This window comes from Ammospiza nelsoni, chromosome Z, assembly GCF_027579445.1.
Source record: "Ammospiza nelsoni isolate bAmmNel1 chromosome Z, bAmmNel1.pri, whole genome shotgun sequence".
NCBI classification, from domain to species: Eukaryota; Metazoa; Chordata; class Aves; order Passeriformes; family Passerellidae; genus Ammospiza; species Ammospiza nelsoni.
In genome coordinates, this window is record NC_080669.1 from 17,383,237 (window position 1) to 17,645,595 (window position 262,359).

Sequence of the window (262,359 nt, forward strand, 5' to 3'; positions counted from 1 at the left end):
TATCCTCTCATGTCTGATGCTAAATAAAGAATGCTTGTTTCTTAACACTGCATTGGTGTTAAAAATTTTTATTGCACTGATTTTTGCTAGAAAATATGCCAAGTGAACTGCTCTACTGAAGCAGCTTTTTGCAGAGTGCAAAATTAGAAAAGGGTACTTTGAGTGGAAGGAAATATTTTTAGCCATGTGCCTCAGCAGAGGAGTCGTTCACGATGCTGTTCTGTAAATCCTGAATAGATTCTCTGAGAATAGTCAACTGTGTGATCTTCATCTTTGGTCTTTAATAGCTGGGAAACTGTGCTGTGATGAATGTTGCAGTTTTATTCTGCAGACAATAAAGAGCACTTTGATCTTAGGCTGAGGAATAGTGACAGCAAGCCTCCATTTTTTCTTCATTTATGAATTACCACCCTGTTATTTTCTTTCTAGGGGTTGAAGGTTTTATGTCATTAGTGCTTGGGCTAAAAACCATATGTTTGTAAATACCTTCATTGCTTTGTTTTATTTAAGTAAGTATTCTTATTACAACAAGTATTTCAAACTTACAGTCCCATATTTACTGCTTTTTTGGAGATTTTTTCCAACTTATAAAATGCTGCAACTTTCTGCAGTTTGCTGTGATGTCCAAATCACAGGCACACATCTGTGCAGGATCTACCATCTCTTTGTGCCTCACTTCTGTACTTAAAACACTCCCATAATTATGGTTTAAAGAGAGAGTACATACAAATTATTCAAATGTTTGCCTTCTTGTTTCTTTGGTCGTTGCCAATTCCTAACCAACCTTTCCTTAATCAAACTCATAGCTGTTTTCAAAAGGGGCTCTTCTCCAGATACACATCTGTGTTGGCAAACTCACCAGCTATAAACCATCAGCAGAAGCCACATAGCACAGTCTATATAAAAATTTAGTAAAAAAAGGCTCAGTTAGACAATAATAATAACTGACATATTACTAGTCTGGGTATTTCAAGTTCCTCACCCGTCTTCCTTGGAAATCCTGTTGAATAAGACTTAACATTTTGAAAAGATCTGCCTCTTTGCAGTCCCCAGCTAACTTTATGATTAGGTGAGTTAAGCTGCTATTAAAATCACCCATGTGTGTATACATGAGCTAACACAAAACTCAGAATGCAAAAAGCCCATAACTGGGACAATTTCCAAGCTGCAACTTTCCCAAATACACTACGCTGCAAATTGTCTATCTTTTGAGCTTTAAAGATGAAGACAAGTGGCTAAATACATCTGTATATATACTGCCCGTTTTCCCACTGAAGTCATGAGTCCCACCACAAAAATGTTTTTTTAAAAAATTATGAAGTCTGCTTTTTTTCTTAGTGAAACAAATGTGTGTCTAGTTGCACCAGAGCTTTAATCTCCTTAAACTGAACTTTTCACCATATATCAATGTAGCTTCTCTTTGTTTTGTAATATATCATACTAGTGGAAAAATTTTGGAGGGGAGGAAAAAAAGTATAATGTTAAGAGGAAAAATGTTGCATAAAAGTGTTGCACAACGTGGGAAGAATCAACTCACTCCTGTCATTGATGATTATTATTCTTTGCAATGTGTTTGCTACACTAAATCTGCCTGGTGATCTTATAGTAGTTAGGATCCAGTTTTGTCCTCTGTGTCATTTGCATGAAAATACTGCAAGCCAGTTGCACCAGAAAGTACTTTTGCTGATGAAATCTAAATGTACAGCCTGCAGTTCAAAGAAGGCCTTCAGTGCAAAGCCAGTCCTGTGGCTGTGGCCAACAGTGAAACTGTGATTATACTCAGAGCTACCAATATATCTTACTTAAGTCAGTGTCTGTCCTTTTCTTTCCTTTCCCACAAAAAAAAAAAAAAAAAAAAAAAAAAAAAAAAAAAAAGAAAAAAAGAAGAAAGAAAGAAAAGTCAATTTGAGTAAAAGATAAGAGCATAAAACTGCCTTTTCCCCATTCTTGTACTCATTTATAGCACATCTTCTCAATCACTATGCTAAAAGTAAAGGAACAAAATATTTCAACTAACATATGCAGCAAAGATTGACAGGCAAAGCCTGGTAGCCTTAGAAGGAGATTTCCTAAAATATCTCAGTAGATCAAATAACTATCTTACCATGAAATCAAGGAAGGTTTGATAATTGTGTATGGGAGTATCTTTATATCTTATTATTATGTAAATACATTTAGAAACCCAAACTGCGTACAGACTTAGGTGCTATGAAATGGTAGCTGGTACAGTGTTAATTTAAAATTAACAGGCAGGACTGAAAACAACCTGAGATACAGAGTAACAAAAAACCACTTTGAGTTATAAGAGCAAATCCAAAGCTTGAAGGAGCAGAACTTTTCTTCTCAAAGGTGCTACAAACAGTCTCAGTGGAGGGAATTGTGCCTTCTGTTTCCCACATGGGCTGGAGGGAAAGGGCATCAACAGAGAAACATGGTATTTGAGATTAGTAATTTGAGAACAAAACAAAAAAATAAAGCCATTTCATTCCGTGCATCTCTGTTAAGTGTTAGTGCAGTTTGATACCAGCTGAGAATTTTCTTCAGCCAGCTGTTTTGAGTAAGGAGTTAGCTCATGGAGCTAGCCCTGGCTTGTAGCAATGACAGATGTGAATCTGAAGTATCATTTAGCTCTTGATAAGTAGTCTTACACTTCAAATTTCCATTCTGAAGTGAGGAGGCAAAGCTAATTCAAAAGGGTTTAACAAGGCGAAGCACCCTTGGGTCACAACCTCATGCAGCACTACAGGCTGGGACAGAGTGGCTGGAAAGCTGCCTGTCAGGAAAGGACCTGGAGGTGCTGGTCAACAGTGCCTGAACATGACCCAGCCCAGGTGGCCAAGAAGGCCAACAGCATCCTGGCCTGTATCACCAACAACGTGGCCAGCAGGACAAGGGCAGCGACAGTGCCCCTGGACTGGGCACTGGTGAGGCCACACCTTGAGTGCTGTGTCCAGATCTGGGCCCTTCACTACAAGAAACAGACGGAGCAAGTCCAGAGAAGGGCAAAGGACCTGCCGAAGGGTCTGGAACAGAAGTTGTATGAGGAGCAGCTGAGGGAGCTGCGGGTGTTTAGCTCGGAGGAGACTCAGGGGAGACCTTGTCAGGCATTGCAGCTGCCTGAAAGGAGGGTGGAGCCAGGTGGGGGTCACTCTCTTCTCCCTGAAAACCAGTGACAGGACAAGAAGAAATGGCTGGGCAAGAGGAGGATTAGGTTGGACATTAGAAAAAGTTTCTTCTCCAGAAGTGTTGTCAAACATTGAAACAAAGTGCCCATGGAAATAATGGAATCACCATCCCAGAAGTGTTAAAAAAACATGTAGATGTGGTGTTTGTAGTGGTGTAGTGGTTGAGTGTGGTGGTGCTGGGTTAACAGCATCCAATGATCTTAGAGATCTTTTTCATCATTAACTCATTAACAATTCTGTGATCTTTTAGCTTTGTCATCGAGTTTTAAAAGACAAACGTCATTACATATATATATATATATATATATGTATGTATGTATGTACATACACACACTGAGAATATTGACACTACCTAACTGAGAGGATTTGTGAATATAAAGTAGTTAATTTTTTAAAAACCTGTGGAGAGAAAACATTACGAAAACAGAAAATGAATACATGTAATTAGTGGGGCAGGGTGGTTTTAAACCATCTTTTTGAGAAGGCTAAGGTGGAACATGTATGAGTTTGAAAGAAGGTTATTAATGAGACTTTGCCTCTCAGTTTGTTTTAACTTGGTTTGTGTTTTCAGAGTGCAGCACTTGAAAAAAAAAATTAAATAGGTGTCTAATGGGATGTAGCATCAACTAAATTGATACCTATTATACCTTGAGAAGAATGGACCACACCTGAATGTGTCCCTATAGCATTTTCAGCCAACTATTTACCTATCTCAAAGATGCTCCTCTCTAGGTAAGACATTATTTTTTTAAGCGGTAATACAGTACTTCAGAACTTTAAAGCTTATTGAAGAACATAAGTTCAAGAAAAAAAAATCCATTTCAGGCTAGTTTAAATTACATTAAAATATTTTTTATTATGTGCTTACACTTAGGATCTAATCTCTATCATAACCTTTCAGGTGTTCTTTAGTGCAAAGCATAGAAAGAAAAATATATACTTGCAATTTATATAGGATAAGAGAGAAGCTTTCATGCAGACTGAAATTATTTGACATGCACTTAGGCAATCCATATCTGTTGTCACAGAGAACAATGACAAGCCACCTGAAAACACAAGAATACAAAAGAAAGAATATCAAATAGGGAAATCATAGATAGGGACTAAGTGTTACTTATTTTTTTCCTGCCTTCAACTATGGTGAAAGGTCTTTATGGATGTATTACTGCCTTCCTGATTTACCTGGTAGTTACACCTATGTATGAGAGACTAAGACCTTCATGATTTGAGGATAATTATTTTAAAAAGTTGTTTGTCTGCTAGAGATCAAATACAAACTATGGATATTATAGCTGTCTGGGGAACTTTTATATATAATTGCAAAGTTACTCTCTCTCTAAGCCACCTTATCACTCATGTATGGTGCTTAGTTTAGGTCTAAAATGAGGTCACAGAATAATTTAAATGTGCAAATACACTTTGTATTTGCAAACTTGTACTCAGGCTTTTGGTGCAACCCCTTTCAAAACTAAAGAAACTAAAGTTATCTGGGATCCAAAAATGGAGAATCCAACAGCCTGGCTCAGTGGTGCCTTTACTTCAGTGATGAAGTTTTCCTGAGAAGGTCCTGGCTCCCTGCTTTTTCTGGCCTGCTTCTTGTTGCTTGTAGGCCACCCCACATTCCTAATCACTGCCAAACAGCCATCTGGGGGCTTAAGAAATTGTCCTGGTTATGGATCAATCATTTCTTCCAATCTGAGACCCAGACAATTCCAGAAGCAAATCTGCTCTCCCTAACTGTTACTGTGTTTACACTTCATCCCATCATTGTAGTGTCTGAATGTCATCATGTCATTTGACAAGCCTTACATAGTTCCATCTTGCCAGAATTAAGGGATGGAACTCACCAACCATTACACCTATCATAAGGAAATGAAGGGGGGGGAATAATTCCCAGTTAATGGATAGTCGCACAAGATGGCCCAGTACAGTACATGAGGCTCCAGTACAATACAAACAATAAATACGAACCAAAATAACACCAGCTCTTACACATCTTTCCCACAAGAAAAGAAGAAGTAGATTCAAGTGGCTACCTTGTCTGATTTTAAGAAGCAGCTCTCAGGGTTAGGGTACAGTGCACATGAACTATAATTTTAGCTACTGCTAAAGACAGTGGTTGAATGGTTTTACCCTTGTTTGGCTTCCTGAACTGACTCATCTCACCACTTCACCCATGCAGTTTGCTCTAGTTTTTGTGCACTGTTTACCCCTCCAAATATGACAGTTGTACCCTGTCTCATATATCTGAAAGCATCAGCATTAGCCAGAATGTGTTGTTTTAATTTGTTTGGGTTTGCTAGTATTAGATTTGAGGGTAATAAATTTAAGGGCAGTTATGTGTTACTGAGGAAGTGTTTTGTTTTATGACTTGGCACAGAGCTGCTGGGGACAGACAGTATAGAATTCCTGTAAGATGCAGAAATTCAGCAATTTCTACATCAAGTCTGTACCTCCTGTTTGAGCATTTCTGCACTGCTTTTCAACAAACTTTCAATGCTGGAGATGAAGAATCTCTGAGAAAATATGACTTCCAGGCAATAATTTGCTTTATTTTTAAAAGTTCCTCCATTACTTCAAGCCTGAATTGAACTAGTTTGGACTTTCACACAGCAATTCTTCTTGTACTGTTGGTCCCTTGGCACTGGTGTCTATTCTGTACAACTGTGGAAACAGCACAAGAAAAAGCACTTTTATAATCTGTTATTTCACTATTATCAGTCTTAAATATTGCTGAGAAGATGTACATTCCCATAAATCTTCATAATGTCTTCTTCACCTCTTCCTAAGATCTCCAGAGAGAGCTGTCAGGACAGACACCTTAGGTGTACCTATAGAATTTGTTGCTCTGCAAGGTTCATGCAGTCACACCCCCAAAACCTAGAATGATTTTGTTTTTCTGGGAACAACACACTCAGCTTTATATGTACTATGCGGGGCTGGAAGGGAAGCTGTGGGGTGGAGTTTGCCATTATCTGAAGTGCTAGAAGATGGCCACAGCTAGACAAAAAACATCAGGTGATTGCAACCACAGCATAGGAGTGATACCAACATGTCTGTTCCTGGATGCTCAAATGATCCATCAGCCTCATCAGCAGACATGTAATCTGGGATGATTTTTTTGACTGGTTTTATACTTTTTTTGCAGTTGGAAAGTAATATACTGTCGGATCATCTGGGTATAAGTCATCAAAGCAATTTGCTTACAAGGTCAGAGTGGCTTCACTGCATGTTGAGAACACAGGAAAAATGGAGTCCAGGCTTGCAGGACATGGCTTGCACCCATGTAAGCCATCCGGTTGGTAGCAAAGGCTACTCCATTACAATCTCATGTACTGTGAAGGCTAAAGGGCATGCTTATGGACACCTCCAAGCCTATGAGAGAAGCTTTGTCTCAGCATTAAACTTCCATGCTTCCATGCACAAACTCTACCTTTTCAGCCTTAGAAGATATTTGTGACATTCAGTGAGAGAACCCTGTAAGAAAACCAGAAAGAAATCCTATCAAGTGCATTTGTTTTAGATTTAGGTATCACCAAAACTTCACTAATTATTTTGCCCTTAGTGTAATACATATTAAACAGGAACTGACTTGGCTCAGTGTGACCATGCTATCCCAAAACCTCAGGACCTTCACAGACAGGACAAGCCCCTACAGGACAGCAACATTACCCCCCTACCACGTCTGTGGCTACATAGTGTATGTGCTGCAACACTCTGCAAATGTACGCATAACTAATATTATATCTAACAAAAGTTTATTAAATATTTTAATAAAGGAAACATCAATGTCCCCAAAATTTCCTAGAAAGAAAAATCCTGGAATATCTTTCCTTGCTTTCATGTTAGGTATGAGTTAGTGATGAAATAACCTTAACCATCTTTAAATAAAGTTGTGTGCTACCAGGCTTAGTAAGTTTCTAAGATATTCCCAAAGTTTAGTCACATGATAAAACCAGCTGCCCCATACAGCTGCATGAATGTGTGTTCTCACAGCCAGTCATGCTGAGCCTCCTTTTCTGTGTTGCTCACTAGCAGCAGCAGCTGGGATGACAATCCTCACAAGCGTTTAAGACAGTAAGCAAATTTCATGCTCTGATTTTCCCGGTCCATTAACCTCCAGCTGTCTTGGCTCAGTGGGACATTCTACTACCCAAAAACCTCATCACACTCACCAACAGGAAAAGCCCTACGACCAGCAGCATTGTCCCGAAGAACTCTGAGGCAATGATATGCTCCCACAAGACAAATTCCCTTCATAGCCCAGTCTTGGCAGAGGAGCTGAGTCCTGCCCTCTTCCCTTCCAATTCTGCCCTTTTACAACAGTGAAGGAAATGATTCAGTGAAGAAGAGGCTAAAGTCAAATCCTGTTATGTGTTTCCCATGGTGACATCTGTAATCCTTCATCTTTATAGGTACTCTTTATAGTCCTTTAGAGAATAGGGACTGGGTAAGCACTCTGCAAGCAAATCATGGCTTTGTAAATATGTACAGTCCATGACAAAAATTAACTGACTACTCCAGGCATGCTGATGGCACACACCAACTGCACAACTGTGAAACACAGTGTGCCAACACTCGCTGTAAACTGCTCTTTGGTCTGCTCTTACATATTGTACTGGAAAGTCTTGCTGTCAACATGAAGTGAAGCCCTTGTGAGTGGAGGTCAAATAACATTTTCACATGAAAGAGACCTGGCACAAAGTAAGCTTTATCATATTGCAACATTCAAGAGCTGTTCAACTGAGGATTACTGGTTGCTACAAATTAAATTCTACTACAGTGTCAGAAAAGGTCCTCTCAGCCTTAGATTCCCTTATACTGATTCCTATTATACACTCTGTAGCCTTCTGGCTTTGTGGACATTTCTTTTTGGAAACGTGTTTTAAACATGCACCATACACGCTTTAATATTATAGATGGGGATTTCAGATTTACTGATTCCTTTTCCTTCTCTGTTTTGTCTGCCACATTTTCTAAAACTCCCTTCTTTTCCTGATTTACACAATGTCTCCTCAAAATCAAAACATCTCGTTGCTGGGTACATTTCCAAGATTAGCCAGTCCTGCTAACTCCTGAGCAGTTTCCTGTTGAACTGCACACGGATTGCAACACAATTCAGCATGAATTTGTGAGACACAATGTGCATCTGCAAAAAGTGTTCATTAATGATACCAACAGGCTTAATACATGCATACTAGTAAGAAAGGTGCCTATTACCTTTCACTTGTAATCATTCCTACCATTTCCATTTTCTTGTTATCTTTTTCAATCTTATCCAATCTAAACTGCAATCTCTTTGGGATGGATTCATTCATTTATCTATTCACTATGACAATAAAAGAATTACGCAGAACTAGCCACAAAATCAGGGGTGGAGCTTCTTATCACCAAGTTTCACATAGCTAAGTATTGAGCAGGAGGGAGTGGATTTTGGCAGGCTAAGGCAAAAAACAAATGGGCTTATCTTTGTCCTGCATTGTGATAAATCTTCCAGCCATATAAAAGTGTCATCCAAGACCCAGATCTTCAGGACGTGAAAACTAAATGAAATATGAGTGTAGAGTATGAATCACTGGGAGCTGAGTCATCGACACAAGGAGTTTTGTAATATTAAAATATTTTCTCTCTTCCAAAAAGATCCTACTGAGTAAATACTTCAGTATATAATACTTATCCTGAGTAAATCAAAACCTGATTTGCTTATAAGCACATTTGAAACCAAAGCTCACTCACCCATGAAATCTACATTCCCAGTGCAGCATAATAGTGCCCTGGTTTACACTCGTATCTTCCAACTACCAGAACAAGTACCAGCCACAGCAAGAATGTTCATGTTAGCAAAAAAAAAAAAAAGGAAATTGCTTGATCAATATAAGATTGCACAAAGCACAATGACGGACGACATGAAGATCAGGGAATGGAGTAGCTGACTTATTTCGAAGAGTGAAATTTATCTTTGCTTTCTTGTATTTCAGAGTCTCCAGCATCAGCTGCAGGTAGGGACATAGCTACCCTCAGAAAATGACCATCAAAAGAAGAAGAAAGTCTTTGCTGCTTTGATTTTTTTCCCAGCAGAAACAAAGACTCTATGTTCCCCCTGTGTTCCTGTGCTCTGTGTAATCTGTGAGCTATGAATTGCTTCTTTGCCTCTGGATGCCTGCTAAAAGAAATTATAAATGGGATTACTTTGTTGCTCAATCTTGCTCTTGTAGCTTTTAGTAAAGTGCTGAACTTCCCAAAAGACATTTTACATTACAGGTGCTTCCTGAGTGTAACAATCCACCACAAAAGAACAGAAGGAACCTTTTAGCTCCCTTCACTACCTGCTATCTTATAGGACAGCTTTAAGAATAAAAAAGATCAAGAAGTTTTCTTTCAAGTAAAAGTTAGATAAATTATTATTATAGTGAAAATGAAGTTCAAATTTTTAAAAACCCACAAAAATAACAACAAAAAAACCCCCTAAAACAAACAAAAAGACCCAAAAAACCACAAACCACACCAAAACAACAAAAAAATCCCAAAACCAAACAAAACTGTTTGAAACTGTGGTGTTGCCCATCAATTCCAGTTCATGGCACATACTAACAAAGAAATTTTCTTGGCTGAGTCTGTTGTTAATGAATAATAAAGTTATGTTAACTTTTACAGCTGAGAGTCTCATTCCTGAAAAGAACAACACAGTTTTGAAATAATACATAAAAAACAGGACACAGGCATGGGGTGCAGTTTATTGAAAACAGACTAAAGCTTTTACATTTTTTCTGTCATTTGAAGTACCAAAGACTATTCTATCTTGTTTACTTCATGTTAGATAAACTCATAAGGGCAATAAACACACCAGAAATATCTCTATATGGACTTTTAGCTTGCGTTTTTCTGTTCAATTTACAAAAATACAAATTAAGCATTGTTAAGTTTGCATCTCTGAACAGAAATTTCAGTTTTATACTTTTGCTGTTCAAGAGTTCTCTCCAATAGTAATTCTTTGCTCTTGTCACCCTGCTCAGGTAGGGAGAGCTGGCGGGACTGAAACTTCAGCTGGACTTCCTCTAAGTACACACAACACACATTATGAAAACATTCCCTAATCTTCCAGTGCCGTGCAAAAGCTATAACCAATGTCATATTAGTTACTAACCAATGTCATATTAGTTGCATGGGAATTCTGACAGTTTTGAAACTTCTGACAGTGAGTGAGGCACCAAAATCATGACATGACATAACAACATTGCAGAAGACAATATGTCAGAGTCTTGTAACTATGCTCCTGTCCTCCCTGCAATACTGATGGAACATGCAATTAGGCTCTGGAAGTGTAACATCACCAGTGTTATGCAAACACTTCTTACGTGACTGTATCATTCTTATACCTGTGCATTACAAATCATGCAGTGTAAGAAGCTTTCTCATTCAAATAACTAACTAATTTTATAATTTAACATCACTGTGTGGCATTGCAAGGAAACTATATACATGATGAATGGAATGGATGAGCATAAGGAATGGGATTATATGGCATGCTGCGAAGGACAAGTCTTGCTACTTTTCTGGTCTTGAGTTTAAGGAAAGGGTGTTTGATTTTTAAGCATCTTCCTTTATGAACTTGGATTGAACTTCCCAAACAAAAAGTGCACAGTAGTGTGAGTTATCGTAGACCAAACAGGCCTAAAACAGGAGTTAGGAGTATTGCAGGAACTGGAGATGAAGCCTACTAACTAAAGTTGCTCTCTCCTGCTGACTTTCTGTCAACACAAAAATGACCCTTCCACTCAAATAACAGTACAGGTGTCTCCAGCTGAGTAGAAGAAATGGGCTTAGATACTGCTACTGACACAGAACTGAAGGAGAGTAAATAAGAGGACACATGAAGGCACTTAAAACATATCTACGTACAAATTCATCTCAGACTGAGGGCACTCCCAGCACAAAAGTTCAGATGACATACATAACAGGGACGCAATACTCTTGTGAAACAGAAGCAAATGATGCTTGTCGCTGCTGCTTGTCACTGTAAGCACAGTCCAGTGGTATTAGGGACACATGACAAACTCTTTCAGACAGCTATTGCCATATGTGAACTCTTTGCTACTGCTACAGCTTCCAAAGCTGTGTTTCTTCCACCTTTTCCCTAAGAACAAAGTAATTATATCCTGTTCTGACGGTTTATGCATATAAGCTGTTCCAGCTACATCAACAACCTAAGAATTTGCATCAGTTACATCTTCCTCTTTTCCATGACTCTAGCTTTTAACATTAAATGCAATGTTTCAGCAGGAAACCAGGCAACAGCATTTTGATTCGTTTCTGTGGTATAAAAAAATCTGACCTGCTGTACTGCAGCAAACATAAGAAAGAACTCCAGAACAAAACATTAATTACCCTCTCACTACACCAAATAATTTGTTCAAATACATTCATAAGCTGAAACTTGACTTTAAAACATCTTGCAATAATTATGACACTTTGATCCATGATTCTGAAAGCATTTTCTGTTGTAATACATTACTCAAAGTCAGGCTTGGATAAGAATAAGAATTGGCATCAGAAGTGAGAAGACGACACTTTGATAAGGCAAAGCACATTGCATACTTTTAGTTTTACCTCTGTTTCTTGGGCAACTAACATCCTCAAAATTGCCAGTCCCCAGAGTATATTAGACACTGTCTGTTAATAAAATCTTAATAAAATATATGTTACCATCCGTAACATACATTTTAGGACCTTTTCTTTAAAACAAGCTATCCCTGCTATGAAGTACCTACAGAGTCTATTTTCTATGTGATAATTTCTTTTGTTTTCCCCTTAAAAAGTACCAAACCCTTGTCACTAGGTTTTACACATCCACATAAAGAGAAAGCATTGGTGCTTACAAATATTTACTAAATGCCACAATTTGGAAAATATTTTACTCAACAATGCTTACAATGTCAGCAATACAACACTTCAGTAAACAGTGGGTGATGGTTTTTCAGTAGCTAAACTTTTATGGCTTTTTAATGTCAGTTCAAAACAAGCCTCCCTCTGTGGTCTATCAGATGTGGAATATGAAGCCAAACAGATGATAAAAGTCTGGAGAAACCAAGTAAAAATGCCCAGCAACTCATAGATGTTTTGAAATGTTAAATGTAGCTTCCTATATCAAACGCCTTTACATCCAGTCTGGTCTCATGTCTCCTCCAACAGCCACCAATACACATTGCATCTGCTGACAGAATAAATAGATAATACATGTTGGTCTGGCAACACCTAATGACTGGTGAAAGGTGAAGGGGAAAGAAATAAGTCTGTCATTATTGGTCCACTTGAAGTTTTCTGACCATAATGCTGCCTTTAACCCCCACAAGCTGTTTGAAGGATAGTTTAAAAATTGCAGCCAGAATATTATCAGCATAGTCCCAAGCACAGACATCTTGACATCTCCTGAACTCAGATAAATTCTGAGTTGATCATTTTGCCAAAGATTCTGTCTAGTTAGAAAAACTGAACTCTCCTTGGAACTACCACTGCTGTTACAAAGCCTTGAAATATTTAATTGCAGAGCTGTACTTATTCTAGCTCTTTAAAAACATATATTTTAAAGTCTATTTTTCAGAGGCCCTACCCTATACCAGACATCACAGCTCCTGAGTGCATTCCAAATACCCATTAGTGCGTTATCTGATGTATTACATCACAGCCTTGCAAAAAAACTGCATTTGTTTTGGACTTTAATGTCCAAGAATCTGTCAACACCTTAACAGTCTGGAAGTGTTCAGTGAACAGTTAAGCTTATATAAAAAGAATTCACAACCAGCTGTTAGTCCTTGTGAGATCATGATGTCAGTCCCTGCTCACTGCCCATTGTAGTACAGACTGGGACACTTACCTCATATACAAAGAATTTGTCATTGCAGGTTCTTACTTCCTTAGACTCTCCTGCTACAAGTATTTATTCAAGGCCCTCCATTTTAACAATCACAGGGGGCTGCTGATTCCTTTGACAGAGAGAAAGACCAATTTAATTTTGTTCTTTTTTCTCATTATTGCCTGAAGTGCTTGACAGAAAGAGCAGGTCATCCTTCCAGCAGCAGAGATAGAATTATTCAGTGCTCAGACTTGCTGCCCTGCCCTCCCATTTGTAAGTCCCATTTGTAAGCAGTAGAAACTCCTGAGATGGTATCTGAACTAGAGTCCTGTCATTAATCTGATAGTTAACTGGCTTTCAGAGCTGGAAGATACTAGGACCTGTCAAACTTAGTATGCGGAATGTCAACAACTTGGCTTCATTTCAGCTCAGACCAGAAGATGTTGAGTCTGACTGGGATAAGAAAGCATCTGGAGAAACTCTCAAAAATCTCTGAAAACCCCATTTATCCAGGAAAACTGCTCCATCATAGTTACAATAGCCAAAACGTTCAGATAGTTTCTAGGCACACCTGTGCTTTTCACTGCAACACCAGAAATATCTTCCTGCAATTCCTACATGAAAAAATTATTCTTTTCTCAGTGATTTAGTGCATATCAAAGCCAATAAAGTCATCTAGAACAGGCTACAACAATGCATTCTCCCTGTTCAGGAGACTTATGAAAACTCATGGGATGTAACACTTCCTACCACTGTCAGCATCTCTTTGTTTCTGTTACAGTTTTATATCCTGATTAATGTATTTTTCCAGGTTTAACTGAAGTGCTACTGTAAAAAATTGCTAAACATTAGCCAAAGTCAAGACATCTGGAGACACAAATCATATTTCTGTGTATTTACTACAGTTACTCATGTGCAAAAATGTTCAGTAGAAGAGATCTCCATATTTTAACCCATATGTAAGTCTCCTAAGTAAAAAAGCATATGTCACTCAAGCAAACAGATTTTTACTAAACTTTTACATTTGAATGCAACACTTGATAAGCTGAGCTTCACGGATTTGCTTTAGCATTCTATCAACTACCTCAGTCTACAAATACATCACAATTATTTGGCTTAACAAATTAAAATTTCAACTGTGTTATTCAAAATTTGTTAATTTGCTGTTCATTAAAAAACCAGTGACAACAGCAATAAATACTGTGACTTTAATAAATAAATACTGTAATGCTGAAGCACTTAGCTTCTCCATGTCCAAATCCCAAGACACTTTGTCCAAGATGACTGCTCAAGATGTTAGGGCAGTTTTGGTCAGCCACAGACCTGTCCTGGAGAGAACTATTCAAGCTATTTATAAATACTTGCTGAAGTCAAGAGAATAAAAAAGCTGCAGCTTATCACCAACCCCATGTCAGTACTATGAATAGCCTGACTGTTGCCCTTTTTATTAAGAATTTCATTAATACCTAAATTTTCACAGTTCTGGATACACAGGAGAAAAACAAATGTAAATGCCTCACCTCCATCATCAAATGAGCTCACAGAAACTAACAACCACTACAAATATTTAGCAAGTGCAGAAAATATGCATGAAACAATGCCTGAGAGGCTTAGTTGGTGTAATAACCACACTGAGACTTGGAAAACTGTCTTCAGGAAAGAGAACCACCCAATAACACATGCAAATTTTGTGTTTATCTTTGCTCCTTCTGCAGTTTTCTGTTTGGTTTCCTCCACCTAAACACAATATCTGGTTTCAGATAATTCCTGTTTGATTTGTTATATCACTAAGGACATTGCAGAGGTACCTTCCCTGAATCTGGACCTCTGTATTTCACAGCATTGTACTCTTATGATAATTCACAAACGTTCTAAAACCTTAAAATACAATCCCTGCTTTCCTCCTGTTGCCTTGGCTGTATGTTGCAGTGAGACCTTCCTAAAACACATAGTAAAGGAGTGTATCCTCGACCTCTTCAGCCACTCTGCTGTCAGCATGTTGCCTCCTTTCTCTTTTCAACCCCTCACCTTTCCTCTACTGGCAGCTTGGGTGAAAGACGAGCTGTTTCTCAGACGAGCTGTGGATGTCCCATCCCAGTAAATGTTTAAGGCCATTTTGGATAAGGCCTAGAAGTGTTTAAGGCCAGGCTGGATAGGGCTTTGAGCAACCTAGTCTAGTAGAAGACAGATATGCCCATGGCAGGAAGGCTGGACTAGAGGATCTTTTGAGGTCTCTTCCAACCCAAACCATTCTGTGACCGTATGGTACAGGTTTCACAGAGTCCTGCAACATGAATCCTCCACTCACACATCACAGTGGAGCAAGCTACTATTGAGCTTGTAGAGGAAATGTTAAACATATAGAGTTTCCCAGCAATGATCCAGATGCCGTGAAGGCTTGTGTAATTAAGCATGAAGTGCAGGTAGTCTACTGATCTGGTCTGAGAGCTGCAGCAATTAATGGAGGACAGTATTTCAGATGTGTGTCTCTATGTGAGGTGCTGCCCTTAAGCATTATATATTTGCATTATATATTTCCATTAGGCAGAATATATTTTGCCATAACCTGGCAAAAGTTTAAGACAGCAGAGACAGGAATGGCAGCATGACAACACAGTAAGGAAGACAAGGATGTTGAGTTCTTTTTAATGGCACATGCTCAGTGCAGAATGGTGTTTCTAGGCCAGAAATGCAACCCAGGACTGCTGGGAGTAATCCATCCAACTTCACACTTTGCATGTATCTGAGTTTAGAGACAGGCTTGGTAGCTAAGCCCTTCCCCAGCCTGAGCAATGAAACACACAGCACTCCTCCATGCACTGAAATACAGAGAACCTATATTGACTGTACAGGGACCCTGCCAATAAACTCCTTGAATTAAACAATGCATGTCTCTCCCTGGTGATTAAAAACACACATGGCCACTGAAAAGTCCAGAATTTCATAAGCTTCCTACCTGTGCATAACAGGAAGGACTGTTCAGATTTAGACTCAAGTCACCATAACTAACTGTCCCAGGAATTTTTGGAAATATTGCTGCAGTTGTCTCAGACAGGTAAATCACTTCACTGAGAAACACTGAAACAAGTATACCTATTTTGCCTTGTACTTTCTCTGAGGCAGTGCTTTATGCTTTCACCACATTTCTACAGCGACCATACCTGTGGCAAAGTATTATACTACATTATCCCACTGCAAAATGTCTTAGACCAATTTTTTAAATGAACAATAACAAAGCTTTCATCTTACAGGTATCACAGAATAAAAACATTTCACTCATGTGGAGTTTTTATGTGTCTCCAGGGTTGTCAGTGGCCAGCACATCTTTATAAGGTCACTTTTAAATGAGTTTCCTCTACCATGCACATGGGCTGGAGTCACCTTCTAGGGTCACTCACTCTGATGCCTACTCTGGTTAGTATAAGACAAGGTTTGCAAATGTATTTCAAAAAACATTCCTAATAATACAATGGTATTACTTATTTACTTGAACTTCTTTCAGGGCTTAGTGAGATACATGTGACAGAAGTAATCTTCATACCAAAAAAAAAAAAAAGAAAAAAAGGCAAAAATATTACCTAATACTTCCTCCTCAACAAACAGGATTTGGAAAAACAAAATCTTTAGTATTATATGCCAATGACCACACACCATAGATACATGGTTTTTCTAGGAAGATGGAATGATAATTTGCAGTATTTGGGAACTGTTAAACAAGTTCACAAAACTTCTGTGTCAGCACAATCATTTAGTTGTCATAAAGTTTTTATTTTCTCTCAAAAAGAAAGCAAATAAAGCAGCAAAGAAAATACATCAAAATTTCATGAAAGCATTGTACTTTTATTTCAGGGGCTATCACTAAAGCCAATTTCCCTCATGAGATTTTTCCCTTCTGACAGACTTTGGGCTAATACAAAGACCTCTTGAAAGGAGATACCTGGAGATCTGAAGCCCTTCTTTTTCAGTCCCTGTGGGATTTTTCTGCCTACACTTTGCTCTTGCAAGAGAAAACTGTTCTCCTAGATGTGTGACAATGATAGCCCCTAGTGGAACTCAATTATGTCCACAGCAGCCTTTCACAAAACCTCTTCCACAACCACTGCTGGATTTGCAACACATGGGCGTACATTTTTCTATAAATGAGGAATTAATATGGCAACTGTCTTCATTTTTCACGCACGCTAGTTAGAAATTAGCTATGTGCCCTCTGTCATCAAGTTTTTTATTCTTCTCTCATCACCATTTTTAGACTTACACTTACTAATTATATTTTCCAGCTACATTTTTCCTGAAATGAAGGTTAGTATAAGATTTTATTGCTTTCATCATTACACTAATTCACAAGTTTAAAAAAATCTGTTTGTTCTTTGTTTTCACTTGAAGTGTTATGGCATTACTTACTGGCAGATGCTTACTCAGATGCTCTGAGATTGCTTCTAGATAACTGAAGGGAAATTAAAGCCTTCGGCAGCAGGTGCAACTCTTGCCTGCTTGTGGAAGTGTCCATTTCTCGTCCGGCTGAGTCTCCTTGCCCTGCTCCGGTGGTAGGATGCACATTGTCTCTCAGACACTCATGGTATCCTTGAGTCTGTCCCCCGAGAACAGAGTTCAGCAAGCTTGGTCTGCAGTAGGGGCTGCTCCTGAGGAAAAGACCCCAAGGCACAGGTGGAGTTGGGCAGGCAGAGGAGGGGCTGTGGACGGACTGCTCACACAGGGTGAGAAGCAGGTGGTGGTCTCTCCAGTGCCTCCCCTCCCTGAGAGCATCCCTGTGTCCCTACAGGCTGCCACATGTGGAGCACATCCCCAGGCTGCATCAGCCTTTTAGGCAGGGCTGCTCCATATCTAGGCTCATGTAGCATGGCTGGAGGCCATGAGCATAGCTGGGGCTTCACACCCCTCCTCAAGTCATGAACACTAATCCTGACCCTGAAGGGAAATAAGGGGATGCACCAGCATGCCCTGGCACAGGGCAGCAAGAGTCCCTGTCCCCTGCCTCAGCAGCCAATATCTTGCAGTGCTTTTCGCAGGAAGGGGAGCGAGCCCTGCAGGAAGCATGCAGGGAGGAGTGTGAACACCGGGAAGGTTGCAGGCCGTGCAGTGGCACTGCACCAGCTTCTGCACCAGGCAAATACCCCCTCACCTTTCCTGTTCAGCCTGGGGCATCTGTGCCAGGGGCCTGAACCTCTGCCAACAGCTTCTCTTTCTCCTGGGGATGGGGTGGGGTCATCTTAACATGGGTAAAACATGCATTTCTCTATATTCCAACTAGAGAGGATGGATTTCTGAATGAAACATTTCAATTGGAAGTTAGTGGGTTCTGTATTGTGCCTACTTGGCCTAACAATTCATCTCTTCATTCTCAGAGAACGGAATAAAAATATATTATAAATATATAAATACCAAGAAAACTCAATTACCAGCATTTGCATTTTCCATATGAATATCTAACTAGGAAACACTAGCAAGATTCCTGTGACTGAGTTTAACCCATCCTCAGGCTTAAAAAAAAAAAAATTTAAAACCCCAGTTACCCCCAATAGCAGTAAAGAAACAGTCTGTCATATGCTTTTTATTTAACTTTTTCACTCACTGGAATCTATAAACACTGATGGAATTCCTGGAACTAGAGTGAAAAGCATAAATTTTGTTTTCCACAGAGAAACCAACCCTCATGTGGAACTGAACCTGCAATGAGTTCTTAGAAGAGATGCATTTTTCCAGACTCCCCAAACTATTATACCAAGCAGCTCAAGGCACCTGCTGCAGCATTGCCAAGGGGTTTTGCACTTCGGATGGGCTCTCTGTGGGTGTCCACATCCATGGCAAAAGGAGAAGGCATGGATGGACAATAAATGGCCTAGTGTCACCAACAACAGCAAGGTGTCATTTCAGCGAGCAGAAGTGCTGGGCCTATTTACGAGCTAGGGTGGTGTGAGGCAGGGGAGGGGAGATGGGGCCTTTGCACAGCTACTCCTGAAATCTTTGTCATTCCAGGGACTAGTCAAGAGTCTGGACACTGCAGAAATCTGACACTAAACTGCCTTCTGAGAAACACCGTTCAACAGGCAGCAGCTTGAGGTTTCAGAGAGCAACCTAGGCAACTATTAAAAGAAAAAAAAAAAAAAAAAAAAAAAAAGAAAAAAAAGAAAAACAAAAAAACCCCAAAAAACCCAAAAAAATAACCAAACAAACCCACTCTTTTTTCCCGTAAGCTGTAAACTGACTGTCACTGACATTCCACTGGTTTTCCGAACATAGAAGAGTAAGCATTTCTGCGTAGTAAGTCGTGGCCTCGTTCTATTTCTCTTCCCCAGGTAACAGGCAGCAGATCAGCCGTTCCGATATGATCCCTTTAAAAATTAACTCGGTCCCGTCCTTTTAACTTCTTCTCCCATGCAAGCTGCTACCCGCGGAACAGAAGAAGTTACTTAACTGCTTTTACTTATGCATTTACTGCTTTAAAAATATTTTCAGCTTCGAAAAACACGTAAGCTTTCCTATCGGCCAACTCCTGAGGATTCCCCTTTGTCCGCGCAGCGATTAGGGACGCTCCGCTCCTGAGGGAAGGGCGGGAGGCGGGAGCAGCGGCCCCCACTCAGAGGGGACAAGCACGGCGAGAGAGCCAATCAGAGGGGAACGCTCGGGAAGACAGCCAATCAGAGGGGAACGCTAGGGGAGACCGCCAATCAGAGGGGAACGCTAGGGGAGACCGCCAATCAGAGGGCTGGGTTCCCAGTCCCGAGAGGGCGGGGCGAAGGCGCCGCGGCGCTGAGGGAAGGGCTGTCGTGGCGGCGTGAGGGGCTGAGGTGGGTCACTGTGCTTCGTTCCTGTTGGTAGATTTAAAAACATTTGATGCTGGCAGAAGTTCCTCATCCAGAATATTTCGTTTACGGAACGTGGTGTTCCCTCGAGTCCTTGGAGAATGAAGCAGGGTCATACTCGTTATTTTTGGTTTAAAAAGTTTGAAGACTTCCTTGTAGGCTCACAGACTGGTATTTCTAGGTCCCACTTTTTCAGTTTTAAATTGGAAATTTGGAACGTAGCTGGATGCACGTAGTGCATAGTGCATGCACGTAGCTGGATGAACGTAGTGGTTTTTTTTCTTACTGATTGACACACCCTTAAGGAACTAGTGATACCTGGAGTGAGTACTGAGCAGTTCGCTACTTCTGGTGTATTCATTCAAATTTTATCACTGGGAGTAGTAGTTACAATTCTATAGCTAATACTTGAATTATCCCATGGTTATGTTGCTACAAAGAAGTTTTAGTCAGTGATACACATCAGTTATGCTAAGGTGCCGTACTGTCCACTGCCTTCCAGCACTTAAGGTGTGGATCCATCCCTGCTTACCAACCCGTCCCTGCTTGCTCCACTCTCCCACACCAAGTCTGTTGGATGTAGATCTGATGGAGCGCCCAGCAGGCTGTCCAAAGGATTTTCTCTACGATCTTGTGATTTTGGCCCACTGCTTCAAGCTATCCACACTCCTTCCCTTAGAAGGTTCCCTTCTACTTTGTTCTCAATATGATTTTGTATATGTTTTTGCCTTTTTTGTTTCTTTGCCTGAACCTACCTTTTTACTTCTCCTGCACTACTTTTCTCTGTCCAGACTCCATTCAAGTAACCAACTACCCCCTAAGTCACCTTTTACTCCACCATAGAATTGGTTCAAATTCTATTACATTCATATCTGTAATTGGTATTTCCAAATTTGTAAGGTAGGCAGTTTTTTAGCCTCATGTCATGATACTTACTGATACATACAGGAAAATTGCCTTCTGTCACAGGTTTTCTTTATGGCCCTACAGTTCATTTTATTAAAATTAAATTACATCATGCACTTTTTAATGTAATTATCTGAGTTTGAGTCTTCCGCCTATTTTCGATTAAGAAAAAGTACTGTATTACCTTGTGTGGATGCCAGCTACAATATATCCTATTTTGCATTCACACTGTGTCTCTAGCCTTGTATAGCTTTTGCCTTTCTCCTGGTTCCCCTCAGAAGCATCAACTCACTTAGAGACCTGGTGCTCTCAACTAGCTTATACAATATCTCCTTTTTTCTTGTGAAACTGGAAGAAGGGGGAAAGCCCCCTCACAAATACATGGGGCAGTGAGAATTAGTACCTTTAAAAACAAATTTATAATCCATTAAAATCACTGAATCAGTTAATTTAAGAGTTATTACTTAAGGGAGATAATTTGTATTGCCTACATTCTCTTAATGGTTCTAGAGGTTTTATGAGAAATAAACACCAAGAAGCATAGCTAAAAAAATAAAAAAAACCCAGTTCTTTCAGAAAGAAATCAAATGTTCATGGTCTGTAGTTGGTCTGTTACTTCCTTCCAGAGGAAGATTATTGAATGCTTTGTGTAGCCTTCTGCTACATCGTGCATGTGCTAGACATTATGAAGCTATTCATGTTGAACCTGAAATTTGACCTCCTCTTTCAACATTTTGAGGTGATATGAAAAGTTTTTAACTGATCCGTATTCTGTATGTCTTCCAGACAACTGAAATGCTGAGAACATCACAAAACAAGATGTTTGCAGCTTTGAAGTATCACTCAACAGACTATTTATATGAGGTATGGTTTTATTGTTTCTCTTAATAGTCTGAACAAAATATAGCAAATTCAGTGAAATTGAGAAAAGATTGTGCTAAAAGATTGAGTGCACATTAAAAAAGAAAACAAGAATACTTTTTTTCAAATTCTCGTTAAGAGAGGCTTTTGTGCTGCACTTTGTGGGATAACATAGTGAAGTGATTACAGGCTTTTTAAATAAGAGAATTTAGGTACAATTTTGCACAGACTGTAAAACATCAATTATTTTTAGTGTCTGTTGCATTTACTTATAATGATTTACTTATTATGCACATAGAAGTTTTCTGCCCAGAGCTTTCTTTGGAGAATACACTGTTAAATTAAATTAATTACTTTCTGGAGAAATAATCCAACTTTTTAGCTACTTTGGTGTGTATTAGAATAGTGATAAATAATGCTGTATTCTTTAATGATTGTAGGGAAAAGTTCTTGCAATGTTTTAGATTAAATTCATGGAAAGGAGATTTTTTTTTTTTCCTCACACAAACGATGACTATTTTACAACCTCTTATCCCCAAAGTACCCAGTCATAACTGGTTTTCACTTACTTATATTTTCAAAGAAAGGCCACAGACCAAATACGAGACTTCTCTTGCCGAGGAGCAGAGGGGTGTTTTGCCAGAGGGGGGCATTTGTGGTGTGTGAGCAGAACAATGTAGCAAGACATGAGGCCTTCAGGAGTTCAGGGGGAGCAGAGGGGCACTCGGAGGCGCTCCTAGCACTTAACTGGAGAATTGCAGCCTGGGAAGTGGTCTGGCTGTAGCACTTGTGGTTGAACTGCAGTCTGTATTATGAAACATCGCCCACATCCCTTTCTTTAGGGTACAGCAGCTGTTCCGTATAGTGCCTGTGTCTGTCCCTGCTGTTTTCTTAGATTGTAGCAACCAGAACTTCTTTTTCTGTTGTAATTCCTGCAGTATGCAGTCTGTCATGCAGTGTTTGTGTGGATATCTTCTCAGTGTAGTTCCATTCAGCTTGATCACCAGTTGTTTCCATGTTCCTCAAAAATAGCTGTGTTAGCAAAACGTGTCATGGGCTTTATGCAAAAGAGAATTGCATGGCTTTTCTTGGCTGAGTTTTGAGGAGGATGGTTCTGACATCAGGACAACTGAAAACTTTTATAAGAGAAATGCTGAGGGACCTGCTGAACGGCTGCTCTGGAGCAGAGTAAATCTCGCTCTGTGGTGCTACCACAAGGATGTGGTCACACATTTAAAGGTATACAGATCTGACTGTGCAAGGGAGATGCTGTGCTGGGACTGGTTCCACTCTTGTGCCTAGTTGTTGCCCTCTAGAAAAAGCTATGTTGATTTTTCCTCTATCAATTGCCCTTGACTAAAGCTTCCAGGTTTTAGGAAACACTGGAATTCAATGACCTTATATCAAACTGCTTCCTGCACATAGCTCACTTAAGTGGATGCAGAATCCTGCTCCTAATGTACTTGTTATGCACTTATATCAATTGCAGGTGTAGTTTTTCCAGCTTCTCTTTATAAGTATCTTTGAAGAAAGATACTTTCAGTCATCCTAGACACAAGAGTTACGAACTTCATGCTCCTGAGTGTTGTAGGTGTGATTGCAAAGTCATCTTGGTAGTGCAAGTTTTTCTAGTGTTATAAGAAAACAATACATGCAAACTGAATGGAACTGGGATAATATCTTTCAGCTGGAAGAAAAATGTGCAGAGACCTTTATATTTTCTTGATAAACAGGGGTAAACATGTACTGATTGAATGCTACAGCTATTAATAATGGCCTTGAAAAATACTTTTATGTATTTGAGAATGTCAAGAAAAATTGTGTTTTATCAGACTTTATAAAGTGAACTAATCTAGCTTAAACTTTACCCTTTGAACTGTTTCATTTAAAATATTTTGTAAAATGCACCATTTTCCTGGTTTAAGGCTATTACCTGTGATAATAGCTCTAGGATGTATTTCTTCCACTTCACAGATATCAGTGACAGAAAACAATTTTAGCTATTAAGCTAAAGTTAGCCTCAGTAAAACTACACAGTGGTGTTTCAAATTTCTTTCAGATCTCTGTTTTATTATTGTATATACTTGCTTGTTCAACAGCTTCTACAGTAGCAGTAGCATTCTTCTTTATCCTATGTGTCCTTTGACAACTTTTATGTGCAAATTCCGACAGCTTCTTTTAATGAAGAGAAGGGTTATCCATAGCATTTCCTGTTTCTGTTATCTCTATTAGGAAATTTACTAGCTGCCCTTTATTTTATGATAAATGCAGTTGTTTCAGCAGTAACTCCAATACAGATTACCTAAACTGATACATGGCCAGTAACATGTAGAAGACATTGGTCCAGCTGCCCATAGTTGTCTGATTCTGTCTTCTTTATTCAGAATTTTTGAAAGAGATCAGTGAGGAAATGCCATGCTTTGACTTAGGCAAGAAGAACTCCATTGGATCAGATCTGTTTTTTCACAAGAGCCTTTTAAGGAAAAGATGCTATGATGGCAGGAGTTTTCGGATTTTTAATTAAAATTAACTAGCATTTCCAGAATTGTAACTATCCCACAAAGGATTAAATAGAAATTGAAAAAGGATTTGTATTCATGCAGTGACAGTATTTGTTTTCATTGCTTCCCATGTGTTTGTTTGTTTGTCGATGTTGGTTTATTTTGGTTTGTGGTTTTGGGATTTCTTTGCCCCTAGGTTTTCTCTTTTCTTATAGGAAGGTTTGAAAAGTACACCAAAGCATGGTTAGTCTGGTTGCAGTCCAAATCAGTGAAATATTTCAAATATTTGTAGTCTGTCACCTGAGATTTCTAGTAGTACAGGCAATATTTGGCTTGACAGCATATGTTGGAATGGTCAGGCAGTTCTTTGAGCTGGAGCAACACAGCTGAAGTGAGGCAATGGGTTTACAGCTAGAGAAAAGTTTCTGGTTTCATTCACTATGTTGTTCCACATGACTATAGCTAGTTCTCTTTTCCAATATGCCTTTAACTCCACAGACTTTTAAAGAACAACTTCTTTCTTCTTCTTTCTATAAACTCATTAAACACAAATATGTAAGTATAATTTTTCTTTGCTTCCTGAACTCACTGGTTATTCTTTGGTTCTGTGCTCTATTGCATAAGTACTAGGCATGGGTTTCTGTGACAAAAGAATTGTAAGGTAGTTTATTGAACTTGGATTCAGGGAAAAGTTACTAAACTTGCCACATAAAGTATTTCATTCCAGAATTCAATTGATTACTGTCCCTGGTTTTAGAGAAAATGAAAGGCTTTAAAAGTGCTTTCATTAGCTCATAATGACACATGAAAGACAGGAGGCCTTAGAATATTAAAAGCACTTGAAACAGCAGTAGTAGGAATGATGCTAAATTGTTTCTGGTCAGCTTATCCATATGTCCATTCAGGAGACCATTCCAAGTGTTAAGATAGGCACGTGTAATTGCACGTTCAAAGCTTAGTTAAAGTTTAGCTAAGTGTATGTTCAATTCTGCATACTCAGACGTGTAGATTAAAAGTTAAATAACAAATCAGGTAGATGTTAGTATCTTCTCTTAAGAAGAATAAAACCCTTGAAAGCAGTGGGAATGTTTGAAGAGGCAGTACACAAAAAGAATGGAGCTATCTCTCTCATGACTTTATCACATGCCTTTTTTTTATTCAGAGCATGGCAAGGCAGAAGTTTTCCATCTGGAAATTTTCACTTTGCTTTCCTCCCTGTTTGCATCAAGATGAAAAGTATCATCTCAATGGACTCTTTGCTGATGATAAGTATAGGAAGCCATGGACTAGAAGTATGTAATATAATCCTTAAGTTTACTGTAGATTTACTGTAGATTAAAAAAAACTTGTGTTTATCCATAATGAGATAAATCTGATAAAAAATATTCCAGACATAGCACTATGCCCTTTCTTATAGCTTTTGAAGGTAGAACATCTTCATTGTCCAAATTGAGGCAAATGGGCAATGGATATTTATTTGAGTATATTATTTTATATGAGGCATCATAAATGAGATGATATTTGATTAGTTTGTAGAGTTCTCTGGATAGATTTCTTTCCAGAGAAATGATTATGGAAGAAAAGCAATGATCAGAGATAAGTAAAATACCAAATCTGATTAGCTGGGAGAGGTTTGGAAGATGATGCTGAGGTTATGAGATGTGGCAAAAAATGAGGTCTTCGAATGACAAAGGGAAATACATGCATAAAAGTGTTTGCATCTTTCTTGTGCGTTTGTATTATTTTTGCTAATGGAAACTAAAGGTGTTTTTTCTTCTAGGCATCATGTGTAAAGTTTGATTAACTTCTGCAATGACTTAATCAATATATAAAAATTAATTTAAATATTTTCTGCATTAATTTTTTTCTCCTTTTCATCTTAGTTGGTTCAACACAGAACATGATGGCTATTTCAGTATTGGATCAGTGGAAGAGAATTTTACCTGTGGAGGATTTCCTGGAAAAGTCAGTAACTTTAAGTTAAAAACATTTATGATTTCTTTGATATCACTCAGGTATTTTGTGATTTATGTATTAATGATGAAAACAGAATATGAAGATGTTTCCTGATAGTAGCTAGTGTGCTGGAGCTGTACACTCTATCAGATAACTTAAAGATAGGTTTTTTCACTAAAAGTAGCATTGTCTTTTTATGGAGTTCACTGGTTCTGTATATATTTTTAATGGTTGTGTAATCTATTTATGACATTGGAGAAAGTCTCTGAAAACTGCATAAACATGAAAATAAGCCGTTTCCCTTCTCCTCTCTAAGACAGTTATCTTATGTAACTGTACAAGCATAGCTATGTGACTTGAAAATATTTTTCCATACTTAGAATAGTCTGCATTAAAATATTTGCCATTTTCTAGAAAAGCCTTACTAGGACTTTGATTTTGGAAGAGGTGGTCTGTGTAGTCTCAAAATAAGCAACTCAGTTAGATTTGTTCTATCTATAAAACTGTAGTGACACGGAGTGATGTCAGTGAAGTTCTAACTTGGGCAATGCTTTAAGGTTCATGGATTTTCAGATGCTTATGCCATGTGAAACTTTGGATATTAGTTATTATCAGTACCGTATTATTACAGTAACAAATAGTTATTACTTGTGAAGTATACTACTTATAGCTTTAAAATAATTTCTGAACTACAGTCAAAATGTTGTAAAATAGTTGATTTTTTTAAGATGGGCAGCACACATTCCCCACTATTGCTGTTTGCACATGAAGTCCTGTACTGAATTTCAGACGTGTACTTCTACACTGATTGTTTTTATGAGCCTTACCTTTAGATGACTAGCAAATAGCAAGATGATGTAATGCTAAGTATTATTAAAAATATGAATAAATCAATAGGATGCAAAATTGAGAAATCAGTTATCTGAAATAAGAATAGTAAGTACAATAATTGTAGATGAGCTGATTTGGGTGCTTCAGAAATGTCAGCACTTGTCAGAGTTACTATATTGTTGCAGTCAATTTATCTAGGTAGCATTAACACATATTTTAATAAACTATTGTAACTCTTTTGTCCAAATGCATGCTTAGCTCAGGAAAATCATGGGTTTTTTTTTTTTTCCTTTCTGTAGTCAAATGATTTTCCTACTTATTTGGCAAACAGTAGGGAGGCTTTCTTAATAAATAACAGTAGTACTGAGGTTAGTATGAAAAGTTGCAGGAAATAGAAGTGGTTTTGTTTCTTCATTTACCCTGTCTTTTTCCTATTGCTGTTACTTGCTATCTCTTCATGGTTTTTGAAACAAAAGTGTACATTTAACCCAGCAGCAAATTTTTATCACGAACCTTATGACATCAATAGGTTTGATTTTTTTTTTTTTTTTTTGTGCAGTTTTATGCTGGGTGTAAACTTAAAGGACTTTTCTTGCGGAAAAATTGAACATGTAGTTTGACCATGTATCCAGTGAATAGAGAGAACCCTAAATTCCAATCTTCTTCAGTAAATATGGTGATTATCAAAGTTCTTAGAGCATCTAAGTGCTGTTGATTCACTGAGGAGTCAGGGAAGTTACAGCATTGATTTGGCTACAACTTTAGCATCAGGCATTTTCTTTGTGTTTTTTAGGAAACCTATATCCTCTGTAGAGTTTCAGACTAGTAATGATTTAATAGAAGTTATTCCAAGTTCAAATCCTTGCTCTCAGACTGACACAGAAGAATCTTTTTTACTTATGAAGAATGGTTTTAAGGAAGACTCCACCCAAGACAAATATTTGAAGATTTATTATGCCACTGAATTTAAAGAACCACAACAAGGTAAAATGTTCAATTCGCTGCTTTCTGAGTTTTGGTTGAGTAATCTTGTTAACTTTTGTAGTTTTTTGCACATGTTCCAGAAACATTGATGAAATCATTTGAGTGTTCAAAAACTTTGCAGTTGCATAAGGTATAACCACTAAAGACAGATTTATTCCCTGGAGAAGCAGGGCTTGTTTTAATAGCTCAAGAGAGATGGCTTTCTGGGCTGTGAGTGCCCATGGCTGGGTCATGCCCAGCCTCTCACCCACCAGCACCCCCCAGTCCTGCTCACAGGGCTGCTCTTGATTTGTTCATTCCCCAGCCTGTGTTGATACAATATCATCTTTCTTGAACTCACAGTAATTTTCAACTTTTTTTATAATTGTTTTTTCTTTGTAGTTAGGGAACTCTAGTTAGATTGAGAGGAGTGAGTGCATCATTTAAAATTGCAATGAGCTAAGTTTCTTGGCCAGAACCTACTTCAAAAGTTCCTTTATCATACGTGAAAGTGCAAACAAGGAAAAAAAAGTACCTCTTGTTTTTAACAGGTGTTATATAAGACAAAAGAAAAAGCTAAAGAAAACTAGAGGTTACCATGTGGGCCATAGAAGTCTAGACTTTGTTGCATTTTAAATGTTTTAAGATTTAAGTTTAAAGTAAAAAGCTTATTGTTTTGCTGACATGTATTCCGACAGTTGCTGAACAATTCTCTTTATTCTGATAATTCTTAGTATTTTTATCTTGTTTTATAATGTTTTTTCTTCTATTTTGTCAGATTTGTGTTTGGAAGAGGAGTTTGTTTTTATTGACAATCTTGAAAGTTTTCGTAAAAAATTGCCAAATTTATCTATACTTCTGAGCAGACTACAGTTTTTTTTAGTGAAAGATCCCCTTTTGGATTCTGAAGGACAGTTTTTAACAGCAGAGAATATTTTCAGGTACCTACAAATTTCTGTATAATATTAAACATAAAATATAGTCTGTGTATAATGCCATTAGCATTTTTATGTTTGTTGTATTTTACCTTTGTAACTAGTTTATGTTTGCAACACATAAAGACTTCAGCTTTTCATCTTAGGATAAAATGAGGAGGGTGAAATTTATATGCATTAAGAGAACTGGATTAATGAAATTGTCATTCTTACATTCTATAGATGTGAAATGCAATCAGGATATTAGTTTTGGAATACTGAAAAAATGTGCATCTTTAAGGGACTTAGTCCTTCCTCAAACTGACTGATTCCCTATCATGAAAGTATCACTAAATTTGGTAGGGCTAGAATTTTACATATGCTTCCATGTTCCTTTTTTCTCTCCTCTCAGATGTGCTGCCAGTAAATCCATGCTTTTTCCCTGTTGAATTGTTTTTCTTCAAGTTCAAATATTATTTATTCTTATGATTTTGCTCAGTTTTGTATTGCTAGGTTGATTGAATTTAATTGAATGATACCTATGTCATGAATTTTAACCAACCAGTACATTTAAACAGCTATGCTGTATCAAAAATGGGCTTAGTATTTTGTTAATATACTCATCGTGTATATGCATTCATAAAGTCTGACTAAACATTTGTGCTGATTTACTTCATGTCTGGACTATTTGTATTGCTTCCTTTGCACTTGGAAGGGTTGCATGACTGACAGGCAAGGTAAAACAGGTTCTAACTGAACCAACTGTACCCATAGTAGAACAAGAAGGAATGGGGTTGTTTGCCTGTTTTTTCAAAGATGAGCCCAGTCTTGCAGTGAATCTTGGATGTAAGACTGTATGAATGCTGTAAATATACAGTGAAAGAGGTGGGTATTGGATCATGAAGAGACCATGATCCAAATTCTATAAATGACTTTCAGAAATACCAGTAATTGGAGAAAAAAATGCTAATGTGAAGCTTTACAGAAATGGCTCTGACCTTCGGATCTGTGGTTGACTAGCAAAACCATGGACCTGTCCAAGGTGGGAGTCCAGATCTCCTAGTGCAGCACACAGGGAGATGCAATTACTGAAAGGGACTCAATTAGACAGACTTCCGCTTGAGTTAAAATTAATGAGCAGCCCAAGGCTGGACATAGAACAGTTTGTACTCTGCGATCTAAAATATTCCTTTGGAAGATAGTTGTGGGAGGGACTGATAAAGAAGTTACTCTCCTAACAAGTCACTACAAATTTAGTGCCTGTAATTGGCACAAACGCCTGATGAAGCATTTTCTTTCTGCCTGACAAATCTTCATCCCTGTGCTGCATGCGTCCGTGCTTTACAATGCAAGTATTAGCTTCATTCCTGAGTTTTACTTCCAAGTGTTTTAAAGTTTTTCAGTTAAATCAGGAACATACTTTTAGTTTTCACTTTAACTAGTAATAAGCACACTCTGCCTTCTTTCATGCTGAATCTTTCCTGAAAATAGGAACAAAAGGTGGCAAAAGATAAATAAGGCAAATAGATTACAGAGATTTTCTGTCTAGTAAAAAATTGTACGTTGGAAGAAATTAGATCTGCAGCTTTTGCAGAAAGGGCTTTTACATGAGGGGACTTTTGTGCTGGGAGGCTGAAGAATTATAGTATGATGGTTTTTTGATGTAACTGTTTAAGGCAAGCCCCAATATTAAGCAATTCTACTCTGCATATAATGAACTATTTCTTAAAAATTTTCTTTGGTTGATTACACAGATCAGTACAGCATCACTTGGAATTGCCTTCTTAGAAAAGGCATGGATTTAGAAATACGTTTGCCATGTATATGGCTATCAAAACTATTGCAAAGAGTTTCAGTTTTAGACATTAGGTAATATAGAGAAGTCACTTACTTTCTTTTATGATCTTTTAAAGAGAATGTTTGACTTTGCAAAATGGAATGAAGATGGAAGAGAGTCATAATGATTTGCAGGGGATTAAAGAGAGTTTCTGTACTGTATCTATAAAAGATGAAGAGGTATCATACTGTTTTTTCATACTATATTACATTAGTAGTTATTCTCTGTTATGCATGTGTGTTTGTTCACCTGCAAGTCATCTTACTGAGTTCTTTTCATATTTACCAAATGTTTCAAGCTTTCATGTTTCCAATATTAGGAAACACTGACATTATTTATGGTTTTTTAATTCTTGGATGCTGTTTTTAGGAATCTCTGCTCTGACAAGCTGTTTGTCCTGGTACCTGATGTGTTTGCAGTTTTATGTAGATACTTGTTACGCTAAGAATAAAAATTAATTAGAACAGGAAGCCATGACATGAGCTTGGGAAAGGGAAGGCTACAAGACATGTTCTGGGATTTGGAGGGCCAGATTGGCTTTTTTTTTTTAAAGAATTCAAATCTACTTTTTGCTCCATTTTTCAAAATTCTAAAAACCAGACTTTTAGTAAAATAAAGGAGGATTTTACTTGGTTGGGAACTGTAAATTAAGGCACAATTTTTGTGCTCCACTGAGTCAATCTGAAGTTGTGTAACATTGTATTTTACTCTGTATTGAGCAAAGCTTCATGTGTAAATGTCAAATGATTTCTCTCCTAAGAGCTCTTAAATTGGTTTAGGATAAAAGTTATTTGAAGATTTTAAGAAGCTTTGACTGTACAGTCATATGAAAGGAAATTTACTGGCCGTTCTGTTGTGATTAATATTTTTTCAGTATTTCCTGTTGCCTGTTGATTTAGAATTGAGCAAACCTAAGAGTGGCAGATCTGTGGCAGTTCCATCATACTTGGAACTAAAGAAGGTGTTAAATTTAGCTTCAGTCACTGTAGATGATGAAGACCTTTGCAAACAAGTGATCAGAGAAGGTGAGGGTTGGTTTTTTTAAGTGCTTGACCTGATTTTCCTTTCATTTGAACACATTTAGCACAGTCAAGCTCTTTTATATTGAGTTCACTTAAAAATTACTTCACAGTTTATCAGATGAGAAGTTCTGTTGATGAACTAGGACCTGTGTTACACCCAAATTTCTGGTATTAGACAGGTCTCCTTTAGGGGTAGTGAACGACTTGCCATTTGACTCAGTCCAGGGCTGTGTTGTCATCTTGAACACAAAAGTAATTTGAGCTGTGATTGTATATAGCTATAGATATAGATATAGATATAGATATATAATCAATATAGCTATAATAATTTGGTGCTGTGCTCTCTAATATGTTTTTAAGTTTACTTTCAGAGACATCCCTAAGAAGATTATATGCAGAACAGTCATACCATCAAAAATGCTTTTGTTGCATTGTAATTGCAAACACAAAAGCAGATTTCTGGGGGAAAATGGTTAAATATTTCCATGGATAACAGGATTATTCTCAATGGCAGTAATAGTTTCTTGAAAGGAATTTTCGAAAAATTACTGAATGCTTTCAGACTACTGATAAATATAACTTTGATGACAGTTGTTGACTAATGGATTGATTTGTATGACAGTGTTTTGTTTAGTTAAAAGAAAAAGGCATTGCCTGAGGGTTGGGCTTTTTTAAAGTCAAAATAAATAATTTTCCACACTTTTGGTGGACAGGAAGCAGCTCAAAGGAGGCGGCTTAATGCTTCTAAAGATGGAGGATATGTGCTGAATTCTGTGTCTCATAGAACAGCAGTTTGAAGTAAACCAGTCCTTTACTGAAGACAGAAACAATACTTTTAAAAGTGGATATTTCATTAAAACAGTTTCGTGTGCATTCCCTGATATATTTAGTATGTGTCATGTTTCAAGCTGAGATTGCAGAGATTTGAGGATTCCGTACATAAAAGTCAACCTATTGTGGGTGGTTTTGTTTTAGTCCTTTTTTGGTAGCAAAAGAATCTACATACACATACTCCTAGTAACTTATATTTAGGCTACTTAGTTGTTCTGGAAATCATTGTAGTCATAAGATCTTGGGATAATTCAGATAGTGACTGTACAGTATTGGGGGGGGGATTTTTTTGTCGCTTAAGGGACAAGACTGAGCACTGCTCTAATCAGTTAAAGCATCTGGGGCTACCAAGCGTGATTAATTTTTCATAACAATTTATCATGGAGTTTTGATAAAAAGACTGAAAGGTCTGACTGGAAAAATTAATAAATGGTTCATTTATGGCTCCTTTTAAAATCTGTTTTCAGATCTCAAAGCAGAAATTACATGCAAAATAGAAATTTCCAAGTACTGTGCCATTCCACAAGAGGTTTGCTCCAGTATTAGCACAAGTATGTTGGAATTCTGTGAGTCAGGTAGGAAGATCTGTATAAATCAAGGGGTAATATTTAAGATGAATTCTTCAAGTAGTTGCTCTAATATTCTATTTTTTGGAGAACATGTACCACACAGGTAAGAAGATTCACTTTGTGTAATCTATTCTTTTGTACCCACACACCATAAGGAGGTAGAAGTGAGATGCTCCTTTGTAGAGCTTTATAATCTAAACACAAGCAACTTTACAATTCCTTCGTGTTGCATTTGGCTGTAAGCAATGTCTATAACTTTTGCACTTTATTAGATTTTTAGATCTTTTTATATCTAGCAACTCATCTACCAAGAGAGGGGAGATGAAAGTTAAGGCAGATTGATTAAAATTGTGGAGTCAAAGAGCACAGTTTAAAGTTTGTTGAAGTCTGATATAAATGCTTTCGAAAGAGGGTGGTGGAGAAACAATTCAGGTAGCAGTGCTGTGTTTATAAATTCTAGAGACTGAAAACTCCTGTGCAGATATCCTGTTTTGCAAATGGTTCAGTAATTGTGTGTGATTGGGAAATTAAGCCAGATCTGTTTTCTACAGAAATTAACTCCACCTGTTAAGTATGTGCTAATATGCATTGGATCCTTTCTCCTCCTGCACTGGAATCAGGAAATACACTCCATGTGTCCACCTTTATTATGTTGAAAACCCAAGTCATGCTGTTTACACCATTGACTAGGGCTGAGCAGCTTTGGTGTCTCACTGCTCAACCTAGTCATCCAACCTTAGTTAAAGTTTTTTTGGGTTCCAGGTGTAACCTTTCAAAATAATGTACAGTCTTTGCCAGCCCTACTAGATTCACAGCTAAATTCTGGCTGACTAAGCGAGGCAGGAAAATGGCTGTGCTAGTGACATTTTTCACCTTTCGTTTAATGTAGAAGAGCCTGCACAAAGAATAACATTTACAAATAAATGTGATCTGAGCATGATGATACATGTACATCTCATCCTGATGTATATCCTTTCTATGAAAAGATCTATCCATTGTTGCAGTGGACAGTAGCAGTATTATCCATCAGTGCTTGTTTACTTGATAGTTTTCCATACAGAAGTTATTAAAATGCTCCAGAAATGTTGAGTTTTCTCCAGACCAAGACCTTTCTTATTGTCTTAGTTTCAACAAGTTTTAAATTTAGCTGATAGTTCTCCCCTGCAGACTAATAGTACTAATAGCACCATGCTTTAGATACTATATTGTAGTGGAATTTTGGTTGGAACAATCATATCGTTCAAAGTGTCTGATATAAAAGCTCAATGCAAACACACCAAGTTCCACCAAGATAAAGTTAAGCTTATTTTACATCTGGGGATTATTGTCTAGCATGATAAACTGTAATCTGTGTGTAGTCAGCTCTCTTGACTGCTCTTCTAAAGCTTACAAGCAGGAGGGGCTTAAGTGCAGTAGATCAGACTCTTGCGCTGTATGTAGTACTAAAAAATAGACTGTGATCTTCTTTAGGGTATTGTTCATTCTTCTGCAGTAGATGAGTGGTCAAGCCATCTTGAATTGTCTTTTAAAGAAAGTGGCTGCGTTAGTCTTTATTACCAGTTGCTCTCTTAGGTCTGGTGTTGATTCAGGCAGAATTCTATTGTTAGGCCACAATCAGCTTCCATCTCTCTCTCTCTCTCTCTCTTTTTTCTTTTTTTTTCAGAATGGACTCAGATCTGTAGGCTAGAGACCTACAAATGTGTGCAAGCATAGGTAACTAGAAGACTGTCAGGTATCTCAGCTGAAACCTAACACCCAATACAGAAACTTCTGCTATCAAGCAGTCTTCTCCTTCTAATTAATTTTGCTCTTTATGAGTTACCAGAAGTGAAATATGTTTGCTTAAATTCAGTGAAGAAGCAGTCATAAGACTGAACATTCTTTCTGTAGTCACTGAGTTTGTTTAGAAAAGGCATTGAGAGACAAGATAGTTCTCTGAGTCAGCAGTGTTCTGAGAAGGGAATGTTACTCTGGGTGTAGGCAGAGTTTAACTAATGTAGCTGATGAAGAATTCCAGTCTCAAAGGCATAAATAACTAGACAAGAACAAATATTAATAGTATTGCTCAAAGAGAAAGAATAGTTCTTTTTAGATACAGCAGGTATTTTTGCTGTCCTGAGACCAGCTTCTGTCCTGTTCAAAGTAAAGTCCTAAAATTGTTGCTCCTCACAAAAACTGGTTTGTGAGCTGAAGTTCACAGCATGAGTTCATTGAACCTTTTTTGTTCTAACTGGAAAAGAAATTATACTGACTGGAAGTGTGTTGTTTTATTTTGTACCCACTTTAATTTCTTACTTTTTTTCCCCGTTTTTCTGATATGTTTGTGTCCTCTGGCTTTCTATCACTGTCTCTTACCCTTCCTGCCTAACAATCAGCTTGTTAGGTCCTTCAAGGAGAAGCTGTGAGCAGCTGGACAGGTGACTGATTCATAGGCTTCTTTGTGCTAATTGTCCAGGCAATGTGGGTATGATGGTTGCATCTATTGCTGCCTGGTGGAAGGAACAGGGAATTCATTATAAGTGTTTTTCCTTGTGGAGGTGCTGATTTATTCACAATTTTTAGTTTTCACAGAACATGGAACGACTGTGGTTTTTGTGGTTTCTACTTTTGGGTTAGTAGAATGCCATAGAGACTAATACCAGGGCAATCATGTGAACCACCAAAATCAATGAAGTTGCAAATTTGGAATAAGACTTGAATAAAACCCAGTAATCATTAATATGTCCACATTTAATATAATAGGGAGGAAGAAATAAAGAATGTTCAAAATTACTTGTAGAAGACTTTTAACATGGCAGGTTTTTTGTATACTCCTTTAAAAAAAAGAAACATCCAAAAACAAAAACTGGTGTTGTAATTAATTTCAGTGATCTCCCTAGAAATTTCAATGAGAACTAATTCTGCTTGAAAGAGTATTTTTTTTCTTTAAAATCCTGACTGGTTTTGAAGTTCCTGAGGCTTTTCTTTCAGCAACCACAATATTGCCTATAGTGTCTCTCACACTTAATTAACTTCATTTATGGATAAATATCAAAATCTCAGCTGTGATACCTGGTGATTTAATTATAAAAATAATCTTATCTGTGAAGCATATGTACCCAGAACTACATCAAGGAATGTGATCTACAATTGTTTCCCCAAACTGTCTGGAAATTATATGTGTGGGGCATATAGCTTACTGAATTGTCCCATGAAAATATTGTCTATTTTAATCCAGAACTTCACTTGTGTAAGATTCATAAGCATGTATATTTCATTCACAAGTGGCTTTGTGATTTTGATTTTTATTTTTGTTTTGGCTGGGGATTTATGCAATTTCCAGCTGAATATATTCCATATTTGAAAGATGAAATGGAAGTGCCTTTAACTCCTCCATGCAGACAACAAAGATCATGGGTTAATTTTCTGTGCAGAGGACTTCAAGAAGAACCTATTTCTCTCTCTGGTAACAGGTAATGAAGCCTTGGTGGTGACAAATTCTGTCATGAATCCTCAAAATTAATGAAACAATAACTTCACTGTATTTATGAATTGGTACTTACTTACATTCTTTGAGCTGCAAATATATTTTATTTTGTGCGAAAGAGTGATGGAATGCACAGTCCATATATGTGGTTTTCTAGAGGCATCTGAAAAAGGAAAGGAAGTTGCTTCCATAGTCCTCTTTCTCTGGGAGGATTTTATAGCCTGAAAATCCAGTCTTGTTTTTGCAGTAGGCAACAGTAAATATTTAAAGTATTTAGCAAGTGTATGTATGGGCATATGCATGTATTTATCCTTATGGCAAGCACATATGTTGCACAAGGATCACCTGCAAAATGTCCAGAAGAGATATAGTAAGAAAGTATTGTCTGTTTCAGGGATACCCTCCAACAATAGATTTCAGGCCTTTTCATGCCAATATAGGATTAGGATTGCTCCCTCTTTGCCTTCTCATCTTATTTGAGACTAGCGTTTCTTGCCTTGCTATCTTTCTAACACATGCAGAAAGAATTTTGATATCCCTTTGGGATGGGAGCCACAGTCTAGACAGAGTTTTCACTCAGTGTTGCTTTACTTCATGACCCAACCTTGATGTCTCCTCCACTTACTCTTTCCTATCATCCTCCATATAGATAGGAAAAAAAAAATTCAGGAACGAGTGAATGAATGAATGAACTGAAAATTTAAAGACAAAGTATATATATCTTTAAAAGTATATCTATATAAATCAAAATTCAACAGATAATGCTGCTAAATTTCATACATGCACATTTTTTTATGTTCTTCATAGTATTTTGATTGCAGAGCCCTCTAGGGAATTCTTAGAATCTTTGGTATGGCAGTCAGAGAAGTATCGGGATAATATGAGCTCTCTTTTGCTTGTCGGTAAGGATTCTAATCGATGATCAATTTCTAACTGATGTTTATAAGTTCCATGTACATGCAGAAATATAGCAGAAAATATAATGTTATATTACAGAGCACATATTTGAGCAATTGAAGTTTATTCAGTTACTGTAACCCTGTGAAGTTTTGTGATTATTTTAGTACTTACAAGAAGTTAGAGTATGGCAACACAGAAGGTTATATACCATGTATACTTCTATGGCAATAATTTGAATTAAGCAAGAGTTTTATTTTTTTATGACAGTGTTCACTACTATTATATGAAATAGCTTATAGTTGAAATTTGGTAATCTGTTTAACTCATTCCTGTGTGGTATTTTCCTATAAGTAATGTTTCAAAATATGTAGCAACCAATACAATAGTACTGTTAATGGAAAATAATATTGTAACTTCACAAGAGTAGAAGAGAAGCAGAATACACAAAACCAAAACAAGCTGCAGGCTATTCATGAAAGTGCCAGAATATATATTACTACTATTATTTCATTTCACTTTATTTGTCTTCATTTTACAAGTCTCAGGATTAAGTTCTGTATATTGACTTTTTTTGTTGTCCAATTCATTTGTACTTTGATTTATAATTGAAAATAATGTATGGTATGCTCATTACTGTTTCAGTTAATTTTTTTTCAGCTAAGGATATGGTAAGTCTTTGTAACCATGACAATAACCCGCAGATAATTAACAAGATAATTTGTAACTTTAGTAATGCAGCTACACATTATTAGATTTGAAAAAAAAATTGAAACCCTCACCCCTTCTACTCACAGAACTCAGAAAAGCACACTTCCTCTGATAGTGTTAACGACTTTGCTCTTATTGATGGACACAGAATTACAAATGGAAGTATGAATAACAGATACATGTAATAGGCCAGGAGTACTTGGGAGCTTTCATTTCAAAAAGGACATTCTGTTTTCTTCTTTCTGGTTTATTGATATTATGTGTTAATTTCTGGTTCTTTTGTAGAGCATCCAGCTGTTAACCTTGCACATCAGCATCATTCACTGAGAGAGCTGCAGAAAAAGCTGCTACTTGAGGTTGAAGCACCAATGCTTGGCTCACTAGAGGAGGGCTGGTGGCTTCATAGAGTTTTAAATCCAGCAGCTGTAGAAATTTTGGAACAATTCAATATGGATGGAAGTAATGCAAACAGTCTACTTCCAACAGAAGTAGAAACATTCACACAATTTACAACATATCAATTAGAAAGTAAGTATCTTCTTTTTTAAAATAAGTGATGGAAAGGCAAAGATTGGTACTTAAACAGAGAATCACGCAGGGAGTTACAGATCTCCAAGAACAAAGGAAATTAATTTTTTCTTATTCTTAAGAACAAAATGTTTTACATTAAAATGAAGGAAGGGCACTACTGCATTTAAGGTGTACTTTCACTAACTTAGAAGAAATTGGAGGAAGAAAAGTGTTGAGCTACACAAAGCCATTTTTTCTGTTACTGGGCAGATGAAGAATACCCTCCACCAGTCATTTTTTAATAAAATAGTTTCATTCAGGATAATTTCTTAAGTAGTAGTAGTTTTGCTTTGAAATATTTTAATAAAGCAGATATTCACATAGTCCTACCTGTACAAGGTCAGTGGGGGGAGTATGTTGGAGTGAAAATTCATTATTTTGTGAGGCTGTAGAGGAGTTATTTTATGCAGACTATTTCAAATTTGAACAGCTTATCACTTCAGAATTTTTCATGGACATTTTTGCATACTTGTAATCAAACTTCAACAAAAAAAGCAAAAAGTTATTCAGATTTTGTTGTATAACTATGGCTAGACTGCAAGGCACCAGCTGTGGTTGTAGAACTCCAAGGATTGACAGTAACATGATATATTGTGAAACATGTAGATACTGCTCATGCAGGAACATTTCCAATTAACTGCTTTTTACATTCTTTAATTGTTTAGCTACTGTATTTCAGATGGGTGTGCAGCCATGGTGCAAAGAAGTCGTAGTTCTAGTGAAGCATATCTTCAGAGGGAACTGTTGGCGTTCTTCTTTTTTCTCTCTAGGAAACAAAAATTGACAATTTTTCTTCCTAATGAAATATATTTCATCTCACTTTCTAGAAATCTAACATCAATAAATTCCATGTAGATGGTGAAAACTTCAAACAATAGCCTTGCCTTCTGTATCTTAATACTGTGCATTTTTACTTAGAACTAGTCAGTGCAAGTTTTCTGAAAAGGGATCCTAGTGATCTGAGAAGGCGCAAAGAAGAAGTTTGTAAAAATACCTTGTCTTTAAATCACACAAAGTCCTTAATTCCAATGAGGAGAAAGAAAAGAAAAGAATCTGTGTTGCAGCACATAAATTAAATTGTATTTTTTAGGATGGCTTGAGGAGAAGAATTGTGTGACAAACCAAGAGTTGCTTTCTGCTGAAAGACATTCATCAGAGAAAGTAGTTAATCCTGACTTGTCACTGCAGATTCAAAGGCAGAACTTTGCTGTGAGTGTTCCATCACCTGCCAAAATTCACAGTACAAATACATCTGTGGCAGAGCTTACTGGAGGAAGCATTAGCAAGATTAAGACAGAAGAGGCAATTTGGTTCTTAAACCAAGAAAAGAAAACCCCCAAACCATCTGAATCAGACAGCTGTAAAGATGTGTCTTCTAAACTAGACAAATCATCCTGTAGTGGAAAGCCTGCATCTCTTGCACTTGCTTCTAAATGGGCCAACGATGATTCTGATCTGAACAACTTCATTATGATGAGATCTAAATATACAGTCACCCAAAGAGAGGACAAATATTATGTAGATAGGCCTGAAAAAGGTATGTGAACCAGTTTAATCTGCCATTTTTTCCAGATTAAATTCTTCTCCATTTCACCAGTTACAACAGATGCTAGTTCATCCTAGTCAATTATTTGAAGTAAATTGGCAACATTTTTGTGGTCTTAAATGTAACTGAATTTTTAGCTAACTATCTTACCTTTTGTTGTTTTCCCTTAGATATATTAGAGGATTTTGGTTGGCTGGTTGGTTGGTTGGTTGGTTGGTTTACTTAGGATGAGCTGGGGGCAGGGGTGCTATTTTTTTTGTTGAAAGTGATATTTCATAAAATACATATTTGAGTTTATTCCTATTCTGACAAAGTAACTGTAAATGGTACTTAATTCTGGAGATCTCTTCCATCCATATGTTCTAAATTGGATCTCCTGGCCACTTGGAGAAGAAGTAATCCTCAAATTCATTGTAGTTGTCAGATGGCAAATATCAGTACTCACTTCTGTAGCCTAGGAAATGAACAGGAATTGTTCATTGGAGCTATTGACGTTGGTGCAAACCCCATCAATTCATCAAACAATGCACCAGAACAGATATTAGGGAAAACAGAAAATTGTTGGTAGCCTGTTCTTGTTGATGACAGTACTTGGAAAAGAATATCATATTATGTGCTCAGCATTGAAGGAGTGCAAAATAGCAGAGAGGTAAAAAAAAGTAGAAGAACTTCCTTATTTGGTTTGTAAAAAATTCTCTGTGGCATAAAGTGGCAGGTAACAGTGGCATACCTCCAAATTCACTTTTCAGAATGTAATTATATGTACAAAAATTTTTTATAAACTTTTTGGACTTGTATGAGAGAATTTTTACAATAACTTTTATCTGTGTTTTAGTTAAATGTCCTAGCATTAAAAAAAACCCCAAAACTAAACAGTTGTTACATAAAAGCCTCAGCAATACTTCCTGTAGAGTTGGGATGTTTGTTTAATTGCAAGCTTATGTAATCTTTTGGGAGTAATTTCTTTTTGTAAAATTCATGTGTTTCTGACTCTGTCGAAGATGCATAAAACTTTTCATGGCGTCAGAAAGCAATAATCCAAATTTTAGAAGTAAGAGACCGAGGTATCTGAAGTTTTATGCTGCCGTCTAATGGACCCTGACCAGCACTGCATCGGCTAACGAGGAATCCAAGCGTATTGAAAGACAAGCTGTCACCTTCTCGAGTAGGCTTGGGAGGGTTTCAGAAGATTCAGTGCAGATTAGGATATTGTGTACAGGTAGTCAACAGTGTGCGGATCAGTTACGCCTGACATATAGAGAAGCCATTAAAATACAGGGGACTGTGATGAGCCACATCGATGTAGAAATTATATAAAACATAGCATCCTTTTGCAATAAAGAAAAGTTTTTATCAAGGGTCATTCTAACTCTAACTGAAAAGTAGAAAGGCCAGAGGTGCCTGTAAGGCCTCTTCATTGTTTTAATTATTTTTTTAAAGATATAATTTCGTGTAATGTTTAGAAAATACGCAGGAGGGAAATAGTAGAAACAACTCAATGATCCAGTTTTGAACCCCAGACTTCTTTTCAAAATAAGGCAAATTATCTAAGTTAACTAGAATAAAAATTCAGTTTTTCTTTGCCTTCTGTCTCTGTATTATTAGTTTATTTGCTGAGGGAAGTGGCCTTCTTAAGTAGAAAAGTCAATAATATTTAAGAATATTCTTATTCAATAAGAACCGCTCTCACAGAAAAATAATCAGAAATAAAGAGAAGAGGCTTTGTGGCCAGAAGTTGAAGCTCATGCGTGTGTATGTATCAAGAAGAAGGAAGGCTACTTAGAAATATTAACAAGTTGCAGAAGATAGCTAGATGAAAGGAGAAAAATTATTTTCAATATGCAATTCTTTTTATCTTTTTTTTTTTTTCCATTTGCAACTTCTGTGTTCTTTCCCCATGGCTTAAAGTATCTAAACTTTTCTACTCACACTCACTGATGTACTTTTCATACTTGGAGCTCCTTATGGTCAGCAGCATATTTTCTGTCATGCAAGTTTTTTCTCCATATAAAGGCATATGAGGTTTCCTATGGAACTATATTATAGAGCAGTAGTACCAGCTCCTTAACTTTTCCAGGTCTGTATTTCTGCTCTTAGGAAGAGCAATCTGATAATGCTTAACTTCTTGGGCTGTGAAGGCTGAGAGGGCCTAACCTGTTTTTGCATCTTGTGGATTTTTGTACTGTAAAAGTCCAGGAAAACAATAAAGAATTCATAAAAAGAAAGTGTATGTTTCACAAAACCAACTTCATTTGAAATTTTTTTTGCATGTAGAGTAATTTATAGAGCAGTTTTCTTATTTATTGAGCTGGTTTTGTGATTAGCTAAATATTCACTTGTGGTTTCATTATTTAGTGGTACAGCCTGAAGATCAGCATATCAATATTCTCAAAGAAGGCAATTCTTCTTGTGAGACTGTAAAAACAGAGGAAAAAACCCAAGAGAATAAAGACAGTATCACTATCAATATTCAGCCATCAGGTATACACTGTTTTTAGAACTGTTTTACCTTCTCCCAGGTAATAAGTGACAGGACAGAGGAAATGGCATCAAGCTGCACCAGATGAGGTTTAGATTGGAAATTGGGGAAAACTTTGTCATTGGAAAGGTAGTCAGGCGTTGGAACTGGCTTCCCGAGGTAGTGGTAGACTCACCAGCCCTGGCAGTGTTAAAAAAACCTGAGTATGTGGCACTTGAGGACATGGGTTAGTGGTGAACATGGTGATTCTGGGTTAGCAGTTGAGCTCAATGATCTTACTTATTCTATGATTCTATATAGTTTTGTAGTAGAATTTTATATAAAATAGTAGTGCTCAGACAAATACAGAAATTATTAGACTTAGTCTCTTCTCTTTGTGGCTGGAAGTATTATAAGTAGAAAGATATTTATTTGGCACAGGGATGAGAGGAGGCTATGGAGCTCCATCTTAAGACTAAAGCCAATTGCATGCATGGAAAAAAAGTAACTGAGACTTAGAGTAATGTCTGATCAAAATTAGCAGACATGAAATCTCTTAATACCATTTAGTACTTTCCATTTATTATTTTGCACATTTTTGTCTAAGTAAATGGGAAATGGGGATGGAAGAGATCAGTAGTCGTTTTGATAGGAAAGGTCTTCACCACAGTAGAGATCAGCAATAGATTTATCTCAGATATGACTGGGCCTTACCCCTTGAACTCTGGTTGTTGTATGAGGCATTGTATCAAAGAACATAACTGACAATGTTTTTTTCATGTAATAGAAATGGTAGAGGACAACCTAGAAAATATTTATCCAAGCTATATATATAACCAGCCCTAGGAAGTTGTAGGCCTAGCAGAGATTACTTTGGTTTTCTGAGAAATGCATTCATTTGAGCCATGTGCTTAATAGAATTTTCTTTCACAGAACCAGTGAAAGAGTAGAGTGGTCTTTTCATCTGTTCACATCTGAGATGGGAATCATATCTTTAAGCTTATTTTTGAATTTTTTTTTTTTTAATTTTGAAGCAAAATTTCTTTAATGCAACAGGAGAGGGAAATTAAAGCATTTCTGCAGTCAAAACAAAAATAAGCATTTCAAAAATGACTGTGATGTAGAAACAGGCGAATAGTAGAACAATCTTAGTGTGGGTCACAGGAGTAAAAAATTCTAGCTTCTCCTCATGGAGTTTCATCATGTTATCAAATGCAATGTGGTTACCTGCTGTGAAGATGAGCTGATTGATACACTAAGGAGAGCCTGTGGCAAGTTAACTTCATTCCATTAATGTTGCAGCTTGCCTGAACAAGATAAAGTTGTTAATGCTTTGCTGGGTCTTTTTAATATTCATGTCCAGTAGTGGTATGTGAAACCAAACTTCATTATTATGTTTTGTTCATTGTGTTATCCAGAAAGCCAATGCCAGGCATACTGCCTCTTGGAAGAAGCAGCTATTCCTGTGCTAAAAGATTTGATACACCTGGGTGTACTTGCTTCTGTTACTTGGAGCTTTGACAGTGTTAAATTTGATCATACAAGGTTTTTCTTGAAACAACAAGAGAAAGTGATATGTGATAATTTTAAACAAGGTATGTCTTTAAAACATCTGTTCTTCTTTGCAACTAATTCAGACTTAATTGGTGAGACAAGGTCAAGATGTTTTATAAATTAATGGTAAATCTTTTAACAGTTTATCTTATAGAGTTACAACAACTGATTTCCTCTTTTATTTCAAAAATGTCTCATTGTTCAACATTACATTTATTAACTTCAATATTGCATATTGTAGTCAATATATATTGACTACATATATAGACATATAAAATGTAGGTTCTGACATCTTTTGTAGACCACACATCTGTCTTCTATTTGTAAAGGTAAAATAGATGAGAAGGAGATCCTGCTGTTCAAACATGCTGCTCTGGTACACCTGCTGGTGACAGTTCGAGATCTGCTACTAACATGTGGCTTGGATACAGCTCTAGGTATGTTTTCAGTCCTGAATAATGATACCCAGAAACCCAAATCTTTGTGTGCATTCTGCAGACAATCCCTCATGTTTTTAGCTCTGACTCTTTACCATCAGGGCATATGCTCAGTTCATGACTACTAGAGTGCTGTTTGTTATTCCATTTGTTAACAGCTTTCACATATATAATATGTCTTGTATCTCAGAATGACAAATTTTCATTGGAATCTCTATGTGGAAACTGAGGAACATGGAAAAATCAAGTCCTTTTCTGTTTACCATCTATCTGTAAAATGTAAAACATCTGCCATAAACTGAACTGTAGGGGGAAATACTTTGTATTTCCTTAAATATTTCTAGCAATAAAAGAGTAGGAAGAAGAATACAGAATGAATATGTAAGTAGAAGCCTAAGTACAATTCTTTTCCATCATTACTATAAACAATATAGAAGGATGGAAGGAAGAAAAATGAGCAGTTCTTCCTCTACCCTTTATGTAGCAGAAGCACTCCTAGATGATATTTCAGAGTTGCAAAAGCACCTATGTTTCCAAACCTGAGGAACAGCTCACATAGGAAATTGTACAAGTAAAAAAGATCTGAAAAAAATGAGAAAATTGAGTGAGATACTAAGTAGGCCTTGTAGTCTTCACTGTTGTTTTTGTGCTGTGTGATTCATCATGTAGTTATATTGGATTTATTTTTTCTTTATGCATTTTCAGATAACTCCAGCATTGTTCATCATTTATACATAGAAGGCACCATTCAGAGTTGAGAGTAGTTGTGATAATATGGAGAGTGGTAAACACACAGGACAAACAAGCTTTAGACAACAGTCATAGAAATACTGTTGTTACTCAGTGTAAACAATACAGATTAGTTAAGTATAGGAGTGTTGCTGCTAGCATCTGCAGCTTTAGGATGCAATCTTATATAATTCTATCTGGAGTTACATAGCAGATACTACATAAAGTACAGCAGTTTTATAAACATGATTTATGTACCAGTGGTCATATTCTCCTTCCATGTTGGGGAGCCATTAACATTTCATCTGTTTTTGTGCAAGATACCTTCACATAGATTTTAAATTGGTGTGCAGATTGAACGCAATGCTTGACATCTATCTTTTGTCACTCCATTTACTTCTTTTGTTGCTTTATTAACAGGTTATTTGTCCAAGGCAAAGGATATCTACAAAAACATTTTAGAATCTTGTTTGAATAATATCTGGAGGCAGCTGAAGATTGTACAGTACAGCAGCCAGAAAAAGCATGAAACTCATCCCAAAATAACAGCACTTCAGTGTGAAATGCTAAATTGGATGAAAAGTTGTGGAGAGAAACGCAGTGTTAAGGTTAACAAAGTAACCAATTTCTCTTAACAAACAAAATTGTTCCAGATTACATGACTAATTGCTAGATGGTGTTTGAACAGAGGTTCATTTATGAAAAAAAATCTAATAATTACTTCATGGTATCTATTAAATAAGGCTAAATAATTTTTTAGAACTCTGTCACAGCAGTACAAGTTTTTGTTTGATCAAAGCTCCTTTTGTTCCATGCCTGAAATAACATGCAAAAGAGTTTTCGCATTGCCAGCACTTTATCTTGTTGCAGGTGGTTTTGTTTTCCTGATAAGTTTATTGTATCAGTTATATCAGTTACTAAAAATTATAATATAGTCTTTTGTTGAAAGCCTCATTCATCTGGCATAGACAGAGTCGTAGTGCAAGTCATGGTTGTGTGCTTTCATGGCATGATGTGGAGCACACATACGCCAAGGAGTGTGTGGATGGTGTTATCCACAGATAACCTCTGCTTAACCAGTATATCTGGCCAATCTCCTGGCATTTGAATGATACAAGAAGGAAATATCTGTGAGTGATAGCTTTGGCATGGAAGAGAGAGTTTTGGATTATATTCAAATTACCGAAAGATTCTCTCTCCTGGACGTGTGAATATTTTGGGTGATATGACACAGTGCCAAATACCACCTTCCTTTGCAGAATATTTATTATTTCTTTACAGAAAACTAATCACATTAAGAAACAGGATGAAATGCATAGTGTTTAAAGTGTTCTAACTGTTTGGAATAGAATTTATGATCCTAAACACAGCCAAAAAAGGTCTTTAAGTTCATTTTAGCTTATTTCCATACTTCACTTCCTGAGGATTTATTCTTGTTGTGTTTACGAGTTGCACTTGGAGCTCTGAATATCTTTTGATTAAATTTTGCTGAGAAGAACAATATAATAACTTATAATACACCCTTTTTGAATTTAAAATTAAAATGAAGCAACAAAAATAAAATGATGCTGATTGTCTTGTTGTCTGTCCTTCAACAGACACACTAAGATGATTTTGCATCCTTTTTGTCATCTTAAGAGCAGCACATTTTGCTTTGTGATACTAGGATTATGTTGTATTAGGAGGTGTATGAGAACTTGATGTCATTTTGAAGTCAGCTCAGTGGCAATTTGGCTTTTCTTCTAAACTCCACTAAACATGATTTTTTAAGTTTTTAGCTATAACTCCTGAGTTTTGATTTGTTTGCTTGACTTAGTCATACAGAGATATGCATGCAATATAATGCCATCTATGATTTTATTCACAATTACTAATTGTTTCCCGTTTCCTAACATTTAGAGACAGGTTTTAATGAGCAAGACTAGGTAAAAGGAGTATTCCAGTTCAAAAGAAGTAAAAGTTGTATTCCTTGAACTATTTACTGTTCTATCATATCACATCAAATATCCATTAATATGGTGTGAAATAGGATAGTTTCATTATCCTTTTATTAGCCAAAGTTGTTATTGATGCAGGATTGTAATGGGACATTTCCTTTGTAAGAAAGAAGTTACTGCTGGTTTAGAAAAAAAGAGTTTTGCTCTTTGTTTCATTATCTTTTGTACTAATGATTAGATAGAAAATGACTAAAAATTTCATCTGGCTCACATGAACATATAATGAGTCTGTTGTTGAATTGTGTGTGGAAAAGCAGGTCTACATTTTTAAATGCAGTTGTCCAAAACTGCTTATAAAGATGCCAGTGGATGGTTGAGTGGCTCTTCTGTGCATCTGCTTATGGAAATTGAAATCTGCCTCTGGCTGTCTGACCAGAAGTCCTTTTCTGACAAGATCTAAAATGCTTTTAATATTTACATGTACCATTATCTTATGACTGTAAATCTTAAGAGTCAGACAATGTTATGTGCCTTCTTTAAAATCTATATCTTGTGTACAACATGAAAAGTATCTGTACAATGGCAAAAAAGTTCAGAGAGCATCCTGTCAGAAAGTATGGTGATGTATTTAGGTACATATTCTTCTTTATACACTTAGTGTAGCATGTGTTTAGTTTGTATCAGTTAAAATGATGGACGAGGTAAACACTTTCGCTGATGGGGATTCTTTTTAAGACTGTGTCAGTTTGGTAGATTCTAATTCTTTTCAACATTTTTGTGTTCAGCAATATTCAATGAGTTCCAGATCTCTGGCAGAAACACTTTTGTGACTCTATCTACATATTGGAAAATCTTTCTAACCAGTTCAGCAATACATCCAGTTACATAAGTACCTTGCAGGCTGAATTCTAATATCTTCGGATTAAGTTCTGTCTCCATGAGGATGATTTTTCTAATGTGACAGATCTGTATAGTACAATAGTCATAATGGGGTATAATATCTTTAGATAGTGTCTATAACTAGCGTTCTTTTTGAGTTCAGGAGCAAGTCAAATGAAAAGCCAAGCAAGCAAGGCAGAAGCCTGGCCTGCCTGAGCAGGGATTTTCTAGAAAATAGGTGGAAAAGGAATGTGTATGGACTTGGGATGTCACTTATGAGCTGGTGACTTTAAAGGGGACTGTCCACTCCTGTAGGGAGAAAATTTATATGCCAAAGCTCAGTTGAAGTTCAAGCTGGCCAACACTGTGAAGAGTGACAAAAAGGGCTTTTTAAATAAGTCAAGAGCAAAATAAGAACAGAGACAACATCATCAACTCTCAACACAGATGGTCACCTCAAAATTGGGACGTAGACAAAGCAGAGACATTCAGTGCCTTCTTTGGCCTCTGCCTTCAATCCCCAGAGCCCAGTGTTAGAAGACTGTGACTAAGGATAATGTTGAACTCCCAGCCACTCCTGAACTTATTTGAGACTTGCTGCTCCATCTGGATGTGCACAGATGTATAGAGCCCAGTGAGGTTCATCCCAGGGTACTGAAGGAGCTCAAAAATGTCATTATGGGAACTCTTTCCATTATTTTTCAACTGTCTTGGGAATCTGGAGAGATCCCAGCTGATTGAAAGATGCTAAATGTTGTTTCAATTTTCAAGGGAAGGAAGGAAGTCTCTGGTAATTACAGACTTGTCTGTCCCACTTTGGTGCCTGTTAAAATTATAGAAAAGTTTATTCTGGGAGTTACTGAAAAATGCTTGAGAAACAATGCAGTCATTGGCCATCACCAGCACAGGGTCACAAGAGAAAAGTGCCACTTAACCAACTAAATTTCCTTTCTTTTCCCACTTATGACAAGGTGACCCATCTAATTGACCAAGGGAAGCCAGTGAGTGTAGTTTTTAACTTCAGCCAATGTCTCTCACAGTATCCTAGATGAACTGTTCATCACAGAGCTAGGCATGATACTGGATTGGGTGAGCAGTTGACAGATGGGTTGAGCTCAAAGAATTACAGTGAATGGAATTACATCAGGCTCATGGCCAGTGACATTCCCCAGGACTCAGTTTTAGAGACAGTGTTCTTAAATGTTTTTATAAGTTGTCTGGACACAGGAATTAAAAGTACATTAAGTGATTTTACTGATGATACTAAATTAGGAGGAAATGGACTAAATGGATTCTCTTGAGGGTAGAAAGGCCTTACAGAAAAGTTAAACTAGACAGCTGAGTACTCACCAGCTCTATGAAATATATGGAGACTAAGTGCCAAATTTTCCACCTGGGATGGGGCAATTGTGACCATGGTCACAGGGGTTTTCAGGATGAGAGAGAGACAAGAATGTTGACTCTATGATCAGAAGGCTTGATTTATTATTTTATGATAGATATTACATTATAACTATACTAAAAGGTATAGGAGGAAAGTTCTCAGAAGCTAGCTGAGCTAAGAATAGAAAAGAATGAATAACAAAGTTCTGTGTCCCGGCAGAAAGTGAGAACAGCTCTGCCGTGAGTGGTGAGTAAATCCAAACATCCACAGGAGACCAGTCACAGATCCACCTGTTGCATTCCACAGCAGCAGATAACCATTGTTTACACTTTGTTGCTGAAACTTCTCAGCTTCAGCAGGAAAAATCCTAATGAAAGGATTTTAATGAAAAGATGTCTGCGACAGGCAATCATGTTGTACATACAAATTGGGAAAGAGACTGGAGCACAGTGGGAAGAGACTAGAAGTCTGGGTCAATGGCAAGTTGAGTCAGCAGTGCCCTGGCAGCCAGGAGGGCCCGCATGTCCTAGGGGGCATCAGGCACAGCATCACAGCCCAGAAACAGAGGGGATTGTCCTGCCCTGCTCTGCACTGGGGCAGCCTCACCTCGAGCACTGGGGGCAGTTCTGGGTGCCACAATATAAGGAGGATATCAAACTTGTCTGTTTTGTCTGTCCAGAGGAAAGGAACCAAGATGGTAGAAGGCCTCAAGGGCAAGAGGAGGGGCAGCTGAGGTGACTTTTGTTGTTCCTTGTGTGGTGACCCCATCACAGCCTACTCCTTCTCAAGCAAAACAGCGGAGGGGAAGGTGCATATCTCCTCTCTCGGGTGACCAGTAATAGGACACAAGCAACTGGAATGAAGTAGTGTCAGAAGAAATTCAGGCACATTGGGCAAAATATTCCTCACTTAGAGTGTGGTCTTCCCTGGAACAGACTTCTGTATAAGTGGTTAAAGCACTAAGCCTATCTAAGTTCAAGAAGCTCTTGGATATAGTCGTATGGTTTGGTTTTAGGTAGTCCTGTGAGAAGCAGGGTTTTGGACTCTATCATGGGTCCCTTCCAACTTGAAATATTCTTTGATTGTTATTGTGGAAAACTCCACAGTTTCTGGGTTTGCCATATGTTTATTCAATCTTGTGTTTTCTGTGCAGAGGAGAAGGAAAGATGTATGCAGGCTGAAAGAAAAAAAAACTTACCTTACTTGAGTTTCTTTTAATTGTCTTCATACAGATACTAATCATTACAAGGATGGACTCTGAAAGAGAAAAAGATGCCTTCATTCACCCATTATCTAGGATAGAAGGTGAATTATTATTTTATGTGTATTTTTGAAATAAAAAGTGGCTGTTATTCTGTAGATCGCTGCATTCCTGTTAGATGCTTGGTGCAGGTGTTTCTCCCTTCTCATCAGGATCCTTTCTACGTATTTTTCTCAGTGTTTAATATTTCATAACTCTTCTATCAGCCTTTTATCTTTTAATTTTGTTTTCTCCCATTTAAGAGTTCTGGTCTAATGCCTTCTATTTCAAGAAAGTGATAATTTATCTGCCAAGTCAAAGATTTTTTTTTTAACAGAACATGAAGGAGCTGTGGACAGCCCATAGTCTAATTATATTTGTATCTGTTATCTTGATCACATTGTCTCATTTTTTTTAGCTGATCATTAGTCACAAGCTTTCTTCCTTGCAAGCATGTTCAGAGCAGTTAGATTTTAGAAGTCTTAACTAAGCTCCCCAGCATAAAGCCTTGAATGAGGTATAAATCAAATTTCCTTTAACTATATGTTGCTGATCTTGTTTGCTAATATGTTAAATATGTCAGCATAAGCTGTATCAATCTATAAAGCTCAAGGTAAAAATATACTGTTTCCAATATCCCACCTCCCTACTGATACAGGCAACATTTTCATAATTTCAACTTTTTACCTGTGTGATTTCACAAGTACAAGCTTGTTCAACACTGCAAATTCAGATGGTACAACAAACACATTTTAGGAAAATTATAATTTGAGCCTACAGTTATGTTTAGGACAAGTCACTGAGTCCTTTTAAATTGATTTTTTAAAATCCATTTTCATAAATCCTATTTGCTTGAACCTTATCAAGTGTTGTGTATTGTGCTGATCTTTTGCCTTTTAAAAAAAAGTTAGATTTCCTGTGCTCTTGAAAGAAGAAAGTCTGTCTTTTAGAATGTTTTGAAAGGGAGGAGGCATGTTCGCAATGCTTTTACTAATAATAATATTTAATGAAAAGAGCTTTATTTGTTTTAAGATCTTAAGACTTGTTTGCAAACACAGATCAATCCAACTACGCTTTTGAAAAAAGGCACTTGTGTAGAACCAACATTCCTTCTTAGATACATCTTCCAGTTAAAATTTCAAATGTACAAAAAGTGTAAAGAAATTTAATTTGTAAAGGGGCAAATGTGCTTCCTTTTGCATTACCCTTTAATTTTTCATTTTAAGGTAATAGGGTTGTGAGTTTCTGAGACATTAAACTTGTTTGCATTACTTTTTCCTTGGTTTCTGAGAAGGAAGTTTCTAAATCATTACATTCAACAATACAATGCAGAAATTGTAGAGGACTTAAGCAAGATAGACTATGTAAGACTTAAAATTTTAATAACCTGTGGTTTTCCACATTTGCTACTTACTGTTGTGTGTTGATTCATAGTCACAGAGGCTTATTTATTTCATCATCTGTTTAATTTTATTTTTTAAACAGGTTTGAAAGCTGTGGATTTGAATTCTGAGAAAAAAGGAAGCCCTTTAAGTTGCAAAGAGATCATAAGCAAGTAAGTTAAATTCTATATTCATGAAAAAAATTCTTTAGTCTAGACTAAGGTCAGTGAAACTTCAGTTACTTTAGTTCCTTTTCATGAGTCTTTCCAGTCTGGAGTAAAGTTTTCATGGTAGTATTAGTTTGATAGCTGTAGTTTTCACCTATAGCTTCATTTTTAGAGTTGAGAATTTTGTCCACTCTAGAAGAAGGCTTAGTGAGGCCTAGAGGAACTTTAGGAACAAACAATTGCATATTCTTTATATGTTGTTTTGCCTGTTTAGAAAAAGAGAAATATGTAGAGAAACATGATGTTTGCTTGTTATAGAAAAAGATGGTGAAAAGGCATAACAGAAGAAATTACAAATTATGACATTCTGAAATATATAATATTTTAGGCAGATAATTGTTGGAGGAAGAGTACAACTTTTGATTTTTAAATTTACTTTTAAAGGAGTTGGAACCTTAGCCAGGAATGGTAAATATATTTTTGTAAATAGACTTTAGCAGTTGGAATTGTCAAAGTAAAACTGAGTTTATTTTGTTCTTGTTTATTTTGTTGAGGGTATTTCTACCTACATTTATTTTTATTCATATTTTTGGGGGTTTTTTAAGTCTTAGTAGATATTCCTGCATTATTGTGCATAATCTGCAAATTGGAGCTGACTTCCCTTGGACACACTTCTCACTAGTAATGGAGTATGATTATTCTGAAAATTCTGGCTGGAAAAATCTGTGCAAAAATCTGAATGTTACTTACATGACTTTTAAAACCACCTTCCCTGAAACAAGACAAATGGGTAAGTGTTCTCCAGAATTGTAATAAACAGTTAGACTGACATATGAAAAGAAAACATTTTCTGTTCCATAAAATGCTACATTCTTATGCCTGTGGAAGAGAATGAGTAAAATGTTGAGGGCTAAAGCTCAACAAAGAGAGCTAGGTTATCTATGCAGCAAGAAGGTGTTTTTATTTGAGTGTAAGCCTAGTTTTGGCCAGGATGTAGGAGTACATGTGGGTTTATAAGAGACCTGTGCCAAGTTCATAAGTTGTTTACAGTTCTGCAAACTGTATCCACCCTTCCTCATTCTAAGGGAATTCTGCAGATCTAAAAAGAATCTGAATTTCAGCATAATTTCAAAAAGATTCGAGGGAGTTTCATTTTGGGGGGGGGGGAAAGGATGGAGTGGAAGTATATTATTGGAGATTAATAAAAGATGCATTTTTGAATGTCCATTTGATATATCTATAGTTTTTTGCTTATTAAACTATTATCTTACTTATACAAAATGTTTCAGGGAATCATGGTGGTTCCTTTCTTCTGGAAGTACAGATTCCATATGTATTTCTGACAACTGAAGGTCTTCTCAATATGCCAGATATTCTTCAGCTTTTTGAATCCAAGTGAGTGAAAAGAAGGGCTTCTGTGGGCTATTTATCTTCAGATTTTCAGCACACGTATTTTGTTCGACTATATCATGTATTAGTCGTCTACTTGGCTATCACATACATTTCTGCAATTACACTACTAGCTCTTTAAGAGACAAGAATATAGTTTTTTCTGTTGAAGTTGATAACTTAGTACTAGAGATTCACACACATGCCAACCAGAATGGAATTGTACAAATTTTTAAATTGTAGCTGGTATTTTTAAATCAGAACAACTTTTTTAATTGTCTGTTTTTCTCTGAAAATCATGATGTTCACAAACTTTTCTTTAGTGCTTCTTGGTCCTTGGAAGATTTTGTATTTAATTCTTCATAAAAATTGCTTTTTGTTGTTGTTGTTTTTATCCACTGAAGCTATGCTAAATGCTCAAACTGAACAATAGTAAAACATCTTATTTTCTGGTGCATCACAGTGTTTAGGAGAGGCTAAGTTTAAAGCAAAAGCTAATTTATTCATAAAATTCAAGTCCACTATTCGCTTAATTTTTAGTACTCTATAACCTGTATGAATACTGCTAGGGTTGTAAATCATTGTGCTTCTTTACTATTTCTTTGACAAAAATTACTTGAATTTTGCTCTCACAGTAATAAATACTTGGTAAAGCTACCTTATATCTCATGAGGGGAAAGTAAAAAAAAGAAAAGAAAGAATGAAAGAAGCAAAGAAACACTGAAACAAAGAAATGGGGTGCAGAGCAGCTCAAACATAGTGACAGAGATACAGATAGTTGATTTCATCATATTGTGGCACAGACATGCCAGTGTTAATCCTGGGTATATCCTTGAGTCAGCTGTGGAGCCATTTTTGTTCTGTTTCTAACAATTCAGTAGGGAGAAAAAATATGTCTGACATTTAAAATTTGAACACATCATCTGATATGCTTTTACTCTGACTTGTTCAAGTTCTCTGTTCAGCCTGGCCATAGGGAGCAATGTTTTATTACTTTTTCACTAGCTTCTTTTAGCACTGGTGAGGGAGTTAAATAGGTGAGCAAAGAGCTGTACAATTTCAGAAAAGGGAAGAGTTTACTTTTTTAAAATATCTGAATACACTGTCCATACAAGTTTCTAGAGGACACCCTGGCAGATTCAGGTTTAGGTTTCTTGCGTTTCCTAGTAAAACACAACAGGAACCTTTACTGCTGGCAGTTTTAAGTCACTCAGAAATTTTAGGATCATACCAATGGCAATCAGGCAGTTTTCCTCCTTTCATGATTGTGCAGCTTTATGCTGCACAATCATGAAAGGAGGAAAAGAAATGCAGTATGTAAAGTCAGAAAAAGTTTCTAAGTATCTATCTTAGTTTCTGTTACCACTATATTTTTTGTAAACTCAAAGCCTGGATGTCAAGGTTATACTCAATGCAGTTAGCAATATTATTTAATTACTGCTACATTGATATGTTTTATTCAAATGTGAACATATCTTAAAGTGAACTGAGCATTTGAGAAAGATCAAGACTATATAATTAAAAAACTGTATTAAGGGGTGTCTGTTATCCATTTCCTTTAAGAAAATAGTATTATTTTACTTGTCTGAGTTTTAATGAAATAATTTTACTTTTTCAGGTACAGCATTACCTTTGTTGAAAGAAGCAGCAGTTACTCCTTAAGGCTCTTTGGAAGTGCAGATCGATATGTTGTGCTGACAGTAGATGAATGCACTGCTATCTTTCTGCAGGTACAAAATTAAACTACGGTGTCCAAATTCTGTTATGTGTTCAGTCACTTCTAGGCCATATCTTCAGACTTCTGACACATCTTTTCTTCCCCATAATCTTACTTAATTCATGCATTGTTTCACATCACAAATCATTAACCCTAAAAGTCTGTGCCAGTTTGACTAGTTTGAAATGTTCTCAGTTTCTTCATTGAAGTAACATTTGACCTGTGATTTGATTTTACAAAATGTAGTTAAAGAATGCATACTTCAAAAGAGGGTTATGTAAAATTTTGTAGCTACCAATTAAATGTGTTTGTGGTTCTATTCTCTTACTAGTGTGCATATTAATTCCTTCCATTTCAGATGGTTATCTGAATTAATCTATAGAATAATTTGTACTAGTTTTAATAAAAAATAATAGTTTAAGCAATAGCATACTACTTATATTCTGGTATGCAACAAGACAGATGACAGGTAGAAGAACTGCTTCTGAAAGATAGCAATACATAATAAAATAATCAATTAGTATTACAAGTACAGCAAAGACATTCTTACTAGCTGCTGCAATTAGTGATGTACTTTATATAGTTCATGTAGCTATGATATGACTTGTATAGGCCAAGTAAGTACTTCAGAAGTTTATAACAATATTTTGCATTATTAAAGTTCACAAAATATTGAGAACAGCCTAAAAAGGTATTATCACTGTTTCTTTTTAGAGGAAGGAAGGAAGAAAAGGCATAAAGCTTGAATCAGCCTTTTGAAGTTCAAAGAAAATAAAAGTTGGGAATACAAACTAGTTCTCCCAACTCTCATATGTGTCCTTAATGCTTACATTATTTAGCTGTATTTATGTTTGATCTAGTTTCTGCATATTATATTGATTCTCATTAAAAGCTTGGGGCAGCCATGGTAATGTATTTATTTTGTTTTTACTCTTTATTTAAATTTCATGGTAGAGTGTCAAAGAACTAAATTATGAGGACTCCTGTGACACTGTAATATCAAGGCTGATGGCATTATCACTCCAGTATATGTGCTGTTGGATTATTTTCTATTCCAAAGAAAGACTGAGTTTAGAGTAAGTTACTAAATTCTTTTGTAACAAACTTGTCACTAAAGAAAACTGCTTATTAAAACAAGTTGATACTCATTTATCTTTGAACTTCTCTGTAGGAATACATTTCTCTTAGAACAATACAAATATTGTAAGCTCATATTTCTAGTGTGCTTTGGATTTTTCACTTAGTTAAAATGTTGTCATGCTTCTACTGAAAAACTTAGTGGAATTGTAAAAGTAATAGTGATCACTGGAGACCACCAAAAGCTCAGAAAAGATTTTTATTTGTGAGACTATTTTCAATCTTACACCAATGATAAAGAAATGGTCGTTATAAAATAAGAGAGTTTGAGGCAGCCAATATTAACATGAGGTATATTTGAAATCAACAGGTCTGGAAATTTCACAACTCCAAAGATATGAAATACTGGAATTATTCTTACATCTGTTTGAAGTAAATGAACCCATACAAATGCATGGTTATGAATTACTGTGTTAATACCATTGTATATAATTTGCATTGTATATTATTTGCAACTTGAAATATTTTTTAAGTGTTCTTCCAACGCATCAGTAGTTCTCCTTTTGCAGTGGAAGCACAACTTCTATTGACATAGTTCATAAACATTAATTTATTACCTCTTGAGATTTTTTTCTGTAAGCAAGTGGTAATTTCTTCTCTGTTTTTCCTCCAGTGTCTCCAGTGACTGACCTTGATCCATACCTTTTGCTTCAGACCAGACTTGCTCTTCTGTAGACTAGTTTTCTTTCCTTAAAGTCCTTCAGCAGTCAGTCCGTAGAATATATTCTAGTTTTCTTTCCACAGATATTAATGCTCCAACTGTATCAGTATTCTGAATTCCAGAAAATGAAACAGATATTTATGAAGACATGGAACAAATGGTTTGAGATTATTACATGTGCATATTAAATATTAATGATCCAGTGAAACTGTTTTACAGGTACAGTCTCAAGGGAAATACTCTGCTTAACCTTGTCTTAATTTATGCCACTCTAATTGAACTTACACAGAAGTCAGAAGACTTTGAAGTGAAGGTAACTTTTTTCTGTCTTAATCTTCATGATAGGCTATTTCTAAAAAGCTCAATCAAGTATGCCTTCTACATCAAAAACATAAAATAGCTCAAAATGACTTAAATAGGAGAAGGTCTTAATTCAGTGCTGCTAAAGTCAGTGAAAAGACTGTGTTGACTGCAATACAAGTTGAATCAGAATCAAATAGCAGATGAAATATTTTCATAACTAGGAGTCATAAAATGGAATCACACCTTTAATAAATTATTAGAATATACATTAATTTTGCTTATGTCTTAATTTGAAGTTTCAGATCAATATTTTGTTGCTGATGTAACAGAAGAAAAAAATAAGTTATTTGCAGATCTTTATGAAGTCAATATTATTTGCATATTAAACTTTGTATAAAATTTACCTGATTAAATGAAAGTTATGAGGATGAATAGAGGACAAAGCTTTTTCATTTCATGTACTCACCAGTGTAGCTTTTATGGAAATTATAGCTTCAAAGTGTTACACATCATCTTAAACTGTAGTAGGCATCTCACAATTGCCTGTTTTATTAGGAGCTCATGTTATGACCAGAAACTTGATCACATATTAAAGACCTTTAGGATAAACAAGTTATTTTCACCTACATAGGATCTTCATAAATAAGGAGTGTGATTTGCAGCCCGGTCAAAGGTTGGAGTTTTTCTGCATGATAAGCATGGATCAGATTTGATCAGGTTTAATTACTCAGCAGTACTGACTCTTGTGTTCAGGGTGACCTTTAGTTGACATGTCAATGTCTGGAGCAAATTAATACACTCCTTAGAGTAAGTTTTAACCAAGAGTATTATGTATCACTTTTAGGTAGTACTTACGCCAGGGATTGAAGAGACAGCACTGGTAATTCGTCAGATTGCTGACAACATTTTGATAGCATCTAATATCAGCCCTCATGAGTGGCTGGACAAATCCTGGCTTTCTGTCTTACCATCTGAGGTTTGCTTATCTTCCTATGAATTGACAGTTTTCTTCCTGTTTCTAAGATTCATAAAGATTTAGGGTTTTTTATTGTAGTTCTCTTTAAATATATTATTAAAACAAGCATTATTATATTTGTGTATGTGTATATATATATATATATATATATATATATATATATATATATATATATATATATGCAGATATAGATATATATATATGCAGATATATATACAAGCATATTTCTAGTATATATGCAAAGACATGTGTATACATACATATATATATATGTATATATGTGTGTGTGTGTGTAATATTTTCATCATCTTTGTCAGTACAATTAGATGCAACTTGGACTTTCCCTGTGCCTTCACAATTAACCTGTAGGGAGGTTTATCCACCACATCTACTTGCCAATTTGTACAGTTCTATAGTTCTAGGCAGTAGGTTTAAAAAACTACCCAAATTGTAAAAGAAAAACATACAGTGGCTCACTTGGGCAGGAAGCCAAATTCAGCAGTGCTGATCCATTACTTAAGTCAGTGGCATTGCTTGCTGACTTGCTTCAGTAACAGATGGAAAAATCTTGTTTAACTACTGCAGTTACTTGTTTAACTCATATTCCAGTAAATGCTGGAACAGGCCCATCAATCCCCATCAAATATATTATATCCTTTAACTTGTCTAGTAAGTTTCTCAAATTAAATGTATAGATTTGTTCATTTTATGTGACAGCTTTGAACTCTTGTAAAGCTGTGATGGTTTTCGGCTTTGCAAAGTTCAGAGGCATAAAGCAAGTATTGGCATGGCCTTTCAAGAGGGGGATATTTGGTTGTAAGTTTTCTAATTTAGAGATTGAGGATACTGGTAAAGAATGTAGAGGAGTCAATGTATTGTGTCTGTTAAACATATTTGATCTTGGCAGTGTTTTATGGAAGTCAGGAACAGGAAGCTGACACTGAAAACAAGCTACTCTCAACATGCTGCCCTGTTTGTGACATTCATCCTCCCCTTGAGAACTCCTGCTTTTGCCACCTGTTTCATTGACATTAGCAAATACAACTTTTGTAAAACAGAACCAGTTTTGTCAGTTTATGTTGATCTAGGTAATTCACTTTAAAATGGAGCATTAGTAAATCTGGCCATGCATTTTAAAATCAAGTTTAAGTTATTCACTGGTTTTAAAGTTTAGAAAATAAACATCTTTAGACTTGCTTTTTGTCAAATAGTTATGCAGAATTTATTCTTTTTCAGAAATGATACTAAAAAACCATTAGTTTTTATTGGACTATAAAAGTGCACTGTTTGAAAGCTGTCTTTCTATTATATACTCTAGGACTTATTCAATAAGATGTGACTTTGGAGAACAGGAAAAAAAAAGGATTAAAAATTTGTCAGATCTCAGTCTAACAAAATAATTTCCATTTCCAGCCAGAGAAATGCCTGCTTACTTTTCCATGTATCAATCCTTTGGTTGCCCAGTTTATGTTAAAGAAGGGATCATCACTGAACAGATTATTTCTTGCAAGCTTTGATCAACTCCAGGAACTACTGCCACAGGCTCCAAAAAAAGTTTTAAAGGTTGGTGAAAATTATTTTATGTACTACATCATTTTTTTGCTCTGTTGTAATATGTGGTTGTTTTGTTGTTTTGTTTTTTTTTAATCTTATGCTAAATGTGCATTTGCTGGTGTCATTTAAAAATTAATTACAGGTTTTAGCATATCATTCATATCCCAAATGTTGAGTCTGCTGATTCTCAGCAAATTTTGTGAAGTCACCATTTTGTTTGTGGGAAAATAATGAGAGCATTTCCTTAACTGGAAAAATACTCATTAGATCAACTTCCTCCTCAAGCTTCACAATATTGAGTATTCTGTATTTCTAATGTAAAAGATGTTTTCCAATTAAGTATTTCCAGGGCTTCCGTCCCTCCTTCCTTCCTTCCTTCCTGCCTGCCTCCCTTCCTCATAGCACTAAGCGACACAGCCGTAGAGATGAAGAATTGTGTGCTCGTACTGTTCCTACTTTTGGGTCAAGTCTGGGAAAATTGTATGCTGAATATAGTCATCTAATTCAATGAAAAATACACATATTTTATCATTCAAGAAAATGGCTGAGGACACCATTCATTTAAGGTGAAGCATTCCATTAAGGTGAAGGAGCAAGTGAACAGGTATTTGAGCCCTGGATGTGAAATTTTGCATACTATTGTTTTAACTGTAAATATGTAAAGCTATCTTTATTGGCAGAAAAAGCTCAGTTAAATTCCTCTGTGATGCATGATAGGTGCCAATTGCAGACTGCTTCCTACAGTCTTGGAGTAATGAAGGAGAATAAATTGTATTATTAAGATATTGCTTCTCCTGTGTTTTGAGACAGAGACTATTACTTAATCTGTTTATAGATGTAAGACAGGTACATTGTGTACTGTACATGCCTCTCCTGCTTTGGTAAGTCTTTTTTTTTGGTTCCAGTAAACAGAAATTTATACATCTCAGAATCTTAACAACTGATTTAACTTTTTTACTTGGAAATGTAGACCAAGTAGTGATGTATCATCAACATTCCTAACAAATACTTTCGTCATCATTTCAGCATTTCAGTGACATGATATCTTCATACAGCCTAAATGCTGCAGCTCTAGAAAAAACAGTGAAAGGTGCATCACAGCCAGGAAACCAGAATAAAGTCAACACATTGTATCTTGATAATAAACAAAATTGTCAGATTTTAGAGCTGCTTGATAAGGCACAAAACAGCACAGGTAATATCTTGAATTACTAGTAAATGTGTCTCCTTTGAAACCAAGTGAAAAATTTGAATGTATTAGAATCTTTATTTTCTAACCATGGTAAGGTCAGTTATTCTGATGAGACAGACAGCAATCACAATTCTCAATTACATCTTGGTTTCCTGTAAAATGTAGAAAAAAAGCTAATCTTTCATTCTCCATATAAAATGGTTCAAATTGTTCTCTACCAGGACAATCTCATATGAATGCTGAAGCCCTAAATCCTCCACTGAATCATCATAAGGGTTTTTTAAAGTCTGATCTTCCAAGTTGTATGCAAAAGAAAGCATGCTCGTCATATGTAATTACAAGGAGAAAGCTGGATTTCTTTGCTGTATCAAAGGACAATGAAGATTTTGCTCATCCAGAAGTTAAAAATTCTCTCCATGTTCAAAGACAGCCTTTCAGAATGCATAATAGCTCTGATCATTCTTCCAAAGACTCTGAAAAACAGGATTTCTTTGCAGCTTTCAGTGACTGTGCACCTCAGGAGAGCTCTAAGAGTTTTCTAGATGAATTTAGAGACTCAACATTTAAAAGCCCAGAAATTCAGATCGACCAGTCCCTGTGGAATGATTCTTCATCCACAGGCCCACATAATTCATTTGCTCACGATGGTTTTCTATCTGATTTCTTTGATGATACGGATGAGCTTCAAGATCTGAATTTTAGCCAATTAGGTGAAACACCTAAAGGAAAGAGGAAAAAAAGGCCTCCATTCTTATGGACAAAGGAAAAAGTTAAAACAGGTAGGTCCAAAGTAAGTTGAAGATTTTGCTGAAATTCTTTTTGTTACTCAACTGCAAAGTTGTAAGACTATACTTTATCTTTTATTTAAATAGTTCTTGAATCAAATTCAGCCCAACAATGTTGCATGTTCCCTTTGCTAATATGTACTTGCATATATATCTCTTCTGTGATACATGTTTTGTTTTGAGGATAAAGATGTCTTGGTGTTTTAAAAAAAAAAGCCAAACCAAATGAACTAGAATAGTGTTACTGCCATTATTTTTCCCTGGTAAATATTGAAAAGCATAGCTCTTCAATAGTATAAGATTCAGTTTCTTTTCTCTTTCTGACAGTGCCTAAAATATAGATAATGAACATGCCAGAATTAATTTTAATGTTATGGGAAATATTATTTTGTAAACATAGATTTAGACAAAAAATTATATTTTCTCCATAGGACCAAAAGGAGATTCAGCAAATCCTGAGAGTGGAATTCAGATTCTAGTAATGGCTATATTTTGCTGTTGGCACTAATGGAGTAAAAATGACACTCCGAAAATCTTTTAAGTTTGTTTCATAAACTTCCTTATTCTTGGAATATTTTTAGCTAGTATCTCCAGGGTTAAACTCTCCACTTGAAATCATTCCAAAGCTTATATTTTCAAAAAGATGGTATGATGTGTACTTCAAAACTTTGTTTACCCTGAAAGTATGTTCAGTCCTTATACAAAATATTAGGCTTTTCATTTTTTGTACTTTTCTTATCCCTGGTTTACTCCATCAAATATAGTAAGCTTGAAACATTTTTTAATAAACCATAATATGTATCCATGGAGTCTTGCAACTAAGACAGTCTCTGTCAGACAACATATTGCTGGATCATTTATTCTAGTATTTTTATTAATTCTTCTATTTCCCTGCTAGTAAGATGCCACATTTAAAAAAAAAATCCAAGATTAAGTTTGTTTTAAAAAGTGCCTAACACCTACTACAGATTACTCAATTTATGATTTGTCTGTTAGCAGCTGTCATTAAATCTCTTGGTGGTACAAGGTCAGCACAGCATTAAAATGCTTTCACTATTTAGATCACACTCATTCGTGAAAACCTAAGTAACTAATTTAAATCACTCTTTCACTGACTGCTTAGGCTAATTATGGAGATAAAGAGAGAAAAAGTTAATTGGACATAGTAAACTTCTCTTAATTTTCAGCCTGTGTAAATTTAAATGTTCATACAGAAACTCTGAACAGACCTTTTGCTTCTCTGCAATTAAAATTCTGACCTGCAGTATTGCTGAGTAGAAAACAAATGTTCCAGTAACCTGTAACTGGCACTGAGAGCATAAAATTCTACAATATATTTCAGTAGAAATCAGGGCAGATTCTCCTTGTACCAATTTTACAGTGTTCTGAAAATACTGTCATCTCCAAATAATAAGCTTTCTCTATTATACTTGCCTAGTAGGACAAAAGTATGCTTGAATGTGAATCAAAACAAAACAAGGAAAAGTGATTTTTGGTTTAGATTTTGGAAGAACAGGCTTGTTCTACTTTATAATTCACTAACCAGGGGAAAATATTTAGAGAGTCAAGTTAGAAAGACACACTGGGAACAAACCCCAAGGATTTCTTCTGATGTCAGATAAAACACTCATTAAACCACAGGTAATTCATGACGCCATGCCAAGCCAGTATTTCCACTGGAACAGATCAAATCCTTAGGTCGGTTTTAGCATTTTCTGACTATACCTTTTATAAAGGCTAAATATAATTTCCTCACTTCCTTAGAGTAACTTGTTTTGAATAAGCAATTTCTCAAATGCATCATTGTAAAAGCACTTGAATCTTAAGAATGTAAGCAGCTTTTTAAAACAACTTAGAAACATGACTGTCTGGTTAAAAAGAACTAAATTTCAATAATTATAGAATAATTTAGGTGTAGTATTAATGAAATAGAAATAAATATTTTTGAATTGTGGTTAAGTATAGGTTGATTTATTTATTTTTTTATGAGGTCCCATATTCCTATTGCACGATGATATGCATAAAACAGGCCAGTAGAAGTAAGAAGTAGCAAATATTAATCTGTACACATTTTATTTTATGACAGCTGATACTTTTCTTAGGGAGTACACTAGTTAAAGCCAAAGTCTGCTCCTGCTTCTGAGAAGCACACAGTTAAGTCTGCATATATGCTGTACTATCATGGTTTTTCTTTTTTCCACTTCGTTTACAGATTCAGGATTTCCAGAACTGCAGGAGTTCAAAAAAAGGAGATTGACATATGAAAGAGTCCCTGGAAGAAGAGATGGACAAACACGTCTTAAATTCTTTTGAACAAAATGAAGATTTGCATATTACATACTTCTTTCTTTTTCTGTTCTTTACAGGGAAATAAATGAATTATTGTTATTAGTTTTTAGAAAGTAATTAGGATTTGGAAATACTTACTAGCTCAGGATTTTTCTGTATGTTTTTAAAATGTTGCTAAACAAACTAGTTTCTTGAAGCTGGATAATTATGGCTTCTCTGTTGTCATGGGTGATATACAGCTACTTTATCACTCTTTATATTAAAAAAAAAAAAAAAAGGAAAAAGAAACAGAAACACGAGGGTCACTCTGGGTGAGGCTCCTGTGTTTGCTGCCTGACTCTGCTGCTTTTCCAATGTAAAGATGGGCTAGATCTGCCAGAATCTCAAGGCATCTCAAGGCTTCTCAGAGTCTTAGAGATTTCTTGCAATTACAGCTGTGACTTTTTGCAGTTGTCCCTTGGGCTCTGTTCCACTTCTGTTCTTCTGACAGGTCCTTCAGGAACAATAAGTTCCTCACCTCCTTTTAATCATAATCAGTCTAGGAAAAAGCTCTTTGTTTTATGGACAACATGCTAATAAGACTGTCTTGAAATTTAGCATTCTCATAGATTTAATTCAGGGGCCTAAGCTGTGACCCTCACCCTTTGCATAACCTGCTGGAGGCCATTTGTTGGCATCCATGCTTTCCAGCCTTCTGCAGGGCATTGGCAAGTGGGGGGATGAAAGGTATCTGGGAGGCAGATCCAGATAGAGGGTACAACTACGAGGAGTGAAAGATTGAATTTTCAAAAAAAAAATCTATCTCAGTTGTAATCTAAAGAACATGATAGAATAGTACCCACTTTCCATCAGAAAATCTGGCAACAAAACTGGAAATATGTGTGGGAGCAATGGTAGACAGTAACTCCAGTCTGCCACAGGAATGCATAAATGGTTTGCACCAGCATGCCAGCCAGCTCCAGAATGTCTTTCTCTGTTCAGTGGTGTTCAGCTGAGATGATTCAGGTTTCAAACTCACCAATCTTCTTAAGTTTGATGCAGTAACAGAAATGGGGGGGGGGGGGGTGAGGGGGTAAGGTAATAAAAGAAAACCAACCAAGTTTAAGGTTTATGTTTGCACTTAAATACTTACTTGACATAAAGCCTTCATTAAGCACATATTCACTATTTCAGTAAATGAAGCCAGCACTTGGGGAAGAAAGATTTGGTCTCTCGGAGAAAACAGAGTGCTGCTTTTTGACTGAATTCTTATAAGCTATGTCTGCACTAACTGCAATGTTAGTTCACAGTAATATTCCTGAATTATTTGTACATTCATAGTTTGCAGGATTTGAGAAAATACCTTTCAGAGGTGGTAACATAAAAAGATTTCTAGTAAAATTGCAACAAGCCACTGTTTCCTAGAATAAGAAAAAGACTGAAATATAAGTTGCAATTTGCTTACTATCCATGGTCCATTTTTGTGGTAACCTGACCTAACCATTTTCCTTCTTTTGCAACATGGTTTATGTTGTTCAGAAGTACCTCCCAAAAAAACAGGAATCTGGTTTTTTTTTGAAGTATAGCTCTACAAAGCCTCAGTCACAGATGACCACAGTTTGAGAAAATTATATCTGCCAGTGCCAAGCTGTGTATTTATGTTCTCCTCTTCCAAAGGCAAAGGCTGACACCAGAACTTCCACATGAACAGTTGTGAAAGCATAGCATAGATCATCTGTAGATAACTTTGAAAACAAAGATATATTGTGTATATTAAATTAAAAAATTCAAATGCTGTCTGTGTTAAGTTCCCATTAGGTAGAAAAAATGTCAGCATACAGTTAAATTACTGGTAATGTACTGGAAAATAAGGGAAAGGGCTTGCAATGACTATTGGTTTTTACTGGTTTTGTTTATGAAAAATCTCAAGTCTCTCAAAAATATGGACACATTGACAGTTTTATAAATTAAGACATTCTTCCCTCTCCTTTTGTCTGTTTGATGTGGAATAGAATTACTGCTGAACTACAATGATGCACTTCCCCACTCCCTCCTCCCCTCTACCCCACCCCCACCCTGCTAAATTACCTATTATTACTGTGAATTAGGAAGCAACTAATTCTTAGACAAAAAGGCACAGTACAAAAATCCAATCTCCAGTCTTACAGGTAGGGACACTCCATTCCTGGAACAAGTTTATAAACATTTTAATGACCAGGCAGGAGGCAGCTGTAGATGGAGAAGAGCTGATCAACTGGGAGAGATGACAGTGAGAAAAGTGGGGCTTTTCTGGCTCCCGTGAGGCACTGAGCATACAAATGTGGACATTCACTCAATCTTCTTAACCCTGGGTGTCCTGTAAGACCTGCTGCCATCAGATGGTATCTGCACAGCAGATATCCTTCTTGCACAGTCTTTGGTGAAGGAAGCTAAGATGCTGCACACAGCTGCCTGCCGGCAGTTGCTCCAGCTGCAAGAGACCAGGTGGAGTTGGGCAGGGCAGCCAAGAGACAGCCATGGTTGACTGGCTGTCTGCAGTGGTGGCTCCCTGCTGCACACTGTGATTTGGCCACTCCTTGTGCCAGCTCAGCAGCCACTTCAAAACCCAAGCTCCAAGTGGCATTGCCAAGCCTGAAAGCATATGCAGCAGAGATTCTGGGGAGAGAAACAGGTGTGGAGATGAGGGGAGGTTTTATTGCAAGAGGGAAAAGAAATATGAAGGGCTTGCCTAGGAGGAAGCAGGCAGCAGCCAAATACTGGCTGTCTAAAGGCTTTTGACTCATCAGTATCTTTGATATTTTGGCCTCTGATGGCCTCTGTGCAACACTATCTTGGTTTTCTCTAGACTTCTGTACCTGTGTCCAGTACTAACAGAAAAACTGCCATACTTAAATAGCCTGCAGTGAAAGGAAGTCAGAGTGAAGAGAAGCTCTGAATGATGTTCTCTGTTTTTAAAGGCACAACACATACTGGCAGTATTACAGCTCTCATGCTGATGTCTTTCTGCAGGACAGCAACAGGAAAATATTTGACAAACCGCCTGGAGGACACTGTTGCCCCATTTCAGTTAACATTCATGAGCATTAAGTACTTGGATTGCAGAGTTCTTCCTTACAGCTTCAAAACATGTGAGCCTTATAACATTGTTAGTATTTACAACTATGGTAAACAGATATGAATGGGATTTTTCTGCTAATAAGATACAGTTTCTAAAAATCCAACAGCAACCATCTCTTCCCAAAAAAGCAAAGAGCTTGAGGCCTTCACTCCCACTGCAAAATCCATGTATCCTTTTCTTTACAGTAGCTGCTCTTTGTTACAATTACACAATGAGTTCAAAGTCAAGAGGGATAGGAATTTTATTTCCAAACTTCTAAAATATTAATACAAACAATAGGAAGTACACAAAATTAAAAACCTATTTAAAAAGTTGTTCTTGTAAAAGTGCTCTATCAAAAAAGTGAAGGCAAATGACCAAGTACATTTTAGTAAATTCTGTGTATTGCAAACCGTGACAACAATGCATGCAGTTATCTTTGGGTGTTCAGAGATTCTTAGTGTCTGTTTGGTAATTTTAAATACGTCAACAAAATTCCACTGCAGCAGTACTGTTACAAAGTAGAAGAAGGCTTACAGATAAGAAGTATTGCAAGAAACATGATTTAGGAATCAGGCCTCTGCTACATATTGTGTTCAGCAGTTACTAAAATGTGTCATTATGCATTGAGATGCACTTGAAAAAAACCTAAAGTTGGTTACAGGTCTTGCTAATGGAAGCAAAATGTCCTCTGAGGACGTTACTTCAGCTCCAACAGCATTTAGCTTCATACTTTAATTATTCACTTGTAGGTTGTTTTATTTTGGAAAAAAAATCCCCATGAGTAGTTTTTGCTAGTGTTCTGGTGTTATTGTTTATCAAGATGAGAGTAAGTAATTTGATTAAAAATTCACATGTTTTTCATTTCTAAAATGTAAACTTCTTAAGTAATATTTGTATAGTTAGCATAGTGTAGTAAAAGTGGTGGTGATTATGAAGTTAAAAAACTTCAAGAACATTATTAAAATATAGTCGAATACAGATTCACAAGAACACAGAAACAGATATCTAGGATGTTGTTTTAGCCACATAAAAGACAGAGACTTTTCTTGTGAAGGAAAGGCAGTTGTTATTCATGTCATGCTTGAAGGCAATTCTCCAATGACCTTCCCTACAAGAAGAAAAAAAAAGGCTTATTAAATGCCATTTTCTTATGCTGATAGATGTAATTTCTCTTTTAAATTGTAACAGAAAAGCTCCTTTGCACTGAGAAAAACCAAATAATGATTTTCCTTTGCTGAATGTTGATATCTTCACAATATCATAAAGTTTTTAACTGGCTTTTTTACTTTGCTCTGAATTTCTTATGATCCTAAGATAACACAAGAATAATAAACTAAATATTTGATCTACCAGCAAAAGTACCAAATGACATCTTGGGCTGAGCAATGCATTTTTAAAAGTATTATAAATTAATCATCAAGTTCTTCTGAGAAAATATTTTGTAATGTATCTGTATGATGTGATGAACTCAGAACATGTAGACACACACACAGACCCCCAGAAAACCAAAAGGTAGAAAGGCTGCTTAAATAACAAAAGAACATATGCAATGGTATTAAGAATTTTATCTTATTTGCATGAAGAATTAATTTGGGTAGCACCCAAAATAAGAAAATCTCCTTTTGCTTCACCCTCTCTAAATTTTTCCAGAAGAGCATCTCATGTTCAATTGTTTCATTTCTTTAGGTTCAATCCTATTTTGTTAAACCTATGTAGCAACAATCAAGGCCTTGCTATTGATGAGGCAAAAACTCCAGTCCAAGCTCAGTAACAGTTGGCAGCAGCAAGGAGAAGATTTTATGAGTACTTTATGTTTTAGCTTAAATTCTGCCCTTTGAGAAAACATCCATTTTTTCTTTAATAGCACTCTCATCAAAAGAACAGACTTCAGTGTTTCTTCCTCTCTCTGTAGATTTTTCAGCTCTTTAGCAGGAACTATTTTTATTCTTTCTTTTAAGGAGGAGTAACCCCTTCTCAATATCCTACTTCCACATTTGTGTGTCAAGCAAAAGAAGTAGATTTTTCAAGTTATGGTGTGGTTCTGCCCAATGCTACTAGCATGCATGGCCTTAATTTCTCCTGCTGCAATCACTGATAACCTTTGTGACAAATGGGAAAGGCCAGACTGGGAATCATGAAACTGGATCCCAAAGGTTTGCAAATGTTGGACAGCCACCCACCCACCTACTCTGCAGGTGTTACAGGGGTACAGGCAATGCAGAGTTCAGGGAGCAGCTCATCCTTTAGATCTGTGCTGAAAAAGGTTACAAAGGATGTGACTACAGATTGCCTCAGCTCCTCTCTGCTTCCACTGGTTTTGGTGCTGTACCAACAGTAAGAACAGGAAAAGCCTAAGGACAGACACAGTGAAATGAACTGCAATATGACATTAAAGACCAAAATGTATTTTAACATAATTCTTACTTAGGCTGTGAGCTAGTCATCAGAACATATAAAATTGCCACAGCTTTGTCTTCCTTCTCCAAGCTGGGTAAGTGACTGTCTACTGTCCACCTATGTCAAACACACACAAGCTGTGTGTCTTAGACAATTCTAATTACTTTGGATGCTGCTAATTACCTTATTGCTGCACAAACACAGAAACACAACTATCCCAACAAAAAAAAAACAATTCATAAAGAAAACACCTCTAGAAAGATCTGTAGAAAAGAGACATGCTTCCACTGCACCACCTAAAAAACCCAGAAAACCATTTGCAGAGGCAGCAGAGAAATGATGAACACCCAAGCAAGAACTCAATACTTAAAGAAGTATCACCATGTGTCTTTGTCTCTCCAAGGGTTTGAGTTTCAAATTAGAGTGGTTGTCATAGCATCTTTATTACCTTATTTCAGAGCAGAGCACAGGATCGGGGTTCACGAAAGGGATTGCTCCCTGCAGGAACCCCAACAAGCAACGCATCTTTGCAGGCATTTTGCATACAATACTGCTGGAGTTCTGCAGCTGCCTGAGAGACCTGAAAAGGAAAAAAATCCAGAGAGGAAACTAATTCATTCACATGCATCTATTAAGCATTTCCTCTTGAAGAGCTATTGTCAAACAGAGCTGGAGTGCAGCCAAGTCACCTCTCAGATTCTAGAACATCAAGTAAATCAGCACAGAAGCACAATTTACAAAGCTCTCATGAAGCACACATGAAATGCTACACCAGTGATAAGCCAGAAGAGTGTAGAGGACTGAGGTGCCAGTGTGATGCAATTTCTCCCCATTAAAATGCTCAGAGCCCTGACAATTTTACAATCTTCTGTGGTGTTTGGAGGTTTATATTTGAACTCATATCCTCTGATAATTTATTAAAAGTATTTTCATTCCAAAGTTCTAAACAACACAGAGTATAACAAGGAGTGAAAGCAAAAAGATGAGGATGAAAAGCTTTTGAAGTCCAAATTGTTGTCTTCCCCCAGCAGTGAAGTCAGAACTTCAAATCCACACTCTGGCCCCCTAGAAGGAGAGTCCAGAGCTGCAGAACAAACCCAAGATCCCAAAGGCAAAATGACCTCAGCAGTGAACTCCCCTGCTCTCCTCGCGGCTGGCAAGTCAGTCATGTGCCTACATTTTTGAAGGAAAATGTTGAGGAATTTCCAGTTTCTCAGACACACATCAGGAACAGCTGCAGAGAACTGTACAAAACCCATGCTGTCTGATAAATATTTTATAAAAGGAAATACTAAATATATTGATGGAACTGTAAGTTCCCCTCTGACCTCGCCTCTGCCTTTGTTACAGGACTCCTGAAATACTGACTTTTCTTCCTACACCACTCTTCAGTGTTGCCAAAGCAATAACCAGAAGGACCATCCACATTTCCCAGCCTCCTGTCTAAAGGAACCATCCCAGAGCACCAGTGGAATTTTGGTTCTTGGCCATCCCATCTAACAGCATCTGGAAACACATGGGAAGTCTGGCCGAGCACACACTTTTGTTTGCTATTTTGCTGCTCTCCTGTTCACTCCCGTCTTCCAATTCTTCCCCAGGCTCTCCTCCAGGATGCTCATCCTAGTAACTGCCTGAATTTAGCCAGGAGCTGATGCCACTTCAGGGAGTTATCAGAAGTTTTTTTTTTTTCCCTCAGCCTCCCAAGTTCTCTTGAACAGAGTACAGGGAGAAGTGTCTGCAGCAAGGATTTCTGCTAAGTCAGCAGGCTTTGTCACTCCTTCCTTACCTGAGGAAAAGCCCTTTCTGGAGGCTGCAGAGGTCTCCCGCCCTGCCCAGCCCCTTGGACCACCTGCAGCATTAGCACCCTTGCCTCAACCCCAGCACCTGCCCCTTGTGGTGCCCCACTGTGCCCCACGGGGCCATCAGGCAGAGATCCCAAAAGCCAACACTGGCCAGGCCAAGGCCATGGGGAGCTTTTCCTTTGAGAGTTAGCAGTGCCTACAGCATCTCCGTGCACTTTGCTGCCAAACCCTTCAACACAGACTGAGCTACATATGTCCTGGTATATCCTCAGAAGATGCAAACCTACTCTTAGTCCTACCTATGCCCCATAACATTCTTCTTTTTCTCCTGCTCACACAGAAAATTTCTGCAGTATTTCATCACATGACAAACACACTCCCTTCAGCAGCCTCCACTTGCAAGATGTGTATGGGTACTTCTTCCTACTCAGTTTCCTCTTTCTGAAAATATTGTTCCTGTCTGCTTTTTTAGCCAGCAGGGTAAACAAAATCACCATTGGAACTTGGCAGTATGGAATGTATTTTTAAAAATCCTTTCATAACCAGCTTCCGTCTGGAAACACATTGTCTATTCAAAGTAGCTGAAACAATGTTTTCTCCCATTTCAGTGCTTGCAAAAACTGTACCAAGTGGTTTTTATCAGCTGAATATTTTGTACAGTATGTGTAGAAACTCAGATGATACAATTTATATGACACATTTTCATCATGTGTCATTTCAAAGCCATGAACAGGCTCCTAGAACAGCAGACATAGAAAGAGGTCTGTGCACAGTGCTGCAAGAAAGATGAGTCTAAGGTCCATCAAGGACAAGCCTACCCAGATTACAAGAGCAAACTCATAAAAAAAAATAGGCAGCCTTGAGAAGTCCAGCTCCAGAATATGTTATTGCCACAAAGTAACACCTGCAAACTACAAACTATGTATTTTATAGCCACTTCCCACCCACAAAAAAATAGTGGGGAGGAGTATATGAGTATTTTGAGTTTATGACTCAAAATGAGCAGGAACAGAGATCCAGGCACCAACAATAACTGATGGGAAACCGTTTCAGTGTTTGGCAATACTCCTCTTTCCACAAGAGTGTACATTTCTACTCTGAAACATGTTGTTTCTCACATATTCCCACACCTTACTGTGGTGATAAGCACAGCACTTTTTAGTGAATCAAGCATCTGCTGATTCTGTTTTGCTACTAAAATGTAGTAACAAAACCAAATTGATTAGAATGATATCCAAAAGGCAGAGTGGTTTTACCTCGCAACAAGCACTTCAAATTTCCACCAGCCCAGGTCAGGAATAGTAGGAACAACTATTATGAATTATTTTTAAATCAATTAGCTAAGTTCCTGCAGCTCAATGTGTTGGCACTGTCATCAGACTGAGGAAGCTAGTCTTTTGTGACTGGCCAGAGAAAAATGGCGAATGCAAGCAGAGAGACGAGAAAAGTGCAGGATATCAATTAATTTGACCTCCATCACTTCATAGACTATGTTGGATTTTGTGCGTGGTGATGAACCCCCCACATCTGCTGGAAACCAAGAGCTGTCTCGGTCAGGTCACCAAACCTGAGGAGCTGGCAGACGACAGGACCGCCTCATCGTGCTGCCTTTGTCTGGAAATGTGCAAGCAGGAGAAGATTCATGCATGCGTAGCAAATCGCCTGCCTTTCCCCAGTGTGCCAGCGGGTACCACCCCGCACCGCCTCCCCCTGCAGATCCGAAGCAGGGGAGAGTCGGGCTGCGAGGAACTACTCTTGGTTATCTGTTTGCTGGTGCAGAACTAACGAGGAGCTGCTGTATTATTTATCACGGCTCCTTCCACCAGGGAACGGCACTGGCTCCATCACTGCCGTGCGGCCGGGGCTCGCAGCCCGCCGCGCACACCTCGCCCCCCTCGCCCCCTCCTTTGCCCGGGCGGGCGGCGCCCACCAGTGCGGAGGGAAAGGCAGGAGCGGCTCCTCTCTCCCGGCCCGCCGCGGGGGTCGCGGCACCCCGCGCCCCAGCCCGGCCCCGGCTCACCTTGATCCGCTCCACGGCCGCCTCCAGCTTCAGCTGCTCCACCAGCCGCTGCATGGTGCTCAGGCTGCCGCCCGACGACATACCGGAGCTGCGGGGAACACGGAGGGGATGCAGCGGGCACGCAGCGCGATTCCGGCGGGCTCGGCTCGGCTCGGCTCGGCTCCCTCCGCCCCGGGGAGGGGCCGGGGCCGGGGCCGCTCCGCCCGCAGCCCCCGCGGACCGCCCCGGCTCTCGGCCGGACCCCGCTGCTCGCTGCCGCCTGCAGCCCCTTGCGGCGGCCCTCGGTGCGGGCTGGGGCTGCTTTGGGGGCCGGAAACCTGCTGGTTACAGCACGGCCGAAAAAAATGAAGGGGAAGAAAAGGAAACAAAAAATAAAGTGGGACGGGGGGAAGGAGAGGAGAAGAAAAAAAAAGAGGGGGAAGTGGGAGGAAAAACAGGGAGGTAGAATAAGAGGAAAAAAAGAAAAGACGAAAAAGAGGGAAAACAGGGAAAAGGAGAGAAAAGGGAAAAATGGAGGGGAAAGGCAGAAAAGAAGTGGGGGAAAAACAGGGAGAAGCAGAGGAGAAAGGGAATTCACAGAGTCATAGAATAGTTTCGATCGGAAGGGACTTTAAATATGGTCTAGTTCTAACCCCGCTACTTTGGGGAAGGATGCCACCCACTACATCAGGTTACTCAGAGCCCTACCAAACTTAGTCTTGAACACTGACAGAGATGGAGTTCTAAACATGTCTTCTGCCCACAGGCAGCTGTGAGGTTCCAACTGCCTGGCAGCTGCTGCCAGTGTTGCTGCATCTCTCCACCCAGAGCTGTTCACCACCATTTCAGCAGTGGCCTCTCACATAAATAAGTCCTCTCACTTTTGGCAGGGGTTTGACAGCTGTTATTTTGCTGGCTTGTTTGAAAGTTGTTGGAATTAAGCTTACAGCCTAAAATGGTTGTTCTGAACATAAGACAGGACAATGAGGATATCAGGCCCAGCCAGAATGGGTTTCTGGAAGACAGGTCCTGCCAGACCAACCAAATATCCTTCTATAGCAAGGTGTCACCACTAGAGAATGAGGGAAAGGCTGTGCATGTTGTCTACCTAGACTTCAGCAAGGCCTTTGACACCATCTCCCACAGCATTCTCCTGGAGAAACTGTCAGCTCATGGTGTTTATGAGTGAACTCTTTGCTGGGTAAGAACTGGCTGGATGGCTGGGACCAGAAAGTTGTGGTGAATGGAGTTAAATGCAGCAGGCAGCTGGTCACTAGTGGTGTTCTCCAGGGGTCAGTATTTGGGCCAGCCCTGTTTTATGTCTTCATCACCTATCCAGATGGATGAGAGGATAAAGTCCACAGCCAGCAAGTTCACAGATGACAACAAGTTGGATGGGAGTGTTGACCTATAGGGCAGGAAGGCTCTTCAGAGGGATCAGGACAGCGTGGATCGATGGACTGAGGCCAATTGAGTGAGGTTCCACAAGACCAAGTGCTGAGTGATGCCTTTGGGTCACAACACCCCAGGCAGTGCTGCAGGCTGGAATTGAGTGGCTGAAAAGCTGCCTGTCAGAAAAGGATGTGGGAGTGCTGATCAAGAGCAGCTGAACATTGCCCAGCATGTGCCCAGGTGGCCAGGAAGGACAATAAATCCTGGTCCATATCAGCAGTAATGTGGCCAGCAGGACCAGGGCAGTGATTGTCCCTCTGTACTCAGCAATGGTGAGGCCATGCCTCATGTCATGTGCCCAGTTCTGGGCCCCTCACAACAAGAAAAACATTGGGGTGCTGTTATTGCCAAATTTTTGGGACTCTGACATTTTAGGAACACAGACAAACGTTTAGGTCCAGAAAGGAGATATTGCTTGTAGTACAGAGGGTGCAAGGTGGAAGTTTTCCTACAAATCAAGTACACCAAGGAGTGAAAACAAAGAGAATTTATACACAAAATTTTACATAAGCCTGCCTATCCAATACCTAGTTACCACCTACCTCATGCATAGTCATTTAGTTTGCACAGCCTTATGACTTGTCATCATAGCAATATGGGCTTCTTCTGGGGTCTCTCGTGGTCATTCTTGGTCATTTGGGGAGGTGTCCTCTACAAAGTTTCAAGCAAAGTTCATCTCAGGTCCAGCAGAACAATGGTCTTAATGGTCTTTTCCAACTTTAATGATTCTATAATTCTGTAGGGACAACCAGGTATGCACATGCTTGTGCCTCAGTCAGAGCCTCAGCCTCAGTCATGGAAAAGACACACTGAATCTTCTCCAAGATCCTAATACTTTGCAACCCTTTTCCCCATAATGATCTCACCACTACCCAGTACCAGCAATACTTGTTCATGTAGACATTTCTCTCTCAAGTCGATTCAACCTACACTGGCTGTTCTAGGCCTACTATTGTAACTCTCAGCAGTCTCTGAAAATTTATGCCCAGAAAACTGACATAATTTAGAACTACCATAATAATCTAGAAATGTGTAGTATCCTCTGCTAATGAGGTGTCACTGCACTGCTGGCAGCTTTCTAAAGACACCTGAGATTTTCCGTCCTTTGTCACAGGAATGTGACTGGAGTGTTTCTGCCCAGCAAATTTTTGCTGCATTCTATGAATTTATGTCTGCATCTGATTATTTTCAAAGGGGTGACATGTACAGAGAAGACAAAACTCCAAAGTGAACTCAGTTAAATGGTTCATTTCCAGAAGGTTTTATGATATATCTGACCTCTCCAGAGACTTGATATCCAGCCAGAAGTGCTACAGAGACAAAACACCATTGCCACTGAAAGATACAGCTCTGTCCTCTGCCAGGACTGTACCTCCATTGCATTGATTTCCACTGTACTATCAGGTCATGAAATTAATCTTGATTGCAAGGAAGGTAGACATCAAGGGAAAACAGATCCGTGTTTTGGCTTCATATTTGCATAACCCAAATATTTTGCTTGGAAAAGGACAGAGCAAAATGAGGCACAAAGGCAAGAGCAGCACAGCTGTTAGCCTGTGAAACTGCACACACAGGTTTAGATCTTCCTGAATACAATTGCCTTGTACATTTCCAGATGTAACTGTCTTTTCTAATAATCAGCACCACTGTATTTGTGCTTAGCTTCATTCTCTGTTTCTACCACAGCAACTTATTCTTCCCTCTTCCACTCTTGCAGGAGACTAATTGTGTTTTGGAGGATGAAGCAGCAGTACACCAAAGCTGGGGTCTCTCACTTCATATGCATCTTTGCAGTGTCCCTAAGATTGCTTCATAAAAGCAAGCATAGCTTTTTCTACATATCTTCTTCAACAATTTTTAGAGTTTAATTGATAATTAGATGCAAAATTAATTAAGTTCATTGCTTCTCTGCATTCAGCAGAGATTAAGGAACAATCCAGCAGTTCCTCTTCAATTTTACTACTGTGTACAGAGATTCAGCACAATATTTCTATCATGCTATTTTGGTTTCAGCTGTGATAGAGTTAATTTCTTCTCAGCAGCAGTTACAGTCTTGTGTTTTGGATGAGAATGGTGTTGATAACATACTGATGTTTTGGTTTGTGCTAAGTCCTGTTTGGATTTTTTATTCCCTCCTTTCCTCATGCTCTCCCAAACCGGGAGGGAGCATAGCAGGGACAGGTGACCATAATTGACCAAAGGGATATTCCACACCATAGAATGTCCTGCCCAGTACCTGAACTGGGGGGAGTCACCAGTCTGGGTTTGAGAAGGGGAGTCTGGCATCAGCCAGCAAGTGGTGAGCAATTGCATTGTGCATCACTTGCTTTTTTCCCTTTTTGTTATCGTTATATTATTTTACTTTATTTTTAATTATCAAATTGTTCTTATTTCAACATACAAATTTTAATTCAGCTCTCCTTCCCACCTCTCCAAACTGTCCAGCTTTTGGGCAGACCTCTGGGTATGGTTCTCAGTTATTTATTTGACCTTAAAGAGGACTCGAACCATTTGCAACAACATGCTGGCTCCCAATAAGAAGACCAATTGGGTTTCAAAATAGTCAAAGGATATTTGAAATCTTAAAAATTCTTGATTACTGTAATCAGCCTGGAGGGCAAGGAAGGAAAAAAAGAGAGGGACAAAACAATAGGAAGATGTTTCCCCCATAGGTTGTTCCTCTGAGGCAAAAAATTACTAAGATTATTAATTGTTCACAGTAAAGAACTCCCAAACCACAGAGGTGACTGCAATGCTGAGTACATATACCTGACTGGTGTCCTGGCCAGCAATACCGTGTTATCATAGTCCCACCCTACAAAATACACCACAGAGAACAAGTACTGCAAGTAAAGTATCACTAGTACAATACAGACAAAATGTCACAAATATGAGAGCGAGTAAGTCCACATTGTAGCTAGCAACTGTTAAAGTACTACAATGAATATTTATAACAATTTTCTTTTAACACACTTTCAGACCTGCCCTTATATCAGCCTTTTGGGTCCATGATCAGGTGCCAAAAAGACTGTTGTGCTTTAAGGCCAGATGGAAATCAAGCACAAAGCAGCCACTTGATCAACTCCACCCCCTCTCTCTACCTCCAATCCAGTGCAATGGGGAGAATGATCAGAGTAAAATTCATACGTTGTGATAAGAACAGTTTAATAATTGAAAATACAATAAAATACAAAAATAAAAAAAAATAAAAATAAAAAATTGAAGAAGAAGAAGAAGAAGAAGAAGAAGAAGAAGAAGAAGAAGAAGAAGAAGAAGAAGAAGAAGAAGAAGAAAAGAAGAAGAAAAAGAAAAAAACAAACAAACAAGTGATCTACAACGCAATTGCTCACCACCTGCTGACTGATATCAGACTCCTCCCCAAGCCCAGAGGAGCAGCCATTTCAGGTAACTCTCCCCACTTTATATACCAGGCTTTATGTTCTCTGCTGTGGAATATCCATTTGACCATTTCAGGTCACTTGTCCCAGATATGCTCCCTCCCAGTGTGGTTTTTTGTTCTGGCAGAGCATGAGATATGGGAGGGGGAAAAAGTCCTTGGCTTTGGATAAGCACAATTTAGCAAAAAGCAAAACATCACTGTGTTATCAACACCATTTTCATTCTCAATACAAAACACAGCAGTGTAACAGCTACTGGGAAGAAATTTACTCTGCCCTAGCTGTTACCTGAACAGCTGAATAGTTTGGAGTGACAGGATGTGTGGGGTTTTTTGAGAAAGTATGTAGGGCAGTGGGCAACTTCAAGATGTTTGCACCTTACACCTGAGCAAGTACAGAATCCAGAAACTAGTAAACTACTCTTTAGAAGTGTGCTGTCACCCTGGCAGCCCAAAGAGCACCCAAATTACGGCAACATATTGTGGTGGCCCAGGCTTATTGAGCCATGGTCAACACTGCACCGTAGTCTCAGGGGGAAAAGAAGATCTCTATCAGTGAGATGAAAACAGACCATGCAGCTGGTCCAGCCACTGTGAGACACTGCAGCTGCTCCAACCCCAGCAACAGGAACTGCCACTGAAACCTCTGAAACAGAATCTACAGGTACCAATGTCAGTCACCCCTGTACAAAAGTGGAAGAATTGTACATGAAAGTCATCCTTTAAAAAACCTTTAGCAAAAACAGTCAAGGAGGACAGGAAGAATAAAGAGGACAAAGAAGCAGCAATGTCACAAGGGTGAATTACAGAGCCTTCATCAAGGCTGTCACAGGAACTGGAAGAGGAGACAGAAGAGACAGCCACAACTTGATCCCTTTCCCTGAGTGAGCTGCGGGAGATATGAGAATATTCAGTCATTATCCAGGTGCCTGTATAATCACCTGGCTCTCCAGTGCTGGGACAACAGAACCAACAGTGTGGCTTTAAGAGAGTAAGGAAAGCAGGGAGCTGGGACCATTTGCTGAGAAACGGGGCATTGACAAAGCAATGGGAAAAAAGACACAAGTCCTTTGTCTGTGGACATGACTCTTATCAAGTGTGAGGACAAGGTATCCCTATAAAGAAGATATTCCATGAAACTTAAGCAAATGGGCTGCAATAGATAAAGGTATTAAATACCTGAGGGAATTTATCATATGAAAAGTGATATATTTTGACACGGATGATGTGCAGCTCACCCAGGTCCAGATGATGTCTTATGTCCACAGTTCATGGTGGGAATTTCTACAGAGTGCACCAACAGCACATGCCAACCCCCTTGTCAACAATAGTTTGGAAAGATGATGTACAACCAACAGTGGGTGATTTTCCACATCCAGGATTACAAAAACAGTATTCCTTCCCCCATCACTGTAGGCGTGGAAAAGCTATCAGATAAACTGGTAGATAAGCTGACTCAGGATTTTCAGTATTTCAGAGGGGATATGTCCTGCTCCTCACCCCTAGGGACCCCTATTTCTAAGACTGACAGCAGGTGTCCTCTTGCTCAAGAAAGAGGATATGAAAGGTACACACCTCAGGGTACTCCATGGTTTTATCAGCAGGACAATGGAGACGATATGAGGAAGTGGGATGAACAATCCACCTTGATCCTAGATGAACCAGGTGCAGGAATTGAAGGAGAAAACAAGCACACTGCAATTTTTTTCTAGAGAGGTTGCTGCTCCAGTCTCCAGCAGACAGTTTTCCAGGCAGAATGAAGGTCTGGTCGTACTACTGGCCCTGTGGAGAGAAGTTCTAGTCCATTTCTACAAGATGTTAGTGGGGAACTTTCAGATCAGTATTAGAGGGGCCCTGCCTCTCAGCCAGGTGGAGGAGAGGGATGACTGGGTTTACTGGACTGTGTGGATTTAATGGCCTGGCACAGCAGCCCCACAGGATGAAAGGCTTTGCTAGATACTGGTGCACATTGTACCCTAATGACATCAAGCTATACAGGGACAGAATCCAGTTGTATCTCTGGAGTGACAGCTAACTCTGTTGGCGGCTAAGATTTGTCCAACTGGGAATTAGAGGCAAAAGCACCCTAGTGTACCTGGACCAGAGGGTCCATGCATCCTTGGCAGGGACTGTGCCAGGAGATGGTATTTCAGAGATCCAAGAGGGTATTGGTGGGCTTTTGGTATAACTTCTCCAGAGACAGAGGAAATAAACAGTGGTCTACCTTGCCTGGTCTCTGAGAGGACTCTCCTGTGGTGGGCGTGCTGAAGAACAGCAGGTGCCGGCCACCACACAATGGTGCATGGGAGGTAATAAGGCTCCAATGGAGACTCTGCAATTCCTACCCATGAGGTGTTTTGCTGGCTGGAGAGCCAAGGAGTGATCAGCAGGACCTGCTTACCCCTTAGCAGCCCCATATGGCAAGTGTGAAAGTCCAGTGGGGAGGGAGATTAAGAGTAGATTATCGTGGCCTGAGTGAATGCCACCTCTGAGTGCTGCCACACCAACATTTGGAGCTTCAATGCGAACGCCAGTCAAAGGCAGCCAAGTGGTGCCACCACTGGCATTGCTGACGTGATTTCTCAACCCCTCTGGCAGCAGAGAGCAGGCCTCAGTTTGTTTTCACTTGGAGGGATGTCCACTAGACCTGGAACTGACTGTGCCAGGGATGGAAACACAGCCCCATCTGCCATGGACTGATCCAGACTGCCCTGGAGCAGGGTAAAGCAGCACACCTGGAATATATTGATGATGTCTTTGTTTGGAGGAGTACTGCAGGAGAGATTTTTGAGAAAGGAAAGAAAATCCAAATCCTTCTAAAGTCCATATTTTTCATAAAACAGGGTAAGGTAAAGGGACCTGCATAGGACATGCAATTTTTAGGAATAAAATGGCAAGATGGACATCACCAGATCCTAACGGACATTATTAATAGGATAACAGTGATGTGCCCACCAACTACCTAGAAATAAACACCACTTAGGCACTGTGGAATTTTGGAGAATGAACATTTCAAATTAGTCTGATTGTAAGCTCCCTCTAGCAGGTGACACAGAAGAAGAATGATTTTGAATGGGGCCTTGGACAGCAACAAGCCTTTGAATAAATCAAACAGGAGATAATTCATGGTGTATGCCTTGGGCCAGTCTGAATAGGGCAAGATGTAAAAAATGTGCCTTACACTGAAGCTGAAGAGAATGGTTCTTCCTGGAGCCTCTGACAGAAAGCACCAGGTGAGGCTCAAGGTTGAACCCTAGGTTTTTGGAATTGGGCATACAGAGAATCTGAGGCGTATTATACTCCAACTAAACAGGAAATACAAGGCAGCTTATGGTGTCCAAGCCACTTTGGAGGTGATTGGTGCTGAAGCACAGCTCCCCTGGTACGCTGGTTGTACAGTGGGCTGGATATTTAAAGGGGGGATCTCCTTTACACACATGCAACCAATGCTATATGGAGTAAGTGGGTTGCACTGGTTGCACAATGAGCTTGGATAGGAAACCTCATCATCCAGGAATCTTAGAAAGGATCATGAACTGGCCAGAAGGCAAATATATGGGAATGTCACCAGAAGGAGAGGTAATATGTGTTGGAGAGGCACCACTATGTAATACATTACCAGAAAGGAAGGAGCAATATGCCTATTTTATTTTGGTCCTTGCTGTCCTTGTGGGAAAGCACCAGGGGTAGAAAGTGGCTGTATGGAGTCCCCCACAACAAGTTGCAGAAACTGCTGAAGGAGAAGGTAAATCGAGTCAGTTTGCAGAGTTGAAAACTGTCCAGCTAGCCTTGGACATGGCTGAATGAGAGAAGTGGCCGATGCTTTATACTGATTCACAGGTGGCGGCAAACACTCTGTGGGGGCGGTTGCAGTAATGGCAGCAGAATAATTGGCAGTGTAGGGGTAAACCAATCTGAGCTGCTGCATGGTGGCAAGATATTGCTGCCTGGAAGGAGAGCCTGGTTGTGAAGGTGCACCACGTAGCCAAGCGCTGGGCCACTGAAGAACTTCAGAATAACCAGCAGATGGATCGGGCTTCCAGGACTCAGGAGCCTCAGGTGGACCTGGACTGGCAACTCAAGGGTAAATTATTTTTAGCTTGGTAGGCCCATGATTCCTTGGGACACCAAAGAAGAGATGCAACATAGAGATGGGTTTGGGATTGAGAGATGGACCTGACCAAGGACACAGGTTATCCATGAATGTGAAACATGAGCTGCCAAACAGCAGGCCAGGTGGGTAAAGCCTCTTTGGCATGGAGGATGGTGCCTGAAGTATAAATACGGGGAGGCCTGGCAGATTGACCATATATAGCCCCCTAAGTCTGTGGTGGTGAGTGCCATGTGCTTACAGTGGTGGAAGCAGCCACTGGAATTGTGGGGAAGTGCCCTGTGCCTCATGTCACTGCCTGGAACTCCATCCTGTGCCTGGAAAAGTAAGTCCTGTGGCAAAATGGTACCCCAGAAATATCTGAATCAGACAGTGAACTGCCTTCCTAAATGTCCTCATAGACGTTTGGGCCAAAGAACATGGCATTGAGTGGATGTATCATTCCCTGGCATGCACCAGCCTCTGGAAAGAATGAATTATGTAATGGACTGTAAAGACTACACTGAGAGCAATAAGTGGTGGGACATTCAAATGTTGGGATACACATTTAGCAAAGGTCACCTGGTTAGATACCAGAGGATCTGCCAGCCAGGCTGGCCCTGCCCAAAGTTTGTTGTGCTATAGAAGGGGATAAATTTCCTGTAGTGCCTACTAAAAACATGCTGGGGAAAAAAGTTTGAGTTATTCCTGTCACAGGCAAAGGCAAACCCATCTGTGGGATTGCTTTTGCTCAAGGATCCAGGTGCACTTGGTGGGTCATGTTGGAGGATGGGGAAGTCCTGTGTGTGCCTCAAGGCAATTTGATTTTAGGTGAAAATAGCCGATGAGTTAAATTGTATGATGTTTGTCAGTAGGCAACACTCTATTACACATGCAGCTGTTATTACCACTTCTACACACAGAAGTGGTGCATCACCTGCATGTGCATCACCTCACAGAGCACCTCACGGCATCAATCCTAATCACAACTGTTCTGGGGGTCTGAGCTTGACTTCCTCTGATCATCACACGCACAAAAATCAACTTAGATAAAACCACCAAGTGCAGCAGTACCGGGGTCACAACTGGCTCAAATGTGCAGCAAGCAACAAACCAATACCTCAGTTCATCTTCTCTGCTTGAAAGGCTCTTACCAAGGATGAAGGCCAAAGTCATGGGTAAAATGAATTCAACACATTTTTCTAAATGTGTGTCTGTTTTATGAATACTTAACAGAGTGTTCCATTGACTAAGAGAATGATGTTTGTGTATCTATCAAAACAGATAAATAGGGTAGGTAATGGGATATTGGGGAATGTGAAATTTGACATAATGCAGATGATATAGAATAAGCAATGGGCATGGTCCTGATTACAGCTAGGGTAATTTCTTCTCAGTAGCTGCTACAGTGCTGTGTTTTGGACTGAGAATGAGAATGGTGTTGATAACACAGTGATATTTGGGTTTTTGCTAAGTTGTGTTTATCTAAAGTCAAGGACTTTTCCCTCCTTGTCTCATGCTCTGCCAGTGAGAAGATTAAAAAAAAAACCAGACCAACAAACTGGAAGAGAGCATAGCTGGGACAAATGACCTAAACTGACCAAATGGATATTCTACATCAGAGAACACCATGCCTGGTATTTAAACTGGGGGGTTACCCAGAAGGCCTGTGGATCTGGGTACAGGAAGGGCTGTCTGGCATGTCAGTGGCTGGTGATCACTTGCATCGTGCATCACTTGTTTATTATTTCCCACTGTTATTGTATTTTCAATTATTAAACTGTTCTTATCTCAACATACAAGTTTTACTTTGACTCTTGTCTCTGTTCTACCAGGGCAAGGGGCAAAGAAAGGGGAGTTGAACAAGTGGCTGTAAGGTATTTCATCTCCAGCTGGACATAAAACTACAACACATGTTTTTGAATATGTTATTTTAAACAGAAAACTGAAACTACATTTCAAAAATGTGCAAAAGGTCAGCAGCAGCAGTTCAAAACCTGTGCTCCCATAACCAATCTCCACAGAAGGCAGCTAACAAGGCACTGTATTCAGCAGTTCCTTCTAAGGAACTAACTTTTACAAGAGTGAGGACAGGAGAGAGACTATGCTCCTATCTTACCTTCCCCAGTAAAATTACTGAAGAGGAATAAGGTAGCAGAATCCCTTTTACCAGCAAATCACAGAAACTCTCTGACCTGGGTTGTTACAGAGCAAACCACAGACTGCTGTTATGCATTATTTATTCTAAGTACTCAGAGGTCTGATCAGAAGAGATAAATGTAATGAATACTTAAGATTTAGAATTTTAAACTAATTAAGTCTGCATATATAAACTTTTATTTACATAAGGCATCAAAACTGCCCTTTTTAACAAAAGGGTCATTTTTCCCTTTAATCAATACTTTGCTGAAAGAAATGTCACATTTAATAAACTAATATTCACTGGCATACTTGTTCTGAACAAGCAGGTATAATCCAATGTACAAGATGAAAAACCACAAAATATCCAAGCATACCGTTTCATTAATTACTTTTAGAACAAAGAATTAAGGCTTGTTTGCATCACAAGGATGATCAATCATGCATCATTTATTCCCACAAAGAATAAAATCCATTTCCAAGTGAAGCAGGAATAGCAGTAGTCTTGTATAATCCCCATATTGTTTACATGAAAAACAACCAATTTGGCATCTTAGAAATTAGATTGAAAAGTAGGAGGAAAGAGAGGAAAACAGAAAATGGCCCTTACTTCAGAATCTTTTATAAGCATTTTCAGTTTCCACTTGCAGAAACCCTTCAGCTTAAAGAGGAAAACTGAGACTTGTCAAGGTTTGAACTAAAAACATTTTCAGAAAGACTAGAGTTATGGGTTCATTGACGGATATGAAGTATCTAGTAAAAATACATTGTTTGGAATAATGAATTCCACATTGATATCCCCAAGTAAATGGCATATATACTTCAGGTTGAGCCTGTTTTAATAGGTCTGATTTATAAAAATGGTAAACCTGTATTATGCTTCCGCCTGATGTAATAGTTCCTGAGTTTTAGATCACTGCTAAGCCACAGCAGACAAAACTCTGAATGATGTAATGAAAAGTTTTGCAAATCACTTTCAGCAATAGCACACATTTTGTTCAGCAACCTTCAATCATCAATAAAAGTCAGTCTTCCAGGTCCTTCATTCTTCATCCACCGCCGGTATCTTTTCCATCGGGGATCTGTGGCCATTTTCTTCTTTAACTCCTCCTCTTGCTCTCGTTTATACACCTGGTAAGACAGAGAGAAGTTTTTGATAAGGATGAAGAAACAGCTTAACTGAGCCTCATTGGGGTCTAAGTGTTTATTCTTCAATTATTTGCCAGCCTATTTTTCTTACAAAAGACTGGATTGCAGTGCAGAAGCAGATCTGACCAACACGAAGTGTTGGAGCACCAAGAGCCTACTACTTACTGCCCAAGATGCTTTGTGTTTTTCTGAGAGCAGAACAACTTTCCTGAAAGCTTCAAAACATTTCTTTGCTAGAGAAGTAGACGCTCAATGAATCCAACAAAATACACACTAAGCAACTGCTCGTGTTCTGAAAAGCTGACCCCTTCAGCACACACTGTTCAATGCAGCTGTTCAGATCCTCATTTTTAGCTGTTCTTCCTTCTCAAAGTAATAATCTAACAGAACACCACTATGGAACTTTTTCTTCCCAAGTAAGGTTCTCGGCAAAGTTGAGAATATCTCAAATATCTCTGCATCCAGTATTTACAGTACAAAAAGATAAACAATTATATTCTGTCAATATTCTCTCACTGCAATGGAATCAACAGTTATCAGCGAAGTCAAAAATCTGAAAAAGGCAGAAAAATGCAACAGTATCTGCATTTTTATTCTGAAAGTTTATGTAGATGCAGCCAGCATAAATCTCAAAACCATCCATGATTTTATCATCTCAGTGTCATGTGACTTAGTGTAACTCAAAGGCCTATTAAATTTAGGGCTCCACTATACAAACAAGATTTTAAAATATATTATAGATGGCTACATGAATACACAAACTCAATGCTCAGTGATCATAAAGGTTTTAAGAATCATTAGGAAACAGTAAAAATATTGTGGAGCCCTGTGTATTGAATTCCTCGTCTTTCCCATCCTAAAACACTGCAAAATGGAACAATATGTAGACAGATATCTCCAGTGATGAAGGAACAGACAAGCTTTTGGGGACAAACACTATAGCAATATTTTTCAGCCTAAAAAATACATTACTACGTTTCAAGTAAGGATATGGCAGTGGTACACAAAAGCACAGCTAGCACAAGAACAGAACATCATTCTCCATTTACAGTAATACTGGAATGAGCAGGAAGTCCAGGTCGCTTCAAAAATCCTCTTCTACCACCTTTTACAAGTATTGATGAACTCATGACCAGATGGCACAGCAGAGACTGAAAACTTCAATGCATACAACTGACCAGGTAAAACTTATTAAAGCAATTACCGACAAAGACACAATTTACTTTTCAGAAAGTTACAAAGCACAAAGTATGTTGGATAACTATTACTATACAGGTGCAGTTGTCATGTATCTGTCAGGAAAATGAACTGCTGACCACCACAGGAGAGAAGTGTGAGCTGAAAAGACTTCACCTGAGGCAAATATAGCTCTTTCACATTCAGTGATCAAAACATCCTTAGTTAAAAACTGCATGGATGGGAAACCAGGGCAGTTTTTCTCTACTACAGGACATCTATCTAATCTTTTTCCATATTAATATCAGCTTTAACTAGCAGCATTACTCAGTCTTTGGACTCCCAGACTGTTTCTTCAAAAGCAGGCAAGGGTAGGTTATCTACAAACTTGAAGAGGAAAATGGTAAAATAGGCGTTAATGTAAGGAAAGGATTAGCTGCCAGGAATGCATATGTGCTCAGTTAGGATGGGTTTGCTAGAAAACACTCTTTGGGGTCCTGCCATCATCCTATCTCTTTTCTCAGCATATGCAGAACTGCAGCACCAACTCTTTTTCCCCTGAAGCAGACTAAGTTCACATTCTCATGTTTGTCTTCAGAAACCACCCATCCAAATGGCTCATAGATGCACCTCTATAGAATAACAGGAGGGTTTTGTCAACCTGCCATGCCCCAGCATCCCAAATAATTCTGGACTGCAGATCTCAAAATGAGATGGCTCATGTTCTTTCTCTGCTCTCACAGAATTTTTAAAAATTACATAGTGACTATCTAGTATTGACTATTAATTTCATTACTATCCATGGCAAGAGCAGAAGTTGTGCCTAATGGTGTTTTTTAAGCCATCCCTACTTGAACAGGTATACAGCACTGCAAGAACAGTCTATGACTCACCACAGGCCAAAGCACTATCAAAGGACAGGTGGGAAAACCAAACCAAAACAAACAAAACAACAACAACCAACCAATCAAAACAGTCTGAGCTAGAAATTAACAGCTTAGAAGACTTATAAATAGGAGTTTCAGACAATCTGGGTAATTCTTATTAAAAATTATTACTGTTTGGAGAACAGACAGTAGTCTTCAACCTACCATAATAGCACACTGTTATTACTGCTCTGGGACTGCTGGATAACCAACATTAGTTTTTTCCACCAGGGTTACTGATAAATAACATAGAGAAGAGAGATCTTCAGTTTCCCTGAAGCTGCTGGATAGACCTTAAAGACTAATTACCAAAAAAAGGTAAAGTATGTAAAAGTAGCTGGAACCAGTGGATGAACTAATAAGGAAGTAATAAGGAACTAATAAGATAATAAGGAAAACAGTGGTGTTTTTGCATGTAATAAGAAGCAACAGCACGTGCTGGAAGAAAAAGTTCAAGGAAAGGATGCCTCTAACATTGAAGCACTCAGTCAATACAAGCATCACAGACCCCTTCAGACAAGCCTCTAGAACCATAAAAGGACTTCCAGCAGGACTCAGATGCATGCAAACTAGCTCTAGGAAAAGTGATGTTTATGTATAAGCTAGGAAGTACATTGTAATGAGTATGTATGATCACGACGGAATAAATACCCCACTGTAAAGTTTCAAGACACACATTTGATTAGAGTATATATGCTTGGGGTGTGTCTAGTGCTGTAATAAAGAATGCCTGCTTTCTAATACTTAGAGTTGTATTAGAAAGTTTATTTCCTGGCCAATTTCAGTATTGCTACCCACCTCATAGTTTTCTCGTATCCAAAGCTGCCGTTCAAGAAAGGTCTCTTTTTGATGATCTTCCAGGCTGTCAAACTGAGACTGAGACATTTTCATGTACCTTCGTATGATATACAACTTTTCTTCCACACCATACTCTTGCCCTTTAATAGTGAAACAATAAATCCACCAACAGTACCAAACTATGTATTTGCACCAGTAAAAAGGAGCAAGAAGGATCTGAAATAGGAGGATATCATATATTTTGGGCTTCTGATAACCACCCTTTATATCTATTTTATTTTTAATAATGTCTTTGATAATTTCTTCCTCCTCTTCACGAATTTCTTCTTTAGACCGCCTGTTCTTGCCTTTTTCTTTAGTCTTGTTGAGTAAACCTTGTTGCCTGGCAATCTCAGTAGCTTGTATACGGTATTTTGGCACAGATGCTAAGTAGTTGATAGCTTCATTGTAACTACTCCACCAGCTGAAGAACTGTAATTTAAGAACAGCAAATGTAAAAGCCATGTTTTAATACAGACACATTCCTATCTGGGGGTTTGCCAGGAAAAGAAATAAGTAATGCTGTCACACACTTTTAACCACAGTTACATTACAGTAAGGGTAAAAAGTGAAGCTAACACTACTTCTGTGGTGTCACAGAAGCTATCCCTCCAGACTCAGTGAAGCATCTGGAAAATGGATGAGTACAAGTGTATCTCACAGCAATTTATGATGACAAGGAGGGCCAAGCAGACACTGCTCTCAACAGTTTTGTTCCTGAGTAGATGCCAATCTCCTGCAAGTTAATACCAGGCTGTGCCAGCCATTCTCAGAAGCCCCTCTTCTTAGATTTATAAATATAGGAGCTAGTATATGAATATTTAAGTATAAAATTGTTACCCAGTGCCTATTTAAACTGTTTAACTGTTTAAAACAGTTTACTGAACATCGACTAAGTATGTGACAATCTCATTAGTCTGGCAGTGTCCACTTTACAAGACCCAACATACCTCTCGGATCTCCAGCTGCCCTCTGGATTTCAATGGAGTGGGGGAAAAAAGCCCCCAGACAACAAACCAGAAATTTACTGCCTGGATGAACACAGAATCATAGAACATCCAGAACTGGAAGAGACCCACAAGGATCACCAAGTCCAGCTTCTAGCCCTGTACAGCACAACCCTGAGAATGCTTCCTTCTAAAGACAGAAGAAGCACAAAGACTAGCTGAGAGCTGATGTTATTCCCCTCTAGTGTCTTGTAAATGACCTGAGATGAGGCACAGAAAACATGGAAGAAACTAGATAGGCAAAGAGGGAAAAAGTTAGCAGCTCACTTTCTTTCTTGGGACATCCAAGCATGTCTCACTGATGCAACTTTTTTAACCATGACACATGTCACACTGCTTACCAAGACCAAGTGCAGACATAAACCCATTATTACAACCTTAGCAAAGGAGCAGAAACAACAGAAAGCAAGATGGGCAAACCAATTTACATAGACGCTTACACAAAATTTAGAAGCATTTTGCAGTTGGGACTCCAGGAAAGTGAAGTGTCTGCACTTACAGGCAAGAAATAAGATATGAAATGAAACATTGTCGCTTCTAAATCTGAAGATAAATTAGGTATCTGGCTGAATATGCCATTAGAATTTATTATTCCAAGTTCTCAAATTCTGATCAACATACTTTTTATTCTAACTTCCAATATCCTACTAAACACTGAGCAACCTGCACCACAGCATAAGCTGTATCTTCATCTCTTAAACTTCTTGGGTATTTTTAATGATGTTTTGAACCAGTGATTTAAAAGATTCTAAAGAGAAGTTATGCACTTTTGTCCTCTTGTCAGCAACTGCACAAGGTTTTTCATCTACAGCACAGGGCGTTTTCTTGGCCTTGGGTCTACCACCTTCAGAATAAACTCTGCTGAACTGAATTTGCTTCTCTCCTGACTTCATCAACGTGGTGTTTAAAATACACCACAATGTGAGATTCACACAAGTTTAGTAAAGTCCTGATATTCAGTTCTATCATCTGAATTGAGTCTTCAATTCAGTTTGCTAGTCTTTTTTTTTTTTAATTTACTTATGCATCTTGACAAACTGACACACGTTATTTGGGGCACTAGTCCTGCATGAGATACTCTGAGCCTGCCAGGAAGAACCGAGTAAATTCTTCAAAAAAGATGCACCTTGTCTCAACAAAATTAATTTCTACCTTTGCTCAAGGTACCAAGGGCAGTCAAAAATCTGCTAAGTACCTCCTGACTTCAGGATTTTTATGGACACCACACAGACCTGAACCACAGCACAGAGGAGCAGCTCCTCACTGACGCTTGTTATTAAATGGCACATTATGAGAGCTACCACTAGTTCTCTTCTTGTTCAGAAACTCAGAGAGCAGTAGGATGTAAAGGTGAAATTTTACCTGAAACACGGAGATGGCACACACTGTAACTAGGATCACTATTGTAACATCTACTTTAGGTGCCAATCTCCTGCGGTAGTAGTGGTAGTAATGCCTGTAATACTCTTCAGGATGATCCAGCATGTAGTCATAATCTTTACGTGTTTCTTCATCCTGCAGGATGACATGAAAAACTCATTCAGGCTTAAATTCCCGTTTTCAATTGCTCTACTGTACATGTGTTTTACACCTCATTAAGGACCACGCTTCTGTAAAACTGGCGGCAGCCCAAGGCAGTATGAAACATAGAGGAAATTCGTTGTTTTCTCATATTTTCTATTAATTTGTTCTCACACTTATCTGCCCATGCACATATGATATGTTCAGTCCACATATGATATGTTTAGTCATAAAATGAATAAGCAGGCACTGTGCAAAAGCCATTTAAAACTGGAAAACAGACAAGCAACTAAAATCCACAGTGTAGGTTGTTTAACTTCAGAATGGGAAGTCCAGCTGGACAGGAGTTAATAAGTATTGCTCATGAAAAGATTTTCAGATGAAGAACCTATTAGGAAATTGTTTTACAAAACTTAAAGGAACTAGTTTTCAGGGCTATGGAAACTGTCCAATGGAAGGCCAATTCAAAACCTCATTGTTCTCATGTCTTCTGAGCTTTTCATCATTTTCCTCCATGTAATTGCAGAATGAGAAATATAATTTTGCCAAGCTCAACTGAATTCCTTACAAATTCTGTCCCTCCCTTCACTCCCAAAAAAAAAAAAAAAAAAAAAAAAAAAAAAAAAAAAAAAAAAAAGTTCCCTTTTCTATTCCCTTGTAGCCTTAAAACACTTACACGTCTCCTTCTTCCATTCCTGGGTTCCATCTTTGCCAAGTCACACATGCTTTGCCCTGAGAAGCCTTCCCTTACAGATCACATACGCTACTCGAGTCACTGCTACTTGTAAAGGTATACCTCCAAGATAAAGCCTAGTCGGTCCGTTACAAATAAATAAATAAAATAAATAAATAAATAAATTTGAACTCATTCTAGACACAGAAGATTCCTCAAGAGCACTCCATCCTCCTTCCCGCACTCTCGGGCTGGCTACGGAGGGAGGATTTTTCGGGGTGTTTCTCCTCCCCTCCCTGACTGCTTACCGGAGCGGCTCCGGCCGCGGCGGCGGTCCCGCTCTCTCACCTTGAGGGTCTCGTAGGCGGCGGCGATGAGCAGGAACTTCTCGTGCGCCGCCTGCGCCCCGCTGCCCTCGCCGCCCGCGGGCTCCCCACGGTAGCGGTCGGGGTGGTACTGCCGGGCCAGCTGCCGGTAGGCGCGCGCGATCTCCGCCTTGCTGGCCTGCCGGCTGACGCCCAGCACCTCGTAGCAGACTCGGCGGCCGCAGTAGAGGCGGTCGGTGAGGCCCCGAGCCGGCCGCGGCAGCAGCGCCGCGCACAGGCACAGGCACAGCGCCCACCGCCCGCCCGTACACCACCGCGCCGCCGCCGCCATTGCTCCGCCGCCGGGGCCGGGGCCGGGCCGGGCCGCACTCGGCGCCGTGCGCGCGGCCGGCGGCGGGGCCGGCGCGGGAGGGCGGGGGCGCGACAGGGGGCGGGTCGCGACAGAGCCCGCGCTCGGCGGCGGCGCGGGGAGCGAGGGAGCGCGGCCTGCGCGGGGACCGCTCCTTTGTCCCCGATTTCTCACAGGCTGTGCCGGCCCGTTCTTCCAGCCGGCGGTGTGCCCTTGCGCTGCACCCACGCCAGCGGAATCCTGGGATGCATTCGGAAGAGCACTGCCAGCAGGTCGATGAGGCGATCCTGCCCCCTGTACTCAGCCCTAATGAGACCGTATCTGATCTGCCGTGTTCAACTTCTGAGCTCCACAGCTCAAGAAAAACACGGAGATACTGGAAGGGGTCCAGAGGCCACAAAGCTGATTTGAGGTCTGAAGCATCTCCCTCATGAGGAGAGACTGCAGGAGCTGGGCCTGTTCTGTCTGGAGAAGAGATGACTGAGAGGAGATTTCATTAATGCACACAAATGTCTCAAAGGCAATGCCAAGAGGGTGGTGCCAGACTTTTCAGTGGTTCTCAGAGATAGTATGAGGAGCAAAGGCCATAAACACAAGAAGTTTCACTTCAACATGAGGAAAAACGTTACACTTAGAGTGGCAGAGCACTGGGACAGGCTGCTCAAGGAAGTCACAGAGTCTCCCTGTGTGGAGGTATTCAAAACCCACCTGAACACATTCCTGGGCCATGAGCTTTAGGTGACCCTTGCCATGGCAGGGGGGTTGGAGTGGGTGATCTCCAAATTTCCCTTCCAACCCTAATGATTCTGTGATTCTTCCAGGGAAGAAACTTTTGAAGTACTTCCTGAGTCTGTGCCTGGTTTAGGCTTGCTCCTGGCAGAGCTCAGGCTCTGACCGCCTGTTGTGTAGGGTCCAACAAAATTTAACTGGCTCCATGGCAAGCAATCATGGAGAACGCTCCTCCCGCTGCTGCTGCCCAAAGACGCAATTGATAGGTGACCTCATCTATGTCTAGAAGTGTCCTAAGGGAGGGTAACAAGGTTCCACATGGACATGAAGAAGAATTTCTTTACTGGGCAGGTGACTGCACACTGGAACAGATTGTCCAAAGAGGTTGTGGAGTCTCCCTCACCTGAGAGATTCAAGGACTGCCTGGATGCAATCCTGTGCCATGTCTTCTAGGGTAGCCCTGCTTGAGCAGGGAGGTTGGACCAGATATGCTTCCAGCCTGGCCCATTCTGTGGTTCTGAGTGATTCTGTATGCACAGGTCCCTGAAATGGTGGCTTTGACAGCTTGGCTGCCACCTGTGATGTCCTGTACCCAAAGACTTCTCCTGGAGAGGAGGATTGCATCTCTGCTCTGGTGTAACCAGCAGGAACATCACCTCAGTGTTGGACCTTTCTTAGGAAAGCAGATATGGGCTTGATGCTGCAAATATTCACCACAAAAATAGTCAGCTCATCAGAGAGCATGTGCTTTTCATTAAGCTAGAAAAGAATGTGCTTCTCATGTGGCTGGTCTCCTCCTCTGCCTGTCTCCTTTCTGCAAAAATAAATGCTTAAAATTTCCATCAGTTGTGGATGGGTTCCGAAAAAAAAAAAGGCCCACCTCTTTGCAGCTCATTACTCATTACAGCCCAGCCTCTCAGCACTGGAGGCTGTGAGTCAACTCTTCAGACCATGACCTTAAAAAATTGTGGTGGGTTGACCTGGCTAGGTGGCTAGTGCCCATCAAGATGCTCTATCACTTCCCCTTCTCGGCTGGATAGGAGAGAGAGAATAAGATGGAAAACGACACATTGGTTGAGATCAGGCAGTTTACTAAAGCACAAGCAATAATTTATGCACACACAAGCAAAGAGGAAGAAAATAATTTTATTCTTTGCTTCCCATCCACAAGCCACGTCTGGCCATTTCCTGGGCAGTGGGACATCAGGATTGTAGAGATTGCTGTAAAAATGAATGCCCCCTGTTCCTCCTTTCTCCCTCAGCTTTTATATCTGATCTGATATCATGTGCCATGGGATATGGCTTTGGTCAGTTTGGGTCAGCTGGCCTGGTTGTGTCCCCTCCCAGGATCTTGCCCACTCCCAGCCCCCTTGATGCAGGGAGGAATGTTGGAGAGACAGCGCTGGTGCTGTGCCAGTGCTGCTCAGCAATAGCCAAAACAGCGGTGTGTTATCAGCACCTTTCCAGTTATCAGTGCAAAGTGCAGCAAGGTGAGGGCTGCTGTGAGGGAAATGGACTCCAGCTCAGACAGAAACATTGCACAGATGAAGCAAAAAGTGCTGCACAGAAGCTTTTTTCCCTGATTCGAGAAACAAGCTAGTCCTCTGACACCTGTCGCTTGAAGTCACGTCTGCCTTGGGACTGGCCCAGGAGCTTTCCGGAGGTACCACCATCTCTCCCCGTGCGCCTGCACGAAGCACTGAGGCAGGTGGGAGCGGGCGCCACGCTGTCTGCTTCCAGAGGTGACCCAGCGACGCCTCGGCTGGGGCATGTTGCCAAAGTGCTCCTTACAGAGATCACACATGGCATGGCAGAGTTTGGGAGAAAGACGCGGTGTGGTGGTCGCTCTGAGTAACCCCAGAACGGCAGGGGAGGAGGTCTAGGGAGCAGCTTTATCCCTTCAGGAAAAGGCTTTGGAATAGCGACTCGGCAGCGCCGGCCGAGGCGGGGGGGCGTGGCCCTGCCGCTCGGTGGGCGGGGCCTTTCCCGGCTGTAGGCGGGGCTCTCCGCCCTGCTTCTGGCGCACCCACGGCCACGCGGGGGCGCTCTAGGCCGCTCCCGTCCCGTTCCATCCCTGCGCCCCCGTGCCGAGCGCGGAGCCGGCACGGCCGCCATGGAGGTCAGCGCGGACTCCGGTCAGTGCTGCCCCCGTAAACCTCCTCCTCGGGGCCCGCCGCGCGGGGCGGCGGCGGCGGGGCCGGGCTGTGTACGCGACGGGGGCGGGCGGTGGCGACGGCAGCTCTCTCTAAATATAAACTGGCGGTGACAGAAAAGCGGGAGCTTGCTGCTGTCGAAGGGAGCTGCCGGGAGCAGGAGGAGGGGGTGGAGAGGGAGGAGGGGGAGGAGGAGGAGAAGAAGAGACGCCGTCGCCGGCCCGGTTCCGGTGCCGGAGAGGGGGGGGAGCTGCGGGGCGTCTCTCGCCGCCTCCCCTCCTTCCCCAGCCGGCAACATGGCCGCGGCCGCCCAGGACGAGCTCAGTAAGTGCTCGCGGCGCAGGGACTTACAGCGGGGGCGGGCGGGCGGGCGACCCCCCCGGAGTTTCCCCGCAGCGGGTCTCCTCTGCGGTGGGGCTCGGCCCCCGGCCCGGCCGGGCGGTGACGGCAGGGGGACCGGACCGGCCGTGGGAAGCCATCTCGGGAAGCGGAAACCGAGAGCAGCGGCACCTCCCGCGTCCCCGGCTCGTCCGCGGACACGCCGACTGCGTGACCTTGTGGGGAGGTGGCGGCGGCTCCTGGCCGGGACCGAGCTTGGGGTCGCCGAGACCACTGGCTCCGGGGCAGCGGCCTCCGCCCACCGCTCCTGTACGGACACTGGCGGCAGCGCCTCTGCCCGTCGGTGCTCTCGCCCTGCGCTGTGCGACTGCCGTGTTTGAACCACAGCAGCGGCGTGAGCACAACGCCGGCTGGCCCGTCCAGGGGCGGGTTCGCCCCGAGTGCTGTGCCGGGCGGTGGGTGCGAGAGCGCATCGAGGCCGCCCCTGCGGCGCTCGGCACATGACCGGAGGTGCCGCTGCCGCCGAGCATTCGAGACTGCGGAGCTCGGCCCTGCCTTCTTGTCGTCTCCAGAACCCTTTCTCAGGGACTCTGGGAAAGCACCCGATCAGCTGCTCTGTGGAGAAGCTTATGGAACTTCAAAAAAAGCGGTTTCTCTTCCCTTGCGTTTCCTGGCCTGACATAAAGATGGTTCTTATCTGTGAAGAGTTAATAGCTAGATAGCATATGACTCAGCCAAATGAGAGGGCCTTTGGTTGCCCTGAAATAGTACTTGGCAGTCGTCAGAGAGAAAGGGCAGAAGAAATACTTTGAGCATATTTGAGCACTATTGGCTTTCAGTACTAAAGAATTTCTGTGTGCTCTTTCTTCATTTGTTGTTTACTTTTTTCATTGTTGTCTGTTGGTTTTTTGGTTTTGTTTTTTTTTTTTTTTTAATTTTGAGCCTCTGCGTAGACAACTTCCTAATTCTGCGCTTTGTTAGCTGCTACTGGAACTAGGCTGAGTGATATGATAATGGGTGGCAATATTCCTTATGTAGCCAAGGTCCCATGGTGGAGTAGAGAAGAATCTTGATGCTGTACTGATCCTAGAACTGGAGGACCCAAATGCCAAGATATTTTTTCCATTGACACCTGGGATAAATTGATGTAAGGACACTGAAAGCTCTTACTGCTGCTGTCATTGAAGAAATTTTGTTGTTAGATTTACAATGCTATCATGATTCCCCTTGGTGAAACCAGTCAGTGTGAGATCTTTTCCTTGTGACTCCTTGGCTTTTATGTGTGCGTACTCTGACTTTCCAGGCTCCAGATCTGATCCTGCAAAAAATTAGTCCCTCAGCCATGTGCCTGTTGCTGCACCGCTCTTTCTCTTAAGAAAGCTAAAAAGACAAATATCCCTAGACTGAGATTCACATTAATAATTACATTATGTCATTCAGGTTATTTGACCATGACATCCTTCAAAAATGATAGAGTTTTATTGGTTTGCTTAGGAATCTTTTCTTTGGGTGGGAGGAGGAATCTCTTCTTGGAAATTTCTTTTTGTTTAGTTTGGGTGTTTTGCGGTACCTCTCTGTCGCTGAAAAGAAGGTACTGTAATCTTAAATAAAAAATTAATTAAAGCTAATGGAAAAAAGAGCAATTTCATGTAGAGAAAGAGAGGGAAGCTAAGCCTCCATATGGGCTTGCTGTCTTTTGTTACATTCAAATAGTTAAATTTCGGCATATTTGGAAAGGAATAATTTCTTTTTCAGGACTACGACGACTAGTCCTGAAATAACAAAAATGATTACCATTAGTTTTAGATTGGAGAACCAAGTTTCCTTGCTTTATATTCACATGGCTGTAGGAAGTTTTCATCTATAGCCCCTGTCAAACATGGAAACTCTGTGAATATGCTGTGTAAAGGATGCTTCTCATTTTAGAGGACAGGTTGTTTAAAGCATAAGATATGGCAATTTAAAAATTAATGCAAAATCAGTAAATTGTCCCTAAAGCTACGAGTTCAGATACAAGAAAGGCAAGATAATCTTGAGTAATACTAGTCATCAATTCAAATGGAGAACCTGTGACTGGAATATTGCAAATTGCAACATGGGTTCTGGTGTACTATTCCAGCTTTTACAATGAAAGAAGTGAATTAATAGAATGGGCAAAAACCATAGTATATCCCTCCTCCAACAGGCCTTCCTAGCCTTTTCCAGTCAAATCTTGTAAAGCAACCTGCTGAGTGGCCTGTTCATACAAGTGCTCCCTTAAGTTTTTGGTTGTAGGCACACAAGGGGTTACTGGTAGAGACAAGAATAGCACCAGCAAATCCTGACTCACTGTTTGCTGCTATAATCATGCTAGTTATATTTTCTCCCAGTGTCTAATAACATTTGAACAAGAATTTGACTCCTATTTTAGTAGTTGAGCAGCAGATGGGAACTTTATTCTTCTGCGTGTGGAATAATGAAGAGTTACTTTGTTCTAGAGAGACAAAAAGGTGTGTTAGAGCTTTTCCTTTAGTAGGAACTTGCCCCTAAAACTACCCCTGCCATCCATGAGGTGAAATTGAAATGCTTTTGCTCCCAGAACTCTTCATTTGATGTAGGGCCCTTTGGAGAAAATGTAGGGGGATGTTTGTGCATGTAATGCTTCTGCAGTGTTCAGGTAATAGAGGAGGGTCTCAGGGGTTTTTGTCTGATTTACTGAAACCATTGTAGAAATTATTTATTTTGTCGCAGTTCCACCACTCTGTCAAACTGATAGTTCTCAGGAAAGTGAAGATAAATTCTAACTTTGTGCACAGATCTGCTCTGTTTTGCAGACAACTCAGACACTCTTTTTAGTTCCTCACATGTTTTGTGGTTAACAGTCAAACTGTGAAGTACAGCTAGTTTGACATGTCCTAGCCCCAGCAGTCTCTCTAGTCAGTTTTCATAAAAGGAAGGGTGTGTTTTACTTGATACTCTGCTACACAAATGTGCATGCTGAGGGTTCTGTGTGGAATAACTGGTGTGCTGTATGTAATATCTATAAATGCCAGAGGGAACTGATTTGAAATGGTACTGTGCTTGGCTGAACTGAGAGATTTCTGTGATAAAAATACAGATATACAGTGGCATAGCCAGGCTTTTTTTTTTTTCTTTTTCTTTTTGGTAATTAAAATAATGAGGGTAAACTCTTTGAATTCTTGGCTCTGTTGAGGTAGCTATTTTACTGTTTATCCATATTGTTATCCTTTTTCCCTCCTTGTCATTCTCTCACTTATCTTTGACGAGCTCCATGTCAGTATTTGCCAAATGGAAGGAAAGGGCATGTTTTTCCTGAGAGAAGGCTGTGGGGTTTTACTGTTACCTTGGGTGACCACAGGGTCAGTTCTGAAGTAACAAAATGTAAAATAATGCTCATTCTTTTATGGATGGTATTGCAGGATTTGGAAGTTAGTGTCTCATTGTCAATGTAGTTTTTTTGTAGAGTTTTTATGCATTATCTGTGTTTTGAAAGTGATTCCTTTCTTTTTTGTCTTTGCAAGGTTGTTAAGTGCTGAAACCAGTGTTCCTCCTTGTAGTCATAAATGGAGATTGGAAAGAACCAGAAGTGAAACATGTGTTTCCTCACAGATAGGTAGCTACATTGCCATGGTAACTTGGGAATTGCAGATTCCAAATATACCATGTCAGTTTACACAAATTGAACACTGGTGTTGGAAATAGAGATACAAAGATACATCTTGTTTTTCTGCCCCTTGTTTCTTTTATATACGATGGAAGGAAATGTTTTCTTCATATGCAGTGCCTTTTGTTCAGTTCTCCATATTTGTCTTCTTGTAAGCACCTTTTTTTCCTCAAAAAAGTGCCACAAAATTGGTGAAAGTACATTTTTTGTGAAAGTACTACACAGCAGCATGAAAAGAAGTGATTGTGCCAAAATATGTGAATAACTCTTTCAAATTCTGCATGGATTTAGTTGTATGTATTTTAAAAGTAAATCTACTTACCGATTTTTTTACTCAAGCACCTTATTCTTTGTTGTATTGTGCTTTTTAATCCATAGTAAAATGCTAACTGTCATAGCTGTGGCACACGTATGATTTTTCTAAGATTGGTTTCCAGCTGCTAAGGCTTTTTGCAAACAGTTTTTGTCCTTTCTGCCCGAGCCCCCAATCCTCCTTGGTATGTAGTAAAGCAAGTTAGACATTTTGCTTTACTTATTTTCTACTATCAGATAAGCTCCTAAAATTGCAGTAGTGCAGTTTTTCAGTTGGTAGTAGGGGCTGTAGAATCAGATGGAGAAGATTTTAGCTCTATACTTACAACTTTGGAAATGCATGACATGGGGAATTGAGACCAGTTGCAAACGAGCTGTATTGTTTGATGTCTGGCCCATAGTGGTCTGTTTGCGGGCTGTGAAGAGATACTCAGGGAAAGGCACTTTCCTCATGCCAGCCAGGAGGTCTGCTGCACACAGGAAGACAGGACACAGCATTTGAGATGCAGCTACTTCATCTACAATTACTTTTCTGGGCCATTGAGTGTGGTGCTTCAAATCACCAGTGTTTATGATTTCCTGTAATGAATGCTGTCAGCTTGAGAGATGGTCTTAATTGTTAGTAGAATAAAAACCATGGAGGAAATGTTTGATGTACAATACTTGGGAGGTTTTATAGCTCTTTGTTTTCCTGTCCCACTGCTATGGATACAGCCTGCATCAGCAGCATGAGAGAGTACTCTGACAAACTCCTGGCCAGTTTCTTAACTACATCCAGGTACCAGTATCCTTGAATTGGCTGAAGAGTCTTGTTATGATTATGGTTAAAGAAGAATATCTGATGACAGTATTAGGGCTTAAATGACTTTGCAGCAGAGGTATGAGCAAAGTAATAAACTTATCTCACAGACAGCTTTTTTCCCTCCTGATTTCTATTATTATTGCTCTTGATATTATTATTATTTCAACCATTCTGGTTGTTGCTTGAAACGAGAATAATGGAGGAAGCTGGAAGTGGGGCAGGTGCTTGCAATTCAGTGCATTGCTGCATTTCCTGAGAGCACATGCAAAATGCACTTGGTCAGTTTCTCTCCGTTTGAGAAGGTCTGTGTGTCCTCCAGTGGCTACCAACAAATGGCTTTGGAACTAACTTCGGTTGTGTTTCCTTACACTTCTTTTTGATCTGTTGCAATATTAAAGAACATGTTGAGAAAGTTCCTCAGTTGACTTGCTTGAGAGTGATGGATCTGCAGTGTTCTCCTGGAGTTCTAGGTCCAAGGGGAAAGATTTTATAGTTTTTATTAATTGATGTGACTTCTGTAGTCCCTTACTGCCTGTGTGGTAGTGAGACACCAAGGAGGTTCTTGAGTAGGGGCTCATTGGGAAGGGAGGAACAGGAGGGGTGGGGGAAGGATGACCCAAGAAGGAAGGTGAAAAGAAGTCAAATATCATGATTTTTATAAAAATTGAAACATGAGATAAGTGTTATAGAGCCATTGACTAGCTGACACCTAAGTTGTCTGTGAAATCTGTATGAAATGAGATTGACTCATATCTTCAGTTTATTGTATAGATGCTGCAGAGTTTTGGCAGTAGTTTCCTTGACAGTAAAATTTCATCGTCCTCTATCTGTTCAGTTGGCTGTCATATTTGCTCAGCAGAAAATGAAATTTTGGAAGAGGCATGTTTGTGTTTAATCTGCATCTAGCAGAGGAGGAATGGTGCTATGAATGCAGGGATAGCACAGGTTTTAAAAATAGGACAGTAAAAGCTTCTGAAGCCAAATCATCATAGGTTTGCTGGTTAGAGCTGTATTTGCATTTCAACATCCCTTTTTTTCACTTTGGTTCTAACGATATCCCTTCACCTGAGTCTTTACTGCTGCCCTGTACCAGTGCTTTTTTTTCCTTTTTTTTTTCCCCACTGTAGTTGTTTACAGTCAGCTTGATGATCCTCCTCTGCTGAAGGAGGCCTCTCCTTGGTCTCCCTCTAATCTCAGCTCACCATAGGTCACTTTACATTAGTCTTTGGGAAAATACTTCCTCTTGGTAAGATGTTTTAAGACCTTTAGTCCTTCAAAAGCATTGGGTCTCCTTGCTCCCTTGGGACTGGGCTTCATTGCTGCAGGATGAAAAACATGCTTTTGGTCCTGTGCACAAGAACTCTGCTCGGTCCAGCTGTTGGGAATGCTGCTGTTGTTGGGGAAGCTTTGCTTTGCTTCTGGTGTAGCTGTTGGGGCAGCTGCATGCTGGCACTTAAAATAAGGACTTTCAACCTTGTTTTTATAAAAACAAATGATCCTCAGCCTTTGTGCTTGAGCTATTGATGGAAGATTTTGTTGTCATCTGTTTTTATGAAATGATTTTTTGTTCATTCCTTTCTGGATTTGGGGAGTAGATCAGCTGGCCAGAGGAAGGCAAGTTGAAACACCCCAGCTTTGTGGCGTGATAGTAGGATCACAACAGTGTATCCTACATTTCATGCTTGTGCTCTTACTCCTATTGATGATAGTGCTGTGTTTCTGAAAACAGTTCAGCTACTTAAAACAAACAAGTAACTGGCTCAGCCAACATTTGTTCAGATTTTCTGGGAGCCCTAAGTGCCCCAGTGGTCAGGTGCTGAACAGGTTAGCCTGTGTCAAGATGTTGTATGAATACTCCTGTAACCCTAACCTATGCGTATCAAATTTACCTTGGAACAGTTGTCTCAAGCTTCAAAAAAACTGATTTTTCACTAAATTGTTTCTTGTGTTTTCTGGTGTGTGGACTGTACATGCAAAGGCAGCCTTAATTGTTTTTGTCTTTGGTAGGAGAGGTCTTGTGCTTGTGAAAGCTAATGCTAGAAGCCATCAGGCTGGATTCTACCATGAATTGTTTTCTTGTGTTAAAAATCTGTGATGAGTGCTTTTGAGATACAAGTACTCTAATGACATTGTGCAGCATTTCTTTTAAGTCCATTAGGGGATGTTCAGAAAAAGTTTTTGTGCTACAGAAATTTTGAGTTTCAACCAGTTTCTCTTTTTCTTTTTTCTTTCTTTAATTAATTGCAGATCAGCTGGAGCGCGTGTTCTTACGTCTTGGCCATGCAGAAACAGATGAGCAGTTACAGAACATTATTTCCAAATTCCTACCCCCTGTTCTCCTCAAGCTGTCCAGCACACAGGAAGGAGTTCGCAAAAAGGTAAGGGTTCAATTTACCATAAAGATATATTGTCCTGGTCAGGGAGAAGGAAATGCCTGTGATGTATCATGGTTTGCTATACTTGGGTGTTCTCTGTTGAGAAAATTACTCTTTGAGGAAATTTTATCATTACCGTAATAGAGAATTGGTTCATTACACCTGTTATAGCTTAAACAAAACAGTTAGTGCTTGTGTCAGCACGGGTTTTGCAGATGTGTGGAGGCTGTATTTGTTTCCACTTGAGGCCAGCTAGCTCCCAGTTAGCTTGGGAGCAAGGCTTGCTGCCATAGGGACAGTTGCCTTGGCTTCCAGGGCTATTGTGCTTCCGCCTGACTTAGGGCACGTGTGAAGCAAGCTGCCTTCTGTGCACAAAATACCATGAAGCCATACTCATTGATGTCATTCACTTGACTGATAACTGGAATAAGAGCAAGAACCAAGTTATTTTGAAGATGGACTGTCATACCTATCTGAAAAAAATCAGTTCTGTGGTACATAAGACGGCTTTATCACAAAATATATTCAGGTACCTTACTTAATATGTACCAAAAGTGTTTGGTTTTTGCCTGTAACTGGGCATAAGGAGCAAGGACCAAGCAGTGTTAGAGGTGGAATTTAATATGTAACTATCAGCATTCAGTTTCAGGGGAATTAAGTTTCCTACATTAGGTTTTAGGTCTGTTAATAGGAGTGGAGTGGAATATTCTAGAGTGCAGGTGAGGTGTAGGGGGTTAGTGGTGGAAAAGAAGTTTTTCATAAGTCCCTCTGTCTTGTAGAAATAGGGAAATGATCATACTGTCACTGCATTTATAAGTAGATTTCAGAACCTGCAAGTTACTGAAGCATAGATTTTTCTCAAAGTTTTGCACAAAACATGTCTCTAAGAGTGATTACCTGAAAGTGGATCTGTCGAAATCCTGGATGTTCCTCTGACAGCCCTGGAGGACTCGAGACCCTGGCAGAGGGCTCAGAGACCTTGGCATGGAGTCAAAGACACCTGTGCCTTTGATTTTAGCCCATGGAAACAGTTACCAATTTTGTGCGAAGAGTTACAAACCACAAGAGTTTGAATAGAATGATAGTGAATTTATCACTGTGTGAAAATGTAGAATTTTGGGGTTTTATAATGGGGGTTCTGGAGGCAAGATGGAGGGATTTGGGCGTGTCCTGTCCTTCCTCCTGTTTCTTCTTAGCCTCCATCTTCTGCTGTGATGGCATTTTTGGATTGGTTTAGAGTAGAGACAGACTGTCTAACATAGATGATGTTAGACAAAAATTATTGTAAATAAAGTACACGTAGTTTTTAGCATAAAAAGATAACACTGCCCTGAGGGCAGTCAGTGTGCCTGAACCTGACCTGCCAGACAGATCTCGGTGGGTTGGAGAAGGAGTGTGTTAGATAAGAGAAAGTAAACAACCTTGAGAACGAGAGCCAAGGAATCCTGTCGTCTTCTTCGGTCTTGGGGCTGGGAAGAAGAGACTTTCTAACACCTTGGGGTCATCTCAACACCAGAGACCTTGTCATGGATCCATGGATGTCATGCCATTCCACTGTGTTTAAGGACATATACTCCAACTCAGATGGGGCTTTCTTCTGAATACCTGCTTACCATGTGTGCTTGAAGCTGTGCTGAAAGGCATTTAACCAGCTGGTGAAATTTCCTAGGGTACTTTTGTGTTATCTTTTCTCTCTAACCTGAAATCTATTGTCAGTTATTTGGGAGTGTTGGAAGATTCAGGAAAGGGGGAGGACTAGTCTTTTGAAAATTAAAGGTAAAGAAGCCTCTTCAAATCACAAGCCTACTTAAGGGTGTGTTGTAGTGGTAGCCGTTAACAGTTTTTACATGAGAGTGAATAATGAAATAGAATGCATTTTTTCTTCCTTTTAGGTGTTTAAACTCTTGATTTTCATTCTCACCAGATGTTTATAATACAAGCAATTATAGCACTTGATCATTTGAACATGTTTCTTGAGTTCTGTCTAAGTATCTCCTACCCTTTCTCAGAGAGATCTTTGTAGACAGGTTTTTTTTCCTCTCTAAAATATTATGAATTTGTAACTGTTGCAGTAAATTTACAGCAGCAAAATTTGGAAGCTGTCAGTGTTACTTAGTTTGTTAGTTTCTCTCTGATAAACAAATTTTTGATCACATGCTTGCACTCAGCTCTGCAGTTTCTCTGGATTATAGCTGGACATTATTTTGTTTGAGACCTAGTCATGGAATGGATGTAAAGATGGTGTCTAAGAGGCTGCTCATATGCAGCTCAGCATCCATATGGTTCTGCAGTTTCCATTTTGGGCTTCAGTGACAGCATATTACGACCAAGGCAATGATCCCTTGAAAACACAGGACACCCTGTTTCTTTGCCTTGAATTGTTTGAAGTCAGCATGAATCTCGGAGTGGCTCTGACTGGTTTTGCCGCAACTGAATTGACTTCATCTAATTCACTTACATTTTTTTGAGAATCTAATGAAGTTTGCAAGCAACATGCAGATGTTCAGTGTGATTTCTCAGAATGGATAATGGTTCCAGAGTAGAAATTGTAGTTTTTCAATTTTCTTCATTCAGTTACGATACTTCCTTCAGGAGATTTGCAATTGGCACTTTAATGATGCTAAGAAACTACCTAGTGGGATTGTAGAATCATGGGATAATTCAGGACTTTAGAAGGTCTCCAGACCAATCTCCTATTAAAACAGTCCATTACAAGTTCAGTTTGAGATGAAGGTGAAGATTTTATCAAGATGGGTCGTGGAAAACCTCTGAGAATAAAAACTGTACAATCCATCTGGGCCCGAACTTCACTGCTTGATAGTCTTCATCATGAGGGAATACCACAGTGCAGCTCTCTTGTTCCTACACACTGTGGCCCCAGCTTTGCTTTGCTGTCTGCTCCCCTCGAGCATCTGCCTGTTCCCATTGGCATTGCTGCTGGAGCTCTCCCCGCCCAGGCAGGACTGCGCATTGCTTCTGCCTGGCATTCACAGCACCCCTGTTGGCTTCTCCTCTTGTTTGAAGGATTACAGTTCTGTAACGTTCTACTCCAAACAGTTCTCGTACACTTACTTGATAACTTTATTATGGGTGTGGATGGTTTTTTTTGCCTGCTTTGTGAATTTGAGTTATTCTGCAGCTCAGTATAGAGCAGGGGTACAGATTTCCAAGCCAGATAAAGTTTTGACAGATAGTAACCAAACTGTGGAGAGAACTGGTCATCTTCAGTAATCCTTTCTTTTATTTCTGTTGATAGATGTTATTGATTGTGGTGTGGTTTGGGACTTTGGTGTTTGTCTTAACAGTGGCATCGTTTCAAGATAATATAAATGATGGCTGCTGATTTCTTACAAATTAAATAATCACTTAGATCAGGCCTGGTTTGCTTATACTAAGCCTGTCTAATGGATTATGGTTGATGATTAGACCCCAAATTAGCAACATTAATGGTGGTTCTTTCAAGTTTGTTTATTTTTTTTTCCTTCCTGTCAGGTCATGGAGCTGCTGGTTCATCTGAATAAGCGCATCAAAAGTCGACCAAAAATTCAGCTTCCAGTAGAGACACTGCTAGTTCAGTATCAAGATCCTTCTGCAGTGTCATTTGTCACTGTAAGTGTTCTTCCAAGATTGTTTGCTGCTTTACTTTAGCAAGCAGAATAGTCTTTAAAGCTCCTGTATTTAGCTCTGTCAGTTTTCCTAGCAAGTATGTAATTGTTAATGAGGTTGATGTTTTAAGAGCTTTTTTTATATTCAGTTTTATAGTCTGGTGTGGGTGAAACTTGGTTTCATAAAGCATTTTGCTGTTCAAATTAGACAGCTACTCTTGTATTTCATGGTTGCATGAATCATCATTGCTTGTATTGTGAAGGGTCTGTTCATTTGTAAAAGCTGCATTTTGCAAGCAGCTATCAATCCTTATCCTGATATCTGCAGGATCAGAGTTTTACTTAAAACACCATTATCTCTTTGAACTCATGAGGACCTGTATTTTTATGTGGTTTTAGCATCAGGACTGTAGCTGAGCAAGATGAAAAAAATGTTATTTTATAGACTGTGAAACTTTCACAGATTATTTCATTCAATCTAATTTAAAAAGTGAAAATAGTTTTATAATGTTTTTCCAAAACTATGAGACAGTTTACATTTAAGTTTTTATAAGTCTGTTGCAAATCATCATCATGAAACAAAAGTGATTAAATCATAGGGAAACTTTGTACTTTTTGTTTTACTGTTAAGTCCTGTGTGTAGCATAAATTAAAAATATGACATGTTAGAAATGTATGGAGAAATATTTAGACTTTAAACAGCAGTGACATACATAAAAGTAGTTTTAGGTTGTCCTCAGCAAGTGGCTTTATCTGGTATTCACATTTTAGAAATGACCAAGACTTCTGGAGTGCATATGTCCTGTAGAGCAAAACAAACCATCTTGTTTAGAGACATACTTGACAAACTCTGTATTTGGCTGTACTTGTCAAAAGATCTTGTCGTTCATGTATCTCAGCAATGCATATTCCTTTGCATCATAAGGCTTCATAGCATTTTAACTCAAGTGTCGTCTACAAAGTAGTGTAGTGTACTACAGCACTCCTCTTTGGCACTGCTTTCAGCCAGGTCATGGAACACAACTCTTACCTCTGCAGTTCTTGGCTGGATTTAGGTGAACAGCATAGTCCAGTATTCAGTATTGCTCTGCTGTGCTGTCCTGTCACTGGATGCTAACTGCATTTGCTGCTTTTAAATGAGGTGATTTAGAAACATGTTTTTAAGAGAAATTTTGTCTATGCTGCTGACTTTGTATTTATTCAATATTGTATTCTATTTTATTTCAGAAATAGGTAAGAGAGATCATTACATTTGCTTTATTTTAAGCTGTTGCTTATTTGCAGGCGCTTTTGGTGAAATTGACAGTGAAAAAGACATATCAGAGAGAGCTTTTTTCATTGTTTTTTTTTCCACCTTTTAAAGCAGAGGCCCAGCAAGACCTGCTTGGACTAGTCCTTGCCGAGTCTTCACTATATGTTTGTCAGTCTGATAAGTCTTAGACTAAAGAAATTGGTCTTGCAAAACATATGTCGTTTCCAATACCCAATTATGTAACAGAACATACAACAAGAGTTTAAGGAACACATACTTCTTTTCCATTGCTGCAATGTGCTTTTTCTACCCCTTTAGAATTTTACCATAATTTATGTTAAGATGGGATACCCCCGTCTGCCTGTGGAAAAACAATGTGAATTGGCTCCAACCCTTCTCACTGCCATGGAAGGGAAACCTCAGCCACAACAAGACAGGTATGACTTCTTAGTCTTGGAGTGAATTTTGTTGGTATTGATTTAGTAAAATAATTTATATTAGTTGTTTAAAGATTTCTTTTCCTTAGTGCTGTCTTCATGACTTAGGATGTTCTTGCCATGTACAATTTGGATCAGTAAATCAGTTATTTGAGTGGTACAAGAAATTGTTATGGTCTAAAGCTGTAATAATATACAGAATCTGCAGCAGCAGACTCCCTATATGACAAGAGGGAGTGTTATGATGGAAGTGAAATGCCTGTCCGTATCCCCCATGCATCTTCATCAAGTTCTGGTTTCCAGCTTAAGGCCAGACCTTCAGTAGATGCCCTCTGACCAGCTGCAGGAGCAGTGCTAGATGTCTCAGATTGGCCATTCTAAATTGAGAGGTAGTGTTTCAAGTAAGTAGGAGTTCTAGCTAAGTTGTAATATATGAAAAAAGAGTGTTGGGAACTGCTGTATGCTAAGAATCTCTATGGGTGGTCCTGGTTCTTACCTACACTGAGATGAGTTTCAACTGTGTTGGTATTGCAAAATGTCATTAAAATCATGTCTTCATTCACTCTACATACTGTAATGGTGTAAAAATATTTTTAAATTACATTACTGGAAGGTCTTGAGTAAAATCTTGTTCCATTCATTAGATTAGTGTGAAAATACTTGAAGCATGTTTTTTCTCTGTTGAAAAGGCAAGTACATGAGTGAAGAGACCTTTGGAAAATCCGGCTGTACTGCTAGATGTTCGCCAGTGGGTCTTAAGGATGAGACAGCCCTATTCTGTATTTTGTGGCATAATTGTGAAACTGTCAAAAATCCGGACAAAGACAGTGACTTTATCTCTCCAGATGTCTGCATGCATGCAGACACATATATTCCGTTTTAAGGACATATCCTAATTTATCTTCTGCTTTTCATTTTTAAGTACATTAGGTGGTAAATAGAAGCCACTGGGTTGTGAATATGTTCAACTTTGTTAAGATTCTCTCTTTTTTTTGCTATTAAGAAAGGGGTTTGTTGTAAAAGGTTTCTCTCTTGTATGTTATAAGTAAACAGGTGTGGTTTTTTAAATGATTGCAGTAAATGTAATTGTTTTTCAGCCTAATGCATCTTCTAATACCAACCCTTTTTCACATGAAATACCCTGCTGAACCACTGAAAGCAGCAGCTTCTCCATTTAATCTTGCTGAAAAACCAAAGACTGTACAGCTGCTTTTGGACTTTATGTTGGATGTTCTTCTTATGCCTTATGGGTGAGTTGATACCAGGCTTCTCTAGCATTGATGTGTTCTTTATGTGTGAAACAGTACAAGCTACACCCTTGAAAACACATTTAAAGTGTGCTGTTACTTCCTAGCTCAAATGAAATCAGTAGAAAAGTACAAAAGAAGTTGATAATTGTAATAACGAGATAGCCAACCCTTTCAAAGAGAAGCCTGACAAAAATGTGTGCCATCTTTCTGCTGTTGAGTTTTAAGGCTTATTGTTCTGAGATCATAAGCAAGAATAATCTCTAAAAACTTGTGCTTTCTAGAGTTAAACCTTTGAACACAATTGGTCTTCTGTCTGTGTTTTGGTGAAAAATGTTCAAACTGCAGTGATGTTGTCTTAGTGTGAACACTGTTTTTGAAAACAAGAAGAATGTGCAGAACAACTTGAATTTACTGATCACTGTTTGTTAGGAACCTTCTAGTGTCTAAAATCAATACTTTCTCAAAATGTTTTCCCACTAACTGTTTTTGGGGTGTTTTTGTGTCTTTGTATTGCTAGGGGAGCTTTTGCTTTGGAAAAAAAATAGAAATAGTTTTGATGGACGAACGTGTTTCTGGTTTTTTTCTGGCAATATAAGTCTCATAGGATTGGTGCCAGTATGATCTATTTGATCATATTTCTTGCTCACCGGAGTGGATTATCCTGAAGGAATGAATTTAAAATAGCAAGCCCATGGTCTTTCTCCATGTCCATTTGTTGGGGGCCATGCTTTCCATCAGATAGGGGAGCACTTCCGTTTCATTTGAATATACAGAATCTTGCATCACACAGTTTCAAATACCTGTTCTTCTGTTCATGATTCACACTCTTCAGTTGGCTCAGGCTAATTGCACTTAGTGTCATCCATTGCTGTAGCTTCAGCAGATGAATCCTTGGGCTTTCCAGTGAGACTTCAGTCTCTTCCACACTTTACTACTCTGGCCAAGCATGAGTTTTTAAATCACAGAATCATTTAGTTTGAAAGAGACCTCTGAGAAAACACTCAGAGACACTGAAAGTAGGAGGTGAATGTTTTAATTTTCTTTCCAGAAGGTGCTAGAGAGTGTCTTGAGTTAGCTTGTGGTTCTGGTTGTCTGTCTCTTGAAGTCTTGCTCCCTGGGGTGAAGCTGTTTGCAGTGGTTCACAGCTAATTTATGCTTGTTAGAACTTGGTCCATCATTTTCCAGTTGTGATTTAGCCTTACCAGTTTGCTGCAGTAAAGGAAACAGAAAGCTTAACTGTAGGGTTTAAAGCTCATAATAAAGTGTTTAAAGTTTTAACTAATGAGACTTGGAATTAATTCCTATTGTTGAGATTGTTTACCTTTTTGTTGCCTGTGTGCTGAATGCAAGGTGGGAGGCTGGCTGGGGCAAAAGAATTCTTGCTGGTCTCTGCAGTGCAATTTTGAGGCCATTTGGCCATCTTCCAAGGATACATGGAGCAGTGGTGTGGCTTTTATAAAAGCATGAAGGTGAGCACAGGGCAGCTGCGCTAGCCAGTCTTGTGAAAGAACAAGCTCCGTAAACTTTTTTTTATTTTTGCTTTCCTTCTCTCCCCAGTATTAAAACTACCATTTTCCAAAACAATATCTCATTTATTATTTTACATCAGGATGTTTCCTGCCACTTGTGCTGCATAGGCTTCATTGTTTCCTGTGTTAGGTTTGTATTTTTTATAGAAATCGTACAAATGTTATTGGAGCTTTTAACATGAGTTTCATGTTAGACAGCATGAGTATTTAGTTCTAATACAAAATAAATAATTTTTTTCTGGTTTGTAAGCTAAGGACTCTTTCTGGAAATGCCAGTGGACCCTTCCCTTTTCTAACTGAAGTTTGTTTTCGTTTACAATGACATTGTTATGGCTCTTGCAGAATATGTGGGGATAATTGGCAGCAGAGCCTCAAATTCTATCTTATGTTGGAGTCATGGGATTAATTAGAGAAAAATAATCAAGTTGGACAATTTATGTGTCTTTCTCAATTCCAGAATCTAATTCAGCTGATAATGTGGATTGGAAAAGGCTCTAATAAAAATCTTTCCCTGCCTGCTTAGGTTTGTATTGAATGAATCTCAAAGTCGACAAAACGTGCCCTCGGCCCAGGGGTCTTCATCAAGTAGTGTGGGAGGTCCTGGAATCCCTCAGCCACCTCCAGGGATGAGCTTTTATGCAGCCAAAAGGGTTATTGGAGATAGTCCGTGGACACCAGAGCTGCTAGAACAGGTATTTAGAGCTATGGGGCTGGTCCGTGGTGAATTGTGGGTATGCTAATGGGACAGTTGCAGATGGAGGAATGGAAAGCTGGAGGGAAAATATGTAATTGATTCTGACCAGGTCTTTAGTTGACCTGAGGGAATTTAGTGAGGAATTTTGCATGATGCCTTAAAGAATTTAGCCGGGGAGGAAGGTGATTGGGAAGCAGCCGTGACTGCAGCCTACTCTTGTGTTTTGCTCTGAAAGGTTGCAACAGTGTCTTCCGAAGCATCCCTTTTCAGCAGTGGTGTAACAGAGTATCCCGTAATGGTGATGCTGGTACTTGCTGAAGATGACTTCGACCGGAGTCAAGCTAAGAGAGGGAGAGCATGTGAACTTCTCCTTAAGCAAGCAGAAGCCATGATTTGAGACAGCTGAGGTGCTACAGTTACTGTAACATCCGATTTCTTGTCAGTAACCCTGCTTTTCCCTGGTGTTGAACAGTGTAAGCTGGGGATAGTGAAGTTCATTGAGGCTGAGCAAGTGCCCGAACTTGAAGCTGTTATACACCTGGTCGTAGCCTCCAGTGATACAAGACACAGTGTTGCCACTGCAGCAGACCTTGAACTAAAGAGCAAGCAAAGGTAAGGTCTGGATGGTTGAAAAAGATGGTGTTAGTATTCCTGAAACAGCTATTGCAATGAATGTAGTGCTCCAGAGAGACTGTGCTGGAGGTGAGGAAGGCTGAGATTCCCTGTATATGTGTGAAGCTGCCATGTCTTCCCACTGGGCTGGGAATTATGTGGTTTGCAGTCTTGCAGATGGAAATGTCATTTGTCTTCAAAGATGATACTTTAGTTGTGTGGGTTTGATCAATTTTGGCATCACTTCTGAGCCATTTTCTTACCAAATCATAAAAAATAGTGGTGGTTTCCGCTATACACATTGCCCCCTGTGCATTATCAGTTGTCAATAAGGCTTCAGTAAATGATTCCCAGAAAAGTATACTTTCATTTAATTTATTAGGAGAGTAAAGAGACTAATTGTGAAATGGATCATAGTCTAGAAAGTTTGGCAAACACTGTTGTCAGTTATTACTGAAGCTTCTGCTCACCTGCAGTTCGCCCCTCATCATGTAAAAGACAATGCTTCTGTCTTTAACTCATCAAGAGGCCAGAGCAATGGCTGTTGATACTGTTTGCTGAGACATTGACAATGGGAGATTTGCTAGCTCATGTAGGAGGCTGGAGCAAGATAGGGCCATCTTTGAAATATGTAGGTGGCTTCTGTAGAAGTATTTAACATGGAGTCAGATTTTCCATGTGAAACTTTCTGCAGCTGAAGTTGTTCAGGTGCCTCAGTCGTGACAGGGGAGATGATTGTATTAAATGATGAAGCATGATTAAGAAAGCTGGTCTCTCCTTCTTGTCTTATGTTTCCTTCTAATGAGAAAGATGTCCAGAGAGAAAAAGAACTGTGTGGACAATATGTAATGTTAAATGTCTTTTATAATAGACATTTATAATACCTGGTTCAAAGATTACTGATATTACCATGGTCTGTATGTCTTGTTTCAGTAGCAGAGAAGGGAGCATGTAAGTTTCTAACAAGTTACTTGCTATCATGTTGTCAGAAATTGTTAAAGTGTAATTAGTTCACATTCTTTATGAGTATATATTATGTGGATGTGGGAAAAGAGGTCAGAAGTCAAACTGTGAAGTTCTATGTAAATTTTGGGACTGATATGAATATGATGCAAAATGCTGTATTTTAAGTCAAAGGTCAGAATCATAACATGTTTTTGTTCAATATGGTTTTTTCCTTCAGTTTAATTGACTGGAACAATCCTGCTATCATCAACAAAATGTATAAAGTGTATCTTGGGGATATACCACTGAAAACCAAGGAGGTAAGATTTGCCTCCAGAGTTGTCTATCTTCTTAATTGCTGAAGAAGTAATATTAGTTGTCTTACTTTAAAAGTAAAAAACGTATTTGTGTTTCTTTAATCTATCACTTCCTTTGATATCTGCTTTCACTGAATATTTATGTTATTTGACTAATTTTTTTCTCTGTGCCAGTGTGTTCTGATTTGTAGCAGAAAGTAATTTACTGTTGTCCAGAGATGCACTGTTTAATCTCTGTTTCTGACAGGGTTCTGTGCTGAAACCAGAAATGAAACGAGAGTCAGTCAGCACCCGTGTTAAATTAAAGATAGTTCCTCATCTTCTACGATCCCGGCAAGCTGCGGAAATGTTCCCAGCTAACATTCAGGTGATGCATATTTTCCAAAGCTACACTTCCTAATAAGTTTGATGATACAGTTCCTCCAGTACTTAGAGTTAGGAAGCATTGTTACTGATGACAGTGTTTAAAGAAGAGGGGGAATGAAAATCTTTGAAAGTGAACCAGACACTCTGTAATCTGCTCCTTCCTTTTCGTCAGGTGGTGTACGATGGACTCTTTGGTGCAAACACAAATGCAAAACTGAGAAGTCTGTCTTTGCAGTTTGTACATCATATTTGTGTCATGTAAGTAGTTCAGAGAGCACAGTGTTTCTTAGCTATTTGCCTAGAAGCCACTCTGTTTAATAAAGATATAACTGAACCAATGAGTCCTAAAACGCAGGGCAAGTAGGGGTTTCTTTTTACTTAATCTGGAAAGCTCAGTGTGTCTGTGCTTGCACACAGGAAGTTGTAATATCTGATCTTAACACAGTCGAGAGAAGTGATACTAGAGAATAACCTTTTCAGGGATGCAAAAGATAATATTTTGTGGGTTTCTCTAATTGCAGTTGTCCAGAGAGTAAAATAAAGCCCTTAGGTCCAGTGCTTTTAAATGGACTTACAAAGCTGATCAATGAATACAAAGAGGTAAGATGAAAAGTTTTTTTACTATAATTCTTCATGTGAATACAAGCAAAAGTTAAATTTATTTATGATGGGAACTGATGTATCTTTTTTTGTGTTTGCTTGAGAGGTTGCTGGAGAATACCTTTTAAGAATTTTTGTTGGAAGAGAAGCAGATATTTTAAAATGCTATATAGCAAAACTGTTTTATTTATGTAACACTGATAGATATGTGCTTGGGCACCATTTGCAAAATCTATAGAAAGTAATAGTGCTAGTAATATAAAGAGAGAAGTCAAAGTAGTATCTAGCTGCCCTTACTCTGGAGCACACAAGGACCTCAACTCTGCATGTTTATCCCATTGTGTTAAGCATCTGTATAGGCCTGCTTGTTATACATTCCAACCTATTTATCCAGGGATAGTATTATTGTGAGAAGGGTTTTACCAAAGAGAACTGCAATACTAGTCTGGCCTGATGAGATGTTTCCAGTGCCATTTCAAAAGTCAAATTCTTCATGATACTCCTACATGTACCATAGAAAGGGCAGATGTTGCAGATCACCTTTTCTGCAGCTTTAAGCTTCTTGCTGCTTTGACCTTTGAATGTGACCTTCTGGCCTGAGTTGGCATTTGAATGCACGGGACACCCTGCCATAGGGAAGGGAATGAAAAAAGAGGAAGTAAGCCCCTGTGTATAATTGTGCTGTATTGGTCATCCACAGGATGCGTTTTGCAAACAGCTTCCTTTGTTTACAGCTGCTGTTCAGAGCCAGTGGTTTCTGCCCCTTTGCTACTGTTTCATATCCTCACTGAATCTCCTTACTTGTTTCTCTTGAACTAAAATATGGGCAGCTGAGACCAGAACAGAGATTTGCATTTTGCCACAATTTGCAGTTTCTCTATTTCTTAGACAAAAGTGTGCTCCCTTTGTTTCTATATGTTTTTATTCTTGGATAGAAATACTTGGTATTTTAGGATTCTTTTTCCATGAAAGCCTGCTTGAGCAATTTTAAGACAGGATTTAAAGTAAATGTTTATTATAAAAGATATACCAGTGTGTATTTCTGGTTTTGCTAAATTCTGTTTATTGTTTTATTATTCAAGGATTCAAAACTGCTATCAATGGCATATTCAGCAGTTGGAAAGCTCTCCAGGTAACTGAAACATCATTTAAGCAATGGGGCATTGAACAACTTCTCCAGAGTAACCAGTTAATTTATCAGCAGCAAGTTTTATGCCATCTACCAATTTTGCAGTTGAGTGCACAATGCAGAGAAAAGTGTTCTTCTTGTGACAACTTCAGAGATGTAAAAAAAAATACATTTTCAGCTGATAGCTTCTCTAGCAGTGATTAATGGCAGCTCATGAATTATGCACAGAATTTAGGAAACGGTTCCCCATTCTGGATTGCCAGAAATACAGATTTAAGGAATGTACAGCAAAGACCAGAGGGCATGAAGCTAGGCAAGTGGTATGTTCAGTCATGTACAGGTGATCCAAGTGGTTGTCCATAAAATGTCTCACTTTCCAAACAGTGTTAAGGGAGGAAGAATGTGTTGCTTTATGGTGGGAATGGATAAGATAGAGCAAACTGTCTGTGCTGGCTCTAATTATTTGACACTTAAAATTTGGAATGAGGGGAAGACCAATGAAGTGTGAAGCATTTCAATTTAATAAAACAAAAGCTTCATGGATTAAAATATCTTGTTTCAGCCGAATGCCTCAGCTTTTTACCAAGGATATAGCACTGGTACAGCAGTTTTTTGAAGCCCTATGCAAGGTGGGTGCCGATGGGGCTTTGGGAAATCATTATTTTCTTCTGATTTTGCTGGATTCTTGACACTATACACTGTAAAGTGCAAACTCTTTGTTTTTTTGCTGCAGGAAGATGCTGATACTAGGCTTGCCATTCAAGAGGCATTGTCTATGATGGTTGGAGCATATAGTAACTTGGAAGGAGCCCAGCGTACCTTGATGGAAGCTCTTGTAGCTTCTTATTTAATAAAGGTATTTTCAGTGCAGTCAAAATCACATACCTTAAAAAAAAAGTGATTAATTGTCTTCCTGTTTCCTGACACTTCCTGTTAGATAATTCTGGATCAGATCTTCCTTTTCTTACTGAATGTATTGGCCTGTCTGGGAGAAGGCAGGGTGTGTATGCTCAGATAAAATATTTTTAACATGGCTCGGTGATGCCAAGTTGGTAATACTGCAGTTCTCTGTTGTTGTTCTGTTTAGCAAAAAACCAAATCCATTACAATTGCATTGTATGTTTCTCATAGTCTTCTCCTTAGAAAACTTCAAGAAGTAAATGCTTCAGGGACAGTCTTCTGAAACACTGTGGGACATGGAGATTTTGGTAGAAAGGATCAATCACTGCTAAGTGGGGTTTCAGCAGGCTGTGTGATATGTGACATAAGGCATCTGTGGACCTCTCCAGGAGCTTAGCCTTGAGACACTAAATCAGACTTGACCTACTCATATTTTGAGTACTTTCTTTGTGTTCAGAATACACCAAAGGTCTGGATTTTCAGAAGGAGCAAGTATTGTATACTCTCTGTCTGCATGAGTACCCAGTCTGACTGTGAAGGTTGTATGTATTTCTAGAGTAAGAGATAATTTTCATGCTGACAACCCCTTTCCTCAAGGGATCTAAATCTCCAGGCAGTACCTTTTTGAGACAATGTGTACCTTACAGACACAATCACCACCATAAACTGGTATTTCTTTCCCACCTCTCCTAAGCATAGCTCTGTTTTTTGTGGCAAGATGATATATGTCAGTTTCATTTCAAAACTGCCTGGATGGAGCAGTTCAGTTTTTCAAGAATTAGTATGATTCCCTGAAATGTGTATATGTTTAATTAAACATTTAATTCCCCATTTGTGTATATATGAGAAGTTTGCTTTTCTTTGCCCTGTCTCGTGCTATATGAACTGTAAGCATGAGTAGTGTCTCAAAATCTCTAAACTTTAAATCATGTTGGTACCAGAGGTCAAAAAAAAATGACTGATGTACAAGTGGTGAGTGAAAGTCATTACTGCTGTCATTTAAGACTCAACCATATGTTTGTATCTTTTCCCTTTAAGCCTGAAGTTCAAGTACGTCAAGTGGCTGTAAAATTTGCTAGCACAGTGTTTCCTCCAGATCATATCCCTTCCAGATACTTACTCCTGTTAGCTGCAGGAGACCCGTAAGTTGTTTTCCTTTATAAATTATTTTCTCATATATATACTTATGTATGTTTGTCTATATGTATATATATGTGTCTACATACATATATATGCATATGCACACACACATGTATATACATTAATTATAATATATATATATAATATGTATATTTGCATTAAATATGAATACATATATCTGTGTGTTCATAAGTTAGCACATAAAGAACTTGAAGAAAATTAAATATGGTAATTTGGAAATCAAACTTCTTGACATTCTCATGGAGAACTGTTACTCTACTCAGTGACAGTCTTGAGATTGTTTTTCTTGTTTCAGATGAACTGCAGTCACTAAAGCATTTCATACTAATGATCAGTTGCAATTGCAAAAGTAAAAATGCATTAACTGAAATCACTTTTACAGTGTCTAGAAGTTATTTTTTCCAGGTAAATTCTGTCAGTCTATTTTTAGCTTGTATTTGCAGAGAGTTGAGCATGCAGTTTTGAGAGTTGCCACTCTGCTGAAGAGTAGGTGACTCCTTAAATTACAGTAATAATTTCATTTGCAGTTTTCTGTTACTGCAATGTAAGTGGTGGGTTTTTTTCCCCAATTTATTTTCATTACTAAAATTTTGATGAAAGCTGCTGTTGTATAACTAAGGAAAGCTAAGCAGATTAGCTGCAACAACCAGCTCTGTCATTACAGTGTCAGCACTGTTTCAGGAGTAGTTATCTATTGTTAAGTAGATAATGATAAATCTAGTAGGTGGCAGCTGAAGCTTGACTATAGGAAGTGATAGGGAGAAGTAGCAGATAGGAAAACCAGGATGTGGGAACCAGAAACTGATGGTGAAACCTAGAAGGATGTAGGAGGAATAGAAGTGAGCTCATCCAGACAGTTTTGCAGAGAGCACTCAGTACTATCCCTTTTTCTTTCCTGTCTCTAAAATAAGCAAATATTAAAAGTTGTAGTGGAAGATTTTTTTTCTCTTTCTTTCAAAAAAAAAACCAAAAAAACCCCCACTTCTCACTTAAAAACGGTTCTCTCTCCCTCAGCTTCCCAACATATCTTATTGCTCATTAAAGGCTTTTTGTTCAGTGCAAATAATGTCTGTTTCTCATCTTTTCTTCTGAAAGGCGGGAGGAGGTACATGGAGAAGCCCAGCGAGTACTGAGAACATTTTCTGGAAAAAATGAAAAGGAGAGTTCTGGGAAGCAGATGCCTTCCTTCCCTGAAATGGTCCATTACATTCAAGACAAGGTACAGTGCTTCTGACACAGTATAAAGACAAATAGATATGTGAATCTCAGGCATGGGATAGGTGTGGTCTTGCCTTCCTACAGCTGCCCCAAGGAATAAAATTAGTGAAAATCAAAATAAGGACCACACATAGTATTTCATTGCCAAGATTACCACATGTCATCACTTTCTGCTGGCAGTGATTGCAAGAGATCCAAGTATTAAGTAGCGAGACAGATCTTTTATTAAAGGGAATGTTTTGCTTTCTTGCAATTTGTGCAGTTGATATGTGGAATGAGGAATCCAGTTCTCAAGGGGTATAATCCAGCATGTTTTACAAACACAGCTCCTGAACGTGCAAGAAGACTACTTTTTATTTGGCTAAAATATTGTCTGTGTTACACACCTCTGTGTATAGTAGCTGTACTAGGCTTATAAGCAGTAAAGGATATGTGGAGAGTCGCTGACAATATTTTTTCTTATGATAGCTTACCTTTTAAAAAATGTCAGAAGTATGTAATTTTGAAGCACATGTGATTTAGCATGAGATCTGTGATAGCAGAATGCTTACACCTTAGAGATTTCTTTTGAAATATGTGCTCTGGTGGTGTTGTACTCTACTAATACTCTGAAGTATTTGAAGCTCTGTCAGAAACCTTGCTTTTTTTGTTCAGAATGCTGATTTCTTAAGTAGATATAAAAAAAAATAGGAAACCAAGATTCAGTTTTAGATAACACTCTTAAATTCTGTTGCCCTGTAGTTTTGAAGTTTTCCTTAACATTCATAATGTCGCTAAATAATTTTGGATCAGTGTAGTTCAATCACAAGTGACAAAAGCAAGAGTCCCTCAATCATGGGGGAATTACAATGTTTTTGAGTGCTTTTCAGATCTTTGTGTCCTGAAGATGTATAAAAAATCCTAGAAGTATAATTATTTGTTTAGTTATGTCAAAGTGTGATTTTTCACATACTATCAATAATCTGTGACGTTTGGAGATGCTTGAGAAGTTTGTATGCATTACTTGACACGATTGACTGAGATGAAAAAATAATGATTTAGTATGATCCTTCTCACCTTTAAAAAAAAAAATACACGTCAAAGAGTAGGATCCCATCTGCTGGGTATGGGTGGGAAACTGTTCCTCAAGGGAGCCCCTGTCTGTTCACTAAATCAGGTTTTCTTTAATAATCCTTAATGTCATTAAAATTAGCATTGCAAAAGATGAAGGCGTGTTAAAGGTCATTCTCTTCTGTGATTGCTTTGTGTCTTTACTCAGGTACAAGGCTGCCTGACTGACATGCACGTTGATGTGCATGTTGCCTGTTTAATACATACATACTGCTTTTCTGCAACATTCGCAGTGGGTGTCACTTAAAACCTCCTGTTTGGATGTTTTTCTGCTGGCATATTTCTGCTTGTGAAAGCTAACATTTACATGGATATGAGTTGCTCTCTTGCTGCTGCAGCCTTCCATATAGCAAGTAGAGAGATCCTTCGAGTCTCTCTCAGTCTGAGAGGCTCCCCAGACTTGGCTGGCGCAGCACAGGGCACCCATCTCCCAGTACGGGGGAAGCGTGGCTGCTCTGCAGCCTCTCCTGGCAGAGCTGCCACTTTAAAGCTTTCTGGCTGCCTGTCAGGGGGAGGCTCAGAGTTTGGAAGTTTGTGTGGTACTTCACTTTTAAATTCTTAAGTGCTTCTTGTTTCCTGAAAGGAAGAAAGAATGTTGTACTCCTTCAGCCTCCCCTGCTATTCCCTCTCATGCATTCAGAGTTTTCACTTTCTGAATTGGTGTAAAGTAGATGGAACTGATATTACCAAGTATACTGTGCCCTTTTTATTACAGAGCTGTTACACATTTTCAGTTGTTAAGTGGAGGATTAACACACTCATATCAGCAAAATTTCACTGAGCTTTCCAACATCTCTGTTATTATGTGTCTGAATGGTCCACTCTTAATGTATTCTGTTGTTTAGGCCACTCACCGAATGAAAACTCCAGCTAAATATATGACTGGAACTGCAGCGTTACCTTTTAATCCTGCCACATTTGGAGAGGTAATTGTCTGGTTTTACTTCTTCAGATATGGGTACCACTGTTTATCTAGAGGACAGTCTAAGAAGCCAACAGGTTCTATAAGTCACCCTACATTCTAAAATTCTTTGAAACAGATGTTGGGATTAACTGTCCATCCTTTGTCCTTAAATGGCAGTCCAAACAAGATTGTCATGGGGGGTTTGGGAGGAATGTTCACAAGAGGGTTGCTCCACTGAATGGAGTAGCATTAGATACAGACAGGCAGTCCTGTGCAGAAGTCCCATTATGTTCCTTGGGGCATTTTTCCTAACAGAATCCCAGGATCCAGTGATCTGTAGAAAGAGAGATGGGAAGTGAGATTTCTATTAGCAATGTGTCGGGTTGCATTTGTACACAAGCCAAATTGGTACAGAGAACAGGCTGAACTTCCTGCAAGGAGTTACATCAACTGGTGATAAACCAAAAGTCTGTATATGATTTAATCTTTAGGAAGTGATGTAGGGTTGTCAGGCAAGTGGTCCTAAGGTTTGTTACACTTTATATTTGTTCCTGTCTCTATGCTAACTTTTCTGTCTATATTTGACAAAAGAAAAAAAAAATCCATTTTGGCTACACTGAGTACAGTATATTGTCTGCTCTTTTGTTTCCTGCATGGTTTTTCAAGTGCTTATGCATTCAGGATCCTGTGTTTTTTTATCTTCTCTACTTAGATAGTTCTCTATCTGCGGATGTGTCTTGCTCACAGTGCCGGTGTGGTGCCAACCTCACAGAGCTTGGCAGATATGCAAGATCATGCTCCAGCCATTGGACGTTACATAAGAAACCTCATGTCTGGCAACCACTTACCTTTCTCTTCCTCTTCCTCCTCCTCCTCTTCAAAAAGTGCAGAAACCAACCCTGTGTATATATATATTGGCCTTCTTCAGCAGCTCTTAGCTGGTGTTGGAGGTAAGAAACTGTGTGCAGCAGTATCCTGAAGAAATAAGTGTATTCTCCTACTAGAAATGAGTTGTCTTGTTTTTTGAACTTGGCTTCAGCAATCATAGAGTTGAAACACAGACTATATACTCTTTCATTTAAACTTGTTTTCTTCTGTGCTGTTTTGTAGGTGGGAGAAATCATAACTGTAAAATTGTAGCATCAGTTGACATAATAGTGTAAAATTGTGAAGCCATTGTATATAACAGCTTCTTCACCAGAGAATGTTGTGTCTTCCTCACTCTGATAATAGCCTATCTACCACAAGTGTAGTCTAAAATTTGAATGCATTTTGAACGAATTGCTACTAGACTGTTTGCTTTTATTAGAATCCTAATATGTCTGAGAAATATACCTTATTATTCTGTATTGTTTGTTATTACTAGTGATTTACAAATAAATGCCTGAAATGCCCTGATACTTCTTTACCTCTTTTTAGCACTGAATGTTACATTATTGTAAATACTAGAGCTATTTAATAACCTCATTCTTTAATTATTGTTTAGGTTTGCCAGTCATGTATTGTCTTCTAGAAGTTGTTTCAGTGTATCCAGAAAAACTAGCTGCCAGATTTGTAGACAAAATGGATTGGATTAAGGTATTGTGAAAACCCCTTTTTTAGTGTTTTTCTGGGGGATGGATGGAATTTGGCATTAGTAAAATCAGGCACGTTTCCCATGATGAAACTGTGTTATTTCCAAACATGCATTTGATTTGAAATCTGGTATTTCTACTCATAGTCAGCACCTCATGAAATGTTGATGTGCCAGGATGGGGAAGATTATTTTTTGGTTCTTCTACATTACTGTTTTTGTTCATTCACTTACATGTTCTAGGTAGTCTGTCAGCTATCCTAGGTATAGTCATCCATTTTTTTCTCTGCAGAAGAAAACTGAAGATAATGTTCTGCACATTTTTGACAGAGTGAATGTTTTCATGGGAAGATTGAATGACTTTCAGATTATGAGATTAGTTACATCCCTGGTTGTTTCAGGGACCTTCCTCTGGAGATGTTTTTTTCCTATTTATTAACCCCAGACGAAAAAAACCCCCATATATTGGAGTCTGCTTGGGAATAAGCCAAAGGGAAATCTGTGTTCACTGGATTCTTTCCTCAGGCAACTCTCTGCTTTTTCATTATTTGCCTCAAACACCTAGGGTTTTTGAAGGTCTTACAGGTTGCCATTGCTTTCACTGGGGCAATCTGGCAGAAACAAATACTTAGTCAAGTATTAAAAAATATTAGAATTTGTTCTAATAGTTTCTCCTGATGATATCTGTGCTGCATTGCGCTGTATGCAGGTTATTACTTCTCATTTACGTGCAGGTATGAATTGCCCAGGACAATACTTGAAAACATTGCCCTTTTCAGTATTCCTCATCATTTGTAGGAAACTTTTCTTTGTCCTTGGCCTAGTGTCCATTTGCAGAATTAAGCTTCTAGAGGTAGTTATTGATAGTACTGAGTTTCAGAAATAGTGTTGTAAATCATATTTTATGTGGTTTTGCCTTGTCAAGTGAAACAAACAGGTTGAGGGATGTGTTAAAAGTCAGATATCTGATGCTATATTGAACTTAACAATACATTTCATGATCCTGAAGGATTATTTCTTGTTTGTTTGCGTGGGCTGATTTTGGTTTCTTTGTGGTAGCCCAAGGCACTCAAAGATTTGGGTATGAATTTTTCATGGGAGTGTGTTGCATTATACATCAAATTGCTGGTAGAGGTAAGATTATGTCTTAACAACTTAACCAAAGCTTCCAAAATTTAAATTTTAATAACTTATTTGGACAATACAAGATCTCAAATTGGGTAATTTTACTTTTAGAACTGTGATTTCCTGACACTTTTTTTTGGTTGCATTTGAATTGCTAACCTTCTTGAGGTTTTGAAATTCCCTTTGTTTAATAAGATGGCCTGGTAGCTTCCAGCAGCTCAGGGAGAGTGTAGTGGTTTAGGGTATGGGTTTTTTTTGGCACAGTATGAATGCAAAACCTGGAAGCTCTTAGCTAAAGACAAAATTCAGCCAAGAATTCAATGTGCATGGTTTTGACACACAACTGGTGGGTGGCCCTCTTATGGCTAGTGGTCTTCTTTCACCAAAGTGCTCAGTGTGTAATGAATGCTTTGTTGAATTGAGGGCTGTGTTTCTTATTAAGTGATAATGCTGTTGGTTTAAAGTGTGCTTTCTGAATTAAGAACTGTTTATGTATCTCCATGACACTTGTCTTTGTATATTGAAGGTCTTTATGAACAGACTGAGTAAGAAGCTGCTTCCACATTTTATGGCTTGCTTTCTTTTTTTTTAAACTCCCACAGAACTTGATGAACACTAACAAAGAGGAAATGCGTGAGCTTGCAGCCCTGTTTTATTCTGTAGTGCTGTCTACCATGTCTGGAGATGAGCTTAGGGCATCCTTGGAGCAGCTGATCAAGATGACAAAAGACAGCCATGTAACTACCTTCCTTTGTCTGCTTCTTGTTTTTTCTCATGTCATGTAACTGATAGGATATTTGAATCTCACCATGTGTCCAGGATGTATTAACTTTAATCTGGGTGTAAAATTAACTAACAGGCTTCCAGTTGGATGGTGAGAAGGGATTTTTGTTGTAGGTGAGTGCAACAGATCTTTAAATAAATTAATCCCTGAAGCTGTTAAGGTCAGTAGGAGGATTTCATGGAGGCGCATCCCAAGCAAAGCACCGTCATGTGTTTAACCAGTTTTAGCCAGCTAAATAGCCACATCCCGTTGAGTGGTAATGGATCACACTACCTACCTCAAACTGTTTGCCTGTTCCTTATTCCTGAGCACTCACAGAGTCAAGAAAATTTTTAACTTTTTAAATGTTCAGCTCTTCCCTCCTGAGCCATAGTCACCTACTGGGTCCTCACCACTTCAGGATCTTGTGCTGTGTTAGGACTGTGCCTTCTTCTCTCTTGCCCCACATGGACTGCTCAGCAGGCCTCCACAGCTGTGTCTTTATATGCTGGGTTTACCTGTCTTCCCTTCTCCAGCAGCTCCTTTTGCCTCCCTTTATTCTTATTTCTCCATTTTGCCACTGCAAGCAGGGAAAAGGAGTCCTGAAAACAAATTGGTCTGGTTTCTGTGCTAGTGTGTCTTGAATCCTGCGTGGGAGAGAAAGCAGTAGTATTTCCTGGTTCTGTTTCCCAAAAATGGTTTTGTATCAGTCTCTCTAATGGACTTAAAGGGCCACCATTTTACATTGCAGGTAACAGGCTGACAAGAAGTGCTGATTGCTTTATGTTGTAGTTAGCAAATGTAATTTATTTTGAATTTGTGAAAACTCTGTGTGTGAGCCAAAGCCATGTCATTGCTCAGTTTTGTGTAGGGCACAGCTCCTGCAGTCATGAAGTCAGTGTAGATGAGTCCCAACCCCCCACTGCTTTCAGCCCCACTCACCCATGTGAACCATGAAAGAAAAAAAAAGCAGGGTGTTGCCATGCGTTTGTGAGTCTGAGTCAGGTAGAGCTCTGACTTGCTGCTACTGTACAAAACCATTTGAATTTGTACACCTAGGAGTGGTGATGATCCTAGTGTTTCAGTAAGGACTGCAGTGGGAATGGATAACTAAAGTGGAGATGGAGGAGGATCCATCTTCTGCTGGCTTGCTGCAGTGAGACCACATCAAGGAACAGTTCCTGGTGGCCAGGCTAGGTTGAGGATCCCATTGTGGCACCACAATTGCACCCACCGGTGCAACATTTGTGGTGTTAAAAAACAAGAGGTATAAGCTAATCCAAGCTTAAGCTCCTGCACCCCTCCCTCTGTTTTTTTTTTTTTTTCCAGTTAAGTAGCATTTGAGTCTCACAGCCTTGTTTCTCCACAAAATCCTTTTGCTAGAATTCACTTACAGGAATAAACATGGTCATTAAATAGTTCCAGCACCAAATCAGCCTTGGAGAAACAGGTATTCTTGACATTTACTTGTGTTGATTAGATTTCATGATTTGTGGCCTGCCAAGCTGTAGAGGCACTGCCTTCAGCATGGGCCAGGTCTGAACTCATTCTTAGCCATGTAGAGCAGATGTAGAGCGATTACCCTTGACTGCTTTTTACCAAAGAGTACATTTTGTCCCCTTAGTCTGAATATAGTCTGGTTTTTAACCAGAGACAATGTACTTTGGGGGCTTTTTTAAAGTCTAGCACCAAAGGGTGTCTTTAGGAATGTGAGTGCTGGTGATAAATTTCTAATCTGTCCTCCTAGATCTCTTTCAAGTTTTGTTAATGAATCTTAAAGAACTCCATCCATCAGAGAGCACTAACAATATCAAACTCTCTGTTGTTTTATTATGTGTTAGAGCTCTGCATTCTTCAGGGCACCTTCTGGCTTGTCCATATGTGTTTTTAAATCAGTGCTTTGTGCAAAGTGTTACTTACTTTGAAAATGAGATTTTTTGCACTGTTGGTATTGTCTGTAGAGCCCGGAGGTCCAACATGGATCCTTGTTGGCTTTGGGATTTACAGTAGGAAGGTACTTGGCCAAAAGGAAAATCAGAACAATGGAGCTACATGACATAGAACAGCCAAACACTTCAGTCATGCCGGATCAAGAACAACTTATAAAATCGACAACAGAGACAATAGGTAACTTCCTGCCTAAGACTTTGCTGCATTGTAATGTTGGTTTTTTTTAGTCCACCCCTGGCTGAGTATTTTGCTGAGATGCTCAGCCCATAGACAGAGTAATGTTGAGTTCAATTTTTGTGATAGAATTTACAGCTTGTAAGAATATAATCTGATTAGATGTATGGACATTTCAGCAAAACCTAGGTGGACTTTGTAACTTGCAAACCAACAGAGTACAATCAGGAATGATATTATTGCCTAGATTCCTCTCAATGTCTCCTTTCACTCCCATTTTTTTCTAACATAATGCTTCCTACCAACTGTAGAGGAGATTAATGCTTTGCTTCTTGCATAGGTAAAATACAAGTGCCTGTCCACTGCTAAATAATAATCAGAGTCATCCTGGTTTACTTTTCCCTGTAGGTTCTTTTTTGGACAGTACCTCTCCCTTCCTTGTGGTGGGTGCTTGTATGGCTCTTGGAGAGATTGGCAGGAATGGCCCCTTGCCAATCCCCAATGAAGGAACAGGATTTACAAAGCTGCAACTTGTTGAAAACTTACTGGCCCGAATCCCTTCCAGCAAGGAAACAAATAAGGCAAGATTTTTGTAGTGTTTGTGTAGCATTCATTTATTGAATGCTCACTAGGTATATGTATTACATGCTAAACTCAGCCTTGTTTTTTAAGGGAATGAGGCTTTTTGTTGGCTTTTGTTGGTTAGGGTCTAGGTCTTTCTAATATTGTTTAGCACTGATCACTTGTGCTTTCTATAGTCATAACTAGAGGCTTAAGAGATAAAAATATGAATACTCTTCATTTTAATTCAAGAAAAATGGGAATATCTTCTTTTACCTGCATATAATCCTCAAAGGTAACAGGACATTTGTTCTGATCTACTTTGGAAAAGAGGTGCACTGATTGAGCTAATAAGCTGCTTGCATGTATATCTGATACCTAGAGTGAAACTTCAGCAAGGGGGAGAAGTAGTGGGTTTAAAGTGCATCTTATGGACTTAACAGGAAGGTTATATGATTGTGTTATTTTTGTTTATATTTAAGATGAAGGAACGAGCAATACAAACATTAGGTTACCTCCCAGTGGGAGACGAGGATTTTCCCCACCAGAAGCTACTGCTGCAGGGTTTAATGGATTCTGTGGAGGTGAGACACTGTCAGTGTATTAGCCTTTATACTACAGTGATTATTTCTCTTCGGGTGCTTTTTATGTACTCTAGAGCCAGATTTACAAAGGGAGTTGACTTTCTGTAAAAGTGCCTCTGGGTTTTTTAAAACTGCCTTGAAGTAGAGAGCAGAGATAGGCTTGGGGCTGGTACAAGGCTTTATGCCACAGTTTAAAAACTTGCTAGTCCAGGTCTCTGCCTCAATCTGAGCAAATACTCATTCCCCTCTAAGAGGCTTATAGATTTTTTTTTTTTTGTACACTGTATATTTAAAATATCCAGAGCTTATATTATTGAAGCCTTAGGCCTGTACTTTGGCCTTCAAAAGTACCCTGAAAGTAGGTAATATGAATACCTCTGAGCTACATTAGCTAATACAACTCATTTGAATTGGAAGTTTATAGAAATATATATATATATATATATATATATATATATATATATATATATATATATATATATATATATATTGTCCATCTAAATTCATTATTGAAGTACGCTGCATTCTTTTACAGTCTTTCAGCTTCTATACATATTGCAATATGCTAGATAACAAAATTAAATAAAAAAAGCTTTTTTAGTACCCTTCTTCCTTGCTGATACTGACATAGGATTCTGCATTGTAGAAATGGCTGTTGAGTATCAGACAGGCCTGCTTTGCTGAGTGCTCCAATTCTGATCTGATCAAACATGCAGGAACCATAGAATTATAGAATAGTTTGAGTTGGAAGGGACCTTAAAGGTGATCTAGTTCCAACCCTTCTACTGTTGACAGGGCGAGGTCACTTCACACTAGACCAAGTTGCTCAAAGCCCAGTCCAACCTGACATTGAACTCTGCCAGGGTTGGGGCAGCTATGAGTGACCTCTTCCAGTGCCTCACCACCTTCACAGTAAATAATTTCTTCCTAGTAGTTCATCTAAGCCTACTCTGTTTGAAACATTTAACCACTTGTTCTATCACTATACTTAGGTGACTAAAAATACTGAGAATACTGTGTACCCAAACAACAAAAGACGTTTCTGGGTACCATGTTTTCCCCTGTAACTGCATGGGGATTTTACAACTTCCTTTATAAAAAGTGTACTTGAAAAAAACTTATTTGTCTTAGATTGCAGGAAGCTAAGGGCTTAATTCTCCAGGAGCCTGAGCATTTTTTGCTTCTAGAGCATAAGGAAAACTATCTAGGAGATACTCAGCAATTAGGGAAACCAGTTCTTATAACATAAAATTCATCATAAGTACTGACAAGAAAGTGGCATATCTTGTTCCTGAAGGCTCAGAGGATAGTGTAAGGAGGACAGTGAAGCAAAACAAGTACCATCTGAATTATTTTAATGTGAAGAAAAAGTTTCTGCATCTTTTAAGACATCAGCTTCTGGATGGAATTACAGGAGACTCTTTCAATGCTCCCTATTATAGTTAAGCCGTAGTAATTTTCACTAATCACTATCAGCATAATTTTAATTTTGTTTTATTTTCATTCTATTGAATTCTTTCTTTTCACCAAGTTGAGCTTCTGCAGAGACTAGTAAATACTTCGTCAAAGATAAGCTTTTAAAAAATGTGGAAATTTAGCTTTTATCATTCATGTCAGACAGTTTGGCATTGCCTCATTTTCCATCAACTTCAGTGGGTCTGAGGTGCCACATAGTCTCAGAAGCTCACCAGATCTTACTGTAAATTGGTGCTGAACGTTGGGACTGAGATTGAGAGGCTGTGGTTTTGTGGATTAAGTGCCAGAAGTTTTGGTGTATGCTTCATTAGTACTGTCAGTGATGCTCTGATGTGTTTTTTAGGCCAAACAGATAGAGCTGCAGTTCACTGTTGGTGAAGCTATTACCAGTGCTGCTGTTGGAACCAGCTCAGTGGCTGCGCGGGATGCATGGACTGTCACAGAGGAGGAATATATCCCTCCTTCAGGTAGGTCTTCCTAATGCAGGGGCTGGGTTGGGAAATGTCTGGGCTAACACTTAGCTCCAAAGCTTCATTTCTGTGGTGTTTGCTTTATAACAGAATACGCAAGAGAGGTTTTGTGTTTGTGGTTATATACAGGTTGTTTTACCTCGTCATGTCAGTCTGCTCAGAGGGCAGAAGACTTCATTCATAGGCTTAAATAGCTGCTTATGTACTTCATTGCCACTTTGTCTCTGTGTTTGATTTTTTCTTTTTTTTTGTTTGCCATGTTGAATTACTTTTGGGGTTTTAATACACAAATCTTTAAAAATACCATTTTAAACCCTGAACAGGAAAATAGTCTTATAAAATCAAATCGCAAGTGTTTTCCAATAACTTCAAGTGATGCAATTAAGTGAAATTTACATGCAGTAAATGCAGAAATTCTGTTAAAGAACTAAGATTCTGTACCCATTGAAATACAAGTGTCATGAAAGGCTAGCTTCAAATCAGACAACTGTAAATATCAGTCTCATACCTGCAAACACAACATTTTAATTTTGTGAGAGTGGTCTTAGATGTGCAGTGTACAGAAAGCTGAGCATGTGGTAAAAATTAAACCTTGCTATTGCTCCAGAAATTGTGAGTCTTAACAAAAAAATAAGTTCTGCCCTGAGTCTTAGGCAGTGTGAATGGTACCTCTTCTTGGCCACAGGCTCTAAAACATGTTAATGAAGAGTTAGGAGGATTCTGCATGTCTGTTATTTATTCTACTATTATTACTTTCCCAGTGATTCCAGTGAGTTCCTAAATAAGCAGAGATTAAGGTGTCATATGAGTACTCTTGAGTTCATTAGGTTTTGCATTATTTCCATGTAAATGGCTGGGCACAGTTTTCAGAGTTCCTCTCCTCCACCTTTATTTTTTTCATATAGATTTGAAGGTGAATGACGTGGTGCCCTGGGTCCTAGACCTTATTTTGAACAAGCACATCATCAGTCCCAACCCACATGTTAGACAGGCAGCTTGCATCTGGCTTCTGTCATTGGTGAAAAAGCTGAGCACCCACAAAGCAATTAAGGTAAGAAATATGCCTTTTTCCTACCACTGGCTCCTTCTTCCTATTTTTGCTTCTCATCTTTCTCATCTTGTTTCTGTCCCTTCCTTCCCCTTCACTTCTGTTGTCTCTTTTCTCCACGTGCTGCTACAGTCCTTACTGAGAGGTTTTTGAGACATGGCCTATCTTTTGTTTCTGGAGGAACAATCGATCTTGCAGATGAACAAGGGTGCTTGTCACCTTTGTAAACATCTGACTTGCATCCAAGTCAGAGTAATCTCAATGTAAATAGCTGTTGTAAGATGATGTACCACTACATCCTCCCTTGGGAAGAAGAGTTTGGTGTCTGTATAGTGTTTAGGATTTATATTTGAATAATATTTGAGAGGTCTAGGAGGGGAAGCAGAAGGAGAGCAGAACTTAAGTGTTTCATGGTATTTATCTTTGGTACCCAAGAGCAGTTACAATGTGCTTTGTGTGCTGTGTATCTTTGGTACACTTTATGAACTTTAAAGTGCTTGTCCATAATGAGAAAATGTGAAAAGTCCTATACAAGGACTACATAAAACATTCCCAACCAAAATGACCTCTATCTGCATAGAGTTACTATGGACTGCGATGGGATCAAATGACCATTTTGTACTCTACAGGTATTGATAAAGAGCTTTGAGGCAAGCTGCTTTGCAAATGTAAATTTTTATATATAAAACATTGCCCCCTATTGTACTTATGTAAACTGTGCACCTTGTTGGGGTGTGGCAAAGCTCACCAGTTTGGGGATGGGGAAAGCCCCATCTGGCTGCAATCCAGATTTATGATGCATTGCTGCCTTGTATGAAGCAAGGACAATTCCTGTCATAAGCGTAGCTCAAATGGGCAACTCCTTTGATACAGTAGCCTCTTTTAGAAACTTGCCTGGAGACCAAAGGAAGGATTCAAAATAATGTCCTCTTTTCTCATCTTACAGTCCCATCTCAAGGATATTCAAAGTGCATTTGTTTCTATTCTGTCAGATAGTGATGGTAAGTACTGTTGTATCTTAAAAGTTGTCTTTTCATTGGCATTCAGCAGACTGGAGGGAATCTATCAACAGGCATATAGTCAACTACACTCTGTCAGCATTAAAAGATGACTGTAGAAACTTCCCATTTCTTATGTTGATAGGAATGATTTCTGTTCTAGGCACCATGTGCAGAGATCAGAAGCACAACTTTTTTGTGCGTTTGGCTAAAAAGCACACTGCATTTGCCCCTTCAGACTGTAGTAGAAGTGGTGTTACTTCAGCTCTGTTTTGGGCAGCAGGATGTATATCACAGAGTTCTGCATGAACAGAAATACTGACACCTCTTCAATCTAGCACATTCTGGTTTACAGCTCTACCCATGGCAGCTAGTGAAAAGAGTGGCATCCAGCAGCCTATGCAAAGCTCACTGAAGCTGAAGAGAGTATTATATTACCACAGTTGATTTCAGGTGCCGCTAGCATGTCAGAATACCTGTGCCTCTTGGAACTCTGCTGTTTCAAAACTCGCAGTAACAATAGTTATGTGAAGGTGTCACCTAATTTGAAGGGGTTTATACCTTCAGAACAATTTGCAGCTTCAGAATGCAAAGTTCGTGTGCAACACAACTGTGTTTGCTATGTCGTGATTTTGATTGAACCTTACTTTTGGAATTTGTGTACTGTTAATCTTGAATTTTGCTTGGTAAAATCTCTTGCAGAGCTTAGTCAAGATGTTGCTTCAAAAGGCCTTGGGCTGATATATGAACTAGGAAGTGAACAGGATCAGCAAGAGCTAGTCACTACGCTCGTTGATACCCTTATGACTGGGAAAAGGTACATGAATTCAGAACACAGTGAGAGAGTACTCTTATGTGTCTAGTGGGAACAAAAATGTGCCTCTTTTTTGTGTGGAAAGAAATGTTTTGGAGTTAAGGGTAAGCCAATATCCATTCACAGAGAGTTAAACTGAACATTTCTTAAATCGGCTTAGAGTATTTTGTGACTGAAGTTGTTTTGGTTTTGTTCCACTCAGCAAAGCTTCAAAATAATATGTCAGCCCTGGTTCAAATGGGCTGGGATTTACTTAGATTTGCTACTTGCTGCATTGTGTAATTGCAGAGAGCTATGACCACTTGCAGCAACTGCACATTGTGATGTGGAAGTGGTGACTTGCTTGTGCTGAAATGCACCTTTTGCGAAGAAGTGCTGTTAATGGTCTCTTGTCAGCTTTAGTATAAAAAATGCTGGTCTTACAAGACTTATGGCTAGAGATCATGTTGGTCAGTATTGGAGATGCTCTTTAATAGAGTTCTCCTGTCTAACCTGATGTAGGTTTGGCCACTGAGTCATAGAAACCTAGGCTTTGAGTGTAGGGATTCATTGGTGGTAGGCAGGAAGAAATAAGATGGATGGAAATGATATTATTTCATTTGTAAGTACAGATTTGCTGTCCATTATACAGCTCATGTCTGGACAGAACGAAAAAGTCACCATTCAGTGTTTTGACTTTCTACCTTTGCACAGCAAAACTCTCAACTTGCTGTAGTGTCTCCTTAATATTACACGTGATATAGGTTAATGACATTCCTTGCAGTGTGTGTAGCTTTGCCCACCTGTATGCTGTTTGTGGGATTGGAACTGAAAAAATGTGAAGCTGCTGAGTTAATAAAGCAAAATTCCCTGTTCTGTAGTGTGCAGTGTATTCAACTGTAGAGTTTGGTAATGCTGATACTGGACTTCTTTTCTATCAGAGCCAAACATGAGATGACTGGAGAAACCGTGGTATTTCAGGGAGGTCTGAGTAAAACCCCAGATGGGTAAGTTTACTGATAGTCTCTGACAGAGACACAGTCAGTGCTGAAACAGAATTCGCTAAAAATTCTGCTTCCTGACATTTTGTTCCTTCTTGTTCTCTAAGTTACTGTAACTATTTCTGTGTAATACAGCCGCGTTACTCACTTTTCTCTCCTGCTTTACAATGTGAATTGAATATAGCTTTAGTGTTGTAGCATTTGTCTAAATACAAATACTAACACTGATTTCCCTTCTGCTTTTCAAAGTCAAGGCCTTTCTACCTATAAGGAGCTTTGTTCACTGGCAAGTGACCTCAATCAGCCAGACCTGGTGTACAAATTCATGAATCTGGCCAACCATCACGCCATGTGGAATTCTCGGAAGGTAATGCCCTGATTTCATACAACTTCCATTCCCACTCTGAACTCTGGAAACAACAATCCATTTCTCTATTCCTGGTTATATGTTTTATGAAAAACTGCATGTATTGATGCTTTGGTATAGTCCAAGGCAAATTTAGCAGGCTGAGAAAAAATTTGGGATTGCTTGAAATTCTTAAAACTTTGGTATCAGAGTATTCATAAAATCCTACATTCCCCTCTGAATTATCTGACATCCTTTTATTTTTTTTGAGTGTGCTTAGAAGGACAATCCTTAATGTTTTGAACAGTGATAATGTTTTGAAAACTGGATGAAATTTTGGATGCCAGGGAAAGTGATCTTTGTTATTTAAGGAGGCAGAGTAAAAAGTAATCAGTAAGTTGCTAAAAAGCACTGTTGTCAAAAATATCCCTTTTTAACTCAAGTTTTGATATTTTAAAACAGCTGGGAGCTTTAGCAAAGCCAAAATACTGTTGGATCCACTTCCAGGTGAAAAAAGGAGCACCATGAGCTTGAAGATTTAGGTGTACTATTCAGAGCTTTTATGTGGGGACTCTTCACTGGCTTCACAGAAGCATGGAAGAACTTGTGTTGAGTCCCTGACAACACCACTTAGTGCAAAAAACAAGTCCTAGCTTTAACTCTCATCCAGAGTTTGACAATTCATCACGTCTCAAGACCTCTCTCAGCACCGTGACTTCAAAAGCACGGGAGCGTAGTTAGGTTCCTGACCCTTGTGGAATTTCTCCAGCCCAGATGAGTCCAAAAAATCCACTCAGAAGGTGTGGGTTGAGGTTTGGCACATGAAAAATTTGCAAAACCTTTTAATTTGAAGGGGACATCTGGAAATCTGTACTCTAAACCCTCCTCAAGAGCTAAGCAGAGCATGCTGTTCAGGGCCTTGGAGGCCTTGCATTTCCTTACACTTTCTGCAGCTTCGTGCTTTTCATGGCAGTGGTCCTAACTGAAAATGTGTCTTTATTGCTGTTTTCTAGATTAACCCAAATAACACATCCTGTCCTTTGAAGTTCCTAGTGTGAGGTTTTGAGTGGCAGCTTTTCACACTGCAAGTCAGAAAGCAGGCGGTCATTAGAGGCAGTCACTGCACTGCCTTCATTGAGTAATTTCTTCTTGGGCTATCCTGCCAAATCTCGTGGGACCTCACAGGCAAGCATCAGTTCCACTGTATTAGAAGTGACAGTGGAATGGACAGTGTTGGAGAAAGAAAAGGTCATAGAAAAATACTGAAGTTTAAAGTAAATATGGACAGATGAAAAATTATAATCCCCAGAAAATTCAGGTTTTAGAAATAAGGTGAAGTTATTTTGGTTTTAGTTTTTCAGTTCCTGAGTTACTCTAACTTTTTAAAGTCAGCTGAGCTGTAAGGAAGCAGTTGCCCACTCTCACCGGTTTAGCCAACAAAGAATCTAATTTTGAAGAACATATTTAAATCTGTATAGTTTTAATTCACTACTACTATTTCTGCAAATGAGATCAATCAGTATCTTGAATTTAAGGTTGGAGGAAAGTTTTGAAGTAGTATGTTGTCTGCTGAGTGTGGGATTACTGTGTTACTGTAACAGTGAGGATGGGCTAATTCTAGTACCATTCTAGACCTTTTGATCTGGTCTAAATCTGAACTATGTCAGTCGGTTTTGCCTCTGACTGTGTTGTGCCCATGAGCAAATAACTGGGTGAGTGAACAATGTTTCAACAGATACTATTTTGTTGTTATTTCAGGGAGCAGCTTTTGGTTTCAATGTGATAGCTGCCAAGGCTGGAGAGCAACTGGCTCCATTTTTGCCCCAGCTTCTTCCCCGGCTCTACCGTTACCAGTTTGACCCCAACCTGGGCATTCGGCAGGCAATGACCAGCATTTGGAATGCCTTGGTCACTGACAAGTCCATGGTGAGTGACCAGTACAGTCTGGCAAGGGGCTTTGCTGCCAGCCAGCAGTGTCTTGGAGATCCTCATGGGACAGACAGATGCATTTTGTGAAAGGAGGGGCAGTGCAGAAAGGGGTGAGGTACTGCGCTGGAAAGGAGGTGTTTAAATCCATGGATGAGCTTGGAGCTTGCACAAAGGTTTTGCACTCTCTCTCGTACGTGAATGGATTTTGCTGACCTTGTTTGTGCAGCCAGCATTAAAATTTATGATTTACTTTAAATGGGGTCTTTCCACTTTGATATTGCTTTGATACTGCTTATGATAAGTTTTTCAGGAATACTTATAGCCTAAGCTGCCTTCCTAAAGGAAGAGCGTCTAAATATAGTTCCTCAGTTTTTAAGTGGGAGGAAGCTCATGGTTGGAAGCTATTCCATCTGTTTGAGGAGCACTTCTCCCAGGTGTATTTCAGGAATAAGTGATTTTCATAAGATACCTTTGCTCTGGTTCTGCATTTTTTTCCTCTAGGAAAGCTGATCTTAATGTAAAGTCGTTCACTCTAATCCCTCATTAAAGCACAACTGCTTCTTGAGGAAATATATGTGTGGTGTTGCATTTTAACAGTTCAGCTGATAAAGGCCATAAGGGGACTTTTCTTGTTGAATCTTTCACAATGTTAAGCACTCAAGCAGTGCAGAGAAAGGTGTGTCTAAAGCGCAGTCGGAGAAAGTTTGCACAGCACTGGCAAGCATTAGTTCATCTGATGTGTCTGAAAGCAGGTTGTCTTGTGCAAGAGGGCTCTTTTTTTACAGAGTACTGGAGAAGGATGCATAGCTGTACTTGTCTCATGATTTTTCCTTTTATTAATTATAGGTTGATAAGTACATGAAGGAAATTCTTGAGGATTTGATCAGTAACTTAACCAGCAGTCTTTGGAGGATCAGAGAATCCAGGTATTGCTAGGAAAAGTATTAGATTTGTCTTTGAACTCAGTTCTTTTCTCTTGTTCTTTGTAAACTTGTTAACCTGAAGAGGTTGAGGAGGAAAAGAGGACATATCCTTTCATCAGGATACAGCCCAGCCTTGTATTCATACTTCCAAGCCTGCCCTAGGAAGTATGATACAATCTTGAAGCTATTTGCCTGAAATTTTTTATTTCATGTTGCTTTACACTAAACAACATCTTCTGAAGAACTGAGTTTTCTGGTTACTAGTTCTTGCCTATCCTTACATCTGGAATAATGTATTCTCTTAGAAACCTTGTCAATCTGACAGTTATGTACTTGGCAGCAGGATGCCATACTACTTTTTGTTTTTAATGGTTTGTAGCTATGCTGTGTTGAAAACCTCCATTTTAATTTCAGTTCCATACTTCATATCAGTTTGATTTCTTCTTATTGTATGCTTAAAGAAGAGAAGACTAAAACAATTTTGTCACTGGATTGTTTGCGGTAGCAGTTTTCATCATGGCAGCCTTTTTTACTTCCTGTCATATGTTTCAAGTTTTTCCTGAATGACTGAGCATTTTTTTTTCTCTGCCAAAGGAGACATTCTTGTGACAGAGTAGATTTAGTGTATGGGGAAAGTAAGGAGTGTGAAACAGTTCTCATTTTTCTAAACTATTTATTCATATTTATAAGGATATCTGAATATATACACCTATATCAAGTAAGAACACTGTGAAAGAAATAAAATTCCCTATTTGCAGTTGTCTGGCACTCAATGACTTACTAAGAGGAAGACCTTTGGATGATGTCATAGACAAGCTTCCAGAGATTTGGGAAGTCCTTTTCAGAGTGCAAGATGACATTAAGGTAATGGAACTGAGGACTGAATAGGAATCTTCAACAAACAGTACAGTGATCAAGCTCTGAGGTGTTTAAAGACAAATTTCTCTGACAAGTGAGCTTGAAGCCAGTGGGGGTTTGAGTATTAAGCAGACTAGAAATTCATGCTCCTTGAAAGTAAAATTTCCTTGCCACATTGAAAATTCTCTTTATGTTTGAAGTGTTGAGTGGGATTATTGTAGATGATTTGAGATTTTTCCTTGATATAAAAAAGAATTCCTGATTAGTTGCTTAACTTTTATTTTGGACTTCTAGTGTGCTGAACTGATACATGGTGATATATGGTGTGCTGAACTTGGATATGTGACGTCAGAATCTTTGGGTCCTTCTGGGTTTCAGCTCTGCCAATGTATTGATTGTACCAGATACTGAAATGGAGCAAAGCCATCTTTTAACAATGTTCTAATACCTTCTTCTAAAGATATTGCTACTTTCTATTAAGTACTGGCCAAGAATATAGCCTTGTCTGTTCTAGTGTTAATGCTTATTGATTAATATTAAATATTTTAATAATGAGAATTCTAATTATTCTTCTAATTTTAGAAGAATAAAAATAACAGAAGTAATTGGTGACTTCTTTTTTTAGGAGACTGTGCGAAAGGCGGCAGAATTAGCCCTAAAAACTTTAAGCAAGGTAAAACTCTACAATTTTGTCATATGTACATGTAGACAAGGCATGTATGGTTTTGATGTCAGGGGTGACCATAGACTATATTTATTCAGAGGATTTCTAATATAAGATCCAGTTGTGAAAGACTGCCCTAGAGAGCAATCATAATAAGCATCACCACTCCCCTGTACTTTTATTGGTGCTAGTGAAGTCCTGCTGCTTGAGAGTAATGCAATGTTAAGGTCTATACAAGCAAAGGAAGGATATGATAAACTGTGGATTTTTCCTCTGATGTTGTTTTTTCATTACTTGGGGGTGGGATTTAAGTAAACTTACTGTAACTTCAACAGTTTACCAAGACTGACTGATCTAGTTGACCAAGCCTGGTGGTACGTCACTGGTATGAAAAAGAGTAACTGTGTATGGACTTCTCTGTGATGCTATTACTGACAAGGTTTTTTGGGTGTAGTACACTCTTGATATTTTGTTTGGTGATCCTCTGAAAAAGTCATGGGTGGCAGGGTATCTAAAGTGCTGTGTTTGAAATCACAGTCTTCATAGTGCATGACATTTTAATGCTGCAAGTGAGGATCTGGTTCCAGAATGTTGTTGTGAAAGGTTGTGATTGCAGAATCTGTTCTCTTCTGTGACTTGTTGCTCAGCTGTGTGGAATGATTGAGTCCCTGTGGCTGAGATAGGCTGTCCTTCAACTGAGAGGCTGTTTGATTAATCTGTTCTTCCAGATTCAGGTCAAGGCCTGCTAGGGTCTGAATTTGCCTTTTCTGGAAGTAGATTGTAGTTGACTTAACTTAGTTGGCTTAACTACCTTGTGAAGAGAAGATGAAGGTGTAACAGAGCCTGGGCTTGGCCATGACCAGTTTGTTTAGTTGCTGTTGGCTTTTTCTGTCTGAAGGAGATGGTGCTTTAATATAATCTGTGGGGGAGGTTTGTACATGTTTACAGCACTAATTCTCACCTGTCCCCAGGTCTGTGTGAAAATGTGTGACCCCTCTAAAGGAGCAGCAGGTCAGAAGACAATAGCTGTGTTGCTCCCTTGCCTCCTAGACAAAGGAATTGTAAGCACAGTTGCTGAAGTTCGATCTCTCAGGTTAGTTCTGCCCTATGAAAGTTCCTGGGGGTCGGGTCTTGACCAAAGACACCAAGTTTATTCACCTGAGGTGCAGAATGTTCTTTGTGTTTGAAGTCACACGTTGCTCCCCAAAAGAGCTTTCCTGCTGAGTTCTTTTTTCGCAGAGTTTAAACAGCAGCCCTAGAACTCTGCCTGTCTTTTGGGAGTATGTGGCCTCTCTGCAAATGTCCGGATTCAGTTCCCAGCAGGAACTGCTGTACAAATGGCAGGCTGATCCAGAAGCAGTGTGCCATGCTTAGGCTGTCCTTTGGGACTGGCATATTTGTTCCGGTTGCAAACAAAAAGTCCCATGGTTCTTCAAACAGCCATGTCTGATTTCACAAGTTCTTATGAATATTGACATTTCATATCCCACATGTGGCTGCATTTGATCACACTGTTCAAATACATTTTATGTCTTGTAACAGCTCAATGTTCTTTGATGGGTAGTGACTTTATATGCTTGTCAATTTATAAACTTGTTTATTCTTTCCTTTGACTGAGGCTCAGAAAAACTGGAAAATTCAGAGTTGAAGAGTAGATAGCTGGTCTTAACAAAAATAATTATTAGGAAAGCCAGAAGGCTTCTAACAAAAGGATATTTCCTGAACTTTTAAAATTAATTTTGAATATATAAAACCCCTTTGTCAAAATGCAGCATGAGAGATGTGATCAGTCTAAAACTGACTAGTAAGGTTTGAATAGATTATTGTAACTTGTCTTTTCTTGGGCAGAGACAATGAATGTCTCAGGGTGACTTTGCCCAGTGCTTGTTTAAAACATAGGGGTGTGTTATTTCTTCCTTATCTCTCTGCAGTAGTGCCTCTTTGCCCATTCCCTTTGTGATTCCAGGGTCAAAGTAAACAATTCTGGCCAAAATATACATAACGTCCCTTGGAAGCTCAGGGCTAGGGAATAATTTTTTTAAGCAAAAATTACAAAAATTTTTGTTTGAAGGAAGATTTATAGTAGTATATCTGGATTACAGTAGACAAGAGAGGCTTTTCAGATCATTTTGTGTGTATCTGTGTTGACCTACCCTTTAATCCTTTTCCAGCATTAACACTCTTGTGAAGATCAGTAAAAGTGCTGGGTCTATGCTGAAACCTCATGCACCAAAACTTATCCCAGCTCTGTTGGAATCCTTGAGTGTGCTGGAGCCTCAAGTCCTCAATTATTTGAGTTTTTCTGCAACAGATCAAGAGAAAGTAAGTGCAGCTATAACAGGGGAAGTGTCAACAGAGTAAAGATGACAAAGATTTAATCTTCATTAATTGAACAGAAAAATAGCAGATTTGGTAGACAGGTGTTCAAAAAGCAAAGAGAAATAGCTAATAAGTTACTAAAAAGTTTGGTCATGGAATATGGCTGGACAAATGCGGAGTTTTTTTTGAAGGATTGGGATTATTTTTATTCCTTAGACTGCTGTATGTTTGCAAAAGTAAAGAGCAATTTTAGTAATCCGTTTTTTAAATGTCACTGCTGTTTTTTCCAAGAGATTACCTTCAGGACTTCATATAACTTCAATTGGAAGATGTGCTGTAGCACTGTGAGCTGGAGGTGGATGTTGTCAGCACTCTGTTCTTTAATTGTTGTCAAAGAACCATATTAAGCAATGACAATCTTCTTGAGAAAGTGATTGAAACCCATTGATTAGAAACAAATTTAGCTAATTTCATTGTGATTCAATTAGATTATTCCTTTGCAAATGAAAAAGGAGTGAACAATGTGAACAGTTCAGTGTGAGATTTTATCTCTTCTCCCACCTTTGTTTTCTCTTCCTCTCTCTCTCCCTCCCTCTAGAACATCTGTCTGTCTCTGAAAGCGAAACAGTCATAGTCTGTAGGCATAATTGCTTTCTCGATTCAGCTGAAATAGGTTTTAGTGTAAGGTAGTGAGTTACAGCTGATGTTGTTGTCCTTTCTACTATTTTCATGTTGTGTTTACACTTGGATTTGTTTGGGGTTTTTTCCCGTTTGTTTTTAGACTGCAATGGATAGTGCCAGACTTAGTGCTGTCAAGTCATCTCCCATGATGGAAACCATTAACATGGTAAGTATTGATTTCAGAAGGGTTCCAGTGTGAGGTATGTTTTAGAAGAAAAGGAATTAAATGGAAGCTTTACAGAATATCTCTTATCATATCTCCATGTGGCTGTGTGTCCACTTCCTTTTTCATGTACAGACTTCTCATCATGGCACCAATGCTTTCCCCTCAGATCAGTTGTGAATAATTTAGCTCCACTTGGAGTTAGATGGATTGCTTCTTTATCTAAAGACCTGCCTGCTTTGATGAAAAGGGCATCCTTCAAGTGCTTTTCTTTGGATAGGGCCTGAGCTGATTCTGGGTTATGTTAGCTAGCATGTCTTTTCATTTCTGGCCCACAACTCCAAAACCAACTTCTCACCTGGGCCTTCAGTTGATGATAGTCACTGTTGGTAAGGCATAAATGCTGTTCAACCATTGCCTTGTGGTGCCTTAGATATACCTATGTGGGCCTTGCCCATACTTTCATGGTGGAGGTGGTTAGAGAAAATGCTGAAATCACTGGAGGCTCTGTCAGCAAGTGGTGTTTGGCACCAGAGTTTCCTGCTGCTGGAGGAGGAGTTGCTGATGGCTAGATGCTGTGCTGTAGGATCTGTTCTGACAGAACTCCTTGTTCTCTGTAGGAACCTTCCCAAAATAAGGCACCTCTTTTCTACTCAGGCATTGCATGCCTGGGGCATGTGGGCAGGTAGAGAATTTGAGGGTTGAGCAAGTTTTAGGGGAGTTGTAGCCACCAGAACAATTTATTGTTTCCTTGACTTCTGGAAAAACAGCAACAGCAAGCCCTCCTGTACATAACAACATGTGGAGTTGAGTTTTCGTGTCAGGTGAAGTGGTCTCTATAAATAGAGTGCAAAGCAGTCAAGAATGAAAGGCCCCATGTAAGTGTACAACCCTGCAGCAGCTGCTGCTGTCCCTCCTCCAGGCCATGCCCTACTCTGCCAGCCCTGGGGCAGCAGCTGTGTGCCCTGATCTTTGAGTGGGCTTTTGTATGGTAGGGTAGAGGTAGTAATGGCTTCCTTGGAGTATTGTAAAGATATCCTGGCTTATGAGCAACCTCCTCTATATTCTGGGGCTGGCTGGGAGATTATATGGATAATTTCCTTCACCATACCAGTGATGGAGGGGGAAGTAACAGTTGATCTGACTTTGGAAGCTCATGAAGTTACCTTCATTTAGTACGTCCTTGATCCTTGAATTTGCTAGAAAATGGATCTCTCCATTGGAAACAGTGTGTTACATTGAGTGCTGGTAACATGAGGCCCAGTTTTGGATATATTTGACCCTAGTTTGGATATATTGCTCCTGGTTACAGGGAGCTGGGAAAATGTTGGGTTTTGTCCTAAGATACAGATGCCTTTGCATCTCGTTCTCACATGTGTGTTAGTTTCAGGCTTCCTGAAGAGTTGGAGCGCCAGAGAACATCAGTTGCAGCAAATGATAGTTTTAGCAAGGTCAGCTCAACAGAGAAGTGAGACAGGAGAATCTGTATATGGTGGAATCCACTTCATGTGGGCTTTTTCTCATCATGCAGCAAGCTCTTGTGATTCAGATCAGGACCAGCCAGCAGTGCTGAGGCAGCCTCTGCTAGAAATACACCAACTTAAGTTACCATCATTACCTTTTTCTTTTTTTTTACTTTTTTTCTCTCTCTCCCTGTCTCTTGCCTTTCTCTAGAGCTTGCAGTATTTGGATGTGTCTGTCCTCGATGAGTTGGTCCCTCGGCTGTGTGAACTGATCAAAAGTGGAGTTGGCCTTGGCACAAAGGTATGTCTGTGGTTTTAATAGTTCTTTTGGAAATGAAGAAGGGAGTATAGAGCAGTGTCAATGTAAATATAGTTCCTTTGACCATGTCTTTTAAAGCAACAGCTTGGGTTGATAGATACTGGAGTCATTTGACATCTGAGCCCCACTCCACTACATCACTCTACTGAACGTGTGCTGCCCTAGCCTCCACTAGGCTACACGGCTGCTGTGCTCTGTGACACATGAGTGCAGAAGGTTGTCTTCAATTGCTGCAAATCTTCTAGGATCATCCATCTTGACTGTGGGTCCTTTTTCACTTCCTATTTAAATTCTTGTCATTCATGTTTTGCAAACTTTTACTGCTTCTACTTTTACTGATTTGGATTATGAGAACAAGAGGTCACTGGATGTAGATCTTGTCTTAGAAGTGCAGGTAGCACCACAGCAAGTATTAACAGTAATAACCAGTGGCAAATACTGTTTTATCTTACCTTTGTTTTCCCTTACAATCTTCCAGGGGGGCTGTGCCAGTGTAATTGTGTCATTAACCACACAGTGCCCTCAAGACTTAACACCTTATTCAGGTAAGGTTTGCCTCTTAGTGTCAGGATTTAAAGGGACTTTTTGTTGCTCTGGTATTTCTTCCCTTGAGTTTAGCACAAGAATGATCATTACAAGTTTATTTTTATCAGAGAGCTGTTTGAAGTTACCTTTTTTGTTTGAAATTGGCATGCTTGGAGTAGGTTCAGTACCTCACCAAGCTGGAAGAGGTAGAGGAAGGAGTTGAGGGAATTCACTAGCACTGAGTAGGAATAGGCAAAAATATTTCTGTTTTTTCTTGGAGCAGTCTAGCAATGCCTATGTTAGTGCAGCACTGCCACTATGCATTGTTCTTTCAACTTGAGCTATGGGTGGACCATGAACAGCAACTTTGCTTCACTGGGTGTCTTGTGATAGTAGAAAGAACCTCACCTTTCTGTTGCAAAACAGAAATGAAGCTGAAAGCATGGAGTGCTTGCATATAGAAACATTATCAGTCAAGGTGTGCAAAACACTAGCACTAGTTTAAACATAAGGACTTAGAGAGTTAATAACCCCACATACATGCAGTGAGGAAAAATGCATAAATTCAGGCAATCTAGTGAAATGCAGGTTATTGCAATTCTTGCCAGAGTGACCAAACATAATGTTTCTGATAAAGTAAAGTCTCTTCCAACAGGCAAACTTATGAGTGCTTTACTTAGTGGCCTGACTGATCGCAACAGTGTGGTACAGAAGTCTTTTGCCTTTGCTATGGGGCATCTAGTCAGGGTAAGTTGGGCTTTAAGTTTTATTTTGCTTCTTTATAGGTGGTCTTCTTTGAAGCGTTTGAATAATTTGAGTCTCTTCCTTCTTACAGACTTCCCGAGACAGTAGCACTGAGAAGCTGCTGCACAAACTCAGCAGCTGGTACATGGAGAAGGAAGGTGTGTTGCTTTTGAGGTATTCACTTACAGAATACAGTGCAGAAAAACTTCCTGGTGACATCAAAAGCTAGTAAAGAAACATTTCTATGTCCTGATGCTTGGTTTCACTGGCTGAATAATTCCTATACAATGTTACACGATACTGTGCATTACTCTGCTTTCCAAGAGGCAAACCAAGCAGTTAAAAGGAAAATCCTGCTTCCCAGTCATAAGGTGCTTGTTTTGCTCTTTCAGAGCCAGTTTACAGAGCAGGCTGTGCTTTAACTGTGCATGCTATGGGACGCTACAGCCCAGATGTACTGAAGAACCATGCCAAGCAAGTGCTGCCATTGGCTTTTCTTGGGATGCATGAAGTTCCTGAAGAAGATAAAGGAGAGAAAGAGAATTCTACTCTGTGGACTGAAGTTTGGCAGGAAAATGTACCTGGTACGTTGTATTAAGAATAGTAAAGCTTTCAGGAAAGCATGGGACAAGAAATAGCATACTTTCTGGAATTCCATTTTGAAAATACAGAGTTTTCATGGTAAGAGATTCGGGAAGCTTGTTTCTATTTTCTTCCTTGCTCTAGATTTCTTGTATGAAGTCTGCCTTCTCTGGCTATTTAAAATAATTACAGGGGCATTGATCACAAGGGTGGACAGACACAGTAGAAGTATTTTAAAATTGTGATACACTGAATGCCACTGTAATATGATCCTGATCGTGCAGATAACTAGACATCTTCGGAAATTTTTATACCAGCCTTATATGCCCTCTATATATAGGGCTGCTACTCATTTCAAAGTTTCAGGGGCTTTGCCCTTTCTCTCTTTAGCAGATCTCTGTGACAATACCTCTGGTTTTAGATTCAATGAATAAATTTATGCTATAGAAGTGCAGTTCTTTTTATAGATGAAGATCTGGATACATTATAGTATTGTCTTGCTGACTCTTTCAGATTTCAGATTTGGTTCCTCAGTCCTCAGATGATTTCTCAGGAGTCTGAGAAAGGAGCATGTTTGGAACACCTAGAAAAGAACCCACCTTCAACCAGGCTAGGAGGAATTCTACACGCTTTTGCCTGCAGTAGACCTTTCTGATTTATCTCATAGCAAAAAACCCATGAGATCTATAACTGGTTGGTTTTGTTTTCCAGGGTAGCACTGGTCTTGTTCACTTGTGGTGGTTTTTGTTGTTTTTGGGATTATTTTTTTTTTAGTAAGATCAAAGGTATGTTTGTTTTGTAGCAAAATTATAGTTTTCCTCCATTTGATATGCAGGTACTCAAGGTGGGATCAGACTGTATTTGCAGGAGTTAATATCCATCACCCAGAAGGCTCTGCAGTCCCAGTCCTGGAAGATGAAAGCTCAGGGAGCAGCTGCCATGGCATCAATTGCTAAACAGACCAGCTCCCTTGTACCGCCACATCTGGGAATGGTGCTCTCTGCACTGCTGCAAGGCCTGCCAGGGAGAACCTGGACTGGAAAGGTAAAGAGGGAATTGTCACCTCATGGTTGGCTGTGAGCCCAGCAGCGTGCAGCCCTTAAGTCAGGAAATGCAATGTTCTCTGCTGCAGAGCAGCACAATAAGAATGCTGATGCAGGTAGTCTGCCTTTTGTCCTGCATTTAGCAGCTACAGAAATGACTGGGAAGATAGGTAGGTGAAATTCAGAATGCTTTGGAGTTGGGTTCCCACTTAGACAAATTCCACTGCACCATATCTAGCCTGGAGGGATACTAACATGTGCACAGCCCCTTTTTGCTGCCAGTTCTGTGCAGATTGAAGGCTAAGTCCTCTGCAGGAGGAGTGGCAAGAGATAGATAGACATTGCTTCTCCGAACTGGTGTCACAGGCATGTGTCCCCAGTGCCCCTTGCAGAAGAGCACAAAGTTTTGCCCTGTGCAGCAGGACTGTGCATTTTGGCTCTGTGGCACTTCTCAGTGATGTCTCTTCTGTCATTGCAGGAGGAGCTGTTAAAGGCCATTGCCAGTGTTGTTTCTGCGTGCAGGTAAGTGGCTTGAAGGAGGAGGTACCCTCAGGATCTGAGATCTCAAAAGGGAGGTTGTTGTATAGTGTTATTGCATATAGAGTACTAAGGAGATATTATAGAAGGTTTGTCATCACCATCCTGATCTCTTATCAGCAGAGAGCAAGTGAGGAGCTCCTCTTATATGAGAAGCAAGTGATGCTTCAGAGATACCTACAGAAGTAAATGGTTGATTTAGAGAGGAAGAGGAGGATGTTGAGAGGCCACAATTGCTAAGAGGAAAGCAGAGACTAAGGGGGAAGATTGAGACCTTAAATGGGAAAAAGAGGAAGAAGTAAAAGAGTAGTGAGGGTGTAAGTGCCTTGGAAGCGTATGAGAAAAGAACAGAATAAAAAAAGGGGGAGCAGACAAACAGTGAGAAAGACCCCTGTTACAATTACTGGTAGGCAACTGAGTGCCTGGACACAGGAATTAATTCCTCTCTGGGAACAGTGGATTTTGGGAAGAGATTAGCATGATGGTGTCCATGTGCCTTGCATTTCAGTGCAGAGCTGCAGAAGTCAGTGCCAGGTCAGCCCACCATCACAGATGTTGTCCAGGCTCTCCTGAAAGAATGTCATAAAGAAAATCTCAAGTATAAGATGGTGGCACTGCGCTGTGCAGCTGAGGTGCTGCAGGCAACAAAGGAAGACCGGTTCCAGGAACTTGCTGATATCATCTTCCCCATGATAAAGAAGGTGACAGTTCAACTTCTTGAGTTTTCTCTCTTTCAAAGCAGAACACCCAAGTGGTGATAGTCCCAGTGATGCTGGCTGCATGCCAGACTTCTGCCCAAAGGGCTGATGATATGAGAGATTCCCCACACAGCCAGATCTTTGGTGGGGCTGAATACCAGACAATGGTGAGCCCTGGGGTGGTTCTACCTGTGCTGCCCAAATTCTGAATTAGCCCAACTGTTCTTTAGACAGAGTCCTGCCCCACTATCCTGTTACCACTTGAAAAGTTAATTCCTGACTGCTCTACAGGCAGCAAAAGGCTCCTGGGAAGCTGTGTAGAGTGCTTGTGTTTAGTATCAGCAGAGCCTTGCAGCTCTGGGGGTGGGACTGGTGTAGCACAGGCACTGTGCTGGGTGCCAGGCCACAGAGCCCGTTGTGCCCTGGCAGCGCCAGAGCTGGGCGCAAGGGCTGGTGTGTGCGGCTGCAGGGAACAGAGCTGCACTGCAGGGTGTGCCTAGCCCACCCTCGTCCTTCTGTCAGTCACACCTTCCCCCGTGGCCTCTGCAGAACTCTCTGGAGAGCATGGGAGCAGCTTTTCCAAAGCATGATGAAGAGGATGAGGACATGAGGGAGAAAGAGGTTCAGATGGAGTCCCTGATCTGTGCCTTTGAGACCCTGGGCAAAGCCTGGCCGAGGAGCCTGGAGACACAGCGTAAGTCAGCTGATGACATGCAGAACAAACAATTTTTTCTTAAAATGAAAAGCAGAAGGGAAGGACCTGGAGATCACATGAGAATGAGAAAAGTGCAGGAGAAGATAAAGGATCTTGCTGCAGGCAGATTGTGAGGATCTTCATTGAGATAGCTGCCCCAACTGCTTTCATGCAAAATAACCCATCCTTGGGAAAAATCTTTACTGTTGTCTTAAATTCACTTCACGAAAATGTTCTGAGTTTATAGATAAGCAGGATGAGTGAGGTGGCTTTTCTAATGAAAAGAAGCCTAATTCTGCTGTTCACATTTACATTTGCAACAAAGCTAGTACAAGAATTGGGAATACCTGGAGAGGGTTGGGAAAAGGTTGCTTTTATTAGCATGCCAGAGTATGTAATGCAGCTGTTTCGTCTGCCAGCATTTGTAATGAGTGAGTTGATGTGGTGAAGATTTTCAGGGTCACTTGTTACAGGATGTTGACTTGGTCATATGCAGTGATTAAATGCTTGGTGTCACTTGTTGAGGAGCACTTTGGAGACAGATGAGCGTTTCCTTCTGCCTTTCCATGTGGTAATACGGTGATGTATGTGCTTGTTCTCCTGTAGGTTGCTATCGCCAAGAGTTTTGCAAATTAATGTGTGACCGTCTGAAACTCAGCACATGGAAAGTGCAGCTTGGAGTGCTACAAGCCATGAATGCCTACTTTCAAGGGTAATTCTTTTCTCTGCAGTCCACTTGTCTTCTCTTTCTTGCTTGAAATTGTTCTATGAATTTGATGACACTGAATGAATGGAGAAGTTGAGCAAACTTCTGTCGCAGTGATGCAGGATGCCTGACTGTTTTTGTATTTGACAGGCTAATGCTGTTTGATGAGGAGCACTCTGACCCTGTGGCTTTGACAGAAATACTGTTGGAAACCTGTTCCTCTATCACCCATTCTTTAGGTAAATGGACTTCTCCTGATTTGTGATGGGTGATGAATTGCTTGTAATACCGTTTTCCTCTGGGGATTTGTGTGGTAGAAGAAATGCAGAATAAGCAGAGGTTGTCAGAGATAACATTTAGCCATTCCTTGCACTGTAGGGATTACTGTGAAGTTGCAGTGTTCAAGACAGCAGCATGCAGGGTGCAGTTCGGAGAGAAGTGTGTTCCTCTGGTGCAAGAGAGCTCTGCAAGGGCAGGGAGAGGCAGACAGCAGACCGTGCAACCTCTCACAACACAAGCAAGCAATCCTGATTTAATGAAACACAAGTTTTTCTCCTCCACCATTCAGACTTCTTGGATATATATGCATTATGTATCCAAGATTATAGTATCCAAAAGATACCCCAAATTTTCTCAGATAGCCAGTGCATGAAGCTCCAAGGTTCAGAGGCAGTTTGTGCTCTACAGGAGCTGGGCACCCATATATAAGTGCTGCTTGTGTCATGCTGATAGTAATGGGCCTCTCTGTTACTTTGGTAGTGTTCCCACTTGTCCTGTGACTCTAACAGTGCCCCATATCTTGTACCTGCATGTAGTCTTGTTTCAGATGTGCCTAAAAGACAGCACTTACTTTAGTGCTAGCTACCAATTCAGACACCCCTTTGGAGAAAGTTTCTTTTAGGTATCAGTCCTCACGGAATGAGGACTAGGGTCCTCATCTTAGTAAGATTTTAGCTCAGAGACCAAGTAACTTCTTGTGACAAGCTTGTGTTTGATGGCTGGCATGGGGTTTATGTACCCTTACTTAATCCTGCTTGTTAACATTTGTATGGTCTCCAACCAGTACAACTCACTAGAACATTCTGTTACACACAGAAGTTGTCTGCCATCGCCCTGCAGCTATGGCAGCATTTTGTTCCCCACTGAAATATGTAAGGAATACAAATTTCTCTGTGGTACTGGCAGAGGCAATGCACAAGGTTTAGTTCAGTTGTCAGCCTACAGTTGCTGACTTTCTGCCATTCAAATGTGCCTAGTGTTCAAGTGGGAACTGCAGACTGACAGCACAAACAAGAGCCCAGTGGACTGTGTTAGCAAAAGTGGTCTGGAGATCACAGATGTGACTGCTTTTTGTAAGATTAATGCATTTGGTTCTCAATGTGGTTTTGGGTTTTCTTGTCTGTTTTCTTTAAATCTTTTAGAAAACAAAAGCTACACATCCATAAGAGCAGAAGCTTTGTCTGTGATACAACTGTTGCTCACCAGACTACAAGGTGAGACTTTTTACTTGCCACCTGGAAGAGCCACTGCTTGGTAAAGATGGCACCTGGCTGTATGGCCTGGAACTCTGGAGAGATTACTTTACCTTCTGCTTGCAGTACTGGGTGATTCTGGGGAAGCTGGGACTTGGAAGTAGGAGAGACCTTGAAGTTAATATCAAGTTCTAAAGTACCATTGGATAGTATTTCCTTTGGTGAGGAAAATGTTTGTCAAGGAGAGTCCCACATGGAGCTCACAGAACTGTCTTGTCAGATCTGCATGTGTTATGTTCAAACTCCATAGAGGGGGGAGCTCCTCTTAGTACAGAAGAGTGATTTTTACATTTTCAGTGTCAAGTTTCATTTCTCATTATTATTTCGTATTCAAGACTTGCAGAATTGTCTTCATAGGGTGAGGTCTTCTTAGGTCTCAGGTTCATATGCAGTTCTTATGTAGCAAATTTTTCCTTTAGGTTTCTGGTATGCATTTCATGTTTCCTTTATTCTGGCAAAAACCTTACAAGCCTCTTTCATGAGCCATTTGCAACATGGGAAACATGTGGCTCTTCAGGCCCTTGTGGTCCGACATTGCAGGCTTAGACAATGACACCTGGTCTAGAGAGGTGCAACTCCCTGTTAGGAGGCAGCACAAGCACCTGAGCAGCCAGGTGACGAGTTCTCCTGGAAGTGCAGTATGAACTGTGAGTGAAAGGCTGAAGCAGTCACTCTTTTAGCCTGTCTGGGAAAGCAATGTCCTTTCGGAATTTTTTGTTTTGTTTTCTGGTGTTCATGTCCAATGTCTGTCTGTCTTTATCTGCACAGAAGCTCAACAGTGGGAAAGCCTGACACGGGAAAGCAGAGAGCACCTCGTGCGTTCGTTGTCTACGATGGCATCAGATAGCAGACCTGAGCTACAAGAGAGGGCATTTGTGTTGAAGAGAACACTTGAAAATCTTGACTAAGTTTGTAAAACATAAATTTCAAAGTGCCATGTAAAACAAAAACAAAAAAGTGCAGTGGTCTGAAAACTCAAGTGGGGAAATGAAGATTACTCTGTAGGATGCATCATTCCTGGCCAAAATAAAAAATGCCTTAAATTCTTTTCCCCATTAATATTATTTTTACTCTTAAGCTGATCATTAGTTGTTTTATCAGCAAATACCTCTCATCTGCCCTATAATGTTTGTAAGTGTGCAGCATAAAAAACACAAGGGCAAGATTTTTTTTTTAAATAGGCAGAAGAATGTTTCTCAGACCCCCTTTGTCCTTCAGAAAAGCTGTTGAAAATCCACTAGCACAGAAGGTAAAACCTTATTTCGTTTTCACATTTTTTGTATGTAGAGATCTGTTAACTGGTGTCTACCCCAGTAGTGCTGGTGTTTGTTATCTGTAGGGAACAAAATGCTTCCCTTGATGAGGCCTGTGTTCGACTCCTGTGGTTTCCCAGGGGCAGGGTTTCATCTGACACCCACCTCTGCTTCTGCTTGCTCCTCCCTTGCAGCCTGTTGTCTGTGCATTATGAAAGGCAGAGTACTGTTAACTTCACTCCTTCCTCCTTCTCTGACCTCAGCATGGATTGACCGAGACTATGCCTTCCCCAGCTGGCAACCTTGGCCTCCCAAACTTTAAATGAGAACTTTTTCCCTAAAAGGACGCACAAGAGAGCACTTTACTGAGCTGTGTGGGGCAAAGTTAAGCCTAGTTGGTACCCAGGTGGAACACTGCTCTTCTCAAAATTGTTTTGCATGGACACTCCTTAGCTCCAGGAAATAAAAAAAAAAGGAAAACAATCTTTTTTAGATATGTTTTTGAAGAGTGTTTGAAGTTTGAAATGACACATTTTTTTAATAGTAGTGGTAATGTTTTATTCCCTTCCTGTTCGTAAACCTGTTCTTGCTTTGGAAACCTGTAACAATTTAGACTTGTCAATATTTGTAAGAAATGGAATCATCTGTCATTTATCAGAGCCCAAGTCATGCTGGTTTCTAGCAATTTGCACTTATGAAGATTATATCTGCATTAACATGGGAGTAAAATTGCTATATGGTGATGTGGCCCTGCTGCCTGTCTCCTTTTTTTCCTCCTCCTCTGACAAAAGACAAATCTGACCACTATAACAACAAACTTTAATAGTGTGAAGATAGCACTGCTCCATAATCTGACCAGTATGTGTACAACTTTTTGGGGATAAATGCTTTGCTGATGGTGAAATAAAATCATTAGTGTGGGCAATATCATGTTCATGGTTTTCAGCACCAGAAGGCTTGTTTTCTTTATTTGCAGTCTGCAGCTCCTTTCAGATCTGCTCTCTTAAGGAGATGATTGCTCAGATTACATCATGTTTCCTCCATGCCCATTTATTCAGGTTCAGGTATGCAGTACCTATTTTCCCCTCAGGTGCCATTCCCCAGTCAGCGTTTTCTGGTACTGTAACTATCTTGTTGTCTGACTTGCTCTCCGTAGGGAAGAATGCAATTTGTGCACACCTGGTAAGAGAATGTCAGGAAGAAATGGGCAGAGCTGTCCCACAGTTGCTCTTGTGTAGCAGAAACCTCAGCGAGCACTATTGCATTGTACATTAGAACTGGTCAGTGGGCAACTCCTTGGTGCTGGGAGCTGGTGCTACAATGTTTTGATTTACACCTTGTTGCAGGGAGCTGCTCTTTGTTTACGTGTAGTTTGAACTATTGAGCACAGTGTACATTTTAAAATTTTACTGGGCAAATCATTTTGCAGTATCTTTAAAAACTTGCTTACTGTGACATGTAGTGTCATGAGTGCTCTTCTTTTTTTTTTTTTTTTTTGTAGTAGGTGAATATTACCAGTGATGCTTTGCTGTAGCAGTTCATTGTCTGACTTGGGTTTTTTCATATTGGTGAGTGACAGTAACAGAAAAGCAAGAGCCTCCATGTCTCTGGTAATTCGAGCTTTCACTGTGGACTGGAGTATTCAGAGGCAATGCCTAGTATGGTCAAATGACTGTACGTAGAATAACTGTAATCATTATCAATAGAAACCTGAATTTCTCTATTGGGGATTTACACTAGAGGGAAGAGCGTATTCTAGGAACTCTATAAAACAGCTGGATTAACAACTCTGGCCAAGAGTGTTAGGAAGGTTAGAGATGGTATGACACTTTCTGAATCACAAAGCAATATGTCTTTCTCGTGATTACAGAGCAGATTCAGAGCTCCTCTCTAAAGCATGTGCCTATACACAAAACCTACCTGTACAGAAGTTAATTAAGTCAGAGGTTTGATTTCTACCCCCCTTACATTTGTAAACTTGACAGAATTAAAAAAAAATAAGAAATAGATGTGGCCTTCCTAGAGTTTCTCCTCTAAAAGTGATTGCACTATGTAAAACACACTGTACTTTGCCCAGCACGGGCATTTCTTGTGCTGCTGCAATGCTTTGTATACCTGGAGTGCAGTGTGCAGACTTGACTCTAGCACTCCTGCTCTGACTTACAAGCTGTTGCTTAAATGGATGTATATTGAGAAAAGTTTTCTAATGTTGCAAGATCTCCATCAAATTTATTGCAATCTGTACTGTCCAAATATGTGAATGGTCTGACTGAAAGAAAACCCTCCTGCTTACCAAAAAGCTAAAAACTAAATAAAAGCTGCATGACCTGTTCCTTGGAGTAACTGGTAGTGGTTTTTTTTCTCCTGCAGTGAGTATTTTATTCTGTTCCTGTGCTCTAGATTCAGTGTGTGCTGCTGTTGTGCTCCATGCTGGCCTGCTGCCCTCCCCTCATGGAGACACATGGTGGCTCTGCAGCCCTGTGAAGGAAGTGTGTGTTTTTGAACCCATAGCTTGGTCTCCTTAAACCAGGCAGGGTTAGGGCATGTGTCTGTATTACAGATACATTCTTTGCATTTATTATATATAGAGTCTTGTATGTATTACATATACATGGTAGATGAGGCCGTGAGATTGAAAACTTACTAAAGTAATATTCAAGAACTTCAGTATTTCCAAATTACTCCAGGCATGCACACCTTTCCCCCCACCCAGTGTAACCTCAGTTATATGCACTTTTCTAAACAGTATTCAGAAAGGAAGAAAAAGAAGGCAGGGGCACGAATGAGGTAAGCAGAGGACAGCATGAGAACACAGACCTCACCTGCGCTGGCCACCAAGTGGCTGAAGCATGATCTGGCGAGGGAAATGCTGTCAGACCATGCACCCACCATACACAGAGCGTGCAGGGGTCCTGGGCTGTGGTGAGCAGAGACCTAGGCTGCAGTGCTGTGATAAAGCTGGTTTGGACTGAAGCCTCACAGACACGTCCTTTCTGGCCAGTGAAAGTAGCAGGATACATTCAAGTAAGTTAAAAACTGGGAAACAGTTCAATTCTGTGAAGGCACTGTTCAGTGAAAAGCTCTGAGGAAAGAAAGCACATACACAACCTGGCTGTGTTATATGGCATAGTATATATTTAGTAACAACAGGTTAAAAATTTTAAAAATACCTTGGGAGTTGTTGAGGATTGCTTTGCTCCTTAGAAACCAATTACATACCAATTACACTTTTCTGTGGAATTTGACAACAGGCAAGCATGGAGATTCTCAGTTCAGTGGAAGAGAATTCTCCCAGGCTTCAGGCCTGGGAAACGTAGAGGAAGAATGAAAAGAATTATGATCTCTCTTTCTGTCCATGTTGTTTATAGCTATGTACCTTCAGAGTGTGCTATTCATAGTTCAGCAATAGTGTGAAAGGTTTTTACTTTGAGACCAATGGGATTTCACCTGAGCAATCCTGGTTATAAAAGGTCGCTACCTCGTAATAAAGGAACTCTCTTTTTCGCCTTCCGAGCACGGAGTCATTCCGTCCGTTCCCGACTCAGCAGCGTCATCTGGTGATCACAAGCCTCGGCTAAAGGACGGGACCCTGGAGGGTCCGGCCGAGATCGCAGCGGAGGCTGAGCACAGAGGGATCTGGAGACCCCTCATGACTCGGCCGCCGTTTGCCCTCCTGAGTGCGGTAACGCTGACTGTGCCCCGTGTCCTCCTGAGAGGACTGGTCCCGCTCGGACCGTGGGCATCGGCCCCGAGAGGCCGGGGACTGAGTGGGCATGGTTTTCCCAACACAGCAGACTGTCTCCTGAAGTGGATGCCTGCCGAGGGACGGGTTCTCCTTTAAAAAGGGGAACCAACTTTGTAGCGACGAACAAGCAGTTCTGATCGCGTGGACAGCTTTCATCCCGCCCATGAGACTCGCTGTCTCTGATGGAGAGCCTGCGCCAGAGATGGCAGGTTCGCAGCAGATGTGAGCGTTGCATTCAGTTCGGAGACCTGGGAATCCCTAGGTGATAGTTTGCGAACTGCAGTCATCACCGGCGATGCGGTCGCAAGGTCTTTACTGCCTGCCTGGAGACGCATTTCTAAAGCCCTTCAGCGCAAGGGCTCGGGAAGCGCAGGCCCGAGCCGCGCACCGCGCCCACCACCGCTGCTTCCGGGCCCGCACGGCGCGGGACGGCTCCGCCCCCGGCTCGAGCAGCTTCCTTCTGTTCCGCCCGAGCATGCGCAGGAGCGGCTGGAGCCACCGCCCGCAGCGGGTTCGCCGCCAGCGGCGCCACATCCCGCGGGAGCGGGAGGAGCCGCGGCGCTTTTCCGCGCCCCCACGGCCGGGCACCGACCGCCCCCCGCGCCAGCGCCCGCCGCCGCCTCTGCAGCTGTGGAGTCCGCGGCCCCCCCCCCCCCCTCACAGCCCGCTTTGCGGGGACTGGTGGCGCGCCATGCGGCGCTGGAAGAGCCCCTGCGATCCGCCGGGGAACGCTGCTCTCTCTGCTGCCCGGCTGCCCCTGCAACAGTTCCGTGCTCCGCTCCGTCGCCTGCAACCAGCCCAGCCTCCTTCAGCCCAGTGTCCCTTTCCCCTTCCTTGGGCGGTCCCGAGCCGTGCTCTTCTGAGGCGGGGACAGGGAGACGCTGGCGTGCTCTGCAGCGGAGGCGCCGCGCACCTCCTCTCTGCCGGTGCCTAAACACTGCGAACTCTGAAACCCAGTGCTTTTCTGGGATCAGCTCCCTGTTGGAGAGGAGATGCCCTCGCCCTGTGGGGCTGCCCCCGGGGCTCGGGGCACCTCGGCCCCCCAGGCTCCCGTCTGCGGGGCGGGAGAAACGGTGTCCAGGAATGCTGCCGCGGGTCTCCTGTCCCGGGGGATGAGGGTGGGCGGGGAATCGGGGAACTGGGCAACAATCACTTGTATCGGGGGCAAGGAGGCGCAGGAGGGAGCGCGGATGACCCATTGTCCTGGGCAGACGTGGGTGGTGCCAAGAACGCCAACTTCAGGGTGAAATGTTATGTTACCGGAAAAACCTCTCCTGCCATCTGCATGGACCAGTTGGCAGATGGGAAGGAGAGAGTGGGCGAGGAGGAGGCGTTCGGCCGCTCCCCGCCGCGTGGTGGGGGCGGGCTGTGGAAACAAAGACCTCGCCCCGCGGGCCGGGTTTGGGGCCCTTGGTCCGCCCACCGGGACCGCGTTCCCCGCCCCAGCCCGCGGTCACAAAACCCCCTGTGGCTGCTGGAAAACCCCCTGGCCTTTCTGGGAAAAAAACCAAATACACCACCCACAACTCCCCCCCCCCCCCGAAAAAAAAAAACCCAACACGTGGAACACGTGGGCATTTATTCTTAGACGGCATTTATTCATCAGACTGGAACGTCACAACTAGGCTCAGCCTGGTTGTAGTAAGGACTGTTGCCATGGCTTTCCAGCATTTTTCTCAAGTGTTTCTGAATTTGGTCAATTCTGCTCAATTGTTTTGAAAACTTTGAGGATGCAATTTGGACCCGAGTTCAGTTTTATCACTATTCAGGACACAACTGCACAGGCCAAAAGCCTGCACACATCCTGCAAAAAGCAATTTCTATGAAAACCAACCAAGGCTTGACCTGCTGCACCTTACTGGCTGGGATAATCCCAGAGGCCTAAAGGTTTGCAGCTGTGGGAAACAGATGTCCCATTTTGCCAAGTCTGGCTGATTTGGGTGCACGTTTATTAATACCTTCTTTTCTGCCATGTGGGCATCTGCTCACACTGGGAAATGGGTTTTGACAAGTCGGCCTGCCAGTCCTTTGGCAGACTGACAATGGTTTATTACTATACTAGAGCTGGTAACTGATTTCTTGGAATTTATAATACAAGTTAGAGATCTCTTCGACCAATCTGACCCAATGTCTGATTAGAAGTTTTGATTGACTCTTGAGCTGTGTTTGTTCTCCTTCCTGCAGGGGGTCCTGCAGAGGACTACAAACACCAGCTCCCTCTTTAAATGAAAAGCGGGAATTGAGATTCTCAGTTCAGTTGAAGAGAATTCTCCCAGGCTTCAGGCCTTGGAAACGTAGAGAGGAAGAACAAAAACAATTATGATCTCTCTTTCTGTTCATGTTGTTTATAGCTATGTACCTTCAGAGTGTGCTACTCATAGTGTGAAAGGGTTTTACTCTGAGACCTGAGCGATCCTGGTTATAAAACCTCTAATAAATACCTCTTAATAAAGGATCTCCCTTTTTTGCCTTCTGAACCACAGAGTCATTTCGTCCATCCCTGACTCAGCAGCATCAGGTGAGGAAGACGGTTACTACACTTTGCAATAGGTCTTCTGACTAGAACTCTGGTAGCTGAATCAGCTTTTCCTCATCTGAAGGCTTTAAGCTTACAAAGCTACTACTTATAAGCATTTATGTGTAAATATTACAGAGAAATGAAAGGAATTACAGCACACCATTAAAATTATATTTTTAATATAATAAAACTTAACAACTTAAAACTTACAGGTTGTTACAGACTATTTCCTATTTGTTTCAGTTCTTAATAAATCCAGATATGAACTAACACCTACAAAAACGTAACATTATAAACATGAACATTAGGAAGCAACAGGGAACATTTATTTGATTTCTACTGCATGTAGAAGACCAATTCTTCCCAGCTCACCATAGTTAATGTTCTATTTTTTGCCTGTTTTTGCAGGCAGATCCTTTTTTTTTGTTTTGAGTCTGACTGTATCTTGCAATATTGGATACACCATCCACAAACCTGGTCTTGTAGAGGACATTTGCATTGTTGAACATTCCGTCCTTCAAGGACACCACAATAAACTAAAACAAACCAGAAACACTTAAAATTAATGTTGCTATCCCAACAACACTAGAAAAGGTTTCCAAAGAAAGGACTCCTTTCTTTCGTTTGGCTAATACCTCAGTAATAATCTTTAAAAAATATTCTAAAACTAACCAAGGCCCAACAGAATGTTGGTCACAGGTCAATGTAATGTTGACACAGGTCAATGTAAACCCACTTGTTCTGCAGCTAATGACACTTCTGTCCATATCTCAGCACCTGGCCTGGGATACAGTCCACAATGCAGGATGCCTGTTCGTGGTGGGAGTAAACATGGGAATAACTGTGCCACCAATTATGAAAGAATGTAGGATCTTACCTAGTCAAAAGATATTACTCAAATAATTTTGCAATACTGGTTCCCCTCCTCACTCTCATAATTTGGAATGGTTAAGTCCTTGCATCAAATAGAGACAGGTACTCTATTTGATGGGGTACAGGTCACAGTGATACAGAGATCATTTCCATAAGGAAATAATAAGTAGTGCCTCACTTAAGAGGGTCAACATGAAATATCTTTAAACTCAAGTTAAAAATCTCCAGGAAAAAAGAATTCAGGATGTTGTCATGCTTGAAATTGAGCATATCACAGACACTCTTCCCTACTGCTCCATTTTAACCAGTGCAGCAACAACATTTAAGTTTCACCACTTGCCATGTCAGTCTAGCTTTCCAGCTGAAACAACTCAGAAATATAACATACATCTGTAGAATAAAAGAGGTAAACAGCTCAGAGTCCTCAGTGCCAAACTGCCTTTGGAAATAATGGATGGAACTCGAGCAGTCTGGTCTGGTGGAATGTTGTATTGCACCGAATAGTTTTAGTTGCTGTTTTGCACTGGGTGATTGGAGATTTGCACTGAGTAGTTTTTATATTGCACTGAATAGTTCATGTTATATCACATAACATAAAATAGAAGGCTTGTTCTTCCCTTCTCATCGAATTCCCCTATCACATGTATTTTCCCTCACACACCCCTGGTCTCCCTCCCCATGCCCTCCTCACTTGTATCCCATTGGCAGTGCTCCTCTTCCTCCACCCCCCTTCCCCTCTGCTCAATCCCTCCTTGAGAAGGGGATGGCCTCTTTTCCATGGTGGGGTGGGGGGAGGGGGGGTGTCCCCTGGTCTGGTGTCCCCTATCCAGTCAATAAACTGAGGACATTTGTCCCCACGTGGAGAAGAGCTCTTCTCATCTTTTGCCTTTTGTCCATGTAGGATCCTGTGGGCTGGGGTCCACAGCTAGCCGGATTGGACCCAAAATGCCCAACCAGGCATGGAATCTTACAGTGGAAGGTGTCCCTGCCCATAGGAGAGGATTACTTAGGTGATCTTTAAGGCCCCTTTCAACCCAGACCGTTCTATTACCACAATAATTTCAAGATCATACCTGGGAGTGTCTGAAATGAGTTTGAAGCATCTGCCCAATATTCTGGGTATGGGAGAGATCAAGTGCTGCATCCACTTCATCCAAGATGTAAACTGGGGCAGGTCTGAAGAGGAGCATGGCTAATATCAAGGATAAGGCCACCAACGATCTAGTATGGAGACAAGAAAATTAGGATTTAGTCTTGTTTGAAGGGCTCTGGCTTTTGAAAACACTACCTGAAAGGCAATGAAGGTGGCAAAGCGTCTGGATCACAAGTCTGATGAGGAGCAGGTACTGGTGTTGTTCAGCCTGGAGAGAAGGGGGCCCAGGAGGGACTTTATTGCTATCTACAGAAAGCAGAGTGTGACCGGATGGCGGTTGGCCTCTTCTCCCAGGTAACGAGACAGGCCAAGAGGAAATGATATCAGGAAAAATTTCTTCACTGAAATGGTTATCAAGCATTTGAATGGGTTGCCCACAGAAGTCAGCACTCATGGAGAGATTTATAGGACATGTAGATGCGGGGTTTAACGAGATGGTTTAAATGGTGGACCTGGCAGTTAAGTTAATGGTTGAACTTGATGATCTTAAGACAGTTTGTCCAGCCTAAATGATTCTATGATTCTGAAATAGTCCCTCAAAAGCACATTACTGCTATGGTTCTGAAGAGATGGAATGATAGTTTCCTCATTTCAAAACATGAAGTCTTCTCTCAGAAACAGCAAATATTACTACTTCTTATTAGAAGATCACATTAGTTGAGTGATATTTAAAATTATGCTGTTGTTTGATTTCCAGTTCTGAGTTTTGCAATTGTGTTTTTCCACACCTGGTTCTTCAAGTATTCTGTCCTTAGAAAGTTCTGTATCCCTGTCTCACCTCTTCCCAAATTCCGTTTATGCTTTTCAGTTTGTAAAGATCTTTTTTCCTTAGAACTTGCAAAGAAGCCCATGCCCTACACAGTGGCCTTACACACTGCAGAAGAAAACTGTTGCCATGACACTACCTTTATACCAGGGAAACACTTGCCTATAAAGATTTTTGTGGTTACAGCTCAAGGAGAGGAGCATTTAATTCAACATTACACCAGTATTACCTAGAGTTTAATGTGGTTTTCTCACCATTCAATTGGATTTTTTGCCACTTCTGTGTGACAGGAGTAAAATCTTGTTTGTTATCTTATACTAAGTAAAGCATTGTTCTAAGTCAGAATGTATTGATAGTGCTTCCAATATTGAGTCCATTTGACAAGGAAAAGATTAAGTTTTTGCTTTTCAGAACTTTAATTGCTTAGACATATCAATTACATACACAATGACAATGGAAAACAAATTAATTCACCAACCTTTGTCCTCCACTAAGTTCTGTTAAGTTTTCCTTCCAGGTGTTTCCTAAGGCAACTCTGAACTCCATACCAACAAAGCGACTGCCATTTTTAGAGGCTGATAGCATAGCTCTGGCTCCAGGTAGGAGTGTTGAGAATATGGAACCAAAGTCTTCATTCACCTAGAAGTCAGACCACAAAAGATGTATAAGTGTGCTTTGGATCAGAGCACAAAGAGTGAAAACCTTAGTGGTGAGCAGCAGGACACTTGAGACATCTTTCCCAGTTCAACACAGTGACTTCCCATGTCACATACAGGACAGTGAGAAAACATTAGCTTTTACTTTTTTTGTACTGAAGAGAGAAGCAACACCAAAGGATATGTGACACCTCATACTAAGCATTTTATGAGGATCCAATGAAAGATGTATTGGAAGGCTTCTTTATGCTATCAGCCAGGGAAATAGTTATGCCCTAACTCAGATTTATTAACTGGCAAATTGCAATTTCTCCCAGTTAATGGACTACTAAAAGTACAAGCACCATGTAAGAGATACATGGTGGCATTCTCCCCACTCCTTTTCTTCCCAGGTTTACTTAAGCAATGTCCAGGTGTGGGATGGGATGCAACTTTGTAAATGCAGATTAAAATTTCCTAGGTTTAGGGATTATCTGAAAACACACTAATTCCACTATGCATGATGCTTTTGCATTACAACTCACTAATTTCCGCCAAACATCATTTTTACAATGAAAAGGTACCATTTTGTCAGTGATATCCTAAGTACAGGGAGGATAATTAATAATTAAACCAATACATCATCTATGTGCAATTTAATCTTGGTTGAAACCAATTTTCTCAAAGGCCAAAAACCAATTTGGCCTATATATAATATAAATATAATAATAATTATATTTATAAAAATATAAATAGATATAAAAATAATTTTATACTTTTCTTATAATTCATTATATGAGAGACCTGGTAAAAAGGCAGAGTGCCTCGGTAACAGAAACATAAATCAGACATTGCTCTACCCCAATATTATGTATCCTGACAGTAACAGGAGCAGTACCCCAGGTCCACAGCCCTGCACTGTAGAGGGCAATGTAACAACAGAAAATTTTTACTCTGGTAAAATATTGGTATAAGGAAAGAAAAAAAAACACCCCAAAAAAACCCCAGCTATATTTCAATATGCCCTAACCTTCATGAAATGTTTGTGGACACTAAAAGGGAATGAGAAAGTAGTTTTGCAGCTCTAACTGGACCGTTACAATTCTCAGAGAATTCGTATCTTATTCTTAAAAGTGGGAATAAACGGGAGAAATAAAGTGGTTATTTTTAAATATTGGTCAGGGATATTAGTTCTAAAAACAGACCTTTTTTTTCCCAAGGAAATATGCAAAATAGTAATCTAATAAATCTGATCCTCTACTAAAACATGAAGATAAATTTCAAGTGTCATACCTTTTTCCAAGCAATATCTAAAGCTTGTTTTTTCTTCCGGTCAAGCTCTTCAATAGTTGCAAGAATTTTCATCTTGTCATTCTCTACAATTCTTTTTTTCCTTATTAAGTCATTGTACTGGTGGAAGGAGAAGAAAAGACTGATTTCAATGACCCTTGTGCTCAAATGCAGTTTGTGCTACTCTTACAGCTTCACAGTATCATTGTGTAGCTATAAAATAGTCATTAACCACAAGATTAAAATCCAGTGCATTAATTTAGCTGCATGGGGGATGTAAGATTTGGGATTATTTGCAAATTAAAGCATCAGAATTTTCAACAATCAGCAGTGGGGAAGGACATTGTTCTGAAAGTTGCACTTCCAAGTTAATCATGTTTCATTTGCTTTTCCATGGAAGAAAGGTTAATTATCAAGGCTGACAAGAGGAAAAGTATTAGAAAAGTTGAAGGATAAAATCAGTGGGCAGTTTCCAGACAATCCTGGAATAGCCTGAAGATGCAGATTAATTTAAGACAATCTTGCTACACTCTCAAGCTGTCATGCTTGAAGATGAACATATTTTTGGTCTGCAATTTTTAATTCATTATATAGTTCTCAAATAATCTAATGGATGCCACAAAGCTTGCTGATGCTTCAATTTAGGATTGTTAGAAAATAAATGAAATTTAGCAAAATGTTTAATTATAGTGAGTTGTGTGTGAATTGGTTTGTTAAAAGCAGTTTTGTAGCCGTTGAAAGTGTGTTGGGTTTTGTGTGTAACCTAGCAGATAAGCAGAAGATTAATGATCTTGTTTGTGAACCAAGGAATTTATCACAAGGGGCCTGTGACTAGGCAAGGGGAACGGGGAACTCTTTCTTGGAGACTTTGTTATGAATCACATGTATAAGAAGGAAGCACCCATACGTGAAATTGGGGGCTCAGGCTTGGGACGCTAGTCCACCAGCTCCCCGGGCCCTTAATAAAGCACCCACAAAACTTATCCGAGTTTTGTGTCATTTATCAATCGGGCAACAGGATGATCTGGGGTAGGAAGGAATAAAAGAGTATTTTTTTATCATCCAAGGTCAAGATTATGAGTAACCTAAAAACCTGGTGTGCCAATGAGTTGTTCAAAGATGTCAGATTAGTATGAAAAAAAACAGGAAAAAGTTTAGTTTAGTTTTTGGTATATTGAGAAATAGAGCACATGAAAACATATAGCTACATTATATATATCTGTATATCTTGTATATACACCGTATGATCAGCCTGCCCAATTTTTTATAGATTAGAACAGAGAACGTTTACCCTTTCCTCTGCATCAGAAAGCATGTTCATAGCTCTTGTGTTCACATTCCTTTCCAACTTCTCTTTACGCTCCTGCAATTTCTGCAGCTTCTGAGTTGCTTCTTTAGGGTTGTAACTTTTGAAATCATAGGCTGTGTTTGGCTGGCCAAAGAGCGGCTTGTCTGAAGTTATCCACTTGTATTCTTTCAGCATTTTGGCCACCTTTAAACAAAAAGTTATGTTGAAGCTTTTTCCTCACCCTTCTCAAATGTGAAATAAAAATTTAAACAAACAAAAGCAAAAAAAAAGAAACCACCCCACCTATATTCTGAAATTGATGGAAATTAATTCTTCTACCCTAGTGCAGCACAGGTACATTTCTTTACAATGCTTTGTGTGATTTTCTTCATTGTGGACAAACAAGGGATTTAAAGATTTAAGGCTATTGCTTTCATGTACATCTTACTTGAAACACTTTTTTGTATATTTGAACTCTACCAATGTCACTGCATCATGAAACTACCTTCTTTAATTAGTTATCTAATTTGTCCAGACAGTCAGAATGTTCTTACTGATCACTTTCTCACCGTGATCTATACTTTGTTACTCCATACAGATCAGGTCTTTTACAATGTACAATTTCCACTCCCTCTTCCTCAGATAAAAATTTTACATTGAGCTGCAAATATGACAGTGCTTAAAGGAAAAAGGCAATTTCCTTTGCATATGGCAAGGGAATAACCATTCTTGGTCACAAGATGTGAAGAAAAACACAATTCTGCAATACCTTGGAAGCAGCATCAGCAGCTTCTTGTTGACATTTGGTGATACTGTGTTCTAATTCTTTAATCTTAAGCTGTAATTCATTATTTTGTTCTCTGTATTTTACCATCTCTGCAGATTTGTCTTTAATTGCATTATCATGTAATGCAATTACTTCCTTTTGCTCGGCAAGCTCCTTCTGTGCTCTCTCTACAGACTCCTGGAAAAGCAAATCAGCAGACATTTATTGGCCTCTTTTAAAGCTGGCATGAAAGCCTCATTAGAACTGACACAGCAAGGAGAAAAAAAATTCACATGTGAAAGAAGCAAAAAAATAACTACCTAGGCTGATTGAGAATAGTAAGCAAATCTGCAGAAAAAAATACACATTATAATGTGAGGTTCAGAGGATCACACAGAGTAACATCAAAATGGATAATGAAACACAGTATTTCACTTTTACCTCTGTTTTAGCCACTTCAGCCACTAGAGCATCAACTTGATTCTGGTAGGATTTGATTGCTTCCTCTGCAGCTGTTATCTGTTGTTTATAGGAGGCCTGCTCTTGTTTCAGCTCTTCAAGTTCCAGAACTAAAGCTTTGACTTCCTAGAGAGATGTTTTCTAATTTATTAGTTATACTTAAATGCAAAGAATTAAGATTCAGCTGGATGGAAAGAGTTAAGATTCAGTTTGATGTAGTAAATGCTGTAGAAGACTAACAGCACCCATTCTTGAGCAAGGGTGTAATCCCACAAAATGAAGAAAGGAAAATACAAAAAAGCTCAGTCAGTGACTACAAAGTATAGTAAGTCCCAAAACTGAGAGTATTAAAACCTCACGAGAATCAAACTTTCTGATTTTTGCACTTTTAACACGGAGAGAACTGCCAACAGAAGTGAAGTTTTACCTGCTGCATGTCTTTTATTTTTTTGCTTGAAGCGTCTGCCTTTTTCTTGGCATTATCTAGATTCTGTTCTGCATTTTTTCGCTCTTTTAGACACTCTGCTTCTGCATTTTTAAGTTTATTCTCTAATTCCTTGTATTTTTTTTCTGCCTTCTTTTTGCTTTCTTCAGTTTTGTTTAATGTCTCTTCACAAGAAGCTGAATCAAAAAATAGAGTACTGAGATTGAGCACTGTTCTTGTCTTCAAATTTACATCCTAAACGCCAACTGAAATAAATCGCTCTTTGCCCCCAACAGAAAAAAAGTGGTTGAACAATCACTAGTTGCTTAAGTCCGAATAATCAGATATTTCAATGATTACTCTAAGACAGTGTACTGTTGCTATCAGTTATTGGTAGGGGACCAAACAGCCATTATGAAAAGAGGACCATTTTTTTGACAGAGGGAAGAATGTCAAATTGCAGGATCAAAAAGTACAGCTACCTAACAAGATACCATCTCCTCCCTAGAATACTACATCTAAATATGTATCACTTCTTTTTAGATGTTTTACTTGCTGCTGCATTTTATCTCTCCTTATCTATACAAAACACTATTTCTTTCCTATGCTTTCTTGTTATGCAAACTATATTACTAACCTTAAGTACAGATGGCTTGAAAAAAGCAAAGATTACTCAAATATGGGGTTAAATCCATTTTTGACTTCCCTGCAAAGATGTATTTTCCTTTATTACAAAGTATATAAAAAACATTCAATAAGAGTATAACCTTTACTATAAGAGATGGCCACCTTTAAGTGAATCACCTCCCATGCAAGTATACTGTGATTCTGTGTTTGTTACATGTTCAAAAATATAAAGCTAGTATTTTTAAAGTGAAAAGTACTTCTTAAATAAAGAATGTGTTACTCAAACAGCCTGATATCCATCTCATTCTCAGTAATTAGTTTTCAGGTAAAAGAGTAAGAACACATTTGTCACCAATGGTTTTCTTCAGGGCAATCAGCTCTTCCTCTTGTTTGTGGTAAGCACTTTGACAAAGCTTCTTGTGCAGCAGCTCTGCTTCCTCAGACTTCATCTCCCATTGCTGCTTCAGCTGCTGATACCTTTGGAGACAGTAGTGACACACACTGCTATATGGAAGGCTACCCAGCATCTCACTTTCAAAGCTGAAGTAAGTAGATGAATATCTGTATTCCATTTCTCATGTGAGATACAGTGATGATAGTAGGGCAAATAAGCTTAAATGAATGAAAATCCAATATAATTGCTTTAATAATAATTGTGAAGTTGATAGGCATGTAAGTTATTATATATGTAGCTCCTGCTGTTTAGCCCTGATCTAACCTATTAAAACAAATGCAACTCATGGGATTTTGGCAACAATTCAGACATCACCTTTTTCCAACTGGCAGCATGACAGATGTTAGGGTGAAGAACGGTAGAAAGGATATCTAGAAGCAAAAGTTCCTTCCTCCTCTTAGCAATATTTCTGGAAGTCTACTGCAGCTCAAAACAATTTGAAAAAATAAATCCAGCTGGAAGATAGCATGTTATGCAACACTACCTCCTTGTGGCATTTTTGCAGAACTGACTAAATATATTTTTCTGTTCCATCTTTTAATGTAGTATTCAGTAACTGAGTAGATGAAAATCAAATATACTTAATAATATTTAATTTAAATGCTTACAGCAGTATCACTCAGATAATCCTTTTTAGCATCTTTTTATTTTCTTGTGAGAAAAATAAGACTGACTACAAATTGGAATTCTGTACAGGTGTTAAAATATGTCTGTAACAGATCCATTCTTCAGTGGACTTCATGAAAATTAAACCAATTTCAAATACTAATGTGTATCCTTTTTCCCCCTGTGTTATCCAAAACAAAGAGGGTTTGCACGTGTTATTCAAAAACTGAATTTGCTTTTTGATTACTGAACTTACTAATTATATTGGGAGGAGAGGGAAGAAAAGAATTACTTTCTGCATATTTCATTCTCAAAAGGCCTATGGCCTCCCAAAACAACTCGTTACATTAAATTTACTCGGTCACATTAAGAGAAATTATACACATTGTACAGTGCAAACCTTACCTTTCAGCAACCTTCTTCAAGCTTGCCAACTCATTCTCTACAGCTTCAAGTTCAGATTCCTTTTTTTTGAGTTCTAGTTCAACATCTTTCACTTCTTGAAGTTTAGACAATATTGGTGCAGCTTGTGAGGATGCACCTGTTCAATGAAAAAATTAAAAAGCTAGGCTGATTGGAATTAAACCAGTGGATTCACCACTGGTAATTGCAAATTCTAAACATTAATAATGAGGCAGGTTAATGATTTATTTTAGCTGAGAAACAGAGAAAGCAGCTAGGCTAAAGCTGGAGTTCTCAGAAGAGAGAGACTTCCTCTGTTACAGAACATGGTTCTGCAAACTTCGAATACTACACATGTGTGACTTATGCAAACAGCTAACTTTCCATAATTTATGAAATTATTGCAAACCAACGATGAATTACTTCAAAAAAGCACTTTTGCTTCCAAGAGGATTATACTGTCTAATAAGATTTAAGTATTTAAAATCTAAATTACTTTATGTGAAGTTTGTAATTAATTTTTTCTTTAACTAATTAATATTTCAGCTCAAGACAACTTTAGCTCAAATATATTATTCCCAGTATGTATCTAAACATAAAGGTTACTGTTAATTTTTAGAAAAACTATGCAAAAGCAGTAAACACATCAACAGACACACAATATTATTAGTATTATATTAATAGAACCATCAATTGCCTCCATGCAGAGTTCCTTGGGGATCAAACACATCTCCATCGAGAGTAACACTTCTTGTCATTATCCTTTTGTCAAAAGTCACTTTCTTAGCATTATCCATGTTATTACAGACCAGTGTTGTTCCAAACACATATTCCATTGCTTTCTGCAGTTCAGATTCATATCCAATTAGAGAAAGGGCTAAATGCAAGTAACGATGCCCAGCCTAGAAATCAAAATGCAATTAGTATGCTTTAAATTATAATACGTTTCAAATTTGGTTTGTTTTTTGTTGATAATAACTCTTCCAAAAGTATCATCACATTTTGAAACTATTTCAGTCACAAGTGGAATAATTAATACCCATTTAAATCTCACAAAATTGAAAGGATACAAAGAAAAACAAAATCAATATATCCTCAAACTCTGTACAAATTCTTATTATAATAACCATTAAGAATCTCCAGGTTTTAGTACAGAAATAAAATTAAAACGGGACAGAAGCAATACAGTGTAAAGAGTGTATTTATTTACATACCAAGCTTTGGGCCAACTTGACTATGTCTTCTTGAACACACCTAGCTGAAATTTTGTTTAAGGGAATGATGGTGTATCGACGCTTTAGTTCACCCTTCTCTAAAAGCTTTTTGCCAGTAACCTCAAATAAAAAATAGTTACAAAGCATACCTGAGTACACAAGTCATTTTGTAAGACAATAGGGCATTGCAAGAAGAACACATTGTTGGCACCAACTGTGCATGACTTTCTTGAGCCAATTAAAATATGTAGGTGTTTTAACCCCTCAAGCATTGAGGCACATGCTTGCCAACCCCAAATCATACGGCCACATCTCAAAATTTAGAATTGTGTACTAATGAAATAAACTTACTTCTGTGTCCACAATAATGTTATAGAGTTTCCCTCCAGCCACCGCTTCCAGGGCTTTGGCATTGGATAGATCTTTCACAGTGAAAAGAGACACAACAGGGCCTTTCACATAGTTTGGATTCCAATTTTTTTCTGGATGTCTTAAAATAAATATAAATTATGACTATGAATCATGTTTGTTTTTCTCTCATACATCCTTCAAAATTTTATATTTAAACCCCATGATAATGGGTTTTCCCATAAGCAATTCTAAATTCTATCAGAAAAAGAACCCCATGAAAAAATGGTTTAATTAAATACTCCACACGAAGAGATTCAGCATAAAGAGTCAGTTACACAGCCATTAAAAGAATGGAATTCCTGATTTATTTCCATATTTTTTCAATGGATTTTTCCAATGGGCTCTGTTATTACCACAGCTATAGGAGTATGTTCAGCCCATTACACAAAAAAATTAACCTGGGGATACACATATTTGACTGGAGTTGACCTCCCAAGAGCAAGTCTACTTGTGTCCACAGGCAGAAAACAATTATTTCCCAGTTTAGACCTTTGCTACCAAAATACCATCAGACAAAAGTTTTAAATTCTAGTGACTTAGATAAGATTATAACATTTCCTGACTTTCCCTCTCACTTTTCCCTTCAGTTTTCAGCATGGGTAAGACAGTCATTATTCAGTGGCAGCAAGAAAAAGACAGCAAGAGCTAAGACATTGGTAGAATTATGTAGTGAAAGGTCCCCAAAAGTCCTTTCAAGTGTCTTTCAGGATCACACTGAGATCTTACTTGTAAGTAAACTGTAGATGAGGAAATTTTGCCATTAAATTTTCACTCAGTTCTCTTAGCCGGCTGATATCAGAAATCAATGCCTTCTTTTTTGCTAGGAGGGCTTCTCCTTTTTCTTCTTCAGAGTTGAACACAAGCAGTAGATATATATCCAGAGCAGAGAAATCTATTAGCTTAAAAATTAGTATCCTACACTGCTTATCTACATATACATAGAGAGGACTTTTTAAAATTCTTTGTAAATTTTCAGACTAAATAAATTAATATCATCATGACCCCAAACATGCAAAGAAAAAATTTAAAGAGTAATGGTCTTCTGTAAAGGTTGATCTGGAATATCAGCTAACAGTAGTGTCTGAAACAAATGTTACCTGGCATAAGAAACAAACTCTAAGAAGTGTTTTAGGTACAGAAAACTAGGAAGCAATAGGGGTGTTGGTCTCTTTCCAACCATCTAAATTTTAGCTGGAATTCAATTGTGCCATCAAACTTCAAAATGGTCAGCCCAAAGTTGATATAATCAAATTATTTTAAGCTGCTCTCAGTGAAAGTTTAACAGTTTGCAGAGCTTACACCGGAGGAATTTATGCATGAAAGCAGTGTACTTGATTTTTCATTCCCTTCCTGCACTGGGGCTGGGTGAGATGCCCAACAGCAGCCCCCATAGTGCTGTTCTTTGTGTTTCTACTGAGAAAGCATAGATGCAACACAGTTTTGGCTACTGCTAAGAATATTGACACCAAGGCTGTCCTTCCAGTCCCTCTTCCAAAAGCCAGTAGGTTGTGAGGGGGCAACAGGTTGGGAGGGGACATAGACAGGATATGGGGTCCAACAGATATTCCATACTGTTATGAATGTATTCTCATCAGTAAAAGCTAAGAGAAAGGATGATGGAAGGAAGCATCCATTATTAAGGCCTTTTTCTTCCAAAACAGCTGACTGAGGTCCTGCTTCACAGGAAGTGGCTGAACACTGCCTCCTAATACCTGATGGGAAGCAGAGCATAAATTATTTGTTTCATTTGTTTCTGCATCCTCCAGCCAGCTCCAAGACAGAGCTGCCATTGGCCAAGGTCAAGACCATCACTGATGGTAGTGAAGCCTCTGGGATAACATATTATAGAAGGGGAAAAAAAGGCCAAACCTATCTGCAGTGGCTGGAAAGAGGAGTGACAATATGTGAGAGGAACAGTCTTGCAGGCATCAAGGCCAGTGAAGGACAGGGAGGAGGTGCTCCAAGCACTGGAAGAGAGATCCTCCTGCAGCCTGTGGTGCAAACCATGCTGAGGTAGCAACATGAACCATGGAAGTCCACACAGCATAGCAGATGTCCATCTGTACCCTGTGCAAACCCACACTGGAGCAGGGTCCTGTCAGAACCTGCAGACCCATGGACAGATGAGCCCATGCTGGAGCAGGTTTGCTGGCAGGATGTGTGACCCCCACAGGGCACCCACACCGGAGTAGCCTGTTCCTGAAGGACTGCACCTCATGAGAGGGACTGTCGCGGACATCTTTTGTGAAAATCCTTTTAAGATTTTTTCCCTTCTGAGAAGCTGAGGCCTCAGAAACAAGATGTAAACAATGGTTATCTGCTGCTGTGGAATGCATCAGGTGTGTCTGTGATTGGGCCATCTTGAATGTTTACAATTAATGGCCAACCACAGACCAGATAGCTTAGACTCTCTGTCCGAGCCATAGACCTTTGTTATTCATTCTTTTCTATTCTATTCTTAGCTAGCCTTCTGAAGAAACCTTTCCTTCTATTTTTTTTAGTTAGTTATAATGTAATATATATATATATATATATATATATATATATAATAAAATAATAAATCAAGCCTTCTGAACATGGAGTCAATATTCTCGTCTCTCCCCTCATCCAAGAACCCTTGTGACCACTGTCACAAGGGACCCTTTCTGGAGTAGTTTGTGAAGAACTGCAGGCCATGGGAAGGATTCACACTGGAGAAGTTCAAGGAGGACTGCCTCCCTTGTGAGAAACCCCATGGTGGAGCAGGGGAAGGGTGTGAGTCCTGACCCTGAGTAGGAAGGAGTGGCAGAGACAATGTGTGAGGAAGCAACTGCAGCCCCCATTCCCTATCCCCCTGCATCACTCATGAAGAGGAGGTACAGAAAATCAGAAATTAAATAGAGCCTGAGAAATTAAGTTAAATCGATTTCCCCAAGTCAAGTCTATTTTGCCCATGACAGTAATTGTCAAGTGATCCCTCCCTGTCCTTATCTCAACCATTGAGCTTTTGCAGCATATTGTCTCCTCTGTCTACTTGAGAAGGGGTGTGATAGAACACCTTTGGCAAACACTTGGCATCGAGTCAGGATCAACTCATGACAATTCTATACTCCCTTGCAGATTGACCCAAAATTATGCATCAGAAGTCTGTCCAGACCTGAATAGTTCAGCTCCTTTATTTGCTTCTCTAGGGTTATTTTCATTTTTTCAACAGCTTCCAATGCATTTCGGTCTTTCTTGTAGCCTTCATCCATCTTTTTAACTTCAGCTTCTTTTGCCTTTAATTCTTTTTGTGCATAATTCAATTTCATTTGAGCCTATAAGGAATAAGCAAAAGTGGAACCAGATCTTCAAAGACAATCTTGCAGACACAAATTTATAACATTTGCACTATCAAACTGTCCATGTAATTTATAAAGTTTTGCACTGGTTGCACATACGCCAAAGCCAGCCCTGGCTTTTGAAAATAATGGCACAGGTTATTTGGACACAAAACCACAGATCTTGTATTTAACTGTGGTAACATATTAGAACATTAATAACTCTGAGAAGAAACAAAGTAATTTAAGATAGGATATAGCTGTCCATGTTACTCTACAGAGCAGAATTTCTCCCTAAGTGAGACAAGGGAAGTGAACTTTGGAAAGTTAAACTCCACTGGGGTAGTCAGAACTACCCCAGCAGAGGTCTTCTATCTTAAGACAAAACAAGCATTGGTTCTTTCAGTCATGTGATGAGCATACAATTTAACTAAGGAGAAAATAGTTTCTTCTAAACCCTCCATTTCACAATCACAGGCATCTTTATTTTGATTCTATTAAGTTTAACTGTTGAAATCTCTTTGACTGTGTATCATGGACAACAGCCCTAATTTTTTCCTATTCAATACTATTGATCATTTGAGTACAGTGAATCCTACTTTATACCTCAAATGCCAGTTTCTAGTACTTCCTCACAGCAATACTACAGCATTTTCCTGTGCAAAGATATTTATGTTTTATCAAAAAGTTAGTTTAATGCATATGCAAAAATGTAAAATATCTTGCATAGATATTCTGTACCTCTTTTCATTGATCTTTCAAACATGTGTCAATTGGTTTTCAGGCAATTTTCAAAAGCATGGAGGCAGGCCTGAGACAGGGAGTGTTTTTTTTTCTTACCTGTTTAGCCTCTGTTAGTGCTTGGCTAACTTCATTTTTGCAGATCATCATCTGTCCTGAAAGAGTAGCTTCTTCACCATCCTTATTGCTGGACAGGCCAGCAGATACAGCATTAAAATGCTGTTGTGCTGCAGCTAAAGCATGTGCATCTTTTTCACTTTCTTCCAGTAAAACATTTAGTTCTTTCTCTAGATTCTTTACTTCTTTCTCCTTTGATACTAATGCTTTAGAATCCTTCAGCAAAACAAAGAGGAAAAAAAAAAAAAAAAAAAAAAGAGACAGAGACCTGAGTCTATTACCTTGAAATTCATGTTGTTTAGGTGAGGAGCAACAAGTAGTTTAATCAACTACATTTCTATGACCCCTTGTCAGATTTTATAATCTTGTGATATGTCTTTGCATGTTTCCCAATGTGTTACTCATCCCATGAGTATTCTAAGTATTTACAGAGAGATTAAATACAGGAAGGGGTAACAACTCCCAAGAACTAGGAGAATTATCTTGCTCTTCCCAATATCCAAAAAATTATCCTCCTGCATAAAAAAACATTAACTGTCAAAATTATGCAAGGCAGAAATTCCTCATTTAATTTTAAGAGTAATAGATGTCCAGAGAGCATAATCGTTTGAAGCTACAGACACCACTGCTGAGTTAAGAGAAAATTTGGAACCATGAGGAGTTGCCCTTTATTTGTATTTGCATAATGTATTTTTCTATAGGGAACCTACTACCTATGCTGAATAAACTAAACTAAGCCCTTAACATTTGTCTCTACTTTCTTGTCTCTGCAATTCTTGTCAATCACAGGATTCTTCATACCATAACAGGAAAGAAAAAACAGCTGTTTCCACAATCTGAATTTAGTATGTAAAGAAAATTATAAATAAATATCTCACCTTCTGCATACGTGTTACCAATTCCTTGTACTTAACCTCTTCACCTTTTAAGTTTTGCTTCTGGAGATCAAGAGCGCTTCGTACTTTTGTATTAACTCTTTGATGTCCTGAAAGAGCAGCTTCTAGTTCGTGGAGTTTACAACCAGCTTCCTACAACCAGTAACACAGGAAATTTAATTTAGCGGGTGAAACCAATGCAGTATTGTAGTACTTCATCTTCTGTTCAGAGCTTTATGTAGAAGGAAATCTGACCAAGCAGGCAGAAGTCTCCAAGGCAAACAGGTCAGATCATCTCTCACCTCTGAAATCCAACCTAACTAGAAGGTACTGTTGAAGACCCACATCCCTCCATAAAACGGGACACTGTCCCTGTACAGATTTAGACATCCAAAGACTCTATGTGCTATCCTGCATCTCATTAAATTTACTGCCCCCAAAATCGAAATCAATACTGATGACTGTCAAACAAAACCTTGCTTACTTTTCTTTTGAGACATCAACAAAAAGGGAGAAAAAAGCCTCTGGCAAAACTTACTGTTGAATGCACAGAGTAAAAACATGAAGTCAAACAGCTTTTTACCTTTCAGTTATTTTTCATTTGCATATCAGACAAAAAAAAAACCCAACATTTAAATGGATGTCTTCTAGGTAAAACCAAATAACCTAAGCATAACTACATAACCTAAGCAACACACCAGAAGAAGATAAAAATTCAACACTTATTATCTATAAAAATAATTCCAGTATCTTAAAATTCTTTGTATTTCACCCTGCTTCTCAGGCATTCAGAGGAGCACAACTCTGTTTTCATTACCTTATCCTTTTCCTTTTCCATCTCCGCTATGTCTTCATTAAGCTTTTTTACCTTCTGTTCAATTTCAGCCCTTGATTCCTGAAACTTATTTATATTAGACTGCATTTCCTTTAACATATCACTGGAGGATGCCTTTGTTTCTTCAGCCAGAACAAACTGATAAGCTACAAAAAAATGGCTTAAATGCTCTATTTCTCGCACTAATTTTTGGTATTCTAGATACGATGCTCGTTCCTGAATAGACAAAAAAAGAGAAAAAAAAAAAGCTGTAAATTTTAAATTTTGATGGAAAACCAGAGTTACATAGGAGTACTATAGAAATCTTTTAAGCACCTCTAAACATCAGTATTTCTAAGTAAGAAGATAGATTCTTCATGTTATTCTGAGCTAAAACAACATTCATCTAATTGACTGCATACCAGAAATAACACTTGACTTAGTTTTTTAAGAACTAAAACACTTTAAAATCTATTTTTATCTAGATCTCTTGTTTTCTTCCTTCTCCCTACATTTCTCTGTAGGATTTCCTGGAAGTCTAAAATGTCACATTCTCTGTATTTGGAAATATGACAAAATTCTTTCCCTTACAAGACTTGGCAGCACTTGAAAACACGCTATTGTTTTAGCCAAAAAAACTTACTGGTTCAAGGTAGTTGTGAAAGTATTTTTTCAGTACTTGAAGGACCTACCTTACCACCCTTCTAATTTTTCCATACCTCTTTCAGTTTCTGTAAAGTTGGTCTGATCTCCTCATTTAGGGCCTGAAACATACAACAGAAGATTTATATTCTGATTTTACTGAACTCCAAAATTTAAACATGCCTAGGCATGGATATCTAGTTCCAGGTGCAGAAATGAAATTTTCTAGAACATTGTACAAAGTCAACATTGAACTACTTGTTCAGTTATCTTTAACAAACATGAATGAAAGTCTACTTTACAACATGTAATACCATTTCAATGTTTTTTAGTTTGGATTCCTTCTTCTCTATGGTTTTCTGTACAGATATTTTCTTGGACTCATACATCCTAGTTCCAGCTGCTTCTTCAATCATAGCTAAAATCTAAAAGAAAACAATACAAAAAACTGTGATGTTTCTTTTTATGTTAGATTGGTTCAATTAAGCTGAACATCTCATCTCCCTCCAACCTTTATTTTTGTTGTCCCTCTCCCAACATAGATTCTTATCATTCAAATCAGTTCAGTAAAACTTCAGACAAAAACACTCCCACAACTCTCCTACCTCTAGTGGCTTCATATTTAGAACTTTGGTAATTTGTCCCTGGTGACAGAAAGATAAAACAAGATCAGTGGTTGTGTACCATGAAGTAGTAAAAAGAAAAACCAAAACCCCAACCCCCCACTCACTTTTATACATTGTATTATAAGTTCAAGCACTTAAAAAAATTTTTTTGCTACAACAATAATCTAGTTTACTCAATTCTTTTGCTCTTCAAAGTTCAAATAAGTCACTCTTTCAGGTAATATATCTAAAATGGCCCTTACATTATATCTTAGGTTAATCCTCCACAGTCCTGATTACACCTTAAAGGAGTAATGCAAATATTTTTTCTACAGCCTTACTTGGTTGCTGATGTTGAATAAGCTCCTACCCATGAACCAGCTTTATGGGTGATATAGCTCATACATATCATATGGGTGATATAGCTCATACATATGTATGTATGTATAACATACATACATAAAGGGAGAAAGAAAGTATGTACAAAACTGTTCCCACCTTTGCCATCCACTTGGGATAGTTATATTTGAAACAATAAATCCTGCTCTGTTTTATTATTCCTTGCAAATATTTCAGGAATTTGCCTAGCCCCTTTGTCAGTTTTCTTTTGATAACTGTGACTTAAGAAGGTACATATCTCAACTTCTTTCAAGATACTGTCTAACGTGGAGCACAAATAATAGCAAATAAAATCTGCCATTTTATAATATTTATGAAAGCAATACCTATGTGTTAAGGAGAAAAAAAAAAGAAAATAAAATGGAAACATATTTTGGAAAAGTTTTGCTAACATTAGGGCCACATGAGGTCTTGGGCTAAAAGATATGTTTTAGGGTCAAACTATGCTGTACTAGAAATATTAACAACTTAACAAACTTCATTTTATCTTCATAAGATGCCACTCTAACTAGGAAATTAAGTGTTTTCCCATTATCTCCCGTCTTAAATTTACTGCAAGTCCCGCTCTTTCTGGATTTTATAAAGATGCACACAATACCTGCATAATGAGGAAGTGAGGATTATTGACATTGAGTCCAACAGAACAGAAGAGATCCTGCACACGACCGTTGGTAGCATTGACACCATTGATAAGATACTTACTTCTACCTCCAACAACAACCTAGAGGACAAAGACAAAAAAAAACTGCTTAGTGTTGTGAGAACATAAACTGTAATAAAGAATAAAAAAATCTCAGGAAATCACACCTGTTATATCTTTGCATAAATATGTGCAAACTATGCAGAATATCTGTAGGGGGATACCGTATCTGTAGGGGGATATAGTATGGGAAAATGAAGGTGGTATAGAATGTAATCTTATCCCCCAGCGAGTTGCAGCTGGACCAATTACTAAAGATTAGGAGCAGGCCTGATCTTAACAGGCCACACCTGCAGCAAATAAGAACAAGTGTTATAAAAGAGTGGATTGGTGGGCTCTGGAGTCAGATGACTACTGCAAGGACCAGGAACAGTCAGTGCTTAGAGGAGCTGCCTGTGAGAAACATCAAGGAGGTATGAAACTCTGGTGATATGGAATCCTTGCACTATAATGATAATAGAATTCTTGCGCTATATAAGAAAATAAACATCAAAACAGAACTTGTTTGATGTTTAAAATATTTAAATTATAAGAAATATTAGTCATTGAGGACAATGTTGTCAAGAAACTTTCCAAAAGCTCTGCTTTAAAAAAACCCGAACGACCAAAAAAATAATCAAAAACCAAAACCCCAAACCCCAACATCTTCACTAGAACAACAAAGGTTCCTTTGTTCTTGGAGACCAAATTTAACACAGAGTCCAGATTTCAAGAGGAAAGATATGAAAGCAGAAAAAACCACAAGATAGAAAAATTGAACTTGCTTTATGAACATTTCTAGTTAGCACACTGGATCTACTCTTACTGTTTGTGTAACTAACTACACTACAAGCAACACACAAGCCTTGTCTCTACTGCAGAAACTTAGGGACTTTAAAAATCACCCTATTTTTCCTTGACCACTCATGAACATGGTAAAAATATAAATAGGTTATGAAAAAAATACAGATATTAAAGACTCACCTGCCTAGTCACAGTGATCTCATCATTAGCTTCAAATCCCAGTGGACTTTGACTTTTGTTTGAATTATCAAAGTTAATAGACACGGTTGCCTTTGTAATTCCAGCTTGCCCACTCTTATAAACTAGATCTTGCAAGCTGGCGGCTCGCACCTAAATCCAGGGAACAGATAAAACACTTTTTGGAAAGAAATTTACATTTTAATTGTACAACTATAGTTTTTGGAGAAATTATCCTAAAAACCAAAGATCTAGCTGCACATTTATTAGTTCATGTGAACTGATACATGGGAGCTGCAAGGTGCTATCATGGTAAAACCACAACCAGTGTGTGCCAGTCTAGTTTTACCTATCCAGATAAACTGTATCTGCATGAGCTTTATTTAACAAGCCTTTATTTTTCGTAATGCAGTTTGCAGGGAAATGATTCAGAAAGTGTTCCTTGGAGGCCTGCTGGCTTTGTCTGCAACTGGCGGAAGGGAGGGATGGGAAGGAAGGCAAATTGAAAAATCACTTTCAGACAGAGATTAAAATTGATGCCAAAGTACACACTTTTTAATGAAAATAAAACAGATATATTATCTCTTAAAGAGCAGGCATTGCATGGAAACCTTTTAAATAAATAAACTTATAAACTTATAAATAAATAAACTTTTAAATTTTTTTTTATAAACCAGGTAGCCAGATTTCAAGACCCAATCCAGAAGTGAAAACATTTATTACAAATGAGTAAATTAGTGCCTTTAGATGCAAAAAGGACTTTTGCCTTGAAGTTGTTAGCTCTGAAGTGGTTAGTTTTAGTCTATTGTTTTAAGCCACATAGTTTGGGTAACTTTGGTATCTGGATAAAGTTGTAATTCAACCTTAACGTAAGATTGAGCAACAATGACAGACACCCAGATTCATGCAATGAAAAACTGAAATAACGAAACTATTTCTTTCAAAGAAGCACCACTTCAGATCTTCCATGGGAGGTTACTCACTAGAGTAACATGAAAAGTTGCTAATAGAAGAAAGACTTTTCTTTCTTAAATGTGCCATCTCTTTACCTGTGACAGATTGCTGATTCCCAGCACGAAACAGATGGAGTCCAAGATATTGGATTTGCCACTACCATTCAAGCCAGTAATGGCATTGAATAACGGGTCAAAATCATTAATTTCCGTCCTCTGAGCATAGGATTTAAAACCTTCGAGAACAATTGACTTAATGTACATCTTCTCAATGTTCCTAAGGGACCAGGCAAAGTATTCTTCTGAGAAGCACTGAGAAAGGTATCCGGATTGTAATCCTATATACTTCAGAATAAAGAAAAAAGAATAAAGAAAAATGAATCATACCGCCAAACAAACAACTAGATCTGAGAAAATGGAAAGAATGCATGACTTTTACAACACAAATATCATGAATGTTTAAACGAAAAAGTCCAGGCAGACCACAGATCCAGGCGGTGTCCCAATGGTACTCCAGCATTTCTAAGGGTCTTGACTTTACACTAAGTATATCGCGACACTTGGGCGCAGACTCGCGGCAACACCACGGTTTGCCGCAAAGCTGGCCGCAAGCAAAGAAGGAAAGCCCCGGACGTTCCAGAACACGGCAAAGCCTCCCCTTCCCTCTTGCAGAATTGCTGTACCTGCTCAGCCACACTGCCCGCGAGAGGTAAATCCCAGTGTGAAAAACGCTAATCACTTGTTTTAAAAATTTCTAAAAGCACCAGGGAAGCGGCAGCCTCGGCTCTGAGGCACCGCGAACAAGGACCCATCAGAGCCCCTTCCACAACCCTGCCGCCTTCATCGCGCTGCCCCCGCCAGTGACCCTGCCCCAGCAAGCCCTCCCTGCCGGCTCTGATGCCAAATCGGTCGCGAGCAGCCCTGTTTCCCTCCCTGGTCCCGGTGCCTCACTCGCTCACCCTTGTCCAGAGCCGCTCCGTGACGCCAGTGCCCCACTCACTCGCTCACCCTTGTCCAGAGCCGCTCCGTGACGCCAGTGCCCCACTCACTCGCTCACCCTTGTCCAGAGCCGCTCCGTGACGCCAGTGCCCCACTCACTCGCTTACCCTTGTCCAGAGCCGCTCCGTGACGCCAGTGCCCCACTCACTCGCTCACCCTTGTCCAGAGCCGCTCCGTGATGCCAGTGCCCCACTCACTCGCTCACCCTTGTCCAGAGCCGCTCCGTGATGCCAGTGCCTCACTCGCTCGCCCCTGTCCAGAGCCGCTCCGTGACGCCAGTGCCCCACTCACTCGCTCACCCTTGTCCAGAGCCGCTCCGTGACGCCAGTGCCTCACTCGCTCGCCCCTGTCCAGAGCCGCTTCCCGATGCCCGCCAGGATCAAATTTTGGCGCCGAGAGCCGCAGCCGTTAGGGGCGGTGCCTGATGGCGGCCGCCCCGCGGCGTCAGCCCGGCCTGCCCTCCCCGCAGGAGAGGGCGGTACAGGGCCGCGCCTGGCGCCTCCTGGGAGAGGAGCGGGCGCAGCCGGAGGGCGGCCGGAGGGGACGGCGGGCACCGCGGGGCAGGCATGGCGGGGAAAGGGCTCCTGCAGTTCTGAGGGGGGCGGGAGCCGGCCCAGGGAGGGAGAGCGGCCTGGGCCTGTGGTCCCCGAGAGAGATGGGCGGGCATGGGAAGGCACTCGGGCGTTCCTGGGGAGCTCTCTAGCGGGGCTGAGGAGCTTGAGCAGTAGCTCCAAGCTACGGCGGGAAGTGTCTTTGTACCTCCCTGAAATTACATCAAAATGGAGGAAGTGCTGCTCTATACTTCCTGCACGCATTCCTATTTTGCCACTCCCTCCGCCCCCAAAAAACCAAACCCAAACGCCATTTATGCCCGTTCAGATCTGTTGCTGTAATTTATACATACATGCTTCCATTCAAGCAGAATTAGGGGAACTTGCTCAAAATGTGTGAGTACGTGTCCCTGGAAGAACAGTGGCTGTATATTGCTGCACTGGTCAGAGCAGGAAAGCAGAATCGGGTGAATGTATTTACTCATTCCTGAGCCTGCTTTTGTCGAGCGGTGTAAATAGTCCAGGACTTGTAGGTGGGCTCAGGCTGTCAGCTGGACAGTGTTACTGCTGAGATCTGCTGTAAACCTTGATATCCTGGACTACTGAGTTTGATGTTATTTCAGTAATTTGAAATAATTCAGACTGTAGGTCAACATTACATTAGGGAAAAAATATAGTGTTTTTGCTTGCTTCAGAAATTATACTGGATGCAGCTGTTTAAGGCATTAGTGTGACAGCGCTGCTGCTGGAAGCACTGTAGGCCGAAGTACTTGATGGTCCCTTATCTGCAGTTCACTTGCTTACATCTGCAACCTATACTGGGAAAAATTATTTTGAATTTGGACAAGAATCAGATTGATACTGTGTGAGTATGCAACCCACTCTTTATTTGTAAAACTGAAAGTGTTCCCAACTGATTTTTGAATCTCCCTGCTGTGGGAGAGGTGCTTGAGTGTTTCTTGTCTGCAAGAGAGTTCCTGTTAGAGGTGGCTGCTTGAACTACACTGAAGGTGGCACCTGGTTGTTCTTCAAATGGCCAAAGTCATTCTTAATGTGTGGTTGATGGAGCTGGCAGCTGGGGAGCTAGTACTGTATCTGCTCCAGCTGCTCCTTTTCCATCCAGATTAACCACACCCTGAAATAAGGAAATGGAAATAAAGCAGAACCAATTCTGATGAGAGCAGCTTAATCCTATAAAGACAGCCAGGTTTGCTCCCTGTTTACATAAGACATGGGAAAGAAAAATAATTACTTAAGTATTAAGAAATAAGTTCTTAAGTAGATCTGTAATAGCTTTGATGTCATAAGGCTTGTGAAAAACGCTAATCACTTGTTTTTAAAATTCTAAAAGTTTAATAGTAATAAAATGGTTATAAAAAATAGTAATACAATTAGACTAATAATAATTTGAACAATTTGAATTAGTACAATATGAGACAATAGAAACAAAGAGTTAGGGACGTCCGGGTACCTTTCTCTGGGCAGCAGGAGCAAGAAGAAGGACACCCATTAAAGGATTAACCCTTAAAAACAATAGCCTTTCCATATTCATACACTTCATACATGATGCATAAATTACATTCAAACAAAGGATTCTGTCTGGTCATCGTCAGCTTCTTCCTCGGAATCCTAACAGCGCCTTCAAGGTGGGAAGAAGTTTGTTTCTTCTGGTAAGAGGGCAATAAATTCTTCTTCACTGAAAGATTTAGATGTCTGGTGGCTGCTTTCTCACTGCAAGTCATTTCTTTAAAAAAAGTATCCTACATAGCATAGTTTCTATTTTAACATTTTTTTATAACCTAAAACTATATTTTACACAGTACTTAAGAGAATTAATACAACATTACTTTCTAACACCACAACATTACTTTCTAACACCACACATATAATATTCATTTTAATATTTGAGAAAAGCCAATCATAAAATGCATGCATTTTTCACAAGGCTTAAATTTTGAGTTCTTCATTTTAAGAAATATAAAATCCAGTTGTAGCTATTTAGCATACAGTTAGCACTTTGGAATGAATATAACACATGGTTTGAGGAAGGAAAATATATTTTTAGCAGGTGACTATGTAGGAGTAGTTTTGTTATTGTTATAATAAGTTTATGGAACTACCAGGAATCAAAATTCCGGCTGTTCAAGGAGCTAGTCAGTAGAATCCTCTATGAAACTGCCCTTTTGGACAAGAGGTGACATACTCTTAAGGACACCTTCCATAGAGTACAAGAGCTAGTACTCCCCAGTCACAAGAAATTGTGTAAGGAAGGCAAGAAATCAGCATGGATGAGTCAAACAGAAAGGCAAGAAGGACATGCAGAGGCAGTGGAAGCAGGGGACAGGTATCTGGGAAGGGTATCGGGAGTCTTGATTGTGTAGGAAGGCCAGGGGGCATCTGGAGCTGAACTTGACAAGGAGTGTGAAGAATAACAAGAAGGGTGTCTATCGGTATGTTACTTTGACAGAAGAGGTCAAAGGAAGCATACACACACATACCACTGTGGGAAATGCAAGGCTGGCAAATGGGTAGCAATGGCTGAGAAGGCTGAGGTACTCAACGACCTTTTTGCCTCAGTCTTCAATGGCAAACTAGCTCTCTTTCCACACCCTTAGCGTGGATGGACAGCATCATGGAGACCAGAGTAGCAAAGTGTTTCCCACTATAAGTGAAGGCCCAGTGGTAGGATTGCATCTGTGAAAAATGCCATCCTGGGGTCCCAGTGTCATGATAAAGGAGCCATCCTACAGTGACACATGACATCTGACAGATTTGCCTCTTGCCACTGATCAGCACTGGTCATGGGTGTGCTCTGACTGAAATATTTCCTATGGTCTGTAAATGTGAGTGTTCATGTAGCCCTACCTCAGAGACAAATTGGAGAGTTTAACTTGTCCCTAAATTGGAGCATTGTCCACCACAGGACAAAGTCCAGTTGGCAGCCTATTACTAGCCATAATTTTTGGTATCCTTATGAAACACCTAGACAGTCATGAACTGGAAGAGCAGAATCTTTCCCCACTACCCTGAACTTGAATCCAGCTGCATCTAGTGTTCTCAGTTCCTTAGCAGAAGAAAGTCCCTGATACACATGAACAGATCCAGTGTAGAGTCACCAAGATAATGAAGAAAAACCAAGAGAGAAATGGCTTTCTTCAGTATCCAGAAACAAAAGCTATTGTTTCTGCTGCCATCTTTAGCTGCTTACAAGGACAGTGTTAAGGACACTGCTTATAAGGACAGAGGATGGAACCCACCTCATGTGAGGGGAATGCATGGTAAGAGATGATAACTGTTGTTTGCTAAACAGTGTTTTCCAATGGTGCATGGAGAGTCCTGAGATTTCCTCCTGCCAAACTATGTCAAGGTCAGATATTAGAACAGGTTGCCTAAAGACATTGTGAAATCTTTATCTTTCAAGGTAATACAGCTTCACATGTCTGCAATCTGATCTGTGCTTCCACTCTTAAAATTCGTTTCCTTGGACTCTCATTGACATTCCTCTTCTTTTTTTCCTCATGTCCCTTTAATTTTTCATTTAGCAGTCTCCTTCATACTACAAGATAATGGGTAAGAGATACAGGTCAGATGTATGTATATGCTAAGCAGGCTTGAGCAGCGAGTATCCCTCTTGCGGAAGAAGTTGGTTGTGCGTGTTGCAAGCCGGAACTTGTTCCACGATGAAACTACCCTTGTTATAGTACGGAAGTCCAGGAGGGGCCTTCAGAGCGATCTCTGGTGCTTGAAAGCACCAGCTTGAAGTTTGTCACTTCCCTTCCAAGTTCACTTAGTCACTATGCTGCAAGACATGTGTGCACTGCAAGGGGGTGTTTAACGTTTGTAGAAATGTATGCTTTTAAGTACTCAAAAGTTTTATTTGGCAGCTGTAAAATCAAGCGGATTTAACATTTCTGTCTGTGGGGCAGTGACAGGCCTGTTGCTGCAAATCTAAGAAGTGAAACTGGGCTATAGGATATTTCTGCAGCAAATCTAAGAAGTGAAATTGGGCTATAGGATATTTCTACATCAGTAAATGCAAAATTTCATCAGAAATTTTGCATTTACTGATGTTAGAACATGTGTTTGTCCTGTATCAACATTTAAGTAAGGCAGAAGTTAAAAAAGTGCCTAAAAGAAGTTTAGGGTGCTATGCAGTGACTGGGAAAGCACAGCTGGCCCTTTAAGTAGCTTCAGCTTATTTTTGTCAGCCCACATCAGCTGCTGTGCTGTATAGAACCACAGAACTGCTAATGTTGGAAAAGGACCTTTAAGATCATCAAGTCCAACCTAGCTCCACCATGTTCACCAGTAAATGAATGTAGTTTGTCCATGTAATAGACTTGTCCTCAAGTGCCATATGTACATGTTTTTTAACACTTCCAGGTATGGTGATCCCACCAGTTCCCTGGACAGCGTGTCCCAATGCTTTACAGCCCTTTCTGTGAAGAATATTTTCATAGCACCTATATTAAATCTCCCTTGGCTCAGCTTGAGCTCATTTCCTGTCATCCTTTCACTTATTACTTGGAGACTGACCCCCACATGGCTGCAGCCTCCTTTCAGATATTTGTAGAGTGATAAGGTCTTACTTTTTGTGCAGTTTCTGAGGGCTGAGTGCAGCTGCACCTATTTCTGTGATGGTGTTGACTTCCCTTTTCACTTCCTTGTGTAAATTTGCTCCTTTGAACCTCTGTTGGAATTGCAACCTGATAACAAAGTGCAGGGTGGTACAGTCATTTAGCAGAGTGAAAACTAGTTGCCTTCAATCTTTGACCTTCTGTCAAGATTTGATAGTATTGCATAAGTGTGGTTGCAGCTTTATTGTTTCATAATGCAGTGTCATGCTTGTGTGGATATTTGCAGTATGGTCTCTGCCAAAAGTAGCATGGGAGTGGTTTGCCTTTACTTTGTTCTTACTACAGGGAAAAAAAATACAATTGAAAAATTTTAGGAACTAAGCCAGAGGGGAACAATGGGTAGCTTTTGCTAAAGCTTGTAAGAACATAGGATTTGAGGCCCTGTTCACTCCCAGGTAATATGTAACCCTTGTATGTGTATGGGAAGTCCTGACGGAGCCTCTGGATTGTTACTCCCTTGGCAGTATCTACTGCCAAGAAATCTTTCTATGTTAGTTTGGGGGGCTTTTTGTGGGTTGGTTTCTTTTGTTTGTTTGTTTCTTTGTTTGGAGTTTTTTTTTTTGTGTTATTCTTTTGTTTGGGTTTTTTTGTTTGTTTGGGGTTTTTTTGTTGGTTTTTTGTTTTTAAGGCTTTTGTCCCTTATGCTGGTTACTGACTGGCACTTTGTTTTGAAATGCTGCAGATTAATAAATTAGATCTGGGGAAAGAAAATAGATAAGATGATGATTACCAGAAAATGCTGGTAATTGTTGCTGTTGTGGTGATGGGTGAATTTCTCCTCAGAACCAATGTACAAACTAATTATGTCTGAGATACATTTTACTTAGACTGAGAAAAATCACACCCTTTTCTTCCAATGTGTAACTGCTTTAGAATGGAGATAAAAGGAGAAGTACCACGATCACATCTGCAAATCATGACTGTCAGGAAGATGAGCTGTTAAGCTAACCCAAAATTTGAATTGAACTCATGTAACTGACAGGTTTCTAAAAGGATTTTATCCACAAGGTTAGATTTGGGCAAGTCCAGGCTGGAAAACTATACCACACCAATCAGGAATAACAGCTGAGGTTACTTAAGAAAGGTAAACTTTTCTGATTTGACTCATGCTTTCTTGAAAGCTTTTACTGCTTTTCTGCTTTAATGTGATGATTCCCTGATTTCGGGTATCACCATTAGCTCTTCAGTCTATTGAAATTATTTCAACTTTCTCAAACTTGTCTGCCTCTTCTTTTCTAGTTGCTTGTATGTATTATGGTATTCCAGTTTTCACCTCTTCCTTCTCTTCCGTTTTCCCCTGAATTGTGAACCTCTTTACTCATGTTGATTTTGTGGACTGAGCTATGATTACCTGTGTGAAGGTGCTTTGCTTTCACTTTCCTCTCTGCTGCAGTTTGCAGCAACTGCAGTGTCTGAACACAGGTGGGATCCTTGCTTTATTACTTATATTCTTAGTGCAAAAAGGCAAGACTTCCCAATCCATTACTTCTTTCCTTGATAGTCTTTATTATTTGATAACTTGATGGGCTAGACCCCAGGGCAAGGGGAGTTTCAAGGACATCAGAATAAATGCTGTCTAGGACTTCAATTTCAGCAAAAGCTTTGATGGTTCTTTTGTCAGAAAAACAAGCAGAAATGCATCACCTTATTTTTAAAGGCATCTTCTTATCACTCTCTGGGCTCAGTTCTTTCTAATTTGAGAAAGTTGATTCTCAAGTTGTCATAGCAGTCTCTTTATGGTAATGATTATAATGGTCTGTGAAACGCTTTATACAGAAAACACACAGAAGTGAAACAAAGAGTTTTAAATCTAACACCAAAAAGTTGTTAAAGGAACATTCCTCATAACAGTTGAGTCAAAATTTGGAACATGTTGGGAATTTATTTGCAGACACATGTTCAAAGAAACAACAAATTTCAGGCATTCATATACATGATAACATCCAAGATTTTTTATAGACACTCCAAAAAATCTGCATCTGCATTAATTGCATCGTGGTATATGTGTTTTGTTTCTTTTAAGTACTTTCAAAGCATTTAATCTCTGTTTAATGGATAACCCAAGTTTTATCCAGCTAAACAGTGCTTTATTAAATTTACTGTCCTGGTTAGACAATTCCTGTTGATTAAGTTTTCTAGGGTGTACTCAACTATGAAGTGGCTCCTTACTGCACCTCCAATGTGTTAATCAAGTTTTCTGGGATGTATAGACCTTTGACTCCGTATCTTTCTTGTTCTATGACTTCTAATTAATCTCTATTTATTTGATAGCCATTGAATAAGTCTTTGTTGAATTCTTTTCTTAAACTATTGATTAGGTTCTCCAAGCCATATGGGTCCATGGAGTTCCTTCCTGCAGTTACAGTGAGGTAATTTCTCAGGGTTTTCTATTGATACTCAGCCAACACAGATCTAAATCAAAACCAGCTAAAATCACAGTCAAACTTTAACTAATTAAATGTAATTCATTACAAAATTTTTTAAAAACCACAAAACTCCTGGTTAACCAAGATATAATTAACTGTCAAAAGAAATGTATTATTCAAACCTACTGACATTGAAAATGAGAGGAATAGTGGATTTGTCTTTACAAACAAGCTGTGGGCATTCTGGTAGATAAAACTAGCTCTGGAAGATAAAAGAAACAATGGGAAGGATTCCACTAATTGAATAATGGAAAAAGATACTTGCTTTTACAAGTAAACTTTAGATTTGCTGATAAACAAAATTAGACATTAATAGGTGAAAGAAACAATGGGGAAGAAAAACCCCTAAATTCCATAAGAATTAAAAATTAAAAGGGAGGGTTATACATTAGAGGGAAATCTTTGGGAAATCTTCAGGATCAGGCGTATCGGTGAGTCTGTATCTCTCAAGTACCTCAGCCAGTGGGGAAAGAGAGAAGGGAAATGTGGCTGGGAAATTAGAATAAAAAGGAGGCTGTGTCCTCCAAAAATTTGAGAGAGATCCGGGGCGAATGCCCCATGGCCTCTCTCTTTATTTGAATAAAGCCAGAAAGGACTCTTCTGTCTCCTTTTTGGACATGTTATAAATAATGAGAAAGCCAAACTAATAATGATAGCGAAAGATTTTATTTTCGCTACCAAAAATGCGGTCCTCTATAGCCACAGCCAAAGAGACAGTGTTGAGCCCCGGATCAGCGCTGGGTGAACCTGGATCTGACCTCTATCGCATTGGATATCCCTCTGTTAAGGAATGCTGTCTCCCTTGGGGCTGTTTTATACAGTTTTTTCTGCCTGAGGCAGAGGTGCCCCAATTTCTTTTGTCACCCTGCATATGTGTGAAGTTTCTTTTCACTGTGCAGGGTTGGACAATCGGTGTTTCTTGGGAGGTGGCTGGTCCTGATCATGGCAGAAGAAGTTGGGTATTTAGATGTATGTTCTTGATGGCTTCGGTTATCTTGATTGATGATACTTATCAAGTACTGATCATCCTTGGGTGTTCGTGGGTGGCTCCAGGAGAAGCCCATCTCCACACCAGCCATGTCCTGCTTGCAGAGGAGGCATTCTTTCCTGCTGCCACCAGGAGTTTTGCTACTTCTTTGTGGTAATCTGTCTCTGGGCTGTCCGTGATCTGAGGCTCATTGGATTTTTGTTACATGTATAATTTATTTTACAATTTTTATTTTATACATTTTCCACACAAGCATTAATTACTTTACATCACATATTACAGACATAAACCTCTGGTGTTTGTGGATTAATTTTCCTAACAAAAACCAGGTAGTGTTACAGTTTACAAGAACAGGTTACTGTTCTTGGAACTGATATTGTGACTATTACATACTTAGTCCAGTAAAATTTAGGTGGAACCCACAAGTGTTGCATCACTGCTGTTTATCCTTTGGAGTTATTTTATATGCTTGCTTGAGCAATGTAGTCCTTACCACTTCTTATGATTTTATATCTATCTTGGTTTGTTAACCTGGAAATTAGCTTGTAGATCCATTAATCAAGCATGTGTCTGTATTGTTTTCGGTTTGGTTTGTTTTTTGGTTTTTTGTTTTTTTTTGTTTTTTTTTTTTTTTTTATGACCTACAGGAAAGTCTCCTAGCCTTGAAGTGGCTGTAATGATGTCATTTCAGTAGGGAAAAAAAGAGAAATAGTAGGCAGAAAATTTGTCCTGTTTCCAAAATTAGGCCTAAATATTAAAAAAAAATAGGGTTTAGTGAAATTAGTGTTTCAATATTGTTCCTAAGCAGGATCATTGCTCTGCAGAAAAAACCCCAGGTATTCCAAAAAGTTTGATAGGAAGGTGAGGATTTGTGTGAATAGGAGATCTGAGAGTGGAAGCACCCAAAGAAACAACAGAAGAGAGACAGAAATGGCCAGTACTGATGGCACGTAGATTTGCAGATTGTCCTGTACTCAGACATGAAGACTCAAGCTACTAAGATAGGATAGTGGAAAAGTAAAAAACAGGGCTGGTGCCTTGGAGGCATACAGACAAAAGAGACAAAAAGCAAGGATTCAGTATTGATGATTCTCAAACATGGGACAGGATGGAAAACAAAGCATTTCTGAATCACTGTTGGCTTCCCGGGGGTATAAATGGCACATCAGTGAATGGCTGCCAGGCTAGCCATTCCTTTGTCCCTGGTCATTTCTGATTGGAGCACTTGGGTACCTATCTGAATACAGGGCACCCAGGTGGGGCAAATCCATCCCAGTGCCTCTGAGTTTAAGCTAGTGGGTGGGATCAGTTGTGTGTTTTTCTGAACTCACCTTTTGCTCCTGTAAACATGTTTTCTTATTTTGCTTTGTTGTTGCTGCAGCATCGTGGTATCTTTTGTTACAGCCAAATGCTATTGATACCAAAGCAAATGCATAAAGCAGCAGATACAAATGCTGGCCCACTTACCTACTGTGGGATGCTTTGATTTTGATGATACTTGATTTTGTGAAAAGTGATTTCCCCAGCACACACTTCTGGTGCAGGAAACATTCACTGGCGTTTTGTTTCTTTGTCATTGTGGAACACGGAATATCTCTGTTTCATCACAAAAAGTTGTCGACTGCTGGTTAGTTTCTGGATTTCATGACAGACTCTTTTATCTAAATAGTGGAGAGCTTGCCCTGTTCTCCCTGATCCTTGCATGTGCATCTTTAAACACGTTTTGCTTTTTTTTCTCAGATCCTTGGTACTAATTAGTGAAATAAACAAAGGGCCAGGAGACTTCTTCTCCTGTTTAATGCCTTTATTAAAAGTGATCAGCTCAGGATTGGGCGGCTCGGCGGGTCTGCAGCGTCCCGTCGTCTCCCAGGGCGACTCAGAGGAGGAGGATATGCACAGCTCTGTCCACCAGGGGCAGAGCTGGGGATCAGATCCTCTTGGGAGCCTTTAGGGCTTGATCCCATAAGATGTTGCTCGGTCCGGGTCTCCAGACCCCCCCAGTCCTGGCTCGGGGGATCTCGAGGACAGGGTGAGGAACGATGAAGGTTTCCCGCATCTCTGCAGGCTCAGCACTTGGTTCCTCACGTCCAGACATCACTCCAGTCTCTTAACTCTTAGGTGGCTCGTTGTTTTTGGGGTTTCTCCACGAGTTTGGAGATGGGGGTCCCACAAAGCATTCTGGTCTTGCGAGTCACTTTGCATAACCCCCCCCACCTTCTCAGGTATCTTCCCTATTCTGAGAAAGGTAAAACTTAGCCTTGGGCAAGGTCCCCACCCAGGAGAAGGGCCATTACCTCGCCCCAGCCAGGGCTTTTACCAATACAAAGACAACCATTAACGACAACGACCCGTGATTACAATAACAAAACACACAGAACTTGGGCAGGGCCAGTGGTCTGGCTGCCTTTTTGAAACTTTTTCTCATAAAAAATATTAACCGAGTTTTTGTTCATAACAGTCCCCCCTCTTTTTCTTTGATCGAGCTTAAACTCTAAGCTCGCATCAACTCCCGATTTTTGTTTTGAATCTACTATAAATCTCTTGTGCACTTTGGTAATCATGGTTACTTAACCTTGTTACTCCCCTTGGTTTCTTCAGGTTTGTCTTCATGGCAAACACTATTTTACTGAAACAGATAAATAAGCATAGTAAAAATAGCAATCCTCCAAGTACACACACAGCGAGAAAAACTACCTTTTCCCACACATCCTTTTTGAAAATCTCCAGGTTCTCCCACCCACTGGGATCAAGTGTAGGAGTTTGATCTTCATTATTTACACATGCTAACCTTTTTATTTCGTTTGAAATGTTCCTAATAATTGAATTCTTTATTTTTAATACTGCCTGGAGCCGAATAACTTTGTTTAACATAGATATTGGGATACGAATTTGGCTTTTACAATTTTGGATTTTCTCAATTTCTATTTCACTGTGCCTGTTCTGTTTAATTTCTCCCAAATCATTATATATAGGAACTCCCAAACTTGATCCAGTTTCTTTGGGTAATAAGAAAATTGGTTTTATCACTCCAGCGGTGCAGCTGCCAGACAAGATCAAATCTAGGGGTTTAAGGCTCCCCTGAAATGTGTTCTTAAAGGGGTTTATCTCTTTTCCAGTACACTCATATAAATACTTGTAACAAACAATTTTTCTTACCATTTTCACCATTTCTTTGCTTTTTACTAGATCTGCTGAGCTTGTTTCAGCAGTATCCCATTCAAAACACAACCAGGCTTCCTCTATAGGGCACTCTCCTAGGAGTGGCTGCCTAAAAGTGGCAGTATTGTATACTATCCAATACACTCTCTTATTTTTTTGATAAAAGACCAATTGGGAGAGGCTAACACAATGAGGGTTAGAACTGATGTGGACTCTCGACAAGGAGCTCACTTCCTCCTCACAGAGGGGTTGGTAGCATTCATTGCACGGCTCAGCTGGGCTCCCCTGAGCACCACCAGCAATCAGAGCCATCAGCACTACCCTTCCCAAGAGTCCGGTATGGGTCATCTTGCACAGCCTGCCCACCCGGCCTTGCCTCTTGGGGAACTTTACTGAAGAAAAGCTTCCAAGCTCTTTAGAGTCCCTTCTACCCGTTTCTCTGGTTAAACCTCTCTTGGTCTGTTCCCTACCAATTTTGGTTTCCCCTCCCAGGGGAGTGTTCTGTAGAGGATTAACCTGGAGTCTTTAGAAATAAATTGGGGAACTTAACTAGAATTACTTATTTACAGTCTTAAACTTTTTACCAACATAGTTTACACAGAACAGTCTTAAAACATTTTAAGCAATATTAGAACTCTTAACAAACAATTTTTTTCCCACACAGTTCAGTCTTTTTGACTCTTCCTTCTGAGAGTCAACTTTAAATCCTTTGGTCCTTTTACCACAGTGTACTCAGATGATTTAGCTTGTGAAGCAGATGAATCTCGTCCAGCGCCGGGGGGTGAGAGTGGTGTGGACTCTGGTCCAATGCCAGAGGGGGAAGCTGATGTTGGATCCAGTCCTGTACCTGGGGGTGAGACTGGCCCTTTTATTCTTGTGATATGAGTCCAACCTTTTTCTTTGGTCCACACAGCTGAATTTGTGATCAGGAGCACCTGGAAGGGGCCTTCAAATTTAGGCATTAATGTTCCTGTAGTCCATGATTTTATCAAAACCCAATCTCCTGGACTAATGTTGTGAACTTTTGTGTCGAGAGGGGAAGTTTGAGGAAGGTATCCTTTCTTTCTAAGTCCCTCCAGAGTTCTTCCAATTATTTCTAAATACTTTCTGGTAGCTTCTTCCCCTTCCAGATAGTCTCCTGTGCTATAAGGTGTTAACAAGAATGGCAACCCAAACATCATTTCATAAGGTGAAATTCTTATGTCAGCCCGAGGTCTTGTTCTGATGCGCAACAGCGCTAGGGGCAAACACTTCAGCCAATTCATCTTTGTTTCTTCAATCAATTTAGTTAATACATTTTTGAGAGTTTTGTTCATTCGCTCCACCCTCCCAGAACTCTGGGGGTGCCACGGAGTATGCAACCTCCATTTCATTCCTAAAGCCTCAATTATATTTTGTAATGTTTGGGACACAAAATGTGGACCTCGGTCTGAGTCTATGGTGTTCACAATACCATATCTGGGGATAATATTCTCTAGGATTGCTTTTGCCACGACTTGAGCTGTTTCCCTCCTGGTCGGGAAGGCTTCTACCCAGTGTGTGAGATGATCAACTATAACCAGTAAATATCTGTACCCTTGCACTGGGGGCATTTCAGTGAAATCTATCTGTATGCTTTGGAAGGGTCTCAAGGCTAATTCCCTTCCTCCAGGTGCTACTTTTCTCATAACTTTCTGGTTCACTTTTTGACAAATGATACACCCTCTGGTAACAGCTTTAGCCAGGCTATATACCCCGATGCATAGGTTATTTCTTAGGAAATGATCACATAGTCCTTGGACTCCCCAGTGAGTTAATTTATGTAGTTCTGTTAGCACTGTCCGAGCCAGTGCTTTATTCAAAAACACCCGTCCATCTGAGGTTAACCACTCTCCCTGTTGTCCTTGATGTAACTTTAAATCTTTTATTGCTTCTAATTCTTCTTCACTAAATATAGGTTCCTCCCCTTTTTCAGGTGTCATTTTTGTCTTCAAAATTTTTACTGGATCTCCTGGTTCTAGAGCTGCTTCTTTGGCTATCTGATCAGCCAGTCGGTTTCCTTTAACTTCTAAACTGTCTCCTCTTTGGTGCCCCTTTATATGGACCACTGCTATTTCTATAGGTTTTTGTAGGGCCTCTAGTATTGATCGGACTAGGTTCTCATGGGCTAAGCTCTTTCCCTTTGAACTTAAATACCCACGTTCCTCCCATATTTTCCCAAATGTATGAACTGTCCCATATGCATATTGGGAGTCCGTATAAATGGTTCCCCGGTCCCCCTCCAGTAAGTCCAGTCCCCTTTTCAGGGCATATATTTCACAACTTTGGGCTGACCAGCTTGGGGATAGTTTCCCTTTTTCTGCAATTTGTAATGTTTCTCCATCTATAATGGCATAACCTGAAGCTCTTTTTCCATTTACTACCCTCGAAGAGCCATCTATGAATAAGCTTCTTCCAGTTGCTAGAGGCTGATCTTCCAAATCTTCTCTTACTTTTGTTTGGAGATAAACCAATTCTAGACAGTCATGTTCTAAATTCTCTATAGGCTCTCCCATTAGGAATTGTGCTGGATTGAGGGCATTTGATGTGATAAATTCTAAGTCTTCTGTATTCATTAGTATTATCTCATATTTTAATATTCTAGCATCGGTTAACCACTGCGGAGCTCTCTGTCTCAGTACTGCCTTAAGATCATGAGGAGTATGCACTTTAATTTTTCCTTGTAAGGTCAATTTTTGAGTCTCCTCTATCAGGATTGCAGTTGCTGCTACTGCCTGTATACAAACTGGCCAGCCTCTAGCCACTGGATCTAACAATTTGGAGATGTATGCCACAGGTTTCCTGCACCCTCCCCACTCCTGAGTTAATACTCCATAGGCTATACCTCCTTCTGCACTCACAAACAGGTCAAAGCCCTTTCTGAGATCTGGTAAGCTTAGGACCGGGGCAGAAGACAATTTGTCTTTTAAGTTTTCCAATTGTTGATCATCTTCAACTGTCCAAATTAGGGGTTCTGGATCTACTAGTTTATTATACAGAAATTTCACACTCTGTGTGTATTGATCCAACCATAACTTACAATATCCAAACAAGCCCAGGAGTTTTCTCACATCTCTTTTCGTTTTTGGGGCCGGGAGAGCTAAAATACCTGAAATCCTGTCAGGGCTTAGTTTCTTATACCCTCCCCCTATTATGTGCCCCAAGTATGTTACTTCTGATTGCACAAATTGTAGTTTCCCTTGGGAAACTTTTAGTCCTTTCTCCCCCAGAAAATTCAAAAGTTTAATACTAGTTTGTCTGACCTGATCTTTTTCCTTTCCTGATACCATCAGGTCATCAACATACTGCAAGATCTGCACTTCTTGTTCAGGGACAAATTGTTCCAACAAACTCTCTAAAGCTTGTCCAAAGAGATTGGGGGATTCAGTGAACCCCTGTGGTAATCGGGTCCACCTTAGCTGTTGCCTCCTTTTCGTACTCGGGTCCTCCCATTCAAAGGCAAACCAATCCCTACATTCTGTTGCCAGAGGACACGCCCAGAAAGCATCCTTCAAATCTATGACAGTGAACCAAGCATGTTCTCTTGGAATTCTGCTTAGGAGACTATATGGGTTGGGCACAACTGGATGTCTGGCAATGGTTCTTTTGTTGACTTCCCTCAAATCTTGTACCAGCCTATATTTCCCTTCAGCCTTTTTAACTGCCAGTATAGGGGTATTATGTGGTGACATGCAGGGTTCTAAAATTCCCTCCTGCAACAGTTGCTCGATGACTACAGCAAGCCCCTTCTTTCCTTCTAGGGAAATCGGATACTGTTTAACCCGTATGGGTGAGGTATCATCCTGCATTTTTATTGTTATCGGTGGAATGTCTAAAAAGCCTCTCTTTCCCCCCTCAGCCCATACCTCAGGATTTATTTCTGCAACATCTCCTTGAGACAGCTTCATCACTTGTACTACCATTCTCCCTTCCCTTGGAACAATCCCAACCCCCAAATGGACTTGCAGATCCCTTCCTAACAAACTTTTTTCTAAGTTAGGCAGATAAAGAAAATTAGCTTTACATTGCCTTGAGTTTCCAATTATTTTCACTTCTTCAATCACAGATGCTCTAAATGGTCTCCCTTCTGCACCCAATACTTCACAAAATTGTCTCCCAATTTCCATACCTTGTGGTATTTTGTTGAGACAGGACTTATCTGCCCCTGTATCAACCAAAAATTCAAATTCTTCATTTAGGGGTCCCACTTCAAAATTTACCAAGGGCTCTTCTAGATGTTTCATCGGGTCCCCTATAGTAAAAAGCCCTTGACACCCCTAGTCCTCCCCCTTAAGAATTCTTCCTAAATTGTCCTGTTCCTTGGCTATTGCCTCATCGAGACTGAGCTTTTTACAAAACCTCCTGATGTGTCCTGCCTCCCCACAGTAATAACACTGTCGTACTCTCAAAGGGACTTCCTGAGGTCTCACCACCCTTCGTGCACCGGTCAGTACTGGCCTATCCTTGCCTCCTCCTGGTGGTGGACCTGCCCACCCTGCACTTTCTCTAGCTACAGCAACCATGATCTTAGCCTTGGCCTTTGCTTTATCTTCCTCCCTTCTTAAATACACCTTCAATGCCTCTTTTAATAACTCATTAATGTCCTTCTCTTGCCAATCTTCCATCTTTTCCAGTTTTCTCCGTATATCAGGCCAAGATTTGGTAACAAATTGGACTTTTAGTAGCATTTGACCTTCTGGGGTGTCTGGGTCTATTCTAGAGTACAACTGGAAATTCCGCCTTAGGCGATTAAGCCAGGCAGCAGGAGCTTCATCTTTCTCCTGTGTACCCTCAAATGCCAATTGGGTATTAGTTCCTTTGGGAACTGACTCTTTGATCCCCCGTATTATCAAAGACCTATATTCCCTCATGGCCTTCCTCCCCTCCTCCTGATTAGGGTTCCAGTTGGGCTCTGTTAGTGGCAACTTCTGTTCACCTGTTGGCACCTGGGGTCCTGGACTGTTATCTTTCTCCCAAATTTTTATGCCAGCCGCCCTAATCATCTGGACCTCTTCTGGGGAAAATAATATACTCAGGATGGAATTCATCTCCCCCCAAGTGTAGATATTCGGACCTAGAAATTGATCCACTTGCTTGGCTATGCCCACTGGGTCCTCAACTAAATGCCCCAACTCTTTCTTGAATCCTCTCACCTCAGAAGCAGTTAGGGGAGCATTCACAAAGCCAACACCTCCCGCTATTCCTCCCATAGGAACCTCTCTGAGGGGAAAGAGTTTCTCTGCCTTGGAGGTCTTGGATCTGGTGCTACAGTAAGGCCCATCTTCAGATGCCAAGCTACTTTGAGGGTTCTCTGGGTTACCCTGAATGTTCTGCCCATCAGCAGGTGTATTTGCTGATAGCTGTTTATCGGGTAAGGAGACATTTGTGTCCCAACTAGGAGGAGGTAAAGGGACAGCAATAGGAGGGGGAGAAGAGCCTGAGTAGATATTAAGCGGAGCTGGAGAAGGGGTGGAGAATGCAGCAGGTGGAGTATGCACTCGTGGTGGTGCAGAAGGAACTGGAGGAGATACTGAGTTTGTCATAGCTGAAGCTGAAGAGGTAGAAGAAGGAATTTGAGCAGGTGGTAATGAGATGGCAGCCGGGGGAGGAACCGGACCTGCCATTTGAGGTGCTTGAAGAAGAGGATTATAAGGTGGAGGGGCAGAAGGAGGCAAATAATCCAGGGGGTCCCATTTTTTACTAGTTCTATCATCCCCTCCTTCATTCCCCTCTTTCTTCCTCTGTACCTTACAAATTCGCACCCCTTCATCCTCAACAGCACTCTTTAACCAGCAAGCCACATACAGTAATTGCTCAGGATCAGTATCGCCTCGAGCTGTCAGATAATTATTTAATTGTTGGCACATCCACTTATCCTTTGTCCCACACCAAGGCCATCCTCCTTGCACCTCTAATTCTGGCCACACTTCCATACAATAATGGATCATTTTCACTTTATCTAATCCCTCCGTGGCCTCTATAAAATCCCATTTCACTAACAGTTCCCCTAAGGGACTACTAGGAGGTATATCTCTCAGTCTCTTGCCAGTCTTTTTACTACTACAACATCCCATTTTTCAGGTCTCAATAAAAAAATCCCAAAGGTGCCTCTACTGACCGAGAAACCCTTCTTTGAGGAGCCCCAGCCTCCTCCACTGAACTTCAAATTTCTGCCTGACGCTCAGGACTTTATAATGAAACAACTGCCCAATCTCTTGATTGCCCAACTTCCCAGCGTCAGGTCTTACATCTATCGGGACTTAAGCACACGAAGCCCCGGCCAAGAATCCGGGTCGTGCCTGACACCCTCAGTCAGGAAAAACAACTGCCTGATTTTTAGTTCGCCTAACCCGCCAATTTTTAGGCTTCACCGTATCAGGACTTAAAAGCAAACCGCAGCCTCCTTCGCTGGGGTTTGTGCCTGACTCCCTCTGTCAGGACTTACTTTGCCTGCAGGGCTTGTGAAACACCCGAATCCTTCTCGGGACTGACAAATCTTACTCGAATCCTTCTCGAGCCTTACAAAAGTGCCTGACCTCCCTTTGTCAGGACTTTGGGGTGCGTGCCACTCATACACAGTAATTCACTCCGCACGCCCGGAGTGGGGGGTCCCTTTATTCCCCCTTGGGAGACGACTCACTTGCGCTAATTCCACTCGCGTCCCCCTGTTCCTGGCCGCTTTTCTCGCGAAAAGGCGGAACCGCAGTACTGAGGGGTCCACTCTCGCTTCGAAGGTCCGGCTGCCGGCCCTCGTCTCACTCACACACACATGCGCACGTCTCCCACTCCCGCCACCGGATTTCTCACCAGTCCAGTGCTCCGGTGCTCCTCTGCGTCGCTGTCCTGAGCCGGTCCCTCTGGTCCTGGTAGCCAGCTGTCCTCTGAAGATCCAAGATGGCCAGTCCTGAGTCCTCTTGCGGCGTGGCTATCCCGGACGAGCCCCCAGCTGAAATAAACAAAGGGCCAGGAGACTTCTTCTCCTGTTTAATGCCTTTATTAAAAGTGATCAGCTCAGGATTGGGCGGCTCGGCGGGTCTGCAGCGTCCCGTCGTCTCCCAGGGCGACTCAGAGGAGGAGGATATGCACAGCTCTGTCCACCAGGGGCAGAGCTGGGGATCAGATCCTCTTGGGAGCCTTTAGGGCTTGATCCCATAAGATGTTGCTCGGTCCGGGTCTCCAGACCCCCCCAGTCCTGGCTCGGGGGATCTCGAGGACAGGGTGAGGAACGATGAAGGTTTCCCGCATCTCTGCAGGCTCAGCACTTGGTTCCTCACGTCCAGACATCACTCCAGTCTCTTAACTCTTAGGTGGCTCGTTGTTTTTGGGGTTTCTCCACGAGTTTGGAGATGGGGGTCCCACAAAGCATTCTGGTCTTGCGAGTCACTTTGCATAACCCCCCCCACCTTCTCAGGTATCTTCCCTATTCTGAGAAAGGTAAAACTTAGCCTTGGGCAAGGTCCCCACCCAGGAGAAGGGCCATTACCTCGCCCCAGCCAGGGCTTTTACCAATACAAAGACAACCATTAACGACAACGACCCGTGATTACAATAACAAAACACACAGAACTTGGGCAGGGCCAGTGGTCTGGCTGCCTTTTTGAAACTTTTTCTCATAAAAAATATTAACCGAGTTTTTGTTCATAACAATTAGCACTTCTGTCTTTATGGGTTTTGTAGTTGAACACGTCGCTATATATTGGTTTTTTAGACTTTTCACTATTCATATTGTTATAGGTAAAAATCGATAAAGCTAAATTAACAATAATAACGAAAGATTTTATTTTCATGACCGAAAATATGGTCTTCAATAGCCACAATCAAAAGGACAGCGTTGAGCCTGGGGTCGGTGCTGGGTGAACTTCGGTCTGACATCCATCACATCATCGGACCCCCTCTGCTCACAAATGCTGTCCCTGTCAGGGCTGGCTTTATACAGTTTTTTTTCTCCCGAGGCAGAGGTTCTTCTTTTCATTATTCTGCATATGCATGAAGTCTCCTTTCTCTGTGCAGGGCTGGACAGTGCTGTTTCTGGGAAGCAATGAGTGTTGATGGGGAACTCAGTATTCAGATGTATGTTCTTGAGGACTCTGGCAGTCTTGATTGAAGATACTTATCAAGTGTTCATAGCTCTTGGGTGTTCTGGGATAGTCTTGGGAAAGGCTTATCTCTGCACAGCCAATGGCAATGTTCTTTCGATTGCTAATTAGGCTTTCTTTCTTTGCTGCCATCTGGAGTTTTGCAATTTCTGTGTGGCAATCTGCCCCTGACTATCCGTGGTCTTAGGCTTTTTGGGTTTTTTTACATGCACAATTTTATTTACAACTTTATTTCATGTATATCTCATATAAGCACAAATTATCTCATACTGCATATTACAGTATCGTACTTGTGAGTTTTGACAAAAAGAACAAAAGCTGAAGACAGTCCCCTGCACAGAGTTTTCTCCCTTGCTACATACTTCATTGCAACATAGTTGGGGCAAAATGCCAAAATTTGCTATTGTTTCTTAAGGTGGCTCATAGATAGAGGCTTAGCCATGCAAACTCTCCTTGTGCTGAGAACAGGCAACATGTCAGGGCACACACCATGAGTGGCAAACGGATTTGCTGTGTTAAAGTATGAATTGAGCAATGAAATGGACATTAATTTTTAATTAGGTATTTCTGCACAGAGGTAGAACTCTTTAGACTTTCAGGGCTGGATGGGACAAATGTAATTTGAAGAAACTCCATTTGTGATGGATAATCTTGTCTTCTGACTGCAGTATTTTGTGAGTTCTAGAACAGCAGGTTTTATACATTTAGCATTGCATTCTTGACAAAGTGCCTCTGCAGCTGACTGGGCACTGAACTGGGGGGGTTTGAAGGATTGATCTTAATGGGAAGAAGGTGAATCACAGTGGGTGTGCCTTATGGTATGTTTACTTCTAGGGGAGTGTACTGCGGGCAGTACCTACAGCCCTCAGCAGGCATTTACATCTTTTATAAGTGTGTGTGACTGAAGGAGTCCAGCATATGACTGAGCGGACGCAGAAGGTTATTGACTTGTCAGCAGAAGACCCAGTTTTCGCCTGCCTGCTCCAAGTATAAACTTCTCTTTCTTTGTTCTTGTTGATTCACATGGGTGTAAGAAGGGAGGAGGACATCTGAGGATAGAATTAATGCAAGTAATTTGTTTGTTTCTGTCTTGCATGGAAAATATTGGTAGCAATGTGCTTCCAGTTCCAAGGTCTAAGCTTTGCAGTTGGAGAAGCGTTTTCTTTCAATATGATGAATGTCACAGAAAGAGCTCTTACTTACCTTTGTTTTTGTCATTTGCACTTTGGTTCAAGCTTGTAAAAGTTTAGGTTAATGGGTAACCAGGGGCAATAGGCATAAGTTTTTAATTTTATTTTCTAAAGGGATTTTTTTCCTCCTAGAAAAGTAGATTTTCCTTCTTTAGTATCTTTATAGTGGGAGTTGCACATTTTGCTGGAGTTACTTGCTTCCAGAGGTCTCTCTTGCAGAGAGGTCTGACAGGTCAGAGGAAGATCTGGGTTGCTGATGCAATATGGAGACTTTTCTGACATTTTCTTAATCTGGTGATATTACCACAGAGACGAGCAGAGGCTTTCTTGTGTGATAGCTCATTATTGAGATAGGTGTTTTGCCTAATGAAATCTAAACCAGCCCCATGAGCAGCCAGCACTGTTGGGCATTGCTTTGACAGGTGTGCTTTGTCTGTGTTTGTACATAGGATGGTGATTGCCAAGGCATGGGCTCTGAAGAGGCATTTTGATGGTTTTCCCAAAACCAGTGACTTCGACCTGAAAAAGATAGAGCTACCAAATCTAAAGGATGGAGGTGAGCAGAGTGCTGCTTGTTATTACTAATTTTTCTGGAGGTTATATGATTACTGATGTGTGGCTGTGGAGCTATAAAACTGCATGTTTCTCTTTGAAATTTGAAAAATGCTGGCTTGTTTCAAGTCATACACCTTAAGGGAGAAGGACTATCGCTGAAGAAGTATACTGATGGAGTTGGTGGTTTCAAAGCCACCTTGTCTTCTGATGAGTCCCTTAGAAACAATGATTGAATTCTAAGTCCATTACACAGCAATTAGGGCCTACCTTTCACAGTTTCTGCTACCTGATCACACTTGCTGCCCGATGACAAAGACATTGGAATGTGTTTGCAAATGGAGAAAATCACCATGAAGAAGTGATGTGGCCTCAAAACCAACAAACACAAGAAGACAATTTAATGCAGAGCGAGATGTGGACTGTGACTCAGAACCACTGAAATAACTGTATTAAGTTCCTAGCATGTTTTACTAGTAACATGTTTTTATTTACTTTAATTTTCAAAATCCTTTGGAAAAAGATGGAGAACATGATACCCTATAGGAGTTGGTTTTCAGTGGAGTTTTTCTGATGCTGATGGAGAAAATATTGAGGATAGTGTTAGGGGAGAGCAGAGTGACTGCACTGGGAATGAGCCTGCAGCTGAAAGACGTCAGGGCTGCAGTCAGTGAGGGTTGATCTTTTATTTCAAGAAGAAAGATGGTAAGATTTCTGCCTGCATTCAAAATATTTTTTTGTTATTCCTTATCTTATTTTATCTGTTGCAACAAGAAGAGATATTGAATATAAATAGAAAAAAAAGACAGTTTTTATTCCTGTGTTTCTCTGTTTGGAGGAGATTAAGGAATATGATAATTTATCATCATATCAATAGCAAGAGCTGTTGGTAAAAGAACGAACTTTGATTTTTGGTTTCACATGGACATTTGTACTGTATTTCTTTGAGACTCATCCCACCATTTGTCAGTTACAGAATTTGCCACACTTTAAAAGGTGTGTAGAAGGAATTGTCCAGAAGGATATTAAAGTACCAATTATGTTTACAACTGAAATATTTGAAAATTGATTTCTTCTTACACTTACAAATACACTTTAAAAATTCATGCGTGTGGCTATTTAAGAACATGAAGTATTTTTTTCCTTCATATTTTAATCCCGAAAGCAAAAAGAGGCATAAGTTCACACTACAGTGACACTTGGAAAGGCGATGTTATGTTACATGGCTTTTCTGCTCACTCTTGAGTAATGGGAAGGTACTTAACATCTGAGTACATTTCCAGCTAGACCCCTGCAGCACAGGCAAAGAAAAATTTTAGCAGGTGGAGATGAACCGCCAAAAGTGCTGTGGAAATGAGAAGTTTAAAACATGTTTAACAACAGTCTTTCCCAAGAACTAGTGTTGTTAGACAGTAAAGTGGATTAGGCTATTTAGAAAATAGAAACTAATGCTTTCTCTTTAAGGCAGACAATTAGTTTGTGTTTGACCTGTGCCACCCTCTTCTGGCTGAATCATGGGATGACATTTTACATATATCGAAATTAAATGAGAATTGTTTTTAGGAATTCTGGCTGCTTCACTCTTCTGTAGAGAAAGGAGATAGATGCAAAATTGCAAGATTGAAAATGAGATAGTTTGCTAAAGCTACACTGGGGAAATTTTCTTTTTCAACAGCATACCAATAACCTAAAACTAAAGAATGTCGTACTTGTTTCTGGTAGGTTTTTCCTAAACAAAGAAGGGATAAGGGGGACTTTGAGCAGTCTGGAGTTCATATCAATTTAGTTTGAAGATTGGATGGTGGAAACTACTCTCTACTGCACTGATAATATCCAGGAATTTCTTTGTCTTTTGTTGCAGAGTTGCTGCTTGAATCAGTGTTTCTCAGTGTTGATCCTTACATGAGGTATACCTTTTTGTCCTTTCTGAATTTCTGGCTAAAACATCTCATTTGAATTGCCATTTATACCTCAAAACAGCAGTGGGCAGCACCCACTGCTGTTATCAGTGTTCCAATGCCTTTGTGTTCTGTTTCAAAAATGTATGTGGATTACAAGACTCACTATATGGAACTGTGCCAGATTTAACTAGATGTTGGGGTAACATTTCTGCTGCCCTAGACTTTTCTTGGAATCAGCTGTTGTTCCTTGTCATGTCTTCAACTGGAATGCAATGTACTCAAATGAGACTGCAGCCTTGTAGCAGTTCCTGCTTAATTTAACTTAGCAAACTTGTACTTAAGGACACACATTTTGTTGGACATTGCTGGTATACCCAATAGGGGGTAGTTGAAGCACAGGGAGACTGAGTAATTTGAAGAGGCATTGTGGACACTAAATTCAGAGATAGTTCTCTGGGTCTCACGCTTCTTGTACAGATGGACCATGCTGTGGAGATTATTGCTATCATCCTGCTAGCATTCCTGCCCAGGATGCCCAGGTAGCTGGCTCTGAGAAGCATTGGTCATGTTGTTACAATGACAAGGTAGTTGATACCTGTTAACAACAGATACTCTCTGGGTCGAACAGTTGCTACTGCTTCCTAGTGTGTCTGGAACGTTACTAAAGTTTCACGCAGTAAACTCTGTTTGCCTGTGTTGCAGACCTTACAGTCGAAGGGACATGAAGGAGGGTGACATAATGATAGGCACACAGGTTGCCAGGTAAGACCTTCAGTTGCTGTTATCAATGTGCATGGCAGATCAGAACAGGAGTGTGCTGACACTCCAGACATCTGCAGCCTATGTTACCCCTCCTTGACTTGAGTCTACATACTTCTGCTACTGATGTTCTTACCACTAAGTGGAATGTGTTTTTCCTCTAAGAATCTCTTTTGCTTTTCTGGAGAGCATATATACCTGTGGTAAAATCTGTATGTTGTTTCTGGTGATAATGTCTTCAAAGGCAATTTTTACAAGTATAAAGGACCAATCATTGTACATGGCACATTTTGACCATCACATTTTAAAACGTGATGTGTTAGTAGCTGCATGTCTGCAACCATGCATGCTGTCTACTCCAGCTGAAAATATCTCTGCATCACAGCTCGAGCCAAAGGATTATTTAACATTAAATCCATCCTTTTCCCAAGCTTATGGTAATGTAGCTGCAGATGTTTCCCTCTGTCGGTTTGTTCCTGCTGTGTTGCCTGTAAGCTGCTGCCAAGGAACATCTGTAGCCTTTGACTCTTGCATTTCTCTGCAGAAACATTGAGGGCTGGGATAAATTAACAACCAAGTCTGATGAACAGAAGGTCAACTGCTTCTAATGATTCTAAGCTGCTTATCTACCCCTTTCCAAAACAGTTTTCTTGTTGAGCTAAGAAAGTGGAATTTTCATTTGGCACAGAGATGCTAATATGGATATTTCTCTGATTTTAGATATGCTTTTTATCTGGTTTCATTACCCCAAGAGGTTCCATCTTCAGGATCTTCAATTTTTAAATGAGGTGCAGGTTGTCTGAGAACAGACAGCCTATCAGCAACTCCTTGCTGTTCCATGCTTTAATCCCAACATCCTCTTTCCTGCATTCTAACTCACAGAAGCCTGGTCTGATCTCAAAGCAAACTGGTGCTAATCAAAGAAACAGTTGGCACTTGTGTGTGAAAATTTGGTTTATTGTGGGCAGGGCTAAATCTAAAATCATCTTTCCAGTATTTCCCTCATGATAAGAGCTTGTAGACATTTCAGGAAAAACACTTAACACCTATAGCATCAGCAGGTGTGGATTAAAAATCATGTGAAATATTTCTTTTCTGAATCACAGGAAGAATGGAAGAGCCAGTATTGATTTGTTTCTGACAGGATGTGATTTTGGTTTTGGTTTTTTGTGGTTTTTTTTTTTTTTTTTTAATTTTATTTTATTTTACTTTTTAAACAGGGTAGTAGAAAGCAAAAATCCTGCTTTCACAGTGGGGGCCTTTGTCGTGGCTGGCAGGGGCTGGAGAACTCATTTTATCTCTGATGGGAAAGACCTACAACTTCTTCCTTCCAATTGGCCGGAATCGCTCCCCAAATCTCTAGCTCTTGGAACAGTTGGCATGCCAGGGTAAGTTTGGAGATGAAAGGGCAACTATCCCCTGGATTTTGGTGCACAGGAGGTTTCTTCCTGTTTGTATTGACCTTTGTCTTGTTCTACCAGCATACTGCCTATTCACGCTGCTAAAAAAGGCATGCTTCTGGATACTCTGCGCCTGTATAAGGCATGAAGTTTATCCCATCCTCAACATCAGAGGAGATTTGCCTTGGAGATTATTGTGTCTCTCCTTGAGGAGCTGTAATAGGTCAGAAAGAGGATCCAGGAAGAGCTGGAAAGAATCTAGTTCAGTCTGTGTTAAACTCAGTGGAAAGTCTCAAACTTCACTGGCACGTGGACTAGTCTGCTTTTACTGATTGTGCTCTGTTGCTCTCACTGTATTTCCAGAATCAACCCCAAAATGCAAAAGACAGATGCTGTATCATGCAGCAAAATAGATGTTCTTTAAATTGCTCTGCAGCAGACAAAAGTGCTGTGCTTTGGAATCTGTATATACTATTTGAATCTGTCAATCTGTCAGTCATCTGCTTGCATTTCTTACTTCATTCTCTGTAATTTTTAATGGGACTTTGGGAGTCCTAATGATCTGGAAGGCTTTCAAAATTATTGTAAAATTGTGTGTGGTGGAGAACTTCTCAGGTTTCATTTTAAGATCAGTCTAGATGCATGTTTTTTCTAGATGTCTTATAGAGGAATTCAGTTAGCTCTTTCAGTTGAGACCAGGTGGGAAGCTCTGAGCTTGAATTTAGAAATTAGAAGACTTCTCTGGGATTCTGGACCCAGAGTTCCTACAGATTACTAATGCACTGGTGACACCTGAAGTACAGTTTCCAGAAAGACGCTACAAGAAAGACTTTGAGTTGCTGGAACATATCCAGAGAGGAGTGACAGAGCTGATGAAGGACCTGGAGCACAAGTCTCATGAGAAGCAGCTAAAGGATCATGGGACTTGTTGAGCGTGCCACTTATTGGCAGGCTCAAGGAGACCTTACTCTTCTCTACAACTACCTGAATGAGGTTGTAGCCAAATGGGGGTGACTATCTTCTTGCAGGTAACAAGTGGCAGGACAACAGGAAATGGCCTTAAGCTTCATTAAGGGATGTTCAGGTTGGACATCAGGAAGAATTTCTTCACAGAAGAGTTTGTCAAGCATTGAAACAGACTGTCCAGGGAAGTGATGGATTCACTGTCCCTGAAGGTACTCCAGAAACAACTGGATGTGGCGCTTAGAGCTAAGGTTTAGTTGACAAGGTGATAATTGGTCAAAGGTTGGACTCAGTGATCTTGGAGGTCTTTTCCAACCTTAATGATTCTGTTTCACCCAGTAGCCATAGCACAGTAGTCCTCTAGAGCAGTGAGCCCATCAGCAAGCTTTTTATATTTTTTCTGCCCGCTTTGATTTGTGATGAGTATAATTTAATCTAGTAGATACCAGTTGGCAACTGACCTCTGTCTACGTTGGATTTCCTATCTCTTCCAGTATGTAACTGAGTTGTCACAGAGTTATCTGTGCTTTTCCTTCAGACTAATGAGCACAACAAAAGCTGTTTTCACCTTAGAGAGATTTCTGCCTCAGCAATCTCTTTCCCAGCAATCCTCTTTCTGGGATGGCTGTGAAAAAGCCAAATTAAGAAGGTTGGATTAAGTTTTGGATTTCACAATATAGGAAAACTTAATCTTGTGCTGGTAGTGACTATATTTTTGATCTGTGTGGTCAAGTAATGTGTGTGTCTGTCATCTTTTATTCCTCACTGAACATTCTTTAATTTTCTTTGCAGCCTCACTGCATATTTTGGTCTGCTGGAGGTCTGCAAGATGAAGCCAGGAGAGACAGTCCTGGTTAATGCTGCAGCTGGTGCTGTGGGCTCTGTGGTGGGGCAGCTTGCTAAAATTGGGGTGAGTGGCTTGAACTGCTCATACTTGCTGCTGAGAAGACATAGCTGTTAAACAGGGTGACAGGGCCATGAATGATCATCGAACAAGCATCCCTGAAGGCATGCCTACACAAGGGTCTTGAGATGGAAAAGCTCCTGAGTACATAGCAAATCTAGCTGGATGCTTCAGGAGCTCAAATACTGATAACAGCCTTACTTAAAGAGTGCACCCTTCAACTAGCACACTGAGTGTCGGCCTCTGTTGTCAGGGGATGTTTATAAATGTTTTTCTCCTTTCCTTGCAGGGCTGCAAAGTGGTTGGCTGTGCTGGCTCAGATGACAAGGTTGCCTATCTGAAAAAAATAGGCTTTGATGAAGCCTTTAATTACAATACTGTTAAATCTCTGGATGAGGCACTGCGTAAAGCCTCTCCTGATGGCTATGACTGTTTCTTTGACAATGTAAGTTCAGAGAGAAGGCCTTTCCTTGAGCATCTGTCATTTTCTTTAAACTGTAGCAGGAACTCAATATTGTAATCATCTAATTGAAGTCTACACCAGGATTTCAATGTGGAGATCCATTTAATCAAGCAATGGTGTCTGTAGGAACTTACTGCTTTTCTGTTCCCTTCCCACACATATTTCTGCAGCTGACTTGAGCAGTAACAGAAAGGACAGAACCAAAAAGGCAAAGCTGGATTGTTGACAGTGTTTGTAAATGGAGAGAGAGGTTTTACTTCACTCCCTGAAAAGTCTGGCACATTTTGGGAAGTGACAGTCACAGTAACATGAAACTGATCCAGTCCATTACTGGCCCCACCTTTGACCACAGGCAGTTCTCTGCTGTTGCTGAAAGGGGAGTGAGTGTGGATGGTTCAACATTATGTGGTCATGGGGGCTGCCTTGGTACCTGAAACAAAACAGTAGCAAGGCCCACTTGCAAATCTACTGCAGCAGCCCTCAGAAAGTTTCTGACATCTTCCAAATATAGCTGGAATTAATGGGGACAATGTACTGTTCTTGATAGGTGTTGAATGTGAACATCTTGTTTTGAAGGCTAAGAAAATTTAACAGTATGGATGCAGTTAAATTGTGTCAGTTCACTTTCAAGATAAAGAGCTACACCTGTTTCTTTTGTTTTCCTAATACAGTTAACATGTCTCATACCTGATAAAAAATATATCTGGCCACAGGGGTATTAGCTAGTATACTGGCTTAAACCCCCTGGCTAACTGCCCGGTTTAAAAGAAGCCATCTTTAGCATGTCTTTCAGAAGTGCTTCTGCCAATCCTGGGATGAGGGCCCTGGTGTTTTGCCTTTCTCTGGCAATTGAAAGGAGTGTTTGGTGTCAGGGCAAAGTGCTTGTCTCTGTGGCAGGAGCTAAGGTCTTAAATAGGTTTTTTGGTCTTGTCCATTCCCTTAATTTTTACTTCTAACTTTTGTGCAGAGCTCCACACAGCAGTATATTTTCTCACAGCTTTTCACTATTAAAAGTTTCTTTTCACAGCACATCCCTATTTTGGAGATGAGAACCATAAAGTAAAAAGTTTGCATCACCATGATATAAAGATGTAAAATTGCATAGTGGTGGGAAAAGCAGAGTTGGTGCTTCTTAGCACTCTTAGGAGGAGGGATCTATGTGCTAGTCCTGCCTGATGCTTCCAAACCAAGCTTCCTGAAGCAGATTTGGAATTAAAACTAATTCCATACATTCATAACTCATTTTTAGAAGAGTGAGATTGAATCCTCATAGGTCTGTGTAAATCCAAGGGTTTCTGCAGCCACCAAGTCTTTGGGGTAGTGGAAGTTGCTTCCCCCGATTGAACCTCTTGGTGCAACAATGCCATGTTGGCAGATTTTGGCAGCCAATGCTGAACACTGGATTGTCTCTAATGCTGCACATGCTCTGGTTCTTGTAGGTGGGTGGAGAATTTGCCAGTGTTGCTATCAATCAAATGAGAAAATATGGAAGGATTGCAGTCTGTGGCGCAATCTCTCAGTACAATGACTCTGTGCCTCAGAAAGGTGAGGGTCTTTATTGTATCTAAAGTGATTTTGTCTTTGGTGATGGCAGAAATACATAATGATAGTCTACTGTTTACTTCCCTGGGCCATTTGAGTGTATGTATGTGTATACATTTGGGTAACTAGCTACTGCTGTGGGACATGTGGGACACTGGGACCATGCTCCTTGTGTGTACATGCTCTCATCCACCACACTGTCTGATGAACATCAGCTGATTAGGAATTAAGGAGTGGCTAAGATACTTAAAACAGGACTCCACATGGCCCTATGCAGATATAGATCAGCAGGTGTGATGTCATGATGCCATTTATACAGTAGTATGTACTTTAAGATGAGATAATGGTTTTCCTTCACGTTTTTAGCTGATGCAGCTTAAGCTTTCTGGATTGGTTTTCTTTTTCCAGTAAGATTTCAGGTACTAATAAAATTGCTGAGAAATGTGGCTGAATGAATATTCATTTTCAATAGCATTAAATTTCCAGATTTGCATTCTAAAATGAATTGAAGGACTGTATTCTCTTTGGTGGCTGACTGGCTTTGGACTGTCAGATCACTTTAAAAACATGAAACAGGCTTTTGGTAATGAGGAGGCTATCAGACATTTTTGTGACTGAGGAAACTGTTTTTCTAGAGTTTATAACTCAGATCCTGAGAGTTAGAGAGAGCATGAGAGTCTGTCAGGCTATCAAACAAGCTGTTAAAACAGTGTTTTTAAGATTCAGCTTAAGTCTCTCAGGTGAAGCTGAGGCTACTTTATTTCTGAATGAAATAAATTCTGTTTTCAGAACTGTTTAGTTCCACAGCTTTAGGGATCAGGCCTTTGTCTCCCTAGGTGGCTGTCCATGAATCTTCAGTCTTTTGTGCTGGAAATTCTCTTTGGAAAATCTATCTGTTGCTTCTGGCTGAAAGGAAGTGATTCAGTGGTCTTTACTGGCTAAAAGCTCACTTTATGCGTCGGGACTTATTCTGAACGAAACTGATATTGCAGGTGGCTTGCTGGTTCTTTTCTCTTGCAGGGCCTTATGTGCAGCTTCCCATGATTTTCAAAGAGCTTCAAATGGAAGGGTTTCTTGTGACGCGATGGAACAACCGCCGGGAGGAAGGTCTGCAGGCCCTGCTGAAGTGGATCATGGAGGTAAGGAAGGAAGGGGCAGCTGTTTGTAAGGTGTATACTCACACTGCAGGGTCCAGCTCTGCAAGAGGTCTCTTGACATAGCTGTTTAGGTGAGGTCACAGCATAATGCTTTCCTTCTCCCTGCCTTGATCCTTGAGACTCTTGGGGACACTTAAACTATAGTAGATATGCCTGGTCCGTTCTGTTTTGTTGAGATGTGTGATATCAGCTTGTAGACTCAGATATAATCCAGAATACATGTAGGCTTTGAAGAAGCATGCTTCCAGAATAATGCAAAAATACTTATCTGGTAATGAAGATTTTCACAGTTAGAGTAAATTGCTGTATCTCTCATTCAGTCACTTGTAGTATGGGCCAGGGTTTCCATTGTAGTATTGTGCTGAAGTTACTGGCAAGAATGAATTTATAGTATTAGGAGCTGGGCTTTAAAGGGATTTAATAGGGAATTTCTTGTATTTTATTTTTCTAAGTGGAGGCTGAGTTAGTAACCGAGTTCATGGCTGTGAGAAGTTTGTGAGGGAGACCAGTAAAGGCTAAGAGGCTCTAGCTTTTACAAACATGAGGTTTTGGGATGGATCAGGTTTTGATCATTGGATTTGCAATTCCATACTTCTGTATGGGTAGAGACAGGCCTGGTTTCGGGTAAATGATCCCCTACCTGTCAGTTGTTTGGGGACCAAGTAGCAATAAATCTGTCCTGATACATTTTTACAGCAGTGACTTTTACCTCCTGTTATGACTCCAGGTAAAAGGTTTTACAACAAAAGGAGATCTTCACAAGAGTCCACCTGGTTTTGCAGTTATCCTGTGCATGCCAGCTTGCATGTTTCAAATGAAATATATATGCTGGAGAAAATGTTGCTGCAGTTTATTCTGTTTTGGTGGATGAAAATTCAGCAATTTTCTTTCTTACTTTTGACAGGGGAAGATGAAGTACCATGAACAAGTCACTGAAGGATTTGAGAACATGCCAATGGCTTTTATAGGAATGTTAAAAGGAGAAAATATTGGAAAAGCTGTTGTAAAAGTGTGAAGATCAGATATTCCTGGGAGACTGGCACAGCAGAATGTGATTCTGTCACATTCTGAATGCTTTTAATTCACTTGTCAAATCATGTGATCAGTATGTTTCAATCACTTTGCTAGATGTTTGTTGATGGTAACTTCTGTTAATAATTTGACTAATAAGTCTAAGTATATTCCAGTTGCTTTGCTTGTGAAGAAATTGAGACTTGCTTCCCAGAGCTACACAAAACAAAGTGTCTTAAAATTGCTGAAAATCAGACCTGTAGCAGATTTGATAATAGCTTGAACTTTTCTATGAGCAGGCTTGTAGAAAGGAAAATCAATTTGAAAAGCTTTGCTAACTGATGGCACATTTAATTCTTACCCATTGATTTGGCCCAGAACTTTGCAAGGGGGATTTTTTTTAACCCATATCAAGGAGCGGAGAGCAAACTAAGCTAACAACAGCTGGGGATTCCAGCTTCACCTCTAGCTAGCTTTTTAATAATTTTTTTCATTAAACAGTGTATCTATCTCAGTTATTCTGAGAATATGGAAAGGAAAAATAAATATCCTAATGTATACTTGCCTTATCTTATAGTTATATTTGTGCAATACTATCACTTCTTTATGGTTAACGCAGAAGAGCTAAAATAGTACAAGGACTTGTTTATCCCAGCAGATCTCAATGCAGGTGATATGGATAGATTACTAATTTTCTTGAGAAACTTGTCATTGGTGTCCAAGCTTGGAGCTGACTTTGCCATAGTGTTTACCCTGGCTCTCCTGGAAGGTGAGATGAATATGATGGCCCTACTGTGTTAAATTGGTGTTCAGCACACACAATGTGGCAAACGAAGGAGATAACAGAGATTAGCAACTGTAGATATCTTAGATGTTCTGAAAATTAACAAGGACCTGTTACTATGGGATTCATAGAGGCACTGAAGGTGATTGTGATCCATTTTCAGTCACTGTGGAGGACTTCTTCATTAGTTTGAAGGTTTCATTACTGATCCGTGAAGAGAGATCCCAAGCAGTCATATTATCTTTGCAGTGCCAGGATTAGATGCTCTGTATGTCAACAAAAAGAGATCACTTACTTAAGATGTAGATTGACAATACTTGCTGAGTGGACTTAACAAAACACACCCTGAAATGCAGATCAGCTGGCCACTGGGGAAATAATGAACCTCGGCACAAGTGGGTAAGAGGTTCTGGTAGCTTCATTGTGTTTTCTGAGGAGAATGAATTGACAGTTTGAGTGAGTTCCAGTGCTGTGGTTTTACACTGACCACTGAGGAAGATCTGTGGACTAATACCATAGCACATCACATAAAGTGGTAAACCAAAAAAGGGAACTTCTTGTCATTAGGCTTCAGATGCACGGACTAGAGGTGTGCTGTTGTGTGGTAGCTCTTTGTTGAGGAATTTTGCACAGCAAGCATAAGGTGTTAAGCAGTTAAACCATGACTCTAGAAATAACTATATGTATAAATGAAGAGCTATTTAGCCAACAAATTATGAAGCCTGCAACTGTTTACATAGAGTTGTAGAAAGATTTGTCAGTTAGAATAATCCTGGCTCAGCCTGCTTCCTCCTAAAATATTGATCTGTACATTCCCCTTGCTGTGTGCAGATTTTATGCTTCATAAATAGCAGTTGATTTTGCAAGGCTGTTTAACCATTAAAATATAATTTTTCTGTGTAAAACCAACACCACCGAGCCTCTGAAATTTTCTGGGGAATATAGCTGTATCCTCCTGAAATTCCAAGTTTTCTATTATACGTCTGTAACACTGCCACCAGATGAATAATGACAGTTATAATGACAATTATCCCTCATTGTCTCGCACTGTTTGGAGGTCTTGCAGTAGTTTCTTACTGTAAGTCTTATTGTCCTCAAAGTTCTAGGTTTGTGGAATAATACCTGGATTTTTCCACATGTTGAAAGTAAAACAGAAATATTACAAATTTTGGGGTTTTTCCTTGTAGCACTGGCACAAGTCAGGATGAAGGTCTCTCTGTTTCACCCTGCTAGTGAAGCAAGCTAATCCTATGAGTACAGCCATGGTGATGAAGTTAACAAGGTGCCAAGGTCCAGCCTAGAACAAAGACACAGAAATGTGTTGTTGGGATTGGCTTTTCTGCCAGTACATGGTTCTGTGTTTTTAGGGGCACAGCGTGGGTTGTACCTTGCAGGCAGTCCAACCTATCCTCTGACAGCTGCACAGGGCCTGTGAGCAGCACTCTGCCAGGCACCCCCTCTTCTAACATTATCACTCTGCAGCTGATCTTAAAGGCTTGCTGATAAGGGGTGAGCTCTAGTGGTGCCACTGGCTGTCAGAAGGTGTTCCAAGGTCTTGCCTGGGCCTAGGTCAGTTCAACAGTTCTCCACTGTGTGTGTGCAAAGGTGGAAAAGGGTGTCAGCTCTGCCCGAGGTGCAGTGGTCATTTTTCCATCACTTTGCAGCTGGGGCTATTTGATACTCTGGTCTTTTTCTGCTGCTTTTCTCCAGTCCACATGGTCATGTGTGTGCCACTATAAGTTACAGCTTGCAAGTAGGGTGACAGTGGGATTTGAGACTCTATTATCCCAGTTAATTGAGGATGTAATATTTGAGAGCAAGAGGAAGAGTTTATTTTACCTTAAATGTAAACAGCTGCAGGCTTCGTGATTTTTGGTTAAGTAGCTCTTCATTTATACATATAGTTATTTCTAGAGTCATGGTTTAACTGCTTAACGCCTTATGCTTGCCTGTGCTAAATTAAGCAGTCTCTAGAGTTATACCAGGCTAATAAATGCATAACTTTTTGTCCTGTTCCTAAGCAACATCAGACTGGGGCTGGTGGCAATAACTTGTTTGAGCTCAGGACATAGTGGGTACCTCCTTGAGGAGTTCACCATGGCCTGCCACACCAAAGGTGGCCTCTGAAAGCACTGGGAATTGTTGCAAAGGGCCGTGGGTTGTTGAAACCAGGGAGCTATCCCTGGAATCCATTGCTGCCTGATGAGTTTCTCTCATAGTCCTCCCCGGGTCAGTGCCCACAGGAAGGGTCATGACACACCATGGCCCAGCCACAGCATCCATTTCTATGAGGTGAGATCTGTTCCCCAGCTAGATCAAATCCCACCTTAAATCTGCCACCACCTCTGCCTGTACTGGAGCAAGCAAGCCATACCTCTGATCCTTTGCTTTTATCTTGCTCCTATGACCCCTTACTTAAATTGTTCACCTCCACCATCTGCTCCAGACAGGTTAGCTTGCTGCTGGCCACTACCTACCGTATAGGGAGATCCCTCCTGTCCCTATCCCCAACCCATCATCACTAGCTCAGTGTAGGCTCAGCCTCCTTTGGAGCAGCCCTGCAGAGTAGTGCTACAACTGCCCATTGTGTTTTCCTTATCAGCAGGATTAACAGGTACAGTACTATTCAGTACTATTCATGGTGTGTGTCCTTGCTCTCCCCCTGAGCAAATGTCATGGCCTTGTTCAAGTAGAGGGGAGATGACCCAAGCCTAGTCTAAAACTCTTCCTCCTATGCCTTCTAATGCTTAGCTTCACCACTCCCTAGAGTCTGTGTATACCCCTGTTACATCCATGACAAATGCACTTCAATTCCTGTAAGCCAGGCAGATGGTAGGAACCCACCTTCCCCCATGCATTCCCTTCTAGCCCATTGCCTCAAGGTACAGCCATCACCCCAGCACTGTCAGAGAGGTACAAACACAAGGCATTCACAGAGCCTGCCTGTGTACACACACTGTATAAAACCCACAGACAGCAGTGGCCACCTTGTGGTAATCTGTATGGCACAAGCTTGAGTTTGTCAGCTGCAGGTAGAAATAGAACTTTGTGCAGCTCTCATGCCTCCTTCACCTTTTCTGTCTATCAACCTGGACTGTAGGAGGAAAAACTGCATTTCAGGTGGATGTTCATCTCCACTATCTCCTGAGGTGTTTCCAAGTTTCTCAAACTCACCTAGTTTATTCTTACCAAGGTTTTGTTACTGGGGAGGCTTCAGGGGTGGCTTCTGGTGACGACTAGAAGCTGCCACCTCATCAGATAGACCCAGTGACAGCCAGCTCCAAAGGGGACTTAACCAATGGCCAAAGCCAAGCCCTCTGTGATATGAGTGTAAATAAAAGCTCTAAACTATAGTGGTAGCGAGAAAGGAACAAAAGCATCTGTTCCTTCATATGGGAAAAAGCATCTTGCACCTTCACCAGGTCTCAGACTCTCCTACCCTTCACCAAGGGCCAGGGACTAGCACAACAGAGTTAATCCAGCAAGGATTTCAACAATATGCTCCTCAAGCCAATTCCTTTGGTGGCTGAAAGCTGCGTGTCAATAGAGCACAACACAGAGGAGCTGCTATGCCAGTTGTCATTGGTAAAAAAAATATGTAATTTTTAGCTTGGTAGATCCAGCTAGTTATAATGTATGAACAGTTAAGAAATTAAACATTGAAATTATTACCAATACTCTTACTGGAATCATTCCAGAGGGGAATTAAAGTCTTTGTTCAGGTCAAGGAAAGAAGGGAAAGCAGATGGCTAGCTGTAGTTGCAGTTAGGTTGACTGCTGCAAGAGATGAGTGGTTGAGCACCTCACATGCCTGACACACAGCCCTTTCAGAACCCCTGGATGAAGGTAAGGAGTGTCACTATGCCACTGCAATTTGATCAAGCACAGCTCACATGTCCACTCACTGTGACCTCTTGGCCCTTCCTTTGATGTTAGTCCTCTCTCATTAAGCTTAATTATTCCAGCTATGTGTTTTAATTGCTATACTCAAAGAAGTACTTCTCTTCCTGTTGGCCAGCCCATTATAAGCAAGCTATATAACAGGCCTGCAGACAAAAACATCCTGTTTTTCTTGTTTGACAGCAGGGGACAGATCCCAGCTATTTCACAGCCAAATGACAGACTGCAGTCATTGCTTGAGGGGCAAAACTTCTTCCTGAAACCCTTATTCCCAAAAGAAACCTTTCTATGTTGTTTTTTCTCTGCCATGTACATCAAGTCTACCAAACATTCAAGTCAGTTGGTATCTACCCACTTCCCTCTTACAGGCATCTTTGCAGATCATTGGATCAAAGCAGCTAATTCTGTTCATGCAAGAAGCAGACCACAGAGTTTAATGAAGGAGTGAATGCTGTGCTACTGCCTGGTGTCACATCTTTTCATAAAAATCCTCTCTTTGAGATTTTTCCTCTGCTGGGAAGCTGAGGCCCCAGAAAGAGAATGTAAACAATGGTTATCTGCTGCTGTGGAATGCAACAGGTGCACCTGTGATTGGCTCATGTTCCATATTTACAATTAAGGGCCAATCACAGGACCAAGCTCTCTGGGACAGATTGACAGAGAGCTCTCTTGGTTTTAGATTCCTATTCTATTCTTAGCATAGCAGCTTCTGAACTTTTTTCTCTCTATTCATATTAGTACAGTCATAATGTATTATATATCATAAATTAATAAATCCAGCCTTCTGATCATGAAGCCAAGATTCTCGTCTATCTCTCTCACCCTGAGGAACCCTTGCAAAACCATGTAACAGCCTGGCACACAGCAATACTAGCCTCACACCTTCACACAGAAAAACAAACGAAAAAATGCACCTAGCCAGCTCTCTATTACTTAATACTTGTGGGAGGGCATATGCCCTAGGCTTTAGCAAGGATATTCATACCCATTCCATTTAGAACAAAACGTTTATTTGCTATACCTAGGCTTGTTAAAGACTGAAACACACACCTTGCCTGCTGAAAGATTCAAGCCAGTTCCCATCCTGAACTAGGGTTCTCTCCTCCCAGGGTTCCTAGGAACCCAAGCTCCTTACATAAAACCAAAACAAAGCATAGGCTTTGCTTTCCGGAACCCAGGCTCCTTACATAAAACCAAAACAAAGCATAGGCTTTGCTTTCCATCACCTGTAATGGCGAGGACCAACTACAGTCACGTGCTGGTATAACTCTGCATTTGAGGACTATGTGTTATTTCCTTTAAAAAGAAAGTTCACCTAACATGGAAATCCTCACTGCATATTCCTCAAAGAGCCAAGCCTTAAAGAACCTCTTTGAAATTAGGCTATGCAAGTTATTTTCATCACAGTATGCCTACATACCAGTTCTTGGGAGGGGAATATACTGCAGCACAGGAAGCTGAACTCACTGCCCTTTTAAGAACTGCTTTGCAGCCCTTGCTTCAGCACAAGAGATATTCCAGCTATTCTGGTTTTTCCAATCACAACTTGTATTTCCAGTCACTGTCACCTGGATTGTCCAAGGCTACTGCCGAGTATAATTTTACTAAAAAACTAAGCAAAGTATTAAGTTAAACTCCACACACAAGCAGCAAAGCACCACTGACCGCGCTTTTCCCCTGCAACAACCTTGTCTGGGGTCTTGCCTCAGCAGAAATACTGTATGTGGTAGCACACTTCAGTATTATTTAAGAATGAAGCAGGATGCCAGGGCCTCTTATTGAACTTCATCTGGAACTTTCAGCAGGAATTTTTTTAAGCTTTCTTGTTCACAGTTACTGCCCAAAGGGATTAAGTAGGCCATGCAGAAACTGCTTTCAAAAGCAATGCCTGCTTGCAGATAGTGTGTGTTCATATAGTGCCTTCTTGCTACAGCTTCATTTTATTCTCTCCTCACAAGTCTGTTCATGGCACCCACCACTTGGGATAGTGGTTTCCCATTTACCTTTGAACAGTTCAAACATGCAACTGCGCTTCTCTTCGTCAAATAGCCAGAACTAGATGGAAAACATTTTTCCACGTTCTTCTCATTGCATAATCACAACTCAGAACTTACATCCAAAAAGAGCCTTGATGGCTCACTCTCAAGTAAAGGGTGTGGCCACTTCTTGGACTAGAAAAATCTTGTTTCAAATTAGGAACTTACACATTAAGCTGTTCAAGGCCCCCAGTCCTCCAGAGTCATCAAAAAATTCATGCATACTTGTGAAGTGAGTGTAAGGCTGAGTCATGGGTGAGTTTCCTACCACAAAGACAAGAGGCTTATTCATTCCACATTGTTTGCATATGCAGCAGGAAGTCTAGGTTTTCCATGAGCAATATTCAGTGAGCAGCACAGCTCACTAAGCTGTACTCACTGGTAGCTACAGCCCTGCTCCCTTCTTCACTGAGTTTTTATACAGGACATCCAAGCCAGCAAGGAAGCCATTTTGATACAGTGGAAAAAACACTGTTCCCTTGGTTACAGTGCCAAGAGTAGGTGAATGGCAGGTATAAAAAGGCTGGCAAGTCAGCATTCATCCAGACAGCCTGATTCAAGATTGGAGTACCACAGAGACCAGTTTACTGTCCAACACAGTGTCAATTGTGTTCTGAGAGTGCAACAGAGCAATCAAAAGAAAATTACAAGAGTACATAAATCTATAATTCTCTTCACCATAAGATTACAAGTTTTACTTCTTCAGTCATTTGTTCCAGACTAATGCCTAGGAACAAAGCAGCCCAACTCAGACTAAACACACTTCTTTACTAATAGAACCAGAAGGTACACATACAAATGGCAAGGCAAATTAAAAAGGCAAAAAGAGCAAGTCCAAGTCCTACCTTGCACTTCCATGGTAGGATTGGTATAATGCTCTGGAAGGACAAGTCTTATTAGCTTTGAACTCTAAAATGCAGCTTGAAATATTTAAAAAAATCTTTTAACTAAAAAGATGTAATGAAAGAAAGAAGTATCCCACCCAGTGACTACTCTCTTTTCTCCAACTCCTCTTTTGGTATTTGTAAACTAGATTATAGCATAGTGACTGCCATCTGAGTAGGGTGGCAGCAGACTCCTCCTAAAGCAACTGTCATGGCTCCCAAGCCAACAACAGATGAGGTTGCCTTTGACAAGTTTTTGTACACAGACAGTACTCTTTTAACACAGCAAAACCTGACACTCACCTGACATTATGAAATGACTAAGCTTTTTGTTAAACACACAACAATACCCAAAAGTGAAGAGTTTATACTTTATTTTACTCATATACATGGACCAAGAAGATAGTTTGCACCATTTAATCTAGCTAGCTTGTTTATTTTTTTAAGTAGAAAAGTTGCAGGCTGCAATTTAGCCAAAGCAGTCACACTTCAATGTCTTCATAGCTGGAGATTAGAGTAGACTTTTAATGGTCTCTTCCAGCTTCTCTTTATTGGCCCCAGAGAACTCCTGCACCTGTAAAGAGAGATTGATTTTAGAACTGCATTCAATGCTTCTTAACATTAGTTGCATAGCATCCAGTCACATACACACCTATTAAACTCTGCTAAAAACTAAAATTTTTCCCACTCTCAAAACAGAGTATTTTGCAGATGTTCATATATTTATTTCCTACTCAATTCAACTCACGCAAAAGTTGAGACAGAAGACTATCAAACTTCACTTCCAGACTACCATTAATCCTGGGTCAGTATTATGTTAGACTCAAAAAGAGGCTTGAAGGGATTCTGAAGGTCCCCACATATCAAAGGCAGCTCAAAGTCACCTTGAGTTACTCAGGACCCTACCAATCAAGTTCTGGAAGGACTATTCCAAATGACCTACTCCTGTGCCTGGCTTCTCCTGTGAGAACTGATCTTCTTGCAACTTATAGAGCAGAAAGACAGGCAACATTCATCTGCTGTCTCAAAAACTGCAGCTCTGTCCTCCTGTATCTACAGGGATGGAAGGCAGAGAGCAGACTACAGGCCATGAAGCTGCTTGCTCAATACATATTGACTATCACACTGTAATCACAATTCTTCCAATGACATCACGAAGTTGCAGTTCAGTCTAACAGAACTGTCAAAGGTTCATACTGACCCCATACTGTGCTGAAAGTCACCCTACCTGTGACACTCAACTATCCAAGGTGCCATGAAACTTACACCCAGAGCACTGTTTTCCTTCAGAAAAGCCTACCTTCAGCTTGCTTAGCAAACTAAAAGCCCAAAGACAACACAATCAGCTCAGCAAGTTCATGCAGAGAGCTACTCAAACTACCCTGCACAGGCAGCACACTGTGCTGTCAGAGCACAATCTGCATCCCATCTCATCCATCTCTTGGCAGAGCAGACAAAAGAGGTCTGCTCAGTCCTTAAACAGGGACAGGACCTTCACGTCAAAGGTTATACAGCCTCTCTGTGAAATAAACTAAACAGCTGCTTGTTGTATATAACCTCAACCAGGTTAGAGACTTCTGTTTGGGCAGGATTCCATAGGCACCTATAGTAATTTCTCTCTTCAACACAAGCTGCACCCAGATAACAAACACCAGCCAAGTAAAAGGCAGGGTGCTAGGCAGATGGACAGGGTGCTAAGCAGTCTTAACACAGACATCTCACCCCACAGTCTCTCATGAAATTGTCTGTAAGATTGACCTGTAACTAACTCAGTTCCCTACCTGTGAACAACGCAGTTTGCATCACCAGTTAACTGCTGGTTACATCTGCTGTGGTACTAAGATGTAATGTACTAAGATGTAACTAAGATGCTTGCTCTCAGGAGTGCCTTAATGCTACTGGTACCATAGAGACATAATCAAGAGAAAGCAGACTAAGCAGTCCAACACTCCCAATCTTCTTTCAAGTGTATATTTTGCCTGCTCCAGTTCCAAGAAGACAGAGCTTACCTTCTCTCCATTCTTGTAGAACTGGAACGTTGGCATGCACTTCACATCACAGTGTGAAGCAACATCCTGGAAGAGACAAAAAAAAAAACATCTTCAACTGGGCATTCTTAAGTATGCTAAATTTAGAACCCACTCTAGCTGACTTCTGTTTAGGTGATGGGGTAAAGCCATTGCTGTTCAAGACAAAGCAAAAGAACTTCTGCTATTTCATCACTAGCAAAACCAGTGCAGTGTTAACATCCGCCTGAAGTAAGCCTTAAAGATCTCTTCTTCAATACTTAATTAATGCAATAGCAAAAACCTTAACCTGTACTCCGTGCTTGGAAAAAGCCAGACTTCCACATCAAAACAGATGTCGCCCTGTAAGACTCAAGAGCCCTATGGCAACTCTTGGGCTTCCATGTGATATTTTTCAAGTACCTATTAGACAATGTTGAAACTGCAATACAGCAGACATTATATTGCACTTAATTCAAGACCTAATTTAATTTTTAATGAAAGAGGAAAAAGTGCCAAGAGCAGTGGAGGGACCAGACAGATCAGTAGGTTGTGAACCATTAGGTTTAAGGAAGACTGCATCAAAGCAGCTTAAGACCTCAGACCAACACTCCCTCCCAAAATAAAGGGTCATTGCTTCCAAGTTATCCAACACATGCCATAGGACTTGAAGAGTGCTGACAACCAGCAGATAGAATTAATTTTTTTGCAGGGAAAACCTGAACAGAACAAACTTTCTAGCTAAATCCCTGTGTTTCAATTTTAACTTTAACAAAACTCTTGTTTTGTTTCAGATTTTGATTCAAAATGCATGAAGACATTTTGAATTCTTGGCTGTCACTTGCATGGAAGTCTTTAGCTGTCCTCCTTCAGGACCATCCCAGACCTTACCTGGGCATCATCCACATCGATTTCTATGAATATCACATCACCATACTTCTCACACAAACTCTAGAAAGAAATAAAAAGAACTATGCAGTTACAGTGTCCCAGGAAAGCTTCCTGAAAAGATGCATTCATATAAATGGAAAGGCTAGTGGTGCTTAAACTGCTAATGAAACATGCTTTATCATCTTAAAGCAGCTTTTTACTACCAGAGCAAAAATTTTCTGTTCTGCTGCCGACTGTTTCTGGAGGAGTCTGTGGAAATACGTTCTCCCCACAAAGACCCAATATATGCTAAGACATAGGTGGAAGGCCTTCTCTTGCAGCCTTCAGCTAATCACCCAAAGATGCTACAGCTTCTCATACCTTAGAATGAGATAACACGGCCACCTAAACACAGCTGAGGAGTTACATTGAGTGTACAGAAGGTTGCAATGCAACTGGCAGGTCTCCATGTACCCAAAATGTAGGCACCAGGACAAAAGCTAAACCTCATATTAGTTCCCAACTATACCAATGGTCAGTCTATTTCACTTGGTAGACTTAAAATTGCATAAGGCAAAAGAACTTTCCTCCATGTTCAAGGAACACAAACATTTATATAAAATTTAATGCAGAAATAAACCCAGAAAAACTACTTACGTGGAAAAAGGGCTTGATCATTTTGCATGGTCCACACCATGTGGCAGAGAAATCAACTACTATGAGCTTCTCACCAGCAGATTGCAGTTCTGCCTGAAATTCAACCTACAAAAAAAAAAAAACCAAAAAGAACACATTGATGATTTCCCCCTCCTTTCCTAAATGATACAAGACTAATCCCAGTGCTGGCTTGCTCTCAGACCTAACACACTAATCATTATGGCAAGTCTTAAACACTTAACTGGGTTATTTGTACCATCACTTGCGCTTCAGTATGAATTGGTTTTTTTGGTGCTAGCAGCAGTCAGTGTCCTATGTCTCACCAATTAGAAAACAACCACAATGCTCAAACTCACTGAATTGTGGAAACAAGCTAGAAATTCTCTACTCATGATACTCAACTCTGACAGCTCTGTGTTATCCCCAAAAAATGATCCTTAGAGATTTTATAATCCATTTTCTCATTTCATCTTGGCAGTAAGATGTTCATCTTCATCTGGAACAGACTTTCATCTGCAGAATTTGGAAAGGACAGACACAAACCTTTGTACAGTCATCCACTCTGGTGACATTTCCAATCAATGGCTAACATTAAAATAATACTGTGTGTTTTATTCTAAAGCATGTTTTTGAAAGCAACCTCATAGGATAGTTATTTTGCCAAGTGAACCCACATTTGACATCATTAGCCAAAGCAACGCTACACATACAGACTACACAAGTAAACATCCAATACTTATTCTGAGTCTTCCACTCTGTGTTGCACTTAGTCATACAAATCATCTCTGGACAATATTTCTTGGAACTAAACATCTTACATGCCATTACTCCTTTTTGCTGGTCAAAAAGTGAATGCTTTAATAGAACTGAAAGACATTAAAAGCAATAAATACTTGCATCCTAGCAAAAGGCAAACAAATATCTCAAGCAGAAACAGAAAGTGTTGATCACCTACATTCTGATACTGTCTATGTCAAAGAAAGTACAAGTCACTTGTAAGTAATTTTCAACTTTGTTGTCTTGGCAATCAAGCTTCAGAAGAGCTGTTGGTATAAACTTCAAAAGAGAGCTGCTTTAGTCCCTCCCAGCTTAATGGAGCAAAGCACTGGAATCCTGTCAGCAACAGCTGACTGAAAGCAGAATGGTTACTGCCAGACATACACAGGGGTTTTGCAGTGCAGGGGTTAACTAATTCATACCTGCTTCTGCAATCAGCCACAGTAAGTTGCAACTTGACTCTAGTAAGCCAAAGAATGCCACACAGATGAGGAGCCAAAGTCAAACTGGACATGAATATATTTAACAAAGAAGCAGAGATCCTGCATGAGCATTCTTATGTATGCATAATCCTATGTGAAAGTCTTCACAGCTTCCTGTAACTTCAAATACACTCAGCATTACATCTCCCTGTTAACAGACTTCTTCCCTCCCACATAGCTCTCTTCAGAGGCACATGGTGGTTTTTCTATCCTTGCATCTTGGACAGTCACAGTCTACTCTGCTACAAGACCAATAGTAACACTCCACACCACCTACTCTCATTCTGAAAGAGACAGGAACGGTCAAGTTTTCCCTAGGTTTCTCTACTCCTGTACTGACATAGTATGCATTCCTGTGCCCATTCCCACCTACAATGTTTAAGTGTTCCTGCACACAGCAATCCACACTCACTGCTCCCTCCCAGTACTTATATCATAAATTCCTCAATCAAGCTTCACTTCTTCTGGCCTTGAAATCCTGCTACTGATTTTTGGTATAGCTTCTCAGACATCTGCCACTGTAAGAGCACCACTCTATTGAATCCACTTCCACAGCTGCCAGTTAGACCATCCTATTTTAACCCCTAAGTCTCCTGTCCAGCTGCATAATTACTGTATTCTGTAAAAGGAAGCCAGCTTTGGAATGTGTTCATCATATGGCCACACACCTGAGGTTTGTTGTTGCACAGAACAAAGGGAAAGTGGGACAGCATCATAATTACAGCTGGTCACATATATCATTCACCACTGGTGACCTGGTCCTCACTACAAATCAGATGTTATCCTGTAAATTATCTCTACTATCAGCCAAAACTGTTGCAGGACAGTGAAATAAGATGCTGGGTCCAAAGGTGTTACCCCTGCGAGTTAAAAAATATTGAAATAGTGAGAAATTCTGAAGGTTTTTCTAGTGAGCTTAATTTCCCTGGGGGAAGACGGTAGCAGGCGCAAAACAAAAACAAGCTGCTTGACCAGTCCAACTGACTTCACTAGTTGTCTTTAATGTTAACTGTAAAGTGACAAGCTTTTTTATGAAAAACTAAATAATCTCTGTTACCAGAAGGGGAACCTCCCATCACAAGACTATTTGTCATGCTTTGTTAAACAGCATTTTCTCCAGGTAGCAGCTCACTGGGGAAAACCTCAGCTAGCATGCTGGTCAATATTGGTTTGTTCTTTGTGGTGATGTTTTTTTTTTTTTGGGGGGGGGGGAGGTTTGGGGGTTTGTTTGTTTGTTTTTCCCTTAAATATTTAACTACAATCTCTCTGAGCACACACAAGACCCCATTCTACTTGTATTGTCGTCCAGCAGAAAAGGGCATGCTACCTTCAACAAACACATTGGTAGCAGGCATCTGTTCCCAAGGGCCAAGTAAGAAGCTCTAACAATGAAAGCCTCTAGTGGCCCAGAGGTTCCCAGCACCAGGTAAGGCTCCAAAAAGGAGGCTGCTGGCCTCCTTCAGATGGTGCTGAAAGGAGGAGTCTGCTGCCCTCAGCAACAGATAATACAGGTCCACACTATCTGGCTTATTTGATTAAAGCTTGGTTGTAAACATTATTTTCAATACATATCAAGTCACCCTTGAACTGCCCAATCATCGGCTGACTGCCAATGGTTACTATGTAATTTAGTGAGGCTTTTAAATGCAGAAGCTAGCATAAACAAAGCAAAGGTTCAACTGCCTGAACTCCCTAGCACAGGCCACTTCTAAAATTATCACTTATAGCAAAAGCTGTAATTTTTCATCATTTTCTTTAACTTAAATAACAAGAGAGGCAGCTAGGATGAAGAGGAAAGTTTTGGCACACCAGCTTTTTAAGTTTATACACCCCATTAGCTTTGACTATAAAAGGCAGTATGTCCCATGGTCAAACCCTCTTACAAGTTACATTAGTTACTCATCTCAGGGCCACTAAAAAACGACCAATACAGCTCCTTCTGTAGTGCTACAGCAGTTACTACAGAGGGATCATCAAGCACCCTGAAAGCAGACATTCTTCAGAAGCTAGTCTGCTTCTGAAGAAGTGTGCAGGGAAAAGGGCCACCTCTATCTAGCTCTCACTCACAGAAGTGCAGACAGTGCAAGAATGGGTTTTCCCCTTTGTATCTGAGAAGAATACAAACCTGTTTTACTGAAAACCAGAATTAATCCAGAAATCCCAGCTGCCCTGTGCTTGAATACTCTGGGTGTCACTGATGTTAAAATGCTGTTGTCAGCATGACTGTTGAGTTCACACTGTCTATGAATGCGTAACCAAAGTTCACTTTAACTACAGCAGACTATTAAACAAGGCTCATAGCTAGGACAATAGTGGAAGCCTAGCTAACTTAGAGCAGAGCCAGATTTGACTTGCCATGTTTAACCTGTTCCCGTGTGTAACAAAAACCTCGACCCTTCCACCAAAAGTTTGCCCCTTCTGTGCCACCATAAACAGAGAAGGGGAAGAGATACAAGGCAGAACAACAATTCCAGGTTGTTCTGGAATTCACACGCCATTCTCTCTCCAAGACCTGAATGGTAAGGCATTTCGTTCCTTTTTAGGAGCTTCCGGCATTCACCGGTTTTCGAGCTGTGGTTACAAGTGTTAGTTTGTATATTTATGTATCAGATACCAACACTTTTGCGGTCCAGTGGGAGAGGTCTGACATGCCTTTCATTTTTAAAGTGAACCGACTGTAGAAGAGCACAGCCTAGAAAACAAACTTGGATGCGTGAGAGACTTGGGTCTCGAAACAATTTGAGGTGCAGATGTGTGGGGAAGGGGCAGGTCCGGCCTGGCTCTGGGGAGGCAGCGCACTGCCCACACCCGCCATCCCCAGAGCCCGTATCCCACACACACGGCGTCCGCCTGTCATGGGCACACTGGAGGCAAGCGGTATTTAAGGCCAAACGTGCTGCTAGCATATGTCTTGACCCTTCCTCCTCTTGGAATTTCTATCAGCTGAACACCACTGGGACCCAGCAGTTAGTAGCTACATGTGCCCTTTTTAATGCCTTTTCTTTCTTTTTTGTCTTCTAATTCTCTCCTCACAGAATTTTTAAGTAACTTGAAATCAAACAAATTTAGAGTTTGCTAAGTTGAAGAGGCCAAGAGGCTTTGAGAAGTGTTTTATGTTGACTGAATGTTGCACTAAACCTTTTGCCAAAGTTCCCTGATTCTCTAAAGTCGCCAGTAAAGTCTTTTTTTTGTTGTTTTGACCTGTTGAGAATATCTTTGACGGTATTTCTCCTGTGTCTAACTTAAGAGTACAAGAACAACTCTAAGCCCTGTTAAAGACCTTGTTGAGCAACTTTTTGGGGCCTTATAGGATGCTCACACAGCATCACATGCAGATGCCTCATGAGATCAAACTGATACTTGCACCAAATTTCAAGTTCAAAAAGGTGAGACTAGCCCAACAGGATTTTTCCTGAAATAAAGAGCTTGCTAAGTTTGCATGGATAATATTTTTAGAGACTTGGGTTTCTAAGTTACAGCTAACAAAAACTCTATTGTTGTCTATCAACCACATCAGCTGCTGTGCACAAGACCACATGCAATTTCATCACCAGCAGGGTATTCTCCATGTGTCGGTCTAGGCTTTATTACTATTTTGTATCTCAGAGCCACAGATGTGTTTGCATTCACAGAACTATCCAAACAGTGATGTGCTGCATTAGGGTTGTGAATATGTCAGAAGCACCATAACATCTTATGCCAGAAACTCCTGCTGTTTAAGTATGGGGAATGGGCTCTAGCAGCTCCTTTCAAGTCAAGAATGGATGAACTTTTCCATTATGTCCTGCTCCGAAATGCAACAGAACTTAGGCCAAACTCCAAGAAAGCCGCCTGGGCCCCTACACACTAGGAGTACATAAGGCAAATCAGGACCGCGAAATTAAGGTACTGAATCACAAAATCAGTTAGGTTGGAAAAGACCTCCGAAATCATTGAGCTGCTCCAAGCTGCGACCCAAAACCACACTGTCACGCACACTACAGCACTCAGTGCCACTCCAGTTCTTCTTTAAACATCGGCGAGGACGGTGACTCAACCATCTCTCCCTGTGAATCCCATTCCAACACCTAATCACCTTGTCTTTTCAGAAATTCCTCCTGATGTCCAACCTAAATCTCCCCTGACGCAGCTTGAGACTGCGTCCTCTCCTCCTGCCGCTCTAGTACGCCGCTGTCCGCTTGAGAAACGGAACGTTTTCCTTAAGACTTTAAAGGGCGATGAGCAACGGCCCGTCATAACGTGAAATTGCATCACCCCCCTGCTCATGCCGACTCCCCGAAGCCTCAGGTCGCGCAGTTTTTTGTTCCCCTCCTCCGCTCTGGCCGAGCCCTCCGCGCGGCTTTCCCCATTCGCGCCGCATGGGCGAAGCAGGCTCCGCCTGCCCGGGCAGCACACGGGCTCTCGCCCGCCATCTCCCGCAGGCCACGGCCTCCCGAGAGCCCGGGGCAGCCCGAGCACTGATCCCCGCCTGCCTCGCTGCCCCCGGCAGCGCTCCCTCGCCGCTTGCCCGCCCGCCGGGGAGGGATGCTCGTCCCGCCGTCCGCCCCTCGCACGGCGAAAGGACATGGCCGCCCCGCCCATCGGACTCACCAGGTTGCCCACGGTCTTCACCATAGCGGCGACGGCTAGGAAAGGAGGGTCGGTGGCGTAAAGGCAAGGAACCAAGGGCTTCGCTCCCGCACTCGGCTCGGATTCCGCCCTCGCCTCCCGCCGTCCCAGCGCGTCTCCCGCGCCGCCCCGGCCGCCCTTTTATGGCCAGCGCCGCGGCGCGCCACGCATGCGCGGGGCCCGACCCGCCTCCTGCCGCTCCCCCCGCGCCCCCGCCCACGGCGCTGCTGGGGCTCGGGGTCGCCGGGGGCCCCGCTGGGGGGAGCGAGGGGTGGCGGCGCTCGCAGCCCCGGCCGGGCGGGGAGAGTGCGTCCCTGCCGGCTGCGAGGGGTAACCGGCAGCAGCAGCGGAAGAAAGCAAAGCCCAGGAAGGTTGGAAAAGTGCTGTGTAACGATGAGCAGGAAGTGCTCGGCCCCACTCCCCCCCCGCGTCCCCCCGCGGAGCGGCCCTGCCTGATGCGGCGTTTTGCTCGCCTTACGAGAAAGGGAGGTGGTGTTGCCTGTAATGCGGGCAGAGTGGGGCTGCTGCAAAGCTGGAAGGCGGGAATATTTTTCTTTTTTCCCTTTTTTCCCCTTGTTGTTTTCCTTCCCACCACCAAAAGCGCGGAGTGGCGCCGTTTCTCTGTGGGATGTGGGCCCTTCTGCAGCGCAGAAGGCTCAGCCAGGCGAGCGGTGCTTGCCCGGGGTTAAACACTGACCGTCTCTCCTAGCTCCCCTCATGGAGGGACTCAGCCAGGACTAGAAACACTCCTCATGGGAACAACTTAGCCTTCTTATCCGAGGGGACTCCTTGGTGGAACCTTGAGTTCCCATCTATCTTGTTTATTTTTCTGTGTTTTAGAGACATCCTTTGTTTCACCACATGCTGCACCACTGCCCACCCCACAGTGCAAAACAGGTCTGCCACAGCCCTGCTCTCCTGTTGGGTAGGGTTTAATGTTGGATTCTGGACGTTGCTGACTTCAGCTCCCACTGCACGGGAAAGGTTAGGCGTTGGGATATTGGTGCCGGCTGTGTTACAAGTGCAGGTTTTAGCAGCTGGATTATCAGCCTGTGAAAGATTTGCTCTGGGATACAGCTGAGCAGGAGATGGGAAGAGTTAGTGCAGGTCCTGGATAAAAAAAAATACATTTCTTCCTTAAAAAGAAAAAACAAAGGACAGTTTTCCTTGGGTACAGGTACCAACGCATCAGGTACAACAGGATGTGCTCTCATATGTTGCTTTACTTGTGGTGGATACTGAGTAAGTAATTTTAAGTGTGTGGCGTACTACTGCAGCAGAACTAGTAAGCTCTTTTCTGGCCCTGTGGTTGCATCCCCTTTGCTCAACTTTAGTTGCACCACAGCAGGCCACCTCCTGTCTAGCTCTTTCCAGACCTGATAGATTTTGTCTGCTGGAAGCACTTTAAATGCTGCTCTCCCTGCTTCTTCCCCCTCCTGTTAGATGCCATAAGCATCCCCTTTTTTTCTTTGGTGGCATCACTAGAGGAGCCAGGAAGTAGCATCGTGAAGGCTTGGTGGTTTCTGTTGGCATTCATATTTTCTTCCAGCTTCCTCCAGCTGGTCCTTGCTGCCCTTGTGTCTGTGTGCCTGTGGCTGACAGACACAGCTGGTACACGTGCCCTGTGCTGCTTTGCGGAGGTGCAGCTGCTGCCAATGGCTCAAGAGAAAGCAGGAATTCCTCATCAGCCAAGGCACCTTGCTCTACAGCCGGCTGCCTGGCAGGATAAAATGAGAAGCCCAGACAACCTTCAAAGTCCAACTCCCGAATGCCCCATCTCAGTCAAGCATTGTGTGGCTGCTGCAGAAGCCAGTGCAAGCAAAGGCAGGGAACAACCCACCCAGATAATAAATTCTTAGAAACCAACAGCTTTCTAAAGGCAAGTGTGGGTGGGTAAGCCCTACCTAAACTAGAAGGAGAAGTGTGTCCCTTCTCAGGTGCCATATATGGCCACTTGTCTCCTGCTGTACTCACAGTCACTTGACAGGCTTAGGCATACAGCAGTTTGAAGTCCAGCATGTTGCTGTAGGATTGTTGTATGGATGCCTAAAATAACTGGAGAGTAATATAATTTATGTGATCTGTGCTTGATTCTTAGACTGTAGTAATTACTATCATGACAGAACGTAATAAAAATGGTACAGAGGATTGTGTGTCCTCTAAATGGGGAAAAAAAATCTACACTCCCAGAAAATACACCGTGTTTTTTATTATTTTTGTATTTTGTTTTTTAAACTGTGGAATGTCTCATTGTTTACCTCAACAATGCTGTAGCTGTCCCATGTACACAGTCACTCAACCATAGGGGCCTCAGCTTCTCATGTGCCCTCACTCCCACCTGCCTTCCTCACAACCACAAATGCAACATACTTCTCTCCCCTGGGCTGCTGGAGAGTGGATGTTAAAAATATGTGAATTGACTGTGGAGAAGTTGAAAATCATGTGAATTTCATGCTTCAGCAGACTGCTGCATGATGTGTCATACCCAGGAGTCACTGGATAGGATAGTGTCCAATAGATGGCTCTTTGCAAATGTGGGCTGGCAGAGAACGAGGAAGCACTGAAAACAATCAGGAAGGTGTGTTTGCTTGCTTCTGAAATCAGAAAACGTGGCCTGAGGAGGGGCAGAGTGGAAAGGCAATGTACGATTCAAAAATCAGTCCCTAGATAGTTTCTCTTGCAGGAGGTCTGGAGACATAGACAGATGCCTGAGCCACCCATGCACTGTAAGTATATATTTGCCACGCTCCTTGGACGTGTGGAACACATGTGGGAGAGGAAATCAGAAGGTCTAAATTTAGGTGCCCTCAAGAGAATTAATCAGTACCACTTAGGTGTAGGGCAGTAAAAAGGACTGTATTTTTGGAGAGCTCATGCTATGCTACAATCATCACAAACATCCAGGTGGGAATTCAATTTGCCTTGTTTTAGTCACCTTTAAAAAGGCTCTCATGATGGAAGGCATCCTGTATTTTTTGGGCTTTGCTTGTATTGATTTCTGTCACCTCTTAGGTGAGAGCAGCATGGGCAAAAGCAGTAGGGAAGCGCTTCACCCGCAGCTGGTGGTGAGCTCAAGGTGTGCTCAGGGTCAGACCTGCAGTAGGGTTTGGGAGGCTGAGCAAATTACAGTTCTTTCTGAGCTGCTGGGAGAGGTGGAAAGCAGGGTAGGAAAGGTGGGCAGCAGTAATCCCTGGATGATCAGTGAGGCAGGTTGTAAATCATGGTGTCCATCTGGATGAACGAGGCAGAGCTGTGACACATGGTCCTGGTGTGATGCTCTCCCCAGCTCCACATGGCTTTCCAGATCTCTTTACCTGTCTGTGGTTCAAAGGCTTTGGAGCCACGAATCTCCTTTACAGGGCTTGCTTTGTCTTGTCTTCTTTGTGTGCCAATGTGTGTTGGTGGGTGGAGAAAACGCCATGGAGTGGTGAGACCCAGGGTAGGCTGGAGGTCTGCAGCTGGACATCCTGAATGTGGTGTTGCAAACCATTAACCAACAAAAACCCTGCTCTTGGCAGGCTTTGGACTCTGGCACATGATAGTCACTGGTGTTCCATTTCCTCATAGGCATGCAATGGAGAGTGGGAAAACATGAAAATAAGAGGGATAAAGAAGAGGAAGAACAAAGGAAATAGAAAAGGAAAGAAAGAGCAGGAAACTAGATCCAGCAGCTTGTACCAATTTCTTGGAAGTTAACCTCTCCAAGCTCCCATGAACATATCTAAGACAAACTTCTGTCTCCTAAAACCACTCTTAAGTCTCCTGACCACTCAAATATGTCATTCAGTAAAAGGCACAGCTACAAGGATAACAATACTACAGCCATGGCACAGATGGTCAGTCATGTCCAACATTAAGAAGGGGTGCATCCAGTTGCAGAAATTAGGAAGCTGCTAGAGGCAACAAGTCCAGCCATAGCATAGAAATAGATTTTACCATAGGAAAGCCAGGTTATTTGCCAGTGTCTTACAATGGAAATTGAGAGTGTAACACCTGGCCCTGACACTGCAACACAGCAGCAACCTTTAATTGTACTTTCCCTTTCCTTCCAGCCTGCCCTTCTGGAAAATTTTGCTTTTGTAACTGATGTATTAAAGGTGCAATAAATATTTAATAATTGGATAAGTGTGCTAGGTGTTGGGCAAGCATAAGTCACAGGGGAAACATGTTTCTTTCTCTCTCCCAGGCTGATGTACTGCAGATGTAGTTACCCAGAGTCCTTTGAATGCTTGGTGTAGCATGTCTGATTAAAAATGAGAAGTTGAGTAAAATGTGGAAAAAAAAAAAGGAATAAACATCTTGCCACAGTTCATCTCCCCTTGCCATGGACGGGGGGTGTGGGGATGTTGGTTAACAAAGTGTTTCTGTGAATCAAGAAAACAACCATGTTACTTCCCTCACACTCAGTTTTGCTTCATTTTTAGTAAGTTCTTTGGAGAAAAGAATTTAAAAATGCTCTAGAGCTGATGAAACTGCTACTTTTGGGACTTTTATTAGAAGGAACCTCTTTTTCTTTTTTAAGGAAAGCTTCTGTGAGCTCACCTGGGTTTATGACATGTTCCAGGTCTCCACAAAGGAGACCTCCTGACAGGAGGTCTGTGAGCATAGGAATGCTCATCTGCACTCTCTGGTATTGAGGCACTTCAGGTCTCATGTCAAGACAAACACATGTTGTGTATTTGCCTTGAGTGTCTCAAACTCAGTCATCTCCTCCAAGCTGCCGGCCTCTATTTTTCCTTGGGTAGCAGAGCAGGCTGGAGCAAGCAGACCTGCAATATTTTCTACAAGACATGTTGTGTCTTTTTTTTTTTTTAATTATTACTTCTAGAGAACTGCATCTTTTTCTTAGGTGATCCTTCATTTTCCTAGGGAATGATGCTGAATCTGTCTGTGCCAAATGTCCCTTGCTGCTACTCAGGACCAAGAGTCTTTGGGGCGCAGGAGGGTATTAAAAGGCTCTTGACCTTTTCACCTTGAGAATAGCAGTGGACAAAGAGGAAAAGAGAATTTCAAGGCTGTGCAAAAGCATGAAGCTGAAATTTAGCACTTTGTGGTTACTGTGCTTGTGCTGGGTATCTGCAGAATGGGAGACCAGGAAACTCCTGGAGAGGATGTGAGATATTTTTGCTTTTTTGGGACATGTGCATTTTCAGAACATTTTGTCTGGGGGACGATATCTGCTGATTTGGCCTGATAGTAGGCAAACACTGGTGTTTCAGGACATGTAGAAATACACACGTGGAGATGTCTTTGAGGAAGCAGGCCATGCAGAATAAATGTGCATGTGGTGTCTACATAGACAACAAAGTGGTTGATGTGTGTTTTGCTTCCAGGTGTGGCGGGTTGACCTTGGCTGGCTGCCAAAGCCACTCTATCACTCCCCCTTCTGAACTGAAGAGGGGAGAGAAATTATACCACAGAGAGAATGTGGGTTGAGTTGAGGACAGACTAGTGTTACTGTAATAGGCAAAATAGCCTCAGCTTTGGGAAACTAATATATTGCTGGTTAAAATCACAAACAGGATAATAAGAAATAGAAACAAACCTTAAAACATCTTTCCCCACCCCTCTCTTCTTTCCCGTGGGGGAAAGAACTGTCCTCCATGAGTTTCTTCAGTGTGGGTTCTTCCTGAACTGCTCCAGTGTTGGCTCCTTTTTTTGGGGTGCCATTCATCAAGCACAGACTGCTCTAGCTAGGGTTCCCTGGGGGGGGTCAGAAGTCCTGCCAACAAACCTGTGCCAGTACAAGCTCCTCTCTCCATGGCTCCACAGGTTCTGCCAGAAGCCTGTTCCAGAATGAGCTTCCCATGGGGTCTCAGCCTCCCCTGGGCATCCTATTGCTCTAGGCATGAAGTCCTCCACAGACTGCTGGTCCTGGAGGTTCTGCTCTACCATGAACTCCCATGGGGTGCAGTGGCAGAGACTGCCACATTGTGATCTTCACCAAAGACTTCAGAGGAATCTCTGCTCTGGTTCCTGGAGCACTTCCTCCCCCTTCTCCTTCACTGACCTTGGTGTTTTCTTAGATCTCTTACACCAGATGTGCTAGCACCTTTGCTGACAGGCTCACATCTGGCCAGTGGTAGGTCCATCTTGGAGCCAGCTGGCATTGACTTCATTGGACATGGGGTCAGCTTCTAGCAGCTTCTCACAGAAGCCACCCCTGCAGGCTCCCTATTACAAAAACTTTCACACATAATTCCCATTCACCAGGGATTTGGTTCAGTGCTTTTCATTTAGAATTTATCTGAAATACAATTAGTTCCTGGAAAATGACTAATGTATATATTTCACCAGAGATGAGTCTGTTCATTGTTGTGTGGGCAGGACCCTTTTCATCAGGGAGTTTCCAGGAAATCTACAGGGCTCAGCCAATCCACTAGCACAATTTGCCAGGTGCTCTTGTTTTTCTTTGTCTTAAATGCAAGTTTGTGAATGAGATATACTGAGTTGGTGTGTTACCAGTGAACTAACAATCACATTTGCGTTAAAAGTATTGACATCACACACAGATGCTTATGTAATATAGAGAAGTTGCAAGCTGTAATTATCTTTGTCCACCTTCTCAAATCTTGTTCTGTGGTCCTGAAGTGTTTTTTCTGACTGCCACTTTTCAGGTGTCCTTGCATCAAGCCTGGCTCTGATCTCCCAGTTGAATGTATAGGAGTCCAGTGCCTTTTGGCAGCTGGCTAAGGCAGACCACGCTGGGCTGCCTGCAAGAAGCAGTGTGTGAGAAGGGGTGTGGGAATAAGGTTCAGTTCTTCATTTTTCTTTGCATCACATTCAAAATACAAACCACTGCTAATGACAAACATTGTATTTGACTGTCTGCTGCCCAAGGCTGTTTTGCTTTATTTCTCTTTCAGTGTCATCCTCTTCCCTGTCTTGTTTTTTTCCTTAATTCCTGACCTCTCCTATTTTTTTTCTTCCCACCATGCTCTGCATCTTTTCTTCTGGAAGTAAAATACTACATTTCTGTGTAGTTCTGAATCTGCCTCACAAACCTGCACATTCCTGCACCACCTGCAGGCTGAGGGACCCAGATGCATAAGCCCCACAGACTTTGACCTTCAGCAGTGATGCATTTGACAGGTCTGATTTAAAAACACGTGATGTGGTTTGTACACTGAGAGTTGTTCATTTCTTTCCTGTTTTGCACATTCCCTGGACCACTGCAGAGATAAATTTGGCACCAAAATCCCAACACTTAGTGCCTCTGTGGTCCTCTCTGCTCCAAAACTAAAATGGGTTTGGGGCACTGGGTCATCTTCGCTGGCTTCAGGACAGCAATTATATTCCCTCTCTCAGGACTCCATGCACCTCTTACTTTCATGCTCCGCCTGCAACCCTGAAATGGGTGATCTCATATCTGGAGATGTAGCAGTAAAGCTGTTACCAGTGTGAAGGAAAAATGATGGAAAGAGAAAGGCAAACTAGTTTTGGATGTGCATGCCAAGGCCTTAATGTCATCTTAGTTGTGGGACAGCATCATATCCCTCTCACAAGGTGTACCTCAGAACCCTAGAGCACTGCCTCAGCATTGTTTTCTGTCCTTGCACCCATGGCTGTCCCTAGGTTGGGGGATTGGCTGGTCTCTTAAAATGCAGCTGTATGGTTGCCTCTTGTGGTGGGTCAGCCCTGGCTGGACACCACGTCCTCCTCAAAGCTGTCATTCTGCTTTTCAGCTGAACAGAGGAGAGAATTCTTGTGGGTTGAGATAAGTACGGGAAGAGGTCACTCACTGATTACCATCACAAGCAAAACAGATTTGACATGGAGGAGAAATCAATTAGATTTATTACCAATCAAATCAGAGTAGGGTAATAAAAAATAAAACTAAATGTTAAAGAATCACCTTCCACCCTATGTCTCTCTTTTTCCTGGCCAATTTCTCTACCTCATCCACCAAAATGCAGGGAGTTGGAGAAGACAGCAGTCAGTTTATCACACATTGTCTCTGCTGCTCTTTTCTCTGCAGGGGGATGGCTCCTTACACTCTTCACCTTCTCTGACCTGGATTTCTTCAGGGGCTGCAGGTGGATCTTTGCTTTGCTGTGGACTTTTGTGGGCTACAGGAGAACAGCCTCACCATGGTCTTCACCCCAGGCACCTGGAACATCTCTTCCTTATCCTTCTTCACTGACCTTAGTGTCTGCAAAGTTGCTTCTCTCACATATTCTCACTCCTCTTCCTGGCTCTCCTCTCCTACACAGTAACTTCTTCCCCTTCTATTACTCCAGAGGAGCTTCCTCCACTGCTGATGGGCTTGGCCTTGACTGGCAGTGGCTCCATTAGACATGGGGGAAGCTTCTAGAAGCTTGTCATAGAAGCCACCCCTGTAGACTGCCCCCGCCCTTCCCCCTTGAAAAGCTTGCCTTGCAAATGCAGTGCATTCATAAACCATCAGTGTCTCATTTTCTTACCCCAAACCAGCAGCACTGCATCTCTTATTGCTGGCTCAGGTCAAGGGATGGTTGTGTGTGGTTTTGGAGTCAAGTTTAAAAAACATGTAATCTGTGATTTCCTAGATACTTGTTTAACAGAACCATGATGTTCACTGGAGAGAGATGTGCCCAAGCTTCAGTTTCCGAAAGTGCACATACAATTGCATTTCTGTGCCCAAACAAATAGCGCTGAAGAACCCATGTTTACACTGAGGAAGTTGTCCAGCTGACATTTTTCAAAGCAATTATATTTTTGGATGTGCAAATATGCAGGGATGAGTAGGAAGACGGTCACCACATCGCGGAAAAAACTTAGGATCCTTGAAGACATCTCTAATAAAGCATTTGAACAGGAATGAGATGCCCTGGGGCAAACAGGAAGAAACAAAACTAGCTGGCTATCTCATGAGACATATATTCTTGCCCCTTCCACAAGCTTGGAGGTGGCTGTGATTCATGCAATGACAGCAAGGCTTGAAGAACCATACAGCCAGAGCCCCAGGACAGAGAAGCCTTCTAGTCTTAGACTTATCCATCAGACATCTCAAGCCACTGCAACATTCAGGCAGAAGCAATGCTGTGAATGTCACATCCATGCTGGTGGCAGGTGTCATCTGTTTCGTAAGGACTTCACGGCTGTTTGGCCAACATATATGCGTGGTTTGTGGGTCTCTCCGTATGACCAGGGTGACCACTGACAGGTGGTTGTACCTCATGTGACTGGCTACAAGTCACATGAGTGCCAGTGACACATTTCAGGTATCTGTCAACACCAGTTTTGTCCATTGGAGCAGAGGACTACAAGGGAACCTTTTTCTAGTCACCAGCAGGGCACAAGGAGAAGACCTGGCCTTGGCTTTTCTGTGTGCTACAGAGGAGCAATGGGTCCCTTTCCACCCTCTCTACAGCCAGGTTGAACCTCAGCTCTCCAACCAGAAGAGGTTTGCAAGTTACTTGGCCATGCCACACACAGACCATGGCCCTCCCAGTGAAGCTGTAGTCATATGCCTAGTGAAGATGCAGGGGAATGTGGATCTTCCTTTCATTTTCATGCTCTGCTGGAAAGGTGAATGCTGCTGTAGCCAGTGCTGTCATACCAAGTCCCTGAACTGCTGTAGGACAAGGGATATGACAGTGATTAATGATGCAGGGAGGCATAGCTGCTGCTTTTCCTTCCTGTGCTGGACATTAAACTCCCTCTCAGTGTGCCGTCATATCCTACAAGATCTTGGAGACAGCCCACCTCCAGAAACCTCCAAATGGAAAAAACCAAATCAGTGTTGAGCTGAGGGAGGAATCTGAACATCTCTATGCATCACATGATTCTCAAAGATAGTTAATGTTTACCACCTTTCTGGTTAATTAACAGGAACCAAGTAATTCTGCTTTATTACCATGCAATTTCCTCTCATGGCCACTCCAGAATGACTTGTGAGACATTTCTGAGAAGTGTGATAGTCATTAACAACCTTGGGGCACCCTGCCACCGGAGACAAATGCGGTGGACACCTGTACCTGGGTGCAGGTGCCCTGCTGCAATGACAGACATCGATTTCTTCTGACTACCCTGTGTTTGGGGTCTGTAGGTGGTGTTGGAGCAGTGGGGATTTCTGCAGGGAGGCACCTGGAGAGTCCACATGGGCTGGAGGTCTTCTTCTTGGCCATCTGCTTTCTGATAAAGCTGGCTTTTCCCACCAGTGTTGCAGCACTGCACCAGGCTAGCACCACTGTACAGGGATAGATGAGGCATCCTCTCCTCCAGATAGAGTTCCCTCTGACTGTGGTCTGGGGGCAATTCTTGTCTCAATCAGAAGTTTTTTAAAATTTGGACATTTTCTTCAGATTTTACCCAAATTTGAGGTGTAAACTTGAACTCTGATGTGTTGCAGGACCCTTCCCTTGAAGTTGTGTTGCACAATGATATCTATGCCAGACAAGCACTTTCAGTCCTAAGTTTGCTCTTTAGCATCATATTAATGTATTTTCCTTCTAAAGCAATTACAGCCCTAGCTTTTCTTCCCAGCAGCTACAAAGCACAGAAACTTAGCAATACAAAAAACAATTAAAATGGAGAAGTATGTTGTTTTTTGTCAAGAACTAAAAGAAAAGAGCCATCAAGCAGGACATAGGATATACAATGTAAAGAAAAGAAATTAAATTGTGTGTGTGTGTGTGTGTGTGTGTGTGTGTGTGTGGTGTGTGTGGTCCCAAATTCAGATTTCAATAGTTGTGACAGAGGCTACAATAACAGTGTCCAGACACAGAGCTGGTCCAGACAGGCCAATTAATGTTTCAGAGTCCTCTGAGCTCTTAACAAGATTAAGGTCTCCCTTGACTCATTTCTCCTTTCAGTATTGGAATAAAGGCCCAGATTTTGTCAACAGACTCTTACAGAAAGCATGCTGCCGTTGCAACAAACTGGTTTATTTTGGGGGAAGGATTGTGTGCAAAAAGAAAATGTTCCAGTGAGAAGCCTCGACTCACTCCCAAGTGCTGTTACTTGAAAGCTTTGCTCCTGATCTGCTGAAAATAAAGTCACAGGGAGACAGTAACCAGGTTTCTATAGCCTTGTGCCTCTCTGAGAGCCAGCTTGCACCAAGAGGTTTGAGACACTGATTTTAGGCTGCAATTCAGCAAAGTGCTGAAACTGGTCACTGCTAACACACTTCATTTGGCAGCTGGTGGCCAGGAGGGGGAGCGAACAGAAAACCAGAGTTTGGCTACTGGGTTTTGGTCTGGGCCCAGCCTAGGCTTCCTTCTCTTAAGAGTGAGGCCCGTGATTGGCTGTCTGAGGGAAGTCAAAGGAAGTTTGTTAAGGCAAGTGAAATGGAGAGGACAAGACTGTGAGGGAACTCTGGGCTAGGCTGTTACTGACAGCGGCTATACCTGGGACTTATTTCTAGCCTTTGCGTTTGGACCACACCCCTACTCAATGTCAGTTGACACCAATCACTATTGTTTCTTGACTCCAAACAAAGATGGTGTTTCCAAGAGGACCTCTGTCTTAATTTACATTTACTGGGCACTGGCCTTTTGGGTGTTTTTGCTCAGAGCAGAAGAAAAGGCTTCTGAACTGCATGTACCTTGCCTTTTTTTGTGTGTGTATCTCTTTTATTGTAACTGGTTCACATTGCTTTTGTCTCCCATTTCATGGTTTGACACTGGCCAAATGCCAGGCACCCAAAAGAGTCATTCATTCACCCTTGCTTGCTAGAGTTGGGTAGAGGGGAGGGAAAAAGACTAACAAAGGGCTCATGAATTGAGATAAGGATTCGGAGGAAAAAACACTCTACGGGCAAAACAGGTTCAAATTTAAAGGTATAAAGTAAATTTGTTATTTACTTTAGAGTCATAGGAGGACAACAAGACGTGAAAATAAGCCTTTAAAATACCTTTTGTCCTCCCAGCCCCTCTTTCCTTCCCACTGGCAGTGCAGGAAGACAGGGCATGGGGGTATGGTCAGTTTGTTACTCAAAATCTCTCCTCTCCTCAGGGAGAGGAGTCTTTTTTCTGCTATGCCATGGGGTCCCTCCCACAGGCAAACCATCTTCCCAAAACTATTGTGGCATGGGTCACTCATTCATGGGGTGCAGTCTTTCAAGGATGGGCTTTTCTAGTTTGGAAGCAAGACTCTCTCTATCTCTGGAAGTAGGGCCTCTCTCTCTGTTTAGGTCTCCCATTAGACCACAGCTTTCTCTGGCATCCCCCCGCTCCAGCGTGAGCACTTTTCCCACAGGCTTGTGAGTGCATCTCTGCAGCCCTGTGGGCTTCATGCATTACAGGATGACAGTTTGTTTTATCACAGTCCTCATCATGGGTTGCAGAGGAATCTCAGCTCCAACGCTTGAAGCACCTCCTCCCTCTCTTCCTTTCCCACTGACCTTGGTGTCGCCATGCTGTTTTCTTTCACATGTCCTCTCTTCCTCCTCTTCTCTGACTAGAAGAAAAACTGCTCTTTATTGGTACCATTGCCAACCAGTTTCACTAATTCAAAGATTCTTGCAGGATCCCATGGTGCTGAGAGGGAGAAAATACACCATCCAAAGGCCCACAGTGGGAAACCTACTCTGAAGAAGGTTCCTGTCAGGGACCTGCAGACCCATAAAGGGAGGAGCCAATGCTGGAGCAGGTTTGCTGGCAGGACTCCATGAGGGAGCCACTGGTGGAGCAGTTCACGAGGATCTGCAGCCCATGGGAAGGTCTGACACTGGAGAAGCTAATGGAGGACTTCTCCCGTGGGAGGGATGCCACTGTGCAGCAGGGGAAGGGCTCCTCTCCCTGAGGAGGAAGCAGTGGCAGAAACAGTAAGTGATGAACTGACCATTCCCAGTCTCCCTGCACCAATGTGGGGTAGGAGATAGAGATTCAGGAATAAAGTTAAGTCTGGGAAGGAGGCAGGGGTGTGGGCAAGCTGTTTTTAAGATTATATTTACTTCTGATTCTCCTACTCTGATTTTTATTAGTAATATATTCAGCTAATCTCCCTAAGTCAAATTTGTTTTGCCTGTGGCAGTAACTGATGAATAATCTCTTCCTGTCTTTTTCTTGACTGATGCAGCTTTCTCCCTGGTTCATTTGAGGAGGGGAGTAATGGAGTGGCTTTGGTGGGCACCTGGTGTCCAGCCAGGGTCAACTCACCACACTCTCTGAGTGGGATGCCTCTTTGAGCTTACCAGCTCTCACATGTGGGACTCTGGGAACTGTTGCCAAAATTTCCCATGGGACTGGGCTGATACCCCATCTTCCTGGAAGGTCAATTCTTTGCCCATTGAGAAATGCAAAGGCATCTGACATATTTCACTGAACTTGAGGGGTTTTTTTAAACAGGCATATATAACTTTGTACATACTTCTGTGTGTCTGTGTGTGTGCAGATGTGAGTACAGACTAAAGCAGGTGCAGATTGAATGTTGCCATCTCAATTTTACTGCTATGGTTACAGTATACCCTATTGAATAATTTTGTAAGTATTAAATTAGTAAATGACTAAGGGATATTATATCCTTTAGCTGTAAACTGTTCTAAGTTTTGGCACAGCCACATCTAGGCTTCATCAAGAGTTTAAAAAGAAAGGGAGTCTTCATTGAACCTTGTTATGCAATGGGACAGTCTCCCTCTTACCCTTTTTTGTCCCCAGCCTCTGTATAATTAATTCTAAAGTGATTCTAACACAATTTTCATTTGTGCTTCATCTAGGTAGTAAGTGCTAGAGTACACCCTGCTATTGAACTTTATTGTGCTTTTACAAATTTATATTAAACCTGCTTTTGCTGATCGTGATTTGTTAAATGACCTAAACCATTCACTCATGACAGTATAAATTTTGAGTTTCTAGTTCCCATTTCACTCAAAATGCACCTGCCCTTTGTCATCATGGCCTGTCTGTGCTGGCCCCTTAGGACTGAAGTAGAATAAAAAGAGCAGTGTTTGAGTTGCATGCAGTTTTTTCCCAAGAGAGCCAGGTCCAGGTCTGGAGAAGTTGAGGCTCCAGTTATTTATTGACACAGATAAAAATAAGTGGCCACTAAATACAGTGGCCATGGAGGGTTGCTATGAAGAATATTTTTGAGAAAACTCACCACTTTCCTGCAGTTCAAGCTGCGTTCGCATTTTGTCCTACAAAGTCTGCTTCTCCCCATTCAGGAGCAGATTTGGTTTTTCCCGATTTCTTCTTCCTTATTTTTTTCTTAAGTATTTGTTGCAATTAATAGATTTGCTCATGATAAGAAATGGCTGCCTCTCCAAATTGTATACCAAGGTGGAAATTTGAACAGTGATAAAAGGTCAGGATTTTGAAATAAGAAATGTCCAGCTAATCCTTCTTTATCTTCCTGGCAGATGGCCAGAAAACCTCTCCTATTTTCAGCAATAAAACATGATGTTTTATTTGTCTGGATTTGATTTGGATTGGCTTATCCCTCTTTATCAGCTGGCATGGATCTGGTAGCTTGAGAAGAACAGGATTGTTTCCAGAAACTAGGAATCCTTTCCAGAAAACCAAAGGAAAAGGCATATTTTTATATTTGATATGTTAATATAACCTGTTTAGCTGCTGTATACTCTGTTAGCACTAAGTAAAGTGGGCAAAGATTGGCAAAAATAGTAGAAATATACATTGGAACTCCCTTTCTTATGCGTATCTCTACTGGGGAAGATCTCTACTGAGTAGGACCTAACCTGATGTGACTTCCATCATGTGAAACTGCATTAGATGCCTGGTATATATTTCCAACAATCCTGAATAAGTGGATATTTTGGGGTGTTTTGTGCTGGACTTATATTCCAATGTACCTGAGGCTTTGGTTGTGCAAGAATCAAATCCAGGAGCAGTTTGATTCCTTTCTCATTTTATAGCAAAGCTTAGTTGCTGGAGTACACACAAGAGACTTTAGATGCCTTACATCTCCTTTGTACCCAAGCTGCCAAATATTACATGCAAATATTAGTTTACTTACTGGTCTGACCCTTGAAAAGGCAGCCTCTTGCTGTCAGCAGTACTGCCTTACTTGTATGAGTTGGTGGTGTTTTAAATTCTTGCAGTCTGGGCAGGGGGTCTTAGTAGTTTGGATTTTGTGCTCAAGACGTAATGTTGACTATGGGTCTTTGTAAATAGAGGTGACTCAGTCTTTGTTTTACAGCCCTTAACCAATATCAGACTGACTTCAAAATTAGAAAACATTATGTTGCTAATTCCTTTTGGAGTAGGTAGAATAAATGAACTTGCCACCATGACAAGTAACAAGCGCAGCACTTTTCAGAACTCTGCAGCACAGAGGCTGTGCTATTTTACCTGAGTGTGCTGTCTTCAGTACCTACACTCATGGGCGGAGAGGAGCTTCAGAATGTCCTTGAATGTTGATGCATTTTGACAGGCTGCTCTTCTGCAATTAAACCACAGCATTTACAAACCACAGCAGTTACAAACTTACAAAGAGTCACTCCTTTGAAATGCATTTTCTTGATTCCTTCTAAACCTTATTTTCTCCCCAGAAGGGATATGATTGCAGCAGTTTATTGCTGAAGCAAGCTACTGAGGCAGAGTCAGGAAGCTTCTTTAGGTTTCCACTGTGCTTGCTAAAGACAGAGGATCCTTGCAGGTCTATGGCACTGCCAGTAAGGGGTTTTTTTTGTGAACATTACGCCTGAATCCATACAAATGCTTGGCCTGCTTTTGGGTGGGGGAGAGATTACTGGTGAAAAGAGAAGAAAGCTGGGCAAAGTATCTTGTACCAAATCTTCCCAAGCGTTGAGGAACTTCAGAATTTGCTCCTAAATTCAGATGCTACTTTTCACCCTGCAATTCTGTTTATCTGATCTTGTAGCCCCAGAGATTGCATGGCTTGAGCTGAGTGCTCAGGGTTTGGGGTTTGTTTCAGGATCAGAGTAGCTGCCTGTGAGTGGGACCTACAGTGTGCTGAGGGCTGACCTGCACTGGGGAAGCTTGCTCAGCTGTCACCATGAGCAATAAACCTGGTTGCCTCTGCCAGAATCAAGAACACTGCTTCAGGGTCCCCCTGCTGTGGGATCAGCATTGCAGTACAGTGTTGCTCCCTCCACCTGATCCCAACTTTTGTCTGCTTACTGTGCATTAGCAGGTCTCTGCCTGATTCTGAGGCAGCACCAGGGCACAGTGCAGCACAGCACACTAGCACCACAAGGTGCTCCCGGGGGTATGGGTTGTCCCATCAGTGCCCTCCACCTCCTGCAATGTGTGCAGGCGCCAAACCTCCCTTAGCTGTGGGGATGCTTGAAGGGCAGCCTTCTTTTTCATGGGGATGTAGAACAGCACAGCAATATGGAGGGACAGAGAGACAAGGATGAAAGAGTTTTGTCTGTTTCCTTTGGACAGCCAATTTTAGGTAAGGTCACCTCTCTAGCATGCCATAGCACCGTATTTCCTGAGTTGTCTCTCTTAAGAAGAGCCAGAGGTTATTTTTGAAAATGTGCATCATCCCCCTTCCCCAAATTTTTGAGCCCTATTCACATCCTTTGAACCTTAAGTATGAGAAAAATTTGCAGCCAAAGCATCCAGAAGGACTTGGTTCATATGAGATATTTCCACTCTAGGCATTGTTCTAATCACTCTGTTGAAAGCCCATCATTGTGCTTTGAAGCAGGGCTGGAAAAATATCCATTAATGACATTCTCGTCTAACTGATGGTTGTTTTACTATTTTGTAGCATTACTTGTTTTTATTGTAGGTGGTTATTAAGTCCCAAGAGCTGGGATTCTGCTTCACTTTCATCCTAAGCAGCAAGACCAGTGTCTGGCTAATGGCCTGAGAATGAGGGGTCAAGGGTCTCTGCTCTCCCAGAGCCCAAGGAGGTGCTCAGCTGGGTGCCTCCCCACTCTAGTTAAGATGCCTGATCCTAAGGTACAAGCCAGCAGGTCATTCTGACCCAGAAACTTTCTTGTTCACTGGATAATGAGCACTCCCTGTGGAACAAAAAGGATGCTAAAAGCCAGTGTAGCTTTTCAGCTTAAAATTGCTGTCAAATTCACACTAGATGAACAAAAGAGTAGTCTGGGACAAAGTTAATAGAACACAGTTAGTGACACAGACATCCTCCTTCATCCCTCTCCCTTTCTATACTCGAATACACAAATCCACAAACCCTACCAGAGCAGGTGCAGTTGCCACAGGCAATGCTTTGCTAATGATTTCTTTTGAGGTGACAATGTCACCCTTGCTCCTTTGAGGGGCAAAGGAGCCTCTTGGGCACTGGCTGGGAGCATGCAGGATGGCTCCCCAGCCTCTACCCGCTCTCCACTCTGCTAACCCAAGAGTTTTGCTAGCCTATACCTTGGTTCTTAGGAACTTGCTGTATTTGTAGGCCAAGTTTGCTCATCCAAGAAGTAGCAGATTACTATGGCAATGCCTCAGATCTGAAAAAGGTGTCCTGGTAGAAAATCTTTTTGCCATCTGGACTTTGCAAAATCTGAGGCGTCTGGCTTTGTTCATACACCATTTTTATACTAGCTCAGCTTTATTCTCAGTGCTGTGGCACTCCACCTTTGTCAACGAATGAAATCAGAAGGAGAGCTTGTGTAAATCCTCAGAAACAGGGTGCAGCACACACCCATCCACTAGGTAGTCTGTGTATTCCCAAGAGCTTTCCTGAATTTGGCAATCTGCAAACTACTGAGTATTTTCCATATAAGTCATTCATATCAGCAGAGTTAAGAGATAGTCAAAGGGTGTGATTTTATCAGATGACTCAGAAGTTGGAGCGCTTATTCCTCTGAAGCACCTTTACTTCATCCTGACTCAGCAAAACAGGTCCAGTTCAACATTTTTTTTTCTTATTTAGCGACCTTCTGAGGAATGTTTTCTTTAATGTGGACTCCATTCTGCCCATCCTGATGGTAATGCTCAGGAAAACTCCTGTTGCAGGCAAGGCACTTTGTCCAGGTGTTGACATCAAAAATGGAGTCCCAGTTTGACAACAAGACCTGACACAGGGTTTTTGTGGAGCATGGAACCTCGTTGGCTCAGCTGCACATTCCCTGTGCATAGGTGTACCTGCACGCCTGTCTGTCCGCACACATGGGTTTTCCAGTGTGTGGTGGTGTATGCCACAAATATCATTGTACCAGCACTGTAGGAAAACCCCCGAGCTGGGACAGTGGAGAGAACAAGGTTTTTGTCACTGGTCACAGCTGGCTTTCATTTACCAGCAGAAAGAATTTCTAATCTGCAGTGAAACATTTCATTTTCCTTTAAAAACTCCTTGATAATAATTTGTTCATTATTTTCTTCTTCCCCTGTTAGGTTAATAATAAATAATTCAGATTCTTTTTACATTTTGCCCCACCTGACATGGAAGTCAGGTGAAATAAAATGTGATGAGTACCAGAGAATTCTGCATCAATAACAGGAAAGCACAGACCTGAAGGGAAGTAAGGTTGATTTCTTCCCCTTACTCTCATTTTGGTTGCTTTAACAACACTGAAATCTTTTGTGACTGACAGTCTGAGAAGTCAGCTCAGGTATTAAAGAAGCCCTTTTCTGAGGGTTTTAGGGTAAAGTGTTTGTCGTGCTGGCACACATGTCCACCAGGGCATCCTTCAGTCACTCTGATTCAGGGGACAGGGCTCAGACTGGGGAGCAGCCTGCTCCATCTGCTGGGAGCTGGCTGCAGCTGGGGTTTGGCAGACAAAGCCCTGAGTCTGTTGGATGGACATTTTTCCCTAGAGTCCTTGGAACAACAAGAGGGACATCCCCAGACAGCCTCTGGGGCTTTGATATTAGTGTTTCTGGGTCATGTGTTTTCATTTGCACCACAGCGAGATGTACTCCCAATAAACCCCACCAGGTTCTTTGGATAACCCCCAACAGGCCTGGGACATGGGGCTGTGATGTCTTCAGGTCTTCCTGCCAAGTTTCAGGCTTAGGAAAACTGGACCTCCTCAGCTGAGGATCTGTCCACCTCCTCATCTGATCGTGCCTACGCGCGTGTGTATGTGTGTGCATACGCATATGTTTGTGTGGGTGCATATGTGTAATCAACTTTATATGAGGGGAAATGTAAAACTAAGTATGGCACTGGCTGGAGAGAGGCCATAAAGGGCTTTTTGGGTTTATCTTCTTTAGCACTGCATCAGAGCAAGGTGGTTTCCTCACCTGAAAATCCAATTTTATTGTGAAACAGAAGGAAAATGGCATTTGCAAACTGAATCCAGTACAAGTCAAATGGAAAGCTGGTTTCATTTGCAACCAGTGCAGAGCTCAAGTTAGGCAGGCTTGCTCTTTGATTAAGGCTCTTGAATGTGCGATCATAATCTCTGGCAAGCAGAGTATAAAAATGAGAAAGGCTCCTTAAACGAAAAAATCACATGGTGTGAGCGGAAAAGAGCTCAAGGATGGAAAGTTACTAACTCTGACATCAGAAGATGGAGGTTATCAGTTAATATTTTTGGTTTTACTTAGGCCTTTGATGTGTTCTTCAGTAGGAAACAGGTATTTTCATGCTGTCATGCACTGAGGGTATTAAATAGGAATACTAAATGCAAACAGGGAACAGGCATATTATTTTTACTAGAAAACTGTGTGTAGCTTCTTCAACCCCAGGAGTTCTGAAAAATGGGGAGGTTTCAAAGGGAGCCATAGGAGTCTGCAGTAATCCTTTACCTGAGACAGGAGCACAGAAAGGGCCATGCTGAGGCAGATCAGAGGTCCAGCTACCTCGAGGTCTTTTTGTTGCCAGTGGTGCCCAGGTGTGGTTGCAGACAGGGCACATGCAGTGATGCCTCAGCAGGTCAGAGCAGGACTGCGCTGGTGCTAGAGCCAGGTGTGCCTTTGCAATTACACATATTTCTTTGGGTTTTTGCAGAACCTTGGGGCTGCTGTTGCAATGAAGAGGCAGCTGTGGAAATAAATTTTTCATTACTAGCTTAGCCATTGATGCTTCAGCTGTTGCCCAGGAGAAGGCTAGATTCCTGGTACTCCCTAGCCACCTGCAGTATGAATCACACCCAGGGATCTGTCCCTGCCACTGAGGTGCAGAGGCAGATGAAAAATCAGTCTAAGTTAAGTCCTCCAAGTACAGCATGAGATGAGTTTGCTGCAGCAGCCATGCACCTGTCCGGCTTTCCCCTTACCACACAGCGGCAACACCAAAGGTTTTAGGTGAAAGCTAATTTATAGCTCCAAGCCCTGATAATCCAGCAGGCGTGGGTCTGCCTGGGTCTGCAGGAGGAAATCCTGCTGTTGACCTCCCAGCTGAAATTCACTTCATTCTGGAGATCTGAAAACCCTATAGCAGAGTGGTAAAATCCATGACAAACAAATACCTGCAAGAAAACAAGAAATTAACTACAACAGAGAAGGAATTCATCTGACTGATGGATAAGCTGAGCCCCTCTGACTTTGGTTGCAAAAGTGAAGGCTCTAATCCTTGTGCTGTTGGAGGTGGCTGCACACCACTCTCCTCCCATTGGTTCTCCCACTGCCTGGGTTGGGGCAAAATAAGTCAACCCAAATGTGCAGCTCAGACTGCAGCTTTTTTTTAGGAAACATAAAGCTGCTCTGCTGCTTAGAGAGGAGTCCTGTCTTCTGTAGGAGCTTTTGTGCAAGAGGTTTGAAAGGTGAGTGCCCCCTCACTTGGAGTGGCATCTCAGCAGCTGATGACACCTGAGGCCAATTTCTTTCTCATTTTTTAAATTATGCTTAATGTTTTTGTACCTGCCAAAAGCAGATTATGCCAATAAAGGACAACTCCTTTCATTGCCTTTGGGCCAGATGCTGAGTCTTAATGGCCTTATGCATCAGGGAAGGAGAAAAGGGCCAGGACTGGTCCTTGCAGATGATCCTATCTACTTGTGTCAGTGGATCAGTGGTCCGCCAGGAATGAGTGCCAGAGTGGTGCTGGAGTTCCCTGTAGTGCTGGGCCTGTTGGTGGGGTCTGACTGGAAGTACCCAGCACCTTTGCTTTTGGTAGAAATTAAATATCCTTCATGGCATTTTATGTTTAAGGGGGCAGGGCTAGCCCTGTTGAATGAGAAGGAGGGGTGCAGGTGCCACCCATGATGAAAATTGGCAATCAAAAAAACCTTTTTCATGATAGAGCCAGAAAACCTGTGCAGTGTACAAAACTGGACATTGGGTAAGCAAGGCACACAGCTGAAAGAATAGGTGAAAATCACTGTTTGGGATGCTTTTCATTATCATTCCCTTTTATTCAGTAAGAACTCCCAAGTTAAAGTCAAGGTGAGAACATATATCATCTCCCTTCTCTGATCCATGTTCACCTGTATTTATATTATTTGTATAGTATTTGTCACAAAAACAATTAAGGAAGGCAAATCCCTTCCACTTCTCTTTTACAAACCCCACTTCATGCTAAGCTAATGGTGCAAGAGATGGCTGCCATCACCCATGGTTACACCATCCCAATGTTTTCATGTAGTTGTCTAAATATGTCTGCCCAATGCAGCAACAGGTCTTTATCCTTCAACGACATATTCCTTGTAAAGCTTCTTATCCTACTTGTACAGTCATGAGGTAACAAAACAGTGCCTTGTATAAGTAAAACCAAGAGACTCTCTGAGAATCTCTATTATTTTACAGCTGATAGGGTTTTGGACATGTGTTTCTGCTCTGCATGCTTCTGATCAAACCATTTTTTCTGGAAGAGTTGTTTATAGAATTGTAAGTCCCAGAAAGAAGTTTTCAGGAAAATGGTCAGCTGAGACCACATCCACCTGCATTGTGTAAGTTAAATCCTTGGGTTAAATCCTTGTTGCTGGAGTTAAACAACACTATGTAGTTGATCTGGATGATAGGGAGTGATTGCTGGCTGGCATCTCAGAAGAATGTGGGTTGCACCCTGAGAGGAGCGTTGGGAGAGAGTCCTGCCTTCCCAGAAGCCCCTCACTACTCCAACAGGAAGCAAGTGGCTGGACAGTCTGGAGACAATGCTCTAAATGTTTTAAAAGAAACAAGGCTGCTGATTTCTCAAGTGGATGGTCTTGATTGTGCAGCATCTCTCCAAATGGAGGAAGTGTTTTTAGGTAGACTTCACCAGTGCCCAAGGGTCACAATCAGCCCAAACATCTGGCTTAAAGTGGGGCCCCAGACAGTCCAGGACGTGAATTTACCTTCTGTTTTCAAACCACTTCCTTTGAAAGATAAGTGGCTCAAAAAAATGCAGTTTCATTGGATAAAGACTTTGTAAATGAGGCACAGAGTTAATTTTTTAATTGTATCACCTGTCCTAGTAAATACTTATAGTGGTAGCTGCCTGTGAGACTCAAAGTGGAAGACCAGGCAGCAACTTTTGGCACTGGTTAATTCTGTATTTGCATCAGTCTTAATTTTGAGGTGCAGGCTTCATTTTGTGCTAGTTGTTAAATGGTAAGAGCAACCAATGAGATTTCAGCCAAGGGGGGAAAAGAACCCACAGCTGTGAGACACTGACAGGTTGTCATGACCTGACAAAATTAATCTTCGAACAATGCAAGAGTTGGCTCAGTCAATCCCAGAACCATTTGTAATTACCACTGAAAATTTGATGAAGGCAGAAAATGTAACAGAAGACTCAAAATGTGCATCATGACACCTGCACAGCAGATTGTACTATAAAAACCTGATTTCCCCTGAAGGGAGGTAAAAGGTGATGCTGACATGCAGGAGCAGGACACCTGGCACATCTCTTGGCACTTCTGAGGCTTTTTATACCTTCTCCTGTGAGGCTTTCCAGAGCATGGTTTAAATGAGATTACTAGAAGGTGGGTACAGATTTTGCTGGACAAATGCATCTGGTGACAATCACTTCTGGGCACACAGATGAGGCACTTCAGGCAAACTCCAAAAGTTCTTGATTTATTATGATTATTTTTTTTCTCAGTCTGGTCCCAATTACTGTTTTTATTGTTGACCTGAATGCTGGACTGTGGCATGTGCTTCTGACATCCACAGATAATGATTAACTCAGGAGATGCACTGCCCTGAAGCACTGGAATAATGATAATGATCTTGGCAAACTGGAAAAGTGGTTTGGTTAATAAAAGGAATTATTCTGAAAAAGGACAGGCGCAAACACTTGTTTGTGCAAACAACTTGTTTGCATCCCTGCAGTATGTCTGGGAAACTTCTTCCCCTTCTGATAGCTGGCAAGCTGCTTTTGGACGCAGAATAGAAAAGGAGAAATATAAATGCCTATATCATCCGCACAAGGCATGAAAGATGTTATCGAATACTGCTCATGCATGCTGATCAGAGATGTCTGGGAGGTGGCTGAGGCAGGGGGTGCTACATGAGGGTGCCTGTTGGGAGTCCTCATCCATGAAAAGGGTAAACACAAGAACACCTTTGGATGTTGAGTCATTGGGTGCTGGGTGGCCCTGAGGCCATCTGTCCCTGGAGAGATGGCCTTGGAGATGCTTGGACTTGGACGCATGCACTGTGGAGGGTAAGAACAGATTATTCTCTTCTCCCTGTCTCCTTACCTCTCCCTCATCCTTCCTTGCACCTTGTTTTGTACAAATAAAATTAGGACAAACAGGAACCAAAACACCCTGGGGGACCATGAGCAGCTGTGATAAAGGATGTAACAAATACAGATTGTTTTAGAAGGTGTGGGTTTTCTGCCACCTTCCTTTCCACAGAGACCAATGCACTGGAGGGGAACATGGGATCAGGGATACCCCCATGTACAGTACTTCCCACTGTATTCTGCAAGGGCTTGAGGCTTTAAATAACCAGCTTCTGGGTGCTGCAGAAAAAACAAAAACCAAAACAAAATCAGTAGAAAGTGGAAAAGTGTGTTTTCAGACACCTTTAAGAACAGGATCTATGTCCAAACCAGGCCTGGTGGGCTATGGGCATGGCAGCCATGGAGACACACCAGCATTGTGATGATGGGAGGGATGGAGTTGCAGGCTGGGATTCAGCCTCTACCTGGAGCTGGAAAAGGCTTTTTCCCCAGTGCAAGTCTCCTTGTGCAACTCATACTTGGATGTGGGGTTGTCTATGCCTGCCCAGGAAAGGCAGCTCGTGTCCAAGGTGTGCAAGGCAATTGATGGGGGATGAGTGGTTTGTTTGGGAGCACACCATGAGCCCACAGCAGGACTGGCAGGAGCCCTGGCCTGGCTCACTGGATTGCATCACTGCTTTGAACAGAGGTTGCTGAAGCACTTGGTGGGGGGTACACAACTGCTTATACCATATGTATGAAGGCAAAAGGCTCTGGCTGGATATGGTTGCTGCATCTCCAAGGGAAAGAAAAACACAAACAGGTAAAGGTAGGGGAAAAAAGACAAAAAAGCTGTGTGAGATGTTACAGAGATGGGAGAAAGATACAGCTGTAGTTACACAGAGCACAGAGAAAGTGAAACTGTGTCTTGGGCAATCACTCTATGGCTGCCAGTTCAACTCTGGAATGGAGAGAGTAGGGGCAAAAAGGTTTCTGCAGAAAGTGGCAGGGCACAGGCAGCTGTTTCAGACTTGCAGGAGATTCACTATCCTATTGTGAGATTTAAGCTAGAGTTCAGGAATGTGGCCAGCTCATATGAGAATTTTATTTGGACATATCAATCATACTCCATCAAATCCTGGCTGAAACATCTGAGGGCTGGCAGGGATATAGTCATCTTCATCTGACCTTTTTTTTTTTTGCCAAACTGGAGCAGTATGTACTTGCTTTGCTCATATGGTAAGGGCAGTACTTCTTCTTAAAGATGCTTTGGAGGAAGACCAATGAAAATAGCCTGTTTTAGGACAAAGACAGCAGCTAAATGTTGGTTTTCATCAAGAACAGAGCAAAATTCCTTTAGAAAAGGACTCTCCAGGACTGTTTTACCAATGGTAGCAAAGATTTTCAGGTACCAAGGAGCAAGCATCATTTCAGGGAGAAGGTAAAAGAGCTTCTCATTATGGTGCAATGTAGACCTCTTCTACACTGGTGTGGGAGCTGCACATTACTCAGATGTAGGATCCAATGCCCCAACAAAAATCCCAGTGTGAGGACCCTCTCTTGGGAGGTTGCCAGGATGGTTTGAGTCAGAACCTATGTCTGCAGTCAAAATACAGGCTACTGGGACTCCAGATAGAGAGATTTGGGGTTGTGTAGCTATGGGAAGTATCACCAGGGCTAAAAGCCTGTTCTCAGCCTTTCTTCCACTGTTTCTGTCCTGGGCAAGGGTGTTGGAGGCGATGGTGACTGCTACCCACTGCCTCCTCCTAGAAGCAGGGATACACCAGGTCTGACCTGAATCCTTCCAGACAAGACTGAACACCATGAAACAACATGTCTGGCTTTCTTTGATTTTCTCTCTTTTTTTGTTCCTGTATTCTAACAGGAACTTTCAGCAGAGAATATGCCGTTGCAGTACTTCAATTCTGGTTGCGTCAGTCTTGTAAACTAATCTGGTAGGCAGTGCTGCTGATGCAGTGGCTAGAGCCTGAGGGAAACTGAAATCCTGCCATTTTCTAGAGAAATTTTCTGAGGACTAAGCAGCCCAGGGCCCTGAAGAGCTACAGCAGGCAAGGCTCTGCACACTCTTGCCGAGAGGTAATGGTAAGTCTGAAGGCCCAAACCCTGCTAAGACTCAGCTTTTTGCCCACTCAGTTATTTTTTTATTTCTCAGTGCTTCCAGTTATTTGCTGCTTTTATGGTCCTGATGATCTACTGTGTGATTGGAAAGTGTCTCTCCTGAGGTTTCTTGAATACTCCTCTGTCTGCGTTTGAGGCACCCTGTACATGTGGCACTTTTCTTCCTGCATCCTCAGACACCCCACCACATCTCTGAGAGCCCCCAGCAGCCACTGACTACAAGCTTTGCTTTGGAGACATGGGCTGGCAGCGGTACAGCCTAAGGGAGGAACTGAGAAGTCCCAGCTCCAGCACAGACTGTATCTCTCCATCTCCAGTGCATGGCTGGGCAGATTATCTGCTGCCTGTACTTTAGTTTCCCCATCTTCATAGATGATATCAATACCTGCAAGTCTTGCTATGGAAATTAATTACATGTGGCTGTGGTCTGAAAACTGGCCAAGCTCACACTCATCTCTGCAGAGGATCTGCCCTGTGACACTCAGAACACCAGCCTGGCATCACACCTAGTGACAGCCACACTTCATCTTGTCAAAGAAGAGTGGCAAACCAACCCAGCTGCAGCAATGCATGGGTGCAGGTAGAAACTGAGGATGGCAGCAGCATCCATCCCATCAACTCATCATATCTAGGCAGGGATGGCAGAGGAGCCTGAGCTTCTGGCGCCCTTATGTAAAAGCATGGTGTGCTGCCCTGGCAGCCAGCTCCGCCTTTGCGTGCAGGGGACAAAGGAGTTTCTGTAGCCCTGTTACAGTATAGCAGGATGCCCTACCAGATATAACATTCCTCTTGGAGGTCAAGCCTGGATTTTGACGTCACAGCTGCATAATTCAAGATATAGGGACCAGTGCGACCAGTGCAGCTTCCTGCCAGTCTGCCTTCTGCCAGAGGGACAACAGCTTTGTTGCCCTGGAGACTGACTTTCCCTCACAAGACCTTCCCCCCCACCCCTCCCCTGATGTTGTCTGCTCAGGGTCCCATTTGCCCTGCTCCTCACTGGGTGAAGGCACCCTGCTCCCTGCAGGACGTGTGGCACTCAATTTTGACCTTAAACCACCCTGCTGCAGGGCTAATTGCACCCGAGCACTGTGCAGCACTCAGCACCCAAGGCAGCTGAGACAACATGCTGGGCATTGCTTCTCCACGTGGCTGCTGTGTGGAGCAGTGCTGCACCTGAAAGACTGTGCCAGGCTGTAGGGCACTGGCTGCTGTGCATCTGGCTCACTGCTTTGTAGTCCTGAAGATGCCTCTCTGCCTGCCTAGACAGGGCACAACTAAATCTCCCACCAATAGGCTTTTGACATTTTTAAATTAGGGGAAGTAATTTTAACCATGGGCAGCTGATCTGCAGCTCATTCTCCATCCATGCCTAGGGAGATGTGGAGCTGGCACAAGAGGCCCAGCTACTTCCCCTCAAGTAACAGAAAGTGGCTCCCCTGTGCACATGTGTGTGTATGAGGGAGGTATAGAAATAACTCATCTCTTGGGGAATATTGGCAGTGAAGGTTTTCTGATAGCAGAGATTGTCTGGATTGAGTGATGTCACATTATTTCCCAATGGAACTTTGGTGTGATGGACAATGTGGAAGATCCAGCTGTGGTCCTCTTATCCTTTTACAGCTGGTTACCCTGGCTGTTACTTCCTGCGTTAGCCCACTGATTCCTCATAGAGTTCCTGATCCTTGACTTGATTTGAATTTCACTGAACTACAAGGGCTGTTGCCTAGTAATGATTGCTAGGGATATTTGCAGCTGCTTTTGATTAAAAAAAAAATCACTGGTGATAAGGACAAGACAGAGAGACAATGCACCCAACAATGTATCAAATGTGACAGAGCCCTGAGCCTTCTTGGGTCTGACAGGGAATCTGGCATCAGTGAAGGCAAGTTCTTTTGCAAGCCTACTTCAGGTGTTCTTTGCTTCAGTCTTTAATACTAAGATTGGTTGTCCTCAGGGTACTTGAGCTGAAAGGCAGGGATATGGAGTAGAATAAAGCCCCTACAATTCCCAGGGAAGTGGTTCCCACTGGTGTATCTCAGGGCTCAGTGTTGGTGTCAGTTCTGTTTAAAATCTTTACTGATGATTTGGATGAAGGGATTGACTGCACCTGGAGTCAGTTTGCAAATGACACCAAGCTGGGTGGGAGTGTTGATCTGCTGGAAGGGATTGCAGAGGGATCTGGACAGTCTGGAATGGTGGGCTGAGGCCAATTGTTCTAGTTTCAACAAGGATAAGTGCCAGATGCTGCACTTGGGTCACAAGAACATCACACGATGAAGGGAGGAGTGGCTGGAAAGCTACCCAGGAGAAAAGGACCATGAGATACAGGTCAACATCTGGCTAAACATGAGCCAGCAGGAAGCTCAGGTGGCCAAGAAGGACAATGGAATCCTAGCCTATATCAGCAATAGTTTTGGACTAGGGCTGTGAGACATCACTGTCCCCTTGTACTGGGCACTGGTGAGGCCCCACCTTGAATACTGTGCCCAGACTTGTACACCTGACATTGCACACCTAATGTAAGAAAGACATTGATGTGCTGGAGCATGTCCAGAAAGGGGCAATGGAGCTGGGGAGGGTTCTGGAGCATAAGTCTCATGAGGAGACTCATAAGGGAGCTGGTATGTTTATTCTGGAGAAAAGGAAACTACCTGAAAGGAGGTTGTAGCCAGGTGAGGGTCATTCTCTGATCCCAGATAACAAGTAACAGGACAAGTGGAAGCAAGTTGCACCAGGGAGGTTTAGATTAGATAGTAGTATTTTTTTTTTCACTGAAAGGGTTGCTAAGTATTGAAAATGGCTGCCCAGAAGTCACCATCCTTGGAGGCATTTAAAAGACATGTAAATATGGTACTTGGTTTAGTGGTGGTCTTGGTAGTGCAAAGTTAACAGCTGGACTCAATGTTATTAAAGCTATTTTCCAATCTTAACCATTCTATGATTCTGTGGTTCACTTTTGCTGCATAGCTTTTACCTCTATTGCCCTAAGGCTCAGTTACAGATCTTCTGGGAAATGTAAATGGATAGACAGTGCTCCCTTTTCTAACTCTTGGTCATTAAGTGCTTGATGGTTTTCAGAGTGTTGGTGTCTGTGTACCAAGTCATTTATGCCCAGCCAAACTTCATTCTATACTATTTTGCATCTTTTCATGAATAACTTGAAAGTCTCAAATACTCCCAGTAGCTTCTTGAAAGCAGAAACATAAGAAACCTTTTGGATTTAGCTCTCTGACTGTACAGTATGCTTATCATGCTGTATCATGCCGTGATTTACACTAACTCAACTCATCAAATCCAGTGCTTCCTTAAAGCCCCACAGATAACCCAGAAAACTCATATGCTTCTTGGTGCAGTGGGATATCAGTTCCACTTACATTCAATCCTTTGTTTTACCTACCATTAGTGACTCCTGCCTGAAGTGTCCTCAAAAGCGATATTTATACATGGCAGCCATTCATATCTGGTTTATGTAATCCTACCAGGGATGAAATCAGAAGAACCCCCTGCTTCTGGAACATTTAGGCTGCAAAATCACACTCTGGACAGGTGCTGTGCAGTGTGATCCTTGGTGGCACGAACAGGGTCTGCTTGCCCCCTGCCCCTGGCTAACTGTGTCTATCTTCCCTTATCTACCTGCCATTTCAGAGTGTTGCGACTCAAGATTTTGTGATACTCCTCCTCCTCCCATGTGGATACCAGCTGCCAGCACACACAGGAATGGCAGGAACATTATTTCACTGGTGCTGGCCAGAGAGAAGTCATACTACCAAAACTAAGACAAATTAAATTTCTTACAAGCTCTGTTGCTGCATCTCCCCAGTGCCATAGGCTCATCTTGGTTTTGCTCTCCTCTCATCTGCCTAGGACTCTGCCAGTGTTGCTTGTTCCCAAGCATGAAATCCAAAGAAAGTGGGGGTAGGAATAGCCAGGTCATCAGCCTGCCTTCACACTTCCCTCTCTCCCCAGGAGCACATTCTTTTTTAATTTTTTTTTTTCCTCAGGAAGCACTGACTTGTCATTTCTAATGTTAATTTCACATCATTTCCCTTTATTATGATTATCCTTCCTTCATGTAATTTATTCTCACAGGCGCTTATAGCACTTCCCTGCAATAAACATGATTAACTAATAAGTTGTTTATCCCTTACCCTACATTGTTAACCAAGCTATTTAATAAAATCATACCAGACATCTGGCCTAGCAATACTTGACTGGGCAGCCACCTCTTTTATCAACTTTCTACATTCAGCTGATGGCAGATATTCAGTGCCAGGCACTTAGCAGCCATCTCAGGAGTGTCTACAGGGCTGACCCAATTTTTCATATTTCCTATAATCTTGCACTGACTAAGGGCTGCAGCCCAGAAGAATGCTTAAACATGTTTTTAACTGCATAGGTGCAATTAAGTACCCTTAATGGTTGTACGACATGACTATGTACTTAAGTGCTTTCTAAACTGCAGCTTTCTTGAGGTTTCCATTCTTGTCATACCACAGAGCCTCCCATTTTGCCACCCCTTCTTTTCCTGCATGGAGAAACCTCCCCTCACCTTTGGGAATTCCCCAAATGCCCCATGCTAGGTGAGATGGGTCTGGAGTTGTGTCCAGGTTCTCCCAGGGCACAGCTGTAAGATGATCCCTGTTCAGCATGACCAGTAACCACTGCAGGCATTTCTGCCCCCATCCTACTTGCCAGGGATGGACTGTGGTCCTTCCTGGGCTCTTATGTCTGTTTCCTGATGTTACTGCCTAGCTCCACCCTCTCCCTGTCCGGGGCCAGGACAAGGTCCAACTCTGAGTCTTTGGTTTTTGCAGAGTGTTGTGAACCTACCTTTTCCTTGAAGAATTTTCTGCCTCCCCAGCTAAGCCAGGGACAGGCATGCAGCCTGGCTTTGGTGCTCTGTGTGGCTTGGAGGCTATCAGTTGATATTGCACCCTCCAGAAGCAGCTGAGAGCAGTAATTCCTTAATAACTCCTTTGGCACTGAACAATGTTTGGGACCTGCTTACGGTATCTCATGATGTATGTACACATGAGGTAGATGGGGTCTATGCATATTGCTGGACTCCTGTGTCCTGTGCACCAGCCTAGGACCCTGCTCATGACCTCACCTATGAAATTGTAGCTTCCTGGAGAGAGCTGCACAAGGACAGATGCAGAAATTAGTTGTGATTTCCCCACAACAGTGGATCAGATGTCAGGGAAAAGGGCAACCCTAGGCTGCTGCAGTGCAGTCAGAGAAGGCAACAGCATCTTATTCCCAGGTATTGCAAGCTGATGTGGATGTGCATCTGCTCTGTGCCTTTGGTGTCCGCCTGGAAAATGCAGACACCCCCCCCCCCCCCCAGCAGCTGCAAGCATAACCTGTATCTGTAAAACTAAAAGCATGGCCAAGGAGTGCAAAAGGAAAGGATGGCAAGGCAAGGCGAGGCAGCAGCAGATGAAGGAGTGCTCAGCTCTGTAGGGCTGCCACTGTGTATTGCAGAGGCTGCCAGCCCTGCCTGCACTGGCAATTGCAGAGCTTCATCACTCTTCACACTGTGCTTCCCTCCTAGCCAGTGAGGCCGTTGGTTTCACATCCAATGAATCCTGGTGACTTCTGAGTTAGCTGCAAAAAATCATGCCACTCCCAACTGAGAAGGAAGTACTACAGCCAGAATATTGAAAACAAAGTGGAATAAATGTACTGAGGAAGCAGCTAGGAGGAGATAGGAATGGAAGGCATGACTAAGAGGCAGCTAGGAAAGTCCTGGATTTGTTTGCGGGGTACAGGTGAGCTGGGATTGGTGACTGCTGTGATTGTTCTTTGCCACTTGGTTGCATAACGACAGACTGATTTCCTGAGGCTGCTGGGATACAGCATGACAAAATTGTCATCCAGGAGAGAAGAGCCTTCAGTCGAGATCCAGGATCAGTCCTCACTGTGCTCTTGGATTGCTATGTGATGCAGGCCAGCAGCACCACAGTGACAATCTGTCCCTGTCCATTAGCCTCCTTTTCTGGCCTTTGCCATGCATGCAGGCTCTGGGTCCAAACAGAACTGGTGCCAGTCTGGACTCAATGACATTGTCATAGCTTCAAAGCTTCAGGAGACAGAGAAAGAATTAGAGTTTTCAGGACAATCTGTTCAGCAGATGTTGGTTGCAAATGAAAATTTGAAGGAGGAAGATTTACATTCAGCAAAGATACAAGACTGAAAAGATTAAGGTTAGTGCTGGTCTACTGAGCTAGCAATGAGGTGAGCAGATGACATCTGCATAAGGGCTATCATTAGTAAAGATGATAACGATGCTTAAATCTCATCTGTCATTTTAAAACTGCAGCACCTTGGGGGAGAAGGTGGGGCTCATCTGACCCATACATAAAATGGGAAGATTTGAAGTGAGTTTCTTGTGGTGGCACAGTCTGCCACTGGCTGGGAGAAACTCAAATGCCCTCTTCATCAGGCCATGCATGATACTTTTAACAGCACAAACAAGTATGTGGTCACGCTGGTCCATCTACAGGAGGGACATCTGGCATGAAGGACAAACCTACGCTGAAGGACCATGTCATTAGCTTGTGAAGAGCACCAGCTTTTGTAGTGCTCCAAGCTCAGCAGGGAGAGGCGGCAAGCCTGCAGAGCTTGACATTAGCAGGCAATAGCAACATGTCAGTCTAGAAAGCAAGGATAATGGAAGAGCAGCCCTGCTCCTGGAAGAGGAGCTCTCTGTAAATGGGATGGATATGTAAAGAAGTATTCTGCATCATGTGCATGAGTGGAAATAACCTTAGAGAAACAGACCAATAATGATACTGTATATTCCACCTGGCTTGCCTCTGGGGACTGCAATTCCTGTCTCTTGGTGCTGGTAATGTGTGGTCAGGGTGTGTTCTCCCAGAATACAATCTGCAGTGCGGTAAAAGCAGCAGGGATCCTTTCTGCAGTGAGGATCCAAACTGCTCTAAGACATTTCAGAGGTGCACAAACTGTTCCTACTCTGAGATGCAAAAGAGATCTCTGGTCAGACTGTTAAAGTGCAAGGGTGACTCCTCATGTTAACAAGTGCTAGCACACACTAACCCTGTCCAGTGCCCCCCCAAGATCTGAGTCAACACAAACATTTCCCAGTGTACTTCCAAGCAGCGAGACATAGGTGTCAGTAGACTCTTTTAAGAGTTTTAGCTTGTTTAATGGTTGCAACAAAGGGAACAGGGGCAGGGAAAGAGCCTGTTCTTACCACATGTCTCTTTAAATAAGGCAGTTCTCAGTGTTTCCAGAGCATGCACAAAATCTAAGCCCATGTGCACAGGCATCCCAGCTGTTCCCACTCAGGATTTTTACCCATATTTCAAGTACTTCAAATTTTTATATTTTCATAAGATACACATTGAATTTCAGGGCTTCATTAACACTATCAGTTACCTCATACCACCTTTTGAGTTGCAGGCTCAGGGGAAGGTTTCAAACATTGACCACATTTTGCACTTCCAAGTCTCCACTTATGCCTGTGTATCCAAACATTGTCAGGTTTACAACATTATCTCCAAAAACTTCACATTCTAAATGTTTTACCTGTTATGTAATATATGCTATTTGTTTAGAGGAGTTGTGTTTGAGTTAAAAAATTTTCTTCCTGTTACAGTGATTCTTTACCTCATTTGTCCAGGAATATGGGCATTTCCATACCTTTAAAAATTCCAGTACTGGTGCCAAATAAAACAAGTAGTATCTCCTTCAGTAGTGAGCGAAGCAGGTTTTAATCTGCCTCTTCAAGCCAGTGGTAAATTTGGCCTTTACAGG

At 40.8% G+C, this 262,359-nt stretch overlaps 7 protein-coding genes across 11 annotated transcripts; 3 read left to right on the forward strand and 4 right to left on the reverse strand.

The window, feature by feature from the left end:
* Positions 1–21,581: 21,581 nt before the first annotated feature.
* Positions 21,582–64,455, forward strand: SHOC1 (shortage in chiasmata 1). Its single transcript, XM_059492866.1, has 28 exons — positions 21,582–21,626; positions 25,287–25,416; positions 26,008–26,089; positions 27,705–27,895; positions 28,653–28,815; positions 30,702–30,804; positions 31,500–31,650; positions 32,946–33,053; positions 36,370–36,499; positions 37,321–37,415; positions 38,407–38,649; positions 39,782–40,228; positions 42,593–42,718; positions 44,114–44,290; positions 44,579–44,686; positions 45,836–46,023; positions 50,848–50,920; positions 52,341–52,410; positions 53,010–53,194; positions 53,694–53,799; positions 55,412–55,523; positions 56,465–56,586; positions 57,528–57,621; positions 58,456–58,587; positions 60,001–60,150; positions 61,168–61,308; positions 61,548–62,112; positions 64,331–64,455. Exons 1-28 carry the CDS (start codon positions 21,582–21,584, stop codon positions 64,429–64,431), a joined length of 4,338 nt encoding a protein of 1,445 aa, XP_059348849.1. The 3' UTR covers positions 64,432–64,455.
* Positions 64,456–67,727: 3,272 nt separating this feature from the next.
* GNG10 (G protein subunit gamma 10) lies at positions 67,728–75,768 on the reverse strand. The gene is made up of 4 exons (XM_059492461.1): positions 75,679–75,768; positions 73,706–73,793; positions 70,332–70,463; positions 67,728–68,594 (listed from the first exon to the last, which is right to left on the reverse strand). Exons 1-3 carry the CDS (start codon positions 75,681–75,683, stop codon positions 70,338–70,340), a joined length of 219 nt encoding a protein of 72 aa, XP_059348444.1. The 5' UTR covers positions 75,684–75,768; the 3' UTR covers positions 67,728–68,594; positions 70,332–70,337.
* Positions 75,769–85,176: 9,408 nt separating this feature from the next.
* On the reverse strand, positions 85,177–92,723 carry DNAJC25 (DnaJ heat shock protein family (Hsp40) member C25). Its single transcript, XM_059492459.1, has 4 exons — positions 92,400–92,723; positions 91,220–91,372; positions 88,812–89,282; positions 85,177–85,893 (listed from the first exon to the last, which is right to left on the reverse strand). The coding sequence occupies exons 1-4, from the start codon at positions 92,706–92,708 to the stop codon at positions 85,771–85,773; spliced, it is 1,056 nt and encodes a 351-aa protein (XP_059348442.1). The 5' UTR covers positions 92,709–92,723; the 3' UTR covers positions 85,177–85,770.
* Positions 92,724–95,563: 2,840 nt separating this feature from the next.
* ECPAS (Ecm29 proteasome adaptor and scaffold) lies at positions 95,564–153,963 on the forward strand. 2 transcript variants are annotated; one of them, XM_059491957.1, is made up of 49 exons: positions 95,564–95,590; positions 102,973–103,103; positions 106,593–106,709; positions 108,276–108,394; positions 109,492–109,644; positions 111,697–111,865; positions 112,340–112,479; positions 113,663–113,744; positions 113,989–114,108; positions 114,280–114,365; positions 114,629–114,707; positions 115,790–115,839; positions 116,399–116,465; positions 116,570–116,692; positions 117,775–117,878; positions 118,993–119,116; positions 121,071–121,151; positions 121,842–122,079; positions 122,616–122,707; positions 124,430–124,564; positions 126,552–126,717; positions 127,123–127,295; positions 127,758–127,859; positions 129,679–129,802; positions 130,711–130,856; positions 131,800–131,854; positions 132,554–132,668; positions 133,586–133,651; positions 133,895–134,012; positions 135,750–135,917; positions 136,767–136,846; positions 137,602–137,707; positions 138,327–138,374; positions 139,337–139,458; positions 140,537–140,687; positions 141,466–141,531; positions 143,203–143,292; positions 143,789–143,855; positions 144,491–144,582; positions 144,671–144,737; positions 144,972–145,163; positions 145,997–146,205; positions 146,683–146,726; positions 147,250–147,442; positions 147,989–148,133; positions 148,740–148,845; positions 148,990–149,078; positions 150,261–150,332; positions 151,140–153,963. In XM_059491957.1, the coding sequence occupies exons 1-49, from the start codon at positions 95,569–95,571 to the stop codon at positions 151,277–151,279; spliced, it is 5,544 nt and encodes a 1,847-aa protein (XP_059347940.1). In that variant the 5' UTR covers positions 95,564–95,568; the 3' UTR covers positions 151,280–153,963. The 2 variants fall into 2 exon arrangements, with proteins under 2 accessions (XP_059347940.1, XP_059347939.1); XM_059491956.1 differs by lacking the exon at positions 95,564–95,590 and adding an exon at positions 95,905–95,932.
* A 4,088-nt stretch (positions 153,964–158,051) lies between these two features.
* On the reverse strand, positions 158,052–180,723 carry SMC2 (structural maintenance of chromosomes 2). Of its 2 annotated transcripts, XM_059492972.1 has the most exons (25): positions 180,659–180,723; positions 179,457–179,698; positions 178,411–178,560; positions 177,346–177,468; positions 176,349–176,387; positions 176,058–176,168; positions 175,821–175,865; positions 175,105–175,338; positions 174,291–174,440; positions 173,395–173,628; positions 172,392–172,551; positions 169,982–170,099; positions 169,196–169,334; positions 168,845–168,964; positions 168,328–168,532; positions 167,634–167,769; positions 166,521–166,645; positions 165,545–165,738; positions 165,100–165,243; positions 164,662–164,856; positions 163,896–164,096; positions 162,608–162,724; positions 161,158–161,318; positions 159,834–159,981; positions 158,052–158,423 (listed from the first exon to the last, which is right to left on the reverse strand). In XM_059492972.1, exons 2-25 carry the CDS (start codon positions 179,622–179,624, stop codon positions 158,265–158,267), a joined length of 3,576 nt encoding a protein of 1,191 aa, XP_059348955.1. In that variant the 5' UTR covers positions 179,625–179,698; positions 180,659–180,723; the 3' UTR covers positions 158,052–158,264. The 2 variants fall into 2 exon arrangements, with proteins under 2 accessions (XP_059348955.1, XP_059348956.1); XM_059492973.1 differs by lacking the exons at positions 178,411–178,560; positions 179,457–179,698; positions 180,659–180,723 and adding an exon at positions 177,555–177,681.
* A 5,875-nt stretch (positions 180,724–186,598) lies between these two features.
* PTGR1 (prostaglandin reductase 1) lies at positions 186,599–212,645 on the forward strand. Of its 3 annotated transcripts, none has more exons than XM_059492752.1 (10): positions 186,599–186,631; positions 201,874–201,980; positions 203,838–203,883; positions 204,580–204,639; positions 205,857–206,024; positions 207,792–207,909; positions 208,193–208,348; positions 209,806–209,911; positions 210,929–211,047; positions 211,970–212,645. In XM_059492752.1, the coding sequence occupies exons 2-10, from the start codon at positions 201,875–201,877 to the stop codon at positions 212,078–212,080; spliced, it is 990 nt and encodes a 329-aa protein (XP_059348735.1). In that variant the 5' UTR covers positions 186,599–186,631; position 201,874; the 3' UTR covers positions 212,081–212,645. The 3 variants fall into 3 exon arrangements, with proteins under 3 accessions (XP_059348735.1, XP_059348734.1, XP_059348732.1); XM_059492751.1 differs by lacking the exon at positions 186,599–186,631 and adding an exon at positions 201,084–201,221; XM_059492749.1 differs by lacking the exon at positions 186,599–186,631 and adding an exon at positions 201,129–201,300.
* Positions 212,646–220,037: 7,392 nt separating this feature from the next.
* LOC132086482 (thioredoxin) lies at positions 220,038–229,239 on the reverse strand. Its single transcript, XM_059492197.1, has 5 exons — positions 229,063–229,239; positions 223,214–223,318; positions 222,578–222,637; positions 221,690–221,755; positions 220,038–220,254 (listed from the first exon to the last, which is right to left on the reverse strand). Exons 1-5 carry the CDS (start codon positions 229,084–229,086, stop codon positions 220,192–220,194), a joined length of 318 nt encoding a protein of 105 aa, XP_059348180.1. The 5' UTR covers positions 229,087–229,239; the 3' UTR covers positions 220,038–220,191.
* Positions 229,240–262,359: the final 33,120 nt, after the last annotated feature.

What these genes read in the sequence shown, in the direction of transcription:
- LOC132086482 (XM_059492197.1), bottom strand. Translation starts at nt 229,086, where the DNA reads ATGGTGAAGACCGTGGGCAACCTG. An exon ending in TGAAGACCGTGGGCAACCTG is followed by an intron (nt 223,319 to 229,062) that starts GTGAGTCCGATG and finishes TTTTTTTTGTAG; the next exon opens with GTTGAATTTCAGGCAGAACT. An exon ending in TGATCAAGCCCTTTTTCCAC is followed by an intron (nt 222,638 to 223,213) that starts GTAAGTAGTTTT and finishes ATTTCTTTCTAG; the next exon opens with AGTTTGTGTGAGAAGTATGG.
- PTGR1 (XM_059492749.1), top strand. An exon ending in GGCAGCTTGCTAAAATTGGG is followed by an intron (nt 207,910 to 208,192) that starts GTGAGTGGCTTG and finishes CTTTCCTTGCAG; the next exon opens with GGCTGCAAAGTGGTTGGCTG. An exon ending in ATGACTGTTTCTTTGACAAT is followed by an intron (nt 208,349 to 209,805) that starts GTAAGTTCAGAG and finishes TGGTTCTTGTAG; the next exon opens with GTGGGTGGAGAATTTGCCAG.
- GNG10 (XM_059492461.1), bottom strand. An exon ending in CGGCCGTGGAGCGGATCAAG is followed by an intron (nt 70,464 to 73,705) that starts GTGAGCCGGGGC and finishes TTTCCTTTTCAG; the next exon opens with GTCTCTCAGGCAGCTGCAGA.
- SMC2 (XM_059492972.1), bottom strand. Translation starts at nt 179,624, where the DNA reads ATGTACATTAAGTCAATTGTTCTCGAAGGTTTTAAATCCTATGCTCAG. An exon ending in CACTAACAGAGGCTAAACAG is followed by an intron (nt 172,552 to 173,394) that starts GTAAGAAAAAAA and finishes TATTCCTTATAG; the next exon opens with GCTCAAATGAAATTGAATTA. An exon ending in CTGCTGATGCTGCTTCCAAG is followed by an intron (nt 164,097 to 164,661) that starts GTATTGCAGAAT and finishes TTTTGTTTAAAG; the next exon opens with GTGGCCAAAATGCTGAAAGA.
- ECPAS (XM_059491956.1), top strand. Translation starts at nt 95,905, where the DNA reads ATGGCCGCGGCCGCCCAGGACGAGCTCA. An exon ending in GTACATCATATTTGTGTCAT is followed by an intron (nt 114,366 to 114,628) that starts GTAAGTAGTTCA and finishes CTCTAATTGCAG; the next exon opens with TTGTCCAGAGAGTAAAATAA. An exon ending in TGGTCACTGACAAGTCCATG is followed by an intron (nt 135,918 to 136,766) that starts GTGAGTGACCAG and finishes TATTAATTATAG; the next exon opens with GTTGATAAGTACATGAAGGA.
- DNAJC25 (XM_059492459.1), bottom strand. Translation starts at nt 92,708, where the DNA reads ATGGCGGCGGCGGCGCGGTGGTGTACGGGCGGGCGGTGGGCGCTGTGC. An exon ending in CCGCCTACGAGACCCTCAAG is followed by an intron (nt 91,373 to 92,399) that starts GTGAGAGAGCGG and finishes GTCATCCTGCAG; the next exon opens with GATGAAGAAACACGTAAAGA. An exon ending in GGATACGAGAAAACTATGAG is followed by an intron (nt 85,894 to 88,811) that starts GTGGGTAGCAAT and finishes CTGTCTTACCAG; the next exon opens with GTGTATAAACGAGAGCAAGA.
- SHOC1 (XM_059492866.1), top strand. Translation starts at nt 21,582, where the DNA reads ATGTTTGCAGCTTTGAAGTATCACTCAACAGACTATTTATATGAG. An exon ending in TATCTATAAAAGATGAAGAG is followed by an intron (nt 30,805 to 31,499) that starts GTATCATACTGT and finishes ATATTTTTTCAG; the next exon opens with TATTTCCTGTTGCCTGTTGA. An exon ending in GAGAGAAACGCAGTGTTAAG is followed by an intron (nt 46,024 to 50,847) that starts GTTAACAAAGTA and finishes GTCTTCATACAG; the next exon opens with ATACTAATCATTACAAGGAT.